The following is a 284457-nucleotide window of genomic DNA, read 5'->3' on the forward strand; positions in this document are numbered from 1 at the left end:
CACTAGAATACCAAGATGAGAGTAGCCCTCTCAGTTGAGAAGCGAGTGGCGATAGCCCAACGGAAACTTGCAACGCCAGACAGCTACCGGTCGGTCGGGAATCAATTTGGAGTGGGCAAATCTACTGTGGGGGCTGCTGTGATGCAAGTAGCCAAAGCAATCACTGAGCTGCTGCTACCAAAGGTAGTGACTCTGGGAAATGTGCAGGTCATAGTGGATGGCTTTGCTGCAATGAGATTCCCTAACTGTGGTGGGGCGACAGATGGAACCCATATCCCTATCTTGGCACCGGAGCACCACGGCAGCCAGTACGTAAACCGCAAGGGGTACTTTTCAGTGGTGCTGCAAGCACTGGTGGATCACAAGGGACATTTCACCAACATCAACATGGGATTGCCGGGAAGGGTTCATGACGCTCACGTCTTCAGGAACACTACTCTGTTTAAATGGCTGCAGCAAGGGATTTACTTCCCAGACCAGAAAATAACCGTTGGGGATGTTGAAATGCCTACAGTTATCCTTGAGGACCCAGCCTACCCCTTAGTGCCATGGTTCATGAAGCCATACACAGGCAGCCTGGACAGTAGTCAGGAGCTGTTCAACTACAGGCTGAGCAAGTGCAGAATGGTGGTAGAATGTGCATTTGGATGTTTAAAGGGTCACTGGCGCACATTACTGACTCGCTCAGACCTCAGCCAAACCAATATTCCCATTGTTCTTGCTGGTTGCTGTGTGCTCCACAATCTCTGTGAGAGTAAGGGGGAGACCTTTATGGCGGGGTGGGAGGCTGAGACAAATCGCCTGGCCACTGATTATGCGCAGCCAGACACCGGGGCGATTAGAAGAGCACACCAGGAAGCTCATCAGAGAAGCTTTGAAAACCAGTTTCATGACTGGCCAGGCTACAATGTGAAAGTTCTGTTTATTTCTCCTGATGAAAACCCGCCCCCTTGATTGACTCATTCTCTATAAGCAACCCACTCTCCCACTTCGATCACCACTTGCTTTCAAAGGAAATAAAGTCACTATCGTTTAAAAATCATGTAGTCTTTATTAATTGATTATAAAAAGAGGGAGAGAACTGACAAGGTAGCCCGGGTGGGGTTTGGGAGGAGAATAGGAGGGAAGGAAAAGGCCACTAAAAAAGTTCAAAATAATGACAGCCTTTTGATTGGGCTGTCCACTGGGGTGGAGTGGGAGGGTGCACAGAGCCTCCCCCGCCGCGTTCTTACACGTCTGGGTGAGGAGGCTATGGAACATGGGGAGGGTGGTTATACAGGGGCTGCAGCAGCACTCCGTGATCCTGCTGCTGTTCCTGAAGCTCCACCAGACGCCGGAGCATGTCCGTTAGCTCACTCAGCAGCCCCAGCGTTGCATCCTGCCTCCTCTGATCTTCCTGCCGCCACCTCTCATCTCGAGCATCTCTCCTCTCCTCACTTTGTCCCTTCTGTCCTCACGTTCACTGGCATCTTTCCTGTACTTTGATACCACGTCCTTCCACTCATTCAGATGAGCTCTTTCATTGCGGGTCGATTCCATGATTTCAGAGAACATTTCGTCTCGCGTCCTTTTTTTCCACTGCCTTATCTGAGATAGCCTTCGGGACAGAGGAGGGAGGCTTGAAAAATTTGCAGCTGTGGGAGGGAGGGGGAAAAACGGGAGAGAAGTATTTAAAAAGATACATTTTACAGAACAATGCTTATACTCTTTCACCGTGATCAACACTATTCACATTACATAGCACATGTGATTTCAGTACAAGGTCGTATTTTGCATCTTAATATTGAGTGCCTGCGGCTTTGGTGTTAGAGATCACAGACGCAGGTCCGGGCAACGGAATTCGGCTTGCATGCAGCCATGGTAAGCCATTGTCTTTCGGCTTCTGCAACCTTCATTAAAGCAGTTACCAAGCATACCAAGCAAAGCCTGTTGAGTGCTGCGGTTTTCCTGTTAACGTGCAGCAGCAGAAACCAAAGTAACGCCCCCCCCCAATCCAATTCTCTGGGATGATCGCTTTACCCCACCCCCCACCACGTGGCTGGTATCAGGGAAGATCCCTGCTAGCCAAACGTGAAAAGCTCAGTGCCAACTCCCCCGCCTCCCCCCGCCCCCCAGCTTGGCTAACTGCAGGGAAGGATTTCTTTTCAGCCACAGGCAAACAGCCCAGTAGGAACGGCCACCTCTGTACCCTTAATTAAATTCCCATATTTCAACCAGGTTACCATGAACGATATCACTCTCCTGAGGATAACACAGCGAGATAAAGAACGGATGTTGCTTGAATGCCAGCAAACACCGGGACCATACGCTGCCAGGCTTTGTCATGCAATGATACCAGATTACTTGCTACTAGCATGGCGTGGTCAAGTGTCCTACCATGGAGGATGGAATAAGGCTGCAGTGCCCAGAAACCTTGTGGAAAGGCTTTTGGAGTACCTCCAGGAGAGCTTCATGGAAACGTCCCTGGAGGATTTCCCCTCAGTCCCCAGACACGTTAACAGACTTTTCCAGTAGCTGTACTGGCCGCAGATGCATCCCAAGTCCTCAGGGCAAATTAATCATTTAAAAAAAGCTTGCTTTTAAACCATGTTTTATATTTACAAAGGTACACTCACCAGAGGTCCCTTCCATGGCTTCATGGTCTGGGATAATGCCTTGGGAGGGTACCTCAGTCAGGCTGAGAAAAAGATCCTGGCTTTTGGGGAGAACGGAGTGCTGTATGCTCTCCGCAAGCTCGTCGTCCTCCTCCTCCTCCTCTTCTCCGTCCACAGAATCCTCAGGTGTGGCTGATGAGATTACCCCCTCCTGGAATCCACGGTCAGGGGTGGGGTAGTGGTGGCGGCCCCCCCTAGAATTGCATGCAGCTCAGCATAGAAGCGGCATGTCTGTGACTCTGACCCAGATCTTCCATTTGCTTCTTTGGTTTTCTGGTAGGCTTGTCTGAGCTCCTTAACTTTCACGCGGCACTGTAGTGAGTCCCTATTATGGCCTCTCTCCATCATGCCCTTGGAGATTTATTTCAAATGTTTTGGCATTTCGTCTTTTGGAACGTAGTTCTGCTAGCATGGAATCCTCTCCCCATATAGCGATCAGATCCGGTACCTCCCGTACAGTCCATGCTGGTGCTCTTTTTCGATTCTCAGACTGCATGGTTACCTGTGCTGATGAGCTCTGCGTGGTCACCTGTGCTCGCCACGCTGGGCAAACAGGAAATGAAATTCAAAAGTTCGCAGGGCTTTTCCTGTCTACCGGGCCAGTGCAACCGAGTTCAGATTGCTGTCCAGAGCGGTCACAATGGTGCACTGTGGGATAGCTCCTGGAGGCCAATACCGTCGAATTGCAGCCATACTAACCCTAATCCGAAATGGCAATACTGATTTTGGCGCTATTCCCCTTGTTGGGGAGGAGTACAGAAATCGATTTTAAGAGCCCTTTATGTCGAAGTAAATGGCTTCGTTGTGTGGACGGGAGCAGGGTTAATTTGATTTAACGCTGCTAAATTCGAACTAAACTCCTAGTGTAGACCAGGCCTGAATGACGCAGTTATACCACCGAACTCCTGGTGTAAACGGTGCTATATCAATGGGAGGGCTTTTCTCGTAGACATAACTACCACATCCCGGGAAGGTAGAGTGCCGACGGGAGTAAGTGTAGACAAGCCCTAAGTCAATTCTCATATTACTCTTTTAATAACACTGCTCTACAGCCGAAATGCTTCTGAAATAAATGTAGTCAAACTTTACTAATTCTGGGTCACTGAGAACGAAAACGATGCTTAAAATTGTTGATTGTCTCTAGTTTTCAAGATATGCTATTGGGTCAGTATGTACGACCCTTGACTTGGGAATAGCGGAGGATAAGTGAGTTATAAAGGGAAGGGATCTCAATTTAAACCAGAAATGACTAAAATACATCTCTGACTGGATCTATGAATAAATCTATGACTGGGTTTGGACAGTACTTGCTTTTTAGGCAAAACAATGAATGATGCAATCTGAAGCTGGTATTGCGTCATACATGATATGAATTGCATCATGTTTTCCTAGAAGTCATGGATGATGCAATCATAACGAAGCTTACATCACTCTGCTGAACAAATTGCCCTATATCAGCTCTAGAAATCATACAGTGTCGTGCTCTCTTATTTGTCAGTGTTTGATTTTGCAAAGAGACACGTTTCTGTTTAGCCAAAGTGAGCAGAGATGCCTCGTACTTGTGTGAACAGTGCAGATAACTTCTGCTATGTTTGTGGTGAAGTGACTTTTGCATCACAAAAGCGCAGCATAACCACTATGGTTAAGAAAGCCTATCACCTTTATTTTGGCTGCAAAATTGGAGATCAGGACGAGAGGGGGGCCCCACACATATGCTGCAACACTTGTGCAACAAATCTTCACCAGTGGCAGAACAGGAAAAGGAATCTAAATCTATGCCTTTTGCAGTGCCAATGATTTGGAGAGAGCCAACAGATCATACCAGCAATTGTTACTTCTGCATGGTGCCACCAGTTGGGAAAGGTGTGTCAAAGAAGAAAAAGTGGACTGTGCATTATCCAAACATTCCATCAGCTATACACCCGGTACCCCACAGGGAAGGACTGCCGGTTCCTGATGCACCAGAATCATTCTCACTTGAGTCAGACGAGGAAGAGGATGAAACTTCTGGTCCTGAACTATCAATGGCACAGGACCCACATTTTTCTCCCATCCTCCTCCTCTGAACCACACCTCATAACACAAGGTGAACTGAATGACCTTGTCAGGGATTTGGAACTACCCAAGAGTAAGGCAGAGCTGTTGGGCTCCAGACTACAGCAGTGGAATCTCCTGGCAGGTGATGTTAGGGTTTCCATGTTCCGTGACCGTCAAAAGGTTCTTGTCCAGTTCTTCTTCATGGAAGATGATCTTGTAGCCTGCAACAACATCGATGGTGTGATGGCAGCCCTCAACATCGTTCACGATCCAGATGAGTGGAGACTGTTCATTGATTCATCGAAGACGAGTCTTAAAGCTGTTTTACTGCATAATGGCAATGTTTTGCCATCAATTCCATTTGGTTATGCAGTCCATATGAAGGAAATCTCTGACACCATGAAACAACTTTTGAGGTGCATAAACTATGACCAACATCAGTGGCAGCTTTGTGGCGATTTGAAGGTTGTTGCTCTCTTGCTTGGTCTGCAGACTGGATACACAACGTACTGCTGTTTTCTCTGCAAATGGGATAGTCGTGCAAGAGATTCCCACTACATCAAGAAAGCTTGGCCACTCCGACAGTCATTGGAGCCTGGGAGGAAAAGTGTTCAGCATCCACCACTTGTTGAATCAAGGAAGATTTTGTTACCACCCTTACACATCAAGCTGGGTCTTATGAAGAACTTTGTCAAGGCCATTGACAAAACACAAGCAGCTTTCAAGTACCTCTGTGGAAAATTTCCAAGGTTAAGTGAAGCTAAGATAAAGGAAGGTGTCTTTGTTGGTCCTCAGATTCGTGAACTTCTTCGAGATGATGCATTTGACCATGCACTGCGTGGCAAGGAAAAGACGGCATGGAAAGCCTTCCAGTTAGTGGCAATACATTTTCTCAGAAACAACAAGGCAGACAACTGCAGGTTGTTGGTGGAAAACCTCCTCAAGGCATACAAAAGCCTTGGTTGCAACATGTCACTAAAGATACATTTTTTGCACTCTCATCTAGATTTTTTTCCACCGAACTGCGGAGCAGTGAACAACGAGCACGGCGAGCGATTTCACCAGGACATTGCAACAATGGAGAAACGCTATCAGAGCAAATGGAGCCCATCAATGATTGCAGACTATTGCTGGACTGTGACAAGAGATGCTCCATTTAATGAATACAAGAGACAAGCCAAGAAGTGCCCAGTAGACACTGAATAGGACTAAACTATGTACATAATAATTTTTTGCCTTTTGTTTCATAATAAATTTTATTTATATAACCCTTTTGCTGATTTTTAAAGTGTTACATAAACAGGACAGGTGAAATATTATAATGTAAAGCAACCATAAACACATAAAAAGACCTAGGTTTACAATTTATGATTAAAACTCTACTATCTACACAATATACATAGACATAAAATGTAAAATCTTAAATATCTTAGAAACAGTAGCCAATCAAGTGTTTTCATTGTCATATTTGAATTCAGCACATCAAAATACATAATAAATAGCACATTTTATCTCTGAAGCAGACGACTTCTTAAAAATTGTAGACCAGTGTAACGGTTCCAAGATTGCTTCAGATAGTTCCTTAAGTGCTCTAAGGCCATGCAGATTTGAATACATCTAACTTATCTAAATAGTCTTTAACCTGTTGTTTCCCTGTTTTGGCTTGTGTTCTTTCCCTCTTGTTGTTACTTAACACAATTAAAATTATCTGGTCACCATTAAAGTTTTAAATGAAGACTAGTTCTCCCACTGACATAGCTACTGCCGCTCGAGGAGGTGGTTGTATTATGCCGATGGGGAGCTCTGTCCTGTTGGCATAAAGCGTCTTCATCAGACACACCGTGGTGGTGCAGCTTCAGCTCTTCATGTGTAGATATGCCCTGAGTTTGTTAATGTCTGCTTTTTTGAAATCCATTGTTCTTATTCTGCTACTCTCACTTCTTCCTTTCCTTAGAATCATGAAATCATCATTTCATGATCACTTCCACCCGAATTGCCTTCAACCATTGATTCACAACTAATTCCTCCGTTTGAATCAAGTTTAAAATGGTTGTCCCCCTGGGTACTTCCTCCACTTACTTCCCCCAGTATGTAGTTGTATATTAATGAAGAACAAGGCCTGGTCCCCACTAAGTCCCCACTTCAGACTAAGGTACGCAAATTCAGCTACGTTAATAACGTAGCTGAATTCGAAGTACCTTAGTCCGAACTTACCGCGGTCCAGACGCGGCAGGAAGGCTCCCCGTCGATGCCACGTACTCCTCTCGGCGAGCTGGAGTACCGGCGCCGACTGCGAGCACTTCCGGGATCGATCCGGGATCGATTTATCGCGTCTTAACCAGACGCGATAAATCGATCCCAGAACATCGATTGCCTGCCGCCGGACCCTCCGGTAAGTGAAGACAAGGCCCAAGAATAGGTTATATTTTTTGGGGTAGGGTGAGCCAAAATGCTAAACTGGATTGACACCAGTAATGATCACAAATTAGTAAGATTCTATTGTAGTAGCTTCTTGGGAGGAAATATTGATTCCCAACTCAGTATTAGATGCTGGTATCTGGTTTTCCATTCTAGAGAGGTTTTTTTTAAATTACTTGCTGAGTGTCAGCATAGGTTAGTATATCAACATGCAGACTGGCAGACATGCAGACTTGGCCTGTTTTATCATCACTGTGTGAGACTTTAAAATGGCAAACTGAGAAACACATAATGCAAGAGATGGCTTTTGCATTTATTTTAAAGCTTTAATCTTGCGTTTATGATCTCTTCACAGTTGAGTAGTTTTTAAGTTCAGTATTCTGTATCTGCAGTTTTAAATTCTGCTTCTGAGTGAAATAAGTTTGATGGTCTTGGCTTTGTCCAAGTGGACCAAATCTGTCAAGCACTGGGTGGTATCAAGCACTGAGTGGTACAATGAATGGTATGGCTGTTGACTGGAGCATGGATGATGGGAAGCAACACTACACTGTTAACATCAGAACCTCTCTTTCCAGAGAGAGCTCTGCAGTTCTATCAAACAGTTCATTAACTCTAACAAGCCAAACAGTTGTTGTTGTTTTTAAAAAATCTTTGGGTATGAAAATAATATCTAGTGGTTTTCATTTTCCAAGCTCATGACAAACAGCAGAAGCCAGATTGCGAATGGCCTCTATGCAGATGTGTCAAGACATGGAAAAAGGCAGTCCAGTTCAGCTGCCAGGCATGTTTATATCCCTGATGCTCACCCGAGCCCCCCCCCCCCTCCAGCACAGGAATGGCTCCCTGCTAGTGCCCTTCTTTGGTGCAAGCCACACCAATGGAGGTGGGAAAGGCACTGCTCTCATCTGGCCACCTTTAAGAGGTGTAGCAGGGAGGCACACCTCTTTTGTGCACCAGGAAGCTGCAGGAGGCATTTTGTCTCTCAGTGAGGAGGTGTAACACTGGGCGCTATTTGTCCCTTACAGCTGAGATCAAACTGATTGATTAATTCTCAAATACCCTTGAAGTACATAATTACTTTATTTGCTTTTCTAAAGTCCCAGAGGGAGCTATGTTAGAGGCAAGATTACAACTGAGGAATTCCAGAGGCCCATTTTTTGTGGTCAGACCTCCCCTCCCTCTGGAATAGAAAATAAAGTAAGAATTCCTAGTAGTGCAAATTTTGCCAAGAGACAGTGCATTATGCAAGATCAAGCTATCTTAACATCTAGTAAGATTAGGTGAACAGACTGCAAGCTTAGTACAAAAGATTCTTGTAGACTCAGCATACTGCAAGGTTAAACCCACCTAATGAAAAATAATAGAAATGTTTGAGATTGCATGCATAGTATGCCTTGTCTGTCCCTGAGCTGGGCACTCACAAGATCTGACTCCCAAGTTTATGAAGACTTAATTGGCAGGCTATATAGATTGCTGAAATCAGAAATGTGGGGTTTGATAATCACTGAAACAGTTCTGGCAGGCAGCCAAAGCCCCAGTAGCAAGACTACTATAAATGATGTCAGCTGTGGGTTTATTCTGATTCTGTGTCTTTATTGAAGGTCGTTTCTGAATGTTCAAAACATCATTGACTGCCCACACCTGCTATCTAATATATTTTAAATGGGATTGCATGGATTCTAATGGAAAACAGATAACCTGAACAGCTGCAGTATGTCCTTAGTTACTTTATCCCATTTTAAAAATGTACTGTAGTTCAGGACTTAGTTTGGGTTGACATACAGAGTCCTGTGGAGTCAAACATTTGTGATATTTTAAATTTTCTACTCAGTCATCAGAAAATGTGGCACATCGGAGCAATTTTCTGTGATCTCTGCTCTGTCATTTGAGAAGTAAGTAACAAACCCTGTTCCCAGAACTATACTTCATTTAAAAAAAATCCTGGTGCAATAAGGTATTACATTTTTGTTGTTTAAAAACTGCCATGTTCATTTTAGTTCTGGTCAAAATGCAAGGGAAAAATGGTTTTTTGCTAAATAGAAAAGGGCTATCAGTGCAGATGAGTAACTTTTTATGTTCACTCTCATTGGGGGCTGGTAATGAAAATGAAGAGCAAAACCCAAACCTTAAACTCTTCATTAAAAAGTCAGTGTCTTTTTTTTTTTTTTTTAAATGAAGTTATTTGATTTAGGCTTTTGACAAAGGAGGCTTGTAACAAACCCTTCAGAGTTTTTTAACACTGGTATTTAATCATTTATGTAAGAAAATGTAGAAATTACCCAGCTCTGATATAGTAGTCAGAACTAGAGCAATATAATGAGTATAACCTCCAGTGTCCACTTCCCATAATCATAATTCAATGATTTTCAAACACTTGGTCTGTTTTTTCACATAACTTCATTGCATAGGGGAAGGATGAATCTGAAACTGGGTGCTTCAGAGTTTGATGTGTTTTAGTACTGTTAATATTTAATTCATGTTCCCCAATAAGAGAGAGAGAAAGCTGGTGAAATCTTTCCAGATGGACTTGGGGGAATCATGTCTGCCGATAAAGCAGTGAGCTCTCCAATCATCTTGGATGAGGGAGAGTATGGCATAGAAGTAATTGTAGCTGTTCAGGAGGCAGGTCAAACTCTAATTCCATTTAGACTGAGGAATGGGAGGGCTCTGGAATAAACTGGATATATAGGAATCGGTGGCTGTTCTCTTTCATTAATAAGAGCAGTTGTCATAATCAAAACATAGCTAAATAATAAAAGCAGAGGAAAGATGAGAGAAGGCACACTGTTCTATGACTATTCTATATTCTTCTTTACATCAACCCTAAATGAAGAATTTCTGGGGAAAAAAAATGTTTTCAGATACCACTGAGCAATGTCCCATGATGTCTTGTAGGTGTATTTATAGTGAAGATAATGCTAACATGGAAGAATATAGATTTGCCATCACAGCTTGAATGTTTTTATAGTATTGCTTAAATGTCAATGCAGTTGTGCTTTTTAAAACCTTTCCTAAATTAAACTAACATTCAGAAAGGCATTGTGTGTGTGAGTTGATCAATGAAGTGAATTATTGGGGGAGAGGAGGTAGTAAATGTTAGCAGCATTATTTATATATAACAGAATTATTGTGCATATTTGCTTCTTTTCTTTCATACTATCTGCATGATAGCTGGAAATCCAGTTTATCTGGAGAAAATTAAAATGCCTCAGCTGAGGTTACTCAGGAAATAGGTTCTATAATGCACTACTATTCGTCTGTCACCCATTCAAATCCAGACAAGATTTATGCAACAGCACATTATTAAAATCTCAAGCCTCTTCATTACTATATATGTGAGATGAATTGGTGCTGGTTCAGTCTATTTCCTAGTGGAGAAGATTCCACATCACAAAACTGTCCACCTGTGACAAACTGGGAAATAGCTGTGTTATTTTGTATGAATATGGTGAATGCCTCTGTGTCAGTTTATGATGGGTTCCTTACTTGTCATGCAATTAAATCAAAAGGGGTTGTTAGAAGAACCAAGCAGGAAAGGTAAAGCAATGGCTCAGATAAGGAGCATCTCAACAGTCCTTCAAATGTAGGAGTCCGGTTTATAGCAAGGAAGGGGTGTCTCTTCTGCCCAACCCCAGAGACATAGCTATTGTGCCAGAGCTGAGAAACCCCAGGGTTTAGAAAAGGGTAGAGTTGATCAAGTGGCTGGAGGCTTCCCAGAGAGTGTCAGCAAGAGCTGACCGGCTGGCCAGGGGATTGGACAGAGACAGAGTGTGCTGTTAGCAGGACAGTGTTTTGCCCACCTAGGGATGGCGGTTAGCTGGTCAAAAATATTGAAGAGATAAATGTTCTCTGTGCGTAGCAAAAGGTAACCAGTGGAACACCTTGCTCACAGATGCATCATTCAAGAGTTCTATGCTTATCTGCAAGTCATGGAACAGAATGGTATATTCAGTGTCCAACAGCAAATGGAGCAGTAACACCTATTGAGAATGGGACTGGAAATCTAATGAAAGATGAGAGCAGAGGTTGAGCCTCACTATAGAACTTTGATATCAGTGTATTCAGCAGTGGCTCTGCTTGTAGAGATCTGTGTGTACCAACAATAATAAAGATGGGAAAATGGAAAAGATCTTTTAGGTGATCTAGTTGATCACCCTGCTGGTTTGTCCTCTATCTATAGTTTATTCTCTAGTGCCTTGTCTTGTTTAGTGTTGCCTGATACTGCTGATGAAGAGATACACTGCAGTTTGGGCAACATTCTATTTTTGAAAAGTAATAAATAGTAATAGTAATTAAGAGTAAATAGAACTGTGTTTAGTGCTGTGTTCTAGCCTGTGAAAAGGGGAAAGAGAAATGATTTTGTGAGTAAAGCAGGATAGCAGCTCTGGCATAGAAATATGTGTACGTTCTCTGCTTCATTGATTGGTAGATTTGCAAGACAAGAGCTTGTGTGTGGCTGAAATCCTGGATGTGCACCCCTTGGCAAGGCAAGTGACCTTTCATTCAGTCTGACCTCCCAACATGAAAGGTACTTAATTACAGCCAATTTGTGCCTCTATGTACATAGCTGCAATCACATGTATGTGTAAGCACTGTCAGAATTTTTTCCTCAACTACCAGGTGCAGCCTTCCTATAACTTCAACCCTCACTTGATCTCCAGTGCCTGTTTCAGTTCAAAACATTCTGTATGTTTCTCTTTCCATTCTCACTCATCCACTTAAAAATTGTTATTGTCATTTGGGGTATAGACAAAGTAGCAGAAATGACTGAAACAGACTTTGCATGCAGTGTTGTTGTAGCCATGTTGGTCCCAGAATATTAGTTTCCATTTCATATGGCAAAATTTGATATACCTCAACCACCTTGACCTGGACTTTCTAAACCAGTCCGATACTTGAATAGTTGCAGGAAATAAGCAGCCTATTGTAAATACTGGGGCAAATTATGCCCTGGTGTTATCAAGTACAACACCATTGACTTCTTGAATGATTGCTTGTAACTTCCTGACTCATTCAGCCAGCGGTACCATTTCGATATGGGAAGCTTGAGGCTATATAGCATCTAAGATGCTGACTTTTACCTGTTAGTCCTAGTCGGGAATTTAAAATATACAATTAAACAGATTCTTGAAGATAAATACTGTACATGATGAAACCCTTTCTTTGAAACTTTTTTTCTTTTTAAAAATGATTTCACCGTAATTGTTGGAGAAACTGCTCCTCTCCTTCTGAATCCAAACTAGGCTCTTTTAGTCAGCGTGCCTTGCTCTCTTTCATGCCTTGACTCAATGTATTAATTCAAAAGTTCATTAGCTCTTAGGATCCTTTGTCTGCTTTGCAAAGTTACCTGGCCAAGATCTGTACTATGCACTTCTTGAAACCAAAGTAAATACATTATTCTCGAGATCTCTGGTTCCAAGTTATTCCTGATTAATATTTATGACATTACATATTAAAGCCTTGAAAGAGCAAATGATTTCAAACACATGATTTTTCTTGTGCACCAACAATGTACTAGAAGGTGTTTCGGTATCTTGAAGTTTGTACATATAAACATATTTTTTATATAGTGGAGGAGTATTTCAATGTTGCTTTGGAGACTGACTGTGCAGCAGAAGGATAAAAAGTAATTTTAGAAAATGGACTGTTTTCTGATAGACTAATATTCTTTCTTGTTTTGCTGAAATTTTGACAAAAAATGTGCCAAATCTGGAACATCTTTGAATTTCAGGGTAGTTCACATACAAATCCATGAATCTAGACCCGTTTCTATGGTTTTGATTCTGTCTTTGTGCAAAATCAGAAGGGACACATTTTCCATTTCTGGTTGAGAACAGGCTAAAGCTCTTTAGTTCCATGTGAGGAGTGCAGTTGGCATGTATTGATCCTTCAATTAGACAAAATTGAACAGAAACAACTGTTATGAAATTTCATCCTAAAAAGGTAGAAATATCACAGGAACAGATGTTCTTTTGAGATTTAATCACTCAGGATGGGGGAAATTGTATGATATTAGTTCATGTGGCAAAATTTTTGCCATCCTGGGGCAAAATCTTGAAAGCACAAATTGAGAAATTTTGGTACCATCAAACCCTACGTCTGACTTGGTCTCAAACAAATAAAACCTCATCTTCTGTTATTATCTTGATTCCTATACAAGGATGAAGGCTTTATCCAGGGTACGTCTCCTTCAGATGGAAACTAACATTTTGTTCTCTTAGTTTCCTTTTGAATTATGGACATCCCTGATCACCCTTGTCTTTCCATTGCAGACTTTCCCAATTAGCCCTAAGGAACAATGTAATCACAGGATCATTTTTATCTTCTAAGGCTACTATACAACTGTAACCTGCTAGAGTCAGTGAACATGAGCTGTTAAGAGCGTGAAGCAGATTGCTGGGACATTGCTAATAAGTGTTGGAATTATTCCTCTGTTTGTGAATCTAGATGTATTTCCCATAAGATACTATAGATACAAAGGCTACAGTTGTAGCAGATTGTTAATATACCTTTTAAATATCTGAGTACTCTGATTTGAAGTGATTTATCAGTAAAAAGGAAACTGAGAAGCCTAAAGTAGTGAGAGAAGTTAAAGATGGTGAAAAAATTTAAAAAAAACAGTTCTTTGGTTACTGTACCTGTGTTTTATTACTTACTGAAAGACAAGAACCCAGTAAACCTGTAAAAATAGTCTGTTCCCTACTTTTTGAAATAATATTCTTCTAAACATTTTATCACCATGAGCTTTTTAGGCATCTTACTGTCTGTCAGTTGACAGTTTTAACAGTTTAATAGTGTACCAAAATTCTTGCTGTTGTAAGAGCTTATTATCTGCTCTCAAGAACAGTAGCTTTTATTTAACAGTTTCTCAGACCTACTTTATGATCTGTTTGCAGTTTTTATCCAATTATAAATCCTTCCATTAATGTTCCTTATTCTATGAGTACTAAGCACTCCTTGTGTTCTGGTGACATCTTCTGGATCAGGTTGCCTGTAGAAGGAATAATCAATATGGCTCTTCTTCAAACCTTCTCCTTTCTTTTCTGCCGTCTCTATGCTTGTTTCTGACACAATATGGAGAGAGGGGCTGGAATGAAATACGTCTCTGCCCAGTTCCATTTGTTAATATCTGATTCATAATTGATTTCACTCTTTTGGATTTACAAAAAAAGTTTTTTTTAGACTACTAACACCTAACAAAAGGTACATGCATACACTCCAGCTCCTAAATGCATCAAGACCACTTTAGCATCTAACTGCAATCCAGATTTTTAAAAAGATACGTAAAGCATCACATCTACAAATTTTCTTTTTCCAATAGTAGTGTAGTCCAGAGGATAGAGCAGACTTGAAATTAGGAGACTTGGGCTCTGTTGCCAGTTCTTCCTTTGACCTACTGTCTGACTTTGGGCAAATCACTTAATCTTTCTTTGCCTCAGTTTCTCCATGTGTTAAATGGAGAAAATCATATGTACTCATCTTTTGCACAGCACTTAAAATGTTTTTTTTATCTGCAGATTTCAATAAGTGCTGAGCACTAGTCTGTGTATCTGACAGAAATAAAGGGTGGGATTTTTAAAAGCACTCAACATTGGCCTAACTGTTCTTGTTAAGTTAGTGGTAAAACTCCCGTTGATTTCATTGGGAGCAGAGTTAAGCCATGACTTACTGGTTTTGAAAACCCTGCCACAAATGTGCAACCAATACACACAAGAATGGATCTATTAAATTGATCTGTAAATGTATGTGAATAAACATTGGTTCCTAGAACACTGGTTCTCAGCCTTTTCATACTGGGAATGTCCAAGAACCCACCTCCATTTCTTTTTAGCCCCATGGGAAAGGCAGGGTGGTTGCAATTCCCAGACATCAGATTGCAACCTCCAGGTTGAGGACCCATGTTTTATTCTGCCCCTGTATGTAAGCATTCCAAGGAAGCCAATGCTGGTTAGTATTCTGCATGGGCAGAGTCACATTCAATAAGGAAAATCCTTCACTCCACTCTGAGCTCAAATACATGATTCACAACTTTGCTACGTGAAAACCAATGAATTTCATTCTGTTTGCAAGAGGAGCTCCTGGTATTGAGAGCTCATTTCTTCACATAAAATAGGAAAGAGGCATGCACTGGGTTAACCTTTAATACATTTCACAATTTATTTAATCAAATTCACCATTTTTACAACCTCATCAAATATCTTTTTCAATTCTACTGTCATCTTCTCTGTCACCAAATTCTCCTGGTGAGTTGACCAGAGTACTGTAGCTAAATGGCATGGAATGAAGTAGACCAGGTTCTAGTCATAAAGCCACAGTCTTTTCCTGTCCCGGTTTGGGCACCCCCAGTGGTGCAATGTAGTGACTCCAATCCAACTTGTCTGAAAGAATTGACTGTTCAAAGTTCCAAAGCACATTTGGTCTCCAAATGTCTCCATCTCCCCCCTTCTAATGGCCATATACATGCCACAGAATCCTTTGCCAGCTGCTGCAACAACACCTTTTAAGTACTGTGGTGCATGTGTGGGTCTGAGTCCACAAGACAGGAAAGTCAAGCTGCAGGAGCAGAGCCACAGAAGACTGCAGAAAGGGGAGGTTGTTTGTTTGGACTGCCCTGCTGCCTAACTTCATGAAACAGTGTAGTGAGCATGTACTTGGCCCCGCCCCCACTCCACCTCTTCCTCCAAGGCCCCACCCCACCTTTTCCCCACCTCTTTCTACCCCTTGTCCTAAGGGTGTCCATCCCCGCTCCTCCCCCCACCCCCGTGCTTCCTGCATGCCACTGAACAGCTATTCCACGGCGTGCAGGAGGCACTGGGAGGGAGGGGGAGGAGTTGATCAATGGGGCCAGCAGCCCTGGACATGACTTGCAGTCCCCAGTTTGAGAACTGCTGATCTAGTCCATTCACTTGTTCGTGCGAATTTGCTTACTACCCTACATTTTCTAGTGCTTAGTTCAGCCTACTTTAAAAGTCCTAAATAATAGGTTTCCACCACTTCCTGTGGGAGATTATTCCCTAATCTAATAATTCTCAGTCAGACTTTTCCCTGTTTTTCATTCTACATTTCAACCTGTTATCCCCTTTCCTGGACACTGACTAGCTTGCTCTTTAAATTTCATCTTAAAGCTTGCCTTTTCTCTTTGGCTCACAGTTTTACTATCTGCAAAGTGTTGAGATATTCTGTATGAAGGACACAATAAAATAAATTATCTTGACTAGCAAAGGAAGGATGGTCTTGTGGTTAATGCATGGGACTAGGTGTCAAGTGCTCTGGGTTCAACTCCCAGGTCTGTGTAGACTTCCTGTATGATCTTGGGCAAGGAATTTAATCTTTTTGTGCTTCAGTTCCAAAGTTAAAATTTAGGATTGTAATACTTCCCTTCTCCCCTTTCCGTCTATCTTGGCTATTTAGATTGGAAGCTGTTCTGGGCAGGGGCTGTCTCTTATGAGTCTGTACAGCAGCTAGCACAAGGGGATCCCAACCTTGGCGGGGATTTGTAGGTGCTACCAAAATATAAACAATATGACCGTGGGCTCTCTGGCTAGCAGCTTTTCTGAGCTGGCTTCTGTAATGGTGCTGCCATCCTCTCAGGAATATGCACGTAGAGTTTGCATGTGAGAATTTCCGTAACAGTGTTTTAGGAGCAGATCCTGAAACAAAAGAAAAAAAATCTACATGAAACTGCATAAATAATAACACTCCAATATCCAAATGGGTAATGTCTTTCATGTAGAAACCAAAGCATCTTTTTATATGTTCCCAGGAATCTGTGGATTCTGTCATAAGCTGATATTTTACTGTTTTAAATGAGAAATTATTTCAGGTTATCCTTGCCATTATACCATGTGTATAGTGCATAAAATATCTGTCAGGGCTTTGCAGTATTTTTTTTTCCATTGGGATCTTTGAAGTGCTGGTCTGACCTTTTCTGACTAATCTGCTGCTGATTTCTGTTGCATTATGGGGTTGGGGGAGGAATCAAGACCTTATTTGCTGTTCCTGGCTTTATTTATATGTGAGGGTTCACCCTGATGACTTTTTTAAAAGTGTGTTTAATGCTCCAATGTCTAGGAATTGTAACTAATATCTTTTGCTACACATTTTCTTTTCCTAAGGTTCTTGCAAACGTGAAAGGTCTTAGAAAGGTTATTCTACAATTGTGTTCCATGTAAAAGTCCATTAGATGAATAATACATGTTCTGAAAGATGTGTAATTTAAAAAGAATACATTGAACAAGAAAGTCTCTAAGTGGCAATTAATTTCTTATATTTAAGATACCAATTTTATCATTCAGAAGCTAAAGTGCTTGAAGATTTTGAGGTTCTCCAGAGGTTGTGTGCTATGCCTCGAACAAGTTATTTTATAAAATATGGCACTACTGTGAGTTTAAAAATTGCCTTATTAATTTAGCAAGATACCAGAACCTCACTCCATTACGCAGGTGTAAATGTGGAGTAACTCCATTGAATTCAGTGGAGTTATGACTCCAAGTGCAAGACCTCAGACATTATTACGGTGAGAACTTCGTTGAGAAATCTGAAATTCCTGTCTCCCAGTCCTAAACTCTGAGAACAATGGAGTTTGGAGATTGCCAGTAACATCCATGTTGAAGAGTTTGTTTACTTATTGTGTAGTAATTTATACTTGGTTTTTAACTAAACTTCTGAAATTTATTACTGTTTTTAGCATCTTTTTTGAAGATCGGAAGATTGTGAAATATTGTATGAACTTGATTAGCTATCAAAGTACTTAATCTTTTGGTTTTGATTGTGCTTTGCAGTGACTACTTTGTTTAGTGTGTAGATTACTTTACTTTATAAATATCTTCACATGACACAAGTCGAATGTCTCTTAGTATAAAGATACCTGGGTTGCTCCATCAGGTGACGCATGAGAGGGCACACAGGGTCATGTCTCCCTCCCTCCCCCCCGCACGAGTTGCTGCTTGGCGTGTACTGAGCATGCTCAGTAACATCAGCTGAAGCTGCTGCCCTCACTTTGTCCCCCCCATTATCAACAGTTACGGGTCATCTCCGGTTGCTCTGAACCTCAATCTTGTCTCAGAAAAGATTAAAGCCTCATGCATATTTTAAAAGAGAGAAATCTGGGTAATTCAACACAACTGTTGACTTTTCTCAAAGAACAGAGCAACTTACTCTTTCCCATGGAAAGAACTCTTCTCTGTAGTTCATCGGTGTTCTTTATCCTGTCTCTCATAAGAGGGCCCTAAAAATCTAGTGAGATGGAGTCAGTTACCCAAATATTAGCATATGCAATATTCACGTTCTTGTAAATCCAACTATACAAAGAAAAGGATGTGAATTGCCATAATCAGCACATTTGCCTGAATAATTACCTTTCCATTCATAGAGAATGGCTGGCCCAGGGAGGGGAAATGGGAGGGCGCAAGACTTGAGGGGTGGAATTATTGCCGCTCAAGAAAAATCCCTGGGAAAGGCGATACAGATTGGGACTAATTTATCCTTTCTGTGGAGGCACCCCACATTCTGGGGTTATTTAAGCAGGTGGGAATAGTTGATAGCACTGGTGTGATGGAGCCAGGATGGAGGGTAGCTTCCAGAATCATACAGCCTGTGTGTGCATGGCTCCGGCCTCTCATGGATCCTCTGGGATACACCAATTTGGGGGTGGCCTTCTCCTCAGACTGGCAAATCCCATCCCTCAGCTGCACAAGTTAAGGGGATCTACTCTCTCTGAGTTTCCGCCTGTTGGTTTTATCGCAGGGGCGGTGATCTGTCAATAGACATCCGTTACTAAATGCCTAGCATTGCAATATTGCAAACTAATCTCATTACACACACTTTAATTCAACAAGCTGTAATGGCCCAAAATACTGCATTATCCCTGCTGCAAGGTACCAGCATGGACCTTCACTATAGGATACTGCAGCACTTTCTTGTAAGGAACTTGTCCAAATCTGATCATTCTCAGTGTCTTTATAAATTAAAAATTGATGATAAGCATATGAATCACTCACTTCTCTTCTTCTCCTTGATAAAAGGACTAACCATATTCCCTCTGAATTCCATGGGAATTTTACTATTGACCCCAATAACTGTTCAGCTGTTGATTTCTTCTTATCATAAAGAGGCTTTATTTATGTAGGTCTGGTCTTTTATGCCTTGTATCAGAGATCAGTATCAGATGTCTAGTTGGCAGCCGGTATCAAGTGGAGTGCCACAAGGGTCAGTCCTGGGGCCGGTTTTGTTCAATATCTTCATTAGTGATCTGGAGGGTGGCATGGATTGCACCCTCAGCAAGTTTGCAGATGATACTAAACTGGGAGGCGTGGTGGATACACTAGAGGGTAGGGATAGGATACAGAGGGACCTAGACAAATTAGAGGATTGGGCCAAAAGAAATCTGATGAGGTTCAACAAGGACAAGTGCAGAGTCCTGCACTTAGGACGGAAGAATCCCACACACTACTACTGACTAGGGACCGAGTGGCTAGGCAGCAGTTCTGCAGAAAAGGACCTAGAGGTTACAGTGGATGAGAAGCTGGATAGGAGTCAACAGTGTGCCCTTCTTGCCAAGAAGGCTAACGGCATTTTGGGCTATATAAGTAGGAGCATTGCCAGCAGATCGAGGGACGTAATCATTCCCCTTTATTCAGCATTGGTGAGGCCTCATCTGGAATACTGTGTCCAGTTTTGGGCCCTACGCTGCAAGAAGGATGTGGAAAAATTGGAAAGAGTCCAGTGGAGGGCAACAAAAATGATTAGGGGGCTGGAGCACATGACTTATGAGGAGAGGCTGAGGAAACTGGGATTGTTTAGTCTGCAGAAGAGAAGAATGAGGGGGGATTTGATAGCTGCTTTCAACTACCTGAAAGGGGGTTCCAAAGAGGATGGATCTAGATTGTTCTCAGTGGTACCAGATGACAGAACAAGGAGTAATGGTCTCAAGTTGCAGTGGGGGAGGTTCAGGTTGGATATTAGGAAAAACTTTTTCACTAGGAGGGTGGTGAAGCACTGGAATGGGTTCCCTAGGGAGGTGGTGGAATCTCCTTCCTTAGAGGTTTTTAAGGTCCGGCTTGACAAAGCCCTGGCTGGGATGATTTAGTTGGGGATTGGTCTTGCTTTGAGCAGGGGGTTGGACTAGATGACCTCCTGAGGTCCTTTCCAACCGTGATATTCTGTGATTCTAATGGGAAGGGTTACAGGCTTGACAACTGGTTTGGTTGTACAAATGTATTAGTGTCAGGGTAAGCAAGCTTGCAGCTGTTCTCATGGTGGTAAATTAGATCTAAGACCAATGGCTAATTTATAAACACTACTTCTTGCAAGAGAAATAGAATAGCTTTTGGAGTAACCAGATCAGTGATCACGTGAATAATTTAGCTGACATGGCAATCACTAGACTAAATTATTTGTAGTGATAAATTAATTACTTAAAGGTCCTCTAATCATTCCCATACTGTAGAGTCTAAGAAGCTGGACTGTGTGCTGGGTAGTTTCTTGGGGTCTGAAATGGGGAATCATGAACAGGAAATAAGGTTTACAGGAAGCAAGGAATCTTGATAAACTTTTAGCAGAATTCTCTCATGCTACTTGGAATTAATTGGAATAATCACTAGGAGCCTGTCCAAGGAATACAAGGGGGACGATATCTTGTGAAAGAGTGAGGGCTTGTGGGGGACGTTCATGGGAGAGAGGGCCAGTGAGCACCAGGAGCCTATTAGAGGATCAAAGCCTAAGAATCAATTGTGGAGAGGTTGGAATGGCTGCAAGTTGCTCATAGGCTCCAAACATCAGAGGGCTTTGTTTTAAATAAGGGTTTAAATTTCCCAAGATGTTTATTCAGACTGCTTTGCCAAATCTTTTGAGACTGCCCATCACTAAAGAGGGTCTTGCTTAACTAGAGACTTAACCACAATAAGAACCTGCAGTATGAGGAAGAACAACACCCTTAAACAGCCAGATCTGCTGTGAGAAGAAAGTAGAGACAGAAAATTACAGTCAAAGGAAATTGTTTAAATGATTTTTCAAGTTTGCCTCAGTGTGAAAGTCCCTTTTCAAGAGGCATGTTTCCATGCACTCCAGGTGCCCTCTCTGAAGCTCTTTTAGAGGATGTGTGACTATTATTGATAGGGCCCTACCAAATTCCCAGTCCAGTTTGGTCAAAGGATTTAAAAAATCCTAAATTTCATGATTTCAGCTATTTAAATCTGAATTTTCAGTGTTGAAATTGTAGGAGTCTTGACCCAAAAAGGAGTTGTGTGTGTGTGTGTGTGGGGGGGGGGGGGTCGCAAGGTTATTGTAAGGGGGGTTGCGGTACTGCTACCCTTACTTCTGTGCTGCTGCTGGCAGCAGCGCTGCCTTCAGACTTGGATAGCTGGAGATCGGCAGTTGTTGGCCAGGCACCCTGCTCTGAAGGCAGCGCTGCCGCCAGCAGCAGCAGTGCAGAAGTAAGGATGGCGTAGTATGGTATTGCCTCTCTTACTTCTGTGCTGCTGCTGGCGGGGCGCCGCTTTCAGAGCTGGATGCTCGGCCAGCAGTTGCCACTCTCCGGCCAACCAGCTCTGAAGGCAGTGTAGAAGTACGGGTGACAATACTGCAACCCCCCCCTGCAACTCCCTTTTGGGTCAGGACCCCCAATTTGAGAAACGCTGGTCTCCTACGTGAAACCTACATAGTACAAGGTAAAAGCACACAAAAGACCAGATTTCATAGGGGGAGACCAGATTTCACCGTCCATGATGCGTTTTCCATGGCTGTGAATTTGGTAGGGCCCTAATTATTGATGATAGCACTGAGAATTACCTCATCCGAAGTATGATAATGCCACGTTCTCTCTCATGCTTATGGTGCCCCAGACTTAATAGGCTCCCACTTTGCAGGTCATACACTGCATTATACTTTACTGAGCAATAAGTGATGTACATACAGCTACTGCATTTATAGGGCTATATTTCAAATGTTTATGCACTTAGTCATAAACCTCTGCCTTGACATGTGCTAATATTTGCACAATGCAATGGTAGCTGTGCATTCATATGGAGAGACAAGGTGCAGGTTCATTGCCGCATCCATATACATTCATCAGAGTGGCCCAGGCTTGTCAAAATTGGGCCATAACTTATATAGTTTCACTCTGGGACTTTCAGATATGTTTTTCTCTGTTCTCATCCCTCCTCTTCCCTCCCCCAAACATATTCATTAATGGCTGCTGTCTTCCTCAGTGACAGGGGGCATCTGATTATGGCCTATGTCTTTGGAGCTCTCTGTGAGTCTTAGTGAAGCCTATAGGAATGAGAGATTTTGCTAAGGTATCAAACAGTTTGGCTGTGAGTTAGCAAAGCTTTTGATGAAACTTCTCTAGCCATTCCCTGATCTCCCTTTGGAAAAAGAATAGGATCTGCTTGTTAAAAAGACTTTGAGGGAATGTACTTTCTTCTCTTTGAATTATGAAGCTCTATGAAGCACAGGCAAGAAGTTTAGATTTTCTTAGCGCAAGGGGATATCTGGTATTGTTCTGACATTCAGTCTTTATTCCCCTGATGAATTCATTTTATTTCCACTTGAATTTAATATGATGAGTTTTTAACAACTGTCCTCTGGCCATCTTTTCCCAATTTAATCTTTTTTTGTTTTAAAGAAACAATGTTTTAATATTAATGCAAAGTAAGTTGCATCCATGCTTAACCAGAGTCCTGTTTCATTCCCATATTTGTAATGATATTGATGTCCGTGTAATACTTATTGGCAAATTAATGTCAGATCTAAGGTGATCAATATTATTTCCCTGTTTTTTTTTTTTTTTTTAAATTTGAAACAACGTACTGTACCTAGAGGGAAAATGACAAGTTTTCCTCTGTGGGCTAGATTCACAAAGAGATTTAGGCATGGTGTCACTGTGCGTCACCACATCTAACTTCTAGGGGTCTAGAAAATCACAAAGCCAGAGTTTGTTGCCTAGCTCTCTTTACAGTGAATGGGGAGGGAGAGGTGCCTCAGAATGGGGTGCTAGATGGTTTGTCACCTAAACTAGCTAATAGGCTGTGCCAAGCCGAGCATGGTGTGCCAAGCCCTGCCCCCTCTCAGAGGTAGGCATCTAAGTCCAGGCTACTGTAAGGCACTTCCCTCTGCTTGAGATTTTCAGCTGCAAACCTTCTCTGGTGATAATAGTTGAGGGGCTCCTTCATAGAGCTGTAAGCACAGGTGTGTACTTGGTGCAGTTCACAACCTCTCCTGACACCTGCTCCTTCTGTGGTGAGAGGGAGACCCTGGCACATATTTATATCAAGTGTGCCAGGTTGCAGCCCCTTTTCCAGCTGCTCCTCCTCAAGTTTTGGCTGCACTTTTCCCTGCATCTCCTTATTCATATACACCTTATTTGTGGGGCCACAAAGTCGTTGGGCCTCCACCTGGCACCAGCCAACATGGCCGTCCACCATGCCAGGACGAAGAAGCTGGATGGGAGAGAGCTCTGCAACTATGGGGCTTACTTCAGATCCTCCCTTAAGTCACGTCTCTGGGCAGTGTTTCTCTGTGCAGTGTCCGGTCTCCTTGGACGCTAGGGATGTAAAATATTAAACGGTTAGCCGATAAGCATCAGTCTTACCATTAATGTATTCAGTAAACTTTTAAAACAGATTAGGTATTACAGTGTCGAAATTATTTTACCAATGTGCACATTAAAAATGCCACAGCAATACCATTTCATAGCGTTAGGACCGTTGCTATGGAACTGACATCACACTTTGGTAGCGTTAAACCTTCAAACAACATCATGTAGGTTATCGCGATTTTTGGTAACTACTCTTCCATAGTGAAGATGGAGCGATCGAAAAGGATTAATGCCTAGAATCATTTCACAAAAATAACAGAAGACACCATTAAATGTAAACTGTGTAATACAGAGCTGAGATATGCAAACAGCATCGGAGCAATGCTGAACCCTTTGAAGCTGAAACATCCCTGCTTCATGTGAAAAAGAAGGCAAAAATCAAACAACGCTGACAACGTTTGTTTCTGGCAGTTCAAGAAAATGTAACACGTGACAAAAACTAACGGAGTTGTTGTGCACCATGGTCAAGGCTGTGGTATCTGTCATGGAGGTCATGGCATGCACAGATTCCAGGACTTCTGCAGTGGCCAGTGCAGCTGGCTTTGGGTCAGCAGCCCAAGTAGATCAGGCAGCCCCTGGGCCAGCAGCACTGGCTGCTGGGAGGGGCAGTTTGGATGTGGGAGGGGGCTCAGGGATTGGGCATGGGGTTTGGGTGCAGGCCAGCGCTTACCTCGGGGTGGGGGGGCTCCCAGGGAGTGGCCAACATGTCCCTTGGCCAATGGGAGCTGCAGAGCTGGAGCTTGTGGTGGGGGCAGCACGGGGAGCCTCCCGTGACCTTCCCTCCCCCTAGGTGCTGCAGGGACATGCGGAGCTGGGTAGGGAGCCTGCCAGCCCTGCCAACCCTGTTCAACAACAGCAAGGGTACCAGGCTGCATGCCACCCTGCGGCCCCTACCCCCAGCACCAATGGGGGTCCTAGGCCACTCCCCACAGAGAACTTTTACTGCAAAAATTTAGACACCAAGCAATTTTAGGAACCTACAGAGTTCAGAGGGCAGCTGAGTGCAGGGTTTCTGAATCCCACTGGGACTTGCTTCTGGGATTTAGGTGCCTCAAGTCCTTTTGTGAATCCAACCCTTCCTTGTCAACTTCCAAATACTCTTGCCCATTTTAGTAAGTGATGATAAAGCTGCAGTCGGGTTCAAAGGTGGGCCTGACTCAAAACCTCAGTTCTAAACACTCCCAAATGCTAAGGCATTTGAAATACAAATCAGAATTTTGAAATTGGAGCCCATCCTTAGATTAGCTAATACACAACATTTCCCTGACTGGTCTCCCACAGTTCATATCATTGCCCTCTACAAGATGGATTGTCTCAGTCAAGTGTGTGATCATGTTGTCTTCTACTGATAAAACTGCAGTACTGTGTGATGGGGTGACACCCCCCTTCTAGAGAAGGGGGGAAAGCAAGTAGAGTGATGCTTTGCATCTGGGTGTGACTAACTAATTGCATCCCAGCCCAAGGGGGCAGAGCTAGCTGAAGACCCATTTAGATTCAATGTAGTGCAGTATAATTTCTCACTTATTTAGGGGAGAGTAATGGACTCCACCATTGGTCCAAGCAGTTTTTCCTCTGAGATGATTGGTAGAAGGGAGCCACATTTGATCAAAGTCTCTGACTTGGTCTGTTGCTTTGGCAAATGGCATCTTCCAAGGGCGGTTTCTTCTTCTTTCTAGCCATTTCCTTATTTGGGGTTAGCCGCTTTTATATAGCCTTCTTTCAAAACTCATTATTGTATGCTAGACTGTCATGCAGATACCTCTTTCTGAGGTCCACTGATGTACCAAATCTTTGGTCTGATATTGGGTCATCTTCCATCCACAATCCATAGCTATCCTATCAACATAGCTCTCTGATGGATATGCCTTTACCATTGTAGCCTAGCCTCCTTCAACTTGTCATACATTGGAGCTGTCCACATTTGGCCACTTACCCTCTAGTTTTGTTTCCTATCAACATCTTCATTTCCATGACGGAAAGCATACTTTTTGCGAACAGGGGCTGCTAACAGGGAGTTTCACAAGGGAGTTCTCCAGGTGAAGGAGGAGCAAATACAGGACCCTTGGGGTAAGTGACTGTCTGTAGTGTGTGTTTGTTTGTGTTTGGAGGTTACTTGCTGTGTGCTGAGCTTGTGTTTGTTAGTCTGTTTGTTTGGTTGTTTGAAGGACTGTGTGCTGTGGCTGGCAGTTGGAAGCTGTGAGCTTCCAAGGAAGGTCTGAAGGCTAGAAGCCTCTGGTAATTGGCTGAGCCTTAATCAGAGGGCGGGGCATTCACCCAGGCCAGGGCTTTATAAAGCAGCACACAAGCAACCAGGGGCTGCTAACAGGGAGTTTTGCAAGGGAGTTTGGAAGGGGAGCAGGAAGGGAGCGCGGGTCCCTAGCCGGTTCTATCTTATACCCTTTATTCCCCTTAAAACCTATAAACCAAACTACATTCAAAACTTCTTGCTTTAAACAACCCCTTCATTAACTAGGAGACAATGCAGGCAGAAGCCCAGCTGCAGAGTGGGGGCTATCCAGTTTATTGCACTCAGTGTAGCATGTATGATTACCTGCCCTGTGGGCAGTGGTGTATGTGTGCATTCGGTGCAAGGAGCTCCTGGCCCTCAGAGACCACGTATGGACTTTGGAGGCAAGGATGGCGGAACTGGAGGAGCTAAGGGAGGCAGAGAGGTATGTTGATGAGGCTTTCCAGGACACTGTAGAATTGTCCCACCTCTGGTCAGACAGCCCCTGTGCTGTTGAGGAGGATGAAAGGCCCAGGGAAGCAGAGTAGTCAATGGGAGCAGAGGGAAACCTTCCCACAGTTGGGACCCTCCTTCCAGGCGGTGCTGGGGTTGCCTCTCGCACTGAGGTTACCTCTCCGGGGGAGGGAACTCCAGTTGCTAGGAAAAGGCAGGTGTTAGTATTGGGAGATTCAATCATTAGAAACGTAGATTGCTGGTTTGTGATGACCGGGAGAACCGTATGGTGACTTGCCTGCCTGGCGCGAAGGTTGCGGATCTCTTAAGGCAACTAGACAACTTATGTGTAGTGCTGGGGAGGAGCTGGTGGTCGTGGTACATGTAGGTACCAATGACATAGGGAAGGGTAGGAGAGATGTCCTGGAGGCCAAATTTAGGCTGCTCGGGAAGAGACTGAAATCCAGGACCTCTATGGTGGCATTCTCAGAAATGCTCCCAGATCCACGCGCAGGGCCAGGTAGGCAGGCAGAGCTTCAGAGTCTCAATGCGTGGATAAGACGATGGTGTAGAGAGGAGGGGTTTACATTCATTAGGAACTGGGGAAACTTCTGGAATGGGGGGAGCCTATACAGGAAGGATGGGCTCCACCTAAACCAAAGTGGAACCAGACTGCTGGCACTAAACATTAAAAAGGTTGTAGAGCAGTTTTTAAACTAGGAGATGGGGGGGAAAGCCGACTGCTGCAGAGGAGCATGTGGATCGGACAGAGACTTCTCTTAGGAGGTTATAGTCAGGAACAGAGGATGGAAGAGGATAAAGTAGGGGCCAGATCAGATGATAAACATTCACATAAAAAAGAATCTGACACATCAGAAAAGGGCAGACAAATAAACAGTGACAAGTTTTTAAAGTGCTTGTACACAAATGCTAAGAGTCTAAATAATAGGATGGGTGAACTAGAGTGCCTTGTGATAAAGGAGGATATTGATATAATAGGCATCACAGAAACCAGGTGGACTGAGAGCAATCAATGGGACACAATCATTCCAGGGTACAAAATTTATCAGAAGGACAGAACAGGTTGTGCGATGCGGGGGGGGGAGTGGCACTATATGTGAAAGAAAATGTACAATCAAATGAAGTAAAAATCTTAAGCAAATCCGCATGTTCCATAGAATCTCTATGGATAGAAATTTCATGCTCTAATAAGAATATAACATTAGGGATCTATTATCGACCACCTGACCAGGACGGTGATAGTGATGATGAAATGCTAAGGGAAATTAGAGAGGCTATCAAAATTAAGAACTCAATACTAGCGGGGGATTTCAATTATCCCCATATTGACTGGGAACATTTCACTTCAGGACGAAATGCAGAGATAAAATTTCTCAATACTTTAAATGACTGCTTCATGGAGCAGCTGGTACGGGAACCCACAAAGGGAGAGGCAACTCTAGATTTAGTCCTGAGTGGAGCGCAGAAGCTGGTCCAAGAGGTAACTATAGCAGGACCGCTTGGAAATAGTGACCATAATACAATAGCATTCAACATCCCTGTGGTGGGAAGACCATCTCAACAGCCCAACACTGTGGCATTTAATTTCAAAAGGGGGAAGTATGCAAAAATGAGGGGGTTAGTTAAACAGAAGTTAAAAAGTACAGTGACTAAAGTGAAATCGCTGCAAGCTGCGTGGGCGCTTTTTAAAGACACTATAATAGAGGCGCAACTGCAATGTATACCCCAAATTAAGAAACACAGTAAAAGAACTAAAAAAGAGCCACCGTGGCTTAACAACCATGTAAAAGAAGCAGTGAGAGATAAAAAGACTTCCTTTAAAAAGTGGAAGTCAATTCCTAGTGAAGCAAATAGAAAGGAGCATAAACACTGCCAAATTAAGTGCAAGAATGTAATAAGAAAAGCCAAAGAGGAGTTTGAAGAACGGCTAGCCAAAAACTCCAAAGGTAATAACAAAATGTTTAAGTATATCAGAAGCATGAAGCCTGCTAAACAACCAGTGGGGCCCCTTGATGATCGAGATACAAAAGGAGCGCTTAAAGACAATAAAGTCATTGCGGAGAAACTAAATGGATCCTTTGCTTCAGTCTTCACGGCTGAGGATGTTAGGGAGATTCCCAAACCTGAGCCGGCTTTTGTAGGTGACAAATCTGAGGAACTGTCACAGATTGAAGTGTCACGAGAGGAGGTTTTGGAATTAATTGATAAACTTAACATTAACAAGTCACCGGGACCAGATGGCATTCACCCAAGAGTTCTGAAAGAACTCAAATGTGAAGTTGCGAAACTGTTAACTAAGGTTGTAACCTGTCCTTTAAATCAGTTTCTGTACCCAATGACTGGAAGTTAGCTAATGTAATGCCAATATTTAAAAAGGGCTCTAGAGGTGATCCCGGCAATTACAGACCGGTAAGTCTAACGTCTGTACCAGGAAACTTAGTCAAAATAATAGTTAAGAATAAAATTGTCCGACACATAGAAAAACAAACTGTTGAGCAGTAGTTAACATGGTTTCTGTAAAGGGAAATCGTGTCTTACTAATCTATTAGAATTCTTTGAAGGGGTCAACAAACATGTGGACAAGGGGGATCCAGTGGACATAGTGTACTTAGATTTCCAGAAAGCCTTTGACAAGGTCCCTCACCAAAGACTCTTACGTAAATTAAGCTGCCATGGGATAAAAGGAAAGGTCCTTTCATGGATTGAGAACTGGCTAAAAGATAGGGAACAAAGAGTAGGAATTAACGGTAAATTCTCAGAATGGAGAGGTGTCATAACTATAAAGGGAAGGGTAACAGCTGTCCTGTGTACAGTACTATAAAATCCCTCCTGGCCAGAGACTCCAAAATCCTTTTCCCTGTAAAGGATTAAGAAGCTCAGGTAACCTGGCTGGCATCTGACCTAAAGGACCAATAAGGGGACAAGATACTTTCAAATCTTGGGGGGGGGGGGGGGGGGGGGGGGAAGGCTTTTGTTTGTGTTCTTTGTTTGGGAGTGTGTTCGTTCTCGGGACTGAGAGGGACCAGACATCAATCCAGGTTCTCCACATCTTTCTAAACAAGTCTCTCCTATTTCAAACTTGTAAGTAAATAGCCAGGCAAGGCGTGTTAGTTTTCCTTTGTTTTCTCAACTTGTAAATGTACCTTTTACTAGAGTGTTTATCTTTGTTTGCTGTACTTTGAACCTGAGACTAGAGGGGAGTCCTCTAAGCTCTTTAAGTTTGATTATCCTGTAAGGTTAATTTCCATACTGATTTTACAGAGATGATTTTTACCTTTTTTTCTTTAATTAAAAGCTTTCTTTTTAGAACCTGATTGATTTTTCCTTGTTTTAAGATCCAAGGGGTTTGGATCTTGATTCACCAGGAGTTGGTGGGAGGAAGGAGGGGGGATGGTTAATTTCTCCTTGTTGTAGATCCCAGGGGGGGTTGGAACTGTATTCACCAGGGAATTGGTGAAGGTTTTTCAAGGCTTCCCAGGGAGGGAAAAATTGAAATGGTGGCAGCGGAACCAGAGCTAAGCTGGTAGTTAAGCTTAGAAGTTTTCATGCAGGCCCCTACATTTGTACCCTAAAGTTCAAAGTGGGGATCCAGCCTTGACAAGAGGGGTAACTAGTGGTGTTCCCCAAGGGTCAGTCCTCGGACCGATCCTATTCAACTTTTTCATAAATGATCTGGAGAAAGGGGTAAACAGTGAGGTGGCAAAGTTTGCAGATGATACTAAACTGCTAAAGATAGTTAAGACCAAAGCACACTGAAGAACTTCAAAAAGATCTCACAAAACTAAGTGATTGGGCAACAAAATGGCAAATGAAATTTCATGTGGATAAATGTAAAGTAATGCACATTGGAAAAAATAACCCCAACTGTACATACAATATGATGGGGGCTAATTTAGCTACAACAAGTCAGGAAAAAGATCTTGGAGTCATCGTGGATAGTTCTCTGAAAATGTCCACGCACTGTGCAGAGGCGGTCAAAAAAGCAAACAGGATGTTAGGAATCATTAAAAAGGGGATAGAGAATAAGACTGAGAATATATTATTGCCCTTATATAAATCTATGGTACGCCCTCATCTCGAATACTGCGTACAGATGTGGTCTCCTCATCTCAAAAAAGATATACTGGCACTAGAAAAGGTTCAGAAAAGGGCAACTTAAATGATTAAGGCTGTGGAACGGGTCCCATATGAGGAGAGATTAAAGAGGCTAGGACTCTTCAGCTTGGAAAAGAGGAGACTAAGGGGGGATATGATAGAGGTATATAAAATCATGAGTGATGTGGAGAAAGTGGATAAGGAAAAGTTATTTACTTATTCCCATAATACAAGAACTAGGGGTCATCAAATGAAATTAATAGGCAGCAGGTTTAAAACAAATAAAAGGAAGTTCTTCTTCACGCAGCGCACAGTCAACTTGTGGAACTCCTTACCTGAGGAGGTTGTGAAGGCTAGGACTATAACAGAGTTTAAAAGAGAACTGGATAAATTCATGGTGGTTAAGTCCATTAATGGTTATTAGCCAGGACGGGTAGGAATGGTGTCCCTAGTCTCTGTCTGTCAGAGGGTGGAGATGGATGGCAGGAGAGAGATCACTTGATCTTTGCCTGTTAGGTTCACTCCCTCTGGGGCACCTGGCATTGGCCACTGTCAGTAGACAGGATACTGGGCTAGATGGACCTTTGGTCTGACCCGGTATGGCCTTTCTTATGTTCCTTTCGTATGGCTGGCCAAGTCTCTGTTCCAAATGTTAAGATGGGTCAAATTACAGTTTTTTACTCTTCCTTTTAACTTTGTAGGCATTTGTTTGTCACAGAGAGCTGGAGTCAGCTCCCTCCATTTGAACCACACAGCTTTTGTATGATGCTTGACATCACTCAGGAGAACAGCATCATCAGCAACAATTGATCCTAGGTATTTAAATTCTTTCACTCTCTTCTAAGCTCTCTGCCTGTGATATCCTATATAGTGAGTCCTCCTCTCTGTTATCATAGGCTTCGTCTTACCAATGTTCACTCAAAGTCCAGCCACTCAGAAGTATGTTGCCACTGGCTTGCAGGGTCTTAATTTTCCTCATATATTTGACTAAGTCATCAGTGAACAGCATGTTCCAAGGTGTTTCCCTTTGTATAGTCTCACTTATCGCATCCATGACAACTGCAAACAAAAAACAACACTTTCCCCTGATGCGGGCCAACGTTAACTGGAAATTCTCTAACTGTAGCCCCATTTAGTTTTGACTGCAGTAGTCACTCCATCATACATATGCTGGATAAGATGGATATATCTTCCTGGCACACCTCTCCATCAGAAATCCCGCTAAACTAGTTCTCTTGGTACATGATAATACACCTTCTGCAGGTTCACAAAGACCATACCCGGTTGCCATCTCTTTTCTATAAACCTCTCAGAGGATCCATAATGCAAATATGGCATCAGTTGTGCTCTTCCTAGCATGAATCCATACTGATCCTTCCAAATTTCAACAGTTCTACGTAGATGCTCTTCAGTAATCTTCTCCCATACTTTCATTGCATGGGACATCAGCTTAATTGGATGATAATTAGCACACTGTGTAATATCTTTTTTGTGTTTAAAAATAGGCAGCACCAACCTTTTACACCGTTCATCTGGCATTGTCCTTTTCTGAAGAATACCTTTCAACAACTTGTAAGATACTTGATTTCTTCCTTTCTCAATGACTTCACCACATCCTGTGGTACTTCATTTGGCCTAGATGCTTAAGTGCCTCTGTAACCTCTTCCTTTATCTGCCATGCACCAGTTTGGTTTCCTTGGGTTCTCCTCATTCTCATCATCACTCTTTCAAAATTATCACTCCAAACATTGATTCACCATTTGTTTGCAATATGCCATATTCATTTTTAATGTAAGCAAACTTTCATATCCTTCCTCATTTTCTTTTTTGACTTGGTGAGTCTCTAGATGGTCTTTTCTCCCTCATATCCTCCTAGTGGGTTATATAGTCATCACAGCCTAGACTTTTAGCTGTCACAACACCTCTTTTGGCCTCCTTTTTGGCTCCTGTATATGCCATCTTATCACAGCTACTGGCCTGCCATTTTTATTTGAAGGTTACCTTTTTTTCCCTCAGTGGATTCGCCACCAAATCTACTCTCTTATCCTTTTCGGCATTGGTTTAATTTCTAGGATTTCGTATGCCACTTCCAGCAAAGTTGACTTGAGTTTGAACCAGTTGTCGTCCACGTGCAGTCAGGAAGTCTACACGTTACTCCTTAATTGGATGAAGATTTTTTTCATTCTCATCTAAGTTTCCACCACTTAGGCTTTTCCAGTGCCCAGGGGTTCAGGTGCTTCCAAAGTCTCTGCATTCTGAAAACCACAAGGAAAAGTCTGTCCTGTCTCACAATGCACTTGCCAACTATTATCTTACAATTGATTATCCCTGATCTCTCTTATTATTATTAAAAGAAACTCAATTTAGGACTTGTGTCCTCTACCCGCATACCTTATGAGATGGCTTTCCCTCTTCTGAAAGAGTGTTTGCAATGGACAAGGCTATAGGATTATTTCCCCCTCTAAGTTTCTAGTTCCAAGGCCGTGCCCTCCATAGACTTTCATATCCACCTTCACAGTTCCAACATATGCATTTAGGGGCTTGTTTTCACTACCGCACTAAATCAGTGTGAGTGAAGACACAATAAGACTCTGTTAAGTCGAAGTTATGTTGCTCAGAGGAGTGGGTTTTTTTACACCACTGAGTGATGTAACTTACATCTACCTAAGTGGTAGTATAGAGATCTGCTCCAATAATTACCTTCTGATTGGGTGGTATGTTTTCGGTAAGGCACAACAACTCATCAAAACACTCCTCTTTTACCTTTTTGATCCTCTTCCCACATACTGTATGGATAGTTACCTCTTCCCAACACAGTTTTACAGCTAGCAGTTGGTCTGACATTCTGGTAACCAGGATCCTATGCCTCTGCACGGTTTCATCCATAATAATGCCAATGTCCTTTCAGAAGGTTGAACATCCTGAATTTTGTAACCTCTATCGGTATCTTGGCTTTGCAACCTTTCCATTTGGTCTCTTGTACACAGGCAATATTTACTCTTCCTAGGTGTGTCGCCTGCTAAAACTGATGAGTCCCACCTGCCCCAACAAGACTTATCCAATGGTATAAGAAGTTTTTTCCAATAGTATAATTTAATATATATTCTGAGCCAGTCATTTCATTGATGGAAGCTGTGGGCATTTCTGTTGCAAAAAATAAAATCAATGAAAAAAATTAAATTAATTTCTAATACCCATGAAGAGAGAGAGGTTGTCAGTGCTTATCTAGCACCTAGATACTACACTGTTTGGTCCAGATTTCTGCACAGCACAGGAGGGATGGTTAGTTTAGTCTTCATGGCAGTTTGGTCCTTCGATTCTCAGACTGCTAAAAATGGGGATTTTTCATTCAGCTTTTTTGAGATCTCCTTATGCAGAATATTTATTTGTTCTCTTAAAAGCTGAATAGAGTGGCTCAGGAGATCGTCACCCCAGCTATGCCATAAGCTTAGAAAGAGGCTGAAATTATTATTTAATTAATATATATAAAGAACAAGGGTTCTCAGACTTATTTTCATAGGGTGGACCACATCTTAATAGCGAGATGGGCTTGGGGAACACATCCTGTCGTATTTGCAATCATGTCATCGTTGTGGCACGCCAGCAATTGTTTGGGGACATAGTCGTTGCCATAGTAGATCAGACCAATGGCCCTTGTGACCCAGCATTAGTCAGCAGCACCAACAGTTGACATAGAAAGGTAGTATTAGGAAAGTATTTAATGCATTTCTAGCTTTACATTTTTCTAAAAAAAAAAAAAAAAAAAAAGTTTAGCAGGTGGAAATATGGGGGAAAGGCACCAGGACATCAGCTCTCTGCCAATCGCAGTCAAAACTCCTGAACAACAGGACAGCAAGGTATTCCGATGCTACGGTAAAGTGTGGCATGTAAATAGATAGAGAGAAGGGGAGAGCAAAGCAACTTTCAGAAGTACGCAATCTCTATTAAATGGGTTCACATTTATCATTCGCTACTCTCCCTCACCCTGTTAGCTGACATGTTAGAGTTAGTTAAAGTATGTAACTCATCATACTTCATCATAGAATTATTTCTCCTTCGTGCACAGTGGGTGGATACACAGAAAAATAACCCATGACAGAAACCTAAAAGCCCAAAACAAGAGATGTGTTTATGCCAAATTCTGTCCTGGTTTACCAGGTATATAACCATAATGAAATGAATAGAGCTACATGCGGTGTAGGTCACAGCAGAATGTTTAGGCTTTAATTTGCTCCCTATTTTTTTAATACAGGATTTATTTTAAATTTAATTATTTTGTTCTCTATTTTAAAATCATTATGAACAGACATCTGGGTTTTATGGCCTGGTAGGATCTTTTAAGCCTTGTGCTGTTCAGACAATCAACTATTTCAAGCTGTTCTATGTGCTGACCTTCAAAGCTGGAGTAACAGTAACAGCAACAGCAGCAGCTTGGGGGAGAATCCAGTATTTTCTGCAAAGCCAGGATTTCAAGCAAACAATTTTCTTTTTAAATCTGAGAAAAGCTTTAAAGTCTTCAGCCCCCCTGCCTCATCACACAAACAGCTGTTGCTGACATATCAACTTTTGTGCTGCACACCATGATGGCTTAGACTGAGCCACATCCATTGTCTTGAAGGCTTTTTTCCACCTCAGACATGGTCTTGAATGCTGCAAACAGAATCCTCTGAAACTCTTCTACCTCAAATGCAAAAATACTGTTGCTCACTTCTTACCAGGGTGGCTAAGTTTGAGTGGGAGGCTAGAAATGTTCAAGGCTGATATAATCAGTTTTAATTAAATGTTTAAACAATAATTAAACTAACCATCCCATTACTTGTCTTCACTCTTTCATGGACTGATTAATGGAAGATAATGTCACTAATGAACGGACTGTCATGGTATTATGTAGTATAGCACATCTCAGAGCCAGTCAGATTATGCCATCAAGCTAAATCACTTCATAATGTTTCATTGCTTAGCAGACCTCTAGGCAGGAGGGACATGGTCCTTGAGTGGTACTAGCTTAACATTTTTTTTAATAAAAGATATAAATCCTCATGAGTCAGGGCACAAGCCCGCCAGCATCTGCCTGAGTGCAGAAAAAACATCCCCTTGGGGCAAGTGTTTGGTTTTTTTGTAATAATTTTCCAGGGAGGGTTTTGATAGAACTGTTACGACCATTTGTGAAGTAATGGCTTGAATGTGCCAGTCATTTCTATTGGACATAAAATTATTAGTAAGCCAACAGTGTAGGAACTGAGTCCTGCTATGTTAGCCACAGATGCAAAGAAGACAACAAGCAGCCCTTCACTCAGATGCTAAGAGGGCTGCAGATGTGAGCTGAACACTTCCAGTTGTGTGAATATACCATCAAAGCGATATTGGGGGTGATCAGATGCGAAAGAACAAGCACTGATATTCCGTCTTCATTGGAAGGTAGGAGAGGGGCCTGAGGGTAGAGGAGAAAAGGTGGCTTTAAGACTTTTCTGACCAACCTGGGCCACCTTTTGTCTATACCAGGCACTTATATAATTTTACAATCATCTAAGGACAGCCATAGGGACCACTTTACTAGCAGAGGATTAAGCAGAGCACAATGCACTCCTCCACTACTGTCTGTCCTATGCTGTACTGTGCCACCCAAGGAATCTCCTGCAGCGGAGAGAATTCTTGGCTGCCCTTGAGTGTGGTTAGGCTAGTTGTTGGCCCTCAGCTATTTAGCCAAACCATGGAGTACAGTCCTGAATGGATATGGGAACAGACCGAACAGACCACTACCCTGAGAGGAGGTGGTGAGACTGCTATGAAGATGTACCATAATCAAAGAAACCTGAAACGTACAAAACTCCTTGATGGGAGTGTACAGGGAGATTTTGGCAAACCAGTAAAGTGCCTGAAACCACTATGGCTTATTGTTAAAAGCAGCCTATTCAGCAGTCTTAGCTTGACCAAGACATGAGGGGAAGGGGTTTGGGGTGTCACAGAAAGGGCAGCTTGGCCCCACGTCCTTCCTGATAAGAATTGTGTTGAAGTTGCTGATACGTGCATTTTAAAAGAGCAGGATGTGCCCCAGGAATGTCTGTTGGGGTCTCAAGGTGGCCAACTCTGGAAAAACCCACACCTGGTTAATCAATAATCAGAAGGAACCTCTTGCTTGACCATTGAAACTGCTTATTTAACAAGTTTTCTTTACGGGACATGTCATTCTATTACTAATGTATAAATAAGGGGGAAAAGTTTGAGATAGTTGGACTCTCCCTTTGGATACATCTTGCGGTCCCCACCGGAAGCCTGCCGCTGTGTCACCTGAGAGCCACACTCAGCTTCAGTAATTATCAAGGGTTGGGGGTGTTTTACTAATCTTGTTGCGGACGTGTGTAAGAGCTTGAGACTAAGTGAAGTTTAGCTTTAAGTGAAAGCACTCTTGTGTTGTCCTGTTTGTGCCGCCATCTATCGGTCGGACGGCCGTATCGCCCTGATTTATTTCCTGACACCACCTCGCATAGAGTAAAAGTTACCAAGAGCTTTGTGTTGAAAAAACTCCGGTTAACAGGAGCAGGGGACAAAGAACCAAAACTCTGTCTCTAACAGACTGGGCAGCCAGAAGACTCAGACGGGAGTGAAAAAATGCATTCTGGTCAAAATGTGGGGTGGCTTTGTTCCGGTAATTAAAATCTATCATGCCTTTGTGGCTCAGCTTTAGCAAAGTGTAAGGCTAGATACTATAGCTTTTGTTTGTTGGTCTTTAGCCTGACTTTTTTTCTCTGTGTACTTGGACCATTTGAGTCTTTTATACGAGTTGTGCACAATTCTCAAACAATCCTGCGAGGTGAAACAGTTCCTAGCCCCTGAGATGAAATTGGCGAGCTTAGTACCTACACTACTTAGGACCCTTTGGCAAGGTAGGGCACTTGTGGGACCGTCTGCTGACAGACACAAATAAAACACCTATTGATCATAGAAGAGACACAAATTTAAGGGGCCAAAAGAAATTATGGCCATTGCTGGTGATCCTGGACTACATAGAACTTTGGTCATTTTGGCAACTCCTATATATCCTACCATTATAAATGAATGAACTCAGAGAGATGAATAGGTCTTTTCCATCCCTAACTCCAATGAGCCTAATTTATATACCTTTAGGAGTATACTGAATTAAAAAAAAATTGTCTGAGTGAAGGTGTTGTCATGTAAAGCACATTTGTTAAGTTAATGATTGTGGATATGATTAAATGGTCTACAGAATGACCATAAAGTAATGTATTACCCATATTACCTGTTCAAATCTCTCAAATTGATTTCTGTAATATAATGTTGCTACAGTACTGAAATAATAAATACAGAAGTCATGGAAAGGAGCATAGCAATTAATTTGTGTCATCATGGAATCAATATTGTAGGAGGTAGCCTGAACCAAAAAAATGTCAGTGATATTTTTTTAAAATTTATTAAAAAGATGGTAGTGCTTTCTATAAATATACTATTGGGATTAACGTGTAAGGAATTCTTAGGCCATCGGAGAAAGTGGTTTAGTTTCCTGTTCATAGGTCTGCCTTGTTTCTGGTGCAAATTCTCTGTTTCTTTCTCCAGTAACTGAAATTAGGATTTTTTTTCTGCTGCTCCCACTGGAGTCCCTGAGAACAGAATCAAATCCAAATCCACGATCTACCATTTCTATTGTGTGCAAAGGTATGTAAATAGGTTTGATGTTTCCCATCTTAGCTCACCAAAACAATTCTATGTACAGCTTCATAGCTGTAGCCAGTCATATACTATACACCGTACGACCTACACATTTAATTTCCTCTGAGCAACCTTTTGTTTGTTCTTCATGAGGAGCTTTATTAACCTCCTGCTAGTTTGATGATGTAACTGCACCCGCTGTGTTAGTGATCATAGTGTGTGAAATGACTCCTTGGGAGATCAGTAGTGTGCTTCAAGTAAGGGGCAATGGATTGCCTGGTATTGGCAGATATTTAAAGTAACCAGCTATATTCAGTATCTGCATGCAAATTTTAATTAGCAGACTGGATTTCTACAGCTAGGGTTCCAAAGAGAAGTTAGTGAAAAATGTAAGCAGCCAGAAAGATAAGAAAAGCTGTATCATTTGTAACCTCATTCTGCCCTTTATGGGATTGTGTGTATAACTGATGGAACTGCAGGGCAATCTGTATCTGAGGCTAGAATGTGGTTCTTTGTTTTGGACTTTCTAAGGGTACATCTATACTACCCGCCGGATCGGGGATTGACTTATCACATCTCGTCTAGACACAATAAATTGATCCCTGAATCGACGCCTGTACTCTAGCAGTAAGCGGAGTCAACAGGGGAGCCGCGGTGGTCGATTCGCCGCCGTAAGGACAGCCAGGTAAGTCAAACTAAGATACTTCCACTTCAGCTACGCAAATAGCATAGCTAAAGTTACGTATCTTAGTTCGACCCCCCCCTCCTAGTGTAGCCCAGGTCTAAGACAAAACTCTGAACCAAACTAGCACGGAGTCTGCTCTGTGCAGCTCAACTGCCATGCCACATAGGCAGTTGTACATATCAGAGTGTGGTGGTTTCCAGCAGTTTTTATATTATTATTGGTTATCACTCAAACTGTTTTTATTTTTGTTCTTTAATATTATTGTGTGAAAGTCAGACATTGAGAATGTAGTTGGGTCTATGCAAATAGCCCCACATAATTCTTTGAGTGCACTTCTAGTCTCATCTGCATTACCGTTTGTGATGTCAGTACTAGAACACTGAATATAAGATGCTAGCTGGGCCAAATTGTGTGGTGACTTTTCCTATTTGAATTCATTCCATTTTCATGTTGTTTTTTTTATAATCCAAAGAACAGCCCTATATGTTCAGCCTGAAATAACTATTTTTTAGGCTTTGCTAAATTCAATTTTTCTTTAAAAAAAAAAAAATCAGTTGATGATATCAAGGCTTATTTTAAAATCTTTTTTTTTTATTGATCTAAATGTTCAGTTGTGGAAAATTATGGTGGCTTAGACAATTTAATGACCAACGCAGAGATTCAATAAGTTAACTGTCAGACAGAGGACTAGAGAACTCCCAGTGATGTGAAATGTGTATAACACACTGTCTAATTATATTAGAGGTGAATTTTGTGGTGTCTCGGGTAGGTAGGCATAACAAATAATAATTTCTGTGCTGTGCAAGCTCTGGGAAGTGAGATGGTGGCTGACAGAGATGGTCCCTGAGAGTCCAAGGCCAAAGAGAAGGGAGGGAGAAGAGTTCTTACAGGGCGTTGCAAGGATCCAGGAGAAGCGAATCTAAACAAACACTTTCTTTACTTTGCTTTAGGCAACAAGCCATTTGGAGTTGGTCATTCTCCTTTGACCCATCTTCTGCTTCATGTGCTTATGAAGCGTCTGGCTGTACTGGTTATGAACCGCTGTTAAGTGGGGACAAACACAAATCTATCTTTGATTAAGTCCACATCAAAAGCAGTGACAGCCTTTCTTGGTCAAGTCCTGTGACAGGGGCCTGGATTATTTCACGCAGCTTGAATCTCTGAGCAACTTTGAGCTGTCCTACCTCAGTTGGACCCAGATCACGACCCATTTGGAAATCTTTAACAAACAGCTGGCCAACCCTTTTACTTCTCTGGCCAGACTCATCTTACCCTCCCCCCGCTATTGCTCATTTCTCCTTAGCCTGCATGTTCTCTAACATCTTTCCGCCTTTGGACTCTGATCCTCCTGTTGGGAAGGCAGAACAGCGCACAGATTCTTCCGACTGCTGGCTGGGCTCTGAGGCAGCCAGAAGGTTTCCTAGGGGATGAAGGACTTCAGAGCAGCCCAAATATCTGCAAGAAGCACAAGGAGCCTCTTTGTGCCTAGCTGTGAAGCAGTCTTAACAAAGTAAGATTTCAAAGGCCTTGTGTGAGCGCAAATGAGCCCTCCCCACCCCACCAGATAAGAATACCAATACCAGGGGTCTCCCACATTGCATGTGAGTACCTTAACTACTGAGCTAAAGGGAATGAAGGAGGTCCTAGTTTCTCATTCCCTCCCCCCAACCCTGTGTGGCCATTTTTTGTGGAGTTATGAGCCTGTCTGCAGGGCTTAATATGGTAGATGTGCTCAGAGGCTGCCTATTTCTCCCCCTCCCCCCCGAGTTTATGAATCGCACTAGGGCTTAGGCACTTGGCGTGAGGCAGAAGCCCACCTGTTCAGAGGCAGAAACATGGGCACTTTTACTGCAAAAAGTTTAAGCTCCAAGTGAGTCTAGGCACTTATAGGGTTAGGCAGCAGCTGAGTGGGGGGGTTGTGTATGAATACCAATGGTGAAGATGCACACTTGGTGTCCGTGAGTGACAACTATTCTGCCAGCTTGCTTCCTGGTAGGTGGAATGGATATTGTGTGTCTTAGGTGTAGGATAGGAGAAGAGAGATTAAAAAATAAATAAATTTCCTTCGTCTATCTAGGTATGTGTCACAGTGGGTATGTACTGGTATCTCTTCACTTTTTTACCTTTATGTTGTTGGCCTTTCAGTGGAGGGACCATGTCTTGCTCCTCTTTTTTATAGTGCCTAGCACAGGTAGGCACCAATCCTAACTGGGTGTTACCACAAGATAAATTGTGATTAAAAATAGTAATTTTGTAACAAAATTTATTTTTGCTCTGTAGATACAAATCCCAAACATCAACAAACAAAATTCCAGTGGAAAAATACTAGCCATTAACAATGAAAACTTATTTAATAAATAGAACTTTGGCATTCAAAATTCTAGCTGTAAACCCTACTATAAAAAAATTACAAAAAGAGGCAATAACCACAGAGCTAAAGGTGAGCCACCCAGTGGCGCCTTTTACTTTTTACACTGAATGCATTTTGATTAAGTCATGACAACTCTATTTACACATGAGGTATTCTGAGCGGTTCGAAAACAGAACCCAATTTACATAACTACCAGCCTTTGGAGACTAAGCCAGTACATATGTCAGCTGTGCTTTTAAAAGTTAGACTCAGCCCCTCCTCTCCACTGATTACCAATGAGATATTGTAGTTAATATATACAAAATTATCATTTTGATTGAATTTCCTGCTCACTCTTCCTGTCAGAAAAACTGGACTGCTAAAATCACCTAACTTACAAGATGTATGCCTAGTACCTATAGCATTTAGTACATATTTCTAGATATTATGCAAGAGGCTCCTTAATGTCAAAGCCTAAAAACAAAAGATCCGTAGTTAGAGCAAACAAGGTGCAATAATTATTGACATTCTTCTAGCTCAACTAAAATTCATTGGGACTATATACATTTACTGAAGGCAAAAAAGGCACAAAGGTATGCAGCAGTGGAATTAATACTGCTGATCAGCTGTCATACAAAATCTGTTTATATAATCTTCAATAGCCACTGGTTTGTTTTCATATTTTAAAAATGTTGATTGTTTGAAGCAATCAATCGAAATATTTCCCCATGCATCAGAAAAACCTGTTGTATCAATTCCATTAAAAGAACAAAATTCTAATTCCAGTTACGCCCATGCAGCCCCACTTATGTCATTGAGGGTAACATAAGTGAGGGCAAAATTCAGGTGTCAGGTACCTGAAGAGGGATTTCCCTCCTTCCTTGTATCCTCTTATCTTTAAAAGAGCAAGCAGGATAATTTTTTCCTCTAACTAAAAGTGATAAGAAATCTTCAGAAATGGGCAGAGCAAAATAACTTTGGCTCTTACAGCTACATCTATTGGCAGTTTTAAAATGTTGTTGCCTGAGTTGGTGGTCATAGCAACCGCAATAAATTACAGAAGTACATCACTATAAACCTACACATCTGAGGCTAAGAATCTAAGTTAAGTTTGCACAATTGAGCTGAACTACTTATATACAGTAAATACATAGCATCTTTTATAGCTTGCCCAAAGACAACTACTTCCCAAGCCATTTTTAAAATACATTCTTGAATACAGTAGTTATTTACTGTAAGTATCACCTAAAGGATTGTAGAAATTAAACTGAAACTATACAAAAATTGCTGTACTCGTTTCTCTGTAAGTCCACTATTAGACAGAATGGGACAGTATCCACTCATTAGACATTTTTTTTAGCCCTTGAGATTGTCTCTAAGTTATGGCAAAAAGTTGTCATGACTAAATCAGTTTCAGTAATGCCACTGTTAACGTTTGTTAATCAACCATATCATATTAAATATGTCGAATGAGACCACACACACTCTACTTTTTAACCAGTTAAACAATCATGCATATCTTACTTAGACAAAGCTTATTCTGTTTGGAGACATCTGTAAACTGATGCATATATAACAATAGCTCCTACAACAGCAGGCCCAATTTTAAGAAATCAAAGAAAAGGAAAAATACTTATTCTTTGTGGTCACTTAATTCTAACCTTATCAGTAATTTGTATCTTTGGCTCATCACATCTGCCATTTCTCTCCCTGCTTTAATTTGACTGAGGCAGATAAACTCAGTGTTACTTTAAAAATCAAGTGCTCTATATTTTAATGTAAATACAATTGGTGCTCTAATATAACAGAGAAAAAAATGCAGAATTACAGCATCATCATTCACAATAGTGCAACTAAAAAAAATAAATCAAGACTTTCATACTGGGAGAACCTTCTATAATACTTTTGAACCATAGAACTTCTTTCCAAGGATCTCTAAGTGCTTTATAAACATTAATTTATTAATCACAACTCCCCAGTGCAGTATCCCCATTTTTGAGATGGGGAAACTGAGGCGCAGAGGTTAAGTGACCTGCTGAGCATCACACAGGGAGGTCCTGGCACAGATAAAAACAGAATCTGCTGTTCCCTTCTGTAACACTACACTACTATCCCTCCAATATGTGCCTATGCGATTTAAAACAGCAGTACATTTCCCTTTTATAGGCTGATTTTTTGTGTGTCTTTTCTGCTTATTGAAGTATGGTGTTGCTTAGACATGGATTGCCTCCCTTTTACCCCACCAAATACTCTTAGTTGACTGTCTGAAGTCAGTCATGTTGAATTCCTGACACTAGACAAATTTGCTATAAACACAGGATAATGACTTCACTTCAGGGCCAAGCAGAAAGAAAGTGAAAGTAAGTAGTTATTAAAACTACTAATCAAAACAGCAACCACTAAGTTATAGGCAAAGAGTCCTTATTTTCAGTTTTGCCCTAATGTGAAAGTCCCTCTTTAAAGTTGTGTCAATAATTCTTCTACAAACTCCAATTTTTAGGCAATTAAAAAAAAAACCCCTAAAAACCAAGTTCTGGGCAAAAAAATAGCTTCTTTCTTAGCCCCAGAGTATTTTTTAAAAAATGTAAAGATTACGCTGTTCATTTGTAAGGATGGAAGACTTAATGCTCCCAAAGTTGCTGCTTCAGTCTGAGTAAATCTGCATTTGAAAAATACTGAGAACCATTAATATAAACACTAAAATAGATTTTCACAGATCTAGGCCAGGTGTAGGGACAGTTTAGCAAGCAAGACCTGTTGAATAAATAAGCCCATGTAATAGTTAGAAAAGACTGACCAGAAGATTTTTAAATCACCAAGTTCATAACAATGACATTTAAACACTCTTTGTAACACAAAACAGAAGGCTGAAAATTTCAACGTTAAAATCAGCAATGTCAATCCACATTATCCTTAAGCTATTTTTTGTTTTTAACAAATGGTGAAAATTAAATATAGATATTAATGTCAGAAAAAACAAAAACAGCCATTCCTTTACCACAGTTTGCTGTCTTTCAGCCTACTTTGTCATGGCCCATAAGCTTACTAACTAAAGATTTCTAATGCTGTCAGCACTGTACTGTCAGCTATAATAACTGCACAAGCAAGCTGCAGCTATTTGCTCTCAAACTTTTTTAATTTTTAAATGTGTTTGCAGTCTTTTATGATTGATTCTCATTGTCTAACATTAATAATGCAGCTTGACAGCCATTTTGGTCAGGTCAGCATTTGAAGGCAGAACTTATTTGCTGTGTTTGTCTCCAGTGAAATAGAGAGATCCTTGTTTTACAGTTACCCAGCTAAGTTCTGATCATAGAATCGTTTTGCGGGCGTGCTAATATTCTATCAGTCCTGCAGGGGCAGTCTTGCACTGGATAACCATGTGTTCATGTATTTTTTAAAAAGTAATCCTTTCCTGCAGGACTGGAAAAATCTACAAGTCCTGCACACCACACAACATGATAGAGTCTGACAATAACATTCTGAGCTTTCAGCACTAAGAGGCAGAAAAAAGTTTGTACAGGCCCAGATGCTGCAAGATTTGGGTTGTTCATTACCTTCAGGAGGCCTGCAGGATTGGGCCCTGGATATATAGGATGAACACATTTAAAACAGAGGTTGTAGACAGAAAATAACTACAGTACACACACCATGAGACGTCTCCAGTGTCATTATTCTGACAGAAAGCCAGTCTTAAGAGTTACAGCAGCTGGCTTTTGTGGGTTTGTGTCACAGTCTTCATATTACTGAAACAAAAGTTTTTAAGTAACGTGTTAAAAGATAGAGATATGAGGAAGGCTAACTAGGATTCTATGATTCAAACATCTCAATCTGATGGTACCACATTCACATACAGAGTTTATTTGCCTAGACTGTTGCTGGATAAAATAAAAACCCTAATAATCAACAGGGATCAGCTGCTGAAACCGCTCCTTCTTTCCCTTACCTAATTCACGAGGCAATTCTAGAAAGAGCAACCACCTTTTGTAGTAGTCAAAGACCACCCCAATTGCAGTTTCCAACATGATGTGTTTTGCAGAAGCATCTGGCTCCACTGTCCATATTTTCTCTACACCTTTGGGTGCTTGAACCTGTCACTCCAGCCTTTCAATTCGGACAGTGCAACTCCAACCTCTGATGAAGGAAAGTAAGTACAGTAGTAACAATAGTGCCTTTTTCTGAGACTTTGCTTTGACTCCGGAAAACAATATAACCACACAAATTGTTTAAATGAGCCACGAGGGAGGAAATAAAATCCTACATCTCTAATGGGAACATTCTTCACAGCTTGGTCCTACATTCAGTAGTTTGGAGAACACAGATTTTCTTGAGATCTGTACCACTCTCTTCAAATTAAGATTTCCCCACCATCCCCCAAATTAAATATGCACAACCCTCAGACCCACCAGACACCCATGTGCAGCTCATATACAGTATGCAATCTTCCCATATGGCTCCTTCATAGAAATGCAAAGATCTGTAACACAGCAGTATTTAATAATGTAGTCATTGCTGTGAGACAAAATTTTATCATTGGGTAACGCAGTTGTCTCCCATGTCCTGAGCATAATGGTCTGATATTATAGTCCTCAGTTCATCAATATCCTTCCGTAATTGACACACCTCTGAGAGTTTCTTGGTGAGAGTTTCTGTGCTGTGGTAATTCTCATTCTCTTCAGCTGAACAGCTCATTGCTGTGAAAAACAAGCCACAGCTAGAGCTTAGCATGCAACCACATAGCTTACACATTCACCCACTTCAAAGAGTGCACATATGGTTTTTAGTTAATAATACCTGGACAAACCTTGCTTTAATAGAATGAAAAGCCATCAAAATGCAGTATTCAGTGCACTTACAACCATACACTATTCCTTTTTTTAATCTAATGTAGCTCTTTCAAAGTGGCAATGGAAAAACCTAAAGGGCAGATTGACTACACAACTTTACAGGGGGCTCCTGCCAATAGAAAGTGTACTGGGTGGGATAGAGAATGGTGGCAGCACAACTTTCTCCCCAAGAGTCTGGTGGGAGAGAGGCACAGCCCATAAGCAGGTGGTGACAGGTCTGGGCAACCTGGTGGAGTGCAATGCATACAGGATGTGTTGTTTTTGTAGCCTGGGACAGCAGGAGTATGCATATCAAACAGAGATTCAATTTACTCTCCCTGGGACCTCACGGAGTAAAACCACCATTCGGCCAACCCCTTCAAATGCTGTGTAGGTAACAGAAATCAGAACTACACACGTATCAATTCCTGCCCCCATAGTCACTAATCCATAAACGTGGCTGGTCTGCAACAGCTCTCTATTAATAAGAATTAGTGAGGTCCTATATTTTCTTTAATTTATACTGGCTCATGTTGTGATCCTACTGGATCTCACAAATCAAGTCAGATTAATAATCAGTTGGGAGATCTCAGTGCAACACCTATTTGCTTCAGGAGGTGGATTCTATTAGTAGTAAACCTTTGTTATTGAAAGCATCCCTTTTGGATGTGTTGTAAACCTGGAGTCTTGACTACTTATACTTATTCAAGATCACACGACACAGTAAAATTATGTGTATTAATGCCAGTATACTGTCTCATCTGCAAGTATACTAACAACATATATAATTTTCTCCACTTCTTCTCCTAACCTGTTGGGTATGTTGTGTGCTACTACTCTATAAAATGGTTCCTGGTTACGATTTGGTCATAGCATATACATTTGAAAAGAGCTTTGGGATCTTTGTGGTAAGAAGCACATGGGGAATTGCTACATTTTAGCAGGCTGAATTCTGCCTCTCCTCTATATCTTATAACCTGAAGGACATTAACAGGAAATACTTAATAGCTTGGACTAGTAACTGCATGACTAAGAACACTTGAAAAATATACAAAAAGTGTTGTTTAGTTTTCTACATGGTTACCAGAAAGTACAAGTCTCAGCCAGCCCAAACTAGATTCCATTGCTATAGACTGTGGTTTCTCAATGTCAAAGTACAATATAAATATTGCAAGATAATATCACTTACATCTGATTCCCAGCAGTAAGGAGAGGTTAGGCTCCTTGCCCTGAGCTCTCTGGGTAAGAATACTGCATAGTGCTTTCAAGTCAAACAAACAATGGGACATTTCTTTGAACAACTGGTCAGCCACCGGCATCTTTTCAGACACTGGCTGTCTGGACTGTTCCATCTGGCATATCTGCTCCCTCAAAAAGGCATTCTCTTCCATTAGTCTTTGGTTCTTTGTGAAAATAAAGAAAGAAAAAAAAAAGGGCTGTGTCATTTTCTTCACCTAATACTAGTCCACACCAGTTGTAGACTTCTCAAAACATTCACCATACAAAAAAGCAGCATGTTTTCTGTTTCAGACACTGAACAATGTGAATTAAACTGAATGGACTTAGATAAATGATGGCATGTATTAACTGGCAGATTTAGGGCCTACTCAGATTTTAAAAAATAAACATTAAAAATAAACCATCCATATCAAAGCTTCCAGGCTAGAGCACTCTCAAAGTGTGAATGGCAATAAATCCCCACCTATGTGTCTGTTTCATTCATTTATTGTGTTTTGTCATTACTCTAAAGAGTAAGCTCTTCAGGGCAGGCACTGGCTCTTTACTACATGCCTGCACAGCATCTAGCACAATGGGGCCCTACTGTGGTAGAAATATTTTTATAAGGGATTTCTAATTACTTACTTCAAGCAGAGTTTTATTTAACTGCTGTATATGCCTTTCTTTTTCTTCAGTCTCATTTGTCATCTTCTGCATTGTCAGTTTCCCTTGCAAAAGCTTTTCTTCCATAGACTAGATAGAATAAAAACAGGAATAAATGACTTAATTCTTGTATCTTGTCAGTTGGGGTATATTGTGGTACATCGGGATAAATTTTGTTGATTTACTGTACTTGTTATGTTCAGATTTACTTGCTCCTCATCTATTTATTTCACCACCTTCCTATCGGCAGTTAAATGACTCTGCATTTATCTATAGGAACAGCTTCCTCTAGCGGTCAGTTGGGGAGCAATCTCTGTAGGATACTGACTATTTCTAGTCAGAAAAAATTTTAAGTTATCGGGTAGGTCCACACTACCTGCCCGATTCGGTGCGTAGAGATCGATCTTCTGGGATCGATTTATCGAGTCTCATCTGGACGCGATAAATCGATCCCAGAAGCGCTCCCCCGTCGACTGCGGAACTCCTGCTCGCCGAGAGGCGGAAGCGCTGTCGACGGGGGAGCTTGCCTGCGCTGCGTGGACCCACAATAAGTAAACTTAGTTCAATCTAGGAAACGTCGACTTCAGCTACACTATTCTCGTAGCTGAAGTTGCGTTTCCTAGATCGATCCCCCGCCCCAGTGCGGACCAGCAATATTACTGTAGAAGTCTAAGGGTTTTCTCTGAGGTTTGATAAGTGTCTTCTTCATAAACACAAATACTTGTGGATTTTAAATAGGGAAAAAATGCATGGAGTCTAAAATTACTGTTCATTATAATTTATTACAAGCAGATATTTCCTTTTTATGAGGAATGTCTTAACGCCCACTAAGTATCAATTTTATGCTAATTTCATTGTGACTAACAAGATGTTCTTTTCACCTTTCTTTTTCCATTTTTAAGAATATGGAAACAACCCCCTCCTTTGAGTACTGTCTGACAGATGGTGAATTTGATGCTCAATTCAGATTGAAGGCCTTTTTGGCCTTTGATGATAAGTCTTGATATGGTACAGTTACTTTAATTTTCTACAAAATTATTTTTAAACACCTGAACTGTGCAGTGAGGGTGAAAGAATCCTGATTAAACAAGTGGCTCCAAGGTAAAATAATTTAATAGCTTTTGGGTCACTTCAGCTGTCCAAATGATTATCCTAGCAGTTACAAACCAGCAATAACTTTCTCTGAACCTATTGCTAATAAATACTCAGTTTCTCAGATTTGATTCCTACATTGACCAAAAAGATCAACGGCTCTTGAGTATGCTTTAGTGGTCTCACCTCACTGTCTTTTTGACAGCTGACTGCTTAAATAACAATAAACCCATTTTATAAAGCTTCTTAAGGTTGTAGAAAACAGACACAGGACAAATTTCACCCTCAATTGGGTCAAAGTTTTTGCAATATCAGCTCATCTGAGACAATGATTTTGATCTCATGAGAAATTCACACCATTGCTTAATTTCCTTTGCCTAGCTTTTAAAATATCTATCTATCTCAGATGATAAACACATTTGTCAGACTCCATTCATCTAAAACACTTATCTGTACTTATTGTATGTCACTGTGACGCAACATTCCATGTTCTCTCTCAAAAATAGGGATAATCCTGCTCTGCACAAATATGTGGAATTTGTTAATGTTTGTATAGTTCTGAAAACGTACATCACTAAATAATATTAATATTTCAGATTACGTGTAGTGGGTTTCTAGTTCCTGTTTACAGAGGTTACTTCTGGGTTTCAAAAGACACCTCTGCATACATAGTTCCACTTGGATATATATTGCAATTCAGTATGATCGTAGTTATCTTTGTCAGTATCATGCAGACTTATTTCACCACTTGATGATTTCACTTATCTATGTTTATATGCTTTGCAGGATTATTTGGCTCAAATCCAGAAAGAGAAGCAGTCAAACTGCCTCACTCAGAATATTAATAAAGCTGAGCTACTGCTTTATATAAACTCCTAATGCTCTAAACCACAGACTCTTGCAAAGCTTCAAAAAGGGGGATTTTTTTCATGTTGGTAATGTTATTGCTCTCAAAGCCCAGTGATATGCTCTCGCAGTGCATCCAAAAGTTCCTTTTATCCTTTGATCAGCACATTAATATGTAAAACCTGTTGCCCAGTTCCAATTATTTTATGTCAATCCACTCCTATCTTGCTCAAAATATAGTAGGAGCATCAGTGGCACTGCTGCATACTTTGTCACTGGTGCCCTGGCCTTGGGAACGATTTTGATTTAACCTTTCCAGGCCAGTGGAACTCAAGATCGTGTTGCAAGAAGAAAAATGGGTGCTCCATAGATTACTGCTTACTATACAATGCTAGCCCATATATGGGATGGCATTGGCTCAGAAGAATATTTTCCTATGTGGACTCCTGGAAAAATCCTGGAAAATGTAATAGAGAATCACCTCTCTCTCTCTCTCTCTCTCTCTCTCTCAGAGAATGGTTAAAAAATGTAAGTTTAATCATTCTTTATTAAGTTCTATAGTTTAATTTCAATAGGAACCTAGTGGTTTCATCCCAGTTCTCTAGCCATTTTTCTTGAGGATATGAAGAACTCAAGGAGCAGAAGAGCAATAACTGAAGCAGTCATAGCAAATTGAGCTGAATTGTTCCAAAGTGTACAGTGCTTTTGGGGCACAGAAAAATGCCCATGAAGTTCTAGGATAAACTAATTCATTTTATGACCTAATATGAAATTACTCTGAGAGTTGCATTCAAAGGCTAATGCACTAATCCACTGCCCATTTGACACCCAATAGCATAGAGCTTTTCCAAATACATTATCCTGAAAGTAATGAGGAATGGTGCTGCTGCTTCCCTATTCTGACGCACCAAAACCAAATACAGAGGATTTGTCTTCCCTATTGCGTTTAAAGTTTGACTTCTAAAAGGTGAATAATAAGAGAATTTACTCTTACTGGTGTGCTAAATCACCACGTAGAGCCCCCCGATATTGTTCATTTATATCAACTGAAAGAGGTTTTTACATTCAACAGTCATACTGAATGCATGTTTACATTCTTTGTTTTATGTTCATCCCATCTATGCACATTACAAGTTTGTTTGTCTTTTTTTAAAAAACAACGTGTTCGCAAGTACTATTAAGTTTTACCATTTGATTTTCAAAATTCTGTTTGTCATTTGTCTTATGTAGAACTCTAGTCACACTCCAACAATGAATAGTCTGGAAATAAGTTCACATACAATTCTATATTACACCGAATCATATGTATGTCATCAGCTCATGAGTCAATGGCATTTGCCAGGGATCACTAAAATTGGAAACTTGTATTTATAATTATTAATTCTACCTTGGGTAGGAGATTCATGCTTAAGTGCACATTCACATACAAGCCCACTGGCTTACCATCCTGGACACACAGTACTATGGTTTTCCCTTTCCCCTCTCGCTGTGTGACTTACTTTATACATTTTCTGTATGAAGTTAAAATTCAGTTATGTTAATCCCATCAGTGATGATACACAAATAGCTCCAAAAATAGGAACGCCAGATATGCGTTAGATAACAAGTGCTCTGTACAATCTGGCTTTTCTATCCTTTTTAATATTTTTATTTTTTCATAAAGGAAATGTTAATTTTGTGACAATCTAAATTATTCATTTGAACAGGAATTTTAAAAAAAGCAACTTCCATGTACATTTTCTATTTCTGAAGATGTACGGCATGCAAAATAACAATCTCAAAAGTAACCAAGATGTTAATCTCTCACAATAAAAAAAATAGGAAGATCAAAACCATTACTTAGAGATTACAAATAAACAGGAAATTAAAATGGTCAAACTGTTGTTTGGAGCAGGATTTGTTTTCATTTCAGCTGACACTTCCAGGAGGCAAATATCAAAAATAATATTGAGGGCTACTTTTTTAATAAAAGACTGAACTGAAAATAAATTTATAAAGCATAATTTTAAACTGTGGATGAACTCACAAGTAAATAAGTAAGATTCAAAAAGGTATTAGTCTAGTTTTTGCTTAACCACGTTCTGTGCTTCCTGGTTCTTAACAGAAAATCCTCCCTCTTCTATTGATGTTAACAATTCACCTGCAATTTCCTATAAACTCCCAACAGGAGCAGGAGACAGGAGAACAAGTGCTACATGATGACTGCTGAGGGCAGAGGTCAAGTAAATATGGACTGATGGAACCTTGCTGGCCAGGAACAAGAACTAAAACCCTCTTCTCCTCCCCCCCTCCCCCCACAAAAATATCAAGATGGTAGGGGAGGAGAGAAGGAAAAAGAAAAACGGTCCTGCCAAGATGTGAGAGTTACTCTCAATTGTGAAGTCAACAAGCCTGAGATTGCTGATCCCCGTTTGGAGCTGCCTGTGACTCCCTATTCTGAAACAGCCTGGGGAGGAACGGGGCTGGCGAAACAGCCATATTTCTTCTCTCTCTTCCTCTCTCAACAGAAGCACAAAATGACAATGGAGGCGCACATGAGGCATCAGACAGGTCTACAGAGGGGAATCTGAGTGCTCTGGGGGGCTGACTCCACAGTGAAACAGGCCAGAGAGCTTCTCAGCTTCTAAAGTTCAATTTTTGTACTTTTGGGGGTGGTCTGCTGGGGCTTGATCCAAAGCCCACTGAAATAAACAGAAAGTCTCCCATTTGTAGCAGGCCATTAGTGCTTACCACCTGGTACCTGAGGCTCACTGTGGATCTTTCAGAGGGGTGTTTATGCATCTCCCTGGATGCAAGTGCTGGTCCTCCACATCTAGGAGTCTTCTAGTAGGAAAAGACTGTATTATTTGGGTTGCCACCAAATGGGGCACTGAAGAGCTGCTTACAGGAAACTGGAAGCAGATGTGATTCAGGGGAAAGAATCTCTCTTACAAACAGGAAGACAAGAAAGAGATCCTAATTTAAAAAATAGAAGTTTTAAAGGAGAGAGCAAGATCCCTGGCCACACGGAGTCCTCTTCACACTGCTCTGGGAGTAAAAAGGCAACTTAAAGCTGTCCTAAATAGACAGCTGAGGATTCCCCAGGCCTACCAAATCCTCTGTTGGCATAGAGCTGGCATAGCTAGTTCTCCACCATTCCCTTCCAGGACCCCCAAACCAGGAGTATGTGCAATCCGGCTGTCCCCGCTGCTGTTGGCCCCGAGTGGGACATTGCAAGCCAGCATTTGGAAACTGCTCTAAATTGTGCCAGGAGCTGAACTGGCCCTGGTTACTTCAGGGATCTGAAAAGAAGGATGCTATTTTGCTGCCTTTGGTGTGCTGACGGGTACCCCATTGCACCTGAGATCCTGGTCCTCACACCTAGATTGGTTTTAAACTCATTCTGACCCTCACTTATTTTCTAAGGGTGAAAGTTTTCTACATTGCACACCCAGTACTTATGCAGCAGGTAACTGAAACTGACATTATCTTTATAATGTTGCTGAAGATGCTAAGTCAGACTCTCCTTTCATATAAAACCAATTTTCCTCGTGTAACTCCACTGCTTTCAGTGGCGTCAGACCTGACTTATGATGGTGTGAGAACAGAATCAGCCTGTCAGCTACAGCTGATAGAACACTGGGCACAAGTGTCAGGCATGCAAGCTTTCCTTTTCCCACCTCTTCACCGTACAAACATCCCGGACTGAAGATACTGTTTAAAAATAGGCTGTCAATAGCAGCAAGTGCTGATAGTGGACATAGAAGGGCTACTGGGGCTAACTCAGGTTAGGGCAATGCTGGCCTTGGTACCAGTTAGTAAATTAGAGCTTGTAGCCACTGGTCCTAATCCAGATCAACACAGAATTTGACTCAGCATAAAACCCTCAGCATATTTAATGACTTCCACTGATATGCCACCCAGCAGCAGGGAAGTAGATGGAATGAGAAGGTTAAAACTATAAGGGAACTGGAAAGATCCAGGAAATACATTGTGATGGCGTAAGTATGTTAAGTTACTAAATGGTCAGTCAAACTGATGGGTAAAATTACTCAATTATTTTATGAAAGTAAGTGAAGGAAACTGCTTTGTTAATAGGTATGCCAGATCGTTCATACTGTAGCAACTCATCAATAGTGGCTTTTATGTCAAACCCATTCCTGTTAGATTTCCATTCATTCAAGACTGCAGTCTTAGAGCAACTGCTAGTGTTCAATATTTAGGTGTTTAATGTGTATTTCTTTTTCTTATCTGACTACAATTTGTGTCTGTCCCATGACTCGTCATTAAAGAGTGTGCAGTCATACCAGTAGCACCAAAAGTGACATAAGCAGCTCTGAGGATATCGGACAGGACATCCTTTAGACCAGGGGTAGGCAACCTATGGCGAGCTGATTTTTAGTGGCACTCACACTGCCCGGGTCCTGGTCACCGGTCTGGGGGGCTCTGCATTTTAATTTAATTTTAAATGAAGCTTCTTAAACATTTTAAAAACCTTATTTATTTTACATACAACAATAGTTTAGTTATACACCTCTACCTCGATATAACGCTGTCCTCGGGAGCCAAAAAATCTTACCGCGTTATAGGTGAAACCGCATTATATTGAACTTGCTTTGCTCCACCGGAGTGCGCACCCCCCCTGGAGCACTGCTTTATCGCATTATATCCGAATTCATGTTATATCGGGTAGCATTATATCGAGGTAGAGGTGTATATTATAGACCTATAGAAAAAGACCTTCTAAAAACGTTAAAATGTATTACTGGCATGTGAAACCTTAAATCAGAGTGAATAAATGAAGACTCAGCACACCACTTCTGAAAGGTTGCCGACCCCTGCTTTAGACTATCAGCATAAGGCAGCTTGTAGGGAGGCAGTTTTCCACCTTATGCTGGGAATCCAATTTGTTTCTATCTGCAAAGTGCTAAAAAGCTTATTTTAAGTTAAATTAAGGTTAAGGAGATGTTTCTACTCCAAGCTCCTATTTGGACAGAGATACAGTATCTGTGTTTTAATAGCACATTATCATAAACTGCAACTGCCACTGCCTAAACCAATGGCAAAATATATACATTTCCTTACCTGAATTTCTAACATCATCCCAGCTATCTGATTTTGTTGATTGTCTATGACCTATAAAAAAAACGGAAATATGACTAAGTACCACATTCAAAAAGATGATTGACTCTGTGAGTTTTAAGTAGAACAGTCTAATTTCTGATCTAGCGACCCTCTTTTCTTTTATAAATGTCTAAACCCGGAACTCAAATTACCTACCCTCGAAGAAGTAAATAACAAAAAAAGAGAAATACTGCTTAACACTTACACAGCAATCTTCATCATGAAATTACTAATTACACAATCACAGTTAACTTACTGCCAGTTTCTTGGTAAAAACTAAGTCTCTCTCTATTTTATTTGACCAAAAATGGTTTACATTTTCTTGTGCAACTGAGTATTCATGCAAAACAAATGCACTGACCCAAGGAACACATGTGTTGAAGAGAAACTGGAATCAGCAATACACGTGAAAAATTGAGTGAGAGAAAAATAAGACAAAGAAACTCAATAGGAGATTCTAAGGTTGTGGACACTACTGACAGTTCAGCTAATCAGTTTCATGGACTGACCTTGCCGGCTCTCTCATTCTTTTCTTTGAGGCATTCATTCTCACTCTGAAGCTGTTTTGTGTCCAACATGGGGAGGCGGATACCATCTTCCAGGCATTTTTCTACTTTCTGTTGCAAACTGCAGTTCAGAGATAAGAATGGAAAAGCAACTAGTCAATTTACTGGGAAAACAAGGAAACAAAAACGGCAGTATGTTCTAGTGGAGGGTTTAAAAACCACCATAAGCATCATCACCCAGTCTCTCACCAAACCCACCAAGACTTTACAAGTAGATTCCAGCTTCATGTATAAGCAAACTGGCAGGTGTGAAATGGTGTAAATCCTGGATTTCTTGAAGTCACCCTGTCACTAACAAGAACAGATCAATCTGAATACACAGGAAAGTTTTATTACTTATCCAATATATACTCCACCTTTGTAATACTTTGCTGCATGGTTAAAAAAATAAATCCTGGACCAGATTCTGTGTTGCATCTCTTGAGGCAAGGCACTGGAGGTGCACTCAGAAGGAGGGGAACAACTGACTTTAAAACCCCTTTGTGCTTCCCGTTTTACGGGCTGCTATGGGGGCTGAATCAGCTCCAGCATTAGTCAGAGCAGTCCTGGGGGTTGTTCTTACAGCAGCTTTACTAAATTTGCCTATGGGGTCCCTATGAGCTCCACTGCAGTCCTGAATTGCCCAGTGCCAAGCACTATGGTCTATCATTCCTGCCCCCTATGATAGGCATGCGAGGGGGCAGTATAAAGCCACAAATCTCAGCCATTACACTGTTTACGCACCAGAGGAATGTTCCCAGCCCCCTGCAGTTCATTTAAAGCCCCTATATGCTGCCAGAGCTTTCCCACTCAGCAGCTTTCAAAAATAAATGCGTTTTATTACAGTGACAATCCTGTTTTCCAATATAGAAACCAGAGATCGTTTCAAATATCTGTAGGCTTTCAGGAGAGACAAAACCATCCCTGTAGATTACACGGGCACAAATAAAAAGGTGCATCAGTTGTAAGATGGAAACAATGTGCCCAGTGATCTGCCTGACTAGATGTCCCAACCGGCTAGCCTTTCATCAGTAACACGCTTTTAGACTGCTACTGGCATGTACATTTAGGCAAGTGAGGGGCCCTGAACTAAAGCGACATCCACCCCAAATTATAAGAAATTATCCTTTTCATAACCTCTCCCTTTTGGCTGTCTTTATCACATAACTCCAATTGATATTTTTCCTTTAAAAATGATGCCTTTAAGTAGTATAAAGAATGTAACATACACCATAGTCTCATTCAATCATCCATCTGGAATTTTTCCATGGAAATCTGCCCAATTTGTTCTTTTATGATTATGTAAGGCCTGCAATAGGGCACCAGCTGCAGTTAAATCTCCCTGTAAATATCCGCCCGCTTCAGAACAAATACCTCCCCCATTAGGAGATGGATGCAGGATTTTTAAATCTTTGACCCTTCCATGGTTAGTTTACCCCTCAATAAATTTCTTCTGAGCTTTCCTACAGTCCAGTACAGGCTTATTTATTAGTTTGGAATGCTGGGAGTCTCTGAACAATGCTCTTTTGCTGCACACGCTTATTCTATCCAACCCTTACCTGGCACTATTCCATGATGCCAGCTCTCAGAAAGACATTGGTGATAGTCAGCCCCTCCTCTGTTATCATATCGTTCGTAACATGATACAAAGGAAATCTCATCATATTTCCAATACAGTGTCAATGACTTTTGTGTCACACTGTCACCCTCTGTGTGGTAATATGTTCCAGTGTGACACAAAAGTCATTGACACCGTACTGGAGTAAAGCTGCAAAGAATTTGGCGGCTTGAAACAACAAGTATGCTGCAACAGTCCCAGAGCGTCACATAGGTATTCATACCTCTGCACTGTGGTGACCAGATCTTTTTCTTTCTTTTTCTGACACACGAGTTGCAGCTCTTTCTCCCTACATTGTGTTCTAGTCTCTCCAAGCTTCTTCTCCAAATCTGTCACTGTTTCTTGGAGTTGCTTGTTCTTCTCTTCTAGAATGTGCAGCTAAGACATTACATCCAAACAGTCAGACACAATGCTAAGTTTTGTATTAAGAGTACTTACTACAGGCCCCAGCTTTACAGTTATCTTCTGAATGCACTTTTAGCCTCATTTTTACTGTGCACTAAAATCTATTATAATTCTCCTTGTTACACTGTTAAAATACCTTTTAACACTTTAAATATTTGTCTTACTAATCAAGTGGGGAAAAGTGTGGTATACACATTGCAATTCAGTCAAGAGGAATTGCAAAACAATCAATAATGGTGTGATACATGACCAGAAAGAGTTAAGCATCTTGCAAGATAAATGACCTGAATTCAACCTCTAGGAACATATTGGTAGATAACGTTTGTGTTTTTGTGTGTTTACATATATATTGTTAGAGGTTAACAATGTAACAAAACTGTTCCTGTCTATGCTGTATTCTGTTAAGATCTCCTTTTGATATCTGAATTAACATTTAAATGAACTGTAAATATAATGGCATCACTGTATTGATCTCTCTTCGAAATGTATAGCAAATCACCTGCGAATGGTGGAATACAGGCAATTGCCTTATGTTAATCCTTGTAGCTAATTACTGGTGATGCTTAGGAAATAGGTCTACTTCAAAGTCTCAGTGATTGCCTATTGCTCGCCTAAGAACTCTGAGCTGTCAAGAGAAGGCCTGAAACTGTATAAAAAACCCTTGGGGTATAATCCTTTTTATTTCAGATCTCCCTGATGCTTTACACAGGGAAGCTTGAGTCCTACGACTGAGATCTCCAGTCCCACCGGGATCACCCTGAATATGAATGTTGGACCATATACTATGGACAAATTCTGAAAGAACTCTTTGCAACTACAAAGCTTACCATCTCTATTGTAAAACTGATCTCAGAACTGTACTCATGTCTGTATGTATCTTTTAACCAATACTCACTCTCTTTTCTTTTTTAATATGTTTTAGTTTAGGTAATAAGAATTAGCTGTAGGCATGTACATGGGTAAGATCTGAAACATTATGAATATGATTTGCAGTAATCCTTATCATATTTGACTTGGTTATCTGGGTGGAAGCCCAAGGCTGGGTTGCTTTAAGGGAACCATATTTCTGGCTTCTGGGTAACCAGTGAGGTATACAGAAGCTGTTTTGTGCTGGCTTGGGAAATCTAAGTATTGGAATATCCACCAGTTTTGGAGATTGCCTGCCCCATTCTTTACAGATTGCCCTAATTGAATAACAGTGTGGCTCCCCTGGGACCCTGGTCACAAATGCATGTCACAGAATATATTTCTATCTGTACCTCTTCTTTTACATATTATTAAAACCAGATACTTTCCCCTTACCTGCTTACTCTGCCTTTCTACATCATCCAGCGTTGGCAGGTCAGCTAGATATTTTTCTAGGGTTTCAATTCGTCTCTGTTTGTCTTTGTTTTGTTCAGACTCTTTTTGGCATTTCTTTTTCAGGCTATTTATGTACCTGTCTCTGGTTTTAAGCTAAAAGAGTAATACAATTACATAATTTATTATGGTAGAAAATAAATCTGTACAAGATAATGAAGAATCTATTTCCAAATTCTCAAAACTCAGCAGATCTTTAGAAGCTACATTCTTAGCCAGAAGTAAGGGTTAGTTATTACAGAAAGTTACACCAAAGGGTCATTTATTTTGCTTAAATCCAGTATCTCCTACTCAGAACAATTACCATCTTTAAATATTTGAGTTGCACCAAACATATTTGAAGCTACAATTGTTTTACCTCCATTTATATGACCCACTGCTTGGGAATTGAAAACATCCTTATTTAACACATTCTTTTTTATGTCAATTGCCCACAATCTGCTAGGAAGTTTCTCACTATTTTGGCTTGCTCTATGTGCATGCCTAGTGGACAGCAACATGAAGAATATTAGGAGTGGGAGAACTGGAACAAAACTACTGTGTGGACTGTCAAAGAGTCTGCATTTTGCTGCAAGTCCGTGTGAGTCCTTGGAGAGAAAAAACAGAGGCAGAGAATTGTTTCTGGGGATAAAGCAAAGCCTGAGGGTACTGCAGAAGAGCTATTTATGTGCTGCTTTTTTCCTACTGCTATCCAGGCAAACAGGACTAGTTTACATTTTTTGTAAATAAACATATTACACTAAGATAGTGGTTTCCAACCTTTTTACGCTCAAGTTCACTTTTTGCATCTAAGGGCAACCCAGGATCTACCCCGCCCCTTTCCCGAGGCCCTGCCCCTTCCCCAAAGCCCCGCCCCACTCACTCCTTCCCCCCCACCCCGCATCGCTCGCTCTCCCTCACCCTCACTCACTTTTCACCGGGCTGGGGTAGGAGTTTGGGAGGGAATGCGGGCTCTGGGCTGGGGCTGATGGGTTCGCAGTGTGGGAGGGGGCTCTGGTCTGAGCCTGGGGCAGAGGGTTGGGGTGCAAGAGGGGGTGAGGGGTGCAAGCACTTGGAGGGAGTTTGGGTGCAGGAGGGGGCTCCGGGCTGGGGCAGAGTGTTGGGGTGCAGGAGGGGGTATAGGTTCAGGGTGCAGAAGGGGGTATAGGATGCTGGCTTCAGGAGGGGACTCAGGGCTGGAGTGCAGCCTCCTGCTGGGCAGCACTTACCTCTGGCAGCTCCCGGTTGGCAGTGCAGCATGGCTGCTGCTAAGGCAGGTTCCCTGCCTATCCCAGGCCCACGCCACTCCTGGAAGGGGCCAACGCGCCCCAGCAGCCCCTGGGAGGTGGCGGGGGGCACGTGGCTCCGCATGCTGCACCTCTCTGCAAGCACCACCCACGCAGCACTCCCGGCCACTGGGAGCTGTGGGGGCAGTGCTTGCAGGCAGGAGCAGCGTGCAGAGGGAGACCTCTGCCCCCCCCCCCCCCCACCAGCGCTGCACCAGCCACTTCTGGGAGCGGCACGGGGCAAGGGCAGGGATTCTGCCTTAGTGGCAGACACGCTGTGCCACCAGAGATCGCGATCGACTGGGAGATCCTCTAGGATCAACCAGTCGATCGCGATCAACCGGTTGGTGACCACTGCACTAAGAAAATACCCTGATATTATGCCACCAATTTCTCATCCAAATGGAAACCTCTCTGCAAGACCCTGAATTTTTGCTGCTCAGCCTAAGGGGAAACAGCTCTGTTTTGGGGCTTTGATGTCGTATAGCATCATACCACATAGCCACTTTTACTCCCAGCTCTTGAACTTTTCAGGTACTTATTCTGTATAACTTGATAACTTGAGATAGTGCTCTTTGGTCTGTGGCACATTAGCCACTACAGCATACAGCCCTACTTAAAAAAAAAAAATCCAAAGACTTATAACACATACATGCTTCTGAGTTCTTGGGTAAATACTATGTTTCAAAGCCATGTATACAACAAACTGCATGGCCTCAGATAGAGCACTGGACTGGGGGTCAGGAGACTTGGTTCTATTCCTGCTTCTGCCACTGACCTGCTGTGTGACACTGGGCAAGTCACTTCACATCCCTGTGCCTGTTTTCCCTCCTATCCTTTGTCTTGTTTTTCAGGCAGGGACTGTTTCTCTGTATATGCTTGCCAAGCACAATGGAGTCCTGATCCATCTGGTGCCTGAAGGTACTGCAGTGATAATAAGAAATAATAATCCCTAACTCTTAAACAGTGCTTTTCATCATTAGATCTCAGAGTGCTTTACAAAGGAAGTTACTATCATTAGGCCCATTTTACAGAGGGGCAAATGATGCACAGAGGTGAAGTGAGTGACTCATCCAAGGTCACCCATCAGGCCAGTGGCAGAGCCAGGAACAGATCCCAGGTCTCCTGAGTCCAGTGCTCTACCCACTAAGCCAGTAATAGTGGTTCTCTCATGATACTCTTCTTGAGTTACAAAGTGTTATTTCAACTCTCATTTTATAAATATACACACAATATAAACAGGTGACCAGATGGCATCTCTCAAGACAGACATCCTAAATGTTTGATTTTGGATATTATTTTGTGCAACAGCTACAGGAATTAAAAACAACTTCAAATACATAGCTATCGGGACTAAACCGAATAGGAATCTGAGCCAAGAATTTGACCTTGACACAGTCCAACAACTACATCAGAGGACATCATAATGAAATAGCAGCTTTGTTAAGGCTGACTTTCTACAGGAATCTTAATTCACCATCAGCCTGCAAAATAATTTCTTGGCTATGTTTGATAACCAAGATCAGAACACATACACGCACTCCTGGCACTTGCTTTATTAACAAGGACTTCAGAAAAAAGACTACTCAAAAGCTGTTTTCTCACTCAGGATCTGATTTAATGAAAACTCTACCCATATTGCTCACATTAACAGCCTAGCAACTTACAGGATTAGAAACACTTGTCGCTATGAATAAGTGTGACATGTAACCCTTTAAAATATCAAATACAATTGGTGTTTCTGTGTCTTGTGCTGGAAACATCCATCTTGCTGAAAAACAAATGTTATGTATGACACTGGCAATGTCAGAGTCTAATGATGGAGTCTATAAAAGTGTTTAGTAGCTGACAACATCTGAAAAAAGCTTTTCCAGGGACAATTTTCTAAACAAGTCAGGATCCTGGGGGCTACATACACATTCTGTTAAGTTTTAAGATTAGTTTTGATATGAATCTCTTAATTATCAGGGCCTCAAAAACAGATACAGCATTCAGGCTGTTCTACGACATTTCTTACCAGATAGAACCCAAAAGTATTTGGAGATACATCCTAGAGTTAGGATGCTTCCCCAAACCTATGACCTTCCAAAATGCCTTTGCTCCTCTGACATGTCATCTTCCTTTAGGGGATGCTGGCCTTGTGCTTTTTTCAGTGAGGTTTTGCACAACTGTTTCGTCCACTAAAATCCTCCAGCATTTTCAGGGATAGATATAGTGGCCTTCTCACATCTCCCCTTTCCCTCTTGCACCCACAACCTGAGGTTCCTCTCCTGCAATCACAGGCTGTAGCTTCTCTCCCTCTATTAGCTGGATTGTCAGCCACTGATATTCCCCTTCCTTCCATCTCCACATCCCCAATGTCCTCTCCCCACTTCCTAAAGGATTATTTTTCCTGTAAAGGTCAGCCCTCAAAAGTTAATGTTAATGTCAGTATTAAAGTGAAAACTTAATTTTGTCCTCTTGTATGCAGTGCAGGAGTGGGGTAGGGTGGAGGGGTTTCCCTTACTAGTAGTTTGTTTCAATCCCGCACCCCTTTCCTTGGGATGGAGATCCCTTCCACAGCCTTTGGGGAGGAGGAATTCACCCAGAAATCACTTCAACACCTTTCTCAGTAACGATTGGTTTTATCAGCAAATAGTTCCCCAGATGAGCAAAATAATTTCAGTACCCCCATCATCAATCCCTCAGTAACTGATTAGGGGCCTCCTCCCCTTTAGGCTCTGACAGATACTAGCATCAGCACAGTGACGGTGCTCAGGGGTCATGCAGACAGGCTGCCTCCTGGACCTAGCCCCCAATCCAGAGTTCAGATCTTGTCAGCTGTGTCCCTACAGCAGCACATGCCCTTTTTGGCCCTGCATTTCCTCCTTTCTACAATTACAATTCCATCCTACTTTAATGCATTCATTTAATTACATGATCACATATTTTTTTCCACGGGATCCTTGGCTCATTCAGTCCACAGGCTGGATGGGCCTTAGGGAAGAAGTCATGGTTGTGTAGTGAATTAGGCTGCAGAGATTCTGCCCAACTCCCAGAACAGCACAGAATTGTCTTGCATTGTAAGTTCTACGCTGCACCTCTCAGAGAAGAGGCAGCAGCTTTTCACTCATGGATTTGGTACATTCACTCTAGAAGGCAGAAAAGCTCAGTATGAGACTTGTGTCTGCTGTATTAGACACAGTGGTTTTAGTCCCAAACTTTCCACACTATTTTAAAAAAATATGTTCATTTATACAGGTTAATAAGTGCTTCAAATCACATGAATTTTCAGACTGTTGGGCTGAGGCACATGGATACAATTTTCCTTTAAAGCGACACCCTGGGCAAACCTAATTGACCTGAGCTGAAATCAGTGTCAGCAACAGGTTTTAACTGGTTTCTTAATACCGTTCAAACATTCGAGAGAGGTTCAGATCCATTCATGCTGACATTGTGGTCAGCAATGGTAATTTTTCTATTGTAGACATGATTTAATGGAGTTTTAAAAATAAATTGAGTCATCAGTTTGTGTAGCGTATTTTAAGATGTGCCCAGGGTTGCTCAGAGGAGGTGATGTTCCTTCTAAGGGAATGTGCTCAACTGAAAGTAAGTAAAGAAACAACAATTAAGAATTCAACACACTGTCACAAGCCTTTGTGCTTACAAGCCTACCGCCTTCTCTACACCATGGAATTTTAACAGAAAATGTCCCTCTTTGGCTCGCATTAGTAACCACAAGACCCATAATGAAGATGGGTGATTTCAGCACCAGGTCATATATGCTTGCTGGGAGCAAGTTTAATTAATATGGTGCTGAAAATGGCAGTTGGAACAGAGAAAGCCATCTACATTCAGGCTAACACCAGTGACGCTGCCCACAGTTTTCTCATCCCTGCAGGAAAAGCTAATGCTACCTCAGTGAGTTGTTTTTACTGCTCCCTCAGCCAGTATTATCTCTTCCCTGTTCTGAATGTTCCACTTTAGGGAGGATAGCAACACAGGCATTTTTAAAAAAAAAGGTTTCCAGAGTTGCATCCATATTAACAAATTACAATCCATGTGGCAGCCATGTTAAAAAACTGCTACAGGTTATGGTACCTGTGGCAGTATATAGCATCTGTTTGGCTATTATTATTTGTTACCTATATTACAGTCACACCTAGAGCGTCACTGCAGTAGGCACTGAACACACGTACAAATAGCAAGACTGCCCCTGTCCAAGAGGGTTTTTTTTTAAATGAAAAACCAAAAGCCCTTTTCACCCTGGACAGGGAAATCATGCTGCCACTCTGTTGACATGGTTGAGGTTTGGTACACTTCTACTGGGCATGATTCACACTGTGATACTCCAGTTTCACCCAGTGTAGCTCCACTGAGATCAAGTAATTGTGTAACACAATGTAACACTGGAACAAGTGGTGAATCAGGCTCGGCATGTTTAAATGCCATATTGTGGATGGGCTATAGATACCACAGGATAAATTAGAGCCTACACATTAGTTGCTTTCTGCTTAAAAAGTTCTGATACAACCATGGCACAAAGGTGAAATCTAAACATGAAAGCCACTTACTTTCTCTTCCATCTTCTTTTTCTCTTCACTGGATTTGTTTGAAATTTGCTTGAGAAACTCATTGAGTTGCATTTCCTTATTCTCAACTGATGCAAGCTTTTGCTCAAGCTCCTCACAGTGGGATACTGATCTTTCTGAAAATGGAGCTTGCAATGATGTGTTCTCATATTGTGAATGCTTTAAAAAAAAAAGTATAGTTAAAGTGCAGCTGACAGTCTTACATAACTGAATGGCTCCTAGAGAAAACTCTCTCACTTGGTAGATTGAAAAATACAGTGCCTGTCTTACAAAGAAAATGCACATATGTAACAACATGTTTACTGAGGAGAGGTGACACAGCACAAGCTACGAAAAATAACTGCACTGGTGTTCATTAGGCTACATCTACACTACAAGCCCAGTGATTCCTCTGCTCATGTACACACACACTCATGCCAGCTCTCATCAAGCTAGCACGAGTGTAACTAGCACAAGCAGGGGAATCGCACCTCAAGCTCGGAGGGAAGGCATAGTCTTATACTACACATTATTTGTACACAAATAGAGTGGGATTTAATTTTCAGTCAATATCGGATATCTGAGCATAAGCATCAAAAAATAAGCTAATACACCATGAATTTCTGGAAGTTATACTTTGTGGAGCAGGAGAATATCTGAATTTGGCAATCAAACCTTAAAATGAAGAATTATGATGATCTCCATAACATGCTTAAAGGGACAGGGTCATGTCAAATTTGGCCCCAAATTTAGGTTTTTTCTTTTACAGAAAACCAAGACATCCGTAGTGTTTCCAACCCCAAACACTGCATTAGAACCCAAAAAGCAAGCCAGACTACAAATGACTATGAACAAATCAAAATATTGCAATGACGCTTACATCTTTAGAAGCTTTTTGAAAGAGGGTAAGCATTATTATCCCTATTTTTCAGATGGAGAAACTGAGGTACAGAAAGGTGGAGTGACTTGCCCAAGGTCACAAAAGTGGCAGAGCCAAGAACAGAACCTAGGTTTCATATCTGCTGCTCTATCTACTGTACCAAGTGGCCTCCTCATTTCACAGGAGTGAAAATTACATTTTCACTGTCCATGGTGAGAGAAGTGCAAGATGGAGACAGGTAGCATGAGTGATGAAAAGTAAATTGCATTTTTTTTTAAAAGTCTTGCAGTTTCAGTAACCTACATTGGAATTTATAAGGCAATTTGATTTTGTTAAAAGACATGATTTTTGAGCTGACAGCGTCCCTTAACAAAACAGATAAAATATTCAGAATAGTTTAATCTTTGAAAAGATTTTTAAAATTATGTATTAGGAATACAGTTAAGAAAAATAACTCCCAGGAATAAATGCTGAATAAACCAATTAAAGCAGAAATCTTGATTTTAAAAATGCTATTAATTAAGAAAAGCCTTCGTTAATGTTTTACATAAAGTTTACTATTTACATGATTATATGTACGATTGTGTGTAACACCCTTTTCCTCAAAAATAAATAAAACCAACCCAGAACATCCTTGCAAGTTCTGGGGTAACTGCTCCTTTCATGCAGAAAAAAATGTCAATTTTTTTCTTTCAAATTCACACCCACCCAATCTCTAATAGGTAACTATTTCAGTATAGAAAAGCATGTTTACAATTTTAAAATAATTTTACAAAATAAGGAGATTTGCAGAAGTGCCTACGGCTGGAATTAAGCACCTAAATCCTGAGTCACCTGAAAACCTTTCCCTAAATAATTAACAACGCATGGTGTTTCCATTTCAGTCAATGCATTTGTTAGCTTACAGGCATGCTAAATTCTCAGTCCCAACAAGCCAATGGTCAGGCATTCAGACTCCTCTTTCTATGGGCTTATACATACACTGGGCCAGGTCCTTAGCTGGCATACATCACTATCGCTCCAATGACATAACTGGAGTTATGCTTAAGTACATGAACTGAGGATCTAGTCCATTGATTGTAACAAGAAAAAGGTTAAGGTGATACAAGGGAAACAGAATAGGAGAATCTTTTGTCTACGCTTCCTGTTGTCATTTTTCCCTTCCCCACTTCCCTCTAGATGCATCTTTGGGCACTATCCCAGGTCCTACTTAGGTGTCCCTGCCAAATTTGTTGTCTTCTTTTGCCATGCAAAGTTACTCCATTGGTACCTTGCTTGACCATCAGAGCCCAGGCTTCTACATCTTTTCCATTTATTTTAAGGTGCTGAACTTCTGACAATATAGCTAACATTGTAATGTTACTTTTGTTAAACCTCTTCCTCATTTAACTTCATCTCTAACATTACCCTGCACCCTGTCTTAGAGATCCCTCTGCTGGCTGAATACTATGATGGCTCTAACCTCATTCTTCAAACACACTTTTTTCAGATTTCAAAACACATACAATAGTAAAATTAATGTTAAGCACAAAATACACTTAATATAAAAACAGTTAATTTAAAACTTGTAAAACACTTCTGCAATTATTGGGGAAAAGTACATTTTAACAGAACATTCTGAAATGTATGCAAAGTATGAGTGTTAGGCAATATTACAGACAACAAACAATTTAAACGGTTTTACTTTTTGGCCTGCAATGAACTGTGAACATGCCCTCAGGTATTTCTGATGTGTTCAGTTAATATATATTGAATAACCATCCTACCTGTAAATTAGTCACGTAAGATTCTTCACAATTCACAAGGTGGCTCAATCTGGCATGTTGAGCCCGTAATTCATTCTCCCGTATCTTCTGATGTAAACCGTTAATTTGTTGCTTCTGCCTGTAATACATAAAGCCAGTTAATTTTGGGGATGGGAAGAAGGAGAGGAAACCATGAATCTTGAAGATTTATGCTTCTGACCACTATAGCAATAAAGACCAACCTTCAACTTCCTTTGAGCACGTGAAAGAGAAAACTATAGGCTCCACCTGGCCAAAGTTAGATGTTTCACCATTCTGAATCTATAGTAACCCTGGGGTTTCCCATTGCAGCCTATCTGAAATTAATCCAGATTTGGGCCAGAATTGGAGTCCCACTAGGCTATGAAATACAGACATCTGCTAAGATACATGGTCACATATATTCCCCATAAAGCATATACAAAATGAGCTAAATTCAGCCTGGAGAATCCAGGTGGAACTCCTGTGGAAGTATGTCTTGAGACCACCATGAATTTGACAAGTAGAGATGTCTTTTATACCAAGGGTTAGAAAAGGCACAGGGCTACACCTGCTTTTGCTCCTCTGGTTGCATATTATTCTTTTTTCACATAACCAAAATTTACACACCGGGGGGAGGGGTCGCAGAAGAAAGTTCAAAAGGAAAAGCCATGACCATAAAATAAGGATGGCAGTGTTTAACCTAAGACCCTCCTTTTAGTTGCTTTTTCTGCTTACTATTTCCTCTTCTGACTACTTTACAAATGACTTCTGACTACTTTACAGTGCATTTAAGTTTACACAGCACTGGATATCAAAGTTGTACAAGTTAAACTACTTTATCGTTTGCACCAATCTTCCACCAGTTTACACGAGAAGCATAAATTATACCACTATTTATAAAACAACTGGATTTGAACTACTATGGTTAGAGGGCCAAACACAACCCTGGATGTCAATTTACAAGTCAGTGGAGTTACATCAGAGATGCGTATGGCCCAAGAAGTCCACTAATCTCTTTCCTGAGAGATGGGGCTTCCTATGGTCGACTACAATCAGCTTTGTCACACAGAACTGTGAAAACCTTAAAGGCACACAGATATCTTGGTGGGACATTATTTAGAAACAATAAAAATTCTGCATTTATCTCATTCTTTCTATTTCTCCTCCATTTTCCCCTCCCCCTACCCTTTTTTTCTTGTTTCGTGGTGTTTTTGGTTGGTTGGTTGGTTTTGTTTTATTATACTAGGAGGGATTTGCTGGGAGACAGGATAATTGATTAAGTATTCATCTGTTCCTGCTGCTTATACATCACCTAAATTCACAAACCTGTTTGTGACATCACAATTAAATTCTTTGGAGATTATATCCTATGGTGAGTGGGAATAAACAGCAGGAGCAGATTAATTTCTAAGGAAAGAGATCCATCTTTGAGCAAACAGCCTAAAAAAACCCCATAAAAATTATAATCCATAACCAGAGTGGTTTCTAAATTGAATGTCTTCCGAACATTCCCAGGAGGCATCAGAAGGTTTTTAATAAAAGTAAAGCAGCAAGAAATGGAAAAAACATGAAGTTGGTTAGGGAAAGGAACCCTTTGATTTGTTAGGTAAGGAGTCTGAGGCCAAATAATGGGAGAAAAATAAAGTAAAACCAAACACACAAAAACCCAATTAGAGGGATTTTTTTTTTTTTTTTTAGCCAGGCAAATTCACCCAGCTGGCCATGAGCAGACTGTGTCCCAGTTATTCCACCTCAAAGAGGAATTTGTTGCTTAAAAAAAAAGGTAAATTTACATGCCCCATAAATGTTTGTTGCATAAGCTGTGGTATGTATTAAACATATATTGGGATGTATGGGGAAAATATAAGAAAGGCTTAACTGTACAGCGTACTTAGACAATTCATTAAATATAATGCATAAGAATAAATAAATTTCAAGATGTCCTATGATACAATGAAATTTTTTTTTTATCTCTCTCTCCTCCTTCCCAGTCTATGTGGAAGGAATGAGCCCAGTTAACAAGGAATGAGTAACACTGGAAAAAATAAATTTGCTCTATAAGAGGGGGAATGCTACAATTTCAATTTGGGTCTTTATGCACTATTGAATTTCAAATAATAGTAATAACAAGAGCTCCAAATCCTGGTATGAAAGGAGAGGATTTGAAGGTAGAGAGTATATGATCTTTACTAGAAAGAGACACATATCTCTCTCATGATAATGCTGTCTTAATAAATTCTGTTGTGTTCTTGGTCACAATTACTAAGGATGGGCAGAACCAAGTTCAGCAAACTCATTTAATATGAGACCTCTTAACCTGAGGTCAAAGTGGGATGATAAAAGGTGAACAGTTATTATTGTGCATATTTATTTTATTAGAACATTTTCACCAAGTCGGATTTAAATTATGTAAGTAACCATCACTCAACTGTTGAAGCAACTGCACTCTCCTTCTCTTTTGGTTGATCATATCTCAACATTTGTTTTAAATTTGCATTCCTGAACAGATACTAAACAGTTGAACTGAGCATTTAAAAATACTATTGAACTTCAAAATACATCACTTTTTTTTTTAAACCAATCCTCTTCCCACTAATCCCCAGAAGAAAATAAAATGAGCCAAATTAATCCCTGGTGTAAATGACTACAGTGGATTGAATTTGTCTCAATACTTTGCGGTTCAAACCGCAAAGTGTAGTTAGAATTTATCTGCCATCGTAAAACCTTGTCAACAAACGACATCATGGAAAAATTTCCGTAGATCATGTAATTCTTGTGCAATTGTCTTCCTGAAGACGCACTCTCTCACAGTAAACTAACTTCAGGCCATAGGAAAACAAAACTATAAAAGTTGATGGCTATTCATGAACAAAGAACGAAAAACAAACACTATAGAAATATATTCACTATATGCATATAATCCTACAAGTCTTTGGAGTTCTCTGACGACGAAAGACCTCATACCATGTGCATTTCATTGCTGATGTTGTCATATGCTAGGATAGTTTTAATCCTTTGTTACCCCACAGCTGTTACTACTAATCCACTACATAATCACAGGGTATGAGGGTTTTGTTTAAAAAAAATTGTGTGTAAGAGCTTCAGATGATCTCACAAATATAGCCTGTGCGTGGCAGTGGAAATACTATACCTGACAGCCTGCCTGTCTTCAGCTAATAATTCTAGCATTTTCAAGAAGACTCTTTAGGCTCTTTTCAAGTCTCTGCTCAGATAAATGGCAACGTTTAATATCAAGGTTGGTAGGCCAAAAAAATTAACCAGCCTTGAAACAGATAGGTCCATCTGGAAGGTGAAACTAGCTATTATTAGACTAGGTCAGCTTTAATATTAATCACCTTAACAGTGTCCTTTGTCTTCATAAAGGACAAAACTAGAGCTCATTGAAATTTTTTGTTTTGAAATTGATGTTTTCAAAAAAAATGTCAAATTCATACCACTATCCCCAAATTATCTTCTGTAGTCATTTTTTTTTAAAAGAAGAACAGGAGTACTTGTTGCACCTTAGAGACTAACAAATTTATTAGAGCATAAGCTTTCGTGGACTACAGCCCACTTCTTCGGATGCATATAGAATGGAACATAAAATGGAACATAAAAATGCATCCGAAGAAGTGGGCTGTAGTCCACGAAAGCTTATGCTCTAATAAATTTGTTAGTCTCTAAGGTGCCACAAGTACTCCTGTTCTTCTTTTTGCGGATACAGACTAACACGGCTGCTACTCTGAAACCATTTTTTTTTAAATTCAGCTTTTTGACGAACACATTTTTTTTTAAATCTGCATTTTTCAGCCAGCTATTGCTAAAATGTATGTCTGACTGCAATGAAAACAGTCTCATTCATTCACAGGACCACCATTCTCTCATGAAAGGCCATCTCTGAAAATTCAATACGGAGTGTAGGAAAAAAGAAAACACCAATAACATTACTTTTAATACATGGACTTTTAGTTACTTCAACGCAGTTTCTCTACTGTGAACCAGAAGATAATTAAAAGTGTTTTGGGGTTGCTTTTTGTTTGTTTGCTTGTTTGTTTTTTAAATCTCAGACTTGGCTTCTTGTGTATGCCAGCAGGGTCAGCCTGAGGAAAAGGGGTGAGAAGAAATGACTTGCATACCTCTAAGGTGCCAGTTAAAGGAGCTGCATTCAAGGGAATCAAAACTGTATTTTTATATAAAACAAACTGAGAAATGAAAAGCACCCTTTTGGGAGGGGTGTTTATATATATATATATATATATATGGTGATACTATGAAGAAATCTTCATTAAAAGGAGGTATTACTGTCTACTTTTGTAGCCAAATAATTGATACAAATATAACACTGAAGTTGCTTTTCAAAAAGATTTTAGTCTGCAAGACATCTCTAATCTTTTCACCTTTTCCTCAAGGCGTAAAGCTCTGATCCAGGAGCAGAAGAGAAAGCTTTGAAGCTTCTTTTTAACAACATGAAAGATCCTGTTGTACCCAGAATACCATATTGAATTCCCACAGAAAAATTCTGCAGTGTAGCTGTTTCATTTTTGGGGGGTAAAATGGATTAAAAAATGTGTTTTCTTCACAGACATGATCTGCTTGTTATATTCTGATTATAGCAATGTCTTTCTCTTCCCTTGATCTCCTAAAAAATTTCAAACCAATATCCTGAGGGTATGTTCTTTGTTGGTCCCCTTACCTCCCCCTTCCCATTTTTAAAAAAAACACCAACCATCATTATAAATCTCAAAAGCTACATTTGATCTTGATGTATCTGGTGTGCAACCTAACTGAAGTCAAAGGGGTTACCCAACGCGTGCATCAGGCTACACCTGGTTCCCACATATTAGATTCTCACATCCCAAATGCCACATGCAAGATCCTGATATACCTACAGTAAACCCTTTTCCTTTTCATGAAGAGATGGGTTCCCTTCTATTTCCATCTTTTGTAAAATCCTGTTCTCTTTGCCATTTCTCCCCCAAATACCTTTCATTTTTGCAAACCACTTTCAGGCATCAACAATGTCTTTATTCCTGTGGATCAGTGGTGCTTGACAGTGTAGGAGGGGAACACTAGCCATGGATGTTCATATAAGACCTGGTTTTATCTGGACACATTATTATAATACGTAGCCCGACAATACCAAATGTCATTTTAGCTAATTAGAGGTTACAGTTAATATGTCTTAAAGTGTCAAGTAACTTACAAAAAACGCATCTGAATCCAACTTAAAGAAAAAGTTTACTTATAACAGTACAGTAACTCCTCACTTAAAGTTGTCCTGGTTAACGTTGTTTCGTTGTTGATCAATTAGGGAACATGCTCGTTTAAAGTTGCGCAATGCTCCCTTCTAACGTCGTTTGGTAGCCGCCTGCTTTGTCCACTGCTTGCAGGAAGAGCAGCCTGTTGCAGCTAGCTGGTGGGGGCTTGGAACCAGGGTGGACCGGCAGCCCTCCTATCAGCTCCCTGCTCCCCTAAGTTCCCTGTGCAGCAGCTGCCCAGCAGGCTAGCAATTGCAGCTGTCCCTCCCCGCACTGCCATGTGCTGCTCCTGCTCTCGAGCTGCTCCCCGAGACTCCTGCTTGCTTTGCCGGGGGAGGGAAGGAAGAGGGGGGCTAATGTCAGGGTGTCCCCCTCCCCTCTGCTCCTGCACCCTGCTTACCCCATCTTCCATAGAGCAGGGGACACACACACACGACAGGGCTCAGGACAGAGGGAGCTTGCTGGCAGCAGCTGTGGTCTCAGCAAGCTGATCTAATTAACAAGGGAGTGTACTTAAATGGGAAATGCGCATCTCTCTCTCACACACACACAGTGTGTGTCTCTGTCTGCGATACTGTCTCCCCTCCCTCCATTCCTGCTGCCTTGTAGAGAGAGAGTTAACCCTTGAGGGCTCAGCCAATTGCTAGATCATCATTTAGCAGTAAGGAATTCCCTAGGAAATATCCCACCCTCTGACTCCTCACCTCAACCAAGCTTCACAATCATCATCACTGTGTACCAGTATCAAATTGTTTGTTTAAAACTTATAGTGTGTGTGTGTGTTCCTCCTTCGTTGTATAGTATTAAGTAGAAGTGTATTTCCTTTATGTAACCTGCATATACAGTAACTGCTCACTTAATGTTGTAGTTATGTTCCTGAAAAATGCGACTTTAAGCAAAACAATGTTAAGTGAATCCAATTTCCCCATAAGGATTAATGTAAATGAGGGGGTTAGGTTAGGGGTGTATACATGTATACACACACACACACACACACACACACACACACACACACACACACACACACACACACCCCTAACCTAACCCCCTCATTTACATTAATCCTTATGGGGAAATTGGATTCGCTTAACATTGTTTTGCTTAAAGTCGCATTTTTCAGGAACATAACTACAACATTAAGTGAGGAGTTACTGTATATGCAGGTTACATAAAGGAAATACACTTCTACTTAATACTATACAACGAAGGAGGAATATACAATACAGCCCTAGTTATTCAAATGTCATGTGGGACACTGAAATTTCCCTGTTATCTAAAATTTTCATTGTACAAATTTAGTCAATGCATTTAACAGATGTTAAAGGAGATAACCCTATGTCAGATAATAATGTATTTCAGAAATTGGAGACTGTGCTATACACATAGCACGATCTTGCCTTCATCAACCTATGCTAACACACAGGTCAATATTAAGACTTCTTCATAACCCTTAGGACTAATCTATCCGACATCAAAGTACATGGTAGGAGGAGGACTTGTCTCAAAAGATCAGCTGCTTCTCTTTACATTCTGCCTGCATTCATGCTTCCAGCAGGCAGAACAGCCAAGAGCTGGGGCCACCAGTTCTCACACATGGCAGAGCTCCGGAAGCATGTTTCCCAGACCTCACAGAACTTGGCCACCTGTGGATTGCACCATGAGCTACTGATGTCTCTAGGCCCAGTCCAGCACTGGCAGAGCAGTTTTCAGTTTCCACTGTTCCATTTACCTTTTGCCTGAAGCTGTGCTCAATGGCATCTTTGGTAAGATTCCTGGAGCGAGGTAATGTAGGTTCACGATGATTGGCTGGCATTCTGTGAGAACTGGTTCTGTTCTATAAAGGTTCTTATACTGATGTCAGAACCACAGAAGCTGATTGCCTCACAATCATGCATTAAGTGACATACTAACAGCTGTCACGTATCAATCATTCTCTCTCCCTCTCCCCGGGGGAAGAATTGTATGCGCAGGGCAGTGTTTTATTTTGGCAGAAATTTGTTTTTAAGGCTTTTTTGTTCTTATTTTTCAATGTACCCACTGCTGTGTGTTCACATCAGCGAAGGCTAGGTTTAAAAAAAAGTGTGTCTTACACTTGGAACGGAAGGTGGTGAGGTTTATGATGGTCTTTGTTCTCAGGTCTGCTCACAGCCTATGCAAGAACGGTCTTTTCCAAGTCATTTGGCTTTGTCCCTGGCCTCACAGAGGTGATGTGACAGAGTGGCAGCTCAAAAATGCTGCACAGTTGAGAGGGTTTCCTGTTAAATGCAGCTTGATGCAAGAAAAGATACTGTGATAGGATATCCACCCCACGCAGGTTTGGAAGAGGTTAAGGCAGCCAGGCAGGCCAATTAACTCTACAGGCACCTGGAGGAGCCAGGGAACAGGAAATTAAGTGATTCTGAGCAGGCCCACCTGTGCAGGAACAGGCAGGGCCTATAAAGCCAAGTAGCTGGCAACTGGGAAAGGGCAGTCTCTCCCTGTGAAGAGGGAGAAGGTTTGAATCTGGTATTCCCAGAGAGAGAAGGGGAACCAGAGTGGTAGGAAGCAGTCCAGAGAAGGAGTAGTGAGGGCAGAGAGAGGAAGCCCTGAACTGCTGAGCGGAGGGTCCCTGGACTGGAACATGGAAAAGAGGGTGGGCCTGGGTTCCCCTACCAGCCACTGAGGACATGGAATAACTAAGGCAGTGAATGGGAAGACTGCCTAGGACTGCTGATGGACTGTACCCCAGAGGGCTAAGTCATGAAGGGTCCTGGAGCGAGGGTCCTGAGTGAGAGGAGCTGTAGACCAGAATCGGACTGACAGTGTGCAAAGCACAGATAGGGGCATTGGTCTCGAGAGCTAATGCCCAGAGTGACCAGGAGGAGGAACCATACCAGTGGGGAGCGGTGCACCCTGGGACAGATACATACAGCATGTAATATACTGGGCCAATCCAGGTCTCAGTCACAGCAGCCTAACCCCATAGGGACATTGTAATTAGGGCCATATTCTGATAGGGTGACCAGATGTCCCGATTTTATAGGGACAGTCCTGATATTTGGGTTTTTTTCTTATACAGGTGTATATTACCCCCACCCCCTGTCCCGATTTTTAAACCTTGCTATCTGGTCACCCTATATTCTGACAATCCTTACATCTTATGCAGATGCACAGGAGCTGTGTATATGTAGGAGGTAATGCAAGAGCTTCCCATTGTGCCCCTCAAGTAAGGGCTTATCAGGAGTGCAGGGACTCCAGGGATGGCAGGAACCATTCCTTCTCGATGCACACATCATTTCCCTTGCACCCGTCTTCAAAGCAGGCCTGATATGCAAAAGGTAGCATGTCACTCCCCATGAAAACACTGAACAGCAGGTACACTCCCTACATCTGACAAGATGGCTGGTGTGACTCTGTCTAATGGGCATGCTAGAGACCATAGGAAAGAATCTGTTCTTGTATTCCAGTTTAATTAATATGGAGAACAGTAAAGGACAATTAGAGTTATAAAACAGACAAGTGGCAGGAAATGCTGATTTTGCACTTCATTTGTATCTCATCTCTTTTGCTTAAATAAAGATCTAATTAGAAAAATCTCACATTAATAGTGAATATTCCATATGGCACAAAGGGCACTGCACAGCATTTTCAGAGTGGAATTCATCAGGATGTGCGGGATCTTGGATTGTCTCCAATGACCAGTGTTGTTAATAAACAGGCTGTTTAAGACAAAAATTCTTTCTGACTCTCTCCAAAAATGTTAGGAGGATAGAATGGACATTAATGTTGCTTTCTCATGTTCAAAAGATACCAGTCTCCTCAAGGTTGGCTAATTATAGCCACACACCTTTTACATAAGAACATAAGAACAGCCATACTGGGTCAGACCAAAGGTCCATCTAGCCCAGTATCCTGTCTGCCGACAGTGGCCAATGCCAGGTGCCCCAGAGGGAGTGGACCAACAGGCAATGATCAAGTGATCTCTCTCCTGCCATCCATCTCCACCCTCTGACAGACAGAGGCTAGGGACACCATTCCTTACTCATCCTGGCTAATAGCCATTAATGGACTTAACCACCATGAATTTATCCAGTTCTCTTTTAAATGCTGTTATAGTCCTAGCCTTCACAACCTCTTCAGGTAAGGAGTTCCACAAGTTGACTGTGCGCTGCATGAAGAAGAACTTCCTTGTATTTGTTTTAAACCTGCTGCCTATTAATTTCATTCGGTGACCCCTAGTTCTTGTATTATGGGAATAAGTAAATAACTTTTCCTTATCCACTTTCTCCACATCACTCATGATTTTATATACCTCTATCATATCCCCCTTAGTCTCCTCTTTTCCAAGCTGAAGAGTCCTAGCCTCTTTAATCTCTCCTCATATGGGACCCGTTCCAAACCCCTAATCATTTTAGTTGCCCTTTTCTGAACCTTTTCTAGTGCCAGTATATCTTTTTTTAGATGAGGAGACCACATCTGTATGCAGTATTCGCGATGTGGGCATACCATCGATTTATATAAGGGCAATAATATATTCTCAGTCTTATTCTCTATCCCCTTTTTAATGATCCCTAACATACATGTATGCACAGAGCATGCACACAGCCCCATAACTGGTGGTGATATCTATGTAATAAACTGCATTCATCATGCACCTTTGACCAGCTCACCTGCTTTCTCGCCCCTAATCTAAATCCTGAGGAGATGTTCTAACATTACTAATAGCCTCAAAGAGCAGCGGCGGCGGCGGGGGGGGGGGGGGGGGGGGAAATGGGTATTTCCTTCTTTTAAATCAGCCTCCCAGAGTAATATTTCCTTCTTCGCTTTCAAATTTATGCTCCTCTCAGTCTCTTCATGGGAATATTCAATTATACACCAGTGTCAGGTTTAAGGTCCAGAACCTTAGAGAACTTCAAAACTTAGGAACAGGAGCTTTATCCATCGGACAGGGATATTACCAGTTTTATAACCGATCAAATGGCAACTGGAATGTCATAAGTTACTGAGAAACAGTTGTATTATATTATTATTTATTGTTGTATTGGGATAGCACACAAAAGCCCATTAGGATCAGGATGTACATGATAGCATAATGTGGCCTCATTACTCATGAATGCTAATGCCATGAGTGAATTATGCAGGTCATTTCAAATGAGTGCCAATAATCTTTACAGTATATACTGTATCGCCTCCCTGTTTCAGAGAAACTGTTAGAGATTTTAAAAAATGGATACAATATTTCATATCCCTTCGCTGGTAAAGCTGGGTTCTTTTGGGACAATGAGTCCAAATGCACAGATCACCGAGGGGGAGAAAAATGGTAAGTAATACATTTTAGAAAGTTCTAAAAATGATGTAAAGTAAGTTTTCCATACCCAAAAGTATCATGTCTCTCAAGTCCAGTATCTCAAGACCTCCAAGTACCAAGCCCTAAAGCTCTGATCACTGGTAAGAGATGGTAGTGGAGAAGGTCCTATTTGTAATGGAATAAAACCCGTGTTTCTTCATGAGCTACCTTAAACCTGCCTTTGGTTCAAACTGAACATTGCTCATTCCTGGGCCTCGGGAGAATTTAATTTTGGCCTGGAGAAAGGAATGCCACATTTGGAAGTTAGGAGGAAACATTTCTCTGGAATGTTATTTTTTTACAAAGCAGCCTAGAAATTTGAGTGTTAGAATAAGGCCCAAGGGAAATGGTTAGTGGTGAGAGTGCAGGTGAGGCAGTCAAAGGTGTACACAACTGTTTTTTATCACACGGTTTTGCTATTTATCACATGGCTATAACTACCACAGGGAATATATAGAAGGTGGAAAGGGAGGAAGATACACAGAGTTGTCTGCTCAGAAAAAGGGCTGGTTCCTCCACAACATTGTGGGAGTTCTGTAGTTTTCCAAAAAAGTGCAGACATCAGTGCAGGGATGAGAAGTGCTGTTTCACATTGGTTTTGTGCTAAAAAACTAGAGGTTTGTTTTTTGTTTGGTTGTTGTATCTCTTTAAAAACAGACAAAGTTCAAATCTCATACCAAGTTTAAATCTATTATGTAGCCTATGAAAATGTGGAGAAAGACGTTTTATTATCTTCATTTCCATTTTATTGATCTAAGTTGTGGAAAGGTTGTTCTTACAGGATTTTTTTTTTTTTAATGACAATATCACCATGAAAGTTTACTAGTCAAGGTACAAAACCTTCACTCATCTCTTACCAAAATGATCCAGGATAAGGAAAAAGCTAATTATATTTTACTCAGCTGCTCTCCAAAAATGCATTATTCTGACTATGTGGGTGAGTAGAATTTTACAACATGCTCCCAGTGGGCCATACATATATTGGTCTTGAGCTAATGCATGGAACTCCCATTTGCATCACAGACTGTTGCACATTCATATCTAGAAGAGTATATGGTTCTTAACAGGCCATTCATGAATTCACTACCATCCCTTTCTCAAATCTCTGCAAAAATTACTATTTCAATGCATACAGTAATACTGTAGACCAAAACAAAATACTCAAATCAAGAGAGCTACAATTAAGCACTGAATAATGGACACTGGCAGTAACATGCACATAATCCAATCACACAAAGTATGATGTCAACAAATCAAGACAAAATAATTTCACAAAAGGAAAGAAAATTGATCTAATTCAGCCATCTAAATGAAAGCTCTAAACACAATTCAGCTAAGAGTATGAAGCCAATGATTTAGCAGCTGTTCTAAGAATCTAAACATTATTATACCCCGAGGAATGAGAGCTAATCAGAAACTCTAACCTTTACATTTACCTTTCCTTAAAAGTAAGCTGTTTGGAAGCAAACACTGCAATCATTGCTGACTGCAGTGTTATTTTCAGTAGCTTATGTCATATGTTCAAATATTTGGCATTTATTCACACAACTGTTACATATAGTTCCTGCCCAACAAATAGTGCCAGTATTGCCTAACTTTGTATTGCAAATGCCTAGATATAATGGTTGGTCAAATTCCGAACCACTCCAAATATTACAAAATAAGGTTATAATTTTGTTTAATGTTTTTAATATACAAAGCAAAACAGAAGCTTACAGAATTCAAATGTGACACTGGCATTTACCAAATCAATAGAAGAACTCGCTGCTCCCTCTAGTGTTAAAAATAAGATGATGTCACAGGTCAAAACAAAATCCTTGAGAAATAATACAATATAGTGAAAACAATCCAGGTTTGGCTATGTTTTCAAACTACTTTGTACTGTGTCCAGTAGAGCATTCAGCGTGTAAACATGACAATGGCAGCAGCACATCTGCTCTTAAGGCAAATCCTAATTCAGGGCTCGATCATTCATCATGAACTTGTGCGTGGAGGGGAAAGACCATGTACATCTCTCACACTGGTTGTGTGTGCACGCACGCAGCCATAGCCTCTCATGCATTTTCCTCAGAAGAGGTGGAGGATCTGGACCAGTTTTCATGGCTGAATAAAAACTGATCTCAGTCTCTGAGACATTCAGATATGCAGTTTTTATAAGTACCTTTTCAAAACTCCAAATAAAAATTATTTATTGTGTTCATATGTGCTCAGCTTTCAAGCTGATCTATAGAATGGATGTAACACTCCAGCTGATTTTGAACTACTCATTTAGTAAATCTGCTGCTCAACATGGTAAGTGGAATAAAAAGTGAAGCAATTTTTCTGTTTACAAATGGAACCAGGTGGGTTTTTTTACTCTACTCAAATCTTTGGCTTTCTGCTGACAGGAAACTACCAAAATGCACTTATGTGCATATTGAGCACTATTCACTGAAGTACTTTTAAGGCAACTTGACACTGGTCTGATTGCAGCTATCCAGCTTTTACTAGGTTTCAAATGCTTAAGACACAGAAAAGGATGTTTGTCCAGTTTTCTGACCCAGAGTGCTTGTTTTTTGCTTCTTCTCAGGTGGAAAGAGGTGGCAGATATTTTTTACAGTAAGGTAACATTGAATTATCCCAAACTATTTTAAAATCTAAAACATCCATTGTCTGCACATCATTAGACCAAAGTGTGCCTGCTGTAGATTTGGGTGGGAGGTGCAAAGGTGATTTCTCTCTCTCCCAATTCTAGACAACTGTGTGCAGGGTCAGTCCCTGGTGCATGTTAGAACAATGTAAGTGCAACATTTAAAAACAACTTATTCTGTTACTAATGTCCCCAGGGCTGAAACAGCAGCCAGGGATTGGTGTAGGATAGATATGTCTCAGCCATGCTCCTTTTTATCTGGCTAGGTCCTGTATTGGGCAGCAAGGAACAGGTGGGATGGATGACAGCACCGGGCAAGAAAATCCAGCCCATCATTGTGGAAGGCCAGCACTACAGCATTGCTCTGATTTCCAGGTAGATGGGGAAAGAGGTGTTTTAGAAAAAGCATTTATATTAAACTATTTTGCTGGTGTTGTCAAGTTACCAGTTTGTTACCAATTAGATTTTTACATCAGCTCAATGTCAACCACGGTTTAAATGAGAGACCCCAACAACCTCATAGGCCTCCATAAAACACATAAAAAGTTGTCTCCCCCAAGCATCTTCAATCAAAACTACAGGGGGGAAAAAAATGAGTTTTTCCTCCTTTTCCCTAAACACAAAGCCTGCAATTTAAGGATCAACTTGAACTGTAGGCAATTTGGCAATATAGCACCAGTGCTAGCAATGCTGGGATTTTTTTTTTTTTTAATCCCCAGTGTAAACACGTCCTTCCAAAAATGAGTTAAAAGTACGATCATGTGGGCAGAATAATATATGACTGAGTCAGGAGATCTAGGTTCTATTCCTAACTTTACCCTTGGCTCCCGATGTCCCTCTTGGCCTTAGTTTCCTCACTAGCAAAACCAGGATAATGCCTACCTGTGCAAGTGCTATGAAATCTGTAGATGAAAGATGTTATTAGAGATAAATATTATGAACCAAAGGCGCCTCACAGGATTTCACATCTAGCGCAAAACACCAATTATGATCAATAGTGCCATATTTCTGCACTTGTTTTCTGCATTAAAAGAGCCAGTGTTATATACTGTTTTTGGTTAGTCATAAAAAAACCTGAGTTTACATCTTGTAAAAACCATTAAAAGAAAGCCTGTTTTAATTCTCAACTTTAAACTTCTCACAAAATATAAGTGTTAGACTATTTTAAAATATTTCAAATCTCTGGCTTTAAAACAATCTGTAAATCATTATTTTTAAAGCAAGCACTTTGCCAAAATGAAGAATTGCTACTCAGGAGGAAATCCTTCCTGCATGGTGTTATTAAGCTGCCTAATGGTAATTCACTGTATGCTTAGCACTAGTGCTGAATATCTACTTAAAGCAAATAAATGTAAGGTCACCAAGGTTTTGTTGTGCACCTTTAATAGCTTCCATTATGCATTCTACCACATTTAGTTGAATGAAAAGTAAATCAGCTTAACTGACTTTTCTGAGAGATGCACAAGGACCTGTATTTCCTGTCATCCATGCAAACAGAACAGGTAGGAAGAGAACTAAATTAAACACTGCTACAGAGGGAAAAGAGCTGAGAATTACAGTAGTCAGACTTTTTGCCATTCAAAATGCCAGGTAAAAAATGCTTTTTTTGGCTAGGTAAAAATACTTGATGTCCATCCCAAGAAAAAAAGCAACAAAATCAGATAGTCAAATGGAAGTTCATGATCAGCTATAATAATGAAATGTTTCGCAGAAGGGGAATGAAGAAACACAAACATGAAAACCATGTAAGCTGCCATCCTCTAAAACCTAAACACATAAGGTGAGATGCCCGCTAAGATGGCCACAGTGGGGTAAGCCCCTAATCTTGCTGGGAAAAAATAATCTGTCACTGGAATTGAGAGACAGCTATAGACTGCACTCCCAGGACACCCACACAGCAGATGTAGAGGGCGCATTGGCAGGAGGAGGGGCATGTCAGGGGAGGGGCTGTAGCACATAGCACTGCAGAAATCCTTGTTAGCATCGGTGAACATACAGCGACCTGGAGAGACAGCCATAATTTAGACAGACCCTGCTCCCCCCCCCAGGCTTATGTAAATTATGCTACTCCAGGCCTCTCCAGCCACTGGAGTAGCCCAACTTCAGGAAGATGCAAGGGTGGCTTAAAGCCACCTCAGCCCACCCCTTCTCCTGGCTGAGAATTCTGTGCGGTGCTTCCTGGAGGTGCAACACAGAAGCTGCTCCAGGAACGATACTACATGCTGTAATCTCAACTAACATACTCTATTATCGAGGACAGTGGCTCAAAGAAAATGGTAACTACTACTTTCTCTTTATCACAGTCAAAGACTAAAATGAGTCAGCCCACTGGAACAGATTTCATATGGGACATAATTCTATTGTGTCCGTAATATTGTGTCCAATTGAGCTACACAAATGCATTAGAAGAAAAGAGCCGTTGGCATTAAATAACAGAGCAGTAAAATATTCCATAACAAACATCCATCATTCCTGTAGTTGGCCGATCCCTATCTATGTCCTGTACACCAATTGTTAATGAGAGGTTTCAAACACTTCACAATTAGTATAGCCTACACATCTTTACCAGCTCCTCAGAGGCAAGAGTCACTATTAGAGATGGACACAAACCAAAATCCCAGTATCCAAATGCTCTTCGACATTCAGATCCAAACTTCGTGACTCAAGCTCACATCTGTTCCTTTAATGTGAGCTTCATTAAACTTAGATTTTCCCTAAAAGCACATTTTCTCCTTCAAAGCTTCATTCAGCCAAACATCAAAAACTTCAGAAACTGCTACAAACCTAGAAGGTAACATTCAATTGCAGATTGCTGCACACCAGCGCAAAGGGGCACCAGACCCTGCCAAAACAACAGATGCAAAATCTGCAGACATTTCTCCCCTGCTACAATGATCAACAACCCCCACAACACATCTTTCAAGATCCATTTGCCCTACACATGCATATCACAACATGTGGTGTACCTCATCCAGTGCACTAAATGCCCCATTAGCAACTACATGAGTGAAACCAATCACTGTGCTCTAAAATAAACGCTCCCAGGAAAATGATAAAAGTCAAAAAACAACCATATCACCTGTGGGTGAACACCTTTCACAAAGTGATCACTCTATATCTGAACTATTAGTCCTCATCCTCACAGGAAACCTGCACAATACTTTCAAATGATGAGCCTGGTAGCTTAAACTCATAACTTTCCTAGACACTAAAAATCATGGTCTGAACAGAGACACTGGATTGATGGCTTATTACAACAATCTGTAACCCACTAACACCCCCCTAGCTGCTTTCCCCCTCCCCTTTTCTCTCTGTGACTGGAGAGGTGTTAACAGGCCGCTTCACCTTGAATGGTCCCTTCAAATGTGTTAGCTATTTACACTAAACAATCTGTTCAAACCTTGTATTTAGCAGTGACACTTTGAGTTAGCCCATGTCTACACTACAAAATTATGTCAACCCAACTGACATTGACATAGAACCACCGCAGTTATTAAATCGCTTACGTGTGTGCACACTTGGCTCCTTGTGTTGGCAGCACATGTCCTTACCAGGAGCGCTTGTATCGACTGTAATGTCAGTATCGGGCATTGTAGAACAGCTCCTGAAAGCCCAGTAACAGTCAATGTAAACAACACAGTGTCTACACTGACACTGCATTGCCCTAATTACATCAACCATGACTCTACGCTATTCGGAGAGGTGGTGTTACTAAATCGGTACAGAGAGGCACTTACATTGGCAGGAGCCAAATTTAAGTGAAGACACTTCCACAGCTAAATCGAAACAAGGCAGCTTACACCAATCTAATTGCGTAGTGTAGACCAGGCCTTAGTCTCTCAGACCTGAAGAAGAGCTCTGTGTAAGCTCAAAAGCTTGTCTCTCTCACCCGCAGAAGTCGGTCCAATAAAAGATATTACCTCACCCACCCTGTCTCAATAATGGTCCTCTTCCGATTGTTTCATACCACAGATTATAAAGGAAGTGTTTGTTTAGACATTTATTCTGGATTTATCATTCTCTGAGTAACTCATAGGAATCTTTGAATGCATTTTTACCAATTGCATACCTCAAATGCAATTGGTGCAATTGGTGCCAATTTCTCAAATCTTTAAGAGCTGGGTTCGACTATATCACTAAACAACTGTAGCATGCACCCCCACTTTAACTTTTCATGGGGAAAAATGTCTCAAGAATGGGTTACAAATAACCAATTTTTGTCTTTCAAGTCATTTTCAAGGAATTGTTCAGGCTGAAAAAAGGAAAATTATGGTTTTACAGCCAGCCAGTTTCTTAAAGATCTGTTTTTTGTAATCATAGGGGCAACAGTCCTAGACAGTGGTCTCATTCGCTTTTCTCTCGACCAATGTCAGTGAAAAGACAGACAAATTACACTATGTCCTTGATCCTGCAAAGGCACGCGCACACACAACTGCACACACCGACTAGTCCCACTTGTACATGAGTCTTTGGAGGTCTGAGTCCTAAAAACCTTCTTTGAACCAGGTCTTTTTGAAAGTCAACATCTATAGTACTTTCTATGTCAATAGTCTGGCCTATTACTTAAGACTGCAATTGAAGACAAGAAAGGATTACTCACCGATCAATCACAATTTCTTTCTGTCTTAGCAACCCTTCTTTGATTTTCATAAGGGATTCCCAATTACTGAAATCCTGATAGCCTGTACCTGTGTAACCTTGACGAGACGATCCAGTCAGAACCTGCATTTTAAAAAAATTATATAGATTAGTTCGAAGAAAAGTAATTGTAACAATTTTTTCCATGTTCTATGAGTTTCAAATGTAAAGTTCTTTCTGAAGCATAAAACATTCTTGTATTTAATTTTGCAGTTTTAATTAAAGGAAAACTGAGCAAAGAATTAAGCATACAGTAAAGTTAACATTTTTTTAAAAAGCAAAGAAACTTTGATCCAAAAGATCCCATCTTCAAACTCATCTTCGATTACTCTGAAAATATTGTTAAGGCAATATCCTCTGAAACTAGAGCTGGAGGAAAAAAGGCCATTGAGAGGTCAAATATTGTGGTTAAAGGGAAATACAGTTGTATGCTGATACATATTTTTATGCACTTGCTGCAGTTTTTTTGAACAAAAATCAAAGGATTTCCTGATGGTATTAGAACGGTGGTTCTCAATCTTTCCAGACTATTGTAACCCTTTCAGGAGTCAGATTTATCTTGCATACCCCAAGTTTCACCTCATTTCAACTGCTTGCTTACAAAATTAGACATAAAAATATTAAAAAGTGTCACAGCACACTATTACGGAAAAAATACTTCCTTTCTCATTTTTACCATATAGTTATAAAATAAATTGATTGGAATATAAATATTGTATTTACATTTCAGTGTGATAACTGAGCCCAGGTGGCCGGGCTGAAGCATGTAACTTACCTTCGCAGGGCACCCTGTGGCATGGGGTCCTGGGCAATTGCCCTGCTTGCCATACCTTAATGCCGGCCCTGCACTCGCAATTCTCCTAAACCTATCCGGGGGTTGGAACCCCCCAGGTTGAGAAAAACTGATCTAGATGAGTTGAGTATGCTGGAAGACCTCTGTGTACCCCAGGGTACACATATCCCTGGTTGAGAACCATTGTATTAGAGCACTTGGCACTAGATTCACAAAGGTACTCAGGTGCCTGACTCCAACATTTTAGGCACCATTGACACTCACAAAATCATTGATCAGCTCCCATCTAACCCTGTAGGCACCCAGCATTCCCTCCGGTGTACGTGCACAAAAAACTGCATGAGTCTTGATGCCCAGCTTAAGCCCTGGTGAGATCCTCAAACTAGGCATTCCCCCACCTATCTCCCCGGCAGAACCAATCCCAGACATGCTCTGAGCATGCCTAACCTGCACAGAAGACAACTGAGGGTAAACAGATTGGGAATTTCTGGGGCTGTGGGGATGTGCATGTTGAGAATGTTGAGGGCAGGAATGAGTATGTGTCGCAGCATACCCTAACCCCTGGGGCTATTGGGTATGATCCTATGGGAGAGGTGGGAGACCCAGGTTTGAATTTGCATACTGCCTGATTTGAAGCAGGGACTCCCACATGCAGGTGAGTGCCCCAGGCTATTCAGTATTCTGGGGTATCTCACTCTCTCCTGATGAAGTTGTATAATTTGTATAAATAAATAGTTAAATATTCACTGAAGCAGAGACTTGAACCTTACTCTCCCATATCCCAGGGAATGCCCTAAATGCCAGGCTATAGAGTCAGACTCTCACTTTCTCTCTCTCTCTGGCCCACTGAATATTTATATAAAAGGAACAACTCCAACAGGAGAGAGACCGCATTCCAGAATACCCAATAGCCTGGTAGTTAGGGCACACAACTGGAATGTGAGACACCTGGGGTGAAGTCCCTGCTCCAAATCAGATAGAGCAGGGATTTGAAAACAGGTCTTCCCCATACCAGGGGAGTGCCTAGCCACTGGGCTATTGGATACAACAGGGAGAGAAAGTATCTCACTCTCTTCCCACCCCTCAAAAAAGGCCTGAACTGGCTTACGTGCCTAACGCGAGGAGAGAGTTCACGGCTGAGAAACCAGAGTGGAGATGGGTGCCTCCTTCAGGGCTTGTCAGTCAGGTACCAGGTCAAAGGGAATCAGGTGCCCAGGGGTGCCTGACCAATTCGTATAGTGGCAGTGCTGAGAGCAATTGAACCAAACTGTAAACTCTGTATATGACGGAAACCACTTCAAGCCAGGGGGTGCTTCCACACACACACACACCCCGGGCACCCCTAGTTACAGCACCTAAATACCTCTGCATTTCACTCTGCTATCTTAGGAGGCTCCCCATTCAACTTTCTGGCTTCTGTGGATCCCTTCCTTAGGCATCTAACTCTCCTCATACAACATATGGGGAACCTGGGTGCCTGCCTTGGAGCGGTGACTCTCACTAGGCAGCTGGGCACCTAGGAGTGTTTCAATGCCTAAATCCCTTCGGGAATCTAGCCCTTGGCATCTTGAGATCTTCAAATATCATTTTATCATCCTTCAGTCAACCACTAGATTTCACCTACAATGAATTACATGGGGAAAAAAAAGTATGTAATCCCCATGAATATATGTGCATTTAAAATATATATAAACTGGGTTTAAATTCAACATAGAGATGCTTGGATTGCCTCCCATCAGTCCTAGTGTGGGGCTGAGAGGGGTGATCATTTGGATCTGTGACATAAAGATTAGTAAATTTTAGTGTTTAATTTGATGATTTAACTAGGTGATTTGGTATTGATTTGAAAGTTGCATTGTTTTATTTTTAGTTTGGTTTATTATTAGTAATTGTTTTGGTGATATGTTTTCCTGATTTTATTTTCAAGTGGCTTAATACATTTTTAAAAGGTACTGAGTCATATTTCTTTTGATAAATTACAAGAGTCAAGAATCTTTGAGGCCCTGGGTGGATATTGGCCTGTCAATCTAAGTCAGACCAGCTCCCTCTCATTAGTCTTTGCTTCTCACAAGATCCTAAAATCATTGTCCCATCATCCCCTCCATCAATTTTTTTACAGGCCTGGTGCATGGGATGTTGTGCCCCAATGCAAAAACACTAACAGAATCTGTTTTGCATGGCCACACAAAGCATGTCTTACAAAACTTAGCTGTACCAATGACAAGAGGCTGGATTGCATAATAAAAATCAGTAAAGGCGGCCATATTTGGTGGCACATAGCATTTCCTTTGCTGGTTCTCCCATTACAGAACTGCCTGCCTTTCTACCCCGCTACTGGACCCTTTTAGGCCACAATCAGACAGAGAGGAAACAATCTTGAATCTTACCAGATCAGATTCCCTACTTTAGCACCTTTCCCTGCCTCTCAGAGCCAGGGATTCTCTGCCTTCCTAAGAAAGCTCATTAGTTTGATATGTCGATGCAGTATCCTGTGCACTGCATAGCTATGAAATTGTCAATGCTGAGATCACAACTCTTGCTGTGTGTGATACAGCAGCCTATTTCACTAATGACAGTGTGTAAACTGATGGAATAACTCACTGGAACAAAAAAAATACAGTTGCAGTCAGCAAGGTCTTTTCCTTGAGGGACAAGGTTTATAAAAAGAAAGCAAAAATAAGTTAATATAAGCAGAAAAGAAGTGTTAACAGATTCTCCAAAGTTTGAGGTTCAACCCAGTCACATGACATGGGTGTGGCGCATAGGTGCCGGCTTCCTCTGGGCCTGGAGGGTGCTCAACCCCTGGCTCCTCCCCCACCCAACCCCTTCCCCCAAACCCCCACTCCCATCCAGCCTCTTCCCACCCCCACTCTACTCCAGGTCCTGTCCCCACCCCACCCCTTCTCCCAAGTCCCCAGCCCCGCCCCACCTCTTCCCATCCACGCCTTGCCTCTTCTTACCCAGTTTCACCCTCTCCTCTGAATGTGCCTCATCCCCACTCCTCAAAAAAAGCTGATAGTGGCGGGCAGGAGGCACTGGGAGGGAGGGGGGGAGTTGATGAGCGGGGCCGTTGGCGGGAGGCGCTGGCTGCCAGTGGGTTCTAAGCACCTGCAAATCTTTTTCCCATGAGTGCTCCACCCCTGGAGCACCCACAGAGTCGGCGCCTATGGTGTGGAGTCTAGCCTTCCCAAAGGCATTCTCTCCCTCCTGTCTTCAAAACAGCCAGTCTACAGACCTTCCCTTGAGTGTCTGAGTAGAAGGAAGGGAAGGTTGAATGTAGGCAACTTCCTATCTGCATATTCTATCACAGGATGGCAGGGTCTGGGATCATCAAAAGAGTAAGGGCTTGTCTACATGGGGAATTATTCTGAAATAGCTATTCCAGATTAACCTCAGGTTATTTTATTCCAAAATAAGAGCATCCACACAGGGAGTTAATTAGGAATAGCTATGTCACTTTCATTTGTACCCTACCTTAATACGAATTAACTTCTCAGTGTAGATGAGCCCTTAGCAGCTGGTATTCATCTGCTAATTCAAATCTGGCCCCATAAGCAATAGGCATGACACAGAATTTGTGAAGCACTTTGAAATCTACCGATGAAAAATACTACATAAGAGCTAGGTATTATTATTATTATGATTATTTAAATTGTTGGGCACATCTTCCAGAGGAGACATAAAACAAAAAGACTCTGAGCAACTGCAGTCAAAGATCTTAAAACACTTTTTACAAAGGAATGGGTATGCTGACCAGATTCCAACAAGGGCAATTCTACATAAAGCTCCTCTTGTACTTTCAACTGGCAAAACTATTTTTCAGTTCCACTCCTAAAATATTTTGCATAATGAAATAATATATAAATTAAGACTGTAAATGAATACAAATGTCGTATCATTGCTTGAACAAGGCAAGTTCTGGCTCTTATACTGACCAATGAGAACAAACATGTTGGCCAATTTTAGACAGCCTTACGCCCAACTCAATGGCATTTCGGTTTGTCTGTCTATCTGTAATGATCGGATGTGGCATTCAAAAGTTACCTCAAGTCCAAAATTTCAGGCAATGTTCTAGACACCAATGACTAGAACCCTCTTGATCTTGGGGGAAATCTGAAAACTGAAAAGGGTGAAATGGGGGCACATGAATTTTCTGCCAGGTCTTTAGCACACTAAGCCTCAAGCACCTCTCCAATTGTCTATCAATCAAAGAAGTGGTTGATGGCACTCATTACACTTTATAGCATAACAATATTCCCATCACATATCTGCTCACCCAGTAGATTAACAGGCTGACACCCCAAATTACTCCTTTCCCAGAGAGGAAAAAGAAGTATGGTGGAGGGGGGAGAGGGAATGAAAGCATACACAGAAAACTCCTGGTGGGCGAGGGATGTTGGGGGACCCTGGCCTGGGGATGAAGGAGTTAAGGTTTAATGAAGGGTTACAGAGTCTCTGCCCTGGGGAGCGAGGAAGATGGAAGATTCTACTATGGGAGGAAACAGGTACTCAGAGCCCCCTGGCATAGAGGGGAATGAAAGGTACGGGTGGGGGGAAGCAAGCAAGAATGGTGGGGCACACAGAGCTGCTGCTATGGGGGAGGGATGAGGGACCCTGGTATGAGAGAGTTGCAGGGAGTCCCTGAAAAGAGAGGGGGATGGGAGGGTGGCACACAGTGAACTTGTGGGAGAGGAATGGAGAAATGCAAGGAGCACCTGGTGTACACAATGAGCTTAGTTTACACAAGTTACAAAGTGTGCAACTCCCTAGTCTTTAGAAAAGCACCTAAAAAAGGGGAGGGGGGAGGCAGAGATTAAAGTGAGTGATTTAAATCTTGCCCCTTTTATTTGAAAATTATATGGAAGCTTCCAAATATTTTTCTAGCTGAATATTTCAGAACAAGTCCACTACATAAATCCACTGCAAAAACAGCTTTAAAAAATAATTTAGTAATGTGCACCAAAGCAAAAAGCAACACAAAATCTACTTCACACAATAAAACGACTATGTGCAGCGTCTGTCAGGGATCTGTCAATGCCACTTGAAAACAAGACAGAATACACATTTGAAAGTTAAACATATAACGATAAATGATTTGCCAAATAGTTGCTATATGATGGGGGATGTGTCAAAATACATACATACATACAGTACCGAAGGTCTATTTATGCGACTTTCACAAACAAGCTTTTTGCTATTGGAACATATCCATTCCCATAGAATGCATAATGTTTAGAGAGCATCATAATTGTCTATGAACCCTATCAAACCTAGGTGTTTTTACTGGTCATTCCAAACTGACAAATTATTTTTCCATTTCTTGTATCCTTTTCGTTTTGTGCTATAAATACTTTAATAGTGCCCAGAATAACAAAGGCTCATTTCACTCATTTAGAGCACATGGTGTTAAATACTCCCAACAGCTTTCTAAATAGTTTGAATTGTGTGATGATAGAAACACAGGTGGTCCAATTACATTTGAGAACTTTTTGTCCCTTCAAGCCCTCGAATCATGTAATGAGAATACAGTTTGTTTTTAACAGCAGATACAGTAAAGCCAACAACACGTTCCCACTTCAAACACCCTCACCCTTCATTGCAACTAGAAAAGATGCTCATCTGAAACACCCAACATTCTTTTCCAACTGTCCTAGAAAACATGACTATTTTTGCTAGCTGGCATCTCTTCCAAGCATATCTAACTCAGATTGAAAACATCTGTTCAGTTAAAACAGTATCCTTTGCACACGGACATCCAAAGCCTCACTAGCTTGTTTTTGAACAAGGGCTTGGCCTTGACTTTCAGGACCTGGCAAGCCTTCAAGTCACAGCTAAGACAGCCATTTGCTGGAAAAAAAAAATCTTTGCTGTACTGGCTTATATGCAAATATTTATTGTTGGGACACAAATTACTGACCAATACCATCATGTTTCCTAACAGTGGGAAAAGGATTTTTTCTCTAGACTCCCAAGATACTAACATTCAGATAACTTAACCAGATATTTGGAGTCCAATTTTCAATGACAATATTAAAATCTCTTCCTCAACCAAGCTCATGCTTTTTGCCTCAGCACATATAATTAGATGGGGCCAAAATGCTGAGGGCCTATGTTGGAAAAAAAAAAAGTTAAATGATTTTTCAGATAATGTTCCCTGAAAGTTGTATTTTAATAAGTTATTAAAATATATTAAACTTCTACTTTACAACAGTAAAGTTTCCAGCTGCTCACTACGGTTTCTCACAACCAGCAAGAAGCCAAAATTATATTGTTTAAGTAAATGAAACTTCTGACCAGTTGCTTGCAGTCCTATCAAAACATCACACTGTTTATGGACTGTACATAGCCCCTTTGTAACAATGTAATTTACAGACATCATCTTGTAAGGACATGATACCCCCGCCTCTGCAGAGGGGCCAAGGTGATGGAATGGGTGCAGCTCTGCTGCACAAGAGTGGCAGGATTTTTCTTTTTGGGGGGAAGGGGGGAAAGGAGGTGGTGGTGAAGGAGTTATGAGGAGGAGCAAACCATAAACCTGTGTGGCATGCATCTCAACTCCACAGCAGTTCCCATATCAACCTAAAAGGCTTAGAGGGGGGAGAGGAAGGGGGAGGGGGAAGGGAAGCAAAGCTGGAAGATCTACTACTGCATAGAGACACTTCTGTTCTCTTCTCTTCTGGGCAGGGTCAGGTTAGGGCTTCAGTAGTGGATTTGGTTTAGCTCCATAGTGTGCAAAACAATAGCAAGGGGGGGATTTCTTTAACACCCTTCCCCCTGTCACCTGCCCATACCTCTTCTCAGCCATTGGCCTATTTACTTAGGCTAAGCATATGGGAGTGGAATTGCTCTTTAACACAACACCCCTGTAATGTAGAGAACTACTATACCTATTTCACTGATGGATAAAATGAAGCACAGACAAGTTCAGAGACTTCCACCCAAAGTCACACAGAAATCAGTGGCCGAAGGAGGAGCAGAATGCAATAATCCTGACTTGCAGTGTCTGAATTCTAACCATCTACTATTTCACTGAACCTAGTGCCTTTGCTATACAAGGATAAATGTGTCGCCACTTAGCAATATATGATTTGTTAAATTCTTAACAGGGAAGACTAGGGGTATGTCTACACTGCAATCTGAAGTGTGACTGTAGCTCAAGCAGACATACGTACACTGGCTTTACCTGCATTAACACTGCTAAAGTTAGCAGCGTAGCTAGCAATGCAAGTATGTACTCAGAATCCCGTGTGTGTGTACTGCCCGAATTGAAGTATGTGCTACCACTCTTCACTGCTCTTTCAAACAGCACCACATCAATGCGCACTAGGGAACTTTTAGTTCATACCAGCAGGGCCTATATGGGTCAGTTAATGTGCAACATGCAAATCATATCCCTCTAGTGTGTGTTCCATGTATACAAACCCTAAGGTATGATAAAATCTGTTAAAGCCTCTGCAAATCCAGCACACTCTGGGTCAGAGTTTGTCCTAAATTATAACCATGCAACCCTACTGATTTCACTAGTATGTAATGGAGTTCTGCAGAGCTGCTGTTAAGTCTAGTATTCTTCACTTAATAAAGTTAAGAAGTGTTAAAGAAGAAAAGTAAATGATCAAAAAGATCAGAAAACAGCAACAGGAAATAATGGGATTCATCTTGGAAAAATGCAATCTAATACAACTTGGGAAATACATATACTTGATGTGAGGATGTAACCTGGAAAGCAGTTACAAGAGATATTGTGGGTTAAAAATGGACACTAAAAATTACACACGTTTGCAATATAACGTGGCTGCAAAAAAAAGGTTAATGCAGTTTTGGGCTCCATAGACAAAAATCATCAGATTATGGAGGAGAGAGAGTAGAAGATAGCCACTTTATATATAGCTCTGGTGTGAACCCATGTGGAATACTATGTTCAGTTCTGGGCACCACATAACCAGAAAGATATTGATGTATTGAAAGGAGTTTGGAGAAGAGCAACAAAAAAGATCTGGGACCTGAAGGGACTGATTTATGAGGAAGGATTAAGAGCCCACATGCATAGTTTGGAGAGATTTAATAATCTGTAATTATTTCCATTGAAAGAGGGAAATTATTTAATTGGTGCATGCACCATGCACAACTGAGAGTCGTGAGATGAAATTACAGAAGTGAAAATGTAGGCTAACAGAAAAACCTAATGACAGTGAGACACAATAGGTAGTGCAAAAGTCTCCCAAAGGAAGTGGAAACCAAATCACTTAATATTTTTTTAAAACTACACTGGACTAAGAACACTAGAGAAAATAGAGAATAAGCCTGTAATGGCAGAGAGATGGTGAGGATGACTTAATAGGTCTTTTTCTACCTAATGTCTACGATTGCGATTGCACAGGTGTAGCTGATGGCAGAATTCACCCCACTGTGTCTGCCGAAGTGTCTATTTAAGGAGCAAGCACACGTACTGTAAAACATACCCACTAATAATTACAAAAGGGTCCACATGAATGTGCACACAAGGGATTTCTGCAGAACAAAAGGCTAGAATGACAGTTACATTAATTGGTATCCCACTTCACAGAAGTCAAAATTAGCACTGGCAATTTTGAGTCTAAAGTTGGCAAAAAACAATACAACACAAGTTTCCTTTCCCAGTTAAGTGTTATCGTTTTGAGCATTAATCTCGTATGACTGTACATAACAGATTCTAAAGTGATATAGTTTAGAAAGTAACACATAAAATATTGTTTCAAGTATTCTTCCTCCCTCTCGTCCTCTCTTTGTAGTTGTTGTTTAGATTTAGTAGTGATAAATAGTTGTTTTGCTTTGTAAGGCTGGTCAAATTTTCCTCTACTCTATTAAGTGGACCTATATTCTTGAATTCCATTGTATAACTGTTTAACATTATTCAATAAAAATATTTATTTAAAAAAAATGCTACTTAGGACAGCTTGTGACCAACAATGCTATTCTTGCTGTTTTTGAAAGCAACTCAATAACTGATAGAATAAGGCTTTCAATAGGAAAAAAATGAAAAGGTAACAATGTACACAACACTACACTGCATTGTAAAAGCAACATTTCTTCCAAAACATTCAGTGACATTTTCTTAGTACTAGTGTTTTACCTAGCCATGAACTGGAATGGTATATTAAGCATAAGACATGATTACACACTGATTTATTTCAGAATATAAAGGTGAAAGAAAAGAACTAGGAGAGAAATATAAAAATATATTGTACGAAGTAACAGGACAGAAACATACAAAACTATTTTGTTTTCATTAAGGTGAAATTAACTTTCACTTGCTTAGTCATACTTTATTTTCAGAATGTTAACAGTGGAAGAAGAGGAGACATAAAATAATTAGAGGCTTAACAGACATGTTCACCAGTAGGACTTTGAACTTTTTAAATTTTTAGATACATGAGTCAAATGAGGGGGAATACGGAGGGAAATATCAACTTATCAATCAAGTCAACTGTAAGGGACTTAGGATCTCTAAATGTTAGTTTTATTGCACTAAATGCACCAATTAAAGAGTGCAAGAAAGAGATCAAAACTGGCATTTGCTTTAAGTCAGTGTAATGGGTTATTGTCGCCATGTACACCTTGTACATGGTAGGTTGCTACTAGCAGTCCTGGCTTCTGTACCAGATATGGACTGGCTACAGAGCTTCCGAGAGAGAGAGAGAGACTGACCAGATGTGTACCCTATAAGACCCTTTAATGCACTGACAGGAATAGCTATTGTGAGCTTAAGGGAGGTACGGGACACATAACGTCATCTAGTGGTTGATCTGTATAATACAGTTTAGCAATCCATTACAGTTGCAATGTATGCAATCTTAGGATCGGACACTGCTGGCACCTATTACTGGACATAGTGAGCACTATCACGAATAGCTCCATGACTATGTGAGGCCAATGGACCAACTTATGTTATGAGAGTCCCAGGGAGGGATCCTGGGACCCTACATCCAGTAGCAGCAGGGCTGAGCCCCATCTGCATGCATTTGTATGTGGCAAATGACACTGTGGTAGGCTCCTCTGAATCTACAAGTGGCTAGAGCCAACGGGCTGTGGAGCAGGGAGCTAGGCCCAGCCCCACAGAACAGAAGCGCTGCACAGGGGGAGTGAGGGGCAGAGTCAGACCCCCTCCCCAATATTTTCACTGCCACTCATGTCTTAATGTATCCTTCACTGAGGCATAAAAGGTACCATTTATGGAGGTCACTATTAGCGACATACACCCTACACGATAAGCAGTACCTCAAGCCTTGCGAGTGCTGTTTACTATTAAAACAATCTTGAAAGTAGAAAACAAGAATTAAAAAACACTTAACAGGTGTGAACTGCTAACTAACTGTTGACATATTAGCTTTCTCCTGAATTAGCTACCTACACAGAAGAAAACCCATGAGGTAAACCTCACAGTGGGCTCTGATGGGCAGTGAGAAGGAACTCAGCGGGTCAGGGAGGCACCGACCTTATATAGCCTCAGGAGGAGCAGGATACAAATGTCTCCTCGACAAGTACTGCTGCAAAAAGCTCTCCGGCTTTGGCATTCTGGAATAGATGTGTGCAACCATGTGAAGAACTGCTCAGGAGGGAAATACAGCTAGTTGTTGAATTAGGCAATTCCCCAACACACTGAGTAAACCTACCCAGTAAAGAGGACCTGTGCAAGGCCCTATGAGCTATCTGAACTCCTAGTACAGCTTTACTGGGTGCATAGGGAGCCCCTGAACTGAAATGAGTTTTCTCTACAACAGCATCTTGCTCAAAAGTGTCTGGATAGCCACAAGTAGGGGTCAGCTCTTGACTGTAGGAAGCAGTGAACACTGAACTGCAAATGGACCCAAACTTTCACTGCACAAAAGCTATCCCTTTGGTTAGTTTCTACTAGAAAACAGACTGAAGGGCATCTTTGGCATTTTTGGTTTAGAATTGGCTGCTGGAAGTTTTGGCTTATGCGTTTGATTGTTTTGACCAAGGTTTCAGAAAAACCTATCATACCACTCATTTGCAAATAATTATCTTGGCATATTGATCCCATATTCCTTAACAGGCCAGATGAGTGATAGCTGAATATTTCTGATGTCCCAGAAACATTTCAAATAAACATGTTTGCATAAAAATGATATCCAGAGACCACTCAAAGTATTTTTGATTTTTCAAAATATTATTATTATTGAGTTTTTGTACCATGACAATGTAACACTGACAGACCCTGGTTGTCGGCAGGCGGGATCGAACCCTAGGACCTCTGCATGAGCCGCTACAGCATGAGCTAAAAGCCACATGGCTCTTAACCAAGACTGTAGCAGACTCATCCATCTCTAGCTGGGCTAGGTGCCACCAGACGGGAACAGAATGCAACATCAAACTAGACACTATACCAGGGGTCGGCAACCTTTCAGAAGTGGTGTGCCGAGTCTTCATTTAGTCACTCTAATTTAAGATTTCATGTGCCAGTAATACATTTTAATGTTTTTAAGAAGCTATTTTTCTATGTCTAGAACATATAACTAAACTATTGTTGTATGTAAAAGTAAATAAGATTTTTAAAATGTTTAAGAAGCTTCATTTAAAATTAAATTAAAATGCAGTGCCCCCCGGACTGGCGTCCAGGACCCAGGCAGTGCGAGTGCCACTGAAAATCAGCTCGCGTGCCGCCTTCGGCACGCATGCCCTAGGTTGCCTACCCCTGCCCTATACAAAGATTATGAAGATGGTCTCTGCTGCCCAATACAGCTTATGATCTACGTAATTCTTATTTTGCTCAGAATCTATCCACCCACTAATCTACATGTGTGTGTGTTTATGCTGCACGCATCACTATGGTAGTGAGTTCAGTATGAACACCTAGATAAAGAGATAAAGGTATCCCTTGGAGCTATGGATACCCACGTGGGTAGTGAGAACATTCGTTTTCCTCTCATGGCATGTTCTATTGTAAGAATGGCACCAGTGGTGATCTTACCAACAACAAAATCTCTAAAAAAAACTAACCAAGAAGTGAAAAGAATATTAACTCTGAAAATACAGTTTTGTAAGGTAGGTAACAGATACATATTGTCACGGGTAATTCTTTCATAGCACAAGAATGTTGCCTCATTTGTGGCATAGTGTCAGGCACTCAGTTATGCTCCACAACTTTCTCATCTATGCCAGTTCTGAGCCAGCACACTCTTACATAGTGAAAGAGGTATTCCCAAAGCTGTGGACTTGATTATATGCCTCCTTCTGCATATCTACCTACTAACAATAAAACCATGACACACAAAAGCAACAGACATGTCATTCCTTTAAAGTCTGCGCCAACACCAATATTATTTTGTTCAGAAACCCCTTCCATTTATATTCTGGCAAATGTTATGAGCACAAAACACTTCTAGGTGCCACTTAATAGGACGTGAAGACCAACAGTGCCTGGAATTTTCCATAGATAACAAGTGGGTCTTTCCTAAGTATAGAAGCACATGTTTAATTAAGTGATTATATTATCTTCCCATTACATTTAAATTCAAACATTTTTTTATTGAAACATTCTGGAGACAAAAGGGGCTTTACTCGGTGAACGGCTGTGATTTTTTTTCTTTATTCTCTGAAGCTGTGTGTGATACAAGTTGCTAAAATGATTTCTTCAATCCACTCTTCTAAGCTAGAAAGCAGCATAACCATAAAAATGTAAAAAGTGAGGTTTTTACTCACGAAAGCTTATGCCCAAATAAATCTGTTAGTCTTTAAGGTGCCACCAGACTCCTTGTTGTTAATGTAAATATAGTTATTCAATGTGAAAAGCAAGCACTAACGTTAAGACCAAAAAATCATGCACTCAAAAAGGTCAGGAAAGAGTTATGGCTGATTCATCATAAGTTGTTTTTAATATTATAGTAGCACACAGAGACCCCGATAAGGGATCAGGGCCCCTATTGTTTTAGGCATTGTACATACAAAATATAAAGACAATCCCTGCCCCAAAGATTTTCCAGTCTATACATATGATAGAAATAGATGGCTAAAACAAGTGAATGAGAGGGAGCACAAGATAAACAATGAAACCATTATGACTAGCATAATAAATAACAGTCTCAGCAAACCAACTGCCAAAAATTTGCAGTACCTGTAAATTCATTTATCAGGGGCCATCTCCTAAACACAGCCATCTTTAAACAAGATCTGAACAGAACTATATCCAGTTAGGGGATAAGTATGTGCTGTCAATATCTCCATATCCCTAATTTATCTAGGGCATGTAATAATTAGTCACTAGTTATCTCTACAGTTGACCCTGCTGCCAGTGGTGGGCAGAGGGTATTACCATATAGGGGAACAATCTGGGCCTCAGACTACCAGCCAAACAGTTTAGTATCCTGGGAACATCATTAAACTGCAAGTTCCATGGGGCAGGGACTGTATTTCATTTCTGTACAGTGCCATGTACAGCCTACAGCACTACACAAATAGTGATTATTCAAGAATTTCCCCTAGAAATTAGGCCAGAATTTCTAGACTCTATTTTATACCCACCTTGGGCCTGATTTTTCTGAGATGCTGAGCATCCACCTTTCCCAATAATTTCAGCTGGAGTTTTGGGTGCTCAGCACTTCTTTAAAAAAAAAAAAAAAAAAAAAAAAAAAATCAAGGCTGACATCAAAATCAGAGGACACTTGAAAATTCTGGTCTGAATCTTTCACAGGCTCATAATGGACTAAAAATTGCAGCCAATCTGGCCTCTGACAGAAAAATCCATGCAACTATGACGCTGACAAGTGTGGAACAGAGTCAAGCAGATTGCGTGCGGAATACGTGAAAGTTTCTAATTGTTTAGCTTCACTTCAGATAGCAAACCTCTTCCACTTGACATTATGAGGGGTACTTGAGACACACTTGTCTCTAACAAAACTAGCAGTTCGATATATGGGTCCATTGGAGGGCAATCCTGTCTGTCAGTGAAAGTATTTTTCTTCCTTGCAAGAGATGTCAGAGGCAGGAAGTCTAGCTGGATAATACCAAAATTCAGGCCTTGAAGGCTTCTTAAGGCAAGGAGAAAGATTCAACTAATTTCCACTTCCTAATGTATGATAATACCTACTACCCATTATATAGTGCTCTTCAGAGTCTTGCACGCATGCCCAGCCCCAGCCCCGAATCCAGGTGTGAGGCAGGCAGGCTCAGCCCGACAGGATCCAAGCGTGGAGGAGCTTAGAGTGAGGGGATCCAGGCGTGGGGTGAGAGGGTTCTGTGTGGGGCAATCTGCAGGCAGGCAGCTCAGTCGGGGGCCTGGGTGCAGGGGGGTCTGGATGCACAAGGGCTCACTGGGGGTTACAGGTTCACGGGGAATGGGATTCTGCAGCGGGGTCCAGGTGAAGGTGGTTGGGGCTCAGCAGAGGTTTGTTAGTTAGGGGGCTCAGTGGTGGGATCTGGGTGCTGGGAGTGGGGTTCAATGGAGCATGGGGTCTGGATGCAGCTGATTGGAGCTCAGTGGGTTGGAGATCTGGGGGGCTCATCAGGGTGGTTCAGGTGCAGGGGGGGATGGGGCTTGTCGGGGTGTGGGTTGGAGTGTGGAGACCTCAGTGGGAGATAGTCTGGGTGCAAGTGTGGGGGTCCAGATTCAGGGCGGTGGGGCCTGGGTGCAGGAGGGCTCCAGATGCAGGGGGTGAAACTCAGCAGGGTGGGTTTCATGTGCAGGGGGCTCCATGAAAAATAAAACTCCCCTTCATTTCAATCAAACAGTCCAAGGATTTACTAGACTCTAAAGAGCATACTTTCATAGTTCACTGAGTGATAGGAAGCAGTATACATGTAATAAAATATACAGGTTTAATATATGGAGATATACCTATCTCATAGAACTGGAAGGGACCCTGAAAGGTCATTTAGTCCAGCCCCCTGCCTTCACTAGCAGGACCAAGTACTTATTTTTGCCCCAGATCCTTAAGTGGCCCCCTCAAGGATTGAACTCACAACCCTGGGTTTAGAGGCCAATGCTCAAACCACTGAGCTATCCCTCCCCCCAAGATTTCCACTGGAATCTGTTCTTATTGCTTAGAGATGGATCCAAACTAGAGTCCCAGATTAAAGTTCACAGTTTGACACTTTCTATAATGGTGTGATCCAAATACTCCAAAGTTTTGAACACTCTGGCTCAGAGACAGATTTCAACCCCTCAAACTCACAAGTATTTGGGGCGGTGGGGGAAGCTGGGCTCCCCCCCCCAGAGGTGTTACCAAAAAACCTCACAGGAAGCAGCTATACTTCATATAAAGTCTTTAGTATTTTTTCTTGCTCATGTACATGTGAAATGAATGACAAGAAGTCAACACTTATTATTAAACTGAAGAAATTCTGTATAAAAAGTGAAATTGTAAAAACTAACCAAATATTTTATTTATAACTATTTGGGAAACAAAAAGAGAAATGGCTAATGGCTGGTAATCCACCAAGAGCTTTTCACTCATCTTTGTATCACCATCCCATACAAAAGCAAGATGAAGATAGGGGGGGAGGAAGAGAGAGGGGAGTAAATGACAATTTCTTAAATTTGGAAAGTGTTAAAATTTCCTATTTCAATATTTCACACATGCACCTGGTAAAGCAGGGATGACTAAACAAGTGGCCTGCAAGCCAAATACAGTCGTTTCCTTCTGAGGAGTAAATCCATGGAAGCTAAAAAAGACCTCTTTATGCCACCTCTATCTTAATCTGAATGACTGCCCCAGATGGAGCATTGCAAGAGGGCACCCATGCCCTCCATGAGTACTACTGCATATTAGGATGAAACTTGCTACTACAGTGTTCTCTGTGATACAACTCTCATGCTCCTGAGTATTGCTAGTGTGTTCCTCAATTGGGCAAAGTTTGAGCACTCCCCTGTTAAAGACAATCTACTACTGAAGATACGTAGCAGCTGAAGTCCAAAACACAATCTCTAGCCTCCATTCTATAATTGCTGTTAAAGTGGAGATAATCCAGTGCCACCACACTTGGCAATTGAAACATGGTCTTCAAGTCTTTTATCTCTCCTTCATATGCCTTTGTCCCTGTGTTCATCCATCACTCATACCATGTCAAACAACACAACTAATCTCTGTGTTTCCTGGAACAGTTTATCTAAGAGACACTCAACACAGTTTCTTTGTTACAAGAATCTCAGCACATCACTTCATACAAATAAACTAAGCTAATCAACTGAGAGAATTAAAACTTCAAATTAAAATGCATTTGAAGAAGATTTTGCAATTATTAAAAAAACAAGCACCATGTTAACCAAAAGCAATGAAGCTGAAGTAATTATCTTTTTTCCTTGAATGTTCTCTGCTGTATCATGTTGCTTTCTGGCAGCGAGACAGGCGTAACAGTTCTCTTAATTTACTAGTTAAATAAACCGACTATTACTTGAATAGTCAAAAAAAAAAGTGTTGATACCAAAGGAGCCAGATGTTTTACAGGATATAGATTTTTGTGGTGCTAACATTTATTGTAAAAATAAGGTATTACATGGGTACAATTTATGCCAAATATGTACTGTCTAAGGAAAATAAATTGTATATTTTGGAGGTCAGGGGAACCACTATGAATACATACCAGAAGACCCAGCCAAAAATCTTTTTTGATCCTCTTCCCCTATCTTACCAATAGGTCAAAGTATCAAAGAACATAACAGGTGCCATTATACTTGTTAACACTGTAATCTACTGCACTTGTTAAAAGTTCATGCCCATAAGACTGAAGGAAATGCAAATATTAAAGCTGACCTTTTCTGAAACAGTCTTCTGTTAGTAACAAACCTGACAATCAATACTGTTAGAGCCTTTAGCATTACAAGAGAAAAAAAGTCCCAGAGAGATATGTGATGCTGCAGCTCAGATGACGAAGACTTTTCTATTCAGTTATGTTCCATATGATTTTAAACCCATATGCTTATGTATACTTAAGAAAACATGTACAAAGCCAAAGACTTATCATTTTACCTTGCTATTATCAATGACAGAATAAAGTTTAAAAATAAAAATAAAGCCAGCACTTTAATGACAGTCCAATTTTAGGAAATCATTAAGAACTTTCACCCTTTTTAACCAGAGGACAATAAATGTGGCGCAAAGATGACAGGCCTTGATCTGCAGGGCACAGGTGTGAGGAAGGAAGACCTCCTCCACAACACTCCACACAATCCCCTGTAAGCCAATCTATGAAGCAGGAAAGGTGGCTCTCTTAGAGAGGACTCTCCGTGACTCTTCCATCTGCTTTAACTTGGATACAGCATGTTGTAACAATAGCTTGACAGCAGCACGAGGTAGGGGAAAAACAAAGAGATAGATAGATAGATAGATATAAAATTTTTACCCTATCTATCTCCTGGAGTGATGTGGTGAAGGGCAATGGAAGAAAATTGAGAATACTGCTGATCATCTTCAAAGCAAATGACTAATTAAATTACCCCGCAAGCTATGGAGTGCAACCTATTTATTTATATAGTTTTTGTGATTAAAAACAAACAAAACACTAAAATCAGACTGCGTAGGATTATATGTTAACATCATGACTTTGATCTTATTTGTTATTCCTGAAGCGTGAACTCTGGTTATCTTGCTAGAGAATGTTTCACTAAATGCTTCACTAACACATTAAGTTAAACGAAACCAAACAAAGCCTCAACCCCACTTCTCTGCAGCTCTCCCATCCCACCCCACGCCAGTTAAAAACAGTAGAATCTGACATGAGACCCACGGAAGTCAGGACTGTATTCTTAAACCTCACCACCAAAATCAAGCAAGAAAAATTCAGAGATAGGAAACTGTCTTAAAGTGCAATTCTGTTGTTAAAACAACTAAGTAAAATGACACCTGCTTACCACATCTGCCTTTGGGCCAGATCTTTAGCGGGTATAAATCTGTATACTGACATTGGCTTTAATGGGACTATGTTAATTTACAGCAACTGAAGAAGAACTAGCCCTTTCTATGCTTTTAGAATCATATCTGCCAAGTTCAGTAACAAAAAAGTTTTCACCACTTTTTACTTCTGTTAGTCCTGTAGTACAAACACATGCAAAGAACACCATACATCAATGTAAGTGTTTCCTAAATTACAATCAGTGACACCTGTGCAAACACACAAACAACAACAGTGAGGTTATCACCAAGAACAGCATTTGGCTTGTTGATCGTGACAACACACAAAAACAAAGGAACTCAGGCTCAGTTCTCAAGGTGAGTTTGCAGCACTGGCAGTTAGGAAAAAAAAAAAAAAAATATCTTTTCTATTATTTTTAAACTGAACATATTATACTGAAATCCTAGAGAGAGATGGACTCTCAATTATGTCATTTTTACAGAGGCAGAGTAAAGATACATTTTAATTTACCCAATATTATTAGAGAAAAGTGGCACAACAGTGTGAGAAGGCCTCAGCACTGGTGTTCAGTTTTAGTGCTGAATTTCTTTGGTTACTTTAAAACCACGAAACCAGATTATATTTGTGTTATATATAGTTCATTTCTATCCATCACCATAGATCATAGAAAACAAACACTAACATCTCAGAGTTTTTACCAAGATAGTATAGGTGACGGACATCTACATCTGGAATTTTAAAAACAAAAACACACAAAAGACAAAATAACCTCAATGAAATTTTTATTATTAGTTAAATAAGAAGCTGCTACACCAAGTGTAAAATGCTTGTGCTCTTTGGATATTATCCCAAAAAGCAACTGGATCTCTAAATACAAGAACACAAACATGCTCTGGTGGTGGATTTCTAATCCCACTGGAGATAGTCCAGATCATCTCCATTTAAGGTCATGCAAGCAGCAGCTGCACATTTTTGTTCCCAAGAAGAAAATGAAGCACGCCAAAGCCTCCAACATGCATTCCTTTTTTAAACCTTTTCTTTTCTAATGTCCCAAATTAGTTCATTTGTAGCTGAGCAACTTGTAATATATACACAGAAGAGTCAATCAGAAAAATGCAATATGCATTTAAGTACAATTTGTGGATTTACTGCGCTAGTATGTCAACAGGAAGCATGTTAGATATTTTAAAAAGACTACACAGATAAGTGAGCCCCCTCTTCCAGGTTTCATATGTCAGAAAAGGAGATTTCAGACTAAAGTTTAACAAAGTTCTATAGCAACAACTTGTCAAATCTAAGACCAATTTGTCTACAATCAGTATGATCGACACAAGATTCACAGTGGATATACTCATAGCATTCACTTAGTCTGAATCTGTACTTCTTATTCAGATATTTTAAATGGTTCTGGAGTAGAGAGTCCTAAAATGGTTTTAGAAATACACAGAAGAGATTCGTTAAATACCTTTGAAGGCACTGTTTAATTGTTTGTACTATTCTCTCATTTATTTCCTGGTCATAAATTAAACAATAAAAAAGTATCAGATTTTAATAAAATTAGATGAAACTACTGGATTGAAGGCAATTTTTTCCTTCCCAACATGTTACAATACTATATATGAAAAAAAAAATCCTTATGAAGTGTACACAGACACACCTCTAAAGTGGCAGTAACAGACCAATGCATCAAAATCAAAGACAAGTTAAAAGTCTGGGAATGAATAAATGCAAAACACTCCTTTTGCTATGCCCATCTGTACAAGGGATGGACATAAATTACAGTTAATGGTATTCTGGGTGTTGTAGTTAAACACGAATGATTTTAACAGGGGACATTTCACTTTAAAGTGAGAAGTGAAGCAGCTGACTAAGTTAAAGAAAGTACTTTTGCTGAAAGTGGTTCATTTTATCTCAAGTAAGAGAACAGCGCCATAATGTACCCATCAATGGTAAATGAACTTTTTGCAGGACTACATCCTGTGATAAATATAGGATGCTTTCTTTATAAAGGGCAAATACATTTCTCCTGAGATGTCAGAGATCCATAATACTAACATTGTCACAACAAGTGAATTATGAGGCCTTATGCACAAGAAAAGAATCACCACCATTCACTGAGGAGGCATTCAATTAACTTTCAATTGAAACATGTAACCTTATATTTTCTGTTCCTGATACTAAAGGGCAATAGAAAACTGCCAGATTTACTGTATTAGAATAAAAGCTTTAAGCTCTGGTTGTGTTAAAGTTATTGTAACAGTTTCACAGGCCCTGTCTTCACTTAACTAAGGGTAAAGTCTAAGAGAAGCTCATCATAACAGTGCAAAAAAAGTATTTTAATGCAAGCACTATATTTTTAAAAAATGCTGCAAGACAGAATCCTTCTCTCAGCACATTATTGTGTGTCTGGTTTGTGTTCTCTGTCTATTTAACTTGCATGGTTTATAGAGCAAGGAGCATATCTTCCTCTGTTTATTATAGTGCCAAATACAATATCAGTGCTTTCTTATAAAAAATGATCACATCTGACCACAATATAATTTGGTCTGTGGTAAAGGGCAAGAGAAGTAACGATTTTAAGCATATGCGGAGATTTAAAAGCCTCTCAGTTTATCTGGGGCAAAATCCTGCCCCACATCTAGTCTGTGGGTGTGGAGATCCTGAAATGAAGCACAAACTGCATCAGTTCCTCTGTGGTGGGAAAGGAAAGTTTTGGAGAACGAACACAACAGGGATACTCATACTGTGACATAAAGAGGATAGTGATCAGGTGTATAACACCACTAAAAGCTATACACACCACATACCTTAGTAAACCCCTTTTAACAAATGAAAATGGTTCAAAGCTTGTAAAGATGCTCAAGACCCAGAAGGGGAGGGGGGAAAAAAAAAAGATAATTTAGATAATTTATATGAAAGCAAAATATTCAAAGGGGGATATTTATGTCGTTGTTGTAGCAAATTCACCATTTTGAAGAATTGTCTAGCGTTTTCTTAATTAACCACAATTTTATATAAGTTACTAAAAATACTACATATTTGCATGCAGCCTCATCTCCATGTTTCCAAACACTGGATCATATCACTGCTCAAGTTCTTCAGTTCATGGCCATGCAGACTGCTTTCCTTCTGTCCACTTTCTTAAAGAATGTGGCAAAAACAACAAAAAACCCATTTTCCCAGTGCTAACATTACTGCTATAGTGAGTTTAGATGAGCAACTGCCCTGTATTAGAAGGCGTGTTGTAACCAATCACAACTTCTGAATTCCTGCATGACATCATGAGCCCTGCCTCAAACTTTTGTTATTTTTTCCTCCACCTTCTTCAATTGTTCCTACAAACTTGGTGACAGAGTCAGACAAGTTGCCAGAGAAGTCCAGACAAAGTTTCCCACAGCTCAGAACACATTATCTTATAACTCACTAATAATCATCAGCAGAGGTAAGGGATCTCTTCTTATTACAATTATATTTTAGTTTTCCAAACTAAACCGCTCTATGCAAAATGAGCAGCCTGTATTATAAATGCTTATTTAAAATAAAACCCAACCCTTACAGCTGCTTTTTTTAAAAGTGGAGAGATTTTAGGCATTACTGTTCCAAGCCAAAAAAGAGTGCAATGGAAAAAATAAGGACGGTAGTTTTGTTTTTAAAAATCATCAGCTTCTTCTTTTTAATATGAAGCTATGTTTTCCTTGGGGAATGGATTAAGCAAACATCACCACACCACCAGAAGTCTTAATGATTTCTCCCACAGCTTGACTCAGGTTTTTGTTAGCAGTTGTTGCTTTTGTTTTAAAACAAACCAAATTTTTCTGTTCTCATCAAAAAGTAACTTAATTCAAGAGCTTACATTACTGTTTTTTGGTTTTGAGGTTTCTACTTTTAGTTTAGTTGCTTACTAGCAACCCAAATTAAGGAAAGTTCACCTTCCTAGTCTTAAATCAGAAAAACTGATTCACTTATAGCCCATTTTTAGAAGAGACATTTTTTAAATTAGAGAGAGAGAGAGAGAGAGAGAGAGAGTCCTATTTTGATTATAAAGAAGGGTTAAAATGCTGATCCTTAATTTTGCAGTATTCAAATTTTAATGTAAAATACTATGTTTCAGTTCTGAAATCTTTTTAAGGCTTCTTTTTTTTCTGATGGCCAATATAACCTGAACTTAAAACCTTTTTTATGATATCTTAACTTCTGAATCCATTAGTTTCATTGAAATACAGTGGCACAAAAGATTCTTAATAACTAGCAGGAAGATACAACTAAGTCTCAATATCAAAAGTAATTTTTATAAATAAGGTATTCTCATCCATCATTCATAAAAAGTGTTCGGGCACTGTACAAAACAAGAACAAAACAAAACAAAAACCACATGAAAAAGTTTTAGCTGTTTAAAATCTGACCCTTTATAAAGAACATATAGAGCAAAAATACATTTTATTAATTAACGAAAGGAAATGAGTAAAAGAAAGGATATGTCTGGTAAACAGGAACATTTCTTTTTCACTTCTTACGTTTGTTTTTGTATTTTCATGTTAATGTATTTTGTTGAGAAATCCAAGGATCCATGCATGACTGCATGAGTCTAGGAATCTGATAAGAATTTTCCTAAATAAGAGGGAGAAATCTATTTTTTTTTTAAGAAGTCAGGAGACTACAAAACACAAAAATAGACTCCGTACATTCTAAACCTATATCTGTTCTCAGAGTAGCAGTGTATTGCTATCGATACATACCTATATAGGTATGTTTACATTTTAAGATAAGATCCATGAATACCAGAGTTCTACTGTATATTTTGTATTTAAAAAGTATATTCTCCCAACACTCTTGGGAGTGCCTGCATGCAATTCCATTAACATTACTGAGAGTTGTGTGCAATGTATTCATCAAGAATTTACCCAGATATTTGTATTTGGACACATCATCCATGTGCAAACAGGGAACTGTTTGATCTCTATTCCTGAAACACTTTGATGTTCATATGGTGAACTTTGCAGCATATAAAAAGTTGAAGACTATGTCATTCTGTTATAGGAGTTGTTTCCAGAAGGAAGCAGTAGTACTTCTCATTTTGCCTGCAAGAGGCATTTGTCTCGGGACATTTAGGTAACAACATTTTATTTTCCTTTTAAATGTTTTTATTTAAAACCAAATATTTTGTCTTTTCATACAAAGATAGGGATTTGCTCACACTAAGTACAGTAATTATATTTAAGAAACCAACAAGAAATTTGAGTTATTATACTGTGTATATAATACACACACAAACAGAACTATAGCACTTAGCTGCCCTGGTATTAGACTCTTTATAAAAATAGATCCATGGCTATCTCAGGTGAGATTCTTGTCTGATGTAAATGAATATAGCTCCACTGGCTTCAATGGAGTTATGCTGATTTACATTAGGTTAGAATGTGGCTCATCATCTATACATAATCTCAATAGCTTGCATGGGTAATAACCCATTTTGTAGCTGTCCAAGAATGCTGAGTAATAACAAAAGTATTGGTAATATAAATGAAAAAAATGTTTTTAAACAGATGTAAAATATTACATTTGACTTACAGTTAACAGCAACTATCTGCCTTTTTGGTTTAATTGTCTGATTCCTTATTAATATTTAGAGACAGTTTTGTAAATACTGTACTGCAGAAGGGAAAATTAATGAGTGTTTCATAGATGTCTAGAGACAAGTTATATCCTATGTAGTACATCATTGGTCTAAAATTCATTACTTTAGATGCTTTAGAACAGAAGAACGGCCCTACTGGGGTAGACCACAGGTCCATCTAGCCCAATATCCTGTCTTACGACAGTGGCCATTGCCAGATGCCCCAGAGGGAATGAATAGAACAGGTAATCATCATCAAGTGATCCATCCTCTGTCACTCATTCCCAGCTTCTGGCAAACAGAGGCTAGGGACACCATCCCTGTCCATCCTGGCTAATAGCCATTGATGGACCTATCCTCCATGAACTGATCTAGTTCTTTTTGAACCCTGTTATGGTCTTGGCCCTCACAACATCCTCTGGCAAGGAGTTCCAATGGAACTTTATTTATTTTTCTGCAGGAAAGCTATAGAACTTCCTCAATGTAGTATTACCAGTAAACATGAAGCTCATTAAGATGGGCCCTTAATTACAGAGGACAAAAATGTGCTTATTCCTGTACTTTTTAGAACATAAGCAAGTGACAAATGCTCCAAACACATCCACATAGGAATAATCAAAACACCTTTGTTTTGTTTGTTTTCAATGGCATTTGATCAAACAATAAATGTATGCCAGTTGAGGACCGAGCTTTGGAAAGCAGAGTCAGGGATATATGTATGCTTTTGGGGATTTGTCCACACATCAAATCACTTTTTAACCCACTTGAACTAACCCCCTGCTCCATCCCAACACCATTCTTTTTAAAGATTATGAAAGAAAAAATTGTTTCTCATTGCTTTATCTTTGCCTCAATTCTATTTTCACTTACTTGCTTTCTATTTCTGTTATCTATTATTAATACTACAGTAGCAATTAGAACTCCAACTGAGATTAGAGACCCATTGTACTAGATGCTGTACACGCACACATTAAGAAAGAGAGCTCCATTCCCAAAGATCTTATAGTCTAAACAGACAAGTCAAAAAAACAAATTGGAAAAAGCAAGTGGTATTATTCCCCGGTTTTTAAGATTGGGAATTGATACATAGAGAGATTGAGTGACTTGCCCAAGATCACACAGGAAGTCTATGGCAGAGCTAGGAATTTAACTCAGTCAACCACAAAACCATTCTAATGACTCAATATATATAGCAAGATCATTACTAATTTTATTAGATCATGATCAGTATTACCATACGAGACATGCTGGGTGACTTTCAAAAACAAGAATCTAAGCTATGTATGCACAACTAGAACTGTTGCAGTCACTGAGTGAGTAATTAGATGCATATTATATATCTGTTAGGTATTTATAGGACCCAATAGGTGTAATATTTAGACACTCTAGCCTATGTTGGTCCTCAGCAACCTATGATTTAGGAAGAGGCTCTATCTCATTGATTTTGCTGCCGTTCTTGTTCCAGAGGTAAAATAGCTATCAAATCAGAATAAGGGGACGGGGGGGGGGAGGGGAGAATTCCCTGTGCCCCTGAAAATGGCCAACGAAATAACTGAACTTAGCCTGTTTTATGACATCTTAACCACAGAATCCATTAGTCTGATTTAAATGCCATTGCACAAAAGATTCTTAATACCAGGCAGGAAAATTCAGTTAAGATCCTCAAATATCATCATCAGAAGACATATATTACATTACACACACACACACACACACACACTAAGTATCCCCCTCATCCATCATTAAATCAAAGTGTATGGACAACGTACAACAAAAAGCAACCCCAAGCAATTTTAAAATTTGGTCCTTGCTATTTCTGGCAAAATGGACTCCCTCTACCTTTCATGAACTGTTTTCTGTACTCCAGCTTCAGTTCATATCTTCTTGTTTCTTTACACCCTTGTTTGCCCTTGTTTCTCTTTCCCTCTCTGTTCATGTTTGGCCCCTTCATCCCTTTGATCTCCCGCTCCATTTCTCCTCTCCTGTCCCCATACTCTATTTCTGTGTTCCATTTCCCCCTACCATGACATCTATTTTTGTCTAGTCCATCCTTCACACAGTTCTATCCATTCTCTTCCCCCAATTCAGCTTCCCTTGTTTGATGTTCAGGTTGCTCCCATCAGATGACTGCCCCACTCGTGGTGTGGGAACAACTTATTGTACCCACAGTGCTAGTCCTTTCCTACAGTGGGCTGCTTTGATCAGAACTCTTCTCTACCTGAAACACTTGAATCAGAGAATAAGAAAGAATCCCAACCAGAGGCTCTACAATACAGTGGTACAGGAAAGCTCCTATGCTGTGGGTGGATATACAGACATCCAACTAGTGACCAAAGAACCAGTGGACCATTGGCAGAGCATTGTTCCACTTCAGAAAATTGCTAGATGCCATTATGAGCCTCTCTAGCACCACACCACCTATGATCTAGTCCTGTTTTTTTTTTTATGAACACTTGTTTTATTGAACTAACTGGAGCATAAATAGTAGACAGAGGCCCTCTAGTGGTCTAATGAGTTAATGTTCCCTCTTCTTCCTAGACTGAAAAAAAGGAGACTTCAGAGGACATAGAAGGTTCTCAAAATTAAATGAATCAATACAGTCACTGGCTCAAAAAGGAGGTTACATATGCTGGGATTAGATATATTTTTAAGGAACTATAAATAGAGCAAAATCCTCCTGTCAGGGAGGATAATCAACAGGAAGATCCTCTGCATTGCCTACAGATTTCTGTGCATGAGCAGAGTAGCAAATTGTACTATCCAGCTTCCTCTTGGATCTGCACGTGGCACATCTAACTGTGATCAGGGGCTCCAGATCTACACTCCCACAGCTAATGTTCAGGGTTTAATCCTAGATACTTGACTAGCTCTCTTTTGCTTTTGGTATGAGGGGCTGAGTTCCCACTGTCAAATACAAACCGTGACCTTTTATTTCTTCCTCACCTGAATTTATAGAGAGCATCTCATCTCAACTAGGATAATGGGATTTTATGTAGGAAGACCAGAGGAACAACAATTAATCCAAAAGTATGTTGTATGCGGGATTATTTTAGATAATAGCTTCCAAAAATATACATAAGCCACAGATCACGTAACTCACTACCATTTTTGCTGTGTGGTACTGACGGTCACTAAATTGTTCACTTTCAAAAGGAAGCAACTAGGATTACTGCTTTTTGTACCATGCTACCAAAATGAAATTACTGTGAAATACTTCATTACCTACTGTTCATTTCCTGTGCCTGTCTTACTATTCCATGCCACAAGTTAGCTTGGTTACATGGGAAGATAATAAATCATGCATGTCAAATCCCTTTTATTTCACTGATCTAACTACCACATTTAGTAAACATATGATAGGAAATGGGTAAACCGTGTCTAAAATCACAGTTTCCAATGGAGCCAAATTTATCCTCTGTGACCCAACTGAAGTGAATAGACTTATACCTGGAATGAATTTGGCCTACAGGTTTCAACTTTGTTCACTACGATTTTGAACTTTGTTCACATACCTCCTCTCAGTATGAAGGGTACCCAGAAACGGATAAAAATAACCACACATAATCACTACAATAATTACTTGTCAGCTAGGAGCCCAACAGTGACTGATCTGTTGAACCACTGTAAGACAACTGTAAAGTTACCTTAACATACGGACATGTAGGATCGGCAATTTGGCCTTTTACCTAAACAATGAAGTGTGCACAATGTCTTCCAGAAGAATGAACACACCCATTCAATGATGGAGCCAAAGGTTTGTTTCTTGGGCAACGCAGGACAGTACTGCATCTGAACACAACAGTACTTGGCACATAAGATCTCAAATATAATTTGCCTTCCTGCCGAAACTCCCACTTTTAGCTTCTGAGATACATTTGTGTGTGTGCGCGCAAGGTTTCATCATGGTGTTGACCTAAAGTATTAGCACCAGTGACCTAAATTTGGGCATTTCTATGCTGTTATGATATACAGCAAGAATAGGCCTTCATTTTAATTAAATGATTCTTCATGATATAATATTGGACTGTACCTTTTGACCTTGTTTGTTATCCACACACAGCTGTGTTACTGTGTCTATTTCTCTTTATGCACACCCAGGGAAGATTAACAAGCAAGATATGCATTTGCTAGCTGAAACAAAGCACCTTATAGCGGAACACATATTGAAGTGTAGACATATAGATCTACATGTAGATCAGAAAACCTCTACTAAACAGAGACGTATTAGGTAGGGAGAAGACAAGAGCACTCAAAATTGCTTCTGAAACCCTGCTGGTGCTTCTTTAAGAACTCCACATAGGTCCTCTAGCACAGCAACACTAATTACTGAATTCTGAACTCCCTACATCTTGTTCTTCCAGAGCATTACAAATATGAATCCTTTAAACACAAAGGTACATATTTTCATTTATGCCACTATCTCACTTTAAGGATCCTTTACACAGCCAGAGTGTTATACGAGAATCAAGCCCAATGACTATTTCACTAACATTTCCTTTCTCCTTCCAAAGGTTAAAAAAAAAAAAAAATTACATTTTTTAATATGACTTACTAAATGATAGGCCTTCTCTGAATTGTGGTCGCCATTAAATAATGGCACAGCAGGTTGTGATGAAGTAATTCCCAGCAAATATGGTTGTCTGAAGTGTCAACCTTATGCACTGCTTGAACAAATTTGTTTGTGTCCGTATAAACACGTTAGTGCTTGAACTAGCATACCTCCTCTGGAACAGAATAAACATTTTAGTGTATCTCAGCCCCTATTAGGCTAGGCGAATGGATAAACTTTCAGTCAAGTCATCTGAGAATTCTTGCACGTCTGTTTTGCTTTTACTGCACTTACACAAGATAGACAAAGACCAGACAAATAACTGAATAGAATATGCCGGGCAAGCACTTTAAGTGTTTATGCTATACCTGCTTTCATCTATCTAGAGTCAAACTAAGCTGAAAAATTAAAGTGGCAACTAAAAATAAGCTCTTGATGTCATATACTGTACTAAAATTGTAGAATCTAATTTTAGGAAAAGATGTCACGACATTCAACCAACCAAAGCTATTAATATATCTATGTGCAATCTGATTTTTAAGTCAGTTTTTGAAATGCTATAGCAGTCTTTGATGCTGAAAACAGATCCTGGTCACAGCATACAACAGTAGTGGATATGAACTAACAGCCCCTTATCCTCCCCTCCTGTGGACAGATTTTTGAGAAGAGTAAAAAAGATCGGTTGAAAGTTTTCATGTAGTTCACTGTATATTTCTTATGAATCCTTTTAGCCAGATTGGCAAGCAAATTTATGGATCTGGAGTCTGGATGTGTAATGGAAGCCTCCTTATGCTGCTCTCCATCCACCCCCTTTTACAGTCAGGTGGTTCACACAGCAGTTATGATGCCATTTGTGGGATGGCCACTGCTAAGGATTGGTCTCCCCCCACTCTATATGGATGCAATGGCAGGAGTCTATATATCTTAAAATATAGCTGTTATCAATAAACTTATTTGGGTCATGAGCAGAGAAAGTATATCTGCCATATAGAGAGACAAGGCAGGTGAGGTAATATCTTTTATTGGACCAACTTCGGTTGGTAAGAGAGACAAGCTTTCAAGCTACACAGAGCCCTTCTTATACTCCCAGCATCGCAACAAAATGCAAGGTGGAACCGATTGTTTAGCAAAGAGGTTCTCAAACTGGGGGTTGGGACCCCTCAGGGGGTTGTGAGGCTATTATGTGCGGGGTCGTGAGCTGTCAGCTTCCACCCAAACCTCACTTTGCCTCCAGCATTTATAATGGTGTTAAATATATTAAAAAGTGTTTTTAATTTATGGGGGGGGCACACTCAGAAGCTTGCTATGTGAAAGGGGTCACCAGTACAAAAGTTTGAGAATCACTGGGTTAGCATAAGTAGTTAGCAGCCTTGAATGGTCCCTTACAATATCTGGTAACTGCTTATGCTAAACACTATGTCCCACCTTGCATTTTATTGTGACGTTGGGAGGACCTTTCCCAGAGCTGAAGAAGAGCTGTGTGCGGCTTCAAATCTTGTCTCTCTCACCAACAGAAGTTGGTCCAATAAAAGCGATTACCTCACCCACCTTATCTCTGTAATATCCCTGGACCGACACGGCTACAGCTACACTGCATACATAAAGATATATGTAATATAAACATCGAGGGGCAAATTCTCCCCTATGAGAAAAATTTATGGTGAATAAACCTATTTCTCCAAGGGCAGCTTGAGGTTACCATCATTATCATCAATTATTTGTATTCTTGTTGTGCCTAACAGCCCCAGCCATGGATCAAGCCCTCATTGTACTAGGTTCTGAACAGACACATAACAAAAGGACAGCCCCTTGCCCTGAAGAGCTTACAGCATGTTTTGGGGGCTTATTTTTTTAAAACTCAATATAACGTGCATTCCTGAAAGTACTGCATACCTATCTTCTCTTTATTTCTTATAAAAAGCACTTCAAGCAACACTATCTATCGCTAACAAGTTAAAAAATTATATTTTCCCATGCATTTATTGCAGCACCACCCCTCTGCCTTTGGGCATGACATTTTTAGTGCACATTAGTACTTTCAGAGAAGAAAAGTCTCATGGTCTCAGACTGCCCGTCCTTCAAGATAATTTTACTATAAATTTCCCATATCAATGATACGTATTAGACGCTGCCACAGCATTTGCTTACACATGAAATTCTTTCTACTTGGAAAGGAAATGCATTAGCAAGACTAGTTTTTCCACTACCCCTCAAAAATGAGGCACTGAGAAGTTAAATGATTTGTCCAAGATCACATAAGTAATCAGTGACACAGCCAGAAAAAGAATCAGAATTTCCTGACTCCATGTCCTGTGGGTTTTATCTACAAGACCATCCTGCCTCCTAATTGGCCAGAACCAACTCCAACTGAAGACAGGGGGAGTCTTTCCATAGACTCTGAAGGAAATCAGATTAGGCCCTACTGGACTAATTCTGAGAACTGCTGAACATCCACAAGTCCCATTTCATAAAGGGCTTCCACCTCAGATTTGCAGGCACTCAATAACTCACTCATAAGGTTGCATGTGCAATTCCACTAAGTCTTATCTGTCTTGAAAATCATTTTTTTAAGTGAAAATAATGTGTAGCACACTGTGGAAAGTAACTTCACTTTTTCTTTCAGGCACTATTATAACATGAATACAATCTGCACATGCACTGATCAAAACACTTTACCTTTGTGTTTCTAACTCTTCACTTTCCTGCTTTCCCAGCTCCACACAGATTCTCTAAACCAAAAACTGAAGATAATAACCACTTTGCACTGTTCCTGACAACTTCTGTTTTTTACCTGCACTTCTTCTAAAACCTGACTTGTGCTCTCTGCTTTCCTGTTGCCATGGAGAAGGTCCAGCACATAACCCGCTCTGCCATGAGGAGAGCCTCAACTATTGAGGTGAACCCACAAACACGCCAAAAGCTCCAGGAGCTCTTTATCAATTTTTGTCTTATTTTAATATGCCTCTTGCTTATCTGTATCCTTGTGATGCTTCTCTGAAGTTCCACAGAATCTTTGCTTCCCATTGCACTATCCTATAAGAAAGCCACACCAAAAGGGGAAAAAAAAGAACTAAACAAGAAACTCCCAAGGCAAGAATACCCACGTGAGCAGGTCGAGCAGTTGGACTAAAACAGTCTCGTCAACCACTGCACCATTTTCGTACTAGCCATTGTAAACACATTAAAAAGCACTTCTGTACTGAACAGTGATTTAAAGCCTACTGGTACAAAGCTGTCCATGAGCTAACTTGTTTGTTCACCTTGCTAAGAGGCATCTCATGTGAATGTGGTAAATTTGTGCCTTTTTCATGGAAGTAAGAAAGGGCATGAATTGTGTTATTCAATTAGTGTTTCAGCCAAGTGAACCACAATATTAAAAACAACCACCTCACTCTTTTGGGCCTGCATGCTTTAAAATTTCACTGTAAATCTTTTTAGATATTGGATATATGTATATTAATATCTCATAGAAGCCCAGATCAATCCAAAATGATGCACAGGCACATTTAGATTTGACTGTATTCCAGAAAATTTTCTGTTCCACTTCAAGATGCTACAATGTTATACTGTTAATTGAAATTATTCAACTTGCTCTAATAGTTTATGACTAGAATCCTGAAAAATGAAGTAGAAGCTATTTTAAAGAAAGCTTTTCCCAGATATAAATTGTCTTTTTCTTTTTTCCTATTTAAGGAAGGGGTTTAGGTCTGATTAATGGGAAGAAAAGTAATGCCAAAACTTCAATTCTGTCTGGTATCTTTTCACATGACTTGTGACTCAGTTTTAAAAAGATATGTCTATTGAAACAAACAGGCATTTGCAGAGAAAGTTTTAATTTGTTTTTCAAGGTATATCAAGAACCAACCACCCTGGTAAGAGAACAGTATTCACTCATTGCGTTCAATTGGCTAACTGGATGTTAGAAGCCAAAAGTGTGCCTTGAGTAGGCTTGGCAATTGTCTAATCACACAAACCCACACACCCCTGCCCCGCCCCTTCTCCGAGGCCCTGTCCTGCTCTCTCCATTTCCCCACTCCCTCTGTCACTCGCTCTCCCCCACCCTCACTCACTTTCATTGGGCTGGGGCAGGGAGTTGGGATGTGGGAGGGGATGCTGGCTCTGGGCTGGGGCCAAGGGTTTTGGAGTGTGGAAGGGAGCTCCGGGATGAGCCTGGGGCAGGCGGCTGGGGTGCAGGGTACCACCTCTGGAAGGGAGTTTGGGTGCAGGAAGGGGCTCAGGCATGTGGCAGGGGATGGGGGGGGGATGCAAGCTCCAGCCAGGCGGCGCTTACCTCGGGCAGCTCCCAGGCGGTGGCTCAGTGGGACTAAGGCAGGCTCCCTGCCTGCCCTGGCCCCACGCCGCTCCCGAAAGTGTCCAGCATGTCCCTGTGGCACCAGGGGAGGGCAGGGGTCTCTGCGCACTGCCCGCGCCCCGAGCGCCAACTCCACAGATCCCATTGGTCATGAAGTGTGGCCAATGGGAGCGACGGGGGTGGAGCCTGCCTGAGCCCTGCTGCACCACCGACCGGGATCTGCCTGGAGGTAAGCAAGGTCAGGGGGTCCGCACCCTGGCCCCTCTGTGCGCTGCTCCCGGAAGTGGCCAGCACATCCCTGCTGCCCCCCACGCACTGCCTCTGCCTGCAGGCACCGCCCCCGCAGCTCCCTTTGGCCACCATTCCTGACCAATGGGAGCTGTGGAGTTGGAGCTCGGGGCATGGGCAGCACACAGAAACCCTTCCCGCCCCCGCAGGATCATGCCGGCCACTTCCAGGAGCAGCGTGGGGCCAGGGCAGGCAAGGAGCCTGCATTATCCCCCCTGTGCCGCCGTACTCTTAGCACCTAAAATCTCCCGGTTTGGCTTCTACTTTGGAGATAGAGCCTTGACCGGGAGACTCCCAGCCAAACCAGGAGGGTTGGCAACCCTAGCCTTGAGATCTCAACATCCTTTTGTTTTACATAGCTTTAACAACAGATTATTATCTACCACACTTTACATATACCATAATTTGCACTAAGAAATGTAATTTACTTTACATTAGGAAAACTGAATACAGGAAATTCAGCATTTATCTATGTCAGACTTGCTTTTTTATTTGGTATAATAAAGTAAAAGGTTTGGGGTTTTTTATTCTGCAGTTAGGTCATTCCCATTATTCTAACCAAACTTACCCAAGCTGGATACAGTACAAGGAAAAATACTGCTTTTCTTTTAAAGATAACTCACTGCTTATCCAAACCCTTTCTATTTGAGGCAGCTCATCAAGATAGTATTTGAACCAAATTGACCTTCTAGTGAGATCAAAGTGGTCAGAAATAGGTCAGAAAAACACAACATAGGCCTGCTCCCAGCTAGCTGATGACTAGGAATGTGTTTCTAATGTGATTGTCTAGAACAGTGGTCGACAACCTTTCAGAAGTGGTGAGCCGAGTCTTCATTTATTCACTCTAATTTACGGTCTCATGTGCCAGTAATACATTTTAACGTTTTTAGAAGTCTATAATATATAACTAAACTATTGTTGTATGTAAAGTAAATAAGGTTTTTAAAATGTTTAAGAAGCTTTATTTAAAAATTAAATTAAAATGCAGAGCCCCCCGGACCAGTAGCCAGGACCCGGGCAGTGTGAGTGCCACTGAAAATCAGCTTGCGTGCCGCCTTCAGCATGCGTGCCATAGGTTGCCTACCCCTGGTCTAGAATGAAAAGCTACCCATTTGTCATTATGTTGTATATTTTCTACCATGCCTTTTCCCAGGGAAGGTATATTTTGCAGGCATCAAGAACAAAATAAAGCAGTGGTTCTCAAACTGGTCCCTGGATCATGGCAGTTTATGGAGCTCTTGCTAATGGTCTGCAGAGAGCTCGCAGTTCATACAGTGCTAGCTCTTCTTGTTTCCAGCAGCCAAAACACACAAATAAATATTTTCCCAGTACCAGTTTTGCAAAGGGACATTGTGCGATTGCAAAGGAGGTGGCCCACACTAGCCTGGACAGGAAGGGAAGCAGTTTGCACAATTACCTTAATAAATAGGTCACACAATAAAAAAGTTTGAGAACTTCTGAATTAGAGAATTTATTGATCTCTCAAGTGCAAAATCTTCAATTGAAGTCTATTTGATTCAGCAAGACTTTGAAATACTGAAGTTAAATATCAGTTTCATACTGAAAGTCACTAGAAATTGACAAGGATTATTATGGATTAGATTACAGTTCCCCTCCCCACTTTTTGCCTATCTTTAAATGCTGCTGGAATAGATCTTCTGAATAAAAGGGAGGAAAAACAAGAATCTAGGGTACCAGCCAAAAAGCATTCATTTTTCAAGGGCTCTATTCTACTGTATTCTGTGTGTGCAACTTCTATTTGATGTCAAAGGGAGTTTCATGCAAACACCAAAGGAGAATAATTTGCCCCAGGAATTAAGGTTACAAGAGCAGGGGTTGATGACAGTGAAAATATGGGAAGTCAAAGAGAATGAGGAACTAGCCAAATATTTGGTGTGGTGGAAACCACCATACCCATATTAAGGTGATGCCCTACCTAGGTAAAGCAGATAGACACATACGGCAGCAAAAGGACAGAATAAAGTTGGTAACTACAGGCAATAAAAAGATAGCTACTATACATTGGCCAATTCAGGCATTGATGGATTTTACTATCCTTCAACTCCCTTTGTTTTGAAAGACAATAGTTAATACTGCCTCTTGCATCTCAAGCACATATTAGAATCCTGAATGCACCATTGAAGACTGGTAAAATAATCCCTATAAAAAAGGTGTTTATAAATACCAGGTTCACATAAAACATGTGTCTCCCCTCAGCCTAGTCCCTCTGTTATAACCAAGCATGAATGCCTTATTTTTAGTGAAATTGTAAATGTAGTGGAGTACAATTTGAAACAAATACCCTTATAATTCTTGTTTGCAAAAACTGTTACTGTTATTTAAAAATGGTTTATTGAAATGTCTAGGTAGAATTTCAATTAATTTAAAAACAAAGATGTGCTATCACATACAATTTAATGTGACTATAAGAATATTATTCATAATTACAATGTTTAAGTGATCTCATGATCTATTCCACATCTTTCAATCCTGCCCCACAAACTCATGAGAGGATTCTAGTAACTGTACAATAACTATTTAAAAGATCTGCCGGTAACATGTTGGGATGTCCCTGAAGAAGAAGTGGGAAAAGCCAAAGCTACAAGCCTTTTTAAAGGTTTTTGGATATAGGGTTTCCAGTTTTAATTTGCCTTGGTGGAATTTAAAATATATATATATATATATAAATAAATATAAATAAAATTAAAAATACCCAACATTTAACAGTACTGAAAAAATTCTTGAAGGCAAACCCTGGTACAAATAGAATTTTCCTCATACAAATGAAACAGTCAAAAAACCTTAAACAAGAAAAAATGAATTTAAGAAACTGGAAACACTATTAACATTTTGCAACAATGTAAGTCTATAGTGTATACTACACGATTACATTTGTGTCTTGGGATTCTGTTGATATGAAGAAAATAGGATAACATTTCTATCATACTTTATACCGTAAATATCAGTGGAATCCAAAGATAAATAAAACCTTTTTGCAAATTTGGGTACATAATATTCTTTGTATAGTTATCTGATCTTTAAAATAAAGATTTTATTGTACTTCTATTTATTAAAAATCAACATTTGAAGATAAAATATTAATACAAAAGTAAAGAATGTTCAAATGAACTCCAGTTTAGAAAGAAGAGTTAATTTTAACTACTTATATAAAGTCATGTGAGAGAACTAAGCAATGTAAAGTTTTTTGATTCTTTGTAATGCTGTTTGTTTTGACTAGTGCTATTTGCTTTCTTTATTATGCCTAAATGGATTTTAAGTAGATTTAATTCACTCAGTGTATACAGGCAATCTAGTGAGTTTAAACTACACTACAGTTCACTCTTTTTATAAGAATAAAAATTCCAAATATCTTAGGTGGCTTTGGATTTGGGAAGTTTTCATTTCTGTATTCAATCAATTGCCGTTGCTTTACTGCACACTACCTAATTTGTTTCTAGTTTATCTTACATATAAATAAGGAGAAACAAATATATAGCAATAATCTTGGATCGGTCCTTCAAAAAAAAAAAAAAAAAAATGTAAATTAAGATTCAGTAACTCCTAACTCTAGCATGACTCCACTATAGTCAGCAGAAGTTCCATCCCAGGAAAGAATTTAGTCAGGATCGGAATTATGCTTTTTTTAAAAACTATTTAGGAAGACTCCCTGTTTATAGTCTTTAGGCCAAATCATCAGCTGGTGTAAACTGATGTTACCATTTTACACCTGCTGAAGGTCTGACCCATTTCAGCATTATCTGTTCTGCTCAGAGCAAGTCTAAACCATGAAGCAGTTAAATCTTGGATAGTTAAAAAGGGCACCAGTACTTTCACCTTTTCTATGCTAGTTCTGCCAGTGGCTATTGTTGCCACCAGGGGAGTCATCAATGGGAAATCTTAGGGATGGGGGGAGCTAATGTGGAAAAGGTCTAAAATGACACTGTTCTTGCAAAGGTGCATAACCACCACTGTCTCACAATGCAGAATAATCCACAGTGCATAGGCTCCACCTACTTGTGGATGCACCAGTATGCACATAGCTATTTACACACACACACACACACACACACACACACACACACACACACAGAATTTGGCCTGAGGCATGTTGGTGCCAGATTCTGATATTCATATTCTCAGTAAATAGTACTAGGGTGATCAGATGTCCTGTTTTTAAAGGGACAGTCTCATTTTTAGGACTTTTTCTTATATAGGCACCTATTACTCCCCACCCTCTGTCCCGTTTTTTCACAGTTGCTATCTGGTCACTCTATATAGTACTTATGAGACTAGTGCTTAATTTAGAAAATGTTTGTAAATGGTCTGAGAAACAATAACCATATTTCTATGTGGTGCTTTGTATCTTCAGTCTGCCCCACCCCTAAAATTTGTAATGGAATTTCATGTTTTTAAAAATGTCATGATACTTTAGCTATGCTGTAGGTAGTAGTGGGACTCTCCAAATAAATAGCTTGTGATTAAAACCAGTAAATTAAAATGCATTTCTTGGGGGCAGAGGAAGGTACATCAACATATTTTCATGCCTATACTGCAAAAACAAAGTATAATGGCATACGTATAGAGACTTTTGTCAAGATCAGTGTTCTCATTAACAATCACCTAAGGTATTTTTAATGGTTTAAACGAGGCTCAAACATTTCTTTTTAATATCCGGACCATAACTCTTAGACAGACTTTATTTTATAAAAATCAGATATGCTATTTTTAAAAAGGTACAAAAATGCCAAAGAAAGGTACTAGTTTTAGGTATTTGACAACCATAAACAATCCCTCTTCCCCTCCCCCCCGCTTCACCCCCTCTTACAAAAAAACCCCTGGCTTGCTATCTAAATGAAGTTTTGGCAGCATTTTACATAGTGTTGAGCAGTCCTATTTGTTTATGTTTTGTTTTTACAATTGCTAAGTTATTAAATTTTTAAATAAACTATTGCGTATATGTTTATTAAAAGCAGTAAAGATGTAGCCTGTGCCAACTCAAACTAGGCTCTTAATAAGGCTTTTGCAAGGTTGCAATAAATCTTACATAACACATCGTTGGCAAAAATAAGAGGGTGTTGCTCGCTGTGCCACACAATGCTGAAAACCTTAGAAGGGAAGGAAATTTCCTATTTGCAAAGATGCATTTGACCCATGTTAGGAAATGTTACACTTTTTGAAACTTTAGTGTTCTTCCAAAAAGTTTTCAGCTGCCAGTTTTTGAAATGTAATAGGTCTTAACAGAAGTTTCAGCCCTATATTATTACCCGTACATTCCATAAGTGACCTTGACAAGAGCTTTGCCTGGACAGCACCACCAGTTTTTTTGTTTTTAAATAAAATTGCTACATAATCCCCATTTCTTTTACTATGGATCTGTTCCTTAGAAGAGCAGTAGCAACATAGGAGATATCAGTAAGTCAAACAAGTTATCTTTCCAAACTAGCTGCTCTTGGCAGAAAGTAGAGGATTAACATTAGCGGTCATAAGAGTTTAAGTTATTAGTTATTGTGAACAAACAATTTTCTCTTAGGTGGCAGAAACTGAGGACAGGTAGAAAACTGAGAACAGGATGAAATACATGCGAATCCCAATTCCTTACTACTGCAACTGAACCAGCAGCAGCTACAATCAAGAATTCAGTTGCAAGCACAAGAGGTCAGACTAGTGCAGAGTATGGATCTTGCTAACAACAGAGGCCTCAACTTGCTACTCAATTTCCTGCTTATTGTTATGGTTCTGGTGCTCATGTTTATCCTTGTGAAACTCATGTGAATCTCCTTGAGGTTCTGCTTTTTTTTGCAATGATAACTTAACACAACATGTAAAGATTGCATAAGCTAGAAAAGTGTCTATAAAGTATATGAATATTACATGCTCATGTATCTACTCTACAGCAAAATATCTTAAAAGCAAAACAATCAACATATTTGCCAAAGGCTAAGAGGAGTGTATAATTCCATGCTGGCGACAAAAGGACACTGTATCTAAGCATACACAGTACTCTTGCCACTGGTATAATAAACTGATTACTTGTATTTAAACAACTAAGAATCAAAGGCAGAAGTCTTCTAGGAGTACAATCTCTGCAAAGAGGATAACAGAAATAACAAAAATGGAATCTTCATAGAGCAGCCTCTCTGAAGAAAACTGAAACACAGGCCTGAAAAGGACAAGAGAGATGCCTAAAGCTGATTGATGGCAAGTATCAGATTACGTATGGAAAAGAAAAACAAAAATGTTGTTGTGGCTATTCAAAAGCCAATCCCACCATCTGGTTACAGGATTTGTCATGCATGTTCAAATATAAAAAATTATTAACTGCAGCTTTTTAAAAGGCGTACCATCCACTGCAGCATTTGAAGGGGAGGAAAAAAAAAAAAACCCTCAGCAAGCAGTTCTATTATGCATCAGTATTGAAAGAATTACACCAATCACCAGCTGTTAAGCTTAAAATTTTGAGCAGTAACAAGGTAATATAAAATAGAGAATGCTATCAAGTCTCACTCTACTTCAGTCTCTCTGAAGTTTGCTGAAAGTCTCACGCAATAGTAGATGGGACGGCCTGGATACTTACAATTAAAGCTTCTCACTGTTGTCTACAAACGAAGTATGTGCAATAAATATCTAAACAGCCTTTCCAAAAATCAAAAAGACATATATAGCAACAAGCTGTAAAGTCAATAGCTATTCTATGTTGATACACTATTGTCAATTTCTGTATCGATTGTCAATGTATGTTTCAAAGAGGAAAAGTTACCCAGCTACTTCATTATAAACACTTTATCACCTTTTGTTTGATATTTTGGAGGATATTCTGCTTTTATAAAATGTCTGTACATTCATATACGAGGGATCTAAATTATAGCAATGGGTTCGTTTAATGTTTTGATTAACCCGTTTAGAGCCTCACTGAGTAGGCATATTACCACAATATGAAGTATACCAAATCCAAACATACAAACTAATCCAAAGCCCACTGCAGTCAAAAGGAACGACCATGCTATAATTTTCTAACGACATGCCTATTCACAGATATGCTGCATATATCGCTTTAGAATGTATTGTGTATATATAAACAACTACAGCTATCTAAGAGTTTGTATCAAAAGAGACAATTTGAAAAAAAGGAAAAACGGTGACTCTATGGGTTGTATTTATATTTCACTTTTTATCCCAAATCACTTTACAAACGAAGCATACAAGAATCTCACCACCCTCCACTAATGCGTAGCTACCTCTGGGGAGGAATGAAACAACTGTTTATCAACCAAGCAGTGACACTACACAAGTTTGAGACAGACAGTAAAACATACAGCTTTAACTAGACAGAATATAAATTTGTATGAGCTACTGGGAGTAACATGTCTTCTGCAGCAAACAGAGGCATAATATTTTTACTGATCAAAAATGGTCAAGATTGGATTTACACATCAGCCATCAACATGTATTGAAAACCAGTCCCACATACTTATTGTATTAAGATGAAGCCCTAGTTGTCAAATCCCAAGACCACCAACTTCACAATGAACAGAATATAAAAAGCAACTTCAGTGAGGCACAACAATGAATATTAATTAAACTAAAAGTGACTGCAGTTTTTAGCATGAAAAATTCTCTGAAAATACCATTTAATTAAAAATGAAATTTTCTGTGGGGAAATGTTGATTTTGAGAAAAGATTTCAATTTTTTGATCAGGTGGGACCAAAGTAAAAATATTATGAGTTGACATTTCAAAATGAAACTATTTCTTCATTTCAAAATGTCAATTTGAAGAGAATGGTATCATTTCAACATGTCAGATTGTTTTGCTCACAAATGTAGACATTTAGTTGAATATTTCCAATTCACAAGTTGAAATATTTTGATTTACAAAATGTTTTGATATTTTGACTTTCCATTCTGATTTGGAATGCAAACTAATTTTGAATTGTCTAAATTTTCCAAGAGACTAAAAAATCATCTCCCAAACAGCTCTAATATTAACCTATGCATGCTTTATAGAGAGGAGGGCTAAGCACCTCGTTAATGGCAAAAAGACAAATTAAGGGGAAAGCCAGACTACTAAGTAACTTCCATCCAGCACAGATGTTGCCTCCCAGATGAACTGGTGCAGTATACTAAACTCAAGTGTAATCGCGGTATGAAACAAAACAAAACAAAACACACACACACACACACACACACACACACAATGAGAGCACTGGGGGTGGTGGTAGGATGCGTGGTGAGGACATGGGCCTGGCGTCAACACAGGGCCAGCTTCACTCCACACAGCCGCCCTGGGGCCAGTCCCAGTTTACTCAAGGTAGTGAGACCCCACCCAGGAAATGGTGGGGGGGAAGGGTGCTCCACTCATCATGCAAACCCAGCTGCTCAGATTGGGGAGAAGGCCAGCATGAGCCAGCACCCGACACTGCCCCCCTTAGTGCCTGGAGAACCAACCCCTCCCCAGAGTTCCCTTTGGGCCGCTGTAGCTCTGACCTCTTCGTGCCGTGATGGGGCCAGGAATGGTAGTACCATGATGCAGGACTCAGCCTACGGAGCTGCATGTGGTTTCTTGTGCAAAGGAGCAAACATGGCTCCTCCAGTTATTCCTGCAGGATGTTTCTGCATCCTTGGTTTCAAGATTTCTGTGGGGCCAACTGAACCCATGAATCCCTGCTAAAGCCACCCTGGCTTCCACCTATTATAACAATACTAGAGTCAGATGCAAGTCAGGGTAGTCTAAAGAAGCCTCTTTTCACCAAGTATACAAACATACTGTATATTAAAAGAGAAGGAAGATGTTCTTCCAAAGACACCTAGTACATAGTACTAATACACAGGTCTGCAACCTGCTGAAACATTTCTTACTGTATGTTCTCCTGCAGTTTTCAAGACAAAGTATTTTAATTTTAAATCTTATTTCTAGTTGCTGTACAATATTCAGCTCTACATCAACAATATCAAGGTTTGAGAAACTACTATTCACAAATACTCCTAGTCAAACCTTTCACAGCCTTCAGGGGCATATTTCTTCACTCCAAATTTTATGCCCGGCTTCTAGTTAAATCAATGGGAGCCTTGGTCATGCATCTGAGGCTAAAATTTTGCCCTAAAAGGTGCCTAATCCTGCAGCACTTTCCTGTGGAAAAAAGTGACCTAAAAATGGGATTTCTGTGTGCTGGAATATTAGGCATAAGTAGGGAATAACTAAGCGTAATGCCTAATGGCATGGGAATATAGTGTGGATCTTTCTAGCTCACTAAGAAAACGTTAACCTTATGTTTAAAAAAAAATAAAATATCTGCTTCTTGAAGGTCTGTTTATATCTTAGATTAAAGGATTTGATGAGAGACATGCCCTCAAAACAGCACATGTTGGTGAAGACCACCTCAAGAATGCTCCCATGATGTTACTGAGTATCAGAGAAACACTTAAAAGCTAGTAACCTCCCCTGAAATTTGTTTCACAACACATATGTTTAGATATTATAGCCTGAGGTGAACATTTTATAATCTCTTCAGAGTAATATGCATCTCCTTTGAAAATCTAATCTATTGATCCACGTCACTTTTTTTAAAAAACAGTTCCAATATAAAGATGCTTTTCACATAGCCTGAGGTTGAGTACAGAATGTGTTTAATAGACCAACTTTTCTGCACACACTTTCTGATGTAATGTTCAGGGCAAGTTTTCATTGTTCTAGCTACATTCTTAGTCAAAGATAAATTTGGTTATAATTTTGTGTTGTTTTCTTTAGTGTAGAAACAGTGTATGTGGCTTCTTTCTGCCTGCTCTAAAAATCACTGCATTTCAATCAGTACACATACTTCCAAGCAGATGGCACATTTCTTATTGCACTGTTAAAAGATTGTCACCATCAGCAAAAATGGTCTCTAGTGTCATGAAATGAAACTCCTTACTTTGAAAAGGAAAATAAGGTTTACCATCCTGTTATTGTATTGTACACAGTATCACTGCTTTACTATTTTTTTTAATAAAACTAACTTTTAACAAGATTTTTAATTTTTCATAAACAGTAGCGAATCAACTTCAGGAGATTCTGCTGTTTGGACAGTATTCAATATGTAAAATAGCATTACAAATAAATAAATTTTATTGCAGAAACATTTTAAGGTTGTTGCAATAAGATGATTTTAAAACAGCACCAAGTTCTCACTGAAGTGTTAAAAGAAGGAAACTGTTCTCCCTCCTTCGAACACTGCTACATTGCTTCTAAAAGGCTTTGAGCTATTGCAAACGCTCCCCTACCCACATTTCCCCATTCTTCAAGTGTTCCTCATGTGGCCACAACTCGAACCTCTCACTTGAAGGAGACCAGATAGGCTTTGAAACGTGATCTATAGACACCACTCATTAATCAGCTGTTTAAGTGCTTCTGCTGCTGTTAAGCAATGCTCCCACTGTACTCCAAACAACTGTGCACAGTTCCTCAGCATTCCCACCCTGTGCTAGCCACAAGTGTCAGAGTAAGGGCTTGTCTACACTTAGAGCTGTACAGCTGCACTGCTGTAGTGCTTAGTGAAGACACTACCTATGCTGATGGGAGAGCTTCTCCTGTCGGCTTAGGTACTCCACTTCTCTGAGAGGTAGTAGCTATGCCGATGGGAGAAGCCCAACCAACATACATTTGTAGTGTAGACCAGGGCTAAGTAGCTCAGCAATCAAACGCTGGTCTCCTGCATGGCAGTTCAGAACACTTCCCCTAAAGCTACAGCCTGACATAGGGAATTGAATTTTTAAAGAATAGTTGAGAGAAATGGACTCCAAAAAAAAACAAACCTACAAAACTGGGAATTTAAAAGACAACAAAGTTTTAAACAAAATCTTGTCTTAGATTTGTTACAATCTTGAAAATCTGAAAAGCAGAAGCATCAGTGAGCTTAGCCAAAGAGATAACTATTGTTTGTGTTCCCTGTGCTCGTTCTGTCCTTGAACACAAATTATTCTGAGCTGTGTTTACATCAGTATTTGCAGACATGCATATAAATGGATATATTTTGAAATAATAATTGTAATGTATGTAATGCTTTATTTTTGTTAAACAGTGTTAAATTTTCCCTTCACACAAAATAGAGGGGGACAATCTTGAATGCTTACATTTTTTAGAAAAATAGAAGGGATTAGAAAGGGATAACATCAATATTAATAATCTGTGTGTGGTTTATAAATGAGTATATTATTAGGTACATTTATGAAGTAACCAATCTTGACGTATGTGAGGGTCATTGTCTACTATGAATCTGTTTCAAATCAAAAGGAAATGGAGTTTCCTTATAAATCAGTTCAGATTATAAAGTCAATTCAAGCATATATCACACCATTTCAACGGAAGGTTCTCTTAAAATGACACAAAAATGTGACTAGATGTACCCTATATATTATACAGGTGCAAAAAGTATAGATGCTGCTCTCATATAGCTTGGGTAAATTGTCTGGTATAATTTATAGCTGCTGGCGGTTAATTAACTGGAGCACACTTTGCTGGCACTCAGATAATAATGAAGCTCTAGTGCAGTCAGTATTTCATTAAATTATACAAACAGCTTAAACGTTTAAAAACCAACAATAGCACTGGGTGAGAAGAATACTTCCCCCACCTGAAACATTTAATAGAAATACGCTCGATGCTGTGTCTCTTACTGCCCACCTGATGGCAGCAAACACCTAATTTCTATTCTTACCTGCATCGGGTGCTCATTTCCCCTTGTAAGATCTTCAAGCTGCTGCAGTTGCCAAGCTGCCAAACCATATGACTCCTCAGCAGTCCTACAGTCCAGAGGATTTGCATGCAACTGTTCTGTAAGCCACATCTGAGTCCTCACTGAGGGCTGAATGGGTACTCCGTTCATAGCCTGCTGTCCCAGTGTTGCATATTTGTGCCCAAAAGCCTCACAGCTGGCTGAGTTGGGCTTGCTTTCAGGTAAGGCACTGTAGGTCATGTCAAAGACATGTCTCCTATTGGAGGCGTCTGAAACACCAAAGTCTTCTTTGCTGCAACTTTCAAATTTGTATTTGCAATCCAGCGTAGAAGATCGTTTTTTCCCAGTTTCTTTGTCCTCAACTTTTAGCAACTCCATGCTATTATGCAAACAACTCGGCCCATTTGTTCTTAATTGTGGTGACATGGTCTTGTCTCTTCCTGATCTGTCAGTACTAGCCCTGGAGTCCCCTGAAAGGACACTTTCATCCTGACTGCAGCTATCTGGTGTGCTGAGTTTAGACAAGGATGACCATTTCCTTACAGGCCTCACATCCTTCATGTCAAGAGAGTGGTCCACTATGCCCAGATTTCGACTTCCTCCTGACCGTAAAAGGTTTGTACTCCATTGTGAGCAGTCAGACTTCAGAGCTTCCCTGTGTTTGGAAAGTGAAGAGCTGGCATTTGACGGCATCACATGGGCAGTGGGAATAGAGACCAGTGATCGGCTGGGCTTAAACAAGGAAGTACCACTTGACGTTGAATGATCTAGGAAAAAGATTTATCAAGTAAATAAACGTAACACAAGCTCTGCCAGCAATACTGATCACATGTCAAACTCAGGACGAAATGCTAAAGCAGCAGGCATATCCTCTAGTAAATTCATAATGGGACACAGTCATATTAAAAACACATTCCATGACACAGAGTTATTAGAACTGATAAATATGAAACCCATCAAAAATAACATGTTTCCTTTCTGCGGATGTTGCACAGCTAGGACAATGAAAATGGTGTAGACTGGCCAATTTCACTACTATTTTTTCTTTTGGGTTGCCAATGTTGCAGGGGAATGTTTCCATCTAAACAACGCTGTCATAAAGTTGCCAAGATTTCTATTTAGGCTATGTCTACACTAGAGATATTACAGCGGCACAACTGTACCAATGCAGCTGTGCCACTGTAAGATCTCTTGTATAGCCGCTCTATGCTGACAGGAAAGAGCTTTCCCGTCAACATAATTAAACCACTCCAGATGAGCAGCAGTAGCTACGTCGGTGAGAGAGCTTCTGACATACCGCTGTGTACACTACCACTTATGCCAGCAAAACTTATGTCGCTCAGGGGTGGGTTTTTTTTCCCCCACGCCCCTGAGCGACATAAGTTTTGCCAACATAAGTGGTAGTGTAGGCATGGCCCTAAATGCGGGAAAAATATTTTTTGATAGTTTGTATATTATGGAGATATCAGTAGCAACTCTATAGTTAAGACTGTGTTGAAATTTTTAACTAAAGGAGGTTTAAAAATTCCCTCATCCACATATTAATCATATTTAGTCTCCAAATATGAAATAATAAATTTTCAAGGAAAATTAATTTCTATGCATTATATTGTTTGTAATATATTTATTAAATTTTGCAGAGGAAACAATTTGAAGTGCTCCCTTTTTGAAGTGCGCATTTTTTTGGTTCCTCTAGTTAAACAATCACAGTCACCACAAATTCTAAATTTCTCTCTCTTTCTGAACCTCATACATACAGGCAATGTATCGGAAATAAGCCCCTTTTAACATTTTAAAATTAAACCACAAACAATTATTCCCTTTATTTAGGTTAAAATAATTGAGTTATGCCAAGATTCTGCAATGAAACAGCCAAGTTCTGTTAGCTACTGCCATTCTCTCACACGGTCAACTGTCCCAGATTCACCAGACATCCCGTGGAGACAAGGAAGCAGGCTGCTCAGCAAAAGAGCTGTGCATGTGTGTACACGCACACTATGGAGGAGAAAATGGAGCTGTAAAGGATCAGTGATGCTGTGAAGGTCAAGTTCAATGTCCATATAACATGTTGTACCACATGCTTAACACTGAGCATCAGGGACGTGCACAGGCTGGGGCAAGCAGGGGCACAGTCCTCCACCCCCGTAATAGGTGGGAGCACAGAACTCCTCTGGCCCCAGAGGGAGAGCAAGCTCCTCCAGCCCCAGGGCTGGGGGGGACACCTGTCTCCCAAGTTTTGTACCGCAGTGCATGCCCAAGCAGAGCTCTTAGCTGCAGCCGATGCTGTGAAGGTCAAGTTCAATGTCCATATAACATGTTGTACCACATGCTTAACACTGAGCATCAGGGACGTGCACAGGCTGGGGCAAGCAGGGGCACAGTCCCTCCACCCCCGTAATAGGTGGGAGCGAAGAACTCCTCTGGCCCCAGAGGGAGAGCAAGCTCCTCCAGCCCCAGGGCTGGGGGGACACCTGTCTCCCAAGTTTTGTACCGCAGTGCATGCCCAAGCAGAGCTCTTAGCTGCAGCACTGGGCAGCCAGATCCCTCCCCTCTGCCAGGAGCCTGCATTCTCCGGAGTTCACCCACCCCACCCTCTTTTCTGCCTCCACCAATTAGCAGCTAAGATGACAATCCTCCTAACCAACAGTAGTGTGGCAGTGAGCAGAGCCCCTAGTAGAGCAGGCAACAAAGAGATTGGTCGGGGGGGAGGGAGAGGGGGGACCGGTACCCCTGCAGGGTTGAGTAGGGGTTCGGAGCTCCTCCGGCCCTGGGGTTGCGGGGGGCAGAACAGAACATTTCACCCCAAAGGGGGTCAAATTTTTATTCCTGCGCATGCCCCTGCTCTGTGTGCGCGCACACACACACACACACACACACACACACACACACACACACACACACACACAGAAATTTCTACATAAAAACAAATACTGACACCAAATACCCATTGAGGAAATCTTCCGTAAACATTACAGGAAAAAAAATGTATTGCAGCCACCATTTGCAATATGGCACTACATTTTGTTTATTACCCACACAAAACCACATATAGATCTGCATACAGCATAATTTAGGGAGGCCACACCAAGCCTAAACAAATATTCAAGACATAACTACAGTGTGAGATACCCATTAGCTGTTTCTGAAGATGCTCAGGCTCTGCGTGGTAAAAGGAAGGCAGCAGAGACTGAGAAGGAGAACTGATTGATAGAGTGTACATGAGGTAGTGAATAACTTAACTAAGTGTTTCCTTGCTTTTTACAGTTTGAGTTGGCAGGCTATACAGTTTAGCCAACTTCACTCTAAAGTTAAGTGGAGTTTTTTCTAAGGGGGTTACAGTGTGTGTATGTATATATATATATATATTTAAACAGGTATCTATACAATGAAAGGATCATACTGTCACTTTCTTGCACTTATCCCGGCATCTCCAACCCCAAGCGGAAATATCAAAATGTTCACAGAGGACATCAGGGAGGCGCTGTTCAGAGAGACTGGTAAGTGAAAACAACAGAGGTGAGGCAGAGGTTACTGAGATCTGATTGACAGCTCTCCCATAGTCAGCAACTGCTGCTTAGCATCATAGCCTGTAGACAATCAGAAGTAAGCAGCAAATCCTCTCACCAGCTTCCATTAAGTCACATGGCTCAACCTTAGCCATGCTCTCACGTTGTTCCACACTGTAAGCTCATTAAAGCATTATTACTTACTCAACCATCTGCAAATTAAACCCCATAAGACTTTTTGGTTAAATTTTTGACAAAAAAAGGAAGTCTTCACTGTTTTTTCTCCTCAGAATCCTCAGTCTTACAGAGAGTACCAGAGTTCGTGGGGAGCCACAAAACTAGCCCGGTCAAGCTCAGTGTTCAAGGGCAAATCAATGAACACGAACCAGCACTCTGCAGATGCTGCTTGTGGGGGTGGCTGAGCTTTGGGAAAGGCACAGTTTCTTTTACTACAAACCTAAATAACGAAGAGCACCCAATTCCTCAACACTCCTACTCCCCATTCACAGGCGAGCTCTCATTGTTCCTGCACACCTGTTGGGGCTATGTAAGAAAATACGAAAGACAACATCCACAGGGCTATAGTAACCTCCTCACACGGCTTTATCATGGAAAGCAGGCTGGACTGTGCAGGATTTAAAAAAGGGGGGGGAGAGAATGTGGGTGGAGGAGGACACCCACAGTTTGGGGATCTCTGTCTCCCCACTCCCATCACTAATCTTTGTGAGATCCCATTCCCTGCATTGGTGTTGGGACAGAAAAGAAACTGCCTCCCCCAACCCCATCCCACTTCCATTCTTTTTTGGAGGAAGAAATATTCTGCCTAGTGCCTGCCCCTCTTGGCTGAAATCCATTTTCAGAGCAGCGAACCAGGAAGACACGTTGAGCTGTGCTACCCATTTAAAACCCCAGCTAGCCAGTGATTTCAAGAAGAAATCACATGTACTGTTAAAATGCTGGTGTAGTCTGTTCTGTACCTACATCATACCTGGAAACTGAATAAGCCAAAGAGTGGAAGAGGGAAAGGACAAGGCAGCCAAGTTCTTATGCGGCTTTTTTCCAATAGGAATGTAAACCCTTGAAATAGGCTGGAGCCTCCATTACTATGGAGCCCAGCAAGTTCAGGGACCTATGCCACAGGTAAATGGGGCAATGATTTTAAGGAAGGAATCTTAAAAAAAAGGAACAGCCCAAATCTGCCTGGGGTAAAAAAATAAAAACGAGAGAGAAAAGAGAATCACCAGAAAAGGTATCAGAAAGACCCTAAATTGTGATATTTCTCCTATGGCCATGAAACTGTGTTCCATTTAGCCATAACCCATCAAGAAAAAGGATTTTCCTTACAAAAGTCAGGAGTAAGGGTAGGAATTAAAGCACTACTTCATTCAACAACAAGATCAAATTCAGAACCCACACAACATTCAGACTACAGCATTTCTCATCAAACAGGCTCTATTTTATTTAATCAGTTTTTATGTAAAGTTTATAGGCATTACTACTGATGCTGCCTTACTGGCTCAAGATTCTTAAAATTCTCTGTTAAACAAATCTTTTATTAATTATTATTATTATTACCAAAAGACAAAACAGCAGAAAAAATTGGAGGAAGTTATTACTGGGTTTTCTCTAAAACTACATCATAATCATATCCTATGATATATAATAAAATGAGTTGCTTTTCAATTATCCTATTTTCTTAACCCCTGCCATAAAATTCCCTAAAATACCTAGCTAACGTGTACAACATTTTCAAGACAAACAAGTATTGCCCAAGCCGACAAAGTCATATAGACAGATAATTTGGAATCTCCTGCATTACGCCTTAATAAACCTTACTATTTATTTATATACGTCAAAAAAGTACAACCAGCTACTGGATGGGGGGTGTATTTTATATGATTCTATTCTCAGCACTCCACTGCTGGGATGAAAGTAAAGGGAACGGCCTCAATCCTGGTCCCATTAAAAAAAAAAAAAAAAAAAAGGCAGAATTCTTATTTGGGAGAAGACCCAGATGATCATTATTTTTTATCCTCCTACATGCTCAATTTACTCCTTGTCTGTTCAGTAAAGTTTATAACACAACATAAGAAAATAGTGTTAAAAATCATTGATAGCAAACCAAAATACTGATTTAAAATAACTAAAGGGAACCTCCGGGGTCACTTTCTGAGTCAGATACAACACATACATTAAATTATAGCCTGGGGATGGAGCAGCTAGAAATTTTTATCCATCTCACTTTCTGGAGGGGTGGGGGGGAGAGAGAGAGAGAAGGAATTGCAAGAGGGAAAATATGGACCAAATTCTGACTTCAGTGATACCAATGAAAAATTGCATTCCACATGTCTTCGAGAAGATTGAAACTGGCAAAAAACAAACACTTTTTGGTTGTTATACAGTATCCCAGTGCTTCCCACACTGTACTCTCTCTGCTTGCCCTCTCTAGCACCAATCACATAGGAGTGTTTATATAATTAAAAACTTGTGTTTGGTAGTAGATTTTTCATTTATTTATTTAGTGAATAAAATCTGAAATTGTCCTAGACTACTAACCTGAATCCCTTTAAAGAAGAACTTCAATTCTTTACCTGCTAAGTCTATGTTCAGGTTTCTGTATTTTTCCTGCTATGTCCAATAATCATAATATCTAAAGCACGACAGGGAGCTGAATTATGCATCTTCCTTACACCATATTAGGTGTTTGAGAGCCCATTTTTAACAGGAAAAACAAGCAAAAATTTGGGACTTAGTTAAGGAAAGAAAGGCTCATCTACCACCATAATATTTTGTTTTAAAAAAAAAACTTACTAGATGTACTTTTAAGGCTACAAATTATATAGATGTGGTGCTTTGATACTACTATACTGGTTAATATAGAAAATCCTACAACATTGCTGAACTTGATTTTGCCATTTTAGATGTAAAGTAAAACCAGTTGCTTAAGAGACCTTATTTATGAGTAAGAGTGTCGCTATTTATCACAGTTTCCCTATTGGTACCAAAGTGTTTTCTTCTCTCAGAAAAGCCCAAGCAACCACTTCTCATTTGCGCAGTTTTAATATGAGCAAATACTGTATGGCACGTACATCTCCAGTGCTGCTGAAATCAGTGGGCTTTCCTAGTATCAGAGGCTTTCAAGTCTGGCATTTTATCTGGGCTATAATTTGGAAGTCACTGAAGAAAATGCAGGTAGACCTCTACCCAGATATAACACGACCCAATATAACACGAATTCGGATATAACGCGGTAAAGCAGCGCTCGGGGGGGGGGGCTGCGCACTCTGGTGGATCAAAGCAAGTTCGACATAACGCGGTTTCACCTATAACGTGGTAAGATTTTTTTTGGCTCCCAAGGACAGTGTTATATCGGGGTAGAGGTGTATTAAAAAGTAGCCAAAAAAACCCCATACTTCAAACTACCTCTCTGATCCAAGAAAGTACTTATTACAGAAATAAAAATATTCTTAGCAATCAGAAGAGAAGGTTTACAGAAGGCAGACATTCCTATCCTAAGAGCTTGCTAAAAAAAACCTTCAATTGGAGCGTACAGAAGTTCTGTGCTCAACTGCACAACGTCATCTTTTCAGAATGATTCTCCAAACCATGCTTGCTGCAACTGTTAGTTAGTTAGACCTCTGTGACACAGCCACAAGTGATTTAAAAAACAGCCAAATCATGACTCACACAGTCTCTGTAATAAATCATCACATCTGGCTCATGAGGGGCTGGGAGCCTGTACAAGCCTTCTCTAAACAGTCGCTGAGAACAATGAGAATCTGAGCTAGGGATGGGGGTTTAATCAAAATTGAAGAATTGGGGCCCTGTCAAGAAAGTTTAGTGCTGCAGCCACAAGCCATGTGTTTTCCCTTGTTTCCATCTATCTGACGATTATGGCTGACTGGCAGCCTTGATATAGAGGGGATAAGCCACTGCAAAGCGGCTGGGGGACCTTAAACTGGACAAGCAAATATCCAATCCAAACAAAAAAAGACCACTCAACAAACGTATTTGCATGATTCAACAAAAAGCTGCCAATGGTGAGACCACTTTGATCATTTACATATGTACCTCACCACACATCCTTTGGAGTCTCTCTGTACTACTTTCAATTTTAGCATGCCAAAAACATTAAAAGGATAATTTAGCTGTAATTACTGCAGGAAAATAAATAAATTCCTTCAAACAAGCATCTCCCAAAAATATAAACAGACAGAAATATTATCTATCTATATATAATAAAAATAGGAGTCCAGACACAGGAGAGAAAAACTAAAGTGTGTAACGACTTCTGTACAACAATAATTTGAAACAGTAAGGACTACTTAGTTAGGAGAAGAGACAAGATAAAAGGTATAGCAAGTAATGAATGGTACAGAAGAACTAAACTGGCGCTTTTACTTACCCTCATAAAAAACAAGGGCACCTCCAGAGAAATTGAAAGGCAAAATGTTTAAAATTGATAAAAAGGTGTATTTATTTGAGGTTTTTCTAACTACAACAGAATAAACTGGTGGAACTCATTGAGGGCAACAGATTAGCGGGATTTGAAAAAGGATTATACATTTATATGGATAATGACTTTCATTAGATCAGATTAAAATGATTACTAGCACAAACTTATTACTAACTAATGGAAATTAAAAAGAAACTTCCCCTATGGCCTGGCCATTCCGTATGGGTCCATTATGAGTTTTCATGAACCCTCCTCTAAAATATTTTATATTGGCACCTGTAAGAATCAACATATTGAACTAGATGGGCAAAGAGTCTGATCCTGCATGAGAGTTCCCTTGTTTCCAAAACCATGTTCACCAAAGGTTATAGTAAGAACAGGAGTACTTGTGGCACCTTTAGAGACTAACAAATTAATTAGAGCATAAGCTTTCATGGGCTATAGCCCACAAAAGCTTATGCTCTAATAAATTTGTTAGCCTCTAAGGTGCCACAAGTACTCCTGTTCTTTTTGCGGATACAGACTAACACGGCTGCTACTCTGAAAGGTTATAATAGGCAGACGGTCTGCACTACTTGTCTAGCTGTTAAGTTTAGAAGCTTTTATAAAAACAAAGTGAAATGTGTTTTGACTTTTTGGGGGGAGGGGGTTAAAATTTATACTCTACATGTAAAATACTAATACAATTACTAAGGAAAGGAAAAAGAAAAAGAAAAAGGTGCCCATAGTGCTTATCACTGCAGTATTTAAACACACGTCACATTCTAAGTCTTTAATCAAATTTAACAAAATGATTGCTTGAGATAGGAAGCAGTTTTGATAAGGGCCATTTCTAAAAGCGAATTAAGAAAATGAACCACTGCTGGCAGTGAGTAAATCATTACATAGTCATTGTGCTGACCAGAATTTGTCTACCTAAGCAATGGACTGCAAACAAATCAGAATCAATACATCACATTATTCTAAACTGCTCCCTATAATATCTGATGTAGCCTACAATGTTTCAATCATTTTTAAGTGTGTTTTTTTTTTTAAATCACAATTTGGTTTGTTTTGGTAGGCAAGTCATTCAAAGCACATATAATTCACAGGACACAAACAAAAATCCTAAGGACAAGCTTATCAACAGTCTATAATTCATGTTGCTGCTCAAATATGGTTTAAAAAAATCACAACTAGGATGATTTTGTTACATTTGTTTTTATTTCCCTTGAAATTCCATCTACCTACAGATGTATCAGTCATACACCAAGAAGGCTGCTGAAATATTAGTACAGCCACCAACACTCAGTAATGCTTTCTTGTTGAGAGGATGGAGACAGGAAGAAAACAAAGATGCCAGCCTGAAAGCCTCTCAACAGCCTGCAGAAAATGAAGGTGACAATGAAGTTGCTTCAGGAAGAGAGAAAGGAAACCCTGGAGAGCTAGAAGCTGCAGATCAGGGAGGAAAGGCAGTATGAATGCATGGCACATGGAGGAAATATGGACTGTTAAAACAAGAACAATGAGTTCCACAATATGATGGACCGATTCTCAGCCACCCTCAGAAATATCCTTTCGACATCAACCTGTCCAAATGTGTCATCTAACTTATCAGTGACTGTTTTTTGGCACCCACTTCATTACCCTCGTACTGCTGTTTTGCAATGATCTTGTGTGACAGTATACCATGCATCTGCTACCCTCTTCTGGAGGCCCTTGGTGCACTTTACCCAAAGAGGGTGGCCTTTTTGGGAAAAAGAGCTCCAAGTCCTCCAGGAGCTGCCTAGATACTCAGAATCAGAGGCTGGTGGAACCAATGAGTATTCGTCCTACAGAGAGGAGCAGCAAATGCCTGGTACACACCCCTCCCCAACCTTCCTTCTTGCCAAAAGTCACACCTCACCCATTTCCCACAATTCCTTCTGCTAGGTTATCAATTACATGGCATTGTGTTTGGCCAGATGGAAAGGATCCCAGTTACACTCAGCTTTACTCTTCAGTTCTCACCTCAAAACTCAAACACCTACCCCTTTTATTTTTAAATTAAGTACATTAGGTAAAGTTTCATTGAATTAAGCTGCAAGTCATAACTGATTAGTTAGGCAAATCATATTTTATTCACTCCAATATCACAGATGGATCAGTTAGTCACTCACCTCAATTTTCCTTGCTTTCAGAACATACAAGTTCCCTTGCTACATTCAGATCTACCCTTCCCCCTCAAAACACACAGCATTGGCAGAGGACATGCTATAGAAAGTTTACTTTCTTAGTATTTGTAACAGTGCTGCACTTGTCTTAAACAGTAATGTTAGGATGTTAAATGGTGGTATTTCTTTTTTCTTAAGTCCATTCTCTTCATAAAATCTCCCCACCCCTGGCATTCACACATGCTGTGCAGAATGCCACAAAACATCCCCACCAGGGACTTATTTAAAACCATCATCATTGTGCTTCAGGATTCATCCCCACGTAACCTTCAATTTTACATTACATTTTTCCTGAGCTGATATTATAGCCTTGGTTGCTGTAATCTAGAATTGTTTCTTTAAAGTAATGGGGCAAAGAATAGGATGGCTCTCACAGAATCACATCTGTTAAGAATTTAGCATGGACAAATGTATGGTCACAGTGTGGAAATGTTGCTGCCATTTGGGCATGCTGAAGCATGTCATGGGAGAGGGGGAGAACCCTCTACTTTGATTTTTAGAAGCCATTACCTAAGTAGCTTGCAAAATGCAAACAGACACCCTCTGAGTTCAGGAGTACTGCATATATCTATAATCTCTCTCTCTCTCTCTCAGAAGAGAAATGCCTGGTTGAGATACTCATTCTCCTGCATAACATGGTTCATTACAAATATGGTTTGAAGTTATGCCCCAAGTGAAGATGAAACTAGGTGATCTAACATGATGCACATCTAAATTACACCACATTAATACTCCATTTTAAATATGCAGTACATATATGTTGATGAAAGGATCAAGCATGAAATCTTTCCCTTTTTGCTCATTAAAAGGAAAAAAAAATAGGGGCTCTTGGAAAAAAATAACGCAAACCTCAAGAAGCAAAAAAACATTTCAGTGCATTTGAACAAACAAACCTTTCAAAAAGGAATGATCAACTATAAAATGTAAACCTGACAGTATTTTGTGCTCTGCAAACCCTAGTCTCAGAGGGACAGAACCAGGCAGAGGCTGCAAAAAGAATTTTTGATTAAACAAAAAATTCAGAGCCATTTGAGAAGTACAGGCAGAACTCCCAGGATTCAGCATGGGAAAATTGACTTTTCAAAAGGCACTCTCATATACATTCTAGGGAAGGGGGGAAATATATCAATCAAAGCTTCTCCTTGAGGGTGTTTTTAAGCAAGACATTACAGTAACTGCCTACCCAGATTAGTGGCAATGCTCAAAAAAAGATTTCAAGGTTCAGTATGGATAAGCAATGGATACATATCCCAAACGCCGAAGGCTCCCCAGTAAGTTCTCATTGAAGGTAAAACCCATCAGTTAGAGGGTGAGGAAAGAAGAAATGATCACCTGAGTCTTCCTGAAGCTGTCTGCATGCTGCTTCTGGAAGAAAATGAGAACAGCAAATAGGGAATTTGAACCTGAAAAAAGGTTCAGTGAGGATTTGATGCGAGATAAGGGTGAAGACTCATCTTACTTTTAAACTGTCTGAACCAGTACACCTCAATCACTCCCGTACTCTCCCTATCACAAACAATGGTTTAGTCTCCTGAAGGCTGTAATAATCTGGTCTAATTTTGGCTGTTGGGCTTGGTGTGGAGGTGGCAGGGTGGTGTTTAGTGGCCTGTGATATACAGCAGTTGAGACTAGATGATCTGGTGGTCCCTTCCACCTGTAAACTCATAGGGTATGTCTACATTGCAACTGAACACCCATGGCTGGCCCAGGACAGCAGACTTGGGCTGAGAGGCTGTAAAACTGCAGTGTAGACATTCAGGCTGGAGGCCGGGCTTTGGGAACCTCCCTGCTCATAAGGTCCCACTGCTCAGGCTCCAGCCCAAGCACCTACACCACACTTATACTTCCCCACAGCCCAAGCCCCACAAGCCTGAGCCCACTGACAAGGGGCCAGCCACAGGTGTTCAAATGCAGTGTAGACATACCCTATGAGCAGGGCCCTACGAAATTCACGGCTGCGAAAAACATGGGCGTCCCACATATTAAATTTGTGCCTATCTAACAGGGCCTGGAGGTTAGACACCCAAAATTGCAGGCTGGGCATCGAATAAACTTTTCTGCCAAACAAATCCAGTCTCTTAGCATCTTTATATTTTGGCGTGCCACTCACATGGCCCTGCCTGTCCCTTTCAGTAACAACGGTCATGACCAGTGATGCCGCTGGAGGGTGTACAAATATCTGAACCCTTTTACAGGGACGCAATACTTCTTTTCCGCCTTCTTAGAAGTAGGCAGAATGGAAGAGGGAGTCTGCCACAGTGATTTGGCAATCTTAAGTGGACAGGCAGCGCGACCCGGGCTGGGGTGAAGGAGGATATAACATTAAAAGAGGTTGTCGGACTCCTCCACAAACTCCTCAATATTTAAGTTCTAATTGGTAGCCTCCTTTTAAGGAGGACCTGGTGCTCCTTGAAGTTGTCAGGGGGGACTGCCCGTTTCGGAGGGACCCTCCACCGCTTCATCCAGAGACCATGATGACGATGATTACATGGTTGGGGGAGGGGCGGGTTCCCCTTGCTTCTCTTGCGCTGCCCCCACATCAGATTCAGTGCTGTGTTCCAACTCCAGTCCTGGAGGCAGCTTTTCTGAGGCGGCCATGGAAGACTGGTGGGAATATGGGACCAGCTTTACGGGCTTGCCCACGGGTTCTGGTATGGCCATTGAGCTGCCACGCTGCTGCAGATTCCACACCGGTCTCGCGGGTCAGCGGCAAATCACCCCTCCTTGGTGAAGGGCTGAACTCCCGGTCCAACTCGGACCACTGCTGTACCAGCGACCCAGACGGGGCCATCGAGGCCGGAGTTTGCTGATTGACCCTGGTTGGCGATCAGTGAGATGAGGGCGAGGATCGGTGCCTAGCTGGCGACTGGTAACAGGGAGGTGATGTGATAGGGAGCAATCCCGCCCCGGTGGTAACCTATGTCTGGGAGACCGTCTAGGCAAAGGTGACCTGCGCAGTGGTGATCTTTGGTGGGAGGCTTGCCTATACCAGGGATACAGGGACCGGTGCCTCCACTCTGGTGTCCCATGCCTCATAGGGGGAGAGCACAGAATCGGGGACCTGGACCTTATGACCAGAGACCAATGGTACGGTGCCGGGGTCCTAGGCCGTGGAGATGGGGATCAACGCCTGCAGTCCAGGGATGGAGGGTGCTCCACTGCCCTATGGGGCAGTCCCAGGACTGGCTTGTCCTTCGGTGTTGGGGTCTTAGCCGAGTCTGGCACGGCAGTCAGCCTGCTTGTTCCTTAGCTGCCGGGGCTGCTTCGGGCAACGAGGGCCCTAGGAGAAGCCGGAGTCCCCTGCCACTCCCAGGAGTCGGACCCCTGGCCTGGCTGGGGGGTCCAACCACAGTGGTATCCCCATGATGCCCCAGGGCGGGCACGTGGCCTGACATAGGTCCTTTCCCCTCTGATGCCAGAAGACTCTTCTTCTTTTGCAGCCTTTTAGGCACTGGCGAGGGGGGAACGGTGCTGGGCGGGGAACGGTGCCGGCGATGCATTCTGCACCAATGCCGAGGTGCTCAGCATGGGGTCCAAGAGGGAGGGCTCTGATGCAGGATGAAGTGCAGCCTCCAGGATAAGGGCCCTCAAGTGGATATCCCGCTCTTTCTGGGTTCTAGGGCAAATGCTTTTACAGATTCTGCACTTGTCCTTTCTATGGGACTCCCCTAAGCACTTCAAACAGCACATTAGCACGGCACTCAAGATGGTGCCATAGCCAACACTACAGATACTGCTACGCCAAAAATCTCTGACAACCATACACGGGGGCACACACACACCTAGAATGGAATCGACATGAGGAAGCACTCAAAGAAGAAATAGATGTACTCCAGAACGTCTGCTCCACAAGGGTAGGCTATTCAGAGGAAAGTATTGTGTAGAGTTCAGTATTTTGAAAATTAAGAGACTACTGTGGTACACTGTGCTTCAAAGCAGCACCTTGGCACCCCCATATTCACCACTGTCATATAATTATGGTATGTTTTGTACAAAGTATGCCTTGTGAGATACAAGATACACAAATATAAAGAGATGTTTTCTAGCAACTCCCAGAGAAGGTACACAGAACTTTGGAAGGGCTCATGTGGGTAACACTACATTGTTTAGCAACACTTGAAAGTTGTATGGTCAAAACCTAAAGAGGACCTTGGGCACACTGCCTCTGCATTAGTCAGTGACTAACACTCCTGCAGTAAACTAAAGGGGGGGGAGAGGTGTGGCACACTGTGCTTAAAAACAGCACCCCGGAACCTCCATGATCACCAGTGTCATATAATTATGATATGCTGTGTACAAAGTCTGCCTTTTGAGGTATCATTTTTAAAGTCTTGATCTGTTTAACAGGATATTAATGTTTGATTGTAAGTGCTGTCATTGTATGTGGAGTTGTGAAGTTTTGCTATGTGTGTGTTACTGAAATAGGTTGTGAGCTTAGGAACCTTTCAGGTACAACAATGGAAGCAGTCAGACACTGCTGATGGCCCATTAAAGGATTCCACGCTCCCAAGGACTATCCCAGGAACTGTATACAATGGAGACTGCGCAGAGATAGCACATAGACAATGGAGACTGCTTGACACTCAAATCATAGCAAAGGATCTTTCCAGCAAGCTGGAAGAAACTATAAAAGAGGGGAAGTGACATCATCACTGGGCCTCACTTCCTCCCCCCCCAACTCAACACCTTGAAACATGTCTGGAGAACAAAGACTGAACTGGGGAGGTGGTCCCAGTCTGAAGGAGAGTTCCAGCCTGTGTAGCGAAGATCTGTAACCCGCTAGTATTATCTACCAGGGTGAGACTGCTCGATTTAAATCCTGTTTTCTTTCTAGCACTCAGATTGCTATTTTTATTTCTTAGATAACCAACTTTGATCTGTATGCTTATTACTTATAATCACTTAAAATCTATCAGTAGCTAATAAATCTGTTTTATATTTTATCTAAAACAGTGCGTTTTGGTTGAAGTGCTCGGGAAATCTGCTCAGGTTGCAAGGGCTGGTGCATGTCCTCTCCACATTGAGGGAGTGGCAAACTGGGTAATAAACTTACACCGGTCAGGCTTCTGACCAGGGCAAGATGGTACAGCTCTGGGATCCTAGGCTGGGGAAACTGGCTGAAGACTCTCTATTGCTGGTTCATGAGTGGCTGGGAGAAGCATTCATGTAACTCAGTTGGGTGTATCCCTGCCTGTGGATGGCTGTGTAAGTGCAGTACAAGGAATGGTCTCTAGCTTGTCACAACATCACAGTGTGAAAGGGAGCCCAGGTTGGAAATCCAGAGGACTCAGCAGTACCCCAATTCCAGGTTGCACCCCAGGGAACCCATCACAATTGTATTGTGTTTTTCTTATTAAATTGGATTTATCCAGCTGCTTATCTAAAAGGGAGGTTTTAATAAGGGGCATGGATGGCAGAATTATTTTTTAAAAAAAGCATCCATTGCCTGTTGTGAGAGAGGATAGATACTATACCATCTCTTTCTTTACAGTCATAGAAGAGATTTCATATCCCTATGATCACAGAGAAACCAAAGAAAATATCAAGCAAGTCCAAAAGTAAGTTTCCACTTATCTCACAGTCAGTGGAAACAAGTTATAAATAACCTCTGCTGAGTCTGACTTTGTGATGGCCGTTTGAAGGGAAAGCAGGGCTGCTGCTCTGATTTGTTCATCCAGCTCTCTCTCTCTCTCTCTCTCTCTCTCTCTCTCACACACACACACACGTCTAACTTAAAGCATACCATTATGTATAATCTTAAAATGTATTTCAGCAATTAAATTAAAAAACATGTTTAAATAAAGCTACGCCGTCAATGGGTAAATTGATCTTACTAGTACACTGTGAACAGTCTATTTATACATCAATGTGTTACTTTTTCTTTTTCTGGTTTTCCAGTCAAAAAAAGCAAAACACCCACACTAAGAATTACAATTAAGTGTAATTCCAGTACAGCAACACACTAAGGAGTGTTGTCAACTTGATTTTTTTAAATGCCATTTTTTTAAATTAAATTTTGTGCCAGAGCACCCCTTTTGTCCTGTTCCCTTTTTTGGTTTATAAGGGTGTTTTGGGTAGACCCAAGATTGATACAATGCCACAAAAGATACTTGTTCACACACCTTCTCCTCCCCCCTCTTTCTCTATTCACTCCCTTGCCTGCTGCCTCTTCAGTTTCCGCATTAGTGTTGGTGCTGCAATAGTTACTGGTATACAATCTCTTGCAGAGTTTGGGCACTGGGTGCTCAAGGGAGCACCCACAAGATAAATGCAGGAGTGTGGTGCAAATGACCAACAAAAAGCGCAGTAAAAATGATTACACACAAAATCCTATCAAACGCAGAAAGAAAGAGATAAATGATAACTCCCTCCCCACTTCTAATCTCCTTCTGTTCCAGTAATCTTGAGGATTATTTTTAAACACTAGATATACAACTTTCAGAAGGAGAGGTGATTTTTAGATTAACAGTGTCCTTTTATCTAGAAAAAAATGGAAAAAGCAACACTTCAAGGAGAAGTCATAAAACCAGAGATGAGAGAACAAACATGTGACAGATGTATAGGCATGTTGCTTGATGCACTACTGGAAGGCACTCATATACTACGTGATAAGCATGGTATCAAAACCTATATAGAACAGAACATAAATGTATTTATAGTGAGGTGAAGCCTGAGAAGACACTCTCACCCCTTCCCAACAATGATCTGTTCCCCACTTTTAGTGTTACAATTAACAGAAGAGTGAGAAGAAGTGGTTAGGAAAAAATGAAAGACCAATGCTGTCCTTTTCCCTTGGGAACCATTCCAAGGGAAAAGGGCAACAGGGAAGACAGTACAAATATGTGAACAGGAGAAAGATACCTAGGAGTAAATAGGAGGCCTATATCCTACCCCCCCCCACACACACACACCAGAAAATGCATTTAGCCCCATCTATACATGCTGTTTTGCATGGTGATTTACTGAACATATTCCAATGTGCTATCATTCATCTCATCCAAAGCTTCAAGACCCATTTGGGTGGCTTTGCCTCCAGGAATTACACAATGATGCACTGCAGTTTTCCATAAGAACTGCACATTTCTGCATGTAACATTATAGGTAGATGTTAGGGCATAGTCTCTTACTGAGGGCACAAATATAGCTATAAAACAAACACACTCTAAAATGGTATTATATGAAACCTTAATATGGCAGACAGGCAGTGCAGTCTAGCCCTACTTAACAGAAGTCATATAAGAAGCTAGCAATTCTTTACTGTTACCTGCAGAAAGACACTGTGCATTTGGGAAGTGAAAAATAGGATTCTGGCAATAACTAAATGCTGAGGAAGAAAAGTATGTTCTTTGTTTGTTGAGCACTACATCTTTCCAAAGGATCGCAGATTTTACCTGCCTGCAGGGTGGATAAAAATCAATGATTTACAACAACAAAACAAAACAACAACTCAAAAAGATCGGATTTTTTTTTTATTTAAATCAGATTTTTTGGATAAAATGTTTTTTGAGGAAAAAAACCTATCTAAAGGTAGTTTTAATTAAGATACATTATAGCTCAAAGATATCTCATCATGAAATAGGGACTACAAATTCTAATTCTATAGTATGAGACAATATATTCCTGTAATGTTTAAGAAAAGTTTTGTAAATAAGTTCCAATAGTTCACAGATTAGGGACCCAATTTTATGGGGTTCCAGGGGCTTCTGTATAGATTATTTAGGTTAATCTTTCTATCTACCCAATGGGACTCAATGCTCAGTTTAGAAGATACCAGAGATGCTCAGTTTTGCAGTTCTTAAACTGTGGATATGTCTCTCCAGAGATTTTTGCTGTTAACATGCATGTTATGTTTTTAAAGAAAGAAAGAAAGAAAGAAAGAACAGACCTCAACCCTATTGTCCCTCTGCAAATTTGTGTACACAAAAAGTCAATCTCTTACCTCTCTCTAAAAGTGCAAAGTTTCAAAAAGTTCAATGAATAGAAGATTGTTGGGGGGTGGAATAGATATAGACAAGGAGAAGAAGTCTGGAGATAAATGTGAGAAGGGAGGGACAGGCAGTAGAAACAAAAGTGAATCTGTTTGAGCAGCATATTCCAGAAGTCTTGAGGTCTTTCTGAGTGTAGCCTTCATTGATTTGAAATCTACCATACCATTCTCTCACTAGAAAGGAAACCTATAATGGCAGCAGGTCGTAAAAGAGACCCAGTTTGGGAATATTTTAATGAAGTTCCTCTACCTATGGGTAAGACAGGCATGCATGCAAAATGCAAACAGTGCAACAAAGAAATCCAAGGCCTGGTTACCCGAATGAAACATCATGAGAAGTGTTCCTTCTCAGGAGGAAGCTGCATTGAAGATGATGAAAGAAACATGTCTGAACATGCCGGATCTTCAGGTTGGTAAACTTTTTTTATTTCATACTTCTTTCTTAAGACTGCCTGTCTTCCTTCTGGACTATTCTTGAATTCTCATGTTTGAGCAACAAATATATAGTACCATAGAGTAACAACTATCATTTTAGATTCAGATGTGATAAAAAATAAATAGCTGAAATAGGCAGATCTTCCTTTTACAATTTCACCTGTAAAGTAGTACTGAGTATCAGTGAATACAATGAGTAATACTAAATGAGCAGTATGGTAATAATAATTAAGTAACTGCATTGACTTATTTTGTTTAGGAGAATCCATCCTCAACATACAGGATTCTGAAGACTATCCACTTTCAAGACCACCATCATTTTCTATTGTTTCAGATTTATCTGCCATTGATAGTGTTTCAGTCACATCATGTATGTCACATAGCCACAGTATATCACCTGTAGCAAAAAGAAGAAGAAAAAAATCTCCATCATCCAGAAACAACCATAGATAAGTTTGTGATAAGAATCAGCAGATTACAAAAAGAGGTAATTGATGAAAAAATTGCCAGGTTTGTTTATGCAACAAAAACTCTCCTTTCCATATGATAATGAAGTACGGGTTCTGCAATTGACCATATACCCAGCTTTAGCTAAAGGGAAGATAGCACAAAATCCTATATCCTGATGAGCCATTCTAGAGAGGAAAACACATGTTTATAGTGGGAACAAATTCTTCCCAGGCATGGTTGGCAATTTTAAAGAAAGCACAACGTGGCCTGATCTATAATGTACATTAGGAAGTAATTTTACACTCTTAAAAATGTGAAGAAGTGTATATTCTTAAGCAAAAGACACAAAAGAACAGTAGCATCCTCTAATCCCATGAACAATTTTCTTTTGCAAGCCTATCTTGTTTACTTGGAAAGCTGCCTAAAAATTAATACTGTGATTACTTTTACCAGCAATCCTTGAAATTCATTCACTGAATGTGCAGCCATCTTCTGGGACCAACCAAAAGTCTACGAACAGTAATGATTATAGAAATATATAGGAAAAATTAATCCCTAATATTTCTGGTCAAATCAAGTAATCTTGCCTCAACTAATATTTGACTGGTCTCAGTTAAGTGGTGGGAGACCCATAAAAGAGTACTGAGGAAGGCACCAATAAGAAATCTGAAGATCTGAGAATACCTCAAAAGCAAATGAATCATTGATTTTTCAAAGAAACTGCATTTTAGAAGACACAGAGGATTTAAAGAGACTATTGGGATGGAAAAACCTCTCATATGACAAGAGATTAAAGAGAACAGGATTGTTTACTCTTCAAATAAGGAGGCAAATAAGAGGGGACATGATAAATGTATATAAAATAGTGGATGGTCTCGAAGACCAGGAGCGTCAGTTCTCTCTGTCTCATATCACAAGAGCAAGGGAGATATTCAATGAAATTTAAAGCTGATAAACTCAAAAATCGATAAAAAGGAAACATTTTTCACCCAATACAAAATTAGTCTGTGGAATTCATTTTCACAGGATGATGTTGGGACCAAAAACTTACAACCAAGAGTCAAAAAGATGGCAGTGACAATTATATGGATAACAAGTATACCCCAAGCAATAATAGTTAATGATAATTACAGGAAGGGAGAGAGTTGGTTTTTTTTTATGTTTCAGGATTGAAGACAATCTCTAAAAGTATCAGAGTGGTAGCCATGTTAGTCTGTATCCACGAAAACAACAAGGAGTCCAGTGGCACCTTAAAGACTAACAGATTCATTTGGGCATGAGCTTTCGTGGGTAAAGCTTATGCCAAAATAAATCTGTTAACCTCTAAAAGATTACTCCACATTTGCTCACTGTGAGGGTTCTTGCATCATCCTCTGAAGCATCTGGTGCTGACCACTGTTGGAGACAGGGTACTGGAGGAAATGGACCAGAGATCTACTACTATGTAACAAGTTCTAAATGGGAGATGGGAACACACACACACACACACTCTCTCTCTCTCTCTCTCTCTCAATTCCAATTTCTAAGATGGCTAATAAAAAAACCTGCAAAAAACATTTTAAAGTTAACTCTTGAGGCAAAAGAGCATCGAATTCCACAACAGTACTCTAAAAATAACGCTAAAACTCTTCAATGGTATACAAATTAGCAACACGGAGGCAGGCACGCACTGTTGGTTTTTATACTCACACCTCATGCCCTGCCTACAGTTTTGGTTTTGGGTTTGTTTGGGTTTTCGATAAAAAACTGCAAAATGATGACTAGACCCATGATCCATGTGTGTTTTCAGCATTCCGTTATTGGTCTACAGTGGTATTCTCATAGCTGTGGATCTACAATACAATATTAAGGGAGCATCAGTTTAACATTCCCTTGTCCAGGAGACTTCCGTTAAGAGAATGGACTCAAAATTTCTATGCTCCTGTTAGAAAAATTGAAGGCTGAACTAAGCTTTTCCAGGAAAGGTCAGCCAATTGCTTCAACAAATACAAATAAAACTCTTATACCAATGGGAAGATTTAGTGGCCTTAATGCTTGTGCTATTCTTACAGCTAAATCTTCCTCCAAATTAAATTGATGGGATTTCTGCCACTGACAATCTGGAGTGGGCTCAGGCCCCAAGGCTGCTTCCTCTTCTACCCTTTGCCTTCAAAAATAATCTTGTGATTAAAACATTTGAACATAGAAAGCTTGCCAAATACTTGCATATTTACTACAATTGGAAAAATTCAGACATGTATACAATCTTGATTTTCAGTGATTTCTTCTGTTTTTGCAGGCAGTTTTGCACCTGCAAATAGCTGTGGCTGCATCAATTTTTCTGCATTAATAGTAGTAATGAGACATCTAGCTACCTGTTTGTATCTGTAAGGCAATTAGTCAGACATGCTCTGATATTTGCACCCCCAATTACAGGAAAGCACAAACTTTTGTTTCCAAAACAGCAGATTGTCTGAAATTTGTCTGGAAAAATCAAAATCTACTATAAGGAAAGGAGAAGAAGTGAAGATGAAACAGACACTGCATTAACGATAAACACAGAAAGGCTAATATGATTTTAATTCTAGACTACGTCGGACTAAATAGATTAATAGATGCTAGAACTGGAAGGGACCTCGAGAGGTCATTGAGTCCAGTCCCCTGCCCTCATGGCAGGACCAAATACTGTCTAGACCATCCCTGATAGACATTTATCTAACCTACTCTTAAATATCTCCAGAGATGGAGATTCCACAACGTCCTTAGGCAAATTTATTCCAGTGTTTAACCACCCTGACAGTTAGGAACTTTTTCCTAATGTCCAACCTAGACCTCCCTTGCTGCAGTTTAAGCCCATTGCTTCTTGTTCTATCCTTAGAGGCTAAGGTGAACAAGTTTTCTCCCTCCTCCTTATGACACCCATTTAGATACCTGAAAACTGCTATCATGTCCCCTCTCAGTCTTCTCTTTTCCAAACTAAACAAACCCAATTCTTTCAGCCTTCCTTCACAGGTCATGTTCTCAAGACCTTTAATCATTCTTGTTGCTCTTCTCTGGACCCATCTCCACCTCAGTCCAAGGTTTTATATTAAAAATATATAAGGCAACACCTCCTCCCTTTTTCCCCTGTCTATCCTTCCTGAGCAAGCAGTTTGGTATCATAAGTCAGAAACTGTTCCTGACTTTTACTAAAAATATCCATGACAAATTGGGGAGAGGAGGTCCAGCACCCTGCTCGCTGCCTGCATCAGCTGGGATCTGCAGAGACCCCATTGCTCAGTGACTGGGAGCTGCGGTGGTCCCGGTCCCACCTAGTGAGCTGCAGGGGTCCCACCCCTGGTCCCGCCTGGGGAGCTGTGGAGGAGGGGCCCTCCCACCACCGCCGGCAACTGGAGAGCTGCGGAGGGGGGGCACCCCTGCCAGCAGTGGTGGCTGGGCAGCTCAAGGGTACCCACCGCGGCTGGGAGCTGTAGGAGTCTCCCCACCCCCACAGCTCTGGGGTCCCGCTGCTGGTGGGGGCTGGGAGCTGCGGATTGGGGGGGGGGGGGGGGAGACTGCCAGCGGCAACAGTTGGGCAGCTCAGAGATTCCCATCGGTGACAGCAGCCAGTCAATTGTGGCGGCGCCCCCCCCAGTATCACAGAGATCTCGGGAAATCATGGATTCTGTCACCTCTGTGACATAATCGTAGCCTTACTCATCACCATTGTATCCAAGCACCTTATTCCAAGTAGTTTATGCTACACAAAAATACATAACCCTTTCTTTTATACTCAACATCCCACCAGGGAACACCTCAGAAACCTGTTTCTACAAGCACAGTATTTTCCCAAAATTAGAAATAAAATTTCACTAAAAAAGAATCACATAATGAACATGAATTGTTCAATGCACAATATATGTGGGGGAGAAAAGAAGATACAGACCCACAATCTAAATTCTAGCTCTAAATGAAGTCAAGCCCTTTGGTCACCAGTACAGAAACATTTTAGATCACATGTGTCAAACTCAAGGCCCGCGGGCCACATCCGGCCCGCCATACAACTATATCCGGCCCGCGAAATCGTTTTATATATCTGTTTTTAATGGCCCTGTGATATGACGCCCCAATAACACACACTACAAATCCCATGATGCAGTGCAATTGCCGCCAACGGCAAGCCGCGGTTCAAGTTCGCGGTCTGTTGATGTATACAACGCTAATATCAAATCAAAGCTAGACCCCAACAATGGCCAAGAGAAAACTTGATTCTGAAAACCGAGGCTTTCAAAGCCGGTGGGAGAATGAGTATATGTTTACTGAAATTGCAGGTAAACCAGTGTGTCTCCTTTGCGGGAGTAATATCGCTGTAATGAAGGAGTATAACCTAAGACGGCACTACGAGACGAAACATGAGAACAAATTCAAAAACCTGAGCGCAGGACAGAAGCTACAAAAAGTAGAGGAGTTGAAGAAGAATTTGACATCCCAGCAGACGTTTTTCACCAAAGCAAAATCACAAAGTGAAGCTGCTGTGAAAGCAAGTTTCATTGTGGCCGAAGAGATCGCCAAATCAGGACGGCCGTTTACCGAGGGGGAATTCGTAAAGAATTGTATGATGAAAGTGTGCGACGTCCTTTGTCCAGATAAAACGCGAGCGTTTGCAAATGTAAGCCTCAGCAGAAACACTGTTGCTAATCGGGTTTGTGAGATGGCGACTGATTTGAAAACACAGTTGATTGAAAGAGCAAAAGATTTTGTTGCATACTCCCTTGCCGTGGATGAAACTACTGACGCGACTGACACTGCACAGCTGGCGATATTTATCCGTGGTGTGGATTCCAATTTGTGCGTAACAGAGGAAATACTGGACATTAAATCGATGCACGGGACAACGAAAGGAGAAGACATCTTTGGAAATGTATTTCAAAGTGTAACCGACATGAAACTGCCGTGGGAAAAACTCGTTGGACTTACAACAGATGGCGCACCTGCTATGTGTGGTGAAAAAAATGGACTGGTGGGAAGGATGCGCTCAAAGATGCGGGAGGAGAACTGTGCCGGTGAGTTGACAGTGTATCACTGCATCATACACCAGGAATCGCTGAGTGCTAAAGTCCTAAAAATGGATCATGTGATGAACACTGTAACACAAACCGTCAACTTTATCAGAGCCCACGGTTTAAATCACCGCCAATTCCAGTCTTTTCTGCGGGAAATAGATAGCGAGTTTGGCGATATGCCATATCATACGGAGGTCCGGTGGCTAAGTCGGGGAAAAGTTCTCAAAAGACACTTTGAGCTGCGAGAGGAAATCTGCCAGTTCATGGACAGTAAGGGGAAAGACTGCACAGTTCTGCGGGATGAAAAGTGGAAATGTGAGTTGGCGTTCCTGGCTGACATAACGTCGCATCTTAGCGCTTTAAACCTTCAACTCCAGGGACGGGAGCACATAATAACCGATATGCATGATGCAGTGAAGGCATTTCAAGTGAAGCTGCGCTTATGGGAGACACAAATGCACCAATGCAACTTGTCTCACTTTCCCTGTTGCCAAGTAATACGGAACCAAGAAAGTGCCACAGTTTTCCCAAATGCCACCTTTGCTGAAAAACTCAGCGCGCTGCGCACTGAGTTCGCACGGCGCTTCAGTGACTTTGAGGCACAGAAAAGTAACTTCGAGCTGCTTCGCAACCCATTTGCAGTCGATGTGGAAACCGCACCTGTAGAAATGCAGATGGAGCTGATAGAACTGCAATGTAACGGGACACTGAAGGCAAAGTACGACACTGCGGGGCCAGCACAGTTCACTCGCTTCATTCCTGAAGCGATGCCGCAGCTCCGCCAACATGCGGCTCGAATCCTGTCCATGTTTGGCAGCACATATCTGTGCGAGCAGCTGTTCTCTGTGATGAAAATTAACAAAACGTCACACAGGAGTCGCCTCACTGATGAACACCTGCAATCGATCCTGAGAATCTTCACAACACAGAACCTAACCCCAAACATAAACGAACTTGTTGCAAAGAAAAGACTCCAAGTATCAGGCTCTGACTAAATAGGACAAGAAAATGGAATGTTATGATTTGTTATGATTATACTTTTGCTTTAAATTCAATTTTTTATTTATATTTTCAGATTTTTTAATATTCCAGCATGTACAGATTTTGAATGTATTGTATTGACAGGATATTTTTTTATGAAGAGCAAAATATTTTAAGTTGAAATGTATTTATTTTGGAATGATATCCTGTATTTTGGTTCATATTAATGGTTAAAAAACATAAATATTTAGTCTGTTAAATAAATGGTTATACTGTTCGGCCCGCGAGTTTTGAGTTTTGGCCCCCTGTGCAATTGAGTTTGACACCCCTGTTTTAGATAGTCATCTTGCTATAATTAGTTCAAAAAATGAGATGTTCATTCTGTTCTAATGACATTAGTTATTAGAAGAACTCTTGTGCCATAGGAAAAAAAGCCATTTTGCGCAATGCAGTCTCTAATGTATTTTCTTGTGTTACCTAAGAGTAGCAGCAAATCCCTAACATAGCAATTGTAATGGCATTCGGCTCACATCCAATGTACAAGGGTGAAATCTGAAACTTAGCACAGGGTAGCAATTTTAGAAGCCAGAGAAAGAGCTTTACATCATCACTCAGGAAACAGTGGAGGTAATGGGCTCCTGATACACTTCATGTTAAGGGCAGAAGAGAGAAGGACACAAATGACTCTTGATAAACTGAAGCAATGTGCTTCACATTCTATAAAATTATTCTAAATTCTGAGAAATTAATCTCACTTTAAAATCGACAGAAAATAGCATAACTGAAATGGTGAAATATAGAGCAGGTGTAAAAACACAAACTTGTTTGGTGAGAATTCTGAATATTGAACAACCAATTAGTCTTTTTAAAAAACTATATAGTTAACATTTTTACCATGGTGTTTTATCTACTTTTGTTTTTACTCATAAGTAAGTTATTGCATAAAAATTATGACCTGGTTGAGGCCTTTAGGCTCTACTACAATATTAATGTTAAAAAGTAGTGTTCATGTATTCTGTAACACATCACTATTGCTGAAAAGCTATTTTAGGAAAGTTAATGTTTTGTTTTTTAAATACTATAGGGACTATTTCTTGTATCCTTGCACCTGTAAGGTGTCATCACCTTTGGAATCCCAGCAGCAGGTCTAGATAAAACATTTGACATCTGTAATCCTCTTTTGGCCATGGTACATGGTAGTCCTGCTACTTCCTGCTTTGCAGCATCATTATGGAAATTAAACTACATAGTCAACTGTCCCACATAGATTATTGACTTGTAAGTTCCACAATGTACAATTAACATGTGTGAATGGACCACACAAGTCATCTTGACCACAATTCTAACTAAGCAATAGGAAAAAAAGGTCAATCTGCCAGCTAATCTGCAGAGTTGGTACAGAAGTAGATTTCATAGAAAGACTTGAATGTGAAGATTGCTGTCTTGCAGACCAGCTCAAGAAGGGTATTCTGGGCCTGATGGCAGCATGAAGGAAAGGTAGAGATGGTCATGGAAGGAATGGACAAGCAGAGTACTGAGGCTAGCCTAACTGGTGGAGCTGAAAACGAGTAGAGGAGGCAATACAGTAAGAGAACGTTGAATGTTCTTCCCAAGTTATAGGGACAAGGAACATCTAGTCCTACAGAAGCCATCAATCGCCACACTAATGAGTTATCTGGAAGCTATATTAGACAATACATTGCAAACATTTATAGATAATCCAAGGGAGCACCATAAAAAGTGCTATTCTGGGTTTTATTCATGAGTGTCTTTCCCCCTAAAAGTAACATGAACCAAAAGAAGAAATTTGTGGTGTTTTTCCACACAAAGACTATGGCTATGTCTACACTGCCACTTTTGTTAGTAAAACTTTTGTCGGTCAGGGGTGTGAAAACAGGCAGTAGGGTTGTCTCTACCAGTTTTAAACTAGCAGAGAGCAACTCTGTACAGGGTGAATTCTCCACTGGTCATCTTCTGCACTCTAAGGCTTTATGCCATTTACCAGTTGCAAAGCAACCTTACTGGACTAGAGAATTAATTCCATTGCATTTATTTTCAGGTTAATGTTGTATAGTAACAAAAAAACACACCAATGTCATAAGACAGCAATAACAGCAGAAAATTCCACTTGTTAGCCCTACAAACTCAACAACTGTTTCCTCTTAGGTGATCTGACAAGTTAGGAGCACTGTTAACTTCCATACAAAGAACTTGGACACACAACTGTTGAGACTTTCCCACTCAGATCAACCAGCTGCATCATCTTACTAAGGTTACTAAGCTATAGTGCTAAGGATACACTAGTAACAAAAATATTTTGTAAATAAACCAATGACCTTTAATTTTCAGGGCCATCACTAAGCTTGTAGCAAAATAGAATATGAGTCTGTGGACAGGTCCTAGTGATCTACTATAGAACACAAATAATCCTATTTTGGAAAAATTAACACATCTGTTAATTAAATATCCAGATAATGAAGACAGGCAATGCTGAGTAACTCAGACTGGAGTAACTTTACTTTGACAAGGTAGATGAGGTAATATCTTTTATTGGACCAACTTCTGTTCTCTTAAGCTTTGTGTGGCTCGAAAGCTTGTTTCTCACACCAACAGAAGCTGGCCCAATAAAAAGATATTACCTCACCCAGCTCGTCTCTCTAATATCCTGGAATCAACATAGCTACAACAACACTGCATTATCATATTTATTAGCAATCACAGGACTTCATTTTCCAGCATCCTTTTACCATTAATAATTAGTACAAATAATCTAAGTCATGCACTTTAAGATCTCACCCACACAAGTGCCCTCTATATCCTTAATGGGACTTAAGGATTTTCCCCAGTGTAACTATCAAACATCCTTCTGAACTGGTCAACAATTCTCCATAAGCCATCTGAAGTGTCACCTCTGAGCATATTCCTGCTCACTAAGATATTCCTATTCCATTGCCTCCACTAGAAACTGAATACACTACCCCCTCCTCCCAGTCTCTGGACAGAGACCAAGATTGCAAAGTAAAAACTGATCTGCATGGATCAGTGAGTGCAGGGCACTACCTCAAGAACAGAGGGCCAGCCCAATATGCTTATCACTATTTTATACCTTTTTAATAACTAAGATTAATATTAGATTTTTGTCATGCAACAAGTGACATTCTACCTGCTCACAAAATGCTTTCCTATGTTCTGTCTCCTGTGTAACAAAAGCCCTATAAGTTTATCTTTGATAAGGAGTAAGCATGTCTTGATGCCATTCTGTATACTACACCTCTACCCCGATATAACGCAACCTGATATAACACGAATTCGGATATAATGTGGTAAAGCAGTGCTCCGGATGGGCGGGGCTGCACACTCCAGCGGATCAAAGCAAGTTCGATAGAACGCGGTTTCACCTATAACGCGGTAAGATTTTTTGGCTCCAGAGGACAGCATTATAATGAGGTAGAGGTGTACTTTTAACTGTTGCCAAGAAAGTACAATACAAAAATGAGAAGCTTCTTTTCTGAACTCCAGTCCAAAACAAAATAAGCAGGTTGGGCTACAAAGAAATTTTTAATTTCCAGCCAGCCTATTTTTCTTTCTAATTGCAGTCATCTATGACAGAATCTTAAAGGCTTGCAGTCTCCAAACCAGAAATCAATACGACATGCAGTCAGGGAAGACACCTCCCTCACCTAGTGTGTGACCAGGCAGCACTCTCTGGTCTTTACTTTAGTTCAACAACTTTCTTTTTCTCCTGGGAATTTCAATCTATGGTAGGGTACTCCACTTTCTTCCATCTCTTTAACTGGACTCCTTTTGAGATCCCATTTTTAAAATCAGTGAATTCAGAAGTGCTGACATATCATATGAATAATCTATGGCTAGAGAATGGGTTTAAGTAACTGATGACCATTACTTAGATCCAGGCTATCAATTTACCTTTTAAAGCAATAGGGAGCCTGATCATGCAAGTTCTGGTACTCTTAACTCCCCCCAGTCATGCAGGAGCTCATGATAGGCCCAAAAGTTCCCAAAAATTCATTACTTTCAGATTGAGAAGTAATGAAAGATGTTCCCTAGTTCATCCTCTTAATTTTTAAGCAATTTTGTTACTCCTTTTCTGAGAACATTCGAGTCCCCAGTATAGTTAGACTAAGCTGAATGCAGAAGAAATCTAGAAGTAGTTAGTAAATTGCAACCTATTACTTCTGTGATAAAATTAAAGAATTACTTTTCAGATCCAGTATCAACAATTTGTCATTTATTTCCAAAGTAGCTTTAACATCCCTATTGAGATAAATGCACAGGGCTGACTATTTTCCATAATTCCATTTTTATGTCTTCTGTATTCATGTCAAAAGGATTTATTTTTGTTGGGTTTATTTTTACATTACAGACCACATCAGATTCTATTTTGAATAACGTGAGTAGAGTAACAGTGCTTTCCATGCACGAAAGTGGTCTGCAACAGTGCAGTAAAAGGCAGGCAGCTTCAATACTGAAAGGTGTCACGGGCCCTACATACCCGTCTCCCTTCAGGCTCCTGCTGGAACAATACAGCCTTCACAATGCATCTTTTGGCCATATGGATCCATACCATAGCCCTTATCCTGTAGCAAGCACCACGTAAGCCTACCTTTGTGCCTGCATGGAACCAAACTAGTTAAAATAGGGCTGTGTGTGACTCTGCATCTGCAGAACTCACTAAAAGGAATGGGGCCTATTTGTGGTTCTAGTCAGTATGCTCCCAAATGTGGGCAACATACCCACTTCTCCTCCTTAGAGCTACTGTTATAACCAGGAGGCTGCAGAGTCTCCCTGCAAGGGCTCTCTGCTGTTGCTCTCTTACAGAGAGAGGAAATGCATTGGTTTGGCTAGATTAGGTAGTTTGATTATACCGTTTGCTTGGTTTAAAAAAAAAAAAAAAAAAATTAAATAGCTAAGATTGCCACCTTCCTAATGGCTGGTAACCAGACCCCCGAGGCCCTGTTCCGTCTCTTCCCCTAAGGCCCTGCCTGTCACTCACGGGACCTTCACCGGCATGGCAAGGGCCGCCTTGCTCACCACCTGCAGGCTGCACAGACCCATGCACCACTGCGAGCCGCATAAGCAGCCTGGACTCGGAGACAGCGGCAGCTGCTGAGCTGCCTCCTTCCTTCCGTTTAGGGTTGCCATCTTTTCCACAGATTTAAAAAAAAGACAGACAGACATCTGGGCTTGTCAAATGGCACCCGGATACACAAGCCTAAACCCGGACTGTCCAAGTGAAAACCGGACATGTGGCACCCCTTTAAGTAGCAGAAGAATGAAAGCATGATTTTTAGCATAGCTTTTCTGATTACAGCCAAAATTTAAGCCTGAATTCAATATTCAGTAACTGAGCATTTTTAATAACTTTGCTTTCTAATTTCTTACAGTAAATGCAATGTTTTTCTGAATAAAAAGAAACCAGCTAAAGAATACCATAAACAGCAGCATTTATCTTATAAAATGAAAGTTAGAATTAGAATCAAATGCTAGATCCAGTTTTGAAGGATCAGCATAAATTCATGTGCTTGTCTGACCACTGGATATAGTTGTCAACATGTCAAACATTTTTCCAGGGACAATTCAAAAAAGTTAAATATTTGGGGTATGTGGAAAGCAGCAAAATAGTATGCAAATACCCAATTCATGCAATTGGCCTTCCAAATTACAGTCCCATAATTACAAACATAAGTAGGTCTGTACACAAAGGTGGGCTTTTGTGTCCATGCAGTGCAAACAGGGCCTCACTCTTATGGTTTTATATCCACAGACACACACACTGGAGTAAATTGCATGGCTTGCAATTTGCATGCCTTGGAAGGATGAAAGAATTCATCCATTCTGCTCAGATTTGACCCTACTGTTCCAGCAAGTCGGGGCATTTTGAAAGTAATTCTTATATCATTTACACAAGTCAGTAAATTCTTCTGCACCCTCCTCTTGCTACCTCCTTCCACAAACTCTTTTTAGGGCTCCTCTGCTTCTGCAGCTGCCCCCTGTGCTCCCCTGATACTGATGAGGTGTCCAGGGCCTCCCAGCCCTCCCCACCCTCCATCCTGCAGATGAGCCACTCTGCTTCTCACTTCCATCTTCCGTAAAAGCGGCAGCGGTCTTCCCTCTCCTCCAATGCTAAGTGTAGCAACCCCTGCCAGTACCACCCAGCTCTCTCTCCCCGACTTCATTCCCCTCATAAAAAATAACCATCAGCACTAAGTCTCTCCAGCAGCTGTACTGAGTAAAGGAATAAGCAACTGGTTTGGCAAGGCTCTCCAGAAGAGCAAAGCAGAGAGCGAGGAGCCTGCCAGGCACAAAAGTTCTGGATGCCCCCTGGAACCCAGTTCACAAGTTCAAAATCCAAGAATCTTTTGCCAAAACAGGAACTACTGGCAGCTCTGGCATTGAGCCAACTGACTTCTGATTCTCAGCTGTAGGCCACAGAACTAATAATACTTTTAGTGTCTCTTATAACTATGCCTGCCACCTCTTGATTGGCCAAATTCACAAGTTATTTGTAATTGTCCATTAAAATTCAATTCCCCAATTTTCATTTCTAGGGTTTCATGAACCTTAGAACAGAAGTGGTTTACACACTATAAGATCTTTCCTGTAGCACTTACAGGCACACAGATTCAGTACTCATTAATGACCAGTAAAAAGCTGATGCTTTTAGAATTAATGCTTTCATACATAATAATGGAGTTTAAAATCCCTCTCTCCCCCTTACACACCAAAACTTAGTATTTGATATTTCACACACACACACACACACACACACACCCTGTCTGAGGCCTGGTCTACACTACGAGTTTAGGTCGAATTTAGCAGCGTTAAATCTAATTAAGTCTGGACACGTCCACATGACGAAGCCCTTTTTTTCGACTTAAAGGGCCCTTTAAACCGGTTTCTTTACTCCACCTCCGACGAGGAGATTAGCGCTAAAATTGAACTTTGCGGGTCGGATTTGGGGTAGTGTGGACGGAATTCGACGTTATTGGCCTCCGGGAGCTATCCCACAGTGCTTCATTGTGACTGCTCTGGACAACACTCTCAACTCAGATGCACTGACCAGGTAGACAAGAAAAGCCCCGCGAACTTTTGAATTTCGTTTCCTGTTTGCCCAGCGTGGAGAGCACAGGTGACCACGCAGAGCTCAACAGCACAAATAACCATGATGGAGCCCCAGGATCGCAAAAGAGCTCCAGCATGGACCAAACGGGAGGTACGGGATCTGCTCGCCATATGGAGAGACGAATCAGTGCTAGCTGAACTCCGTAGCAGTAAACAAAATGGCAAAATATTAGAAAAGGTCTCAAAGGCCATGAAGGACAGAGCCCATAACAGGGACGCCCAGCAGTGCCGCATGAAAATTAAGGAGCTAAGGCAAGCCTACCAAAAAGCCAGATAGGCAAACGGAAGGTCCGGGGCAGAGCCGCAGACATGCCGCTTCTACGCGGCGCTACATGCCATTCTAGGGGGTGCAGCCACCACTACCCCAACCGTGTGTTTTGACTCCATCAATGGAGAATCACACAATAGGGAAGCGGGTTCGGGGTACGTGAAGATGATGATGATGATGATGATGACGACGACTCACAGCAAGGAAGCGGAAAAACCGGTTTCCCCAACAGCCAGGATATATTTATCACCCTGGACCTGGAACCAGTAACCCCCGAACTCACCCAAGGCGTGCTCCCAGACCCTGAGGGCACACAAGGGACCTCTGGTGAGTGTACCTTTGTAAATATTACACATGGTTTAAAAGCAAGCGTGTTTAATGATTAATTTGCCCTGGCAATCGCGGCCAGCACAGCTACTGGAAAAGTCTGTTAACGTGTATGGGGATGGAGCGGAAATCCTCCAGGGCAGGGCCGGCTTTAGGCTGATTCAGCCGATTCGGCTGAATTGGGCCCCACGCCAAGAGGGCCCTGCGCCGCAGCTCTGCGCCGCAGCTCTCCACCCCGCCCCCAGCTCACTTCCCCCTCCTCCCCTCCCCTCAGAGGTTCGCGGGAAGTCTGAAAAGAAGCAGGGGCGGGCAGGCAGCACTAGATAACCCAGGGTGGTGGGGGGCGCGAGGAGGGCTCCGGGGAGGCACGGCCTAGTCCAGCCCCGGTTCCGGCCGAGTGCGCCGGCCCGCGGCGTGGCTTCGGCCCAACCCGCGGCGCGGCTTCGGCCCGGCCCGGCTTCGGGCCCGGCCCCCGCCCCCGCGGCTTTGGGCCTGGCCGCCAAGGGGCTCTTGCTAAAGCCGGCCCTGCTCCAGGGATATCTCCAGAAAGCTCTCCTTCATGTACTTTGCAAAGCCTTTGCAAAAGCTTTCTGGCGAGGGCTGCCTTATCCCATCTGCCATGGTAGGACACTTTACCACGCCAGGCCAGTAGCACGTAGTCTGGAATCTTTGCATAACAAAGTATGGCAGCGTATGGTCCCGGTGTTTGCTTGCATGCAGACAACATCCATTCCTTATCTCTCTGTTATCCTCAGGAGAGTGATATTCACAGTCACCTGGTTGAAATAGGGTGATTTTATTAACGGGACATTCAGAGGTGCCCGTTCCTGCTTGGCTGAACAGAAATGTTCCCTGCTGTTAGCCATGCAGTGGGGGAGAGGGGTGAAGTGATCATCCCAGAGAATTGGGGGTGTGTGTGGGGGTTGGGGGGTAGTTGGGTTTGTGCTGCATGTTAACCCGGAAACCGCAGCCCCTCCTTTTACATTACAAACCCATTTTAAATGGCCAACCCAACGGGTCCTTGATATGGGAAATGAGGGCGCTGCTGTTTGAAACCATTCCCACGTTATGAAGGTTAAAAAAGCCAAAGGACTGTGGCTTACCATGGCTGCCTGCAAGCCGAATTCTGTTGCCTGGCACTGCGTGAGTGATCTCTCACACCAAACCGGCAGGCCCTCAATATAAGAGGAAAAATGCGACCTTGTAACGAAAGCACATGTGCTGTGTAATGTGAACAGCAAAATTTAACGTGAAAGAGGGTATCCATTGTTCTCTAAAATGTGTCTTTTTTAACCACCTCTCCCTTGTCTTCCACCAGCTGCAAATGTTTCTCCTTCACAGAGGCTAGTGAAGATTAGAAGGAGAAAACGGCAGACTCGGGATGATATGTTCTCAGAGCTCCAGATGTCCTCCCACGCTGACAGGGCACAGCAGAATGCATGGAGGCAGTCAATGTCAGAGTGCAAAAAAGCACAATATGAACGAGAGGAGAGGTGGCGGGCTAAATTGCGGGCTGAAGAGAGCAAGTGGCAGGCTGAAGAGGATAGGTGGCGTCAGCTTGCTGACAGAAGACAAGAGTCGATGCTCCGGCTGCTGGAGCATCAAACTGAAATGCTCCAGCGTATGGTTGAGCTGCAGGAAAGGCTACAGGAGCAGAGACCGCCGCTACAGCCCCTGTGTAACCAACAGCCCTCCTCCCCAAGTTCCATAGCCTCCTCACCCAGATGCCCAAGAACACGGTGGGGGGGGGGCTCTGGCCACCCAGCCACTCCACCCCAGATGATAGCCCAAGCTCAGAAGGCTGGCCTTCAAGAAGTGTTAAAGTTTTAAAGTTTTAAACTGCAGTGTGTCCTTGTCCTTCCCTCCTCCCCCACCCCACCCGGCGCTTCCCTCCTCCCCCACCCCTCCCGGGCTACCTTGGCAGTTATCCCCCTACTTGTGTGATGAATTAATAAAGAATGCATGAATGTGAAGTAACAATGACTTTATTGCCTCTGCAAGCGGTGCTCGAAGGGGTGAGGGGAGGATGGTTAGCTTACAGGGAAGTAGAGTGAAGCGGGGGGGGGGGAAGGTGAGGGTTCATCAAGGAGAAACAAACAGAAGTTTCACACCATAGCCTGGCCAGTCATAAAACTAGTTTTCAAAGCTTCTCTGATGCGCACTGCACCCTGCTGTGCTCTCTAACTGCCCTGGTGTCTGGCTGCGTGTAATCAGCGGCCAGGCGATTTATCTCAACCTCCCACCCCGCCATAAATGTCTCCCCCTTACTCTCACAGATATTGTCGAGCGCACAGCAAGCAGCAATAACAATTGGAATATTGGCTTCGCTGAGGTCTATCCGAGTCAGTAAACTGCACCAGCACGCTTTTAAACGTCCAAATGTACATTCCACCACCATTCGGCACTTGCTCAGCCTATAGTTGAACAGGTCCTGACTCCTGTCCAGGCTGCCTGTGTACGGCTTCAGGAGCCATGGCATTAAGGGGTAGGCTGGGTCCCCAAGGATAACGATAGGCATTTCAACATCCCCAACGGTTATTTTCTGGTCCGGGAAGAAAGTCCCTTCCTCCAGCTTTTGAAACAGACCAGAGTTCCTGAAGACGTGAGCATCATGTACCTTTCCCGGCCATCCCACGTTGTTGATGTTAGTGAAACGTCCCTTGTGATCCACCAGGGCTTGCAGCAGCATTGAAAAGTACCCCTTGCAGTTTATGTACTCGGTGGCTTGGTGCTCCGGTGACAAGATAAACGGAACCCATATCCCTATCGCCCCACCACAGTTTGGGAATCCCATTGCAGCAAAGCCATCCACTATGACCTGCACGTTTCCCAGAGTCACTACCCTTGATATCAGCAGGTCTTTGATTGCGTTGGCTACTTGGATCACAGCAGCCCCCACAGTAGATTTCCCCACTCCAAATTGATTCCTGACTGACCGGTAGCTGTCTGGCGTTGCAAGCTTCCACAGGGCTATGGCCACTCACTTCTCAACTGTGAATGCTGCTCTCATCCTGGTATTCTGGCACTTCAGGGCAGGGGAAAGCAAGTCACAAAGTTCCATGAAAGTGCCTTTACGCATGCGAAAGTTTCGCAGCCACTGGGAATCGTCCCACACCTGCAACATGATGCGGTCCCACCAGTCTGTGCTTGTTTCCCTGGCCCAGAATCGGCATTCCACGCCATGAACCTGCCCCAGTAACACCATGAGTTGCACATTGCTGGGGCCTGTACTTTGTGAGAGGTCTATGTCCATGTCAATTTCCTCATCACTCTCGTCGCCGCGCTGCAATCGCCTCCTCACCTGGTTTTGCTTTGGCGTGTCCTGGCTCTGCATATACTCCAGGACAATGCGCGTGGTGTTCACAGTGCTCATAATTGCCGCGGTGATCTGAGCAGGCTCCATGATCCCAGTGCTATGGCGTCTGGGCTGAAAAAAGGTGCTCACCTATTGTCTGACGGAGGGAGGGAGGGGCGAGTGACGACATGGCTTACAGGTACAGGGAATTAAAATCAACAAAGGTGGCTGTGCATCAGGGAGAAACACAAACAACTGCCACACAGAATGCCCCCCCAAAGATTGAACTCAAAACCCTGGGTTTAGCAGGCCGTTGATTTCACAGAGGGAGGGGGAAGCAAATTAATACAGAACAAATCTGGTCCATCTATTTTTTACATCTTAAGCTGGCAGCAGACGGTGCAGCATGACTGATAGCCATCGGCATCTTCTGGGTGCTTGGCAGAAAATGATGTACTACGCTGCTAGCCATCATCGTCAAGACGGTTCAATAGGCCAGGAGACAAAACAGGTCTGCCCAGGTGCCTCTGATTGAACTCACTGAGGAATACGACGATGACCAGTCGTAATACACCATCCACTGCCAAAAGGCAAGGAGCTGCTGCAGTGTAGCAATGCAGCCCCAAGTCTACCAGCACCCAGATAGCCGATGACAGATACCAGTCGTAATACACCATCCACTGCCAAAAGGCAAATAGCTGCTGCTGTTTAGCAATGCAGTACCATGTCTGCCGGCACCCAGATGACATATGGTGACGGTGAGCTGAGCTGAACTGAGCGGGCTCCATGCTTGCCATGGTATGTTGTCTGCACAGGTAACCCAGGTAAAAAGGCGCGAATCGATTGTCTGCCGTTGCTCTGACGGAGGGGGAGGGGCCTGACATGTACCCAGAACCACCCCCTCCCCCCCGCGACACTGTTTTTGCATCATCAGGCATTGGGATCTCAACCCAGAATTCCAATGGGCGGCGGAGACTGCGGGAACTGTGGGATAGCTACCCACAGTGCAACGCTAGCCTCAGTACTGTGGACGCGGTCCGCCAACTTAATGCACTTAGAGCATTTTATGTGGGGACACACACAATCGACTGTATAAAACCGATTTCTATAAAACTAGCTTCTATAAATTCGACCTAATTTCGTAGTGTAGACATACCCTCAGAGTTCTCTTTGGGATTTCAGAAATAAGCCCTGTTTTGAAAGTATTCACATCACTGACTTTTGACATAGGCATGCCATCACTTCTCAATCAAACGTGCTCAGTTTACAAGTAAAGATTTTTTTCTTATTGACAGTACTACAAATTCAAGTTGGACACTGAAAATCCAGTTGGATTCTTTTCTTCACACCCATCTTTAACAATGAAAGTTTCTGCTGGCCAAACCAGGCCTTCACGCACACCTGTGAAAAATAACAGATGAGAATACGGTTGCACAACAGTAACCAATTTCCAATTGCAGGTCACCTGAATAAATAGTTCTACTGATGATGCACAAGAGGAACAGAATCCAACTCACTCACCATTGTGCTAGCTCTGCAATGCTAACAAGAGTAAAATCCTTTCTGACACTGTCAGACAGAATTCTGACTACATACAGGAAGCCCATCTGTTGCTTAAGAAGGCAACGCTTTTACAGTGTTACTTTTTAGAGTAACACTACTTTAAGTTTTTTAATTGGGTAAAAAAGGCATTTTAAAGGGTGTCTGCATGTGTGCCTATACAGCACCTAGCATAATGGGCCACAATACCAACTGGGATCTCTGGGGTGATCCTGCAATAAAAATAATAAAAGAAATAGATCATAATAAAGCTGAAAATCTTATTCTGAATTGAAAACAAACTCGTAATGTCAGTGTACAAGAACGGTTCTGTATACGAAAATACAAATTATTTTTAGCCTCTGATAGTGATGGGCTGAACCTGGTGCAAAAGGATGTACCATTAATAGTCTATCCATGTTTCCCATAATCCACTAAACATACACCAGATGTTCAGGCTTATGATTCATGTGCTCATATCAACAATAATAAATTGTGCTCTGTTTTAGCAGTGGCAGCCCAAATACAAGGAAGTGTATTTGTTCTACACAGCAAGAGCCATTAAATAAAATTTGTGCTCTGGACAGCTCTTTAGCAATCAGATGTTAGGAGATAATGCTAGACTGTTGAGCCATGCATAATTTTGGGGGGACATACCAAAAATAAATACTTAAGGGAATAAACATAAAAGTTTCTCATAGAATTTCCTTATCAGATGTTGACAGAAATTGTGCTAATTATTTTGGATAAAGAAGTTTAGAAGTATGCACCTTAGACATATTGGGGAGCAACTTACACCAATGTGGTAAATTTACTGCGTGTTTTCATTTGAGATATTGAGCCTGATTGTGGCATTTACGGCATGGAATATGCCAGGTGAGGTACAGATGGGCTGACCTACAGTAAGGACCCGAAGAAACATAATGAGTGACTCACCCAGAATTCCTCCTCGGCGCTCAGTGCCAGGTCCAACACATATTTAAAGTGGTGTACGCCATGTCCTGACAACTTTGCTGCCTGGTGCAGGAAGGTTTGAAGCCAGAGCTCCACCTTCATTCTGCCCTGCTCCCTTTTAAGTAGTTAGTGCTTGCTAGAATGGTGGTGGAATGGGAGAAGAGCCTCTGCTCCCAAATGGGAATGTACTCTTTCCAGGGGCATGAAGATGCAGTGGGGAACAGGGGGAAGAGAAGAATTTCTGCAACCCCTTGTGCACCTGGTTAGGAATCAGGTCTACAAGCTTTCATGGGCTGCCTAGCATGTTAGCAACCTCTTTATGCCCTGTCTGTTCAAGCTCAGAAGAGGGGGGGGGAAATAGCCGCTGGGAAAAAATAAATCTTGAAGAACATGCACAGAATAAGGGGGAAGATGGTACAAATGTAAGGATCTGGAATCTATAAAAGCAACAAACAAAAAACAGCTGTCAGCAGATATACTTTACATTTCCTAGTGTTCATTCTGCCAGTGGGAAAAAACAAAAACAAAACAAACAAAAAAAACACCTAAAGACTATCTGCACTTTGCTGGAGTACTGGATGTTTACTAAGCAAAGAGAAAGCAATCTATGAGCCAAAATTAGGGCTCACTCCTATTTTCATTCAAGTGAACATCAAAGGTCCCATTGTTTCAATGAGAATAGAACTGGGCCCTTAGTATGATTTCTGCAATAGAGAATGGACCCTTGTCAGTAGAATGGTAAGTAGGTGGGCTGCTTTGTAATCACAGCTTCACTTACAAAACAAAATTGATTTCTCTTAAGACCTCCAGTTGATAACTGAGATTTCAGAAAGAAATTCTAATGCTTCCTGCATTAAGTTGCCATGTTCCAGACAGTATCGTTCAACATAGTTTTCTTTCCTGATGCTTAATTTTACCTTATAAAACAAAGAATTCATTACTGTCTAGGAAGAAGTCAAATATTTTATTTAGCTAGTTTCTTCCCTCAGGCTATTCTTTCCCCCACTAAAAAACAGTCAGAAATTTATTCTTATGTGCATCAAGAAATTGGGGTTGATTTATTTTTTAATTTTTAAAGTCTCAGCTACCTACTATGACCACAAAATGGCTAAACCAGAAAAGAGTTTTCTGGTTAACTATTATTATTTTTCTGATTTGCACAACCAAAATTTTTGGGAAAGGCTATTACGCGTAAAATTGCGAACCACCATTTTTTTCCACAGAAGAAATGTGAAATAATGTTTGTATTCTCTAAAAAGCTATGCTTAGCATCTTTCACAAATATTTGTTTTCATAACCAAAATATTATGCATCTGGCTAAACACATATAGTATTACTCCAATAACACCATAACAGCATAAAATCTCAATACAAAAAGTATCTTATGCAGTGTTTTTTTCCCCCCTTCACACCAGGCAATTTCCAAATAGAGAAGAAGTAAGCACTTTAAAAGATTCTGATCATTTGCAGTTCAATAGAGGGTCTTAAAATAAGCCAATAAACCTCTACGTAGCCTGCATATGGTCACCTAATTATGAGAGATTTGTCAGAGGTGTGGAGGTAGGGGAGCATTTAAGGATTTCACAGTAATGAGAAGATTTTTACATAAGGTTTCTCTCAGAGGGCAAGATTCTGTTTTCCTGTCCACATGCTGCATTTCAACTTTGATATTCTGTTCTCCCTATGCAAGTTCAGCTCAGAAAGAAGAAAGGATATTGGACTCAAGACCAGCACATGGACAAGAGAAGAATAATTCTGACTTTACGTTACATCTTAAACACAAACAGAAAAATACAAGCAGTTCAGTCATGTGCCCCAAGAGGCAGTATGCATAGCCCATTATACAAATACATAATCCCCCTAATTTAACATCAGGTAAAAATATTTGCCTTACAACCCTCTGTCTTTCAGAATTAAAAAAAATTTCAGTGTACATATTTTTGAAATGTTTGAGACATCATAAAGGCTTAAAAATCGGTTAGCAACAGACCGTAAAACTTTAAGAGTATTCAGACTTATCTTGGGTCTATAAAATTGTTTCATTATTCCCCTGCAATAAAACGCTAAAAAAATTGACCAAAAAATTCTATTTAAAATAGTTAAATCCTGATAGAATTTTGAATAAAAATTAAACCCCTTTTCCCATCATCAGAGTTATTCCTGGGACATTTCACTGAGGGTTCTCCTGTCACCAGGAAACAGAAAGCCTCCTGAATTTTGGTCTGTTTTTTCAGCAGTGTTTATACTGCTGATATTGTCTGTTTTCAAAAGAGCTATGAGAAGACAAATCGTAAGGAACAAGTTTAATTCAGCCCTGTTCTGTACCCAATCATCAACTGCTGCTGCTCAAACCAGGTCACATTGGGCTATCTGGCATATCCTCAAAGAACACAGTAACTTTTAAAAATGCACCCACAAAAAGATGGATGAGGAGTTTTCCCTGCGCTTTCACAATGACAGATCGTACCAGAATGACTACATCAGCTTCACCAAAATGACTATAGCCCTAAGTTTCAAAATTTCAAATATAAAACAAATTTAAGTACATGTACTTCAAGTGGAATCTCTATTTCTCTCCCCAACATTAACTTGCACTGGTGCCTCTTGAACATAGTTAGAATTTGAAATAAGAACTTCTCGAACACCTCAGCTTTAAAACTCAGCGTTATGGAAAAATACTAGAGAGTGTAGTGATAGCAGTTATGAGAGATCTCAGGAATGCACATAAAGAAGGTGCAGAGATTTATAAACACACACACAGTACTTGAAGTATAGGGAAGAAATTATCCTTATAAACAAGTGGGTTGAGTCTGTAAAAGCTTTTTACAGCAGGGGGAGTAGGGAATAAATACAGTGACAATTTAAAAATAATAGACACAGAACTTTAGTCACAGCTCTCAAATCAAGTCTACATATTAACTGCAACAGTCCTTTCTATTCTGCATCCTATGAGCAGGTAGCCAAATGTTTTTCGTTTTTTTTAATTTCAAGCATCTGAGGTTTCCAAACCATTCCCCTCCCCTTAAACCTGGGCTATTCAAATTTTTCCTTCAGTGTTCTACATATGTAATTATATGCATCACACACACACCTCCTCCTCCTCCTCTGCAGGGGCTTGGGGATAGGAAAGAGAATTTACCTCTCTATTAGTGTAAAAAAATGGAATAATCTAGGGCTACTGCCCACGAAAGCTTATGCTCTAATAAATGTTAGTCTCTAAGGTGCCACAAGTACTCCTGTTCTTATTCCTAGATTGTCACTGTATTTATTCCCTACTCCCCCTGCTGTAAAAAGCTTTTACAGACTCAACCCACTTGTTTATAAGGATAATTTCTTCCCTATACTTCAAGTACTGTGTGTGTGTTTATAAATCTCTGCACCTTCTTTATGTGCATTCCTGAGATCTCTCATAACTGCTATCACTACACTCTCTAGTATTTTTCCATAACGCTGAGTTTTAAAGCTGAGGTGTTCGAGAAGTTCTTATTTCAAATTCTAACTATGTTCAAGAGGCACCAGTGCAAGTTAATGTTGGGGAGAGAAATAGAGATTCCACTTGAAGTACATGTACTTAAATTTGTTTTATATTTGAAATTTTGAAACTTAGGGCTATAGTCATTTTGGTGAAGCTGATGTAGTCATTCTGGTACGATCTGTCATTGTGAAAGCGCAGGGAAAACTCCTCATCCATCTTTTTGTGGGTGCATTTTTAAAAGTTACTGTGTTCTTTGAGGATATGCCAGATAGCCCAATGTGACCTGGTTTGAGCAGCAGCAGTTGATGATTGGGTACAGAACAGGGCTGAATTAAACTTGTTCCTTACGATTTGTCTTCTCATAGCTCTTTTGAAAACAGACAATATCAGCAGTATAAACACTGCTGAAAAAACAGACCAAAATTCAGGAGGCTTTCTGTTTCCTGGTGACAGGAGAACCCTCAGTGAAATGTCCCAGGAATAACTCTGATGATGGGAAAAGGGGTTTAATTTTTATTCAAAATTCTATCAGGATTTAACTATTTTAAATAGAATTTTTTGGTCAATTTTTTTAGCGTTTTATTGCAGGGGAATAATGAAACAATTTTATAGACCCAAGATAAGTCTGAATACTCTTAAAGTTTTACGGTCTGTTGCTAACCGATTTTTAAGCCTTTATGATGTCTCAAACATTTCAAAAATATGTACACTGAAATTTTTTTTAATTCTGAAAGACAGAGGGTTGTAAGGCAAATATTTTTACCTGATGTTAAATTAGGGGGATTATGTATTTGTATAATGGGCTATGCATACTGCCTCTTGGGGCACATGACTGAACTGCTTGTATTTTTCTGTTTGTGTTTAAGATGTAACGTAAAGTCAGAATTATTCTTCTCTTGTCCATGTGCTGGTCTTGAGTCCAATATCCAATACTCCTGTTCTTTTTGCGGATACAGACTAACACGGCTGCTACTCTGTAATCTAGGAATGTTGCATTTACAAGCTAATTTCTTCACCATTGATACCCATCTAAAAAGTCTGTACCTATGGTTATCAAGAAAGTATAGAGTAATATGTCATTCAGAAGCAAGGCTTTGGGACAGATTCTATTATCAGAGCAGTTTTTACACACAACTTTGGTCGAGTCACCCCTCTATTTACACTGGTGAAAGCTCATAATCAGACCCTTTGTTTCTGAGCAACTTTTTAATTTAATAAAAATCATAATTAAAATCAAGGATATATAGAACACACACTATTTAAGCTACATTCTCAAATGGAGTATTCCATCATAATTAGTGCAGCCCTACAGTGATGACAGAGATCTGTTTACATGACCAAAATAAAAGGAGGAAGTCAAGCAGCCTGCCAACAGTGCAAATTTAGCGTGATAAAGCAATGATTGCAAAGCCATCTACCAAGGCTTTGACGTCTTCTCTGTAAAATTAAGAGCTGAAACTTCAGGCATCATCAACAATTTCTCTCACGCTTAGCGGAGAGTAAATCATTTCCTACAACACAAATGATTATATTCACTCTACTGCTAGTTGCATTACCTTGATTAAAATGCAAGGAATTAAAAAAGAAGTCATATGATTAGTTCAAGTAAGGCTGCAAGCCATATTTAAAATTATATAATTATACACAGCCAGGGAGTTAACATGGTTATTCCAGATACCCCAGTGTACACAAAAGTACCTTAAAGTTCACTCTTCCCTCCCTCCCCCCAATTCCGGTGCTGTTTTGTGCAAGCTAGTCTTTTAGGTTATGTGTATGCTGCAATTAAAACCCCATGGCTGGACTCAGCCTGCAAGCCCAAGTCAGCTGGCAGTGGGACTGTTTAATTGCACTGTTGTAGATGTACAAACTCTGGCTGGAGCCCAGGCTCTAGGACTCTGCGAGGTTTTGAAACTACAATTATAGGGCCTGATCCTGCATTCCCTACCTTCCTGTAGCTGTCACTGAAATCTGTGTAAGCTTGCAAACCGAAAAGGAGTGCAAAAACAAGCTTTTGAATTAAGTCTTTAGGAGCCCGCTGCTGCATGAAACTCAATGGTAAAGTTATAGTTTCTCTCCTCTCTCTAATTTGAAGTACCCGTACCAGGTTTTAGGTGCTTCTAGAGGAATTTAAAATGTATAACTGCAAAAAATAAGACAAAAATACAAATCCATAGTATCTAAAAAAAAAAAAAAAAAAAAAAAAGATAATATTCTCTCCCCCCCGAACAATATCAGCATTATCCCCACTTTTGATCACTCTCTACCCATCAGCCGAATACCACATTGTGTCACTTGATATGTTACCTTATGTATTGACTATTCTAATAGACATCTATTTTAACAGAAGCCATGTGGAAGCCTTAAAGTCTGTTACCTCTTTAAGCATTTTCAAACAGTTTCTTCATAAATTTTGGGATCAGGCTTTTTGTGAGAAACCCAAGTAGTCTTTTTTCAGGCATCTGTCAATTTGAACAAGGTTATTCCCCAGTGTTGCACAGATACAACTTCTCAATTCAGAAACAGACTTCTACCATCTAAAACATGCGGGGTACATGAAATAGGTTTTAAAGTGGTGATTCATATGGTCCCAGGCTTTGGCAGGCTGACACATTTTGTTCCAGCATCCATAAGTTCCTGGATGGTACAAACATATTTATAAACTGGGTATTCTGATCTAAATCTTAGAGCACAGTTGTACACATGCAAGTTGTGGTTACAATGCGTACAGGCATGAGCATGCACTAGTTCTGAAGACGTAGATTGGGAAGGGGAGACATGTTCTACAGAAAAAGAAGAACAGGAGTACTTGTGGCACCTTAGAGACTAACAAATTTATTAGAGCATAAGCTTTCGTGGACTACAGCCCACTTCTACAGAGTAACTTTATTTTTGTTTTTATAAACTTTCCAGTAGTAATACTTGAGCATTAGATAGATGCCCCTTCTTATTGTTGTATACAAATCTGAATCAATGTTTTTGTGTGTGTGCGCGCACTTTGAAAATATGGTCCTTAGTTGTTATCTGTGGAAGTGGCCTTTGGGAAGAGTGTCACAATTTTAGCAAGGGGAACATCCCCTCCATTTTTTGGACCTTGACTGCTGAACTTTAAAAAAGATGCATTATCCAGAACAATGCAGATATACATGACTGTGTTTAATTAAATGTCGCTTTGTTCAAAGGATGAGATTTAACACAAGATGTACTGTCACTATTCTTTGCACACAGTTGGCTTTTCTGGAATGTTAAGCTATAGAATAGGAGCTTGTTTTAAAGGATGGTATAAGGGCCAAAGGAATCTCGCCTCACATTCGGAGCTGAACTTTTTTCTTTGTCACTATTACACCTAATAGCAATATTAACTTGTACACATGGGGATGTGCCACAGTCTGCAGCAGCTGTGAAATTATGGTTTCTATTATTTCAAAACTTCCTCTTCTCTTCTTTCTCGCCTTATTTCTACCCTTCCTCTCTTCTCTTTATATGACTGAAGGATGGCTGAATGAATATATTTGCTTACCACAGCTTAGTGCGGGGTTAGGCAAGAAGTTTGATCTGACGAAGTTAATAGTGTAGTCTAAAGAGGGGGGGAGAGAAAGTGTATTGGAGCCTCTCTTTTCTGGGTTTCCTTCCTTTGAAAAGCAATGCTCTGCTCCTGTGAGTAAACTCCATTGTGTTGGATAGATATTATCTATCTTGACAGTCAGGAACGTGTTTCACCTAAATCTACAATAAATTGTTTTCTTTAAAAGGAGATGCTGTCACCACTGGATAGGTAAAAGTGTTTTTTTTTTCCTGAGGGAGCAGAAGTAAGTACTTAATGCTTGGAGAAGTATTTATTCTTTAGTAGGATTTAAACAAAATTGCCAGGGAAACCTACGTTACATTAGTTTTGAAAGAACATATTGTCACGATATAGTAGCTAGAAAAGAATGATGGTAATGAGTTCCCAGCAAGGGAGACTTAGGTAGTAGCGTGGGTATATAAAACCAGGTCACACTATTTATTACCATAGGTAAATGGCGATCCTATTCTACATCTTTAAATCAGTAACTAACTCTCTCTGAAGAAAAAAAAAAGTGTTAGAAATCACATCTTCAGATCACTTTTCATGGGCATGAACATACATCTTGTTTGAATTGTGATGTGGCAATATTCACCATGATGCCACCCAAAAAGTTGTCTCCCTCACATTAGCATTTTTTGGAAGCTTCAGTGAGTTTGCACGCCTGACTCTATGAATTGACCACATTTCTTATGATACATCCTGTGGCACAAGATGGTAAAATACACCATGGCTTCTAAAATGTTAAACACAATGATGCATGTAGACATTGACTCATATAGAGATGCCACTTAGAAGCAGCTGTGTTGTAATCCTTTGTATGCTAGTGGCCCTAGTCACCAGCTGGTGACGGACAGACAGTCAGCCACACCCAGGTTAGGTTTCTGTCCCTTTATTCAGGACTCTCTTGTCTTACAAATAAGAAGAAAAGTATAGAAAAAGGAACACAAACCATCTGGTTAGGCTTCACACTGGGGTACTCTGGCCTCTGGTAGCTATTAAGTAGGACCATCTCCCACCCCAGGGGGCTCCACAGGGTCTGCCTGCTTGCCTTCAGCCTCATGTTCTGGTAACCAGAGAGTATCCTCTCTCTTGGTTCTCTCTCCACGCCCCACCCATCATGGAGCTGAGAGCCTCGGCCAATCATGAGGTGCTGATCAGCTGATTTCCAGCACCTGTCTCCCACTAAAACCTCTTCTTCTGTGCAGTGCTTAAAGGTAACTGCCTCCTATACTCACCAAAAGAAATGCAAGGAATCTTCTTCACAGGCCTCTAAAGAAGAATATCCTAAAATTTCCACCCCTCTTTTCAGAAAGTACATGAACTCTAAAGAAAATCATTCCATGAGAAAAAGGTTTCTTGCTAATAAGCTCACACAAATCTTTGTTTGAGAGTTAGCTACTATATAGTCAGGAGGGATAGCTATTTTTTTTTTTTTTAAATAAAACCAGACTTGTAGAAGATAATATAATTTTTTATTATTCAGCTCACAGGTGATGGGGCACCCACCTCTGGAACTTTTTCTCCTGCTCTAAGTAGAAATACTATTAAGAATTTGGCCTCAATGTATATTTGGTATAAAAAAAAAAAACCTAAACACTTGTGAACAAGGATTTGTATCAGCGAACAAGTTCATGTCCATCACCAGTTGTTGGCAGAAAGATTAAAAGGATACTCTGAGTGAAGATAAATACAGTTAATACAAATCTTTTACTAATATCAGATGATTAGGGCAGAATGGATTTAAGAGTCCAGTTAGCTTTTCAACACACAAGAGTCTTTACTTTTCCCTATACACACTTTGCTCAACCTGAACAATGAAACTAAACTGGTCAGTTTCATTTCCTGGTTTTCATATACTATCATTGGGCTCCCAGTGCTGCAGGGGAACAACTACACTTTAAGTGATATTTTCTCTTCCTCTTGGGCATTATAAAAACTCTTTCTGCCCCCAATCTGAAAATTTTAGTCCCAAGTAATTTTTTTAGACTAGGAAATATCTCTTTAAACTCTACAATTCCAGAATGAAAGAAGAATGCTCCTGAAATAGTTCAAATAAAATATTTAAATTTCATTTTACCACCTTTTTAAGAAATTACTGAAATGCAATAGCGAAAGAGAAAACCAGACCACCTTAAAAAAAAAAAGGTGACTTGAATTTCATTCTTTGCATCAGACAACATATTATTGCATTTACTAATAACTACAGCTCTGAACAACTGAATAAACCTTTTTACAAAAAATTCAAGGATATTGTTCACATTAACAAAATGCATTTTTGTAACTCTAAAATTAAGAATAGATTATTTGTTTGTTACCTTGCTTTTTCTAAAGCTACTAACTCACATTTCAGTCTTGAATTGCTAGAAGTTGGAATGATTTGCTGAGCTGTCAAAAACAACCCACACCACACAACCTTTTCTGCAGAGCCTGTTCCCTAAGGGCTATTTCCCTAGCACCCACATTGAAAACAGATGGCTAGAAGAATAGAGAGTCTATAACTACAAGCCGGCCTTGGCAATCCTATCGAAATTGCATCAGCTATTCTAATTTGTTCCTGAAAAAACACAGTCAACTTTAAATTTAGTCAGTTACAAAGAAGTAAGTTCAGATACTACCTATCCCCTCAGTCCTCCTGCCAACTTGTATTTTACAACCACATTTTTCCTGTTTTCCTCTGCACTGTCATGCAAGTTTTCAAACAGCTAACAAGCCAGGGGACTAAGGGAAACAGTGAAATAGACTGTATGTAAAGCATCACCAAATGCAAAAAATATACAAACTGAAAAAAAATAAATAGAGAGATGTTACATGATTGCTGTAACTGAAAATAAGAGATGTTTCTTGTAATAGTAGGTCAAAACCATAGAGATATAAGGTAGCTCTTAAAGTGATAAATATCCCCTGAATCAAGTTTTATAGTAGTTGCTTTTTCATCCCCTCTCTTTCCCACCCACCCTTCAAATGGGGAAGCCATCAAGAAAAAGAAAAAAGTGTTTTCATCCAGGCCTAAATCTTAACTCACTATTCTGCAATGCCTGGATCTGCATATAAGGAAACAGAAATCCAATGGGTGGATCAGAGCAAATTATGGGCTAAGGCGAGTGAGGTAATACCTTTTTCTGGCCCAACTTCTATTGATTAGAGACACAAGCTTTCGAGCAGACACATAGCTCTTCTTCTGGTCTTATGGGCCAGGAATACTTCTGGACTCTAGCCACACATTTTACTCAGGCAAGGCTCCCACAGAATTTTATGGGAGCTTTGCCTGAGTAAAGGGTGTGGCTAGGACCCTAATGCTGCATAACTAAGCATTATTTCAGTATTACAGCAACCTAGATGCTCTGTTAAAACATTAGAGGGGTAGCCGTGTTAGTCTGAATCTGTAAAAAGCAACAGAGGGTCCTGTGGCACCTTTGAGACTAACAGAAGTATTGGGAGCATAAGCTTTCGTGGGTAAGAACCTCACTTCTTCAGATGCAAGTCCATTACTTGCATCTGAAGAAGTGAGGTTCTTACCCACGAAAGCTTATGCTCCCAATACTTCTGTTAGTCTCAAAGGTGCCACAGGACCCTCTGTTGCTTGTTAAAACATTAAATTTGCAAGAATCAAGGAAGAAGGTTTGAAAAAGCAAATAAAAAAAAAAAATCAAATAAAATCCCCGTACTGCAGAACTACTATCGAGGTTATTGAATTTTTGTCTGAAATATATTTCTTCATAGACTAGCTAATGAATAATCTGTTTTACATAAATCCTACCATATTTTATAAAAAAGTATCTGGAAAAAGAAGAAAGGAGGCGTATTAATTTAGATGGGATATATAGACCCAAAGTTTAAAGGAGTTAACAAGACCCTATTATTGTTTAAGCTTAAACAGAGCTAAACAAGGTTTGGGGTTTGGAATACAGAGAGCTTAGCTTGCTTAGTACCATGGCAAACACACCATTAAACATTACTTTAACCTTTTATCAAAAAAATACAGAAAAGGGAAAAAAAAACAGTTAAAGCATTTGAAATGTCAAGTACTCCATAAGGCTTTCATCTTAACATTTTTGTTTGTTTGTTTTTTTAAAAGTGAAGCAAGTTTTTAGAAACGCCCCCCCTTGTCTGACAGGTTTTTAGAGGATACTAAAAATGGTAAAAATAAAAATAAAAATTCGGGGGGGGGGGGGGGGGGGGGAAGAGGGAAGAGAAGAAATTAGTAGATCAGCTGGAGCTGTCATTGCTGGTGGTGTTAGAGTTGAATTTTGTTTTTTAGAAGACAAACAAGACAAACACCCACACAGAAAGGGGGAGAAGAAAAACAAAGATAGAAAACGCAGCTTCTGTCTCTGGTGCTGACTTTCACTTGCAACCTCACTACTGGAGAAACACAACACAGCACATAGTCTTATTAGCCATTCCGAGACCTGGAAATCTTGTACCAGCATTGGGCTATTTAGGGTATTACTTTCAGTTGCCTTTTCCTGGTCACAGACATATAGTAGTGTTGCAAAATATAGTCTTGCCCGGCTAAGCTGGACTATTATTAGAAAAAAGAAATAAGGTGGGGAAGGAAAAGGACACACTCAGATGGGTAATATAAATACAAAGTCTCACATCCCCAGAGGTGTTTGGGATTTTGCAGAGCTGGCAGAGGTGGAGATGTCAATTGGGTCCCTCTCTGGTCAGGACATCTCTTAGGATCAAGATGACAAATACTTGGGGTCCCAGGAGATGCTGGAAGTAGTGGCAGCCATAATGGTGAAGCTCACTCCAGTAGCCAATTTCCCCCCCAAAAATCTCTCTTTAAGGAACTCAAAAGAGAATGATGGGTGAAATAGCTAATCCTTTTATTATTTGGTTTACAAATTAGGCCTAGTTTTTAACCAAACCAATTTTGTTTTACTGATTTTTGGTTTTACACTGTCTTGCTTACCAGGCAGAATTTTTACACAGTTCTTGAATTATATTAATCAGCCTTTTTATTTTGACTAATTTAATCTTTGCCTCTTTTGTACTTTTCCCCCATTAATAGTTGTGACCTTTTAGAAACTTTTACTGACTTTTTACAGTTGAACTGACAATTTCGGTAAATTCATAGGCCCAATTATTACAGAGGATTTCTCCAACAAACTCTGACACAAAGCAGAGTTAAGAACTCACACTGATCAGAGTACAAATCCATCGCAATTAGCCAACTGAGAACATGTCGTCTTTGTACAGCAGTTATCACTTCTGAGTCTCTTAATATAGCACCAGATTAACCCTTCTCACAGCTAAACCCACAGGATGGGAATAAGGAGACGGAGAGGATTCCTTTTCAGAGCTCGTCTTCAATCAGCAGGCTGGGTAGTGGGATGGGTAGGAAAGGACTGCCCCCCTTTGCAATGAGGCATTACAGCCTCAAACCCTGAGGATCCTAGGCCATCATCAGGAGGTCAGGAGCATTCATACAGAGACCCGTGGCTCTACACTGGCTCAGGGTCTCCCATGCGATCTCCCTTCTCCTGGGCTGCAGTGGTCCCAGGATTCCTTTTAAAGAGATCCATGCACAGAAAGGCCCTGCAGAAAAAAGTAACATAGCCCCAACCTGCATTACCTTACCCTAGAAAACCCTGCTGGAGGAAAGGGGACCATGCATCCCTGTGGCCTATCACTACTCAACACAGGCTTAACCCATGCTTGTCCTATTCGCTGCCCTGGTGCAGTTTTGATCTCCAGGGAGAGCCCTCCATGCAGGGGGATAGAGATACTCCTGTTGTAATGGCTAAATCCCTTCTACATCTTCTGTGACAGGAGCAAGTTCGAGAAATCTTGGGCGATATCGTATCCCCAAACTTAGTTTTATCCCTCAAAATGAATTTTGCCAGTTTATGAGATGCCTCATATTAAAATGCAATTTGTATTCCCCTGAACAGAAGGCAAAAAGAGGACGAGACCTTTCTCCATCTTTTTCCCAGTCCTGTGACTTAACTGCTCTGTATCACAAAGTTGTCTTCTGTTGTGTGGGAGTAAAGATAGTTAAGCCCCATACAATGCAAGTTAAACAGATCTAACCAAAACAATTTCTCAACCCATCATAAAAAATTGGCAATTTCATGTTCTTAACAATATTGGAGAAATAAGTATTTTAAGATCCATTCGGCCTTTAAAACTTCTTAGTTCATCTCTTTTTCTCTCACCAAGACTGATTAACTTCAGAATTTAAGAATCGTCACTCACCTTCCACACTATCAGAACAGGAGGTACCAATGCCTGTGTCCCCGCTGTCAGAAGCTATACTGTGTCTTCTGATATGGTTACTTCGGCTGCTCGATGGAATGGTTGAGGCCTGCCACAGTGATTCAGTACCAGATAACCATCCCGTGGAGGAGTAATCTGGGCCTACAGAGAAGGAAGTCAGAAGTCTGTCATTCCAGATACAGACCAGTGAAGTCAACAGTGACTATCTGGTTATGAATAAAGTTACAATCAGGGCTCTGTGTACTCTTTGGCAAGGTTGGCCTAAATGCTTCTGTAGCAACAGTTACTGTGGCAGTCCAAAGTAGCAGACTAGAAATTCCCCAACCATTTCAGGTAAACATAAAAATACACTCCTTTTACTGATTTAAATTTGAACATGAACAAAACAACAAAACTGCACTGATTGTAGCAAGATATTTAAAATTACTGTATGTTGCCTGTCTTAAATTCACTCATCAACACGCCACAGAACTGTGTTGCACTGAGGAAGCCATAGGAGGAGAAAATGGAAGCTGGGTAGAAGGTGGTAGAAGCTTTTGGTACTTGAATGCAAGGAAGATACAGTAGTTTAAAGCAGCGTAATTATCTTACAACTTGAATGTTTTGCTAAAAATGAAATCAGCATTGGAACACTTAACACTGACATCTAACTGGTCAACATTAGGTTTCAAAGTTTAAAAAGACACAGAGATAAATGGGGCAGCTCACATCTCTCAAAACTACACCTCTACCCCAATAGAACGCTGCCCTCGGGAGCCAAAAAAAAAAAAAAAAAAAAAAAAAAAAATCTTACCGCGTTATAGGTGAAACCGCATTATATTGAACTTGCTTTGATCTGGCGGAGCACACAGCCCCGCCCCCCGGAGCGCTGCTTTTCCGTGTTATATCCGAATTTGTGTTATATCGGGGTAGAGGTGTATCATTTCCAAGCTGGCTACAGGCTCAGAAAAATATCACTGCACTGGTTATACTCCGTTTACATTTGGAAGGTTTCTTTCACAATCATAGGATCTAAGATTTCCTTTTTTAAAGAAACAAAGACTGGATTCTAAAGCACAGTCCTGCAGAATTATGAAACATAGATTATACAGAGTACGTGACCATGCTTACAATTAATCCCCAGAGTATACATTTTATCAGGATGATCAAATGCATACCTGGTATGCTAACCAGAGGTCCATCCGAAAGCAACTTTCAATAACCAACATAGTCTAGTTAAGCATATTTTCAAGGAGAATATTGACAACCAGATTTGTACGTCTAATCAGAAGTCAGACATTAAAAACTGAGAAGTGGTCTTGTTATATGCTTATCTAGCAGTTAACTACACATCACACTTTCAATAGCAAGTGATCCTCAAAGGTTAGTCTCACATTCAGTAACCATTCTCACATGCAACACACAGGTATTTTCAGGTCATTTAACAATTTTTGAGTTCATTATAACACCCCAAAGTACATAGTTATCTGACTGTGCAATAGCTGTTCATGGAGACGAGAATGCAGCTAACGAACGGATAGTTTTTGACAGGACTTGAAAAATATACCCATCTAACAAGCCTACTAGCCATGGCGAAAATACATATACCACCATGCCTCTAAAATGCCCTACCTCCTGCAATTTAAGGCATGGCTCTCAACCTTCCAGACTACTGCACCCCTTTCAGTAATCTGATTTGTTTTGCGTACCACCCCCCAAACTACTTGTATATTTTTATGTCTGATTTTGTAAGCAAGTGTCACAGTACACTATTACTGAAAAAATTGCTTACGGTCTCATTTTGGCCATATAATTATAAAATAAATCAACTGGAATATAAATATTGTACAGTACTTACATTTCAGTGTATAGTATATAGAGCAGTATAAACAAGTCGTCTGCATGAAATTTTAGTTTGTACTGACTTCGCTAGTGCTTTTTATGTAGCTGTTATAAAACAAGGCAAATATCAAGATAAGTTGATGCACCCCCTGGAAGACCTCTGTGTACCCCTAGGGGTTTGCGTACCCGTGGTTGAGAATTAGTGATTTTATGAATATGACACCTGGATACCATTTCCTGGATACAGTAGTTAATTGTAATACTGTCAACTATTTAATACAATTTTCAGAATTGTAACTTAACATCTCTCTCTTGTTTTTGTTACACTGCCTGTCCCTTCCTGGTTACCTCCCATTTTTCCATCTTAATAAAAGATAATTGTGTATCTTTTTCCTATGTTATTGTCAGAGTCTGTCATTTCCCTCTCTTTCTCCATAGTGTTCTAGTACCCTCTTCCTTTACATTTTCGGTCTTTCCCCCCAAACTCACTCAAACACTTCTGCCGCCCAAACCACTACATATCCTGTCCCCCAGCCAGCCACAAAACATCCTCACTGCAGTGATTGGGAGAATTACTATTATATCCTTCCTTCAGCCTCATTTACAGCAATTCACTACACTGCCCATATCTCTTGCCGCTCATGACTATTCCAAGCAAAAGAAGAAAGTTGGCCTAAGGCAGACGTCAGTCAGTAATGTCTTTGACTTACTTAGCTTGAGAGATAATTAACATCCTGTTAAAGATTTGCATTTTATTTCCTCTTTTAATAAAGGAGAAGTACAGAAAAGAGATACAAATACCAAAAAAGTAATACAAAGTTTCTTGTCGATATTGCAGCCTTTAACACACAAAAACATATGCACTGAGGAAAAATCCCAGTCATAAACTAAGTACACACAACCTTTATGCCCACTGCAAAGCTTATACAAGAAGCAATCTTTACATTCAAAGGTCATCTAGATTAGAAAGATGATGATGTTTTTAAATGTGTTCACATTTTAAAACCACTACTAACACCACCACCTAATTTCCTGCTCTGGACATGCCCAGTGATTGCAATTGCAGTTGCCTACTTGCGGGAAACACAAGATGGAGGGAAGAAAGTTTCTTTTTTCTTTACATACCATGGCAGGGGCCAGGTACAGTCTCGCCACCAAAGAATGCAGCACATCTAAATGATGTAATTCCAGGTGTCTAAGCTTTTAGATGGGCCATAAACAAGGCCCTACATTTTTGTTTACATTATCTGGGAATTTATCAACGTTTCCATTTCAAAATTTTTAAATGGATGAAAATCGGTGCAAAAAATGATCACCCCCTGTTTTCTGGGTAAATATTGGGGTTGATAGAGGGGGACAGGATGACAGAAAAAAAGCAATAAATAGAAAATGTAAGTGTACTGAAAGTAAAAAAGTTTAATGATGTAGTTTATTGCATGAACTGTACATTAACAAAACGTACATATATGCACGCAAGTGTGTGGGTATATACATTTTCTACTATTGTCTTGCTTTCACAGACATCCTTGCATTTACATTTAGACTAACCGATTATTAACAAACACAGCTACCTAAGGTAATGGATTGGATTTTCTTAATCAGTATTTTCATAAGAACAGCCATACTGGGTCAGACCAAAGGTCCATCTAGCCCAGTATCCTGTCTTCCAACAGTGGCCAATGCCAGGTGCCCCAGAGGGAATGAACAGAACAGGTAATCAAGTGATCAATCCCATCGCCCATTCCTAGCTTATGGCAAACAGAGGCTAGGGACACCATCCTTGCCCATCCTGGCTAATAGCCATTGATGGACTTATCCTTTATGAATTTATCTAGTTCTTTTTTGAACGCTATTAAAGTCTTGGTCTTCACAACATCTTCTGGCAAAGAGTTCCACAGATTGATTGTGCATTGTGTAAAGAAATACTTCCTTTTGTTTGTTTTAAACCTACTGCCCATTAATTTCACCTGGTGACCCCTAGTTCTTGTGTTATAAGAAGGAGTAAATAACACTTCCTTATTTATGTTCTCCACACCGGTCATGATTTCATAGCCCTCTATCATTTTACTGCTTCATCGTCTCTTTTCCAAGCTGAAAAGTCCCAATCTTATTAATCTCTCCTCATACGGAAACTGTCCGTACTCCTGATTATTTTTGTTGCCCTTTTCTGAACCTTTTCCAATTCCAATATATCTTTTTTGACATGGGGCGACCACATCTGCATGCAGTATTCAAAATGTGGGCCTACCATGGATTTATATAGAGGCATTCTGACATTTTCTGTGTTACTATCTATCCCTTTCTTAATGATTCCTGACATTCTTTTAGCATTTTTGACTGCCGCTGCACATTGAGTGGATGTTTTCAGAGAACTATCCACAATGACTCCAAGATCTCTCTCGAGTGGTAACAACTAATTTAGACCCCATCGTTTTATATGTGTAGTTGGGATTGTTTTCCAATGTGCATTACTTGGCATTTATCAACACTGAATTTCATCTGTCATTTTGTTGTACAGTCACCCAGTTTTGAGAGACCCCTTTGTAACTCTTCACAGTCTGCTTTGGACTTCACTATCTTGAGTAGTTTTGTATCATCTGCAAATTCTGCTACCTCACTGTTTACCCCTTTTTCCAGATCATTTATGAATATGTTGAATAATAGTGGTCCCAGTACAGACCCCTGGGGGACACCACTACTTACCTCTCTCCATTCTGATAACTGACCATTTATTCCCTATCTTTTAACCAGTTACCAATCCATGAGAGAACCTTCCCTCTTATCCCATGACAGCTTACTTTGCTTAAGAGCCTTTGGTGAGGGACCCTGTCAAAGGCTTTTGGAAAATCTAAGTACACTATATCCACTGGAACTCCCTTGTCCACATGCCTGTTGACCCCCCTCAAAGAATTCTAGTAGATTGTGAAGGGAAATCATGCATTGTCAAAAACCATGTTGACTCTTCTCCAACAAATTATGTTCATCTATGTGTCTGACAATTCTGTTCTTTACTATAATTTCAACCAGTTTGCCCAGTACTGAAGTCAGGCTTACCAGCCTGTAACTGCCAGGATCACCTCTGGGTCCCTTTTTAAAAATTGGTGCCACATTAGCTATCCTCCAGTCATTTGGTACAGAAGCTGATTTAAATGACAGGTTACAAACCACAGTTAGTAGCTCTGCAATTTCACATTTGAGTTCTTTCAAAACTCTTGGGTGAATACCATCTGGTCCTGGTGACATATTACTGTTTAAATTTAATCAATTTGTTCCAAAACCTTTTCTAATGACACCTCAATATGTGACAGTTCCTCAGATATGTCACTTAAAAAGAAAGGGTCAGGTTTGGGAATCTCCCTCACAACCTCAGCCATGAAGACCAATGCAAAGAATTCATTTAGTTTCTCCGCAGTGGCCTTATTGTCTTTGCCCAGGTCTACACTAACCCCCTAATTCGAACTAAGGTACGCAACTTCAGCTACGTGAATAACGTAGCTGAAGTTCGAAGTACCTTAGTTCGAACTTACCTCGGTCCACACGCGGCAGGCAGGCTTCCCCGTCGACTCCGCGGTACTCCTCTCGTCTAGCTGGAGTACCGCAGTCGACGGCGAGCACTTCCGGGTTCGACTTATCGCGTCCAGACAAGACGCGATAAGTCGAACCCAGAAGTTCGATCGCTCGCCGCCGAACTACCGGGTAAGTGTAGACCTACCCTAAGAGTACTCCTTTAGCATCTCGATTGTCTAGTGGCCCCACTGGTTGTTTAGCAGGCTTCTGCTTTCTGCATACATAAAGAATTTTTTGCTATTATCTTTTGAGTCTTTGGCTAGCTGTTCTTCAAATTCTTTTTTGGCCTTCCTAATTATATCTTTACACTTCACATGCCAGAGTTTATGCTCTTTTCTATTAGGATTTAGCTTCCACTTTTAAAAGAATGCCTTTTTGGCTCTGACTGCTTCTTTTACTTTGTTACAGTAGCACTTTTTTGGTTTTCTTAAATGTATACCCCAAATTAAAAAAAACATAGTAAGTTGAGCCTCTATTATGGAATCTTTAAAAAGATTCCATGAAGCTTCCAGGGATTTCACTTTTGGCACTGTACCTTTTAATTTCTGTTTCACTAACCTCCTCATTTTTGTGTAGTCCCCCTTTCTGAAATTAAATGCTACCATGGTGGGCTGCTGTGGTGTTTTCCCCACCACAGGGATGTTTAAATTTAATTATATTATGGTCACTAATGTATTTGAGTGATCCAAAATTGGGGGGCGGGGGGAGATAAAAAAAGAAAAATCAATATAAACCAAAACAACAGTTTTTGTAAAACTCAGGCTTTAATTTTTTGGTAAAAATCAGTAAAAACTGAAAACAAAAGGACCTTAGCCATGAAAAAATGAAAATTCTTATTTTATCTTACAGTCCCATTAGTGCATTTTGCAGATGAAAACCATTATGCCGAGTAACTATTGTACATATGTGGTAGCTTTTCATATTTAATTTACTCCATTGGCATAAATTGTTCAAAAAAAAAAAAAAAAAAAAAAAAAAAAAAAAGCAGAATGCAATAAGACACTCTACTTTATTTAATTGAGTCCCTAGAAAAAATTTGTCTCAAGAACTGAAAGTTAAATTGTAAAACTTTAGAATTGGGGCTTTTTACACTTCAAACTAAGGCAGTTAAGAAAGCAAAAAACAGAAAGCAAAATCACTCACCCCACCCACACCTTGCAGGCTGAATTAATTCAGTTCATTATTTAAAATTCATTAGCTTGGAGTATTTAAAAGAAAATTGCATGACAATCACCACATACACTTTCTCATATCCCCCAACTCTTCTTCAACACTACTTTGTGAATTTGTGATATATGTAAAAGTGAGTGACCAATGTAACTGAGCCAAGCTTAACATGGGCAGATGATATGCAAGCTTCCCCACACTGCTCTGCCAATGCACCTGTCTTACCCTGCTGTTCTTATCTTAAACCAGCCAATCAGCATAGAATGCCAAACTTGCCTAATTGGGGGAGGAGAGTGAGACACACACAACGCCAGCAAGTATCACACCAGTTAGAAATTAATGCAATATTTTACAGTTTGACCAGTTTTATCTCTTGTGAAGATGATCTGATTTACAAATAAGTGTTCTAAAAATCTGTTCCAAAAATATTAGAATTATGGTCAGATTAGACAGCAATTCCTTCCAATGAGCAAAATAAACAAACACTCCCAGAATATGTCTGGAATAGGCTTAGTTTATCAAGAGCTGTTAATTATTGCTCTTTAAGGCTGGACAGTTAAAATAAATGAAAGATAAGATGTTGTCTTACCACCATGAGTGTTTATATAGAATATAAAAATAATTTTAAAATATAAAAGTGTATGCAGAGCCAGAAGTGGACTAATATTTATTGAGACAGATTATCTCAACATTCATTGAGTTTTTTTGTATAAAATTTGACATTTCTACAGAAAATGTCACATAGAGAGAGTGTTCAGATACCGGTGACAGATAGCTAGCCAGCTAGCTAGCTTTTGGGCTGCATCAGCCCTTTATTTTAGCAGCAGGTGTAGATTTTAATATAATTGTGCATAAATTTATGCATTTATATAACAGAATAACCTTCACAAGAAGGGTTTTAGAATCCCAGTTTAGTGAGTTTGATAAAAAGGTGCTTTTACACTAAGAACAATAAAGGAGTTAAATGAACTTAGATGCTAAACTATAAGCAACAGCTAAAGTCTTCCACCCTTGTTATGAAATTGGTAAGATATTGAAATTGGTAAATTATATTGTAACTACAGAATACCAGATTTTCTGTCCTTGACACTGCTTTTGACACAGCAATTTCAAAATTGCGACCAGAAATGAGTCAGCATGGACAGCCAACATTACTTTTAACATTCTTTGTCAGTTTAAGGAATCTTGCTATGTTGAAATTAAACATGACCATACCTAATCACTGTCATAGTCAGTCTTTCTTTAAAAATTCATTTGCTTTATAAATTGGACTGTAAATACAATAGCTGGAGTGACTTTCCATTTGAATACTCCTATGGAGGAACAATGAATGGTTACAAAGAAAGGAAGATTACTTACCATATGGCAATTGGAATTCAAGATTTGTGATCCTTATGGGTATTCACTGTGGGTGCACATGTGCTCCGTGAGCCCGGAACCAGAAACGCTTCAAGAGCAGCATCCATTGATCTGTGCCTCCTCCTTCTCCCAATAGAGGGCACAAGGGGCAGTGCAGACCAACTGTCAATCACATCTCCAGTCCCTACTCTACCATGAATCCAAAGAGGACCCAAGCAAAGGGGAAGGAAGGAGGATCATGAACATCCACAGGCACTACATATCTTGAAGAATTCCAGTTACTAGGAAAGGTACACAACCTTCCTTTCTTCTTCATTCCTTGGGTGACTCCCAAGCAGTTCTCATTGAGGAGGAGGAGGGTGCGAGGAAGCACTCTGTACTACACAGCAGAGGATACCTGAGCCGAAGGAAGCGTCTGAAGCTGAAGTTTGAACCGGAGCATAATGCTTGGCGAAGGTGTGTAAAGAACCCCAAGTAGCTGCTCAAAGATATAGCTTCTCCCTTCATTCTTTCAGCGATAGTGACAAATAATCTCAGAGACTTCGTAAAGGGTCTTGTCTGGCACAAACAGAAGGCCAAGGCCCTGCGTACATCCAGAGAATCAAATTTGATTTCTTCAGTGTTAAGCTGGGGCCTTGGGCAGAACACTGGGAAGCGAACAGTCCGGTTACAGTGAAGTTCAGAAGGCACCTTAGGGATTAATTCGGGATGCAGTCTCAAAGAGACTTTGTCTCTAGGAAAGCCTGCATCTAGAGGGTTTGCCCCAACCTGCCTATCCTCCTAGGTAAGTCATAACCTTAAGGAAGGCCACCTTCCGAGAGAGGTGTAGGTGGGAACAGGAAGCCAAACAATAGCCTCAGGAGTGCCGAGGGGACAAGTTTCAGATACGGATCAGTTTAGAAACTGGAGGGCATCTCCTCATGATGTCCTTCCAGAGCTTCATAGTCATGGGATGGGTAAAGACTGAGCAGCCCTCAACAGGGAGATGGAACCCATCAATAGCTGCCAAGAGTATCTTACAGAACTGATTGAAGACTTTGGGTCTGTCTGAAAGAAGATATTCCAGGATGAATGGGATTTCTCAATGTCTCGGAAGGTAAGCGGTGCTGCTGACACCAGGAGAACTGCTTGCATTTGGCTGTACAGCATTTCCATGTAGAGGGTTTTCTGCTGCTGTTAAAAATAGACTGAATGTCCTGGGAGCAGGTTCTTTCTATGCTCATTGTCTATCCAAAAAACACTATGCAGTAGAATTTGTTACAAATCTTTCTGCTCCTCCATAGAAAGAGAAACCATATAAAATGAAGCCTGGATGGATGATGCAGCTGGTTTGGAGCGCAAGTGACCAAGTTGGGACGGCAATGTGAGATTAGCTAAATATCTTAACTACTCATTTCCAGCTTTACTGATGTTTCAGGTTCTAGAAACTATTTGCATGTGGATTTTTGTTTGTTTTAGAAAAGATTGCTGCTTCTTTGGTTCTCGCACAACGAGGTAGTGGAATCAGCATTCAAACAACTTTTCTTTAAGTAAGATTTGTTTGGGAATGTCCACTTTTTCACCATAATATTTATGTTATATGTACAGAGTTGCTGTTTCCAGTTTTTGCTGACAATACTATCAATACCATCAAGCAGCCAATACTGGACTAAAACTGGCCTGTGCAGTTTAAAACGTTCGTAATAGCAGAGCTTCCAACATGCACAATTTCTGAGGACTGAAGGTTAAGAACTCCACTTCAGACAAGGCAAGCAGGAAATAAGCTCCCTTTCTGCACGCCTTCAGAAAGGTACTGGCAGGTATCTCCTAGCCTACAGGCCTTAGATGGTCAGCAACCGTGGAGAAGCCCCTCCTACATATATGTATAGTCTGCAGGCTGGGAGCTCCCCTCCTACATGTCTTCTAAGGTGACAGGATTTCAGCAGAGAAGTTCTTATCTTGTTCCTAAGGAGATGTGCAGAAGTAGAGCTCATTCAACAAGAGCGGTCATAGAAATTAACAGATTACATGTGCAAGTTAAGAAAATATACAAAAAGAAATACAATAAGACTTGTGTCCTTCTATGTATACTTCAGAACAGGTATGCATAACTTTTCAGGTGTGAGAAATGTCTGTAAAAACACTATTCTTCATAGATCAACAGATGAATATTATTCTAAAGCCAAAAAAAGTTAGCATATCAGTAAAACTGTGTTCCAAGCAACTTACAATTTGCCTCAAAACTGATAAAATATTGTTTATTCTTCTACTCCTCTCAAATTAAACGGGGTTGAAAATTATTAGGGAAGCACTACTTCACTTCCAACTATGGAAACAAGGTACATTTCTGCACAACACTAAATCCCAATTTGCTGAGAAGCAATGGCAGATCCATATAGTATATTAATGCAATTTTATAAACAATCCATCTCAGGATTCCGGTGGGATCCCACACCGCAAGAGAGAAGCTCTTGTGGTTTACTATGGCACCAGAAACCCTCCATTCCGTAAATTGTTTTCTTATAACTCATTAACAGCCACCTATTATGATTTATAGACCTGGTCAAACTCACAATGCAATGAGTGGCAAAACTTCCATTAACTTCAGCACAATCAGGCCCAAAATGTCTTAAACATACCAAAATATGACCTTGTAAAATAACAAAAAGGATAGATGTATTAGCCATAATAGAATCAAACCCTGCAGGTTGATAAGAGTCCTCAATTCCTATAGATCTCAACTGAATTTGAAAGTGCTGATCATCTTGCAGGATAAAGGAATTTGGTTATAAGCTTCTTCATGCAAGGACTGTGTCTTTTAATGTGTTGTACAGCACCAATCACACAGAGCGCACAAACATGTATTGATATGCAACAGCTGTAGAAATCAGAGCAGTGAAATAAGCTATTACTTCAATTAATGAAAACTCTGACTTTTATGACTTTGTACCCATGAGGTCTCTCACATTCACAAGAGAGACAATTGATTTACACCATCCCATGCACATTCTATAATGGCTTTAAAAGGAATGAACACAAGATTTTTTTTCTGAGAAACCACATCTCTAATCAGAAGTGTACACAAAACAGAGAGGAGTGGAGGAACATTTTGTTGACAGTTTTAATAAGATCCTTGGCCAAATCATGCCCCCTCCCTTATGCTATGCATGGAGAGGTCCTCTATGCACAGATTTCCCCTCGCCCATGCAGAAGGGTAGACTTAGAGGCCTCTGCAACACTATTCCATCCTTGGACAGTCCAGGGTCCACTTCAGGGGGTAGGAGATGTACTCGAAGCCACCGTCATCCCCACCCACTCTGCAGAAGCTAGCACAGCTCTAGGCTGTAATAGCCTTTCCAAGGATGTCCCTGATGGCCACCATATACAAGGAGGAGCCCACCGTCATTCAGCTCCTAAAAGAGAAAACTGGGGGAAGGGAGAGCCTGCTAGGATCTGAAGTTGCTATGGAAGTACAGGGTCTACATGCAGATGGCCCTGACCTCCCCTGGATCTCTGGTCATACTCCAGGTTAGGGAGTGACTTCTCATCTCACTGCCAGCAACAGGGAGATATGGGGAAATCTTTGCAAAGAAAGAGTCTATGAAATCTCTGCAAAGTCCCCTCCTGAAGCTTTGTGTGTGGAAGGGACAATTTAGTCCCTCCTTTTCACTGCATTTTCTGTCTTACTTTTCTTTACAGTTTTTGTTCCCCCCTTTTACGATTCTCTCTCTCTCACACACACACTATTGATCTTTGCACCATTAGCAGCAGACAAGCATTATAGATTTATATATGAAGAGCTAAACAGAATTCTTCTACATTAAGTCACCATCGGGCAAGAGGGAAATTGACTAAAAGTCACATGGATTACTTAGATTACCTCTGTGGTTAGCATCATTAATAAAGCACTACTGAGCCACAGTGTTACTTTGGCTGCTGTATTCTGTCTGCTTCCGAAGGTTTTTCTATGCTTATGATGGACAAATGATCAGGAAGCATGGGAGGTGTGATTTACGCATGTCAGGTGACCAGCAATGCATGGCAAAGTCCCTATGTTCATGCACTCTGGAAAAGGCATTAGGGCAGGCTTCAAGCAATAAACATTCAGCAATGGTAACTACATTTTCATCTTGTGTTATTTCAACACATTTATTTTATTTAACAAGGCTTCTGCAGTTCTTCAATTAGGAACTAATTTTTTTTTTAATCTCCTTCCTCTGAAAGATCAGGGATGGCCATGGCTGGAGATGGGACACTAGAGGAGAAAGGCCAGGTTCATGAGATGCTACTGAACAGTTTCTCTGTCATAGAATCATAGAATATCAGGGTTGGAAGGGACCTCAAGAGGTCATCTAGTCCAACCCCCTGCTCAAAGCAGGACCAATTCCCAACTAAATCATCCCAGCCAGGGCTTTGTCAAGCCGGGCCTTAAAAACCTCCAAGGAAGGAGACTCCACCACCTCCCTAGGTAACCCATTCCAGTGTTTCACCACCCTCCTAGTGAAATAGTTTTTCCTAATATCCAACATGGACCTCCCCCACTGCAACTTGAGACCATTGCTCCTTGTTCTGTCATCTGCACCACTGAGAACAGCCGAGCTCCATCCTCTTTGGAACCCCCCTTCAGGTAGTTGAAGGCTGCTATCAAATCCCCTCTCATTCTTCTCTTCTGGAGACTAAACAATCCCAGTTCCCTCAGCCTCTCCTCATAAGTCATGTGCTCCAGACCCCTAATCATTTTTGTTGCCCTCCCCTGGACTCTTTCCAATTTTTCCACATCCTTCTTGTAGTGTGGGCCCAAAACTGGACACAGTATTCCAGATGAGGCCTCACCAATGTCGAATAAAGGGGAACGATCACGTTCCTCGATCTGCTGGCAATGCCCCTACTTATACAGCCCAAAATGCCGTTAGCCTTCTTGGCAACAAGAGCACACTGTTGACTCATATCCAGCTTCTCGTCCACTGTGACCCCTAGGTCCTTTTCTGCAGAACTGCTACCTAGCCATTCGGTCCCTAGTCTGTAGCAGTGCATGGAATGCTTCCGTCCTAAGTGCAGGACTCTGCACTTGTCCTTGTTGAACCTCATCAGGTTTTTTTTGGCCCAATCCTCTAATTTGTCTAGGTCCCTCTGTATCCAATCCCTACCCTCTAGTGTATCTACCACGCCTCCTAGTTTAGTGTCATCTGCAAACTTGCTGAGAGTGCAGTCCACACCATCCTCCAGATCATTAATAAAGATATTAAACAAAACCGGCCCCAGGACCGACCCTTGGGGCACTCCGCTTGAAACCGGCTGCCAACTAGACATGGAGCCATTGATCACTACCCGTTGAGCCCGACGATCTAGCCAGCTTTCTATCCACCTTACAGTCCATTCATCCAGCCCATACTTCTTTAACTTGGCGGCAAGAATACTGTGGGAGACCGTATCAAAAGCTTTGCTAAAGTCAAGGAATAACACATCCACTGCTTTCCCCTCATCCACAGAGCCAGTTATCTCATCATAGAAGGCAATTAGTTTAGTCAGGCACAACTTCCCCTTCGTGAATCCATGCAATAAGGATTCTTTAAAATACAGCCAGCTCTCCTGGACCCCTTTGCCCTTCATGTTATTCTCCCAGGGGATCCTGCCCATCTGTTCCCTGAGGGAGTCAAAGTCTGCTTTTCTGAAGTCCAGGGTCCGTATTCTGTCTGCTGCTCTCCTTTCTTCCTTGTGTCAGGATCCTGAACTCGACCATCTCATGGTCACTGCCTCCCAGGTTCCCATCCACTTTTGCTTCCCCTACTAATTCTTCCCTGTTTGTGAGCAGCAGGTCAAGAAAAGCTCTGCCCCTAGTTGGTTCCTCCAGCACTTGAACCAGGAAATTGTCCCCTACGCTTTCCAAAAACTTCCTGGATTGTCTGTGCACTGCTGTATTGCTCTCCCAGCAGATATCAGGGTGATTAAAGTCTCCCATGAGAACCAGGGCATGCGATCTAGCAACTTCTGCTAGTTGCCAGAAGAAAGCCTCGTCCACCTCATCCCCCTGGTCTGGTGGTCTATAGCAGACTCCAACCACGACATCACCCTTGTTGCTCATACTTCTCAACTTTATCCAGAGACTCTCAGGTTTTTCTGCAGTTTCCTACAGTTCCCTGCCTGCCCTGGCCCCATGCCACTCCCGGAAGCAGCTGGCACCATGTCCCTGCAGCCCCTGGGATGGGGGGGGCGCCAAAGGGCTCCACGCTGCCCTCGCCTGCGGGTACCTCCCCCGAAGCTCCCATTGGCCACAGTTCCCCATTCCCAGCCAATGGGAGCTGCGGGGGGGCAGTGCCTGCAGGCAACGGCCCCAGGGACGGGGTGCCAGCCGCTTCCGGGAGTGGCGCGGGGCCCACGACGCCACGGGAGAGGCAATCCCAAGGGCCGGATCCAAAACCTTGATGGGCCAGATCCGGCCCGCAGGCTGTAGTTTGCCCACCCCTGCTCTAAAAGATGACCATAAATAAGAAGGAGAGAAAATGGATAAATAGTAAATAAGATGAAGGGAGGGGGAAAAAAACAGAAAAATAGAGGAATGGGAAAGGGAAGACTATTGAGACAAAAGGGAGGATAATTTTTATTTATTTTAGCATGGAGCTTACAGAGCTGTAGATAGAGAAAAGACAGCTCTCTTTATAAACCCCTTTTACTATTGGAAAAACTTTGTAGGGAAACTAGCAATTTTACCCATGTAGACCGATAACATGCTGTCCTCTGTATGAAAAAGGCCCATACCTGCATCTTGTGTAACTCATCGGTAAAATAAACATTCACATATTAACCGATTCTACTTCCCAGTTTTCTGATCACGTAATAGGAGACCTTCCCATAATGCAAGCAAGTGAATTGAGAGAAGAATGATGTGAGAAGGGAGGGAAGAATGACAAAGTAGAGGAGAGTGAGAAACCCAGGAAAGTAGAGAGTGAAACAGCATGAAGTCTTATCTAACTGAACTCCCTGACTTGCAGCTTTAAATCACAACTCAACTAGAACAGTATTTTAGACTAATTATATTTAATATTATAACCCAGAATTACTATAAATTCATGTAATTTCTTCTGTGATTTGGTGACATGAATGATCTACTTAAAACTTAGCTCTCGTGTTATATTGTCTCTAGAACCCTTTAATGCAATTAAGCCATACTGCATACAGATGGCTATAGGTACACTATTCTTTACATACCCCCAGAAGCCATTTCCAAATGTATAACTCTCTTTGTTATAACATGGAACATCAAATTATGAACTCGCACAAATTATGAAGATTTTAAGTTATTAGTATTTCCAGAGAAGAGAAAAACCCTCTGGGGAGAAGGGAGGAATAATACAAAATACAACAGTTTGACTTTGATCTTAAAATAGCATCCAAGACAGAGTCATCATTTATATGGCTCTGTAAATGCATAAGCCACTGTACAATACTAGGTCAGTGACAAGTTTTCAAACCCTTTTTGGCAGAGATTAGATCAATCTAAAGGCACTAGCACAGACAAACAGAACAAAAGACAGGCAAAGATTATATGAAGGCATTTGATTCAATTTGTGAGATGTCACATTCTAGCTTACAACCAAGTCTTTCTTTTTTTTTTTTTTAAATATATTTACGCACACAGCCCTTGAAATAAGGTGCAATATTTTACAATTTTATTTACTTATTAGTTTCTCCACTGAGGGTTAATCACCACTGAAACTGCTTACTAAGGTTGCGGTAGATTTACCTTATATGGAAATTTTTTAAATCAAGACGAGATGCTTTTCAAAAAAGATATGCTTTACTTCAAACAGGAATTAATTAAGGGAAGTCCTATAGCCAGTGTTATGCAGAATGACAGACCAGATGATCAGTGTCCCTTCTGGCCTTATAATCTATGAATATATACATCAAACACACACACACTTACTTAACTATAAAGTTTTACTATCAACCTATCAATCACTGGTAAAATCCTGGCCCCACTGAAGTCCATGAGAATTTTGCCATTTACTTTAGTAGAGCCAAGATTTTACCTCACTTGCTAATAATATTTATATGAGTTCCTTTCTTTCTTCCAGATACAGCCTATTAGCACACAGCAAAATTCAGAAACGTAGACTACAGATGTTTTTTATTTTAGATTTGGCACAAACGTCTCCGTAAATTACCTCATGCCTGCTATGCTGGCTCGCTTCCTTGTCTTCATATTCAATGTACTCTTTACCCCCCTGTTCCACTTTTGCTCTCAATTCAATCTGATTACTGCAGACAGGGAGTCTCCCTTTTAAATTCAGGGAGCCTATCAGTTAAAAATTGCTTTACTTCTCTTTTCATAGCATTAATAATAAAAATCTTTTATCCATTGTTTTACACTGTACTTGTGTACACTTCCTACACTGTGTATGCAGCCAATTGTTGAAGTCAAACAAGACATATTGTACATGAACAGCTGAATCCCTTCCCCACCATCAGAAGACCACTCAGACCCCCAAGTCAGTGTCCAAATTTAGCCCTTTCCCAGGGATTGGCTTTATTGCTAACTCAAAGACACCACCACAACATAAACCTGTGCCCAAGTGTCCTCTTGTAGCCTGGCCATTCCTAGGGTTTCCCTCCAGAACCTCCTCTGTCCTAGCACGCTAATTCCTTCTCTTTAAAGATCCAGTCCCACCTCCCTATATACAGGGTGGAGTTAATAGTCACGTCTACTACAAGTCAGTCAACAAAACTTCAGTAGTTTTATAGAAGGTTCTCACACTTGCTAACAGAGTGAATCACAGAAGAACTCTTGCTACCCTGGTGCACTGGATTTGGGGAAAAACAGAATAAAGACACCCCTCTTCTTCATTATAAGCAAAGGTATATAAATAACCTTGACTGTAAAGAACAGCCATGTAAAAAATGGGATGTAGGGAGGCGTATTACAATTGGTCAATAATTTTCAAAAATCTAGTATTTCTATTGAAACATGAAAGAATTTCCACATTTTTCAACTAGCTGTGATATGCACAATTCGCAAAGAGGGATCCACTTAAAGATCTACCATAGCCAGTGTCTAAAAGTCTCAGGCCCACGACTGTTCAAGAGGAAGCTCCAGTACCTCTCATCATAGATAGGATCTAAAAGTGGGACTCAACACTTCTATATCTGAGTGCAAGGGACAAAATCCTTGCCCCATTCAAGTCACTTGGAGCTTTCAGATTGACTTGAATGGGGCCAGGATTTCACCCCACAATTTTAACAAAACACCAATTTCCTTTACATTTGCTACAGTGCATTTGGAATGAAATCCTTTCCCCAGCACTTAGCCAGAGTAAGTGAGAAAGCCACTAGGGAATTTCAAAGGGTAAAAAGGGACATGCATGAAGAAATGCTCCCAAGCTACAGAGTAGGAACAGAATCATTTCAGGACTCCCACTCCAACCCAATAACTGAAGAATTCTCTGGGGACAAGTCCTGACAGGCAAAAAAGTGATTTAAAAAATAAACCCATTAGCTTAGCAGGATTGAACAGCCCTGTTCAATAGGGGAAAACTAGGCTACAACACAGCCAGCTAACACAGCTCCAAAACACGTTAACAGCACCTTAACTGGGCATTCCAATTGTGTTCAACTAAGATGATTTAAACACACACACACACACACACACACACACACACTTTGTTTGTCAAGACAGGACCTGGGACTCAACAATTCCACTCCAAATCCACTGCATGCCAGCATCCTGGAAGCCCCCATGGAGCCAGGATAAACATTCAGTTTTCCTTTGAATAACAGCGTCAAAGGGCTTGCTTACTTTTGATGGCAAATATTCCCCTTAGCCCCACCTTACGCCACCCAGGGTACTCTCCAGGTTACCAACAGCTACTTCTTTTCCTCTTCTGTCTCAACTATTTAATGGCTTTACATACAGTAAAATCTTCTAAATAATTTAATTATGATTCTTCTGGTACAATGACCATACCAAGCCCTTGTTCTATTTACATCAAAAGGAGCTGCGCATGAAGATACAGAACATCATGAATATAAGAGTACAAATGTTAGCCCTATTTTCTTTATCACTTTTGCTAGAGAGATTTTTTTTCAAAATAAAAGTGGTAAATATTACCACCCTGTGCGATGTCTAGCTAGGTCACCATCCCTTTGAGCTTCTACCCACAAACGCTTCCATCCTTTGATTAATACGAGTCACAGAATTCTGTATAAAGTTAAGTCTCTTTTGCATTAATTCTCAACTATAAAACAAGTCTCCTAAGGATCAGGATTGTTCATACGTATGGATAATTTTGTTGCAGAGCAAGAAACCAAGAAGAGCCGCCATTTTTGAAGAAAATTAGTCTTGAAAAAGATGCCCAATTTACCCTGAAACATATTTGAAAAAGTTGCCACTTCCAACGCCATCTGGACATGCCACATCATAAAAAGAGTAAACCAGACACCAAAAACTGGATAACGGATGATAAAAATCTCAGACAAGGTTTCTGAGTCACTGAGGAATGATTCTTGCTTGGATACTGCATGTTAAGACTTTTTGATGAATTAAAAAGATGAAAATTATGTTTGTTCCAATAAGCAAAAATAATGTATGTAACAAAAATCCTATCATATAAGAACTGTCAAAAGTATTGAACAAAATGCTTATTTATAAGCCTATCCACGAGCTTCCATGCATTATAAATGAATTTGGATTTGGAAGTGTCATGGCCTCCGTCACTAAATGTGCAGAAGGGGAGCATGTGCTCAGCCATTCCATGGCTGGCTAGTTTTCAGATACACAAGGTTTTGGGATTACATGGACAGCTGCAGAAGAGAGAGTGATTAACACCACCATCCACTCTTCTTCTCTGGTAACTTTCCAGCTCTCTACTACCTGCTGTACAGCCCCTTCTTAAAAAAATAAAACTCTCTCTTGACCAGGACACTAGTGCCACTCACTCTTTAGCCTGCTTTTTCTCAGTTAAGGGTTTGTAAAAGCAGTCTTCCCTTATCACTTTAATCCCCATTCATACAATATCATTCTGGACCAATTCCAATCTGCCAGTGCCATTGAAGCTGCTCTACTCCCTGGAGTTAACATCATGATCCTTCTTCCTACTGTTCCTCTCTCCTTATTCTCCTTGACCTCCGTGTGGGAGTCTGCAGCTGAATATCTACTTCCTGAAGTCATCAGATGGACTGTAGTGGTGAACCAAATCGGTGTGAAGAGGCTATTGGAAAGACTTATGTAGTTTTAAGATTTAATTCATCCTCCCTCCTGCTGCAGGAGTTTTTGCACCAGGTGAAACTTGAGGGACTAGTGTACCTCAAAGAGGGAAATTCTTCCCAGGGGAAGACATGTAGCGTATGCACTATTGCACTTTCTACACTGTCCACATACTTGCCACATGGCTGCAAAGGCCACAGGGGAATGACATCAGGAAGAGACAGCACCTCCCAGGTCATGCCTCTGGGGGCTTCTCAATTGACAAACGCTGGAAAATCAGTAGGATGCTGAATATTCTGGCAGCAGAGCCAGCTGACAGACAACCAGCTATTTTGGAGAATGCTAACTTGGATCCCAAATCCTTTAGATCCTTCTACCTAATCTTCCACAGGCAGCTCTGCAGGATAATTAATTGTCAGGTGCAGCAGAGCAAATGGCCAGGACCCATACACGGTTGGTCACAGCTCTAAGTATATTTGCATGAATTCTTCAAACCCTACTTCTGAGCCTTTATAGATTCCAGTGATTAAGTGGCTGAGCAAATGCTTTATAGCTCCGCCTGTGCCAGTCTGACCATCCTCAAATTAGCCAGGCCAGCAAAAATCTCCCCTACAGGGAAGTAAGGGGCCTCTACACCCCTCAAGATTAGGTTCTGCATATTTTTTAATAACTTATCAGAGGTTCTTAAACTGTGGTCCGTGGATGAGCTCCATTCAGGTGGCCCGCAGATAGTTCCTGCTGAAGTGCGTGCCTGGGTGGCCACATACAAGAGAATGAAGGGCCACCCACCCAATTAGTCGAGCCGCGCAGGCATGGCTCCACTAATTGTGTGCCTGGACCCTGGAGAAGACGCACATGTAAGGTGAGGTGGTGACCTTGGGGAGAATAGCCGGTAGGTGGGAGGGGGCAGCAGGGTCAGAAGAGGAGGTGGGGTGAATTTGGGACGTGTAGGGCTGCGGCGGCCAGAGAAAAAGAGGCGACTTTCCCCAGCTCCAGGGCTGCAGCTACTGGGGAGAGATGGCCCTCTTTCCCAGCTTCAGCTCTGTGGTTGCTGTGGCAGGGGAGATTCCCCCGCTGGGACTGGGAAGGAGGGGGTCTTGCCCTCTCTCCCCCGCCACGGCATGTGTACGTTTTTAGTGTAAACTTTCAGTTCACAGCACAGTTGTGTGTCACCGAACACTTTACAACAAAGGGCAGAATGCAAAAAAATTCTTCTTAACTACAGCTGTACAAAGTGGGCCACCATAAGAATTAACAAGTGGTTTTAACTCCTCCACTGTTAAGCCTCAAGCAGGTTGCAAGGCAGAGACAGGCTTCTAAAGAATGTGGAAGGCAGAACAGTTGATACTGGAGACAAGTGTAGAACTATTCCTCTTCCTATAATAACCTATCCACAACATACATACTCTGCTTCCAACAATGGCAGCACAACCATTTGTTCCTACAACATCAAGTCCTTCCAGAACCATTAAATTTACAAATCTTTTTCACTTGTGCTTTCTATCAAGATGGGTTATCACTATGTTTGGCAGACACATAAGCTTTATCCATACTATTTAAAAAAAAAAAAAAAAAAAAGTGGACTTTTAACACACTAGCTTACTCACGTTAAATGTTAATATCCTAATACAGACAAGGTAAGTGCAGCTTTAACATGTACTAGCTGGTTGATGTAAATCCTAAACTACCAGTTAGGAGTTTGTTTTCACCGGCTAACAGCTGTTAAAACTACAGTTTGCCTAGTCTATTCCATGATTTTAACACGTTAGTAGTTAACATGAGTTAATAAACACCTGTTTAAACATATACATACAGATTTTTCTTACTGTAGACATAGCCGCCCAGAGCAAACCATTTATATATAGTTCTGATTTGTATTGTGAGACGACTTCACTTTATTATAACTTAATCCAATGCTTCTGAGCAGAGTATCTTATAGGTATTTTGTAAAAATATATAGGATTACAAAAAAATGTAATCCATTGTCAGATCAGGAGTTTTGAGCGCGAGTATACAATTGAAAAAAGATTGCAGCCTTCCTTAAACACCACTGAGTAACAATATGACAGCTCTTATACTTTTGCATTTTCTAGAACCACCAGTTCTTTGCACTCAACCTCTTAAAACAGTGTTTTGTAGTACAAATTCTCTTGAATATATACAGCTTTAAAATTAATGTTTTGAAAAGCTATAGCTTTGAGGAGAGACGTAAGGAGTTAACAGTAACTACCATTCCCACAAGGCATCTCAGTTTACTTCATTATTACTGAGGGAGAGTAAAGAGATCGCCTCAATGTCCATTCCCATAATTGTCATACTGAGTTTGTGAACGCCGATAATCACTCATTCTGTACTACAGCGACCTGATTTTTATGTGTCCGGCATAAATATGTATACGATGCCCACTCTATAGGGTGACATTAACTCACCATTTATTGCCCAGCACGCAAAGATAAGCCTGCCTCCTTGCAGGCTTAGAGAACCATCACATCCTCAGTAGCTGAACCTGAATTCCCGACGAGCAAAACTTGTTACAGAAATGAAATTACTGGAACTTTTCCCCCACCCCAGCCCCCCCAGCCCCAAAAAGAACTAAGTTAAGTTCTCCCAAGTACTTCTCTCTTTTCGGTACAAACTAAGCACCTAAGTTTCATTAGTGCCACTAGGCAGTTGTGTTCAGAAAGTTATAACACCAGGAGCTCACAATGAGTTGCAACCTTATCACAATTTTAATTATGACATCACTAAGTAGGCGGTCTAACTCTTACTTAAACCATATACATAAGCTAGTATGTGTAAGAGAAACAAGGCAGCCTCAGGGGTTTGTGAATATGAACTAATCACATTCCTAATGTATTACAAGTCACAAGACTCAGGAAGTTGTTTCTATATGATGTTAAATCACACCCTTAGGAGCTTCCTTATTTCAAGTTTGTTGAGCATGTGGCCAAACCTTCCTCAGATACAGAGCCCCATGGCCGCAATAGTCCAGTTTTGGTTACTGAAATACAGTATGAATACAGATGGTCCCATTTATTTAAGGTAATAAACATACTACAAATAAATCATTAGGCAGTTGTCTAAATCCCTGCATCCATTTATATCATACTGAACACACACACAGTCTAAGTGAATGATTGTCTGGTGGATAGTGTTGATGCAGATGAACATTTTCACAGCCTGAGGTGTGTCATTAATTGCCTGTGCAATTCAAACAATAGTCTAGAGGACAGAGCTTGGGCTGAGAGTCAGTTTTCAGAACTCCCTGTGTGGTCTTCAGCAAACTACTAAACTCTTGCATCTCAGTTTACCCCTCTGTAAAATAAAGAGAAATTACTTATCTAACTCACGAGGTTTTTATGAGTAATAATGTTTGCAAAGAGGTCTGAAAGTGACCTACTCAAATTCTAAAATATATTATTAGATTTTCAAACAATAGACAAGTGTTAACAGAGCTTAGATTGATTTTAGCTTGGCAGCACTATTTGCCATGGTGTAAATGTTTACCATTTAATCCTTGGATATAGAGAGGCACATAAATTTGTTTACAGATTTGTGCACAAGCTAATGTCTACTTTCATTGCAGAATGTGAAATTCCCTTAAACTGCAGAATGAAAACAATTTGGAAACAAAACAGGATGTGAGTGAAGACTTCAAAGACAGCTAGACTTTCAACATTTTCCAAAGCATTCTGGGTATTTGTGTATCACTGCAGTTTACCTATAAAGACAATTACTTTACTGGTTCCAGAAAATAAATATGAAAGAAAACAGAATAACTTTTATCTATGCTATACCTGAACATTTAATACATACAGGGCCAAATTACTCCTTGGTGTACACTCCAGGAACTGATCTGGCCCACTGTGTTTTAAGAAGATTAAAATGAATTTATATCTTTCACAGAAAAAAATATCTCATGATCCAGTTATATAAATAAATAGTGATAAGTTTCCACACTCTGTATCTAATTTTTTTTTTAAGTAGACCATGAGATTTTTCATGAGAAAAAGGGGATATTATTAGCCATCAACGTACTTTACTAAAAAATATTTTTTCCACGTATGTAGAATATGCTTCTAACAAAGTGTTATGTTTTCACGGATAAACTATTCTGATCAATTTAATGTGAAGACCTATTGTGTGTCAACCAATCAAAATGCAATAGCTGGTCAATAATGTTGCAGTCTTCAACTCTACTGCACCAATGTGCAACAGACAAAAAGATATAAAAATTTATACCGATCACTTGGTCCAAGAGAGATATGTAACTGGGGGGAGAGGGGCAGGTTCTGCAGCAGGATCCTCACGTTTGCATTGACATGGTTAAGAAAGCGAGATGTCTGTACAGCTCTTCTAATCTGTGGAGGCTGGATGTCATAGGACTGGGAGCCAGTCAACTGGAGCCAGTTTGAGCATCACTGACACTATGTGCACACTATTATTGAGTTGAGTGTAAAGGAGTTTGGTGTGACTGCTGAGAGACCACACTGGGGCACAATGTTCAGCTGCAGAATATACCGACCTCCCAGTGAACGTAGCAACGATTATTACTTCCTCAAACCACTCTTTTCGGGACCAAAAAAGAACAGTTGGCCAGTCCTCCAAGTATATCAATTTAATGTAGAAGGGATGTCCCGGGGAAAAGGACAATGTAATCCAGCCTGTGAGATGGTGGAATACTTTTGGCAGACTCCCAAAGCACAAGTCCCTATTGCAAAGCAATAGGGTTTGAACCCTGGGTCCCAGCTTCACTCAGGCTCAGACCCTTCACCCCCAGGGGATCCTGAGACTGAGCCCTGGGTTAGCATGATTTGTGTATAGACAGAAGGGGGGTTAAGATTGAGCCCGAGTTTGAATCCTGGGATTAGACTGCAGTGTTCTTATAGACTGTAAGGGCCTGATCCAAAGCCCACTGAAGTGAATGGAAAGACTCCCATTAACATGAATAGGTTTTGTATCTGGCCCTAAGTTTAGTAATCATAACAACTGATATTATACACTGCCCGAGTACTGTTATTTGTACCACCAGATTTCAAATAATTATGGCCACTTTCTCAAAGCTGCCAAGTTCCTGCAGTTCCAAAGGAATCCACAGGCACTCAGCAATTCCAAAATTTAGGCCCCGGGCAGTTTTCTCCTTTGATTTTATGTAGAATATGACAACTTTTCCTATCAAAAGGATAGATAACTAGACAAAATAACTAACCCTTAGCAAATTATGTTATATATAGTTTTACAAGGATTAATCATTCTTGCTACCAATAAAGAAATAACAGCATCTTCTTTCACATTACTGTGAGCACACATTGGACTATTTGTGGAGATTCAGGCAGTTGCTAGAAATACCTTATATTTTCAAGCAAAAACATGTCATCTCAAAAGCAAACAATATTGCCATTTAACTACGCCAACTATTTATATACCATTTAACGAAAGAGACAGATGTTTTGCAACAATGCTGCAATTCCAAAATTAAACTATGCATCTCAATTTCAAAACTAACACAGTAGGCTGATTTCGATGAAATTACTTGCAAATTACACCAGTGTAGAAGAAAGCAGAATTTATCCCTACACTTTGACAATGATGTAGTAATCTAGACTAGGGAGCAAAATCATGAGAACTTTGCTTGAAAAGGAACTGCATGATTTTGCTCCCCCTTCTAGAAAACTGTCTAAAGCTCTCTACAGTCAGTCCATTTATTTTATTTGCCAGTAAACAGAGGGCCCAATCCTGAAAGCCCTTGCTCCCATGAATTGTCCTATTCATGAGATCGATACACTACAAAATCATCTCTAAAAATTCAATTCTAAATATTAATCAGTCTGAAAAAGTCTTGCCAATTGCAGAAACTCAGAGTTCAAATGCAGGCCAGAAACAGTTATGAAAGTGACATTAAAATTAAAGGTCCAAAACAACGTTAAAAAAAAAACTGACTAAAATGTTGGTTGTAGTCCAAATTTGAAATAAGAACCATGCATACTGGCAATGATATCTATTGTTTAGGTCCTTCTTCCTCTAGGGTGAATGAAGGAAAAGCAGATTATCTAGATAAGATCAGCTTTTTTCATCACCTCTATGTTCCAGCTAACTAAATAGCAAATGACACAAAAAAGAGGTATTTGAAAACTACATTTGTATAATCTATAACAGTTAGTTCTCCTGCAACTGTGGGCAGTTTATATTTATATCCCTAAATCCAGCTAATTAGAGATAAAAAATAACTACCAATGTTGCAAAAGAATGATAGTATTTTCAAGTGCCCGACAGCCATATACAGTGTGTTCCCAGCAATGTGACCAAACTGTTCCACATTAATAATAAAAAATGGGTACTTTACTGGATACAACACAATGTCATTTCAGCAATCAGTGCAAGAAGAATCAAGGGGATCACATAGTGCATTATTTAATTACAAATAGAGATATACAACACAGCTAAACACAATGAGCCAGCTTCTTCTCTGGTGTAAACCCACTGATTTCAAGAAAATTGGCCTTCCCTTAATTCTCATCCTTTTACATTCTAAAACACTTTAAATTGAATTACACCAGGGATGAATTTGGCCAAGGTACCATATATCCTGAAAAGTTACACTACCGAAAAAACAGCTGACCCAGAGGTATCACTATGTTTCCAGTCACTGTACCAGTGCTGCCTCAATTATACTCACTAACTAAAGATTCATTAACTAGATCTTTCCTTGCCATGTGCAAAAGAAGTACAGATGTGCAATAAGGACTCTTCCTCCAACCCCAAACTTGTCTCTCTCCCTTTTCAGCAAAACAACTGAGGTATCTGGTGGGGAGAGGGTTTTTTTTTAGTCGCAGATTTAAAAGTAATTATGATCAGCCCTAAATATAGCCCCGCGCTAATTGCATTTCCTCAGCTCAAATGGCTCCCTTAAATGCCCCTCTACACAGAGTAGCCTGTCTGCAAACGCACCACCACCAATTAGTTGCACTGACCTTGTGCCACCTCCCCAAAACTATTATTCTCCCCTCCACCCCCAATCTTTTTGCAGCTGCTTTTGAAGCACTACAGAACCGATTGGTTGTGGGGCCGGGTCTGCCCCAAAGCCAGACTTGGGGGACGGAGACCATCTGTTTAAACCCGGGCGTGGGGAGAGGAGGAGACGTGCATGGGGGGTATTGGTTGCTCTCTGCAAACCCAGCGCGGTGCCCAGATGTCACCGGCCAGGGCGGTGTTCCCGCTAGGCAGGGGCCGCCCAGGATGGGAGCGGGGCAGGGGGGGAGGAAGGGTCCCGGCGAGGGGGAGGCATAGATGGATGTGCGGGCGGGCTCCTTACCGGCTTTGTAGCTGCGCAAGCCGCCGCCGTCCCCGAGTTCAGGGAGGATCCTGCTGCCCCACATGGTGCCGGGGCCCCGAGCCCAGCAGCACCGCGAACTCCCCCGCCTTGCGCCGCGGGGCCCGGCCAGCAGCGGGCGGACGCGGCCGGGCAAGCGGCGCGAAGGCGCCGGCGCTGCCGCCGGGGGGTTACTAGGCTGCTCTCGCCGCGCTGCCTCCCCGCTCCGGCCCGGGGGCAGCCGCGGCCATGGCGCGGGCAGGGGTCGGGCTCTCGCCGCCTCCTCGCGGGGCGCAGCAGTAGCGGGGACAAAACTTGCTTTATGCCGGGGCCGCCTCCTCCTGCGCGGCCGGCAGCGGGGCGGGGCCAGGGGCGGGAGCCCTGCAGATGCTGCTGCTTCTCGGGCGCTGAGCCGCTTGCATAACCCGGCCCAGGGGGAGGGGGCGCAGGCGGAGCAGGCGGAGCAGCCCAGCGGCCGCGGGGAGGGTGCAGGGGAGGGAGTCCTGTGATCATCGACTGGAGGGGCTATGCCCCCCCCCCCGCCGTCCCACATACATATCTGCCTATTTCTTCCCCATAGGACACCCGCTGTAGCCACTCAGCTATCCCTTATCTCCTCTCTGCCCCTTCCTCAGTGTCCAGTCCTGGATTTCATATCTACAGCCTGGGAGCCTTAAAATCCCATCTGCGTTTCATGGAGCGGGTGCCTTTTTATTTTTTTACAAGACCTCAAAATTATTCAATTTAATTTACCTTACAGGACAAAGAGAACTGGAAGAATCCAGGACTGTATATTCCCAATCCTTCCTCTGCACTCCCCAAACATTTCCACTGCTTTCTGCCCCCAAAGATCTCATCTGTATTCCTCACATAGTTAATATAGGATCAGGGAGAATTAAAAGGACAGCCACATGGGTTAAATCTGAATACAGAGGGATCTGAAAACCGATTCTTTCCTGTATCTTCCCAAACAAGTTACCAAGAAGAACCTTGCCAGGTGCATGGAGAGAGGAGTAGTATGAACTTGGGATGATATTGGGAGAAGCTGATGACTCATTTGCAGTGTGAGGGTGCACCAATGTATCAGACATTCCCAAAGCTGCTTCTTGCCTTTGTCACTCCTTGAGCTCCCTTCCACCTACAGCCAATACACGTAGACTTGTAACCCCTCCAAAAAGTCCACTGTGACTAGCTACTGCCCAGTACAAAGCAGAGGAGCCTACATCTCCTCCCTAATACCTAATATGTATAAATAACAATAAATGTACAGAAAAAGGATTTGTGTTATGATGACAGAACCTACCTTGAGTTCACTCCCAAGCTTGCACTAGAAAGATATTTCAGCTGCCAAATGAAAATGAAAGAGAGAGCTACAACATTGAATCCAACCCCAGCACACTTAGAAGAGTTTATGATAATACATGATTACCATATATTTTTCTGCTTCAAATGGCAGAAGAATAAAAAGATGAAGACCAATCAGAATTGCAACTAATTTGTATTTATTTAAAGAACACTAAAAAGGCCCCCACAGAATCACTACGTGCCCTAACAATTAATTACTTACAATCACAAATAACGACCATCCAGCAGGGGAAAAAAATGCGCAAATAATGAATTAGCTCTGCCAGAAATAAATCAAAAAATGAAAACAGCCACATCCTCAGAACACAGCTTCTGCCTGTCCCCAAACCCCTGTCAGATGGCTTCACAACTGGCTGGCATATTCATTACATTGTTGTTGGTCTTGTTAGACTAACTGTGTCTCAGTTGGCCCTTCTTTAAATGTGCTTCTAGAAAAAATTCAACCTGACCTCCATCAGAAATACACATCAATAAACAAGGATGCATAGACAGTGGTTGAGAAAAAATATTTAGCTAACACCCAGTATACATACTTTATTGTACCCATCCTCACAACAGTAGACCACTACAATCCAGACAATAGAAGTGAGGGATTCAGACACTATACCCTGTGATGAACACAGTATAAACGCATAGTAGCCTAAACAGAGGATCAGATGGAACACTGCAGTATGTGTTCATTGGAAACATTCAAGCAAGCACCAAACCCTGCGCTTATGTAACTTCTTGCTGATCCAGTGCATTGCGTTTTTTTTTAATGGTAGTTGATTAACACAAATTATCTTTTATTTTCTTATTTTAACCCATTATGGGGAATTTAATGGTTATAAATTGGACTTTAGCAAAAACACATTAATTTATCTATCTAGGTGTTTGTAATGCACATATCACAAAATAGTTTCTAAGCATTGGTTCTAGGTAGAGGCTTCTGGGCAAGTGTACATTGGCTAAAAAACAACAGATAGAATCACAGAAATGTAAGACTGAAAGGGACCTCGTTAGGTCACCTACTCTAGTCCCTTGCACTGAGGCAGGTCTAAGTATTATCTAGACCCTCCCTAACAGGTGTTTGTCTAACCTGTTCTCTAAAATCTCCACAATCTCCTTAGGTAGTTTTGTTCCAGTGCTTAACTACTCTTATAGTTAGGAAGTTTTTCCTCATGTCTAACCTAAAATCTTTCATGTTGCAATTTAAGCCCATTAACCATTGTCTGTCCTCAGTGGTTAAGGAAAACAGTTTATCATCACCCTCCTCTTTATAACAGCCTTTTATGCACTTGAAGACTGTTATCATGTCCCCCCTTAGTCTTCTCTTCTCCAGACTAAACAAACCCAATTTTTTCAATCTTTCATCATAAGTCATATTTTGTAGACCTTTAATCCTTTTTTTGTTGCTCTCCTTTAGACTTTCTCCAGTTTGTCCACATCTTTCCTAAACTGTGGTGCCCATAACTGGACACAGTATTCCAGGCCTTAACAGTTCTGAGTTGACTGGAAGAATTACTTATCATGTCTTGTTTACAACACGCTTGTTAATATATCCCAGAATGATGTTTGGTTTTTTTGCAAGAGTATTATATTGGTGACTCATATTTTGTTTGTGATCCACTATAAGCCCCAGATCCTTTTCTGCAGTAATCCTTCCTAGGAAGTCGTTTCCATTTTGTATGTGTGCAATTGATTATTCCTTCCTAAGTGAATACTTTGCATTTGTCCTCGTTGAATTTCATCCTCTTTATTTCAAACCATTTCTCCAGTTTGTCCAGATCATTTTGAATTCTCATTCTGTCCTCCAAAGCGCTTGCAATCCCTCCCAGCATGGTATCATATGCAAACTTTACAAGTGTACTCTCTATGCCATTATCCAAATAATTTAAAATGCAAATACTAAAATTGGCAGATGTCTAATTTAAAAAAGAACTCCTCAATACACTCAAATCACCTTCCTTCAGCAAAATTCTGAGTCATACAATACTAATAAGCTTTGCAGCCTTGAAGGGCAACAAACTTGGGTTTGGACAGATCAATGAGGGAAGCTAAATTCTGGCCCTACCATCAAATCATGAGAATGTCCTACCTCCCACTCCTTAGCCTTACTCCTGTGTTCAAGTCAGAGGCAGTTACAAGAGTGTTACAGGTAATCTCAAATGTTGGAATGGTGCATAAGTAGCAAGGTGCTTTCTAACACATGCAAGACCCAAAATTATGCAGCGGCACTGATTCAAGTGCTCTTAAAGGACTTTTCTACATGCTGCCTTTGAGAGAACACTAATGTTTTTTATCTGTAGTTCTGTACTTCTTTGGTTCAGTACTTGTACTTAACACAGTTAGAAGAAAGCAAAGTGGATTTTAAATAGGCTGTTGTTTTTTAACATCAAGTAAAGACTGTGGAAGAAAAATCTTCCATAGGAGAAGAAAGATACCAAACTGGCGTGAAGCTTGGGAGTTTCTGACTCTACAACACAGTGCAGAGGCACAAAGCCAAAGACTTTTTGACCAGGTGGAAATATGACTGGGAAAAGGTGTGATGACAGTTCTTTCATATCATGACATATGGATAAGGTGCTTTTGTGAATCTGTTATTTACTTCCCTTTAACGGGAGCTTCTCAGAATCCTGAACAGATCATAGAAAAGGGAAGCTAATAAGGAGCTGTAAGAAGGAATAGTCAAGGTTGTACAAGATACACCACTCGATTGACTTCATTCACTTCAGCGGGAGTTGTTTGAGTATTAGGCTCAAAGTGTTTTCCCATGTTTTGAGGTATCTAAGTTGGTGCATCTGTACTTTTTTTTCTTGGTGTGTGAGGGGAAAACAGTATCATTGTACATATTTGGAATTAAGCATTAACCTGATATCACCAGAGTCATTAGAATCCTTTTGACAAGATTCTGATTTATAGTCACTGAATTTAATTACCAGTGCCTCCTTTACTACTGCAAACAGCGGAGCGGCGAACAGCGGGAGTTTGACTGGGATCTGTCCAAGAGGAAGTACGATAAGTGCTGCATTAGGGGGGCTGTGTTGGTGAGTATCTGAGTGTCTGTTGCAGGGACAGTTTGTCAGTTTGACCGTGTGCTTGATTGTTTGAAAAGTGTGAATTGGGGTGTTTTGTTCCAGGTGGGCCCTGAGTGGGCCTGACTGTTAGAAAAAGGCAGTCAGCTGTGAACCAGCTGAGCGGCGAACAGCGGAGAGGCTAACAGAGGGAGTTTGCCTGGGAGTTTGCCTGGGGAGAGACCACTGAGGCATTCATCTTGCAGGCTTCTCTGAGTGGTTACTGCAACAGCTGAGGAAGCCCTTAGAAGGAAGGTAATATGGATGGTGAGTGATCAGCTGTTGTGACCTGCACAGGATGTGCCATGTTTGTCTTTCTTCTACAGGACAGAAGCGACTTCGTCTGTATAAAGTGCAAGCTGGTCTCCATACTGGAAGAGAAGGTTCAAGGTCTGGAAAAACAAGTATCTGTATTGCATAAGAGAAACTGAAGATTTCCTGGACAGACATCAGGATATGCTTCTACGGGCACAACATTCTGAAGAATCAGAGCAGGCTGCGCAGCACAGACAGAAGGACGGTGAAGAAATTTGGCAGCATGTGACCTCCAGAAGAAGAAAGAGGAGCGTCCACGTACCAGCAATGCATATACAGGTGAGCGACCATTATCATGTTCTCTACACAGGTACTAATGTGGAGAGTAGACTAGATGATACATCTGAGGGAAGGGAGCAGAAGGAGACTCCACCAATTGGAAGGCATGAGATGCACTGTCCTAGGGATGGGGGTTCCATGACCACCGCTCCCAAGAGAAGGAGGTGGGTAGTGGTGGTCGGGGACTCCCTCCTCAGGGGGACTGAGTCATCTATCTGCCATCCCGACCAGGAAAACTGAGAAGTGTGCTGCTTGCCAGGATCTACAAGAGACTGCCGAGACTCATCAAGCTCTTGGATCGCTACCCCTTCCTGCTTCTCCACGTGGGCTCCAATGATACTGCCATGAATGACCTTGAGCGGATCACTGCAGACTACGTGGCTCTGGGAAGAATGATAAAGGAGTTTGAGGCACAAATGGTGTTCTCATCCATCCTCCCTGTGAAAGGAAAAGGCCCAGGTAGAAACCGTCGAATTGTGGAAGTCAACGAATGGCTACACAGGTGGTGTCGGAGAGAAGGCTTTGGATTCTTTGACCATGGGATGGTGTCCCAAGAAGGAGGAGTGCTAGGCAGAGACAGGCTCCACCTAACAAAGAGAGGGAAGAGCATCTTCGCAAGCAGGCTGGCCAACCTAGTAAGGAGAGCTTTAAACTAGGTTCATTGTGGGAAGGAGACAAAAGCACTGAGGTAAGTGGGGAAGTGGGATACCGGAAGGAAGCATGAGCAGGAGAGCGCAAGAGGGGAGGACTCCTGCCTCATACAGAAAAAGCAGGACGATCAGCGAGTTATCTTAAGTGCCTATACACAAATGCAAGAAGCCTGGGAAACAAGCAGGAAGAGCTGGAAGTCCTGGCACAGTCAAGGAATTATGATGTGATTGGAATAACAGAGACTTGGTGGGATAACTCACATGACTGGAGTACTGTCATGGATGGATATAAACTGTTCAGGAAGGACAGGCCGGGCAGAAAAGGTGGGGGAGTTGCACTGTATGTAAGAGAGGTTTATGACTGCTCAGAGCTCCGGTATGAAACTGCAGAAAAACCTGAGAGTCTCTGGATTAAAGTTTAGACGTGTGTGCAATAAGAGTGATGTCGTGGTGGGAGTCTGCTATAGACCACAGGACCAGGGGGATGAGGTGGATGAGGCTTTCTTCTCGCAACTAGCAGAAGTTACTAGATAACAGGCCCTGGTTCTCATGGGATACTTCAATCACCCTGATATCTGCTGCAAGAGCAATACAGCGGTGCACAGACAACCCAGGAAGTTTTTGGAAAGCGTAGGGGCAATTTCCTGGTGCAAGTGCTGGAGGAACCAACTAGGGGCAGAGCTCTTCTTGACCTGCTGCTCACAAACAGGGAAGAATTAGTAGGGGAAGCAAAAATGGATGGGAACCCGGGAGCAGTGCTGCCAAAATCTTAGGAACCGGTTCCCTACCCGGGCTTCAGCAGCAAGGCTCCAGCGGGTGAAGGACCCGTCACCGAAGACCTGGTAGGGAACCGCCCGGTGAGTACATCCCCCCCGCATCCAACCCCCACCCATTTCCTGCCCCCGACTGCCCCCCTCAGAAACCGCAACCCATCAATCCCCCCCGCTCCTTGTCCCTGACCACTCCTTCCCAAGACCCCCCCACCCTAACTGCCCCCCAGAACCCCACCCACTACCCAACTCGCCCTGCTCCCTGTCCCCTGACTGCCCTGACCCCATCCACCACCACCCCAACAGACCCCCAGAACTCCCAAGCCTACCCAACACCCCCTCCCCATCCCCTGACTGCCCCCCCAGAACCTCTGCCCAATCCAACTCCCCCCATCCGCTCCCTGTCCCCGGGACTCCCTGCCCCTGCCTTATCCAACACCCCCCCCCCCCCGGCCTCTTACCATGCCACTTACTACCGCCGGAGCCACGCCAGGACCGGGGCCCAGGCTGGAGCCGTGCCGCCCAGCCAGAGTCAGGGCCGGGGCCAGGCCGCAGCCACGCCGCCCGGCCAGAGTCAGGGCGGGGCCAGAGCCGCAGCCGGAGCTGGACTGGGCCATGGGCGTGCCTCCCAGGAGCCCTCCTCACGCCCCCCCCCCCCGCCCCAGCTTCCCTGCCACTGCTTGTTTCCAGGCTTCCTGCGTGAACATCTGATTCGCGGGAAGCAGGGGTGGAGGAGGAGAAGGGGGCGGAGCATTCAGGGGCAGAGGCGGAGGTGAGCTGGGGCTGGGGACGGGGCGGACAGCTGCCGGAGCTTTACCAGTTGTTAAATTTAAAAGCCCTTTTAGAACTAGTTGTCCCACATGGGACAACCGGATCTAAAAGGGCTTCTAAATGTAACAACCGGTTCCTGTGAACCGGTGGGAATCGGCTCCAGCTGACCATTGCCTGGGAGGTAGTGACCATGAGATGGCCAAGTTCAGGATCCTGATACAAGGAAGAAAGGAGAGCAGCAGAATATGGACCCTGGACTTCAGAAAAGCAGACTTTGACTCCCTCAGGGAAGTGATAGGCAGGATCCCCTGGGAAACTAACATGAGGGGGAAAGGAGTCCAGGAGAGCTGGCTGTATTTTAAAGAATCTTTATTGAGGTTGCAGGAACAAACCATCCCGATGTGAAGAAAGAATAGTAAATATGGCAGGCGACCAGCTTGGCTTAACAGTGAAATCCTTGCTGATCTTAAACACAAAAAAGAAGCTTACAAGAAGTGGAAGATTGGACAAATGACCAGGGAGGAGTATAAAAATATTGCTCAGGCATGCAGGAGTGAAATCAGGAAGGCCAAATCACACTTGGAGTTGCAGCTAGCAAGATGTTAAGAGTAACAAGAAGGGTTTCTTCAGGTATGTTAGCAACAAGAAGAAAGTCAAGAAAAGTGTGGGCCCCTTACTGACATAGGACGTGGAAAAAGCTAATGTATTTAATGCTTTTTTTGCCTCTGTCTTCACAAACAAGGTCATCTCCCAGACTACTGCACTGGGCAGCACAACATGGGGAGGAGATAACCAGCCCTCTGTGGAGAAAAGCTGGACAAGCACAAGTCCATGGGGCTGGATGTGCTGCATCTGAGTGTGCTAAAGGAGTTGGTGGCAGGGCTGGCTCCAGGCACCAGCGAAGGAAGCAGGTGCCTGGGGCGGCCAATAGACAGGGGCGGCACTCCATCCGTTATTGGGGCGGCACGTCCACTTTAGCCTTCGGTGGTAATTCGGCGGCGGGTCCTTCACTCCGTCTCTTCCTCTTCGGTGGCACTTTGGCGGCAGCTCAATCAGGTTTTTCTTTTTTTTTCTCTTCACCACTTGGGGCGGCAAAAAAGCTGGAGCCGGCCCTGGTTGGCGGGTGTGATTGCAGAGCCATGGACCATTATCTTTGAAAACTCATGGCGATCGGGGGAGGTCCTGGATGACTGGAAAAAAGGCTAGAAGAGAAAGGAAAGAAGGAGGATCCGGGGAACTACAGGCCAGTCAGCCTCACCTCAGTCCCTGGAAAAATCATGTAGCAGGTCCTCAAGGAATCAATTCTGAAGCACTTAGAGGAAAAGAAAGTGATCAGGAAAAGTCAGCATGGATTCAGCAAGGGCAAGTCATGCCTGACTAACCTAATTGCCTTCTATTACGAGATAACTGGCTCTGTGGATGAGGGAAAAGCAGTGGATGTGTTATTCCTTTACTTTAGCAAAGCTTTTGATACGGTCTCCCACAGTATTCTTGCCAGCAAGTTAAAGAAGTATGGGCTGGATGAATGGACTATAAGGTGGACAGAAAGCTGGCTAGATCGTCGGGCTCAACGGGTAGTGATCAATGGCTCCATGTCTAGTTGGCAGCTGATATCAAGCGGAGTGCCCTAAGGATCGGTCCTGGGGCCAGTTTTGTTCAATATCTTCATTAATGATCTGGAGGATGGCGTGGATTGCACCCTCAGCAAGTTTGCAGATGACACTAAACTGGGAGGAGTGGTAAATATGCTGGAGGGTAGGGATAGGATACAGAGGGACTTAGACAAATTAAAGGATTGGGCCAAAAGAAATCTGATGAGGTTCAACAAGGACAAGTGCAGAGTCCTGCACTTAGGACGGAAGAATCCCATGCACTGCTACAGACTAGGGACCAAATGGCTAGGTAGCAGTTCTGCAGAAAAGGACCTAGGGTAACAGTGGACAAGAAGCTGGATATGAGTCAACAATGTGCCCTTGTTGCCAAGAAGGCTAACAGCATTTTGGGCTGTATAAGTAGGGACATTGCCAGCAGATCGAGGGATGTAATCATTCCCCTCTATTCAACATTTCTGAGGCCTCATCTGGAGTATTGTGTCCAGTTTTGGGCCCCACACTACAAGAAGGATGTGGAAAAATTGGAAAGATTCCAGTGGAGAGCAACAAAAATGATTAGGGAGCTGGAACACGACTTATGAAGAGAGGCTGAGGGAACTGGGATTGTTTAGTCTACAGAAGAGAAGAATGAGGGGGATTTGATAGCTGCTTTCAACTACCTGAAAGGGGGTTCCAAAGAGGATGGATCTAGACTGTTCTCAGTGGTACCAGGTGACAGAACAAGGAGTAATGGTCTCAAGTTGCAGTGGGGGAGGTTTAGGTTGGATATTAGGAAAACCTTTTTCACTAGGAGGGTGGTGAAGCACTGGAATGGGTTCCCTAGGGAGGTGGTGGAATCTCCTTCCTTAGAGGTTTTTAAGGTCGGGCTTGACAAAGCCCTGGATGGGATGATTTAGTTGGGGATTCATCCTGCTTTGAGCAGGGGGTTGGACTAGATGACCTCCTGAGGTCCCTTCCAACCCTGATATCCTATGATTCTACTTATAGTACTGAGAATATCAGTCTAGAAACTGAGCCAAATTAAAGTCAGTGCATAAATTTGGCTCAGTAATCCATTATTTGCTCCCTAATAAAGTCTGTTTTTCCTCTCTGCTGCATACACACGGTCCTGGATACTCCGTGCCATAATTACAAGGTCTCAAAAGAAACATTTTTTTTAAAGTTCTCAAAAATTTCTTCATAGGTTTTCTATGTTGCTAAATTGATTGAACCTCCTACAGAGGAGAGGCTGTGTTAGTTAATGCTGACTTTAACAGCATTAACTCCCACATGGATTTCAGCTTAGAAATGTTTGGGGTCCTTAGGACAGCATGCCATTAAGTACGGCTGCATCCCAACTCCCCTCATTCTTAGCATGCCCCTCCCCATCATCCCACATAGTCATAACTGCAGAGCTCATGGGCTAGAAGGAGAATATGCTGTGTGGGCTCTGGTATGTTTATTTTCATTTGCTCCTCTGCACATCTCACAGGGCCTGTCCATGCTAGGATAAATGTGGCATTTTTAAAACATGTTAGGGAAAGTTGTATTGACCAGCTAATACATGTTACAGTGGGGACATTATACTCCCTCCTTGGTTACAAAACAACCAGCTGATATGTTAAAATACACCTTGCCCTGTCTATAGAAAGGTTTTAAAATGAGTTAGCTAACGCCTATTCAAAAGGCCCATTTCTCCTAGTGTATATAGGCCCACAGAAGGGTGCTTGGGACCAAAGGTAGAATGGAATTAAAAAAAAATGCTACTATTTGCCAGAAGCTGGGAATGGGCAACTGGGGATGGATCACTTGATGATTACCTGTTCTGTTCATTCCCTCTGAAGCACCTGGCATTGGCCACTGTCGGAAGACAGGACACTGGGCTAGATGGACCTTTGGTCTGACCCAATATGGCCATTCTTACATTCTTATGTACTGTGAAGACTTTTATTTGCTTTATTATAACAGATTATTGCTTCAAGTAAAATACCAATCCATATTATATTTATGTCAACTAAAATATTCCTGTTTCATTTCCCAGCTTGATTGACAGTGGTGCTATAGGGCAACGTTGTACATTTCTATTTTAAAATGTAAAATCTAAATCTAAATAAAATGTTAAAAAAGCATAAAGCAGTTTCATGACTAATGCTTTGTCAGTTTCTAAAAGCCTAAAATCCAGATCTGGATTTTTGCACATCCAAAAGTATCAAGAGAATTCAGATCTAGGGGTTTGGGACCATCTATAGATTTTAACTTCTTTGTCTTAACATTTTGTGTTCCTCTAAGGAATATAATATAGAGCGGTATTATAAAGGGGCTCCAACCTTGAACTCCCATTAAATTCAGTTAAAGTTTTGCCTACCTCAGGGTTGTCCTGAGTGCAGTATATTCACCAATTCAAGTGGGGTATAAAAACAATGTGTGTAATGAGCTGCAGTGTGAAAGAAAAGATGATGTAACCTTATTACTGACTTATGTAGGGGTTGAAGCAGGCCCAGTCCAAGTATAATTGTTGTGGAATGTACTGCTACAGACAATGAATGGGCTTGACTTCTTATGATCTGAAAATGAAAACCTCCTCCCTACCCCTGCTCTGGGATTTTGTGACCAAAAACTCCTCCTTTCTGGCAGAAAACAAGAAAGAGAAATGATAGTAGAAAATAACAGTGAAGTGTTGGTGCTAAGCAGATGTTACTCCACTAATATAATATTAAACTAATTTATAAGTGGATTCACACATCACATACTTGATCTTTTTTTTTCTGAATAGAAACAATGTTATAAACTGTCTTAAACTGCAATGTGACAAGTAACAGCAGAACCTTTCTTTTAGTAAAACTGTTTATCTGCTGTGCATTAATTCTACATACTGGCTTCCAAATCTAATAGAATTATTTTATTTTTTAACAAGCCAATGCTAAATACCTAGCTATTGTTCTACTAGAATACAGATTATTTCTAGTACTGTATTATGTGGTGAAACTCCTTTATATTCTGTCAAAAGCTACAGCATTAATTCTGCAAAAAGTCTATACTGGGAATGATTGACATTAAAATGACAACTTTCTTTTCCATTCCTCAGTTATTTCTTTTCTATGTGAATAACATATATAAGTTTTCCCCCCAAGAGTACAACCTTCTCAAGTGGACTATTTGAATAGCGTACAAAATTTTGAGTCTGACCTTCACACCATTGTAGAAACCCAAAAGCAAATTATTTCTGGTTTCGAGAAAAGTGATTCAAATACAAAGTGATATATTTAACCCTGTACAGGTGGAATTATTAATAAAAACAAACTAGCTCACCCAATAAACGCATCCCAACTGAAATAAACAGAGATTGGCCTGTGAAAGACTGAATCACTCCACTAGAGTCCACTCTGTGTGCTGTACTGCATAAACCCATATCGACAAAATGTGCATTGTGGAAAAAGGTGTTTACATAATTGTTCTGACTTTTTCTATAAGGAAATTGAACTGGATATCTTACATTTTGTTGCCCCTATTTAAACCCAAGCACCTACTTGAAGCTTAGGGCTTTTAAGGTAGTTGCAATTGGGAGAAGAAATGGACAATTGAGGCTAGTATTTTCGTTGATGCAATCTTTTTTATTTACAAGGAATGTACAAAGTCCTCCTTCTCTGAATGTAAGAGGAACCAAAACCAGGGGATAGTATGTTTGCTTATGGCCCCTAGCCTCTTTAGCCAGCATCAGACCCGGGCTTCCCTCAGGGTCACATCATGCTTCCAGACTCCTGGTTGGCTTAATTTCTTGCTCTTCATTAATTTAGGTGGATGTAGAAATCAGCCAGGGGTGAGACAAATCCACATCCCTCAGCACAATAGCTGTGACAACTGTGATACAGCATGGCCAGAGGGCAGCATGAGAGTGATCCTATTGGGATTCAGGAAGTGGGCGGGCAGAAGCCTCCCCCAGCCTAAGGGGAGTATCTACAGGGCCTGGAAACCAAATGATTCCGGGGGACAACTAATGAGATAACAGGGACGGGAGTGAGGTCAAAGGGTCAAACGAAGGGAGCCCGACGGGGACACCGAGCAGAGAACCCCGGATAGCGACCACTGCTCTTCAAAGGCGTCAAGGGAGCCAGCAGACGCCGCCCAGAGGAACTCTGCCCGGATGCATGAGCGGACGGAGGATCGGAAATAGGCCCCACACTCACAGGAGCCCCATCGGCCACAGCAGGAGAGTGATAGAGGGGAGATATGTAAGCCCCAGGATGATGAGAGCCTTATTCCCTGTAGAGGGAAGAGAGGTTGCTATAGATTAATTAGAGCACCTGAAGCCAATTAGAGCACCTGAAGCCAGTCACCTGATAAAAACCCCATGCTTCAATCAGACAGAGAAAAAAAGGAGTTGAAGCAGAGTGGTTTAGTGTTGGAGCAGAGAGCAGTTTGGAGGAGAGCAGTTTGAAGGAGTTGAAGCAGAGTGGTTTAGTGTTGGAGCAGAGAGCAGTTTGGAGAAGTGCTGTGGTGGGCCAGAAGACCAAGACCCTAGGTAAAGGAAAACCCGGCTTGTGCAGAGTAGAGGGACTCCACAGAGACAAAGGGTTTGGAGAAATTTGGCCCAAGCAGAGAGAGGGCAGGATGCCACCACAAGCTAGAGGGCCGGAGAGGGAAGTGGCCCAGGGGAAAGAATCACTAATTCAAGTGGTCTGCCGCTATCCCTAGGGCCCCTGGGCTGGGACCCGGAGTAGAGGGCGGGCCCGAGTCCCTCCCTCTCCACTCCCCTTCTCTGGGACACTAGTGGGACGGTTGATACCTCAGATCAGGGGCAAGAAACGGCACCCTGAGACCCCCCCCCACAAGAGGAGAAAGCGCAGGACCCATCACAATAGTGCCAGCAATTTGCCACACGTGGTGTGAGAGTGGGATTACCTCACTGTGGACTTAAATCAGGGTTAGCCAAAACCAGCCCGTCCCTAAGATGGACGACATGGTCAAGGCCCTAATACAAGCCACTGCGGCCCAGCAGGAGGCTACCTGGGTCCAAGCAACCACCCAACAGGAGGCGACTTGGATGCAGCAGGAGACTAATAGTCTGTTGATGATTCAGGCTGCCCAGGACGGAGCCTGCTGCAGAAGATGGTGAATCAGATGAAGGCCCTTATGGAGCTGAACCGCAACTGCGACGGGACCCGGACCATACGGGCCAGTCACTGCCTACAGAAAATGACATGGGAGGATGATGTGGAGGCATACCTCCTGGCGTTTGAGAGAACAGCCCTGTGGGAGGCCTGGCCCTCAGATCAGTGGTCTGGTATCCTCTCCCTGTTCCTGTGTGGAGAGGCCCAGAAGGTCTACTATGATATGGCCACGGAGACTGTGGCAGACTACCCCCAGCTGAAGGCAGAGATCCTGGCCAGATCCAGAGTAACAACAGCATTGCAAGCCCAGAGGTTCCATGAGTGGCAGTACACAGAGGACAAGGCACTCTGATCGCAATTGTTTGACCTGATCCACCTGACCCGGAACTGGCTGCGCCCTGAGGCCCTCGGCTCTGAGAAAATGATGGAGCTCCTGGTACTGGACCGGTATATGAGGGGGCTACCACCAGGCCTTCAGGCTTGGGTTGGCCAGAATGACCCCTCCACCTATGATGAGTTGGTCTCCCTCGTGGAAAGACAGCTGGCAGCCCATGAACTGTTCCAGACGCCAGGGGGTGATCCACGGCAAACCAGAATGCCAGTTGCATAGCCCCTGACCTCACTTGCGGGCCCCATTAGTACCTTTGCCTATTATTGAAGTCCCTTTTGAGAGGATCACCATGGACCTAGTGGGCCCAATAGAAAGATTGGCACGGGGCCACCGAAATGTACTAGTCATTCTTGACTAAGCCATACAGTATCCAGAAGGCATTCCTTTAAGAAACCCCACATCCAAGGCAATAGCAAAAGAACTACTCCAGGTTTTTGCCAGAGTGGGCATCCCTAAGGAGATCCTGACTGACCAAGGAACCCCCTTCATGTCGAAATTAATGAAGGACTTCTGTACCCTGTTCCACATCCAGGCCCTGCGGACCTCAGTCTATCATCCACAAACAGATGGCCTGGTCGAGCAGTTTAACCATACCCTCAAAAGTATGATCCGGAAGGTGGTAGCACAGGACGGAAAAGACTAAGATACCCTTCTACATCTATTGATGTTTGCAATATGGGAAGTCCCCCAGGCGTCCACTGGTTTCTCTCCCTTTGAGCTACTATACGGACGCCACCCACGCGGAATATTAGATATCGCCAAGGAGGATTGGAAAGAACAACCCAACCCAGGAAAGAATGTCATTGAGCACATGACACAGATGAGAGAATGAATAGCTCGAGTAACCCGCATAGTACGATAACATTTGGAAAAAGCACAAGAGGCCCAGCGGACATATTACAACCGCCAGGCGAAAGTACAGAGATTTCAGCCGGGAGAACGGGTGATGGTGCTAGTGCCGACAGCAGAAAGCAAATTCCTGGCCAACTGGCATGGGCTGTATGAGATAGTGGAAGCCACTGGGGAGGTAGACTATAAGATCAGACAACCAGACCGCCGGAGGCCAGAGCAGATCTACCATGTCAACTTCCTGAAGCCCTGGTGTGACCGAGAGATGTGCCTGGTCATTCAGGGAGCTTCACCCCAGACAGACGACCCACAGGGCAGGTGAGGATATCCCTCAAATTAACCCCAGAACAACTAACAGAAGTCATTGATATGATCCAACAGAACCAAGACGTGTTCTGTACACAGCCGGGCCATACGACACTGGTCCAACATCATATCATCACCAGTCCCGGAGTGAGGGTGACGATAAGACCATACCGAATACCGGAAGCTAAAAGGGAAGAAAGTAGGATGGAAGTGAAGAAGATGCTGGAACTCGGGGTTATTGAAGAATCCCAGAGGTCCAGCCCTATCGTCCTAGTCCCCAAGCCTGACAGCACCCTGAGGTTTTGCAACGACTTCCAGAAGTTGAATGAAGTATCCCAATTCGATGCCTATCCGATACCATGCATCGACGAGCTAGTTGATCAGTTAGGCAAGGCCGGATACCTAACCACCCTGGACCTGACCAAAGGATACTGGCAAATTCCCCTGGCCAAGGATGCCAAGGAGAAGACTGCCTTCTCTACACCTGATGGCCTGTTCCAATACACTGTCCTCTCTTTTGGACTCCATGGGGCCCCTGCAACATTCCAACGACTTATGGACAAATTGCTGCAACCCCATGCCAAGTATGCAGCCGCCTATTTAGATGACAGTCATCCATAGCCCTGACTGGGAAACGCACCTAGGAAAAGTAGAAGCAGTGCTAGATGCCCTTCGGAAGGCCAGCCTCACTGCAAACCCTCCCAAGTGTGTGATAGGACTAGCTGAAGCCAGATACCTCAGGTATGTAGTAGGGAGAGGCTTGGAGAAACCCCAGTGGAACAAAGTGGAGGCAATACAGGGTTGGCCTTGACCCGTCCGCAAAAAGCAGGTCAGGGCATTTCTAGGGACAGTAGGGTACTATCGGAGAGTCATCCCTCATTTCCCCACAAGAGCAGGGCCACTGATGGACCTGATAAAAGCTCGGGGCCCTGATTTAGTAAAGTGGACTGATGCGGCGGAAGGAGCATTCATAGACTTAAGGACAGCCCTTTGCTGTCGTCCAGTACTCAGAGCCCCAGACTTCAAGAAGAAATTCGTCCTACAGATGCCTCAGAGGTAGGGCTAGGAGCCATCCTTTCACAGATGATAGGGGAGGAGAAACACCCAATCCTGTACCTCAGCCAGAAACTCCTCCCCAGGGAACAAAAATATGCCGTCGTTGAAAAGGAATCTCTGGTGGTAAAATAGGCCATGGAGACTCTCTGCTACTACCTACTTGGGTGGTGGTTTACCCTCATGACAGACCATGCCCCGATCCAGTGGATGCACAGAAACAAGGAGAAGAATGCGAAAGTGACTAGATCGTTCCTATCCCTGCAACCCTTCCATTTCTGGGTACAGCATAGGGCCGGAAGCCAACACGGCAACACTGATGGCCTGTCACGACAGCACTGCCTCTCGTCCCAAATAGCCCAACCCCATGCTGTTGAGTGGGGGGGGGTATGTGATACAGCATAGCCAGAGGGCAGCAGGAGAGTGAGAGAGTGGAGATACGTAAGCCCCAGGATGATAAGAGCCTTATTCCCTGTAGAGGGAAGAAAGGTTGCTATAGATTAATTAGAGCACCTGAAGCCAGTCACCTGATCAAACCCCCCTGCTCCAATCAGACAGAGAAAAAAGGAGTTGAAGCAGAGTGGTTTGGTGTTGGAGCAGAGAGCAGTTTGGAGGAGAGCAGTTTGAAGGAGTTGAAGCAGAGTGGTTTGGTGTAGGAGTGGAGAGCAGTTTGGAGGAGAGCAGTTTGGAGAAGTTTTGTGGTGGGCCAGAAGACCAAGACCCTAGGTAAAGGAAAACCCGGCTTGTGCAGCGCAGAGGAACTCCACAGAGACAAGGGGTTGGGAGAAACTTGGCTCGAGCGGAGAGAGGGCAGGATGCCACCACAAGCTAGAGGGCCGGAGAGGGAAGTGGCCCAGGGGAAAGAATCGCTAGTTCAAGTGGTCTGCCGCTATCCCTAGGGCCCCTGGGCTGGGACCCGGAGTAGGGGGCGTGCCCGGGTCCCTCCCTCTCCACTCCCCTTCTCTGGGACACTAATAGGACAGTTGATACCCCAGATCAGGGGCAAGAAATGGTGCCCGAAACCCCCCCACAAGAGGAGAAAGTGCAGGACTCATCACAATAGTGCCGGCAATTTGCCACACAACCTAACCTCCAGTGTAGACACTGCCAGGTTGATGGAAGAATGCTTTCACTGACTAGCTACCATCATTTAGGAAAGTGATGTTACTACAGTGATGGAAAAAACCCTTCAATCACTGTAGGCTGCATCTTCACAAGGGGGTTATGTTAGCATAGCTATGGCACTTTATATATGCCAATATAGTCCCCATAGTGTAGACATACCCTCAGTCTCTCATCTCTTCCCCTTCCAATTTCCCCCTCCTGCCCACACTACTTGTCTTTTTCACAGACACACTCTCCTGGTCAGAACAATAACTAGTGGACCTCCCCTATCCACACCATGCTAATTTCTGGGCAGAATCTATTAGTCCTTGTTTTAGATGGGGCCCCTTAACTGTCTCTCATAACTATTTTTAAATGAAGGGCATGTTCATACATCAGTTTCAATGAGGTTTTAACTCAATCTATAACAAGATTTAACTCAGCTCATAATATAAAAAACACAAATATATTGGGTCTATCTATTTGTGTCAAAAAACCTAACAGAATGTTAGGAACCTTTAAAAAAAGGGATAGTTAAAAGACAGACAATATAATGCCACAATATAAATCCATGGTACACCTACACCTGGAATACTGAGTGCAGTTCTGGTTGTCCCATCTCAAAAAAGATACATTAGAAATGGATAAGGTACAGAGAAGGGCAACAAAAATTATTATAGGTATGGAACAACTTCCATATGAGGAGAGATTAAAAAGACTGGGACTGTTCAGCTTGCAAAAGAGACCACTAAAGGGAGATATGATAGAAGTCTATAAAATCATTAATCATGTGGGAAAAGTGAATAAGGAAGCGTTATTTACCCTTCACATAACACAAGGACCAGGGGTCACCCAATGAAATTAATAGGAAGTGGGTTTTAAACACACAAAAGGAAGTACTTCTTCACACAGTGCACAATCAACCTGTGGAACTCTTTGTCAGGGGATGTTGTGAAGGCCAAAACTATACCTGTATTCAAAAAAAGAATTAGATAAGTTCACAGAGGATAAGTCCATCAAGGGGGCAGGAAGCAGGGGGGGTTGGATAGTGGTCAGGGGAGTTTGGGGTGGTGGTCAGGGGGCGGGGGTGTGGATAGGGGTTGGGGCAGTCAGAGGGCAGGGAACAAGGGGGTTGAATGGGGGCAGGAGTCCCAGGGGGCAGTTAGGAAGGAGAGGGGGGGTTGGATGGGGTAGCGGGGGGCAGTCATGGGCAGGGAGTCTGGGGGTGGTCAGGGAACAGGGTGGTGTTGGATGGCATAGAAGTCCCAGGGAGGCTGCCAGGGGGCGAGAAGTCAGGGGGGGGTCAGATGGCAGGGGCAGGCACAGCCTCCCCTAATCGGCCCTCCATACAATTTTGGAAACCCGATGTGGCCCTCAGGCCAAAAAGTTTGCCCGCCCTGCTCTATAAAGTATGGGGGCCCTATCTTATAGCACCCTCCTCCTGTTGGCACAGGTTTGCTTTTGCTGAACCACTCACTCCCTGGGATAAAACTCTGTCTGAGCACTCTCTCAGAATTGAGGAAAGCAGTTTCCAGCATGGTTAGTTGTTTTATTTTAACCCACCTTAACAAAACAATCAAATCCTCTCAGATTCTTCCCTCAAAAGTCTGTGGGGGCTGAATAGTCCCTTCCCCAAATCTTTTCCTCACACCAATAACTTCAGCAACCCAAAATCTCCTGGTTCTTGCTTTCCTAATAAAGAACTACCCAGTCTCCCTACTATCTATTTGGTTTCTGGAGCAATTCCTCTCTGCAGTAACTCTAGTAGCAGTCCATTGGGAGCACAGTCCCTTGGCTTTCTGGAGGGTATTACAGTCTCCCCACTCCATTTCCTGCTGCAGGGGTGCTGGAACAATTTTTATTGTGGGGGAGCTGAGAGCCACTGAACCAAACTGTAAACCCCTGTACATAATGGAAACAATTTCAAGTTAAGGGCTACTGCAGCAGCCCTAGTTTCAGCACCTATGTCCTGCTGCCTTCTTTTATAGGGATCAGCTACTTAAGTTTAGCTCGTTTCTCAGGTGCAGCAGGTTGGGCTAATCAGCCAGCAGCAGGCCTCTGATCCCAGAGGAATGGTATCCCTGATACTTTTACACACCACATTTAAACCTTTTGTTTTGGGTCACTCACTGTGACATTAATCTGGGTCCACCTGTGCTGGTGTAATACCTCAGGAGAGTTGTCATTCACATGTATTGAGGTCATGAAGCTCCCATAGTATACCACAGTGGTTCAACCAGAGATGAGACCACGGTGCCTCATAGGAGATGTAGTTCAGTCAGCTACCTTTGCCAACTGAGGAGAACGAAGCCATGAGACACACAAACTACAACTCTCACAAGGCACCACACCAGCACAGGTGGACACAGTTCAATGTCAAACTGAACCAAATCTAAACATTTCAATTCTGGGATGTTATATGAAAAAATAAAAATTCTGATATTTCAGCTTTTTGCCCTGATTCAGGATGAAAACAAATGTTAAATTATCAGTGTTCCCTTGGAAGGTGGAAATTCCCATTTTTGACCAGCTCAAATCACTGGAAATGTTTGGGTTTTAAATTGGATGAGATGTAGTATTCCTTCTGTGTGAGCTGGTTTGCATTTACTTCACACACGTATAAATGATTCACAAAGGACAAGCCAATGGAGAGTGAGGCCCTGTATATTGCAAAACCCTGATGTTGCAAGTGCTCTAGGTGGAACCTCTGCACCCACATGGAACAACTTTCATATTAGGGGCTTAAAATAGCATAGGCTAAGGGTTTAGCATTTTGTATTTAAAATCTTGATTTTTAAAATAAAACCTACAGCACTTACTTCCTGTTTTTATAAACTGAAACAAAAGATCAGACCATTAATCCTGTAAGCTGCTTTTCTGTCTCCACTGGTGGACGTTAAGGGACAGAGCGTGTTTTCCTTGTTCCACCCAAAACGGTCATGGACCTCTATGGACATTTGAGAGGTCAAGCAATACAGAATTCGACACTAAGTGATCCCCCCAAACCTAGACAAAATAACTACAAATATTAGTCTGGTGGCAATTTAAAGACTAACAGATTTATTTGGGCATAAGCTTTGTTAGTCTTGAAGGTGCCACCGGATTCCTTGTTGTTTTTGTGGATATAGACTAACATGGCTACCCCTCTTATACAAATATTAGTGGTCAGAGAGTCATCCAGCCACTTATATTTGAGCCAAAACCAATCCTGCTGCATCACTGAAGTCAATGGAGCTTACCCTAGCTGTGAGTTTGGCCTATTAATACTGTTCTCTGTGGACAGTAAATTAAATGGTCCAATTACTTATTAGGAAGTATTTCTTCAAACTTGTTTTAAATATAAATGCCATGAACTTTATCAAGTCCCACCACAACTTTGTCTTGTATTACTGGACAATATAAAATGGAATGACAGATCAGTGTTTAATATGCCTTTCATAATCTTAAATATAGTAGTGCAACCACATTGACTTTACTGATGTTACTTCTGATTTATACTGGTGTAACTGAGAGGAGAATCAGGCTCTAGTTTCCATCATCTGAAGAGATGCTATCAATTCAAAGTTAATTTGGTTCTGCCTGTGCCTATTACATTGAACGAACATATGGATTTGTGACCAAAAGGTAACACAAACTGATTTAGGAGTGTCAAGTAGAGAGATCTGTGATGGTTCATAATAGATCAGAGACTTGAAGTCATTATTGGTGGGGATAGTTTAGTTGTGTTAACATGGAGGTTTGAAATTCCTAAATGCTTTACCCACTTGCTGAAATTCCAGCAATATAATTAACTTAGCCATCATCCTTTCAGGATAATAAATTCTATTTGTATATTCAACCCTTTGTTCAGGCTCTCAAATAATTCCGGTCTCCTTCTTATACATAGAGTGGGGTCGTTCACATGAGATGTTAAAAAAAGGTCCTATCTACTCAAAGATCCCATAGTTCTTTGCCTAAGTGTAGGCATTTGCCCCAATATCCTTTCCATAATATCTCATTTCCTGTCCAACTTGTGCTGTTGTGCAGTGACCTGGTTTGTGCCTGAAATGACTATACCTATATGCTGATGGGCTAAATCCTCCAGACCTTTTTAAGTCAAAACCCACCATAGATCAGGATGTATAGTTCCCAAAACCTACCTCACTTCTTGCACAGAGGAACCACACTGGTCACTTTTCTTCACAGCATGGAAGGTACCCAGCAAAGGACAGGATTTTCTCTTTTTTGAATACTTCTCTCTAGCCAGTCTTATTATCACTGAGACTGCAAAGCACAGTACTTATAACTTGAACTGCAAGTATGAATACTTCAGCCTTCTTAAAGCAACCTCAAAATAAATTGGTAAACAAATACAAATCCTCTAGACAGGCCCAATTTGAGTTTAACCAAAACAAGGCAGCTGACTATGACAAGCAAAATTAGGACTATAATACTCTGTGCTGCTTCACAGCCGTGACTGGATTTATCTCACCAGGCACAGGGGCTGTATACATACACCCAACGATATCATTATACTGTGTTGGTGCTGACTTGCTTGTTAAATTTAGCCAGGACAAGAGTGTGTTTATTAAAAGTAGACTTGGTCTCTGAGTTGGCTGCAGAGCGGACTCTCCAGCATTCTACTTTTAACACATTGCCTAAGAGTTCTAATTGGGAAGAAAACCTTTCTGATCAATTTGCTTCACAATCTATGGCCAGATAATTTAAGATAAATATGAGAGAGAGAGAAAGAGAGAGAGAGAGAGAGAGAGAGAGAGAGAGAGAGAGAGAGAGAGAGAGATCAAATTACTAAACTTCAAGGAATTATTTAATTAAAAGGAGATAAAACAAGAATGAAAAAAATTGATGTCATTTCACTGCAAGGGTCAGTAAACTATTACTAAGTTACCAAGGGGAAACATGGATCAATCCATATGAATATTAAATGTATTTCTGTGATGTCACAGGAAATCAAGATAAAATTCAACTGTATGAAAGATTAAGATTTAAGGTGTTGAGGAATGTGACAGGGTGTACGTGGCCTTTGCGGCTCCCTTGAGGAGGCCCTGCAGTTCTACTACACTCCACCCCACTACACTCCACCCCAGGAAGCACCAAAGTGACGGGAAAGGAGCAGCAAAGGTGGGTCTTCCAGGCTTGGCTAGTGAGGCCTCACAGAAGCAATCAGAGTCCAGCAGACTCAGATAACAGGAGCTACAGGAGAGTTTCCCTTTGGCCAAAAGAGCTTGAGGATTTGTTTCTATTTGTTTAAGCTGAGTTTGCAGGGAGAGAGAGGATGTAAGAACCTCAGACTTGAGTTGGGGTGAAACTAAAAAAGAGTCCCAGCAAAGAAGCAGCAATGAAATGAAAGTGAGCTGGGCATAGCTGCTGTTTATATGGTCCCTAGCCTGGGACCTGGAGTAGTAAGCAAGCCTGGGTCCCCTTACTGGCTACAGTGGCATAAACTCCAAGAAGGAGACAGGACTTATTTGAGAGCCTGAACAAAGGATTGAATTTAAAGGGCCCAGAGCGGGGCTGAAGACCCTAGCAAGGACATCAGAACGGTTCATTTATTGGACTCTTTACTACCCCAGAAGGGGTTCATTTGGACTTTATGACTTGGGTGGAGGGCCAAGCCATGGAAGACCCACCACGATCAGCTGGCAGACTGCAGGGTGTGCTGCGGGATGACAAAAGGACGGTGGTATCCCACCCGCTGTTAAGAGGTGCTCGCAAGGTGAGTGCCCCCATTACAAAGAAACATAGAAAAACCATTATTAAAAGTTGTAAGTGGAAATAATGCTCCTTAAACAGTAGGGAAGTATCCCATCAATTCTAGGCATTGTAGAGCTCTCAGTTTTACATTGTTTGAATGGTGCTTTTTCACTCGGACATCCCAAATAAGGACTTCTGAGTAAATCAATGCACAGTAAAATGAAGGAATCATAATTCTTCCAATTAATATGTATTGGTAGATACAGAAAAGATTTGATGGTTTCCTGTATCACTTGTCGAAAGGCCGAAAGTTAAGTTCTCTTCACCGCTACTGGCCTTTTTCCAGCAAGTGATGGATTTCCTCAGGCAGATCAAATAAAAATCTAGAGCATGGGAGCAGCATCCTTAGTTTTGAAGAACAGATTCATATGGCAAGTATATTTAAGGTGAAAATAAATGGATGATCAAATAATACTTGGTTGTGTTTTTTGCTTAAATTCTTTATTAATTCTTCTACATTCTTCCTCCTTTTTAACATATACTTATAAAATAAACAGTTTTGTAGATATGCTCCCTGATGTGAACTTGACAATGAGAAAACTACGGTGACTAAACATGAAATTGCAACTTTAAGAAGCTACAAGAAATAGTAACAGAGAAGCAATAAGAGAATGTAAGGGTCAGTTATACACAACATTCCGATCTGCAGACTGTTTCAATGGGCCTTCCATAAGGAAGGCCCATTCATGGAAGCCCTTATTGAAAACTCGACTGGAGTTATGTTATTTGAGCCTTTCATAATATTGTCCCTGCTGGAATGCATTCCCAGCAGTCACCATGTCATGGCCTTTACTTAGCACAAAGTATTGGGCGGGAGGGGGAAAGAAGGCACAAACAAGAAGCAGACAAAATAACTGCAGTAAGCAAGCATTTTTCACGTATACAATTAACTATCTTCCACTGTTAGATACAAGGACAATGATGTGAATCCACAAAATATTGACTGTAATCTAAGCCATTAGGAAAAAATGAGATACAATTCCCAATGTATTAGGGATGTTGGTCAAGAGTAAATGCAAAAAAGGAAAAATTGACCCACATATTAAAATGATGTTCTTACATGTCTTGAAAACAGTACAATTTGTCATATTACTATTATTTATTATTATTTTCTGATACTGCCTGTAATATGCTATGCAATGTTAAAGCATTAAGTCATAGGTTCTAAATGGAGAATCTAAATTAAAAATAATATTCTGCAGTGTTTTCCAGCCCTAACTTTACACTTTTAGGCGAAGTAAAACAAATAGCCCATTAAGTAGAGATGGAAGAATTGATCTTGATTAAGTAACACAACCATGTTACCAAAATCCATATTGAACATTTTCTGTGGCTTGAAAAAGTTCAGAAAACTGTGGGTTTTTTTGTTTGTTTGTTTTTTTCATTTCCCCGGCTGCCTCTGCAGAAGTATCAGCCTACCATGAGGAGAAATACAGAGAGTCTGTGGCCCGAATGGAAGCATAAAGTATCAGAAGTCTCACAACAAAGCTTTGCCTTGTAAGATTTTCAGATCAATTTTGCAGAGCCAGGAGATTCAATAATTCAGATGAACAACCAGAAGTTTAGTTGCTTACCTCACATGAACCTTTTGAAGTTTATCTATCATTATGCACTGACTCTATGCTCTGTTCCAAATACAGGTTTAGATCCTGCATTGCTGTACAAGCAAACCTCCCACTGGAGTCAAATGGTGTTTCCTTTGCATATATGAGTGCAGATTTGGGCCCACATTAAGTAGAGAATCACATAGCAAAATAAGGGTTTGAAACCAAACCCACTGAAATCAGAGGTAGTCTTTCCATTGACCTCAGAGGGCTTTGGATCAGATCATAAGGGAATAATGGGACAAATTCAGCTCCCATTTGCACTTGTGCTACCACACTGATACGAGTGATGCATAGGAATAACAGAACAAAATACTGTCCACTGAATGTTCAGGAAAGATGGCACTAAATGAACAGCAGAAAACATCTGTAGCTTTGTTCAGGGAGGGGAAAGACAAGGTAGAGAATGAAACAATATATATTGGTCTGACACAAGTTCTAATCCACAAACCAAAAAAGTCCAGATGCAACTTTCTAGGCTGAAGGTCCATGCATTATAATTTACTTCATGTGGAATAAAAGATGTCACATTTTCTACCATGTTCATAGTTTTACATGAAGTATACAAAACATTCAAGAGGGCCCTTATGACAAGATTGAAGGGTTGCAAACTCTTGTCCACCGACAGTTATAGCCATGCCTCGAAAGTCAGAAGCAAGTCACTGAAACTCTCTCCTTCGTGACATCGCAGACTAACCATCACAAACCAGTCCTCCCCAATCGAATCTGTAACTGCCCTTCAAATCACCATGGCTATTGGTAAGGTGGGTGGGATTTTATTTGACAGTGGTGCATAGCCAATTACCAGACCATCAAGGCCCTTACTGGAGAAGATGTACTGGCTTGAAAAGTAAATTCTATTGCTCCATGTGTCTCCAGTGATACTACCCACAAAAAAGGGTTTGGAGTATGTAGAATATAAGAAGCCATGATAGGATGACAGGAACAATTGTATAATTAATTACAGCCACTAACACATCAGGCCAAGTTTTAAAAGGAGCTTAACTTCAAAGGAGCTCTTTTGAAAATCTGGACACTTATTTTGATGTGTAAATGGGAGCTGGGCTCTTTTGAAAATCTGGCCATTGTGCTTGTCTCACTTCCACCCAATAAAGCTAGTGGCATATCATTTCCTGAGATTTGGCAGTCAATCATACTGCTGTAGGTTTAGCAACAAAGCAGTAGTCTTGGCTATGTTTACTTTTAATTGCTGAAATCAGCTAGATCAATCTAAGTGTGGCATAAATTAAGGCACTAGTGACTCCGGGAAGTGGAATCTGCACATCATGGCCTGCTCCTGCTTGTCCAGAGTGAGAGAAGCAAAAGGTCTTTCCTCTCCTTTTGTCTTCCATGCAGAGATTGGCAACAATTGCAGCCCCAGAGCTACCCTGAATGAAAGGACTCCTTAGGGCTAGCAATCCTGTTGTCACTACAAAAAAAAGATAGATGAGGTGAGGACATTGTGGAGCTAGCTAGCCATGAAGGCGTGTGTGCATACTGCAACCTCCAAAGAGGCGGGGTAGTAAAAATAATAAATACTATTTATAATAGTAAATAGCTTTTCATCAGTAAATTCCAAAATGCTTTCCAATCTGTTAATGTATTTATCCTCATGACACCCAGGTGAAGCAGGGAAGAATTATCCTCACTTGGTTAGAAAGTTTTTCTTAGCTGTTGTAGAGTAGGTATAGTCCATCCCATGTGCCAGGTTATGTAGGGTGAGAAGAAGGGGGGGGGGGACTATATAGCAGCCAGTTAGGTCCTGTGTTTGTGACCCTGACTATAAAATGTGTCAGTACAGCCTCATGGCCAGAGTCAATACCATTTACCCATACGGGTACCAGGAGTTTAGTCTGGACCTTTTTCCAGGTCCAGTGGTCTGCTGTCCATACCTGTCCATAGGCACAATCCATAAAAGGATATTCTCTCCAAAAGTGCCCTTCTTGCCTACACTCATAGCAGTGGCCCTTAGGCATTCCAGTGCGCACACTGGGTCCGGGAGTCTCCGATTTACTTGGGGAAGCTTCTTCCCCCCTCAGGGTAGGATGCGTTGCCCGGTTCCCACGAGTGGTCAGTGGGGGCCCAGTGGTGTTACGTTCCAAGATCTCACTACCTCAGGCCTCAATTGCTTGTGATCCGGGTTCCGACTCCAGCCCAACTGTACACTCTGGTTTGGGGATTTGTCGCTCCGATCCTTCCATGGCCAGGTAATCCTCCATTATTGAGACAGCTTTGGACAGGATAGTGGGGCAATGGCATTGCACCCACCCTTTTCCCCCGCTGGCAGTATCTGCATGAATTGTTCTAGGGCCATGGCTTCTGCTATCTGGGGCCCGGTTAAGTTCTCAGGGCTTAGCCAGCTCCAGCAATAGTCCTGCAAGTGCTGGGCCACAGCCTGTGGTCAAGCACCAGGCAGGTACCGTTCTTCGGAGAACCGCTGGCGGTAGGTCTCTGGGCTAATGCCGGTGTAATCTAATATGTCAGCTTTTACTCAGGAGTAATCCAAGACTTTGTGAGGATCAAGGTTGTGGTAAGCATTCTGCACCTGGCCAGTCAGATAGGGGGCCAGCAGGATGGCCCAGTGTTCTGGGGGCCAACGGGCAGCCGTCACAACCCATTCAAAGGTGATGAGGAACGCCTTGGGTTCGTCACCAGGCCCCTTCTCAATCAGACTCACTGGCAGTTCTGCGAGGTGGTCCCCGAGCCCAATACCTGCGGGGCCATCGAGGTAGTAAAGCGGCCCTTCCTCTCAGGGCAGCGTGTCCTAATGGCCGGAGTCAATAAGTGCACCCACTTCTGGTGTACTGTGTGGCCTGTTGGCTTGTTGGGGAAGTGGGGCACCCAGGGTAGGAGAACTTGGGCCCTCCCTGCTCCTCTGAGTCCCAGCACAGGGCCCTGGCAGTGGTAGGGATGCTCACCACCGAGTCAGCGGGGATCCTCCCGAAACATGCTGACTGGTTCCCTGGTTCACTCATCAGAGAAAAGTTTAAGTCCCCTGGGCTGCATCCTACCCTTTCTCCCTCGGAGATGCTCCACGGTTCCCACGGGTCTCTGGGGTCCTCAAGTGGTGTAGCTCCTGCTGGCACGGTCTCTTCTCTGGGCTCGTCAGGAAGCCTGGAGTCCATCTGGAACTCAGCGTGCTGTGGCTTTATAGTCAGGGCCTGTGGCAACTCCCTGGAGAGAGCCTGCAGTCTGCATCCTGCCCCTTCAGTAGCCTGCCCAGACTGCATTGGGCTGCTTCCTTTTATACTCTGCTGAGCATGCCCAGTAGAGTTGGAGGGGCAGGGCTTCCTCAGCCTGCAAAGCACAGTTAACCCTTTCAGGGCTGGTTCGGGATAGGCTAATGTGACGGGGTGTACCTAACTCTAAGAACAGGTAAGCACTGGAATAGACTTCCAAGGAAGGCTGTGGAATCCCCATCACTGGAGATTTTTAAGAACAGGTTAGACAAACACCTGGTAGGGACACTCTAGGTGTAGTTGGTCCTGTTTCAGCATAGTGGCTGGACTAGATGACTTCACAAGGTCCCTCCTAGTCCTAAATTTCTATTTTACAGGTGGAAAACTGAGGCAGAGTGACACGCCCAAAGTCACACAGAATGTTAGTGGCAGAGCAGGAAATTGAACCCAGGTTTCTGAGGTCCTAGATTAGTTCCCTATCCATTGGAGTATCCTTTCTTCCTCTCCATAGCTTGTAGGTGTGCTCCCCAGGAGTTCTGGGAGGCATTGTGACTCAAGACTCAAAAGACTTTCTCCCGCAGGTGCAGTGCAACTCCTGATGGGCTCCTACTCCGAGCTAGACCATAACGGCAGAATCTGGCCTAAAATTTCTTCCATACTCTCATTTGGTTATCTCCTTTGATTAGAAACTAAATAATACAATTTTGCACTTTCATAGCACTTTTTACACATTCATCTCAGAGCACCTCACAAAAGAGAGTAAGTATCATTATCCCCATTTCACAGATGATGAAAATGAGAGGCACAAAAGTCTAGGCAGAGCTGGGAAGAGAACGTGGATCTCAGTCCTGGGTCTTAGTCTCTGAACCACACTAAACAGACTGGTTAGCTGTAAACTTTTCTTATGTGTAGCTTACTGATCTGAACAAGTTTCATATAAAAATTGGTTCTGTTGCAACAGTTACATAATTATGACTAATCAGTGTTTGGCTACCAAATCTATTGTCCAAAAATAATTCTGGTGAACACATATTGGGGGAGCACAAGCACCTTTAATTATCTCTGTTTCACACATTCTTTGAGCTTCTTATTTCAATATTAGCTAAAGTGAAAAAGTATGGGTGATATTTAAAATATCTGCCCCTATGAAGAGAATCACTGATCCTAGAATCACTCTGAACCCTGTCTTCCAAGCACTCTGATAAGCTGCTGATATATAGAGAAGCTGTATTAGTAAGTGTAGAGGCTTTATAGAAACTAAAAGCAATTTCATTATTCAAACCTAGTGAGTTAGTCCTGGCTAGCAGAATGTGAATTTGCCTGGTGAAAATAGTGTGCTTTTCTCCAGAAAGAAGAGAAGGATATAAGATGTACCATAGGAATAATAACTCTTCCTGGCTGGCCTAAGCAGCAGTGATAACATATAACCCTGAAAAGGAGCTCTGTATTATAACAGTGGAAGTGGTTCAGTAGGTTTTCTTACTTTCTTTCTTTCTTAGTGGGGGGAAGGGGAGGCTGGGAGCTAGAAAGTTGAAGGATGAAATGAAAATGGTGATATCATTCTAGAGCTTAGAGCAAATGGTAAGGGACACGTTACAGGCAATATGGAAAATGGGTAGTTTCCCACAATCTGAAGGGTAGGAATGATGGGGATTAAGAAGAAAACTAAAAGGAAGCTAATTTCCAAACCACAATTAAAGCCCCTTTAGCTTCACAGAAATAAAACACAGGATCCTCACAGGAAGTTCTGAATTTTTATTTGTGACAAATTTCATTTGCACAAATTGCATTGCTGATGCATGCTAAACAATAACAGACTTAAATATAACTCTTTTGGCCGCTTCAAGAGACATTTATCTATAACCATCAAGCAATGCCATTTTATAAATTTATTAATAGTAACTTTTGGCACTTCTATGTGCTGAAGTAAATTTTTTGATATAAAGGTTTAGGCAGATACATAAGAAACAAGCAGATTGATGCCTATTCTCTCCCCCTTCTCCTGTTTTCATTCAATCTGGGCAGACAATCCTTTCAATCCATCTTGGGGCCCAATCCTGTTCCAAATTAAGACAACGGCAAAATGCTCAGTTACTCCTCTAGATCATCTGGACCCCCATCATGATACTCAAGTTAAATCACTAGCTATCCTGGAGTTCAAGTTTTCAGAAAAGAGATCTGACTCTGAGCAGTCAACAAGTCTAAAGGGTATGGATTTCCGGAAGAAAGTGATGGCTGAGGGGATATACTGCATGGGGTCAAGACAAGTAAGACAAGGTTAAAGAAAACCAAAAAACAATTAACTGGCCTTGGGCCAGTCAGTGGCCTCTGAACCAGCAGTGTTCAGTTTGAGAAGACCTCTGGGGAGACCAACATGAAAAGAGCAACCATCTAGCATGTGTGGACCATCCTCCACACCACTGACAATGCATAGGGGCTCCTGCATGCCCCAGGTGTGGTTGGTCTTGGTGGTGTGAACCACACCTGAACCTATTGAGCTGGCTCCAGAGGCAGTGTGGGAGCCCAACACTAGGTAGCCCTTCATCCAGCCTGATGATGATGGAGTTCCTAGTAGTGACAGCGGCTCCCTCCCATTCTGTCCACCACAGCAGTGGCTCTCAACCTTTCCAGACTACTATTCCCCTTTCAGGAATCTGATTTGTCTTGCGTAGCCCCAAGTTTTACCTCACTTAAAAGCTACTTGTTGACAAAGCAGACATAAAAATACCAAAGTGTCACAGCGCACTATTGCTGAAAAATTGCTTACTTTCTCGTTTTGGCCTTATAATTACAAAATAAATCAATATTGTAAATATTGTACTTACATTTCAATGTATAGTATATAGAGCAGTATAAACAAGTCATTGTATGAAATTTTAGTTTGTACTGACTTCACTAGTGCTTTTTATGTAACCTGTTGTAAGACTAGACAAATATTTAGATGAATTGATGTACCTCTGTGTAGCCCCAGGGTACACATACCACTGATTAGCTCACTGTGGTGCAGCAGTTCTCAATGACGATATTAGCTGGATGGAAAGTGTGCAGCACAGTCCAGATAGGATTTCTGCTATGCAGTCGGTGACTGGGCACATCGCATATATACCTGAACTGTGGCAAGTGTGGCATTTTCTGTACATTGGTGATCAGTTTATTGGCTGTATTCTGACAGCAGATGTTAGGTGGAGGAATATTGGCTTGGAATGGTAACCATACAATGTGGGGTTTTTTTAGCTCTTTGATAATACAGTTTTGGACAGAAAAATTCTGAAAATCTTTTTTTTGGGAGGGGGGGAACAACATTTTATTATTACATTTTGAAAAGGATTGAACCATAAAATCAGATATGTAAACAAAAACTGTCTGTGTAGATGATTGTAAGCAATAGCAATCAGGAGACTCATTATAACTGGCATGTTGCATTTTCACTGTGGCCTCCAGAAGGCTCAGCTGTCCCCTTCTTTCAAAACACATCATTGCTCAATGCTTTTCAGTGTGCTCACAAGCTAATGACTTTTCTTTTTGTGCTCACAGTAAACAGGCACAGATAGATTCAAAGCACAACAGCTGATTCTGATCATTGGCTACACTGCAGATTTATAAGAAACGGGAAAAACAATGACTAGCTATTCTGAAAGCAAAAGAGCATGGCTCTAAAAACTCCACTCTCCCTTCCTTCTTTCTTCCCTCCTCCCTGCACATACACAGTCATCTGCTCTCCTTTCCAGCATTTGATTCATTGTTGGATGTGTGGAGGACCCAACAGAAAAGAGCAGCACAACATACTGGACATTTCCTTCTGGGTATTATTATAATCACACTTACTTGAGTTACCATAGCTCAGGACCTGTCACTGTTTCCATTATAAAACCATTTCCAGAGGTTTACAACTCCGCTATAAAAAGTTATTTCAGACTGAAATTTAGCATACAAGGTCTCCGCCTGATACATATTATTTATTTTTTTATTAAAGGGCTAGCTGGCACTGTGCATTGACCTTTCCTCTCTGAAGACCTATTTTCAAATCCACAAGTGAAAATGAGTTTGGTAGTCACGACTTAGGCTTCTGCAGACTTTTGTCAAAACGACCCAATGGTGGCATAATTAATGAATCACATGTGGCAGTCTCAGCTAAAATGAGGCTAAGTACTAGAAAAGGAGCAACTTAGGAAGGAGCTGCTTTGGCAGAACTGTGTGGAGGAGCTTGTGCAGCCACCAACCAGACAATACCTAGCTCTCGCCAGTACCATTAGGTCTTGAGCCAAAGCTCATTGAAGTCGATGGAGAGGGCTCAGGCCCTTTTTTCCTTCAATTTCATGAGGCTGATAGGAAACTAACCACAAATTATGAAGTTTTAGTGACAGACCTAAACCAGAATCCTGGATTTCAACATACATCCCATATGTTGGGAAAGTTCAGAGATGGGCCTGAGATACAAAATTCAGATGCAGGATTTTATTTGAGTGTTTTGGTTCTGGGGCTTTTGTTCAGTCCATTCTAGAAGAAGATTGTGAAATTCAGATCATCACTTGGCTATTTAAGCCCACACTGTATTAGAAACAGTGCTATACAGCACAGTGCAGTGAAAGAAAAAATGAAAGGCAGAAGACTAGATTTTGTTCCTGGCTTTGCCACTAGCTCACTGCATGACCTCAGACAAGTTACTTAACCTCTTATTTGTGACTCAATTGTACCATTTCGGCACAGCCTTGTGCTGAAGGTTGGTGCCTGCTACTGTTCCCCTTGGGGGTCAGTAATAACTTTACTCCCCACCACTTTGCATGACTACACAGTGTGGGAGGGCAATGGAGGGGGCGAAAGCAAAGCAATGGCACATCTCATGTCTGCCAAACAGCCTTTCGAGTAGGTACGGAGCAGTTCCTGTACGAGTCTGTCTTGCCCTTACACAGGCCACACAAGGTAGAGAAGGCTCCTTTTGGCTTCCCTAATCACTGTGTACCACTGTCCACTTGTGCACTGGGCACAATCTGGCCCTCAGTCTGCAAGCTTTCATTTAGTTTGCAAATACTTTAGGAGAGAGCCGTATCCTGCTTTATATCTGTGAAGGGCCGTGCTCACTTTTTGGTGCTTGATAAATAAGTTATTAAAATACTGTCCTCTAATTCGATGCAGGTAGACAACTGAAAAACCTTAAGATATAGGTCAGTTTAATTGAGATTTTCAATTGCCCCTGCAAAACATGTTTTGGGCTGTACAGTTTCAGACAGAGGGATGTGATCTGATCTGTTACGGCTACAGCTGTAATGAAACTAGTTTCCACACCCACAGCAGAGCTACTGTGTGCATGACATTTACTGTTAGAAATGAATGCTGTATGTGTCTGGTAACAAATGGAAGGTCTGAGTATAAGCCATGAAAAGATATCTTTGCAGAGTTTCTGGGTGTCTTATTAGTTATTCTACATACTGGAATACAGTGCAGAAAAAGCATACTTTGTGAATTTCAATGTCCACAGCTCCAGAGAGGCCATAAAATAAGTAAAGAAATAAATAAGGCCTGTATACAATTGTAGCTAGGATTTTTAAGCATAAAGGGTCCCACTCTGAGGCATGCTGATTAGAATCTTCTGAACCATAAATGAAGTCTTGGTTCAAGTACAGTTTCTTTTATATGGGGGGATACGGTTTCCTTCATAGAGGGCCAACAATTTGGGGTGCTCATCATTTGGGTTCAGTGGAAGAGTTTGACAGTTTTGAAGGACTTGTTTTAGACTGCATTGATTTACGAAAAGAAAAAAATTGCCTGCACACTGGAGGGTAGTGTAGTCAACTGGAACTGGAAACTGGAAACTAGAAAACCTGGGTTTTATTCCTGGCTCTGCCTTTAGCTCCCTGTGGGACTTGGGTGAGTCATTTAACCTCTCTTTGCTTCAGTTTCTGTCTAAGGTATCTGTAGGGTGTGCATCACCACAATATCTAAGCAATAATCAGGAAAATGAGGACACGTGTGTATGTATATATATTTTAAAATCTAGGGTTTGTAGCTCTTCTGAGCAAAAATAAATAAAAAGGTGGGGGCTGGGTAGGGCAGGGCACAAGCTTAATTTTCCTTTCGTTATCTGCAAAATGGGGATAATAATACTTCCCTAACTCAGAGGGGTGCTGTGAGACAATTGTTGATTTGTAAATCATTTGAATCCCACAAATGAATGATGCTCTAAAAGACAAGATAAGCTTTAGAACTCTACATGGAAATTATATTCATATTTTGGATCATGAAAAACAGATATTTTTAATGTAACCAATCAGCCAAGCTGGCACTCAAACCTTTGCCTTTTTGCAATATCTTCCAGTACAAATGTTGGCTGTGGCACTCATTATTTACTGCATCAGTAGATAAAGAAAATGTCAATTTTTAGCAGTTTGCAATTTCTACAAGAATAACTTAATTTTTGACTAATCTAATACATATCTGGAACTACAAGGCATGTTTAATAGCTGTTGCTTGCATGCTGTTGGGAAATTGTTTTTGTCCATATCAATTTTCTGTAAAGAGGATTTCACTGATCAGAAGCTATTCATGGAAATGATTTCATTTCTCAAAATTGGTACTGGATTTCTTTAGAGCAAGAAAAAAAAATCCCCTTTCCCTTTCACTTAGTTACATTTTATGGTTAAATATATATTTTTGTCCTAGGAGACAAATATTTTATTTTCTAGTACAGGATCGGCAACTTTTCGCACACGGCCCATCAGGGAAATCCGCTGGCGGGCCAAGAAGGTTTGTTTACCTGCAGGGTCCACAGGTTTGGCCGATCACAGCTCCCACTGGCCACAGTTCACCATTCCAGGCCAATGGGGGCTGCGGGAAGCGGCAGCCAGCACATCCCTCGGCCCGCGTCTCTTCCCGCAGTCCCCATTGGCCTGGAACAGTGAACTGCGGCCAGTGGGAGCTGCGATCGGCTGAACCTGCGGAGGCTGCAGGTAAACAAACCGTCCCGGCCCGCCAGCAGATTTCCCTGATGGGCTGCGTGCCAAAGGTTGCCAATCCCTGTTCTAGTAAATCATCATGACAAATGTCTTTCATTCTTAAATAAAATCTCATGGTTGAGTATAGGATTTATGCCTTTGTGGTAAAATATTTGGCTGCGTAAAGAATGGGTCTAGACATGTAAAATTGCATTTGGCCTGGAACACACACGGTTTGTAGCATATGTGTTCATAAGTGTTTCTGTCTGACCTTCAATGTTTAGCTGACATGATGGCACAGCAAAGAGGTGTGAGGTAGTTAAATATGATCAACATTGCCATGAACTAGAATTGTTTGGGGAGTACTGTAATCTGGGCCTTTCGGTTAACTGGTAGCTTGTTAGACTGGATACACTACAGAAAGTGTAGAGTATCTGAAACAAGCTGCCTCATGGGTCAGATAAAAGGAGATACAAATCTTTCACCAACACAAATCCATTTGAGAAGCCTGAATCATGACAGTATTACTCACCAGTTTTATATTGGTGCTACTCCACTGAAATCAATGGAGTTGCACTAGTAGAACTGGAGTTACACAGTCATGAATGATGTTTGATATGAATATTAAACAAAAGATTTTGCCATTGACAGATGGTTACTAGTCTGTGTGAAATTACTTGGTCATACTACGGTTGTTTGATCCCCAATGACCATACAGTGAAACCCACTGTGATGCTAGCAGACCAGGTGCCTGCTCATGCCAAGGCCCTCAGGCCTCACAAAGGCATAGCTGGAAACCAGTCTGTTTCACCTGTGTGTAGTATTCTTAAGATAGGTATTGCACTTATTTCAGTGTGTATAGTATTTATACTTTATGAAATGCTTGTGAGTTGCTGCATGCATTAATCTCACTTATGGCCTCTATAGCCCATGCTATAAGATAATACAAACAAAGGTGTTTGTTCTGAAACTTTGTAACTCACCATACAAGAAAAAAACTTCATCTAATGCAAAATGCTGGATTCCTGCAGAAGGTGTTATCTCCTGCCCATCAGGAAGGACTATTGAATCCAAGTGGGCCACGGTGAAAAAAGACTTTGTTGATTGCTTCCCCCACAGCCCTGAAGAGGAAACATGCCCAAAACCTCATCCCATCACAGCTTGAACTCTGGGGGAAGGGAATAAAAATGCCTTCTAAGGAGAACTTATTATTCCTTTGCTAGTTGGACTATGAGGGTTGAGGATTTCTAAGCATAAGGAAGGGGTCCCTAACTGTTTAGTGGGTTAACCCTAAAAGACATATACAATTTGAATATTATAGAAATTTCTATCATTTGGAATTTAAGACTGTAACTCATTTGTGTGTGTATGTTATCTGCCTTACCCTTGTAAATAACTCTCTTAGGCCTTGTCTACACTAAAGGGAAAAGTCGATCTAAGCTACGCAATTTGAGTTACGTGAATAGTGTAACTCAAATCGATGTAGCTTAGATCTACTTACCGCAGGGTACACACTACGCGATGTCGCTGAGAGACTCTCACATCAACTCCCCTTACTCTTCTCAATCAGGTGGAGTACAGGAGTCGACAGGACAGCAATCAGCGGTCAATTTAGCAGGTCTTCACTAGACCCGCTAAATCGACCACCGATGCATCCATCGCTACAGCGTCGATCCTCCAGTAAGTGTAGACACTTTTTCCTAGTTAAATAAACCTGTAGTTAGTTTGTTACAGGATTGGCTACAAGAGTTGTCTTTGGTGAGAGATCTAAGGTGCAAATTGACCTGAGGTAAGTGACTGGTCCTTTGGGACTGGGAGAAACCTGAATATTTTGTGGTCTTTGGTGTAAAGTGACATTCTATCACAGAGTCAAGCTTGCCTGGGTGGCACGATAGATCGGAATGCCAAAGGGGACTGTCTGTGACTCCATGTTAAAGCTGCATAGAGAGTGGGCAGTTTACACTTGATAGGTGAAATCTAAGTATAGAACTCAACCAGTTTGGGATTTGTGCCCTGCTGCATAGCAGTCTGCCCTGAGGTTGATATTCTCACTCATGAGCCACTCAAGACAATGTGACACCCACCATACCAGAAGACCGTGCCACAATATTGGCATCATTATTGTCAATCTCAGTGGAGAAGCAAGTGTTCAATAGATGATGAATTCTAGCCTGGAATACCCTCACCCTGCAAAAGAAGACTAAAGCATATTAGTGGGGAAGCTTGTACCATTACTTGTGCTTTTTGGACAACAAATTTCAATTAGTATTATCATCAATCAGCTAAGCATGGGCAGCTGCAATGTAAGCTCTCCAGAACACTACAAACTTACTGGGGGTCGTGGAGAATCTGTCAGAGAAAATTACATCAGCAGACCTGCAGAGCAGAAATGATAGAGCTGGGTGGGGGGAGGGCAATCTTATTTTCCTTGACATTGTAATAATACTATGTAATGGAAACAAACTGTTCTGCTCAGGATTTTACACTACAGTACACTACCAGAAATGTGAGAGGGAGTGAAACAAGGAGGTGGGAAACAGTGCATTCCCACAAAGTGCTTAAATCTGAGCTAAATTTCTCGTGGTTTTATGATATGGAGTTTTGTTTTTATATTTTGTAAGTTTCCAATATATGTGCACAATTATAAGATTAAAGCAAAAAACCTATATCAGCAAGATCTGTTACTTGGGTTAATTCCCCCCAAAACAATTTATACAAACAAATACGCATCTGGATTTCAAAGTTATGGTTAAACCTGGAAAAAGAAGCACGAAGTTTTTCGGGCCATTGTTTAATTGGGGATGTTTGCTAAATACACAGCACCAGTGGCCATTCAGAAACCATTTGTCAGACACAGATCTCCACAGAACTGCTTCACAGTAGGGACCAAAATTCGGGAATAATAATTTGGGATCCTGGGGGGATGGCAAAAGTTCCCCAGAGAAGTTTTAAAGTAACTGATACAAATTAATACAATGTGATGCACATGCTGGGCCAGACTGAGTCCTGAAGAGGCAAGCCTTGCAGAGAGCAGGTGAAGAGGGCTCAAGGTAGTCCATGCACTCTTCTAAACTCAGGGGCTGCTCCTTACTAGTAACTAGAGCTATCCAGAAAAGGCAATTTCCGTCGTGCAAAAAACTTAATTTCTGAAAGAAACGTTCATCCCAATCAGGATGAAAAGGTCAAAAATTCAAAAATTTTCACGAGGCAAAAATTGTTAAAAATTCCATTTTGTGAGAACAATAATGGGATTTTTGGCTTGCTCCTGAGACTTTTTGGCTCTCTGGGCAGCTGCTTCCCTGGTTTCCTCTGACCTGCTTCGGGAGGTGGCTGACCTGAGAGCCTGTGAACCCAGGATCCTGCCAGCAGAGTGGCTGGGGAGCTGCTTGTCCCTGTGCCTGGTTTCTGCTGAAAATTTTGATAAAAAATCGACACGTTCTCTTGGAACTGTTCTGTCAAATCTGTATTTTCGGAAGGAACGGCATTCCATCAGTAAATCTTTGACCAGCTCTACTAGCAGCCTCTAGAGCATTAGCCAGCTCAAAGGAGCTCTGTCGAAGTCTTGTCTTCTTCTCGGTGTCTTGGTTGATCACAGCAGGAGAAGGGCCCAGGTTTAAGGAACAAACCTGTATATTAAGGACTACAATATCCAGTGGGGTGAGAAAAACTGCTTAATCTAGTTGCTGCCCAGTATAATAGGGTTGAGAGTTTAGACTGCGTGCTTATATTTTATTTTCTTTTGGTAACCACTCTGACTTGTTATGCTTTGACTTAAAATCTATTTTTATAGTTAATAAATTTGTTTGTTTATTCTACCTGAAACAGTGCGTTTGGTTTGAAGTGTGTCAGAGACTCCTCTTGGGATAACACACCTGGTACATATCAATTTCTTTGTTAAATTGACGAACTCATATAAGCTTGCAGCGTCCAGTGGGCATAACAGGACACTGCAAGACGGAGGTTCCTAGGGTTGTGTCTGGGACCGAAGATATTGGCTAGTGTCATTCGCTTGCAAGTAGCTGGGGCTGGCTCTCAGAGTCAAGGATTGGAGAGGCCTAGCAGATCACTGGTCCAGACAAGAGCAGAGGGGAATGTCACAATGGCGCAGTGAGCAGGGTAGGAACGCTCTTATCATCAGGGATTTCATGTATTACACACAGCCTTTCAAAGGTAATCAGATATTCAGCAATATCCTCACTGTATGCAGGACATAAGTGTTCCCATTTTTGGAGTGATGGGACTCGTTGGGGTTGGGAGGTTATGGTTCTGCTTCTCTAGCAGGTCCAGTTGGTGTTTTCTCTCTCTCTCTCTTTCTTCCCACTCTCTTACTCTTTCTCTTTCTTCTCTCTCTCTTTTTCTTTTATCTCCAGTTCTTTCAGTTGCAATAATCTCTGGTGCTCGCTCTCTTTTTCTGCAGACTGAAGCCTAAAAAGCTCCAACTTCGCAATCGTTTCACCGCTTCACTCATTTTCCTGCTTTCCTGTTCTTACTTCCCTTTCCCAAAAATAAGCAAACAGAAAATAACAAAACTGTGACCTCCTCCTGACTGTTCTTATCTACTGCACTTAAAACTCACTTAAAATCACAAATATCAGTGTTTAAAGTGGACACTCCCCTTGGGAAAACAAGCCTGGTACATATCAATTTCTTTGTTAAATTGACGAAATTATATAAGATTGTAGCATCCAGTGGGCATAACTGGACACTGAGGTTCCTAGGGTTGTTTCTGGGACTGGAGATATTGGCTAGTGTCATTCAGATGCACAATCCAAGGAGCAGCTTACATGCCAGAGGCTGTGCGTGAACAGCCCGGGAGTGGGGGGGTCTCACAGCAGAGCAGGGTAGACTGGCTCCCAGAGTCAAGGATTGGAGAGGCCTAGCAGATCACCAGTCCAGACAACACCAGAGGGGAACATCACAATTCCATCAGTAAATCTTTGACCAGCTCTACTAGCAGCCTATAGAGCATTAGCCGGCTCAAAGGAGCTCTGTCCCCACCTCATCTCTACCAGCTACAGAGAACATGCTCCTTAGCATGTGCCGGGGAACTCCAGGAGGTAGTGTGCTTTCCTGAGGCACTGTGCCTTCAGAACTCCTCATAAGAGAATGTAGCTCCACCTGCCTCCAGTGCAGGGCAGTGCCTAAGAGTCCCAGTCTGGCCCGCAAAGAATAAACTGTTCTTTAATTATTACAATGGCTTTTCCCAGGAGGAACATTTTATAGGTAGGGAGAAAAAGCACAGACTTCAAAAGGTGACATGTCTATTGGCTGAACTACACATGTTTGCTCTGTTTGTAAAAGACTAGAGAACTAATGTAAAATACTTTGACGCAATCTCATATCTGTAACAAAGTCACAAAAATAAATAGTAGACAAAAACAGACTTTCAACAGTCACATGTTTATGAGTTGTTTTCAGAGCATTCAAAAGGTGTTATGTTTGGCAATGGTTTGGACCATTAACCAGTTGTATTGTTTAACTTTCCACATTAAGTTTTACTCGTAGTTCAACAATTACCCATATGTTTCAGCTTCTATCTTTATTTTCCTGTTCCACATTATTTCTACAGGAAAAGAGACAAGAGAGCATGTGCACCCTCCCATATTCATAGTCTGTAAAAATAGCCATTAGAAACTAAACAGGAATACCCAGCCTTTTAAATAGTCTTTAATTGTATGCAGCATAATATCTCCAAAAATATTATCGTCACTGGACAAACCTCTCTCTATTGCCTGATCATTTAATCTTAGGGGCAGATTCAGCCCACATTTCAAGCATGAGTCTAGAGCCCCAGCTACAGAAAGTCTGCGGGGAAGTAGTTTGTGGGAATAGAAAGTGGCAGTAACCTCCCTACCTTAATAGCCATGGGGCACTAGCCAGAAAAGAGACATGTGTCATGTGGCCAGGGGAGAATCACAGTTCCTGGATGAATAAATTTGTTCCATATTCTTCTTTTTCCCCACTCTATTTTTACGATTCTTCCTACATTGTCTTGTGTTTTTCTTTCTTTAGGCCCATGTTTTACTTTTCTTTTCTTTTTTTAAAAAAGAGCCAGTTGTAAACTTAGGATTTGCACACCCTCGAATTTGGGATAGCTCAGTGGTGTGAGCATTGGTCCCCTAAACCTAGGGTGGGGAGTTCAATCCTTAAGGCTATTTAGGTATCTGGGGCCAAAAAAAAAAACCCATGGTCAGGGACAGTATGTGGTCCTGCTAATGAAGGCAGGAGACTGGACTTTAATGACCTTTCAAGGTCCCTTCCAGCTCTATGAGATAGGTATATCTCCATATATTCATATGCTTTCTGGTAACTGCAATACATATGACTTCAATTAGAAACCAACTATGAAAGTTACCAGAATCTCATGAGCATCAGTTTTATTCAGTAGCTCCTAATATTACTAGAACCCAAAGATGGGTTCTTAAAATCTATAAGTTACCAACTCTTTTATCCCATTTACTATTTCACCAAATCATAACAAGTAGAAATAGAAAAGACCTGTCAGGTCACCTAATCCATCTTTCTGCAAAAACAGAATTTTTCCTTACTGTACATTATTTTGCCCAGTCTCATTTTAAATATGCCAAGCAATAGGGCTTCTACCACTTCCTCATGAAAACTGTTCTACAGATTAATGTTTGCAGTGTTGTTGTAGCAGTGTTGGTCCCAGGGGATGAGAGAGACAAGGTAGGTGAGATAATACCTTTTGCTGACCAACTTCTGAAGTTGGTCCAATAAATTTTAAAAGATGTTACCTCATCTACCTTGTCTCTCTACAAATCAGTAGTTCTCACTGTGAATACATTTTTCCTGATGTCCACAGCATTCTGAGATGGCACTTTACTCCAGAGTAGATTATGAGTGAGTGAGAAGAGAAGGAGTAGATGAAGGAAAGTATCTAGTGCACCCAACATGTACCCCTAGAGGGTCCTCAGACACCACCACCCAGAAACTCCATCATCCACCAGTCTTATCCCAGCAATCCCAACACTCTCAACTCTTCACAACAACCAGCCAACCACCCAAGTCCAGTACTAGTTTCTTGCTGTTACCCCAGTAAGAGTCATTTGCAGCTGTAAATGATTGTGATTGTGGGTCATACCATGAAAACACAAGTGTTTTTTGGGGTCTTGGGTAAAAAAAGTTGAGAACACAAATATTAACACATACAAAATCATGCAGTACCTCCACTAAATAGTCTAGACCAGAAGCTTTGTATATGATCAATTTCCCCAGCTTGTTCTCTTTCCAGTTCTTTATCAATAGCTATTTCTAATGTAAATTGAACAAATATTTTAATTTAGAAATTCTGTCTGCTGAACTGAAAAGGACATCACAATCCTTGTTATACTGGCAGTAGTGGTAATTATTCAATCTGACTTACCGCAATCACAGAGTTCTTCCACCAAAAAGTAGTTCCTCTAAAAAACAAAAACAAAAAACCCAGCAAAACATTACCTTTTTCTTTTTTTTTAAAAGTCTGATATTTGCATATTACATACACACACACACACACACACACACACACACACACACACACACGCAGCACAACCAAGGTTGTTTCCCTCATGTCCTATGGAATTTAAAAGAATATTATTAATTTTCTTTATCTACTCTGATCCATTTTATAAAATGTAAGAGCATTACTTCCCTGCTATAGGATTCTATAGGAGAGTTTAATGAAAACCAGCAGAATCCTGTTACATTATATGGCCCTGATCTTCCACTGCTCTGCACCTGTGTAGTTACTTACATCTGTGTACAGTGGGCGTAAAACACTACCAAATAAATACTAGTATGTTATGCCCATTTTCTTGCTTTGCACAAGTGTAAATGACTATACAACAGTGGTTCTCAAACTTTTGTACTGGTGACCCCTTTCACATAGCAACCTCCCTTATCAATTAAAAACACGTTTTTATATATTTAACACCATTATAAATGCTGGAGACAAAGTGGGGTTTGAGTTGGAGGCTGACAGCTCACGACCCCCCATGTAATAACCTTGCGACCCCCTGAGGGGTCCTGACCCCTAGTTTGAGAACCCTTGCTATACAAGGTGCAGGGCAATGGCGAATCAAGCCCTATAAATATTTCTAGTAGTTTCTGTAAAATGCTAAGTTTCTAATAGGACCCTAATAGTTTTATCCCAATTCAATTCTATTGGACTTTTCCATTAGGGTATACCATAATAATAAACTATTTTTTTCCAACACCTGAAAAACTCATGAAAAAATAAGCTATGTCCTGAACCACAAATGACAGGTTGCTGCTGTGACAATCCCATACTTTGGAGAAATTCAGCCAAGATTCCCCACTCACAAGCAGGCCTGATCCTTCCCTCAAGACACTGAAGTTACACCAGAGTAAGACACAAGTAGTTCAGGAAAGAATCCAGGCCTCAAAATGCAATGTTGCTCCAGAAGGAGCAGAGAACTGGACTGTCAGCATCATACACTCAACAGTCATCCTTCTCTTTAAGTGGGAGATGGACTGAGCATGCTTCCAGTAAGACTCCCTATTGCTCTGGAGTAAGGGAGAGAGGGAATAGGCATGCGTAGTTCCCTCTGAGGATCTTTCCTATTCCAGAGGAGCTGGGTAGGAGTGGACTGTGCAGAATGATCCCTTCCACTCCTAAGTATCCCTTTTTTTCTAAAAGTCTGGGAATGGTTTCCTCTCCCTTCCAAACCAAAGAGAATTGTTGGTCATTCTTAAGAATCCTTCCATTCCAGAGGAAGGTTGAGCTGTAAGAAGCCTCTGCAGAGGATTCCTGTTGCTGGAGAACATGGTGGGACCTGACAATTTATGTGTAACTTATTTCATGTAAATGTTATAAATGTTGGCCCTTCTCAAGATGCTAAAGTTCAATTTCGAGGGCCTAACAGCTTCAAAACCCTCTGTTCTTGAACATGTTGCCTCCTAACACAACAACAATGTCATCTGCCTTCAGGAAACTCCGGTGAATTCTCTTATTGCCAATCAGTTCATAATGTCTGGTTTTGACTTTATAAACTATACTTTGCATGAAAAATACAGCAGAGACACTTATGTAAGATCCAGTTTAGTTGAGGTGGAGAGTTTACCACCTATATCTGATTATTCTGATATCACAAGGATCAGTAAGTTTAAAGTGACTAATGTCTACAAGCCACTTAATCAGTTATGGCTTGCTCCTGTTCTACCATCATTTCAGTATCCTCCCATTTATGCAGGAGACTTTAATAGCCACGGCTACAGAGAATCTGATCAAAGTGGGATAGAACTTGCAAACTGTACCTCCCTCAGTGAACTACAATTTCTTTGTGACCCTAAGCAGACCAGCAACTTTTCACTTTGCCTGCTGGAACCAGGGCTACTCCCCTGACCACAGTTGTGTCATTTCAGCTGGAGACTGCCCTCTACCAGCCATCTGCAGGGCCCTTGGAAATTTCCCCCACAGCTGGCATCGCCCTTTCCCAATCCAAATAGGGGTTACCGTACCTATAGTGACCACTAGCCCAGAGCTATGGTGGGACTACAGAAAGGCAGACTGAGCCAATTACACTAAGCTCATTGACCAATGTACAGTCTGTATCCTGCATAACATCTCAATAGATCAAGCATATTCAAGGATACACCAAAAGCAATCTTTATGTCTACGCCAAAGTCCATCCCACATGGCTGCCAAAAAATCTAAATATCATGTCTGGATGAAGAATGTTCAGAATTCCTTGAACAGTATGAAAAATCCGGTGATTCAGAAATAGTCAACCCCCTCCTAAACAGCCTGAAAGAAATTTGAAGAGCCCACTGGAAAAAAGTAAACTCAGAAATGGACACGTCAAGACCTAGCAGAAAAGCTTGAATGCTCATCAAGAAGTTCAATGCAGCACAAAACCCATATCACCCAATATTAATCCTGAGTTTTAGGTATAAACTCCTGGAGTGGATAATCCTACAGAGAATTTCGCCCATGACAGAACAACTTTTGAGTAATGATCAGGCAGGTTTCCGACCAAACTAAGTGTTAGCACTAACTATGTACATTTGAGAATAGATTTCAAGAGAAGAAAAAAACTTGAAGCTGTCTTTTTTAACCTTACAGCAGTGTATGACACCATCTGGCACACTTATCTGATGTATAAGTTGTCAAGAGTTCTTCTTAATGGGTTGCCATGGCAACTGAGCTGATGTTCCAAGATAGATGTTTTCAGGTGGCTCAGGGCCACAAAACCAGGTCCTGAAGATTCCAGAAGAACAGACTCCCACAAGGCTGGGTGCTGCCACCAACTTTATTTAATGTATTCACCAATGACCTACTGAATACCATCTCAAGGCAGTTCATACATGCCAATGATAACTGCTTGGCCACAAGGGACCAAGATTTTTGAAAGACTGAAGAGAACCTGAACAGTGATATGGCTGCCATAGGTGAGTATTGCAAGAAATGCAGACTGAAATCAAGTACATCAAAGACATGTCAACATGCTTCCACTTACACCATGCTCAAGCTAACCTGAGTTTAACATCTTGAGTGGTCAGTTGTTGGCTCATGATTTAAAGACAGTATATCTAGGGGTCACCCAAGATCACACACCCATGTACAAATAACATCTCACTAAAGTAGCTGAAAAGATCAAAAGCAGAAACTGTGTCCTGAACAGACTGGTAGGGTCCACCTAAGGAGCCAATGCGCAAACACTGCATAGTTCAGGGCTTGCTTTCTGCTACTCAGTTGGTGAATACTGTGCTCCACTTTGGTTAAGCTCTGCCCAGACTAGATTAGTAGCCACACAGCTTAAATCATACCATGAGAATGATCACAGGCACATCTAAAGCCAACAAAACTTGTATGGTTACCAGTCCTAGCCAATATTCCTCCACTTAACATCCAGTGTCAGGATGCAGTCAACAAATTGATTATCAAGGTACAGAAAATCTCACACTTGCATCATGGATACAGGGAATGCACTCAGTCACTTCCTGCATAACAGAAATCCTCTCTGGACAGGTTGCACACTTTCCATCAGGCAGATAACATCATAGGCTCACTGTGGCGGATAGAATGGGAAAGAGACTCTGCCACTACCAGGAGCTCCTACATCAGTGGTTCTCAAACTTTTGTACTGGTGACCCCTTTCACACAGCAAGCCTCTGAGTGCGACCCCCTTTATCAATTAAAACCATGTTTTTATATATTTAACACCATTATAAATGCTGGAGACAAAGCGGGGTTTGAGGTGGAGGCTGACAGCTCGCGATCCCCCATGTAATAACTTTGCGACCCTCTGAGGGAACCAATTTTGAGAACCCTTGTCTTACATCATAATCAAGCCAGGGGAACAGCAATGTGGCTTTGAGCTTCCATGCCACCTCTGAAGCCAACTTAACAGGTTCACGTGTGGTATGGTTCACTGCACCAAGACCAACCATCCCTGCCCACTATGCATCTGTTGCTGCACAGATGCTGAATGGTTGCTCTTTTTCTGTTGGGCTCCCCAGAGGTCTTCTCAAGCTGAACACTAGTTCAAGACCAGTTAGCTGTTCTGTTGAGTTTTTTTTTAAACCTTGCCTTGCTTGTCTTGCCCACATGCAATTGATTTTACACACACACACACACACACACACACACACACACACACACACACACACACACACAGTTCATGTTATTAACTTGATTAAAAGTAATGTTTGGGATATTTTAAATTAACATCTGACATTTTTAAAGCCATATTCAGTTAAATAATATGTCCACTGTCCTAAAATCCACAGTAGCAGCAGCTTTTTTTTTATATTATGGTCAGATTACTGGAAGGCTGTGCAATTACTGTCTTGTAAGTCAAACATCAGGCATTCTGAGGTCAGATTAGTTATAAGAATACTGTACTTTTTTAGTACAGTACACTAGATTTTATATAGCATTTTTCACACAAACTGTATCCCAGATCACTTTATTAAGTTAAATAGCACTACTACAGAGATAGGTAATAGCAGAGGGAGTGGAATATTGAAAAGATATAGAGCAAATGGAGAAAAATAAGTTTTCAGCAGTGATGTTAATTAAGATGAGACAGAGGCACAGATTCACAAAACTTGCTGAGGATGGCAGTAACGGTAAAGAAGGCTCTTGCACTAACAGTGGCCACAGTAGGTGAGCAAAATTAGAAGAGTTGTTATGTAAGAGAAGGTCCTTTATGGATCATGGAGTCTTTCAATGGCTTTTATAGATAAACTTGTGTTTTAACCAATGAGAGACAAAAGAGTCCTATTCTCTAACCCAATCAGAATGCAGCAGGTCTACATTGGTACAGAAATCAACTATCACTTGGCTTCATCAACAGTCATTACACCAACAGCCTAATTTTAAATTATATTAAGGCCCCTCAGCAGAGCAAAAAGGGCCTCAGTGTAAATGAGGCTGTCTGATTCTACTTTACTTCAGTGACACAATCACTGGGTGTAACAGAAATGTTCTTTTAATCAAACAAGAGCACAGAACTAGCATCTCCTGCTCCAAAAATAAACATCTTGGCTTTGCCTTGGCATATATTTTCCATAAATGCCTGAGCATTCATGTATCAGCGGGAGACCATTATCTTGTGACAAGATTCAATTTCACTGATATTACCTCTTAAAGATACCAAGCAGAATGTGTTCCTGTCAGTCAGGTTGCTGGACAGCTGACATTTATGGATAATTTTTTTTTTAAATAGCCAGTCAAAACTAACTTATTCATAAACGTATAATGTAATAATAATAATAATAATAATAATAACAGAGATTTCTGTGGCCGAGGATAAGCTGAAACAAATGCCCCTTTCCTGAACCACTCAAAATGGAGCCCTTGTTTCATGATAAGGTGATCAGATGTAGCTTTATAGCATCAGCATCCATCCAATAAAATAATTCAAGCTCTATCAATCCTTTACTATGACAAAAAATAAAATCATGTTAATAGAACGTTGTGAGTTCATACTATGTGACTTTCCCGCCTTCCCTATAACACTTACTTTGCTAAACTATTTAGTTTGGCCTTTTTCAATGAAGTTGTAGCCATGTCGGTCCTGTGACCAACATAGCTACAACCAAAATTGGTCAAATAAAAAGATATTACCTCACACACCTTGTCTCTTTAGTTTGGCCTTGGCATTTATATGTAGCAGGAAATCATTAATAGGCCAGAGACACATGCAACATTTCATCCACTAACCCTACAGATATTCCCTCAGAAAACCAGTCTAAGTCCTGATCCCTTGAGCAAAGCCTAAGTAAAAACTCTTTGCCTTGTGAAAAAGATTCAGGATCTACCATCAAAGCACTAGAACTTGAGTATCCATGAATGAGTTGCAGCTTCTACAACAGGGTATGGGGGAGAAAAAAAATCATAGAATCATAGAAATGTAGGACTGGAAGGGACCTCAATCGATTATCTACTCTAGTCCCCTGCACTGAGGCAGGACTAAATTTTATCTAGATCATCTCTGACAGGCGTTTGTCTAACTGTTCTTAAAAACCTCCAATGATGGAGATTCCACAGCCTCCCCAGGTAATTTTTTCCAGTACTTAACTACCCTTACATTCAAGAAGTTTTTTTTCTAATGTCCAACCTAAATCTCCTTTGCTGCAATTTAAGCCCCCTACTTCTTGTCTTGTCTTCAGTGGATAAGGAGAAAAATTATCACCCTCCTCTTTATTAACAACCTTCTACATACTTGAAGACTGTTACTATGTCCCCCTCAGACTTTTCTTCTCCAGACTAAACAAATTCAATTTTTTCAATCTTTCCTCATAGGTCATGTTTTCTAGACCTTAAATAATTTTTTGTGCTCTCCTCTGGACTTTCTCTAATTTGTCCACATATTTCCCAAAGTGTGGTGCCCAGAACTGGACACAGTACTTCAAATGAAGCATTACTTCTCATATCGTGCTTACAGCAGCCCTGCTAATATAGCCCAGAATTATGTTTGGTTTTTTTGCAACAGTATTACACTGTTGACTCATATTTAGTTTGTGATCCACTACAATCCGTAGATCCTTTTCTGTAGTTCTCCTTCCTAGGCAATCATTTCCCATTTTGTATTTGTGCAATTGATTATTCCTTCCTAAGTGGAATACTTTGCATTTGTCCTTACTGAATTTCATCCTCTTTATTTCAGACCATTTCTCCAGTTTGTCAAGATCATTTTGAATTCTACTCCTGTGCTCCAAAATGCCTGCAGCCTCTCCCAGCTTGGTATCATCTGCAAACTTTATAATTGTACTCTCTCTGCCGTTATCCAAATCATTTATGAAGATATTGAATAGAACTGGACCCATGGCAGATCCCTGTGGGACCCCACTCAATATGCCCTTCCAGCTTGATTGTGATCCATTGTTAACTACTCTCTGAGTATGGATTTCCAACCAGTTTTGCACCTACGTTATAATAGGTTAATCCAGGCTATATTTCCCTACTTTGCTTATGAGAGTCATGTGAAACAGTATCAAAAGCTTTACTAAAATTGAGATTATCACATCTACTGCTCCCCCGACATTAACAGGGCTTGTTACCCTGTCAAAGAAGGTTATTGGGTTGGTTTAACATTATTTCTTTTTTGCAAATCCATGCTGACTGTTACTTATCACCTTGTTATCTTCTAGGTGCTTACAAATTGATTTATTGATTTTTTCTCCATTATCATCTTTCCAGGTACCAAAGTTAAGCTGACTGGTCTATAATTCTATGGGTTGTCTTTATTCCCATTTTTATAAATAGGAGCTATATTTGCCTTTTTCCAGTCTGCTGGGATCTCTCCCATCCTCCATGAGTTCTCAAAGAAAATTGCTAATGACTCAGAGATCTCCTCAGCCAGTTCCTTAAATAGTATAAGACAGTGCTTCTCAACCAGGGGTAGGTGTACCCCTGGGGGTACACAGAGGTCTTCCAGGGGGGTACATCAACTCATCTAGATATCTGCCTAGTTTTACAACAGGCTACATAAAAAGCACTAGGGAAGTCAGTACAAACTAAAATTTTATACATACAATGGCTTGTTTATTCTGCTCTATATACTATACACTGAAATGTAAGTACAATATTTATATTCCAATTGATTTATAATAATATGGTAAAAATGAGAAAGTAAGCAATTTTTCAGTAATAGTGTGCTGCACCACTTTTGTATTTTTATGTCTGATTTTGTAAGCAAGCAGTTTTTAAGTAAGATGAAACTTGGGGTATACAAGACAAATCAAACTCCTGAAAGGGGTACAGTAGTCTGGAAAGGTTGAGAGCCACTGATCTAGGATGTATTTCATCAGACCCTGCCAACTGGAAGACATCTAACTTGTTTAAATAATTTTTAACTTGTTCTTTCCCTATTTTAGCTTCAGATCCTACCCCATTTACACTGATGTTCACTATGTTAGTCATCTGCTCTCTGCTAAGCTTTTCTGGTGAAAACTGAAACAAAAAAGGGCATTTAATAATTTGGCCATTCTACATTTTCTGTTATTGTCTTTCCCTCTCATTGAGTAATGGACCTATCCTGTCCTTGGGCTTCTACTTGCTTTTAATGTATTTGTAAAAAAATTTCTTGTTACCCATTATGTCCTTAATTAGTTTAATCTTGTTTTATGCCTTGACCTTTGTAATTTTGTCCATGACCCACTTCTCCCCACATGAGTTTGGGACGTCAGTAGATGATGGGCCTATGTGGGTGACTATTTGACACCAGACAGTTTAAGGTAAAGCCCTTAGCTCTGACAGTGCCAATGAAATTTGCAATAACAGTGAGGTAAAACTGATGGAAGATTTATCAATGAAGTTCAGTTTAATACTTGGTTTATGCCACCACCTATAGGCCTCAGCCAAGCTTGGGACCCCACTGTGCTAAGTCTGTAGGCTTTACCCACAGAAGAAAGTGGAATCAATTTAATTAAATCATCTTAGAAACCAATTTACTTACATTGGCATAACTTGATTCCTTACCAATTTAATAAGAATTGACATAAGGCATTATTGAACTGAAATAAGAATGTCCACACAAGAGAGCTGTGCCAATTTAATTAAACTGGTTTCTAAACTAACGAGCAGGAGGCAAACAGAAAAAAAGATCAGTGAAATGACTTGCCCAAGGTCACACAGCAGGTCAGTGGTAAAGCTGGGAACAGAACCCATGTCTCTTGATTCCCACACTATGGCCACATCCACTAGACTACACTAAGTCAAAAATTTATCATCAATTTGTTTAATACATGTTTATGTCCCTGAAATTTTGCTAAATGTGAAGTTTGGGGTTCCCAACCACGCATATATTGGATTCTGAAATACCCCCTTCTGGTGCAGATTTTTACATGTTGGATTTTGCACATGCAAGCTTTGATGTGGAAATGCTTTTGCAACCATCTTTGGAAAATGTGGATTATCAATGAGTAACAGACAAAAAATACACAAATTAAAATGCTATATATACTCAGACTGACACAGAGACAGACAGGGAGCAAAAGTCCAGAAGGATGAGCAAGAAACTTTCAGCAGATCAGTAAGAAAGATTCAACAAGGATGAGTGGATTAAACTAATATTTCTCTGAGCAAAGCCTGAGATAATGACCCAGCCAAAAAAAGGAAGGTATAAAAATGGAGGGCAGTTGCCCTGAAGACAAGGACACTATTCTGGATGGTAAACTTCATAAAGGTGATAAAGAATAAAGTTTCCAGCAAGTGTATTAAAAATAGAGGCACAGCAGCCTAAACTATTACATTGCTGTTAAGTAAAGGACGTTCAGAATGTCTGGAGTAATGGCCCAAGAAAGAATGCACACAGCTAGTATTCTGGGTAAACATGAAAAAGGTAATATAAATTGTGAAGCAAAATCAATGAATTTGGATGGATTGTAAAATACAGCAGAGACCATTGTTCTTTTTACTATCTTGCAAGAAAAAAACAACCATAACTGCAGTTTAGCCTTCAACAGAGGACTATAGTCCAAATGACTTCTGCTATCCTCCATAAGCACATGGGATAGGATCATTTTTGCCCTTTCCCCTCCCCTTTGTCAGCTTTTGGTCTTTTTCTATTGTAAATTCTTCAGTAGACCAATTCCCTCTCATAGCCCTGCTCCCCCCAAGGCTCACCTGCAAACCACATCTTCTCCCATGCCACCTGCAATACTCACTGACCTTCCTGTCCACAACCAACACCCCAGCCCTCTCCTATTATCATCACCTACCACTCTCTCCAACTTAGCACCCTCTGTTTTCTGCATGTCTCCTCGTGTCCCACTCATCTCCCTGTACTAGCCCATGAACTCCCCTTTTTTAAAAAAGTAAAGACATTTCCAACATAAAAGCTTGATTGATATAGAGTTAAAGTTGGTCAAAAGTTTTTACTATCAATGCAATCACTAAATCTCGAGGAAATCATAAAATAAGATAATTTTATGTAGTTGCTAAGATGTGAATGGAGGTTGGTTCCATGTTAATGTCTTAACTGGGGATTTCCTTGATTTTCAGAGATTGCATTGACAGGAAATGCATTTGAACATCCTTAAATCTGAAGTAATAAAGTTTTGGTGAGGGTGAAAAGTGATACATAAAACAAAATCAGATAGCTATATACTTATATGTTGTAGCACTTTCTCCCAATCCAAGTCTCTCTTGTCTATTTAGATTTAGTACGCTCTTCAGAGCAGAGACTCTTATTCTGTGATACTGTGATGCTTAGCCCAATGGGGCCACATTCTTGGTTGGGGCCTGTTAGTGCTATTGGGATACAAATAATAAATAATAATAATATGCACACACAAACACCTATTCATGCATATATAAATAAAATAGATTTCTAAAGCAAAGTATCTAATGAACAGATATATAAGAACATTTGAAATAGTATACTGCATAATTATTGCAAATACACATATGCATACCAGCAAGGCCTCCATTCGAGCACATATTTTGTGTCTTTTTTGGAACGGTTCTCTTTGGTCTTGGTTTTTCTGTTTAGTTTCTCTTACAGGCCTCAGTGTCATCTCTCTCTCTGTCTTCTCTTGTTCTTTTGCTAATCACTCATATTCTCTTGTTAGCCTCTTTATTCTCTTTTGTGTCTTTTGTTGTGAAACTCCCTCATTTTATGGTTCAGTCTCTCATCTCTGGATTACCTTGCATAGCTCAGTACAGAATGCCCATGCAGCTCAAAACAGAGCTCATCTACTTGTAGCTTCCTGTTGCTAGGTAACCTCCTCCACCTCATTCTCATGTGCAGCCTGGTTGCCTAGCACCTCCTATTGGTGTAGGCACAAGTGTCAGAGAGAAGATTCTTTCAGACAGGATAAAATTCACTCCTAGGCAGAGGCCTGCACAAAGCCTATGTATCACTAAAGTCCTACTTATACAGGTACATTGGCCCTATGGGCCCTGCACAGGGGATGGAATTTAGGAAGGTGGAATTTATTACTGGGTACCGTATCTTTCAAAAGACTCAAGGCTTTTTCAGAGTTAAATAGTGATGCATAGAAAAGCATATGGATCACATCCCACTTTCAACACAGTCACTTCTGTAACTGGATGCAATAGTCATAATCACAGGGCACCGAATACTACAGTAGAGTTTTAATACCCAAAGTGAAGACTAACCTTATCCAACTGAAATTACAAGGGAATTTAAGAAGGCAATACCCAAAGTGAAGACTAACCTTATCCAACTGAAATTACAAGGGAATTTAAGTAGGCAAGTAGACATCTCATTTACATTTGGCAAGAGCACCAGGTGGCAGTTGGGGATAACTGAATTTTGCTTTTCCTTTCTATAACCTCAAAATTGCAAATTTATATTCCTATTACATATATATAAACTATACTAAGAACATTACTTAGGTCAAGCATTCTGAAGTTAGGAAATGCCATATTTAACCACACACCTCTAAATCCCCTCACTCTGAAATGAGGGCCAGTAACCCTCAACATGAGGGACAACACACCTTGAAATGAGGGATACAATGATGGACATTACAATATTACAAACCTAGGCTCTGATCTTGCAGGGAGTGCTGACCCCTGTGTCCATGCAGAGCCCCAGTGGATCAGCCGGCAGGACTGAGATCTCAGTGCTGTGAGGAGGTCACTGCTCTTCTGGGCATCCAAGTGTCCAGATGTCTGTCTCTAACTCTTCATCCTAGGATATCACTGCATTCCCCCCCACACACAACTCCTATATCCTCTGCAGGGCAATCAGACCCATGGTAGGTTCAGCCCCTTTGTCCCTAGAGGAGGAGGAGACCTCTCCCCATTACCTTGCAAACTCCAGGGTACACACCTTCTCATATGGCTGAGCTCCAGGTACTGCGCACATGCTGCCCTTCCAGGCTGTGGGGCTGAGACACGAGGCTGTGGAACCATTCCCACCAGCAGAGACTGTGCCGTAGTTTCATGAGCCCTTAATTTTCTGTCTTCTGACTCCCTGCTCTCCCCTTCAATGCCACTTCTCTATTTACATTGCCGCACCCCATCTATCGCACATGCTGTATTATTCACATCGGAATACCATGTGTACTGATCTGCACTAAGATTATTTATTTAGGTAATAACATAAGAATGGCCATACTGGGTCAGACCAATGGTTCACCTAGCCCATTATCCCATTTTCTGACAGTGATCAGTGCCAGATCCTTCAGCAGGAATGAACAATTATCAAGTGATCTGTCCCATCATCCAGTTCCAGCTTCTGGTCAGAGGTTTAGGGACACCCAGAGCATGGAGCTGTGTCTTTGTCCATCTTGGTTAATAGCTTGGTTAATAGCTATCCTCCATGAACTTATCTAATTCTCTTTTGGACCCCGTTATACCTTTGGCCTTAACATCTCCTGGCAATGAGTTCCACAGGTTGACTGTGTGAAGAAGTACTTCCTTACGCTAGTTTTAAATCTGTTGCCTATTAATTTCATTGTGAGACCCTTGGTTCTTGTGTTACATGAAGGGGATAAATGACAGCTCCCTATTCACTTTCTCCATGCCATTCTTGATTTTACAGACCTTTATCATATCATAACGATTGAGGTGGAGGGTATTTCCTGAAGATTAATGACTGGTTGGGAGCAAGGGCCAGGTGAGGAACATTAACTCCAGCCAATCATTAAATCCCCAGGAAATGGCCTGAACTGTGATGGTTATTGCTATTACAAACTGAAAGTGGAACCAAAAAAAAGCATATGGATTTTATTCTGCATTATGTAGCTACAATTGGCATGTACAAGCCTTTACTAGAGGAGTAAAGCCCTGTACAGTAGCCAATCAGTTCATTTGACTGTCTCTTGATCTTATGTTATAATTTGCTGTTTTGAAGGAATGGGGAACATTATAAAAACATTTCTACAACTGCAGCAGTGAGAAGACATCTGAGAATAAAAATCCCATCCCCAGCTTTACAAATGTCTCCACTCTCCTTCAACAGCAGTTTCTCTGTTATTTCTACTATTGCTAACACCCTAAATCAAAATAAATCCATGAATTTGGACCTTTCACATCACCACTTTCCATGGGTAGCTACTTTTGTTATCTCGGATGACTGACATAACAGATTTGGCAAAAAATAGGACTGGGTACACATACATGCGGATGGGGAGGGGAAGGGCCTAATCCTCATTTGAAGCAGACTCCAAGACAACAGTAAGACCATAACCATGATGCAGCTAGTTGAATGTGTAATGTATTGACTTAAATGTAAGGGAGGGAGGGAAAAAAGGTTAAATGTAGCTAATTATGTCAACTTACTGTCAGCACTTTTACTGAATTCTTTGCAATGTGTAGCTTTTCTCCCTAGTGGATTTCACTGCAAAATGTGATTCTCCATCAATCTTTTGTATGGATACCATATTGACAAGCTTTTAACAATCTCTCAGTGACTTCTTCAGAGTCACTTTATTCTCTGTGAAGGCTAATAACATTTCAAATAGTCTCCATGCAATGCTCTGTATCCTTGTTCCTCACAACACATGGCACATGAACTTCAAGTTAAAATTACAGGCAGAACAATACTTAGGGATATTTTCTTAAAGGTTTAATGCTCACTTGGAAGATTCTAGAACTCTGTGGAGAGCAGCTGCTGCAAATATTAGCAAATTATGAAAGCAATGAGAGATGTATCTGTCTTTTCTTAATTAATACACTTGTGCTGCAATTCCCAGTTATATCACTGGCAATTGTGCACATAATTCTTACCACATGGGTAGTGATGTGGTGCCAAAATTTTAACAAGAAGCTCCCTCAATTTTTTTCCATCAGTCAACAACATGTGATATTTGTGAGTAAAATATTTTGCCTTCCACTACATCTTCCCTACAAAAAAAAGTCCATTGATCCCATATTCTTTGCTTTCTTTTAAATAATAATAATAAAAAAAATCAAACACTTTCTCCCCTCAAAGCCATTGGTTTTCTATTCTTCATCCACTAAAAATCATTCCATACGTTCCCCCTCATCCTCCACTCTTAGCCAGTAACTCTTGACCTACCATGCTCTCATTTCCCAGGCAGGTAACCTATCTGGCAATTTTTTCTCACAGCACCAGTGATAGTGGCAAGTAGATCACTTCTCTGGCTGTGTGGTAGTTGGTTGGGGTGGGGATGGTCATGTGGTTTGGTGGCTGGATTGGTTCTTCAGATGGGTGGGTCTCCCCTGATTGTTGGAGGTCTGTCCTAGATGGTGTGTTAGGAGCAGGTCTCCCCAGGCTCGTATAGGGGATTTGGCTGTATCAGACTCTAACCCCTCCCAAACTTTTGGCTGGGCCGGGGAACACAGCTTCTAGCAGGAACTCCCACTAAGTGGAGCAGCTAGCAGGATGGTGTATGTAGTGCATCCCCAATACACTACTGGAGGTAATGCAGAGGGACACTGGAAAGGAGTGCCCCTTATAACAGCTGCCGTAGCAATAGCAGGTGCATCCATGGGCTGACAGTTGCCTGGCTGTGTTAGCAGCAGCTTCAGTTCCAGCCTCAGAAAAGGCTAAACATTTTAACAAGCAGAGCTGGTCCTAGCATTTTTAGGTGAGCCTGAAAAGCAATTATTTTCTCCCTTTTCCTCTCCCAAATATAACCTGAAACTACCACAGCATCATTGGTACATAGCTGGCTGACAAACATAAAAAGTGTGTTTATGCATGTGCCAGGGGATGTTTAGGTCCATCCCAGCCTCCTGCTGCAGAAATGAAACCCAGCTACTTGTTCCTTTCAACGCTAGTTAGTGCCTGGTTTACATTTTGAGGCCACCAGAGACACTACTTCTTTCTTCCACCACACAGCCATGGTTGTGATCAGGAAGCAGTCAAGATGGAGCCCCCTCACTTTAAAAGGGAGGGGACACCTGCAAGGTGCTCTCTCTGTGCGCTCTTGGCTTTGGAACTTGCTTGGCCTTAGTCATAGGCTGGATTTGTTAACCTTCTGCACACAAGGCAAAACCTATCTTTTACCTTGAGCATCTTGGAAGATGCTAGCAAAGAGTGCAGTGGTGTGGAGGGAGGACTATTGTCCTTGTAATTTCTATTATAGTGTTGCCAACTCACGATTTATTTGACTGGGACTGGAGCCAGTCTCTCAATGGCACAAGAAGAATATAAGCTCTGACTGGGAGAAAAACTCCTCTGATCACCTTCCCCCACTGCCCCGCCTCCTGTGGAAAAGCAGCCAATTAGAGCTGCTGCGAGAAGCAGGCAAAGCTCTCCCCCATCTCCTGAGGAGCTAACACCATTCTCACCCCCCACTTTGGACAGAGCTAAAGAGTCCAACAGCTCAGGGCAGCTTTGCTGCCTCCTCCCCCATCCCTTCCTGTGAGCAACAGGTATGGGACAGCACCTCTGCTCCCTCCTCCCTCTCCCTGCAGCACCCCGCTTGGGAAGGGGGAGGAGAGAATCCGACTGCAGACTCTTCTAGCCCAGGAGCTGTAGGAGCAGCAGAGCTCAAGCTGGGGATGGGGTGGGAAGATATGAAGGCAGAATTGATGGAGAGCTGGGGGCAGAATGAATTAGTGGGCAGGGGACTGGCAGATGTGGGAGTGAGAGCTCCTGCAACGGGGCCAAAAAACACCATAATAAATTTGGGAGAGTGGGCAACACTGTCACACACCCACACTGGGGTGGGCTGAGGGAGGTCAAAAATAAAAAGACAAACCAAAACCACAATATCATCCTTTAAAAAAAATCTCATGATTTTGGGGGTCTGACTTGTAATTTTTGAACCTTTGGAGCTGGCAATATTACTACAATGATATGTATCAGTTGTGATTTACAGCCAGCTAAGTAAATTAATCATTTAATACTTGATATGGGGCCAATTAGAGGCCAGATTTTGGCTGTAGCTTGGAGCCTACACACTTCTGTGTCAGCATATAGGGGCTATAAAGGAGTTTCATATACGTGGGGCATGTAAGAGGGTATATATCACAGACAGGTAGAAAGACAGGCATTCAATAGCTGTGGGGCTGTCTAGCTGGGGTACACTCCATAATCCAAATGGCACAAAGCCATTTGACCCTTGTGTCCACTTGTGCCAGCCAGTCAGGACAACACAGAATCTGGGCACTTGAGTCTAAGATGCAGTAAATCATAAGAAATAAAAATAAAATAAATGTACAAAGGTGCACATATGCTATTATTGAGTATAAAAATCATTGCCATGTTCCGCTGTATAATCACTGCACACAAGTTTCTGGCTCGTCACATTGTCAAGAGTTTTGTGACAGTGACCACGAAAGGCACTACATAAAGTCAAATCCTAATTTATTATGGTCTATCAAAATGTTTTTGTGCTTTGTAAGTTAAATGAGTGCTATGGAGAGACATAAGCATACTTGGCTCTGTGACAAGCCATATTTATTATTCAGGAATGCAGCTATTATACAATTCTGTATGTGCAGTTTTTCTTGTATGCCACAGTCTAACAGAAATGGGATAACCCACAGGGTGAAATTAGGACTTATTTTTCCGAAGTGGGGGTGGGAATATTCAAGTAAAACCTTAACTAAAGCTAAAACTAATAATGCTAACTAAATATGTGCTCTTTATCCCCACTCCTGTGAAAGGAAGTACAGCTAATCAGCAAAACAACTCATATATTAAAACAAGAAAAAAGTGTGAATTTAATGTATGTGAAAGATGCCAGGTTGTTAGTTCTGGAAGTCAAAAGCCATTGATTTACCCAAAGAACATATACAGTAAGTGTAGTGGGAGTGAAATCTACCTCACACTTCAGGCCAACTCCTCTTAGGGTATGTCTACACTGCCATTAAAAGCCCATGGCTGGCCCGCGCTAGCTGATTTGGGTTTGCAGGGATCCTGTGGGGTGGGAGGGCCGTAGACCTGAGGCAGCTGCCCAACCCCGAATGTCTACACTGCAATTAAACAGCCCCTTAGCCCGAGCCTCAGTCAGGTGGCTCGGGCCAGCTGAAGTTTTTTAATTGCAATGTTGACATACCCTTAGAGTGAGAGGTTAGTCCATTCTCCGTGCCCATTCAGTCCTTAGACACTGCCAGTAAGGGTGCCAACTAATGCCAATTGTAAAGGTTGGTTTTGTGACAAATATTCCCCAGACTCAAAGGGGACAATGGAGAATCTTTAAAAGCTGAGTAATGGTGCTAACAATATCCTATTTCTATACAACTTGGGGTGTCTTTGCAGTATGTGGAGATTCTTCTAGGGTGCTGCTCTCTGTCTTGCTGCCAGCTGGAGTTGCATCTCTAATTCTATGACTAAAGTGCTTAAGATTCCCTCTCACTCTTTATTGAAATGCAGTAGTTTATTTACCCAGTGGCTATACCCTATCCTCTGTGTTCTCTCAGAAGTGGAAATTAGTTCCAATTAGCGAGGCTGCCGCTACAAGACTCAGGGGCTTGCAGGTCCTCAGTCTCCTTTGGCCTTTGCATTGCACTACATATGCAGCTAAAGATTATTTAAATTAGTATATTTGGCATATGGTGAGCATTCACAACAGTTCTAGTCTGTTTAATCTTAAGCAGAGTTAGCTGAATGGGTCTACGAAGTGAAGATACAGACAAAGTAAGTGCAAATGGCACTGATATTAATAAATATTTGTTTTCTACCTTCCTATCTGCTCTGACCTAAGCAAGAATTTTTTTATCCCTAACTTTAGTATTTGCTACATTTTTAGTTCATTACTTGGTTTTCATTTTCTAAAACCATTCACATCCATTGATGCCAGTGGAAGTTTTGTCTGAGTAAGATAGAGTTAAAAACAGTGTAAAGACCTTAGGATTCTCCTGGCATTGCGGGGGCCTTGGGCACTGGGGCACCTCAGTCCCTCCTATTCTCTGCCTATGGTGCATAATAGTCTAATCTCCTAGGGGCTGTAATGCTTTGGTCTAACTTCAGTTGTTGGGTTTAGTGTACAGGTGCAGGGGGGTGTTGGTGGCATGTGATATACAGGAGATCACACTAGATGATCTAGTGGTCCCTTCTGGCCTAAAACTCTGACTATGATTTTGCCTGAAATGCATGTAGCAGCAGTTCTCTGAGAAGACCTGCCGGGCCCAAACAGCAGCATCGACACAGCTGGCAGGGAGCTGCAGTTTTCCGAAATGCACAGACATAAAGGAAAACTTAAGAGAGCAAAGTAACTGCTGAGGATTTCTGTTACATGGACTAATTAGAACAGTCTTCATGTCTTGCTCTAGCTTGGCTTAGTTCCCATATTACCAGCAAAACAACTGCATAGCAACCCAAATTTTCCCACAACATGCCTCACAAAGGCATTGTGTGTCCAGAGAAAATACAGCAGCTAATATTCTCTCTCTCTCGTTTGGCTTCTTGTTTGGGAACTAATGTTAAATCCTCATTGCATATATAAGCTTCTAACTGCAGTGCAGTAGCTGCAATGGCAAAGGGGACAGATAAACAGACATACCAAGAACGTCTCCTACGAACAGCACAGAAACCACGTGCGTTCTGAACAGGTTATCTGAGTGTCAGATGGAGGACTTGCTTGCTTTTCCCCTCCACCCCATTTCCTCTTACGCAGGCAGGAAACCATAACCATTAGCAAAAAGGTACAAATATCCGTTATATCGAATGACTTGTTTTATGAACATTAAGAGCGGGGTCCAGCTTGGACTCCAATAGTATATAAAGAGGTCAACAAGAGATATAAATAACTGTCACTTTTAAAACATTCTGGCTTGAATCACGTGAAATTGCTTTTTTGTTACTGCCTTTAAGGAACACTTACAATTGTGCAGTAGATTTTCTAATGGCAAAAGGCTCAGTTTGCTTATCAGAAATCCCAGCTGCAGTAATATCAGACAGCTGAATATTTAAGCTACTTTCCTCAGTTTCAGCATCGCAAATTAAAGAGTCTCCTGGAACCTTATACAGCTGCTCGTGAGCAACATGCTGAGAAGACTATAATGCTTCTGAAATTAGCTTGTGTATTTGTCTGACTCACAAATCGCTTCCCCCTCCAAACCATACTGCAGTTTGAGGAACACTCTATATAAACTGTAACAAGCACCATTAATTAAGAGAACATTCTTAATCAAATACACGGAAATTAAGACAGCAAACTTACTTGTTTTCTGCATAACTTCCTCAGAAGTATTCTCTGTTCAAATTATTGTAACAGGAAATTGTGGTGGTCATGGGTAAGCTTAGAGAATGTAGCACAAACCACCCATTGCAATTTGCAGAGGGAGTCAGCCTTGGGGTGTTAAGTCACAGTCTGACTGTCACCCTCCTGGTTGCACTTTACATGCAAATCTAAAACTGACACAATGCAGAGAAAAGTTACTTGTTCTGAGACTTGTATGAAACCTGTCTGTGGAAAGCCTGTACTGCTCATGACAGCTATCTACTCAGGATAACAATAGTCATCTTTGTAAGGATCTTTGAGATCCACATCATAGATGTGCTTTTATTTATTATCCATTTTAATGGAAAACATCCACATTCATGGTAGCAGCTAGCTTTAGGCTTTTAAAGGCATTACAAGCCTTTTACTATTTGCTGTTTATCTAGGGCCAGATAAATCACTGTTCTCTGATGTATATAGTCTGGTGGAAAGGGGCTGTAGGGCTGGTGTATTCCCCCAAACTGAGGGTTATCCCTTGTGGAGAAGGCCCTATAGCAGGTGCAGAGCTCTCTCAACAGCAGTCCTGGGCACTGGGAGTAGGGGCAGGCCAGTGGAATGAGAAGGTAGATGGTATGAAGGAGGGGTGTGTGCCTGGCGCATCCCAATGATTCTGTGCCCCTAAAATTACCCACTGCAACAGGGACACAAATTAGGGCGGCCCTCCTTTTAGGAAGTGTACTAGCCTCCAACAGCTCTTGATAAGGAGCTGTACCCTCCCCTCAGTTTTGGCACCTGCACCTACAGGCCCGTATAATCTACAATAATATCCAGCAGAGAGAAATATGTATGTAGGGCTGTGATCCCATGGAAGGGTTCGGATGACAGCATAAAGCAGAGGCAGTGTGGCATGTCTTTAATAATTGGATTGCCTCATCAAGATTTATTATTTTTCAAAGCTACATTTTTGTCAAACTCTGCTAGTATCCAGTCAGATGGCTGGTCAGGTAAGGCATATGCATTCTAGCAGCACAGCCATGAAATATTCATGCAAGTGAATGAAACATTAACTACTAAATTCCAAGTGCAGGGCAAAATTCTCCCCCATTCCCCGTGACACCTGCACAATCTTGGCATGGGCACAGATGTAAAAGAGGGCAGCATTGGGAGACATAGAGGTTACACAAGTTTAATAGAGGACAAACTAGCTTGAAGAATCTTTCTTACTGGCCTGGGGATAATGCACAAGCCAGAAAGAACAGATTCCCTTTCATATGCAAGGCTGCACTTGCAAGACCAGTGGTCAGAAAAATTTCTACTTACAAAACTGAGGCCCTATTTACAGGCATGTTTCAGAACAGAACCACACTGAAGCAGCAAATAAAAAAGGAATTGTAGGAGGAACTAAAGCTAATTAGCAGTGCTCTGTTGTATAATAGATGTAAAAGAACTTGGAGCATCACAGCGGGAAGATATTTTACCTAGTTTCAGTGAAACTGCACTCAGTGTCTTCTTATTTCTCCCCACTGAGTGATACCAATACTCCCCCATTGTGATCAGAGGTGGTCTGAGGATTTTAGAGGCCTCCATGGTGAGAAGAGAGTTCTGTGGGCCCTCAAACTCATAACTCCACCTAGTGCACCTGCCATGCTGGCTTCTGTGCAGCTTGACAGCCACTTTGTGATGTACCTGCCAATTCAGTTAGAGTGGCTCCCACCTCCAGCTGTCATTAGCTGTACAGACAAAATCTGCTGCGGTGCTGGCTCATAGGGTGCACAAATAGAAGGAAGTAGTTCTGTCTGACCCGTACTGAGGCCCAAAGAATGTAGCTGGAGCTGAGGTGGGGAGCTTATCATTGAATGAGGCAGACTGAGGCCAGTGCCATTGTAAGGTGCGCGGTCCCGACGACAAAATAAAACCACCCCGCACAAGGGGCCGTAGCTTTGTCGCTGGAAGAGCATCCCCCACTGATGAAGTGCTGTCCACACTGGTGCTTTACGGCATTAAAACTTTTGTTGTTCTGGGGAGAGGGGGATGTCATTTTCACACCCCGAGCAACAAAAGTTTTAACGATGAAGTGCACTGTAGACATAGCCTTAGTAAGAACAGAGAGGTGATTACTAGATGATTTCAGTGGAATGCAAGTTCCCCCAAACAGTCAGTGTGCTGCCTTTTTAAAACTGACCAAGAGTTTAAAAAAAAAATTCTCTTGAGTTCTATTTTCTCTAGTTTCCCCACAAGTTGCTCTTTTATGTCTTCCATTCCTTACTTCTATTTTTCCTGTGTTTAACTGGAACATGCTCAACCAGGTTTCTAATAAATATATATTTTGTAATATAACTTACTGTGTCTTGGTTGCATCTGTCTTTCTTTCTCCTTTCCCTTCGTTTAGTCCCCTTTTTCTTATACAATATTTTAGGGTCTTTCTTCTCTCTGTTCTCTCACACCTTCTCCATCTCCAGCCCCATTTCTTTCTTACCTTGCATTTTGCTCTCTAATTCCTTTGCCTATATTGTTCTATTTCCTTCTTCTCAAGAAAGTCCCTCCTCCTCAGCCCCCACCCCCGCAATCACCACTTTCCAATCAATCTCACTGCATGCATATCAACTGAACAGGAGGAGGTGGAAAGAACGGCGTTCAGATGCTAGGCACTGGCACTCTCGAAGCTGACCTGTAAGGGTTTGTCTACACAGTGCAGCAATGTGCATTATGAGGGTGGGATTTTTAAAGTGCATTGACATGTTGTGCATTAATTGGGCCATGTAGACCTTGCTAGTGCGCACAAAGGTGTCACGGTGTGCTTTAACAAACCAGTTCAAATAGCACTATAACAGGTCTCAGATATAGAAGGAGACCCTTTGATACCTGGGAAGCTATTAGAGCAATGTATAAAACATTCAATTTGTGAGTACCTGGAGGATGAAGGGGTGATCACTAGCAACCAGCACGGATTTACCAAGAACAAATCATGCCAAACCAGCTTCCTTCTTTGACAGAGTAACTGGTTTGGTGCATAGGGGAATGCAGTGGACATAATATATCTGGACTTCAGCAAGGCTTTTGACACAGTCCCACATGACATACTGGTATGCAAGCTAGAGAAATGTGGGCTTGGCAGAACTACCCTTAAGTGGATACATAATTGGTTAAACAACCACAAACAAAGAATAACTATTAATGGAATGATGTCAGAGTGAAGGGAGGTCTCAAGTGAGATTCCACAGGGAGCTGTTCTGGGTCCGGTGTCATTTATCATCTTTAACAATGACCTGGATGTAGGAATAGAGAGCATACTGATCAAATTTACAGATGACACAGAGCTGGGGGTGGGGGTAGGGGGTTGCCAACACCTTGGAGGATAGAGCTAAAATTCAGAGGGATCTTGATAAATTGGAGAACTGATCTAGAGACAACAAAATGAAATTCAACAAAGACAAAACGTAACGTGCGACACTGTTTTTCTTCCCAATGTACAAATACAGACTGGGGGATAATTGGCTTGGCACCAACACTGCTGAGAAGGATCTGGGAGTTGTAGTGAATCACAACCTCAGTATAAGCCATCAAGGTGATGCTGTTGCAAAAAAAGCAAATGCAATTTTAGGTTGCATTAACAGAGGCATAGTATGCAAGTACCACTCTACTCAGTGCTGGTTAGGCCTCAGCTATAGTACTGTGTCCAGTTTTGGTCACCAGTGTGTAGAAAGGATGTGGAGAAACTGGAAAGGATCCAGAGGTGAGCGACAAAGAAGATCAAAGGGGTGGAATGCCAGCCATATGAGCAGAGGCTGAAGGAACTGGGTGTGTTTAGTTTGGAAAAGAGGGGATGGAATGGGGAGACATGATAGCAGTCTTCAAATACTTGAAAGGCTGCCATAAAAAAAAATGGAGAGAAGTTGTTCTCTCTTGCCCCAGAGGGCAGAACAAGAGGCAATGGGTTCAAACTACAGCAGGGCAGATTTAGATTCAATATCAGGAAAAGCTTCCTAACTGTAAGAACAGTAGAACAATGAAACAGATGCCTAGGGAGGTTGTGGAAGCTCCTTCACTGGCGGTTTTAAAAAGGAGGCTGGATAGAGCCTCTGTCTTGGATGGTTTAGATACAACAAATCCTGCATCTTGGCAGGGGGGTTAGACTAGATGACCCTTGTGGTCCCTTCTAACTTTATGGTTCTAGGTTAGCAGTTAATTACTATCATTGACTTATTTCAGATAGGTGTTGGATCATTGTCTTCCTAGGCTGAATACCTTCTGTGCAATTGCCCAAGAAATCCCACTTGGACATAAGGCTTTCCACCCTATCTTCAACCAAATCAGAGTAGCCATACCTTATTGTTTTCTACTTGGAATGATTCCATCAATTCTCAGAATAATCTGATTTGCTAAACTAGTGTTTGACTTTCTGGAGCTCAGGTGTGAAAACTAAGAGTGTACAGATACACTGGACTAAGAGCTAAACACATGTGGGATAAACAAATCACTTCCCTCAGTCTTCTGCTCTGATATGTAATGTGTGAAACAATTCACAGTGAATTCCAATAATAAATGCTGAGATCCTAGCCCTGTAGGACTGATACTACAGCTTCTTCACAAAATATTTTTTAAATGACTAAGGATCTTTTCAGGAGATGGGCAGCCTTTCAAACTATGCAAGGTTGTGCCTCTAAGTAGTTACTCATTATGGAAATATTTCAGAGTAGCACCTTCCAAATATAGGGTTATTACTTGTTAATATATTTCTTCAGTTCAGGTGATATGTAGCTTCCCTGTGTAGGAACAGACAGTGACATGTTTGATTATCAGGCTGAGTCATGCTTAAGGCTAAGATTATGTCCATGACTTCTGCAACCTCCATGACATTGGGGACCCCGCAGCAGCCCAGCCTCCATGGACCCCCGGCAACTGACTGGCCACTGCCATTGGTGGTGACCCGAGCTGCCCAGGTCCCCCTGCAGTGGATCCCCCGCGAGCAGCTGCCTCCTCCCCCGTTCCTGCCGCAGCTCTCAGCAGCCGCCGGTGGCGGCAGAGGGAACGTGGAGCTGCTCAGCCACTGCGGGTGGCGGAGGGACCCTACAACTCCCAGCCAGCAGTGGCAGAGGGACCCCAGAGCTGCTCAACGGCCAAGGCCTACAGCTCCCCAGCCTTCGCTGCTGGCAGGCCCCTCCCCCGCAGCTCCCAGCCCCGCAGGGCGGCAGGAGGAGCCCTCCCAGCCACTGGGGTCCCTGCAGCTCCCAACCACTGGAGGGGGTGGGAGGGTAGAGTGCTGGACCCTCCTCCCTCCCTGTTTTGTCAGGGATGTTTTTAGTAAAAGTCAGGGACAGGTCATGGTTAATAAACAAAAAATCACAGAAGCCGTGACCTGTCCCTGACTTCTACTAAAAGTATCCCTGACAATCTTAGCCTTAGTCATTCTCACCACTTAGAGCATTTTTTTAACGTCTTGGCAGAATGGGAAAGGTTTGCATTTCAGGGGCAACGTTTTAACAGCAGCTTATTGAAAAATGTTAAAATCACTGAAATTGTCTAATCCATCTCCTCCCCCATCCCTGGGGCAGGTTTCTCCCCTTACAGCACATTTTATGGTTCTTTGCAAGTTTTAGATCTGAATCAACATTACCTGCATCTTCTTCAAACTGCTGATTGGTTTTAGCAAGTTAAAAAAAGACAATAGCCAACTAATTTCGCACAGTCATTTCAGGATATTTGCTAACCCCACTGGGATACAATCATCTATTTGACATAAATCCAGTAGTGCATATTTTTAATTAAAAGAAAAGTGGAAAATATAAACTACCAGTAGATTGATCCATAGTACTGTAAAAGGACAGGATTAGCAATCCAAGGGCAAATTTTGAAATGTGGATACTTAAACTTGCACCTGCAAAAATGCATGCATACTAATTGCCCCTGGTTCCTTGATTTGCCCCATCATCCCCTACTAAAGTATGGTTCCCATTAAATTGCTCAGTTCTGTTTCCAATGTTCCCAATTCAGCCCTTACATGGCCAGTCTGCTGATTAGCACTTCCCTTATCACAATCTAGGTCAGCAGACTGGACTTCCTGCTGGGGTGAAGCAATAGAATAGCAGCACTTAGAGACACCAGACACATTCACAGTAATGGAGATTTTAAAGAGATGACAGGTGTTTCTAATAAAAAATATTGAAAAATCAGTTATGATACATTCCTTTTAGTGACAGTTTATTTGCTACCTAAGGCCCTGATCCTGCAAACACTTAGACTAAGTCTTTGCAGAATCTGGGCGTTAGGTCTTAGAATTGATTACCACAATTTATCTTTAATTAGTTTTCATTTGTAGACCAATCCTGCTCCTACTGAAGTCAATAGGCCTTTTGCCATGAACTTCAATGGGATCAGGATCAAGCTCTTCATACTCAGCATAGCCCACTAGGAAGGCAATATATTAGCCCCTATACATTTAAATAGTCATTATAACAGCTCTTTAAAAATATGGCACTGTGCCCAGGGGGCACTCATCACATCCAAATTCCTCTTCTGACCTGCTCAATGACAACTGCTATTTTTCTGATAACTTCAGATATAATCTTGCCACCTGGATCACGTTCTGCTACAAGATAAAGAGGTTTGTCTTGTTAAATTTTATCACTATTCTACTGCGACACCCTTTTAATCACTGGTACTAGACATTCTACATATCAGTAGAGAATACCTCTTCAAAGCTGATTATGGCATGATGAATGTTAACAAGGGATCGTACTACATATTTAAAAAAAAATCACTGAAATTCTGCCTCCCTTGCCCACTAAAGTGTACAAATTGCCAATTAGTTGCTTGAAATGTAAATGTATTCTTAAAAAATCAGACATAACTATCAGTGCAAATTAGAGTGTAACAAATGTCTGAACTGAGTTTGGAATGCACATTAAAATGAGTCTTATGAAATCTTTATGGGAAAGAGAGTCACTGCATGTTAATTAAATCACAAATGGTTATTAGTAAATTATTCCACACAAACTACTACACAAATTGACCTATGCACATATGAACAGCACAGCTTGCCTTAGATGCAATATAGAGGATGAAGCCATTAACTAAGACAGTAACTAAGCTGCAAACTAGAGTGGCCTCTCTTAGCAACTTTTTTGCTACTACTCTGTGTTATATTAAACCGGCAGTGCGCTAAGTAATTACTATTCACTGTGGGGGGGTTTTGTATTTAAATAAAATGACTTTCAAGGTCACTGCTTGGCATTCAGAGACTAGTGTAGAGTACTACAAAATGCTACACTTTGCAGAAAAAAAATGTATATTGTTTAAGAAATAGTATGTGATCATGCAATTAAAAATCGTACCATTATCCACATGCACAATAGGGGCTGAGTAAGATTGTGTGTGAAACTTTGGCGTCTCCTTACATCTGAACGCTTACTGGTGCAGTCTTACTGATCTCTTAAGGTCATTCTTTCTATGGAATTTCCTAGGTTCTTTTTTTTAAGTTAAAAAAAATAAAGGAAAAAAATCCTTTGGGACTTCAACACTGCTGATATGCCAGAAATTCTGGAGTTGTTTGGCTAGCCACTACCAGAACACCCTATCCTGTGCACCTGAGGGGGTTTACAGGATGGAGCCTCTCACCTACATATCTTAGGAAGAATCATTTTCCTGAGTACATTAAGAGCTAAGCTAGTGGGGATGCCTTTCCCAGCCATGAAGTGCCCAATTCTTAAAAATGGCTGAACCATCTTAGCTCAAACTTAAACAAATCACCTTTAATCAAAAGCTAAGCACAGAAAGTTGAAGACAAAAAGGATGCTAATTTCAGAAAGTCAAGTGGCATGTACTTAACTTCAGACTGGTGAGTAATCCCCATCCCCTATTTAGAAAAAAAAATGATGCATTGAAGTCAATAGATCTAAACAAGTAAGTGCTTTGCTGAAAAGGGATGGGATTATTCCTAATCTTAAAATTACACATGTGCTTAAGTGCCTTGCTGAACAAAGGCCTAAATGCTGAGAACTTCCAAAACTTTTAAAGTTCTTTTCTGCTACATAGTTAAATTTCAATAAATACTGTATTCCATGGAATAAGGATCCAGTATTCTCTAAGGGTGAAATTCACCCTTGTGCAGAGGCCAGCAAAAGGCCTATGCACCACTTGAACTCTATAGCAGAGGCTTAAATGAAAGCTAGTCAGTGGTTCTCAACCAGGAGTCCAGGGCTCCCTGGGGGGCCACCAAGCAGGGCCAGCATTAGACTCGCTGGGGCCTATGCTAGAAAGCTGAAGCCCCACTTCATAGGGCTGAAGCCCAGGGCCCTGAGCCCCGCCACCTGGAGCTGACACCAAAGCTTGAGCAATGTAGCTTTGTGGGGGACCCTGTGGCATGGGGCCTGAGGCAATTGTTCGGCTTGCTACCCCCTAAAGCCAATGCTGACTTTTATATAGAGAAAAGCAGTTATTGTGGCACAGGTGGGCCATGGAGTTTTTAACAGCATGTTGGGGGGGCCTCAGAAAGAAAAAGATTGAGAACCGCTGAGCTAGATGTTGCCTAATGGCGCGTCTACATTGCAATCTGTGTGTGATTGCAGCTTGAATAGGTATACCCAAGCTAGCTTTGCTCTAGCTATCTCAGGCCCCAGAGCAGTGGAGCTGTGGGCAGCTCATGCTTCAGCATGGACAGTGCAAGCCTGTCCAGATCTCTGGGTAATTACTGGTGGGACTAGACTGAGCTGAAGCTCACACTGCTGCAGTGTCTCTGCTCCAGGACCCAAGTGAGCTAGATCAAAGCGAGTTCAGGCATACCTACTCAAGCTGCAATCACATGCTGTATATAGACAGATCATAACAGCTTGTCTACATGGCACCCCAGTGTGCTTTTCAATTGGCACCCCGATAGATAACTCCAATGTGTTGTGCAGAAACTGTCGTAGACTCTGCTGGTGCAAACTAAAAGGGACCTAGTTTGTGTCAATATAGGTCAGAGGTACATTAATGTGCACTAGGTACCTTTTAGTTTATGCCAGCAGGGTCTATGTGGAGCACAACATATTAGAGCTCTCTACAATTCAGAACCCCTGTACACCACACTGTGTAGACAAGCCCTTCATGTTTTGCTGGCCCCCTGCAGAGGTGAATTTCACTCTAAATCTAAATGCATATTCCTGTATTTAATATATCAACAAAAACATTATGCGGAGTAATTTTATAACTTTAAAATTAGGAATCTAACATTTGCAATATGCGATCAGGCCATCAGGTTAGCACCATCAAGTCCAGTATCTTGTATTCAACAGTAACCGTTACACCTTATGTTTCAGAGAAAGTTCAAACCTCCATCGTGAAATCTTGCACTTATGAGTTTAAAAAAAAAAAAAAAAAAAGCTGACCATATCCCACCAGCAATCAGCTTATGCCCTTTGGTTTGACCACTCATATTATTGGAGCGATCATATCTCCAAGTGTTGGTGACAAAAATAATACTCAATTATTCAGATCTTTTTCATATCCAGTCAAAGCATTTGACTGCACCTCCTGCACCAGTGAACTCCTCAGGGTGACGTGCTACGTCAAGAAGTGAGTCGTTTTATTTGACCTAGGTTTTCCTGACCATATCTTCAATGAGTTAATTAAAAGTGAATTTCTTGCAAAGGTAAGAATAGTTCAAATGAGTTTAAAAGATCATGAAAACAAATGCATTGAACACTTAATCCTACGTGAAGAGGCCGTGTGCTCCAGTGACTAAACCAGCAAAGGAAGAGTCACTACTCTGGGTTGTATTCTCAGCTGACACTGTAGGACCTTGGACAAATTGCTTCAACTTTCCATCCAATTTATCTGTTTACAAAGCTTGAGTCTCAAAGTACTTTGAAATGCTTCAAGGATAGTGGCATTATAGAGACCAGGTGTCATTTATTGTTAATAAACCAGTGAAAAGTAAAGGCACATCTAATGCAATAGGCAATGACTTCCATGGTATAGGTGCAAATGAGGGACCACCCAAGTTAACACATTTTGGGAATAAAAATACAGGTCTCCTTGTATCAGTTGATCCAGCACAAAGTATAAAAAGCCACTGATTCAGAAAGGTACACTAGAGTTCCTGTTTTGTTATAGGGTTTATGTTCAAGTTTACTAGTACTGTAGTTATAAAATTAACTAGTAACCAGTGCAAAAAGAGAAAAATTGGGGTCACAATCACTCAGACTTCAGCCGCTGTATTTGGTACCAAATTGTAGCCTATTGATCAAATGAGTGGGAATACCAATAAATTGAGCAGTGCAATAATCAATTGTTTAATTTAAAATGTTATTCCCAAACTTCTATTTATGGAGGGTAGTAAAATCCTCTGTTGGAATCAAAATCCATTGCTGAGCAATGAGGCACGAGAGGTTAAAATCCAGAAAGATTAGGGCATGAAAACAACAATCAAAACTGTGCATAGCATGGCTGTAAACCACAATTCAGTAATACTGCCTAAAGTTTGGCAATTAAAGCCCTATTGGCCTAGCTAAGGCTTTTAGACTCAAAAGGAAATTGCAATATTTTCAGCAACTCTCTATTAAAATGGAGATTTCCCCCCCCCCTTTTTATTAGGAGCACATTACTAGTATGCATTTTTCAGCACCTCCAAGCACGGACCCATATATTTATATAGTGCATATTAGGCTGGACGAGACCACAAAAATGAATTGCAGCTAACTCTTAGATAATCATTGATGCACTCATCTTTAATTTCTAACATCTGAGTTCAAATAAAGGCCCCCAGTCCAGTAATGTAATCTGCTAGTGTGTACTATTTGCAGGTATTGGGACAGGTGGATCTAGGCCCACCCAAAGCTAGAGGCCTGCTCCCTCCAATGGGGGAGGAGCCATTGGACCCAGGCCCCAAGTGAGTGCTGCAGACAACAAATGATAATACAGGTAAGGGAGTGAAGGTTAAAGGTTAAAAAAAAAAATCAGAGATCCAGAGTGGGACAGCAAGCTGAGAACCCCTGACAGTGCCCTCTCCTCCTCAAAAGGTGTCTAAGGAGCCAGTGGACAGCACCCAGAGGAACTCTGCCTGGAGGCGTGATTGGATGAGGGTCCAGAAAGAGGCCCCATGGTCACAGAGCACATCCGTCATCCAGCTTCTTCCTGGTATAGTGGATGACTATGTTGGCCAGCACCAGGAGGTTGACAAGAAGGTCTCAGTGAGAGGGTCTGGAAGAGCCAGAGGACGGGCTGCAACCTGACACACTATGTAGATTATGCCAGGGTCTCTCTCTTGACTCAGAAAGAACAGGTGTCAGGGGAGTATGTGAACAGCTCCAGGTACACACCTGTGCGTACTGCTCTATGGAGGAGCTGCAAACTGATGTTCCACTGGGCTGTGGAATCAGAGTGGAGTACACGCTGAGCCACTGGGGTTCCTCGCCTTCCTCAGACGGCAGCAGCTCCTGCCACTTGGTATCAGTATGAGACACGAATGCGAGGAAGTGGATGGGATGAAGCGTGAGCACATATGGATGTTTCTGCCTGTAGTTTGGAGACAGAACAGCTGGATGTCCTGCAGTGACTCAAGTGGCGTATTGGGGCAGACGGGGAGGTTCACAGGGCAGGGGTCCAATGACAAGTTCTAGAGTGCAGGGGTGAGTGGGGAGCACCAGCCGACAGGACCCTCTCGAGAAAAGCAATAAAAGCAGGAGGCAAGGCAACCCTCACCTCCTGAAGCACAAGACAGGGAATATGCAGGGTGGGCAGCCCCATGTACTGGTGGAGAGCCATGTGGTCCACCCACTCCCTCCAATCACAATCTATGACAGGGGTCAGCAACCTTCATCACATGGCCCATCAGGGTAATTCACTGGCGGGCCGCGAGACATTTTGTTTATGTTGACTGTCCGCAGGCACGGCCCCCTGAGCTCCCCGTGACTGTGGTTCGCCATTCCCATCCAATGGGAGCTACAGAAAGTGGTGGACTGCTGCTTCCCACAACTCCCATTGGCCAGGAACGGCGAACCACGGCCACTGGGAGCTGCAAGGGGCCGTGCCTGTGGACCGGCAATGTAAACAAAATGTCTCACAGCCCGCCAGTGGATTACCTTGATGTGCTACGTGCTGAAGGTTGCTGACCCCTGGTCTAGAAGGTCTCCAATTCTGATGGCATCAGCCAAGACCGTCCTCTGGCAGTGGACTCCACCACCTGCACATGTAGATAGAGGATGTGTAACAGGGGTTCTGCAAGAAGGTGTCCTGCACGGCAGCTGCTATGGGCCTGGTCACAGACTAGCTTCCAGGTCACTCATATGTATGGTGTCCCATGGAAGCCAATCCAACTCTGCACAGCAGCTGAGAATGAGCTAGGAAATCCTGAGGCAAATATGCAAGCCTTAGCTTTAGTCACAGGTGAAGAGTTTGGAGGTTTCAACCCACTGAACATTTCCCTACATCAGAATCCTCCCTATAAATAAAGACATCCATGTTGCGCAGGAAAGACCCAAGACTGCAACAGCTGGAAAACTGCTGGATTGAACATACGAGCCAAATTACCTACAGTGACGCTTGCATAACCAGTTATTCATTACTCAAGATTATAGTTAGGAGTGTGTATTACCCACTTTTCATTAGCACTAAAACTCACGCTAAACAAACCTGGGAACAACAGACATTCATGGGGCTTGAAAACAAATTTTACCAATAGCTTTTCCAAGAAATTTAAAAAGGGCAATAGCATTAGTACAACATTCAGGTTAGGATAACAAGTATCATTTACAGCATCTTCTATTAGTTAATCCCACTGTTTTAGTAAACATATCATGCCATAAATTTGACAAATTGGTATGTTCACAAGTCAAGGTATCCTTCTGCACAGTCAGCAACAGTCTGACATAATTGTGTTTAATTGCAACCATAACGCAAGCTGTTCTTTTTCAATATCCATTAGCATGTTACACTATCTTTGGAAGACATGGGCAAGGAATATATAATATATATTTCAAGACCATCATCAAGTAGTCTGTGATTAAATGAAATTAACACTGGTTCAGTCAGCATCATCAGGTAACTCTTTACCATGACACTCATATTCCTGGAATAGAAGAAACCAAGCGCATTTGAGAAACCAAAACAAAATGCTGTTCTGAAGTTCCCAGACAGTTTGGACTAAATTGTGCCACCCTTATTCCTGAGCGTAGACCCAATGGCTTCGCTATAACTCCTCCCTGAGGGCTCAAGTGGAATTTAAGTATTGCCTAGGCCTCGTGTTGCCTCTGTGAGTAAGGGCAGAATTTAGCCCATTCAGAATTGCTGCTAAGTCTGACATCTAACCCTGCCAGTTGGTGACATGCTGTCTCCATATGCTTCTGCAATAGAGTAGTGGCAGCTCAAGGGTGAAGTCTGGCACTTGCATACACAGACACCAAGCTCTAGATTGATTTTTTTTTCCTTTTAACAAGCACAGCATTTGGCTCCCAGCTTATCTTCCTGGTTGCTTTCTTATCTGGCTCCAGTTTTCTGCTTTGGGAGATATGATTTGCAGTGGCTGAGCTCCCTTGATTTCTTTCATTCCTTTCTCATTTCAGTTTACAGTACATATGATTTTGATAAATCTCTCCTTTGAAACGTGTGGGATGCATCACTCCTGCAAAAGCTGAATTCTGCCCTCAAACATGTTCACAACTCCCATTGACTGCAATGAGATGCTCCTATGCGTATATGGGGAGGATTGGGAGCATAGAACCTGCATAGGCCCTTTGCACTTTGATGAATTTCACCCTACCCCTTTTCTATTCCTAAATATCTAGGATATAAAATATGCACATCAAAGCCCTTTATAGTGACAGTATTAGTCACAAGAGCAGAATTGGGACAGTTTGTTACCACAGTCTCTGGAGAAAGGTTTCTTGAATTATTTTGTGGCACCTAATATTTATTATTATTTTCCATATTATACAGTTAGCATGTTTGAAGCAATTTATATATTCCAAAAGAGTCAGATTAGTATTGGACAGTACTGTTGATCATATCAGTATGTGTGTGACTGTTTGGGGTCACATCAGTATTAAGCTGTATAGCTATTCTTTTATTATGTTGTCTGAACATTCAGAAACATTACAGACAAGAGAAATATAACTGATGGGTTCTAGTGATATATTTAATAAGGTTTCCTGGAATATTGCTGTCTGAAAACTGACATGGGCATAGAGAGTATTTCATTCTTGGGTATACATTCTGCCTATATTTTTATAGTGATCAGTGTAAATGTCATGATGAATGCTAAAGCCCTATAAAGGGCCTGCTCCTGCTTCCATCAAAGTCAATGAAAATATTACCATTGATTTTACTGGGAGCAGGATGAGACAAATAATGTCATGTCTTGTTGTTCAGATGGGGTGA

At 41.5% G+C, this 284457-nt stretch overlaps 3 protein-coding genes and 1 long non-coding RNA gene across 13 annotated transcripts; 3 read left to right on the plus strand and 1 right to left on the minus strand.

Annotated features, from left to right (window-relative positions):
- The first annotated feature begins 8743 nt into the window (after nucleotides 1-8743).
- Nucleotides 8744-58818, plus strand: LOC103306789 (uncharacterized). Of its 3 annotated transcripts, none has more exons than XR_010599596.1 (4): nucleotides 8744-9001; nucleotides 38072-38170; nucleotides 38696-38849; nucleotides 58203-58818. It is a non-coding gene; the product is annotated as an uncharacterized LOC103306789 (long non-coding RNA). The 3 variants fall into 3 exon arrangements; XR_010599597.1 differs by lacking the exon at nucleotides 58203-58818 and adding an exon at nucleotides 39800-43857 and having other exon boundaries at nucleotides 8754-9001; XR_509685.4 differs by lacking the exon at nucleotides 8744-9001 and adding an exon at nucleotides 25331-25770.
- CEP85L (centrosomal protein 85 like) lies at nucleotides 15242-208892 on the minus strand. 4 transcript variants are annotated; one of them, XM_042847658.2, is made up of 14 exons: nucleotides 208517-208891; nucleotides 182091-182252; nucleotides 130275-131059; nucleotides 85149-85270; nucleotides 67336-67453; nucleotides 64693-64869; nucleotides 58818-58970; nucleotides 57334-57488; nucleotides 55457-55574; nucleotides 54909-54959; nucleotides 47889-47996; nucleotides 47215-47428; nucleotides 23582-23649; nucleotides 15242-16759 (listed from the first exon to the last, which is right to left on the minus strand). In XM_042847658.2, exons 1-13 carry the CDS (start codon nucleotides 208578-208580, stop codon nucleotides 23600-23602), a joined length of 2277 nt encoding a protein of 758 aa, XP_042703592.2. In that variant the 5' UTR covers nucleotides 208581-208891; the 3' UTR covers nucleotides 15242-16759; nucleotides 23582-23599. The 4 variants fall into 4 exon arrangements, with proteins under 4 accessions (XP_042703592.2, XP_008174146.3, XP_008174144.2 ...); XM_008175922.4 differs by lacking the exons at nucleotides 15242-16759; nucleotides 23582-23649 and adding an exon at nucleotides 41096-45893 and having other exon boundaries at nucleotides 208517-208890; XM_008175924.4 differs by lacking the exons at nucleotides 47215-47428; nucleotides 47889-47996 and having other exon boundaries at nucleotides 208517-208892.
- PLN (phospholamban) lies at nucleotides 107108-147883 on the plus strand. 5 transcript variants are annotated; one of them, XR_010599594.1, is made up of 4 exons: nucleotides 107108-107265; nucleotides 108861-108932; nucleotides 124117-133789; nucleotides 139487-147883. XR_010599594.1 is itself a non-coding variant. In XM_005280157.4 (3 exons), exon 3 carries the CDS (start codon nucleotides 116826-116828, stop codon nucleotides 116982-116984), a length of 159 nt encoding a protein of 52 aa, XP_005280214.1. In that variant the 5' UTR covers nucleotides 107108-107265; nucleotides 108861-108932; nucleotides 116701-116825; the 3' UTR covers nucleotides 116985-117190. The 5 variants fall into 5 exon arrangements, 1 of the variants encoding a protein (XP_005280214.1); XR_010599595.1 differs by lacking the exon at nucleotides 139487-147883 and adding an exon at nucleotides 134089-138972; XR_006173813.2 differs by lacking the exon at nucleotides 139487-147883 and adding an exon at nucleotides 116701-116882 and having other exon boundaries at nucleotides 124117-127937.
- Nucleotides 153281-155599, plus strand: LOC135982327 (general transcription factor II-I repeat domain-containing protein 2A-like). The gene has a single exon (XM_065588395.1). It carries the CDS (start codon nucleotides 153526-153528, stop codon nucleotides 155332-155334), a length of 1809 nt encoding a protein of 602 aa, XP_065444467.1. The 5' UTR covers nucleotides 153281-153525; the 3' UTR covers nucleotides 155335-155599.
- Nucleotides 208893-284457: the final 75565 nt, after the last annotated feature.

This window comes from Chrysemys picta, chromosome 3, assembly GCF_011386835.1.
Source record: "Chrysemys picta bellii isolate R12L10 chromosome 3, ASM1138683v2, whole genome shotgun sequence".
NCBI lineage: Eukaryota > Metazoa > Chordata > Testudines > Emydidae > Chrysemys > Chrysemys picta.

Excerpts from the sequence above, each read along its gene's own strand:
- PLN (XM_005280157.4), top strand. The coding sequence starts at position 116,826 with ATGGAGAAGGTCCAGCACATAACCCGCTCTGCCATGAGGAGAGCCTCA.
- CEP85L (XM_008175922.4), bottom strand. The coding sequence starts at position 208,580 with ATGTGGGGCAGCAGGATCCTCCCTGAACTCGGGGACGGCGGCGGCTTG. Across the intron at positions 64,870-67,335 it reads CTTACGTGACTAATTTACAG|CATTCACAATATGAGAACAC; the intron begins GTAGGATGGTTA and ends TTTTTTTTAAAG. Across the intron at positions 55,575-57,333 it reads CTGGTCACCACAGTGCAGAG|TTTGCAACAGAAAGTAGAAA; the intron begins GTATGAATACCT and ends TCTGAACTGCAG.
- LOC135982327 (XM_065588395.1), top strand. The coding sequence starts at position 153,526 with ATGGCCAAGAGAAAACTTGATTCTGAAAACCGAGGCTTTCAAAGCCGG.